General features: G+C 40.2%; 1 protein-coding gene and 1 long non-coding RNA gene across 8 annotated transcripts; one reads left to right on the top strand and one right to left on the bottom strand.

The window, feature by feature from the left end:
* Positions 1 to 41,947: 41,947 nt before the first annotated feature.
* On the bottom strand, positions 41,948 to 229,340 carry LOC121595891 (insulin-like growth factor-binding protein complex acid labile subunit). Of its 7 annotated transcripts, none has more exons than XM_041920261.1 (16): positions 229,103 to 229,340; positions 226,512 to 227,471; positions 151,355 to 151,375; positions 107,740 to 107,772; positions 61,299 to 61,717; positions 56,412 to 56,572; positions 55,521 to 55,846; positions 55,308 to 55,451; positions 55,125 to 55,229; positions 54,925 to 55,051; positions 54,594 to 54,790; positions 54,233 to 54,388; positions 51,619 to 51,765; positions 51,228 to 51,396; positions 50,970 to 51,098; positions 41,948 to 48,349 (listed from the first exon to the last, which is right to left on the bottom strand). In XM_041920261.1, the coding sequence occupies exons 6-16, from the start codon at positions 56,563 to 56,565 to the stop codon at positions 48,180 to 48,182; spliced, it is 1,824 nt and encodes a 607-aa protein (XP_041776195.1). In that variant the 5' UTR covers positions 56,566 to 56,572; positions 61,299 to 61,717; positions 107,740 to 107,772; positions 151,355 to 151,375; positions 226,512 to 227,471; positions 229,103 to 229,340; the 3' UTR covers positions 41,948 to 48,179. The 7 variants fall into 7 exon arrangements, with proteins under 7 accessions (XP_041776195.1, XP_041776197.1, XP_041776196.1 ...); XM_041920263.1 differs by having other exon boundaries at positions 226,512 to 227,425; XM_041920262.1 differs by having other exon boundaries at positions 226,512 to 227,401.
* Positions 52,933 to 54,712, top strand: LOC121595892. The gene is made up of 3 exons (XR_006005213.1): positions 52,933 to 53,991; positions 54,053 to 54,489; positions 54,621 to 54,712. It is a non-coding gene; the product is annotated as an uncharacterized LOC121595892 (long non-coding RNA).
* Positions 229,341 to 245,589: the final 16,249 nt, after the last annotated feature.

Here is a 245,589-nt window from a genome sequence, read left to right as displayed (position 1 = left end):
CACATACGCGCACCGACATGTACAGAGCTTCTGGGGCCTGTAATCAAATAGGGGGAGCGATCCGTCTGCTTATTCCAACGATTTTATAAGACCATTTCGATGTTGTTTTCCATGAAAATGTATCACTTTCCGTTGCGGCCATCAAATACAATTTGAGCTAGATGGCGGTTTTCCATTGATGGGTTAGGCTTCGGGAAAACTGGTAAGACAAAACTTTAGCTCATCAAGATTTGGCGGTAGATATTCGAGCGCTTGAAAGGTGCCGTTTGGTCGTGTGTTTGTGCACATTATTCCGGTTGGCATCTCACCTGGTTGAGATGAATTTTGGGTCGAAAGCTATCAGCTCAACAGCGTCACTGGGAAATGTATGCAAATGGGGAATCTATGTAGATGAACTCTCATCGTTTGTGCCCATTGCTTATGGATGATACTGTCGCTGATTTGAACCAGCAGATATGTGTCTGGTTTGGTTAGGAAAGCGAGACAAAAAGATGTGGAAAGTGTTTGGAATGCGGAGTTGAGACTGATCTGTTCTTCCATTGATGTGTTTAGGATCAGAAGGAGACTAATTTGGAACGGCATTTCGTTTCGCTGAGTGTCGGTAAGAGTTTGTATTAAATTTATTTTATAATTTTGGGCTTTGAAGCATAAGAAATAAGAATCACAAAAACGTATTAAAACATATACAATCCTTTTATTAGAAAAGCTTTCATTCACATGATTAATTGATTTCTTCCCAAGATGCGAATGAATTGCCACCGTGTGCTTTTTTGCCAAACGTGTTGATTCCTCTAATATTTATTTCCCCCCGATATGGGTAGCCTCAACTTGACATGTTTTTATCAATTTAAATAAACGACACACGGTAACAGCCGGCACACGACAGGAAGTGACACCTCTCGGATGTCGCATCGGATAAGCGATTGTTCGATAGGACGGAAAACCGGCTGAGTGTGGTGATAAATATTGCAAAAATAAATGTCTTTTCGTGGATAAGATATTGGCACCGTATCACGACACCGCGGGAATCCCTTAGCCCCCCCGGAAATCGTTCACCGTTGCCGAATAGGATCGCTCGAACGAGAGATGATTTAGAAGAAAGGCATCTTGCGTGTGTGTTTTTTTTTGGTTCGGTACTGCCTTTCCAGCCAGCAACCAGCAAGCCAAATAAAACACCCGTTTCCTGACCGGAAAATGATTTCATAAAAAATCATTTGAATTCTCATCTCGTTGCCGGTACCGTAGATCGAGAGCTCGACGGTTCTCTGCCAAAGTGAAGGAAATTGATTTCCTGTCGTTGCCCTGTCAAAGGAGAAACAGTGTGCTCTTGTTGCGTGATTTTCTCCCCTTTGCTGGAACGAAGAAAAGAGTGTGGGGAGACAAAAACTTTACTCCCGTTCCATACGATATTGTGAGATCGAAAACAATAGAGCACACTGGGCACACCGGGCTTCAGGCAGCCTATGTGCGGAAGTGTAGAGCTCGATTTGATTTTGATCAAATAAAGCAACACACAGACACAAGGAGCGAATAGCATATTGAGCATGATTCCGAGTCGAATTGCGAGGAAGGCTTAGGGCAACGACAAATAGGTTGTGTTTTTAGGGACGTTTGGCAAAAGGACGATATTTACTCGTGATGAAACTAGTGGGAGAGTGTTTTGATTTATTTTTGGCATAGCTGACGGGTAAAAACGATCAGATTGTTTACCGGAAATAGGAAGCGATTCGATCCGTGCTTGAAGAAAGGATAAAGTTAAAGTAGTCGTTGCCTAATGAAAACAACAATCAGAACCAAGATGTATCACAGTTAAAATTTCTTAAAAATTTGTTGAATTGAACAAATAGCATCTATTACTTATCGTTTATGATAATGCGTGCCCTTTACTTTTATTCCTTTACTATGTTACAAATCAAAGTTTTTGAATAAAATAGCGATAACGTAATGAGTTAAAGATAATCTTTAGAATTAAGGATGCAGTAAAGTAAAGAATAAAAAATAATACGCCGAGAATCTGGGTGTTGAAATTCTTCTTTACGCGTTTTTGCTGTGAAATTCTTTTTAGTATAGCTCCGTTATCATGATTATATATTGCTCAAAAATCAAAATTGTCATGCCATCAACAAAGATATCATTCTTGAGCTAATGTTTCACTCAAAAGATTGGTTTCCTTAATAAAACCAACGTGAAAAATTCAAGGCGTTAAATCATACTATATTCACGATGCATCTTTCTGAAATAATCCATAGTAAGTTAGTATAAAAAACGACACAAACTATTATGAAATAGAATAATAAATTAAAGCGTTAAAGAAATAATTATAGATTATACAGAATGACTTAATCTGATTTAAGATTAAACCAATTCAATTCGAGATAAGCTCAAGACAGTTCAAGCCTGTCTATTACAGATACTTTTCAACACGTTTCTGCTACAATTTTACCGAAACGTCACCGCTTTAATGTACATTGATCCCCGTCCCGATTTCTGTTCCGTCCTTCGTAGATCGCTCGCCATAATTTGTGCCCTAGTCCTAATGTGCTGTCGGACAACATTAACAGTTTTAAATTACAGCCGCATCTCCCATGTCCCAAACCATCCCCCTTCATCAAACCGCGAAAGCGATCGGCCAACATACGTCCGACCCTCATTGGTATTAGTGCGTGGAACGTGTCGCTTAATAATGATGCTCATAAATCCTAGCATTTGAAAACCGGCCTAGTGTTTGCTGGCACAGTGGTAGGGTTTGCTGTGTTGTGGTGGGTAGAATCACGCGCAGGGCTAACCTGTCGATTAGTTATCACTGTGAGCTGGGGGTTGAATGCTGCACTAATTTGGAGATTGTAATTTAAATTTAATTAAACCAAATTCCGGACCAGAGGAGCAAACGCAGTGGGAGCAAAAGCTTGCCGAAAGGTTTGATTGTTTTTGGGTTAGGCTTTTTTATTTGTTTTAGTATTAATTTATTGGTCTAGGTTTTTCACGGAAATAGTAATGGGAACAAAGAGTATGTTGTTGTTTTGGTTCGATGACGGGAGGATGATTAGCAGATCGATTAAAATTGTTCGGATAAGGATAAATATAATCATTGGGTTTCAATGAAAACGATACTTACAAATTGTTTCGGTACCACTAAAAAAATTGAATAATTTTAATCTAGAAAGTGCTACACGGTGGTTAATGGTAATCAAAATATTATAAAAAAACATTGTCAACATAACATCACTTTTATCTTCACTATGAATGTGATCGAACCAGCTCCGTGTTATATTAGTTTACTCGTACGACTTAACATCATGTCCGTCGAGGGATCCTATTACCTCGCAATGGGTTACTCAGTAAGTCACAGTTGGCCAGGCTCATTTATGGCTTTAAGGCTTTAATGCTACATTTTTAATGAACGATATAAATAGGCCTTAAATGAAGAGTAATGATCAAGATCATTACGTTCATTTAAAATACTGTATTTACTTACATCATTAAGGCGCTTTATTCTTTATTTTACTTATGATGTGTATGTGGTCTTGTTTGTGAGGCCTTTTTCTGGCTTTAATTGTTGTAAAAGACTTTGTGTATCAATTATTCACTGTCTATAGCAATAGGAAGCTCAGGCAGTCCCTGATTTAAGAAGCTTTCTGGGAAGCTTAATAGCAAGCAAAATACGCGACATAAATCGCACCCCAAACCAACCTACCGGACTGTGTACGGTTCATTACGAATGCAATTGACCATTTGTGAGCATCGTTTACTTTTTATTTTCCGTGCTGTAAATACATATTTTTAGACGACGCTGAGCTGTTAAACAGAGAGCTTGCTATAGAAAGCAGGGTATGATGAATGGACGCTATGAGGACGGACTGTTTACAGCAGGCGAGGTAAATTATTACGGTTCTTGGTGCCCTTGTCCGTTGGGGGTTCGAGATGTGAAGCGTTGATTCTTCTGTGGGTCAACGGATCCTCAACCGTGTAGGGTTGCACCACCAACAGTTTAATGTACAACCTCTTTCCGCAAACTTCACTCCAGCAAATGGTACGCAACTTGACATTTAATTATAAGAAAAATCTCTTAAAAATCTCCGTGTTGTCACACCCCTGGATGTCAGCCAAGACGGTAAACCCCGAGTGTGTGTGTGTGATGCCATTTCAAGGGAGAAACAATGTTAACGATGTAGTGCAAGAGTGCTGCATAACTTCGCTAAACATCATTAAACCTAGCCGTGTCAAACGCTCCCGCCAGGATTTGTATGGGTACGGCCAGACACAAATGAATAGCGTCGCGAAAACGACCCCAAAGTTTCTGGCTGCAAAAGTATCACACGTTTATTGCTTCAATCACAATTGCGCGTTCGTTTTGGCGCCATCTGCCGCCGTTGCACGCCCTTCCGCGTGTTGTCACAACACCTTGCCAAAGGACGAAGTTGAGCTGTCAAAAGTTTAACGCGCGTGTTGTTTACTCCCAGCGTCTTCAGCTCGTCCCGCAACGGCTGTGGAAGATTTCAGCAAAGTTCTTGCCTTTTCACGGGAGTTCGCGTTGCGAAGACAGTGGCGAAGAAAGTGTACGCACTGACCGTGACCATGGTTCTAGCCGCCAAGGTTATGCTCTGCTCGGGTGGTGGTGGCGGCATCGCATTTTGCATCATTTATTCAACGGCTGCTGTAGAAAGTGAGTCGTGCGTTAGTGTGTGTGTTTGTTGGTATCGAGAAGTAGGTGGCTTTCTTCGCATCTCATCTAGTCCCAGCCAAATGGAAAGGAAAATTACACTGGAGAGGAAGAAATAAACTGTGCTCACTGCTGGAGTCGGTGGCATTAGTCAGCACAGCAGCAACTTTCAACGCGCTGGATACTTTTTGGAGTGTTGAGTTCGGCCCCCGGTTCCACTCAACACGTGACTAACAATGTAACTTTTTCACCGGAAGGTAATAATGTTAGCAGTCATTTGATCATCACATCCCCGTGAAGGCACGCTGCCGCTTACGGCTTCAGCACTTCTGGCAACGCGAGAGTGAGCGAATTGGGTTGTGAAATGCTGAAACACTGACACTTCATTACGTTGGATGTGAGGTCTTGGGAGCTTTCGGGCGGTGGTGTAGATCATTACCCAGTAGCAGTAGTACTGGCGTAGTACGTAGTGTCACCGTTTGCAGTGGGTAGCTAGAGCAAAGGCAAACTTTGCCGACTGTAAAACCGAACCTGTTCTGTCTGGTTTCCATCCCTTGGTGTGGATGGATAATTTGAGGCGAAGTAAGTTTTGCTAGAATGTAGCTGATTTAGTTTTTAAGTGCCGTAAAAAGCGAAAAGCCCCGGCCAGGGTTCTAGAGGCCGCCAGCTTCCGAATCGGATTATACGGGAGTATCTGGACTGTGTCACAATATACGTAACGGGGGTAATTAACTTTTTAGCCTGCACAGGATCATTCATTTTAGAAGGGGATGACTCAGTGCCGTGGTACCTCCGCGTGGGTGGTTATTCCGCTTAGAAGGTTCCGGTAATCTGTGACTTATCTGCTCTCTACCAGTAGGGACGTGAAATTTGAATCTTTTATCACAATGTTTCGGTATAACATTTTTACTCGTCAATCGGGTGATCCCGACGTTATTTTTACAGGATGAGGAATTATTTTATGTGTACTGCAAGCTGAACTTACCATTCCTGCTGAAATTACCAATAAAAATTTACATAAATACAGCTTATACCGCTGTTGGTGTGCCCAAATGTAGTAGAACTTTCATATGAAATTTAACAAAAACACACAAAAAAATCTGGGGGAGTTTATAGTCGCTAAATGTTGATCTAAAGCGTATTATCGAGCATTCGAATGTTCCTTCTAAATAACCGTTGCATCAAATGTTAGTAATTCTCATTAACATGTGTTTGTTACTAGTTTTAGCCACAAAATTTAAAATTTCATGAGCGTTTTTTAAGTGTATTGTAAACATGCGTGGTTGATAGTAAAAAAAATCATTGAAAGTCATCATTTAACACCTGCTAAATTAACTATAATTTAAACAGCATTACCTTTAAACAATTAGGAAAACAAAATATTTTTTCCAGTAAAAAAATTTAATTCATCGTTCTGTTTCTGTACATTACGATCCTCCAATCGATAGTACAAATACTTTTCCAATCGAAAATCGCTGTCCCCGTAAACTCGAATAACGCTAATGAGCCTGGTCTCCTGTAATAGCGTTTATTGTATAATTTCTGTACGAAAAACTGGATCCTTTTTACAAAGCATTTTCTGGATAATGATATATTTCTATATTTGATTTGTTATACTTAATTTAAAATATTAAAAAAAAGATTTAAATTGAGATTATAGAGCGATGGAATTCAACAATCGCTAGCAGGTTAAACGAATTACCCACACTGTATTCGATAACAAAACTCAAACAAACGAATGCGTATCCACGTATCGCTCGTCTGCATTAGAATTTCGGAACGTATTGAACCGGTTTCTGGTTGAATTATTCAACACGATTGAACAGACAGTGGCAGTGAGCCACTCGTTCGAATTTTTAGTCACCGATTTGTCACCGATGCCACGCCAGAGTGCACTATCTAGGCTACGCGATACATGGCAACCGTGTCGATCCCGTGATATTAACATATGATTGTTTTATCTGCGTTTCATCCGGCCCATAGTAGAGCTGCTGTGCCAGGTTAGCCGAGCAGCAGCCTTTTTCCTCACTATCTCTTCCATGTGACTGCGATTGACCGTTGCTGTGATACATCCGCGCCATCGCAGGGTCCCTTTTGCGTTGCATGCCGTGCTCAAAAATACAGCAGCTACACGTGGATGGCGTCCGGAATCCGGAACCACTTGCTTATTCACCGGCTAATGCCACTAATCGGACGAGCGCGACGGCCGTGTGATTCCCTAGCCAAATTGTGAAAAAGTCACCCCGAACGAACCGCTCGCGTGGAATGAAAATTCAACACGAGAGCAAGGGAAAACAGAGCGTTTGCATGGTATTTTAATTTTGCGCTGACTTCTACTGCCAAACGATTCCGTGTGGAATTGAAGCGGTGCGAATGGTTTTAGCTAGTTTTTGTCGTATAGTTTATGTTTTAGAATTGGAATATAGTATTCATTTTTTGTGCGAGTGTGTGAGTGTTGTGCATTTGTTTGCATGGCGCTGTTCGCTCATAAATGCAGCCAGTAGCGTCTGCGGGCTGCAATCGTAACGATAGGCGCCTGGTCAGAAGATACGTTGCAATTTTTTGGTAGTTATTTGTGTTGTTTTAACCATTTCGGGATAAGGAAAAAGAGATCTGTATTTATATCGACGTCGAGTTCTTCTCCTCTTTCTCCCACCGCCCGCCACTTTGGTCAGTCAACAAAATTCACACTTCAAAAAGCCACCTGACGGTTGGTTGGTGGCCAACCGAGCTTTTGCTTGGCCGTCAATGTTTTAATAAAGGTAGTGGATTCCATTTGCATCGCTCGAAACACGCATCCACACTTGCAGCAGTGGCTGGGCTTGGAAAAAAATCCCTACACGTGAATGGGCACATGGTACGCCCGGTACTCCTGGGTTCGAGGTTTTTTGGTGTATGAAATATCAAACGAAAACAGTACCAAAAGAAAAGAAAGATCAAATATGTTTTATTCATGAGTCATTTTCACGATTATGAATATTCAATTTTCACCGTTTGCGAGCCGTGCCGTGGTAGCATGTTTCCGGTAACTAGCGGAGAGCCATTTCCGGTGAGTAGGACGAGCAGATGAAAGGCCGGGAAGGTAAAGGAAAGATGAGGGGAAAAGTTTCCCAATTGCTACGGCCACAGGCACATGCCTATGGGAGGACCACCGAACGCAAACCGTTATAAAGATCGTTCGCCGATGGCTTAATGTTCGTGTGGGATTAGAGAAATGGCGCTGCAGAAAAAAAGAAGCACAATCTCTCGTTTAAAATGGAACAATTTATGTTCGAACAAAGAGAAACGATAAAAAGGATAATAGTTAACGTCTAATCTAACACCAAACGTGTCGCGTGAACGTGTGACATCAGAGAGGTGTGGTGTTGCTTTTTTTGTCCTATACTCTTGACATAATGCTGCTGATCCGTTCTTCATGAGCACATGTTTAAACTGTTCGATTGCGGTTTACGTAGCCTTTTTGGGTTAAATGAAGCAATACATGGAAATATCATCTTGATAAAGTATTCCTCTTGTTGTTAATTCATGCAATTAAATTTGATCTCTTTGAAATCCAGCATGAGATAGCAAAACGTGCTCAACTTAAGATTGTGTTAAATGATACCCCTTACTATGTGAATGTTTAGTTCCGAAATAAGCTCCCTTTGATTGCAAATTGGATGCATACAGCCACCGTCCCACGTAAAATGGATCACATCCTGTGACAGCTGGTAAAATAGTACAAATTAAATTACTCCAAAGCATCGCACGTACGCAAATGAAACGATAAGCCCTTGGTGTATGGTCAAGAACGCCATTGTGGAAGTGAAAGTCATTCTTGACCAGCATGATCCCGTCGGGATACGCACGGATGCCGTAAATAGTGTGCCAACGAAATTGTATTTTGAAATTGAATAAATATAAATTCGGCTACTTTATGCATTTTTCACTGCCTTCCCGAGGAGACCATCCCCGTTTTCCAACCCGTGCCCCGTCGATGGACATCGGGCGGTGTGACACTTGCTTCAGTCAAAACCTTTGAACCTTTGAAATGTGTTACACAGTGGAAAAGCGTTGACCAGCGTTCACCCACTGCCAGTGGCAGTGTGTTAGCATCTGGTTGGAGTGTACGACCAACAGCCCGTTCCGTGTCCGTCGGTTCGTCGGTAAGTCAGCGGGAAGCTTTGGTAAGGCGATGTACATTCAGCTCCCGGTCCATCTGACTCCGGGCACACGAGATGGAGATAGCGCAGCATTCTCATTTCGTTGCTCTTCCCAGAAGGGCCAACCAACCTACGTTGCGGGATTACGACGTGCATTGCTTCCGGTGCCGGCGTGGGTTGGTTGTTTGGACGTAACCGTGGTGTCTCTTGGGCAGTGAACGTGAAATTTATCCACTCCAACCCGTCGACCAATTCGACAGTTTTCCCCGGAAGCGGGAGAGGACGCCTAGCGGGTGTACGAGAATAGAATTAATTGTATCCATTTTTGAGTGTGCCGCTTCCATGCAACGGAACAGAGCCCGCTAAATTTAGTGTCCCCAAAAGTTTGTGTCTATGGTCGGTTATTCGGTAGGGCAGCTGAGTGGCAGAGGAAGCAGAAACTCAACTGTTTCTGGGGCTGGAACTAAATCGAGGGCAGGAACACTAAGTGTAGGTTTTATAGGATGCAATATAAAAAAAACTGGCACAACCCTACATGATGACTCCAATGGGGGAATTGCGTTGAGCTTGGACATTTTTGGAAAGCTTTTCTTGGTGTGAATTCCAAAAGGGAGAGTGGTCTTTTGGTGTATTTGCCGCCAACAAAGAGTCACATATGGCCGGTGCACGATGTATGCAAACGGAATACAATATAAGCGTTCGGGTACGGGCGTTGTTGGTCGTTGTTTTGCTGTCCGCACCGGATATAGAATGGGCGTGCTATTTATTAAAGGAGTTTTCAGTTTCATTAACCTGCTGCTGCGTTCGTGTGCATGTGTGCGCAATTTCGCAACGTAGGACGAACTGCCGTGTCGCAGCGTTGTTGCAGGACTGTTGTTTTCGAACAATTTCGAATGCTCCGTATACGGTAAATCAAAGTCAGTTTAGTATATGGTAGTCGTCGCACTATTGCTGGTGGAATATAATGGTTTTAGTTGCTGGTCCTATACTTTATGACGAAAATATGAAAAGCATATTGTCGAGTCTGTGTACGTTGTGCGAAGCAGTTCTGATCCGAGTTCTGATGGTTCGAAATATGGTAGTATAATAATGTTTGTACAAAACAGCATAGCTTTCAATCATATTGTGGTGTTACATGAAAATGTTTACATAACGCCTGAAATGTTGTTCCAGTTCATGGCAACAAGTAGAGCTCTGCATAGTACAGTTGGGCATCATTTGAATCTTTTATGTTGAAATATCAAACTACCCGCCAGAAAAGGGACTAAATATATGTCTTTTCCCATGATTGACCATGAGCGGCATGCAAGAAGTATTTTATAATGTTCTGTTTGAGGTGAAGTTGGGGGTTTGATAATTTTTATGTTTCGGTTATAAAAACAGAAGAAGCTCTTTTTGTCCTGAAATAACAAACGGATTAATCTTTGCTAAGGCTGCTTCCATGTTTTGCTTATTACTTATTATTATGAATCTAATCGTGCAATTAGACAAGTCGTCGATTAGCGTTGCTCATTCCAAAGTGTTGGTAATCCCTTTATACATTCTTCTATACTGATTGAACTCTTTGATATGATTGATATTCTAATTTAAAACATTTTGCTCCGCAATTATCTTCTATAGCAATAACAACTTCTTGTTTGGCGCTGAGGTTGTTTGAAACCTCCTCAGTCACTGCTGGACTTAGTTGAATAAGAGGGTCAGCCAAAGTACCATTGGCCAGATGCGTTGAGCAGCGTTAAGCTGCACTTGAATTTCAGTACCACGAAGCCGGCAATTTCCCAAACATTTGAATCGAATAATGCTTATGTGTATCATCCTTTTAAACACACGTATGATGCTTCCCAGCATTTGAAAGCTAGCATCTGAAGCTCGTATTGATGAATACAATTAAGGCCGGAGGACATTGTCAGTACTCGCTAGGGTAATTTTGATTTTCACTAGCGCATCTGGCGGCGACCAGCCATGTATATAATATAATTTATGTGTAAAAATTATTCATACTTGGTGTCCCATCAATTTTCGACCAGGCTATCTGTATGCAGTTTAAAATGTTGGTCAACGTCCACACATTGCAACAAATTAGGCCATTGTGTGTTGTTATTGGACAAATCGTCATTCATACAAAGCGCTGGGCAACATTTCTCCGCATCTTTTAATATCTATACATCGTCTATTAGCTAAAATTATAGCCCTTGCATCGAGAGGGCTATAATTTTAGCTAATAGACACCCAACACAGATGAACAGATACATTATATTAGTTTATATTAGTAGTAAATTATTTAACTTCCACCCGTTGCTGCTAGATGGCGTACGCGTTCACAAAAACTACACTAGCGAGTAAGGACAATGTCCCTCGGCCTTAATTTCGATATTCACTAGCGTATCTGGCGGCGGCAGGAATGGTCGTGCCGGATCTCAAAATAAAGTATTATTTTCCTCTTTTTTCGATGCGAAAATGGATGCAATCCATACAGAATGTGTGTATCTTCCTTTTACAAATCTTTTCTCGTCCGATTTAAAACATAGAAAAATAACATATTTTCTGAAGCTTCCAAAAGCCGCCGCCAGATGCGCTAGTGAAAATCAAAATTACACTAGCGAGTACGGACAATGTACCCCGGCCTTAACATGACCTAGCCCAAACCGAAAACTTTCTTCCTTTATGAGACTCTACAAATTACTTAAAACATCAAATGAGATTATTACATATAAAAAAGGAACAGTCTAGTTTTTCCATTGCCGTTAACTTCGAAATCATAGAACTCTGTTGTATAGTTTTTAAATTCAATCATTTAACCTTCCTCGCACGATCCCTTGCATTGGTAAACCGATTAGTGGAAGCGATTACTGCGCGACTTAAAACTTACCAAACGCAATCCGGCGCCCTCCTACGACAGCCTGCAAACAATTTACCTCAGTACCGCCGCCATTTGGAAAGCACTCGAAGAGACATTAATTTTATTTCACATCACACGTGTGATACTTCGACGTAGCGCCAGACGACTGCCAAGCACGGGTCGGTCTGCAGCACTGGAATAACTTTTTCTATCAAAATTTTCCTTCGTGAGCGTGCGAGAGTAACAACACCAAGGGGGGAAAAAAGGAATCGTGCCCGGTGAATGGTATGATAATTTGCATCGTTAGCCACCGCCTTGTACGCAATCATCGTAAAAATGTTACTGTGCCAAATTTTTAATGACCCCTCGCGAAAAATGTTGCCTTAGTACGATTTCATATTTTCTGTGAGAGTGAGTAAAATGAGGGAGAGAGAGAGAGTGAGAGGGATGGAAGGAGTGCCCGTTATGGCATTTCTTTTTTTCCCCTTGCCCAAAGCCTCCAACTTCAGCCAGTTGGTACGCTGCTGTTTGATTTCCGTTTCACGTTTTTCTTCCTTGCCGTGTGTGGGGGGGGGGGGGGGTTCTCGGGGATGAATGAGGGGGCTACTTCTCGGGAAGTAGCAGCCCACGGAATTGGGTTTGTTGCACGGTTACCGGTTTCTCCCGGTGGTCGGGGTGGCATTGAGAAGGGCAAAACTTTTCAACCCGGAACTCATCGCCGGGTAAAAGACGGAAGAGATTCGCCAGGAAAAAGAATCCATTAAGCTTCCAGACAATCTCATTTCGTACAGTTTCTTTTGTATGTTTCTGTGTGTGTGTGTTTTTTTTTTCAAAAAGAGAAAGAGAGAGAAAGAATAAGGGGGAGCAAGCAAAAGTGCAACCAAATTACGAGTAATTTTGCGTTGGCAGCTAGTGCCGGGTGAACTTGGTCGTCCTCTACCTTAACCCCGTGGAAAAGAAACGGTATCCCAGAGCGCTCAATGGAAAGAAGGCCTCCCTCAGGTGGTTAGAAAATCCTTAAAAATTCTTGGAAAACTCCTCTGTTACACTCACTGCCCTCCACCCAACTGCCGCTCACCAAAAAATGCATTCCAAAGCAATACTTTCAGCAAATCACCACACGCCGTCGCTGTAAGTGTGGTTACTTAAGGGTAAAGAAATAATTAATTAAACCATCACAAGCAAAGGAACGGAATGGTGGGAGGATACCCCCGAAGGTGTGCGGGCTTGGGACCAAGGGGTGGTATTTTTCTCTTTCACTGCACCATTCCTTGCGGGAAACAAAAGTGCATTTGGCTACGGAAGACAAAACTTTTGCTCTCCACTGCTACCGTGCACTTCCGTGGTGCGAAAATGAGTGCATATCGTGTAAATGAGTTAAGCAAACATAAATTACCGCAATAAATCGCACTTCCGGTCCTCGCCAGCTGTGGGAAGCTTAAGGGAGTAGGTCACGGTGCAGTAGTAGGTCAAACAAATCGTGTGCAATTTACACCAGGCAGACTTGCTTACCTTAGCATACAAGCATTTTCAGTATGCAGTTTAGTTGAGCGGTATGTTAATGGTTTTATTAGACGAATGAATAGAAATTTAAAAATAATATGTGATGCTTAAAAGTGTACGGGTTGGTTCACCATTTCAAGTAATCCGATACAGTAACAGCTTGTACCCTCGAAAGAACGTGCATTGGCTGTATCTTGGTTATCGCGTTTGGCTATTTTGGCTACTTTTACAAACCACGTACTGACCCCTGGATTGTGGTGTGTAATTTGGGTTAAATTTGGAGGTTTTCATGCCCTTCTCGGTTTTATACAGACACGCTACGCGAACACATTGCTTCCATTTGAGCTTTCGCAGTACACACGAATCTCGAGTACTGTAATCTGTAGCCCTTTTTTGGAGCTCTCGCCTTTAATGCTTCTGTTTCATGTTGTTAAGGATACGTTACAAAGAGGTTTTCGCTTGCTTTCAAAAAGAGTTTCGACTTCATTGCCGGAAGGTTTTCGCAAACACGAATGAGGTGGCGTTGTAGGGATAATAATTTCGTTCATTTTATGCACCACTAGCTTATGGTTGGGTTGAGATAGTAAAGTTTTTAGCATCGTTGCTGGCTGAATATTTGGCGGGGCGTGCGGCCCCACAAAGAAGACGTGATTTTAGCAAACGGTTTTATTTTTACCATCTTTTTTGTAATTGTATCAATAGGAAAGAAGGTTAAGGAAAGCTACCATGAGGGAACAGGTTACAACCATTCGTCCTTCCGGTAGGGTGGATATGGGTAAAGCCTTTACCTTGTTGGTTCCGGAACGTTTTGTGAACCGTGCGGAGGAGCAGGTGTCTATTTCCAAACCTGTTGGAATGGAGTCAATCTCACGCCTAGCGAAAGCGGGAGCTGGTTGAGATTCTAGGCCGAGCCATCTCTAGTCGAAAGTCGATTTGGCCAACCCTCAAACAAGCTCGAAAGCTCGTAAAGACGGCTTATTTATGGAACTAATTCGCCCGCCCCGAAGGGATAAGACTTCAAAGCGATGTTTAGGCAAACAGAGCACTAGCTGAGTTTGTTACCCTTTCTTTCTCTCTCTTTATCCTTCCCTTTCTCATGCGGCGTTTGTACTACCAAACATACTGTTGTGACTAGCAAAATATCGTTTTTCTCGATTGCGCGAACCGAACATGGAAGATGGAAATGAAATTAGAAAACCAATTAACTACTGGTTCTAATTGATTCCGAGTTAAACCCGGTCGCTTGCGGTTGGTTGGTACTTTGATGGTACAACATAGTGGCCAGCATCGTAAGTTGTTTACGGGTAATATCCACTTGTTTGCGTGCTTGCTTGTAATGCTACCGCATAAATAAAGTTCATAAACATATCGTTTTATAGATTGTTTCTGATAAGCTTTGAGATGGAAGCGTGTTTTGAGACCGAGAAATGGGTGGAAGTTACATACAGTGTTTTAATATACAGAATACTTAAACTTTAGTTATTTTCGAAAGTGAGTAATATCTGATAGTATGAGCAAACACTTTGAGAATTTTTAAATCGGGTTGATTAAATCTATTTGCAGTACAATGGGAAATGTTTATGAAAAACATTACGCAAAAAATTTTAATTGTAAAATGACGAGTAAATAGAGTGTGTTACTATTACCCCAGATTTTTGTTGTGTCGTGAAACCTAATGATTGTAAACTATTGGCTGCATTCTCAATCAGGATAGCTCATATAAAAGTGATCTGTGAAATGTTTCAAGCCTGAACTAGCCAATCTAACGAAGAATAGTATGTCAGTATCTAATAAGGCAGAACGAGTCAGATATTTGTGTATGGAGAAAATAAACCAAATAATGAATATATTCCCATATTTCTGCTTTGTTATGTAAAACGTTGATCGTATCTACATACGTCACAGTGAGCGCCAAATTCCGTCGCAGTACGACAGTGTTTCACTGAGCTGAGTCGAAGTGGAAAAACATTTGTTCAAATCACACTTATCGACCATTGTTCATCCAGGCGATCATAGAAACCCTGAAGGGAGATCTTACCTTTGGTAGGAGCATATATGCATATCCTAGAAATGAGAAGTCGTGTAGGGTAGAAATAGCATGGTCCTATTCTAATAGTCCGAACGAATCTGATCTGCCAAGATCGGTGATGGTTTTATTTATGCTCATCGGTAGTTGTGGGTTTCTTACATTTGGTTCCGGGTTGTGTATTTGAATGTTTTTTTTTACCATGTTAGCTCCGTTTAAGTGTTTTGTTTACAAGAACGATGGTTCCTGCTTTGGATAATAATGCATAACCTGTTATTGCTTATGGTTACGACTTATACACTGTTCTAATTGTTATGTGACCTACGCTTTACCTACGCTGTGCTTATGGTGTTCTCAGCCTCTTAGGCTTATGCGTTTTCAGTTCACTAACTTTTCGAGAAGTGTGTCTAAATTGTTTTTGTGTGTACGGTGTGGTCTAAACTCTTCCGAATGTATTAGTATAGTGTGATCTGCTGAGTGTGTTACAATGGAGTGATATGATTTTCCTGCATGTGCTACAAAGTATTGTTATTTGATATTGTTTGTTATAATATGTTCTGTTAAGCAGATATACTAAATTAAACCGTTAAACTACAGTATTAAACAACAAACATATTAATACAAAAAACAAAAAAAAACAATAGTATCAACAAACTTTCGTTATAGACTTATCAGAATACAAACAAGCAAATCCTCAAATTACCAACTGACTAAGCAAATAATACTTAAAATATTCAATAATGATTATAAAATACTTGTAAGCTGGAGGACATTGCCCGTACTCGCTAGTGTAATTTTGTTTTTCACTAGCGCATCCAGCGGTGTCTGGTGGAAGTTTTTTTACCAAACATTTTGGAGCCACTTCAAAATATGTTATTTTCACATGTTTTTTACTTAAATCGGACCAGAAAAGTTTTGTAAAAGGTAGATATTCATGTTCTGCGCGCATGACATCTAATCTAATCTAATGAAGTCTAATGTTTGATGCATTTAAAAAAATTCAAACATTCTCAAGCCAAACATTTTGCAGTGAGCCTCATCTACAGTGAAGCAAAAAAAAAATCTTGAGGGCATAGAAACTTCTAAACGAATAAGCTTCAAACCCTTTTACCAGGAAGGAAAATAATTTTCTTTAACATACTTCTGCTCCATTTCAAACCACTACGAGATGAGATTGTAGATGTGCAGTCATCATCTTCGTTTGCTGCTGTCATCACTCATCACTGCTCAGGAAAGAATAAAAACAAAAGCATTTAAACTTCTGCTCCGTCTCGGGATGGAACTTCCCAACCCAACACTGTCCACCATTCAATCCTTTCGCTCGAACTGATCGTACACTGGTTGGAGTACGGAACAGAGTTGCCAGTGTAGCTCGTCTTCAAGAGCTATATGAAAGTTTGTGCAATTGCGTTCCTTTCCAGCCGCTGCTGCAATCAAATCATCTTCACCAGCCTCCACAGGAACGTAGGGCGACAGTGACGAACGTGGACAACAATTTGCCCACGGCAATGTCAGCAAAATTGTGTCATCTTACCGGATGCTACCGGATGATATTGATCTTTACCGCCAAGCTTGTTGGCAAGAAGTTGTATGTGTGTGTGCAGCACAGGCATGCTGTGTGTCGAGCTTTGTTTATTGTTGATACTCCTTGAAAAATGTTGACAAACTGGAAAGGGTTGGATTCAAGGGTAAAAAAGTAAATGTGGCATAAATCGAAGTAGAAAAGTTTCGCCGAACAAACGTTCAATGAAACTTCTGGTCTGATTTAAAGTAGAGTTTTGTTATCAACAAGTTTGGAACGCTTTTTGTAGCGCTCGTCGATTGTGTATTTATAATAAATATTGCCGTTTTTGAAATAGATTCAATAGCATTGTTCATTTTGTATTGCTACTGAGAAATTGTTCGTTTTAGAGTGAACTTATTTATATATTGATCAATTTCTAAATAAAAACATTTTCCTTTAGCTGTTTTATTTTTACAGGAAGTGTATTAAATTTACAATCTCAAAGATTGAAGCTTAGCGTGAGACGTGTTTAAAGGATTACTTGAACCAAATCGGCCAACAGCAATCTGTCCGCTACAAAGGCCAAACGCACCCGGACGACTTTCCGGCTTGATTCACGGTGCTACGTCCATCTTTGCGTGATTCAGCGCCGGTCGAGGATGAATAATTTCCCGGAAACAACCAGCTAATCTTCGGTTTCGGTATATTAAACCAAAGAGCTATCTTTATAGGTATAGCTGCAAAAAGGAGAAAAAGACAGAGTAAAGGGAAAGCTTTAACCACTCCAATCCTATGTCTCCTCCCTGTCTGTCGGCTATGGTTTGAAGCTTTGTATAGAGTTTTGGGAAATTTCAGCTCCATTTTCTAATTAAAATATTTTTCCTACGAGAATTGTGTGTTGGATTTTTGCCACCCTATCGGCCTGCGTCTTACGCGTTGCTGGCAAAATCCTGAAAGCCCAGCGAATTCAACCGTCCGAACGAAATACGCCGGAACGTTGCTGCTGTTGGCATGAGGGGCGGAAGTACGGCTTCACGCGCTTAGCGGACAAGACAATGCAAGACACTCTGACGCTGTTTCCGGTTCCATTGTGGTAAGTTTTGGGCAGGGCATGAAACCACAACCGCCACAGCCAAGACCGGGTTTGAACAACACAACGATTTACTTTGTAAGTGTGTGAAAAGACAAACAACACACAAAAAGCGGGCAAACGGTTCCATCGGGGTGGAAAATTTTAAACTAAAAACTTTCGTATGTTTTCGGGCATGCGATGGGAAAGTGGGCAAAAATGTGCTCCATGGGTAAAATTATGGACAGTTTTACGGCGGTTAAATGGTGCCGGTTTCTCTGCAACAAGGCGTTGTGCAATGGCTTTGGTTTGTGTGGGAGAGCGAAAGTGGGTGTGTTGCGTATAGTTTGTGCAAACCAAGTGGAAACTAACTGCAACAGAGTGGTAGTGGCGGTGGAACCACCGAAGGAATTATTTAGGCCATTAATTAGCAAATTTCAGCTATGGTTTAATGTAAAATTTATGCTGTTGCCTTTCTTCTTTTAAAAAGAATCGACTTTCTTTTTGGTTTTTGGGGGTGTAGAATGTTGCACGGTTTTTTTTTTCATTTTTGAAATAGTAGTAAAATGTCTTAACCAGTGAGCAAATACTGAACTCACAAAAGATTTATTTTTAATTTTGTATTTTGTGGTTGGTGGTTGCTGTAAACTGGTTTTTTGTTAAATAAAACATAAAATATTTTTTCCCAAAAAACTTACATTTGCCACATTAAATTATACACGTTTTTACATCACACAGTTTCTCCCTACAAGACATGGGCAATGGCCCAGTTTCCTTTTAAGGATGATTTTTTGTTTGCTTTGTTTTTTGGTACTGAATCAAAATTATCTGCCCCTGACATAATCCCGGACAGCAGCTGAACTAACACTACACATCTTCAGGGTGGAAGACTTCATCCGTCTCGGCCCATTCGACCAGAAGGTTTTAAAAACAGCGATTGTTTCGTCAGGTCTTTCGGCACCGCAGATAAGAACGATCGCCCAGGGGATGTTTTTTTTTATACTAAAGAAAATTTCGACTTTTGCTTGTCCTACTTTCTGTTTCGTTTGGCTCGGTAGGTGGTTTTAGGAAGAAAAAATTTCCGTGATCGCTCCTCATAATAAATCATTGCAACAAATTGAACGACGATGGGCAGCGTTGAGCTTAAAAACTCTGCGGGAAACGAAAGACAAAATGTGGAGCTGACACACACACACTGGCACACTATCAACACAGGGCTTCGCTTGGATAGGACGAATAGTTTGTCCAAAGAAAATGTGTTTATCTTTGTTTTTCCGCCATGGAAAAAGTTTGCACTTTCTCTGCGGGTGAGTCTGTGCGGCCGTAGTGGTCGCAGTGCAAGTTTGATCTGAGTTCGGGAGCAGGTTCAAGGAATGGCGCAAGATGTAATAGTGTGTGGCTGAGGGCGGGAAGATAAGGAGTATTTCCTTCTTCTCAAAGAGCAAGTTGCCTCACCTTCTCTACACGAGACAATCGCGACCGAAAACGGAAGCTGAATGCAAAGTGTTTGGTGTCTTGCAAGCTGGTAGCTGCAGAAATATATATTTATAAAATAGTTTCACAAAATTGATTGACTTTAGTTGGTAACTTTTTAACGACTTTTTAACATAGATCCGCTGACGGAGCGTTGGTTTTCGCATGTTGGTGGAAAGTTTTGCTGAATGTGTTTGGTTTCTGGGAGTTTTTCTGCCCTGCTGCTAGTGATTTTTTGTAGCAATAAGGGGTAATAGTTTTTGCTGCAGTTGCAATATTTCAATGAACATATTTTAAGTCAATTGTTAACAACTGACTCATTTCATTGCTGCAAGCATTCTGCAAAAGGTATGAGATGAATTAGTTTTGGTGTCAAGTTAGATTGACAATTATAGCATGTTTAAGATGTTAATGGTTGAGATGTTAAAGGTGTGGAGAGTTTCATAGAATGCACTTCCCGTCACATAACATTCACTTAGGTCCATGCGAAAGAGTCATGAAAGGGTGAGAAATTTTCAGGAACCCCTAAAAACCCATTAACACTGGTTTTCATTAAATATGATATAAAGTTTGATACAATATAAATGAAATAAGAACATCTCTACGTATCCTTCTAAAACTAGTTTAATACTGGATTTGATAAATCAATTGAGCGTTTAAATAATTTAATTGATATTTTAAAATTATAAAACGGCATAAAAATCATCATCAAAAATGTGTATTTTTTTGAAGTGATGAATCAACTTTGAAGCACTTTCAATTCAATTTCTGAACAGAAGGGAAAAAAACGTCCGAACATGAATCACATATTTTCCCACGCAAACTGGGATTTAAATGCTTTGTATGGTCTATTCTATTCTATTCTATGCTATTCTATTCTATTCTATTCTATTCTATTCTATTCTATTCTATTCTATTCTATTCTATTCTATTCTATTCTATTCTATTCTATTCTATTCTATTCTATTCTATTCTATTCTATTCTATTCTATTCTATTCTGTTCTGTTCTATTTTTTATATCATATTCTATTATTCTCTATTTCAATATGTTATAATGAATGTTTTAAATTCCGAACGAAGTTATGTATTTTGTTATGGAAAATTCATAACAAAGAATAAAATTGAGGATTAAACAATGTAGTTTTTCGTAGTTAATTAGCCCATCTAAGGATTTCGATGTACTCCGATGTATACCTATTTCTTACTATGCACAAAATGCACTTGAAATTAATGTACACCAATCAAATTACAAATCACAATGTATGAATAATGTCTGGAAATTGAAGCTGTTTGTGATATGAATTAGAAGGGCAGGTTGGAAAAATGAATTATCTATCGGGCCGATTTCATTCCTGTGTTGAAGTTCAGTTGCAGCATGTAATTATGGCTATGATATAGTTGTAGCTAAACCTAAACCAGTGTTATTCAATAAACCAGTGATAATGGAATGCTTTACATACACATCGGATATAAAAGTTATTTCTCATAAAAAGGGCTCTTTTGCCACCATAAAAAACCAAAATGCTACGACAAAGCAATCCAATTGTACTGACACATTTTTTTAAATCAATGAAACAGTTGGGCTGATAATTGTTTGACCTAACAAATTCCAAATTAATTCCATTTTTTGTACCAACCTTGAAAATATTTGTGTCATAAGTCAACAGTAATAAAACGGTTATTTCTTGAGTTATAGCATTCTGTGTAAAGCCACTTTTGCGTTTTAAAAAATGGAAACAAATTTCGTATGTTGATAAAATATTACTTTTTGAAGAGAAAAAATACAGTCCAGGAAAAACAATGGGTTGATAAAGAGTTTTCAGGCTCACCAAAATCAACCCTTAAGTATTAATATGCTAAGTAAAATCGTAGTCAAATGAGCACTGAATTCGGTGAACATAGAGGATGATTCAAAAACATAAAAAATCCGCAGAATAATGAAAAACAACTGTAAAGTGAAGTTGATCAAGAAAGCTCAAACTATTGAGTTTTCAAAGGAATAGTTTGCTCATATCATTCACATGCATATGGATATGCGAAAGTTCTATGGAAAAAGGCTGCAGCTAGAGCACACATTTGACCAAAACAACAAAAGTTGTTGAGTCACTAATCAGTCAAAACAATGATCCAAGTACACGCATTGTGAAATAATACACGCATAGATTAATAATACACTGGCCCCTATGGACTATTTCCTGTGATCAGATATTTACAAAATACTCGTTGTGAATACATTTTGAAATCGAATGAAGAGATGATTGCCAAAACTTAAGACTATTTTGAGACATGTAATAAATCGCACTACAAAAATAGTATCGAAAAGTTGACAATCGCTACAATTAGTGTATCATTCTTGAATATGTTGAATGACAAAAAATAATTTAGCCTAGAAAATAAGTCTTAATTACTAGCTCATCTATTACGTTTTATTACAATAATTATTCAATTTATTTTCCAATCACTATATGTTTCTCTTTTCTGTGATCATAAATTGATTTGTTTGAAATTTTAAAATTTTGTCACATAATATTCTTTGAATTTTACATTAGCATTAAACTGAAATGTTTAAATCAATCAAGGCACATTATGTTTTTTAGCCAACTATACAAATTATACAATGCTGTCAGCAAATCCGAATAATGTTATTCTTCTAAAAAGAGTGAGAGAAATCCTTAACATTCATTAAATCTTAAACCATCTGTTCTGTAGTCTTTGCACTAATAGTTTGGATGTCAATATTTCTGTTTTCTTTCATCTTGTTTTAGTGGCAAAACATTAAGTCAATTTATCACGCTGAGCTAACAGCAACGGATGAAGAAAAATATCCCTAACCCGACGTGTCACGTTCTGCGCTCTGTGCTGAAAATGGGAAGCAATGCAGATCAAGCAAGAACTTACTTCAGAGCAGATTGAAAGGAAAGCAACTAAAAAAAAAAACAAGTACCAGATTATCCTCCATGAAGCACATCCACATTCTACTTTCCACTCACTCACCACCATAATCCTTTTGCTTTCGCTTTGCTATCAATTTTACAACTGGCTATAAAACTTTCATCAACGACACTGGCTGGCATATTGATGGATTCAATACTGCGAAACAGGAAGCGGCAGCGCCGAAGAAAGCCGCGGCTAGCCGGAACCAAGCATGCCGGATGAGGCGCCACACCCAATTCGCTATTTTCCTTTTCCACGTTGGCAAAGTCAACTGTTTCGCTCTGACGGAGGCATCTATTAGTTTTTTCCGCACTCGGACAGAATGACTCTATCAATCGGAAGGGCAGCTAAATCTTGTTTTGGGTTACAGCGGGGTAGAAGTTAACCAGCGTCGTGCCGGTACTGCCCCACGGTGGGGTGCAGAATGTGGCCGTGTGCACGTACAGCAATACATCGTTGTCGGTTGCACATTCGAGAAAGGGGGAAAAGTTTTGCGTGATAATTTATCTTACCATCGTGGCGATGGTGGATGGGTGCAAGAAGCGCTATAGATAAAAGGGTAAACAGGCTGCAAGAGGAAGCTTTTGATCGGGAACGGCAGGGACGGTAGGGTGAATTGATGCCACTTCAGCATAAACTTACACATTCACAAGTGCACCCATGCGGCCGTGTACGGTGGTTATGCTGTGCGGTCGAGGAACGAATAAGGGAGCGTGTGAGAAAAACAAAACGAAGGATGCGACTTACCCTTTTGCCGCCGCCTCGGGGGGAGCAAAACTGTACGAGAAGGTTATTGTTTCCGTACACTGTTTAGCGGGTAAATTGTTCCGTGTTGGTACGCTTCCACCTCGTGTACGGGCACCGAAAAAGTGCACTAATTGATAGTTTAATCAAGCGGCTGTCGGGCGTGATTTACGGGGTGTTTTTATGTGTGCTCATTGTTTGCATCGAGGCAGTGCAGCGGGGGCGCATGGGCACGGGAACCGGGCTCCGCGGGATGGATATATCCGGAGTTAACACATCGACGTTGAGCTGAGTGAAACGCGAAACAGATTGTTTTAGGAATTTGGTGTGAGCAGGGATGTGAACTGAATGCGAGCAGAGGTGGGGAGAGATGTTGTTTTTGCTCCTCCCACCCGCAGAAGATAAATGGATGTTGGGTAGAATGTGCAGTGCTTTTGATAATCGACAAGGTTAGTAAAATAGGTTTCAATCTATCGATTTTAGCTTTAAAATAGCACTTTGTTTGAGCTTTGTGTTAGTTTGCATAGAATATGCTTGCATGGTTAAATTGATTTTGTTTTAAGTATTTCAGCATTGAAGGAAGAAAATTGTTTTTAATATAGGGGAGGTTAGGTAAAGACGGACACGTTGTTCAAAATCAGATATATGTTCAAAATTTAGGGATATCTAAATACAGCTACCAGGAAAACGTGCATACATTATCTTACACTCATGCTTTAACAGAAAATGTGTTGACACATTTAATTTTTTTGTCGATTTCTATGTGTTTTTATGATATAAACACATGTTTTTTTCGTGCTGTTTTGAAATGTTCGGATAAGACGGATACTAGATATGGGAAAGATAGACACTATGAAAGGTAAAATAGACACCTGTAGAAAACTTCGAAATCCTTTTGCTTTCCATGTACTGGTAAGTACATTAAAAAAAAACTTGATCAATTGCAGCGAAGATTCATTCTGACGTGAATTAAATAATTTTAAGCGCCACTTTGAAAAATCGTAGAATGCAGAATCTAAAGCATTATTGAAATATCGGGCACTAAAAGCTGGCGTTGCTTCAGCTTGCAGAACAACAGTCTAGACTTCCCTATAGGAAACTACTCGGCGCTCCATAGAATCTCTCATCTATTCCTGAACGATGTCATATCAATGCTTCTTCAGTTTGTTAATTAAAGTTGTCCAAGTCGTGTCAAGATAGTGGGTTTCGTGAAGATATTTCGACTGGTGCTCCGTTTCTCGTATATGTCCATGCTTTCTCCGTCCGTGTCCGAAAAGTGTCCGTCTTTTCCGATTTGGTGTCAGGATGCTTAAACCACTAGGAAACAAGATTTTCTATTCTCGTTCATTTGCCAGTTTTTTTTGCTTAATAATCACGTCAACTCATTCATGAAATAATAATTTCAAAAATATAAACAATAAAAGTTACAGAGGATAAGATCCACAGAAGTCAAATTATATCCACAAGGGTGCGCATGATTTCAAATTTGTTTTGTTCGCGAATTTAACCAATTTTAAGTATTATGGCAAAAATGTTCTCAAATGTGTTTGGGAGCTGCACTGTTTAATTATTCGATAGTTACTTGTATTATGCATTTTTGAGAAGTGTCAATCTTACCCACTGAGTCCGTTTTTAATTACCTTCATCTACGTTGGTATAGTTGTATTCTAATTGTGTAACGTTGCTAACAGTTTATAAAATTATTAATTTTAGCAAAATAAACAATCTTGCTCGTCAAACTATTCATGGCTTTTAGTGGCAATTCATGTTAAATTTGTGTTTTTAAAGGTTTATATAACACACATTTATGTGGTGTTAGAGCTTCCGAAATTAAATCAAAACGATATTACTTGTTTAATTTAATTAAAAACAAAAGAGGTTGGCATTGAACTTGTTTAGAGCAAACAGCCACATCGAATAATGCAGAGCGTAACCACAAAAATTGTTAAAGGGTCATAAATATTTCGTTTGATACTTCAGTAAACTCTCTTAGGTGCGATTATACGCATATCATAGTGCTACTTTTTATAGAAACAAACCCTTCCAAACCAAAGAGTCCATGGATACTCTTGATACTCTGCATTCTACAAAATATTCCAGTACATGATATTAGTTAAATAAAACAAATCTTTGGCTATCCCTTTTGGCATTTGGTATGTTAGAATCAAACTGGTTACTAAATGTTGGAGTACAATTTGGCAAATTTGAAATAAAACTCCTTTAAAATGCTGCTATCAACAATCAATATAAACATTCCAATCATACAACCTATTTGAAAGTAATTTTTATGTCAACTCATTTTTGTAAAATCCCTTCAATAACAAATGAAATTACTATTTTTACTTATACAACCTAGATTAAACCCTAAAATATTCTACAGAATCGTAACAACATCAGGTGTTCGCATAGCTGCATCATTATCGTTTAAATTTCACCGTCCATTGAGTTCGAACATTGGCCAACAACTTCAACGACAGTCTGAAGGTGTAAAGCGCCCCATTAAATCGCGTGCACGGGGTGTGTGTTTCACCGTAATGATCGTTTCTGTTTGCGTTCAGCACAGCAGTAGGGCACAAATCACGAAACCGCCATCACCTACCGTACCCTTCGCCACCCATTTCCACCATAAAGCTCGATGCTCGGTGTTATTGTGTATGCCACCGCCATCGTACGGTGCACATTTTTGTCGCGGGCAAAAGTCAGCTACATTTATTTATGCTTTCATGCGCTCACTGTCTTTGGCTGGCGTGACCGTGAGTGAGACGAAGCGGTAAGATAAAAAGGTGTTAATGATAATTGCCACGATTAAAAGATATTCTACTTTATAAACACTTGAAAGTGGAATGGGAAAGGGGTCGAGGGGGGATATAAAGCTTGCGGTTTTTTAGAGCAGGATTTTGGGTTAAGGGGAACAGAAGAGCAAACGGAGAAGACTGATTGTGAATGAAGGTGGCTGGTCATTTTGGTTTCGAGGGCAAGTTTGTTATTTAGTGTCCGGAGCGGTAAAAGGACCAACGGCAAACAGAACCGCAAAGAAAGATGGAAGAATGTACTCGGAATGGTCGCGTCCCGTTCCAGCACCAGGCCTGACCTTGTGGGGGAATGGAGAGTTATCTTTGTCGCTGGCTGACCTCACTCTTGACCGCCATCGTGTTTATCGTTTGGCGCGGGCACAAGTTGTGGTTTTGGGTTCCCTGTCGTCTCGGTCGGTCAGGGGAACCTTTTGAATCAACGCTAACCGGCGGCGCTTGAACTCATTCGCCACTGGCCATTAGCAGCGTTAGCGTCTTTATCGGATCGTCACAATCGTGTCTACCGACTGCTTTGAAGCCGTGCTTTTTTCTTCTTCCTTATCCTCCTGCTATTCGGTGCTGCGGCTACGGCGTTTGGTGAACATGGGATGAAGTAGGGAATGAGATATTAAAAAAAGAAGCGTTCCTAAACAACTTTGTTATCGGGCAGACATAAATCTTATCTTGCGGTTGCGGTGTAACAATGGTCACCGCGTGTAGGTTTGCCAAAGCGCAGGGACGGAGCTGGCGGGTTGGTAAAGTACGGCAAACATTGCGGCGCTAGCAAGTGACGATAGTGACGAAAATTGGCCATCGCCGGTTTAGCAGCTGGTTATGCAAGATTATCATTCGCTTTAGTGTTTGCTTTTGCTAGGATGAGGATGTTGAGATGGTTGGTATGGTACATAATTAGGTTCGTGATTTTTACAGTGCTATCCGTGTTGATTTTGTCAGTTTTTGTATCAGTTATTTTTTATTGTAGAATAGTTTCAGTTTAACCAATTATTTATAATTTATTTATTAAAATTACTCAAATAAATTATGAAAAAGGCTCTACATGGATCATATACATGCTAAGCCATATAGGAAATCAACCAATTTTATTTTATTTTAACACCAATCTTTCAATTTATTTATACTTATGGCAATGCTATCGTATATACTGGATTATTTCTAATTCGTCTGCTTGCTCAGTATATTATGGGTTTCAAAAGATTTTTTTCTATACCATTGATTAAGGCCTCATTAGAGGCTGGTATTATATAGTTTATGAACATTGACAACACCTTTATTATATTTTCTTTGTTTATTTTAATCATATCTGGTTTGATGAATTCATGAAACGTTGGTATTAAATTAAATTTATCTTCAACTTCTTCTTCTTCTTTGCCACAACAACCACTGCCGGTCAAGGCCTGCCTGTACCCACTAGTGAAGTGAACTTGGATTTCAGTGACTTATTGTTACCATAGCAGAATGGTCAGTCCTACGTATGGTGGCTCGGTCTATTCGGGACTTGAACCCATGACGGGCATGTTGTAACGTCGTACGAGTTGACGACTGTACCACCAGACCGGCCCATTATCTTCAACTATTTGTATAAATAATGTCCATGCCGTTTTAATTGTTTGGCATTCTTAAAATTTGTGCTCAGGATCGTCTATATTTCCACATTTTTCACAATTGGGGCTTGTTTTAATAACCAATAATCATGTATTATAACAAAACAGAATAAAAATCTGACCAGATATGAGGCCATATTTGGTATGTTGGTTAAACGTGCAGGTTTATTTAACTTCAGCCACTAAATGTCAAAATATGTGTACAAAAAAAAAAACATAAAAAACAGCCCAAGAGCAATATAACTCAAATGAAACAAGCTTGGTAGGGATTTTCTTAGATAAAAGAAATAATGTGTCATAGTATTTTTTATACGTTTTTTCTTAAATCGGGTCCCAGCGCCGTTACGACTAACTCATATCACTTCGAATCAGTACGGAGTTATGCGGGTTTTGATTGATCCGTTTCGAATTGATTTTGAATTGTTAAAAAGTGAAGGTCTAGCCTTTCAAAGGAAATCTAAAAAAATGGCCAGTATTTAAGTTGTTTATGAGAACTGTTGCAAAAATAATTAGTTCATGGTTATTGTTTTTAATATCAAAACTCTGACAAAAACTCATCATATACTGATTTCATTTTTTAAACGAAATTATAAATGTGAGTACAACACAAAATGAGCATATTTTATTTTATAATCATCATCTTATTTACAGAACGTAATTGTTGCCTTTATTCGTATCGTGTCACCATATGGACAGAAAAATGTAGTTGAATGATTTATAGTTTACGTGCTACTTAATCTTATCTATCATAATTGACTGACATAACGATCATCTCGTTCAACAGTTAACAAGTTAAGTAAAATAATTACCATAAATGTCTGCACGACTACCATTGTCCATATACTTCAATCGAACAATTGCTATTGAAACCGTTTTAAATCTACTGCCTTTGAGATTATTTATTGTGTGTAGTGTAATTTTTCAAAACTCTTTCTTTAAACGATAAACAGCCGCACATATATCTGCCTTGCTGGGACTGTTGTGTGAAGCTTTACGAACAGGATTCAAGTGTGCTCGTATGTAAGCCCAAGTGGAGAGAGGAAAACTCAATGTGGGTTGCTAAACCACCGGAAAATCAATAGCAGTCCACCGCAGCGTTACCACAAGCGGCGGAGCCTGTCCGCTACTGCCGAGGCACATCCACCCATCTGGCAGAATGCTTAGCGTTGAGCATTGTTTATGTTTTCATTCACACCTCCACCCGGCCAACAAACCCGTCAGCAGCAACGAGATCGACCGTAAAGGGTGTCGAGCTTTCGCCTTTATTCCCAGCAACAGTTATGCTCCATTTTATGGGCAGAAAACGGAGCATGTTTCGCCAAACTATATTTACGGTATTTATTCGCCATGGTGCAAACGAACAATGCGGCCCTACACAAATGGGGTAAAATCTGATGGGAATGCAAGCTGGGCCGAAGTGGCAAATGCAAAAATAAACAGTTCTCTATCGGCCGAAGCGTGGCGGTACCACAAATCTGCCCTTCCGGTCGTCAGTGTGTATGTGTGTGTGTGTGTGGGATTGGATTTAACTGCATAGAGAGCTGCTGCTGTTGTGCGGCATCTCGCACATGCAGTAGAAGGTGGCATCGAAATCCCACCGCACTGACACACATGTACATATCGAAAAGGGAAAGGAGGGCAGAAAAGCCACTTGGTAAGCACTCCCAGATTCAAGTTCACTCGGTCAAACGAGTGTGGCAACTGTTTTTCCCCTAGGACAAGCGGAAAATTGTTGACTGGTTTTGTTTCGAATGAATTGCAGATGAATGTTGCGGACGCATGCGCTCACTTTGGGCAGAACTTTCACCGCGCCGTATGGTTCACTAGATACGACAATCGGGAGAAACCACAGCGAATGGAAACATCATCGTTATCATCAGCCTGGTGTGTTAACACTTGCCGTACTGGCGGCATGCAGCATGAGATTGTATGATGGAATGTTAATATAATGTCATTACATCACTTTCACCACGAACGCGAAAGAAGCGTTTTGACCCGTGTTAAACTGTGCTACCCACCGGGGCGCACTAAAATGCGTGTGTAGCTGCATGGTTTCTCAACCGTCATACCGATGGAGACGCCTGGTCGCCCACCGGTATGTGGCTGGCTGCGTACGTGTGTGGTTTTCTTCCGACTTACGGTAGGGTTTGGTCGACTCACGCTGGTAAATGGGATAAGAGCTGAAGCAGAAATTGTGCACTACCTGTGCAAGGTTGCCAGCGCATCGAAGGTTTCCTGTCCATGAAATAGTCAGAATTTCTTCCGTGTAACTTGTGCATAATTAAATTCCCCCAAAAGTTAGAACCCGCGCACACATTCGGCTTTTCCCTTTTGTGTGCTGCTGAACGGTTAAAACAACAAGCGCAGGATATTTTCGAACCGGAACCAGCGAGTGCGATTGTTACCGCTGCGGTTTCGTTCTACGACGGACACGCTTGGTATGTGCATGATGCGGTAAGCTGGTGCGCGTCACGTACAGTTATTCACGAGTGGTCCCAAGCCCAGGGGTTCCCTGAGCGTCGGTTCAACGGTCCGTACTCCGCTGTTTGGTGTGTGTGTGTGTGTGTGTGTGTGTGTGTGTGTGTGTGTGTGTGTGTGTGTGTGTGTGTGTGTGTGTGTGTGTGAGCGTTTGCTGTAAATGCATGCTTTGCATGCTTCTTTGCATCCAGCGCACAAAATGCGCAGAGCGAGTAAAAAGCCGCATGGAAGGCGCGGATTACACGCGGTTGCTGATGCTCACCGGTCGGGACACGTTGGTCGTTGGTGGAATAAATTTATCAACCCTTACCTATCGCGGCGGTAAAGGGCGTAAAGGTGTCGTTTTGGGTTGGGAATGGAAGGTGTGTTTGAGGTTATGTTTGGACGACCCCATACACCGGCAACGGTCCGACGACGGTGTGTTTACGTTCATTCGTAACAGGTACGAACCGACGTGAACATACATACACACCGGTTGAATCCTTTAAGGAGCGCGGACTGTTTCCAGGTAGTCCGGTACCCTAAGGCGTGGAACCACAGTGTATCGAGGACAATTCCTGTTCGTTCACGTTGCACCTTTCCCGTGGACGCTTGGCAACCATTTCGTTTGCCAGAAGGGGCAACGTTTTCTGGGGTAGAGAAAGTTTACTGTCCGTGTGGCTGGAAGAGTGAGTTAGGAAGCCACAAGCTTGTAAAGACATGCATTCTGGTGAGTTTGGAAGCGAGTAAAGGTAAAATGTTTCTCACTGGATGTTTTGTATGAACGCGTTTTGCTCTCCTTGGGTGTGTGTGAGTGTGTGCATCCTACTGCATTTGTTTGTTGTTCCTTGTTTTCTATCACTAATAATACTAATATAAATAAAGTAATACTAACAAGGCAAAATGTTTAATGATTACATTGTTTTTGTTTTGCTAACAGACATAAATAGCTAGTAAGGATCGTAAGCATAATGTGTTAATTGGTATAACATCGATGAATGTATGATGATAAACACATTAAAAGTGTGGTATACTACGTACAATAAATTTAAATGGTTTGTATATGAAATAAGAATGAAAAGAAACAACATAATGTACAGCGGTGCATCAGAATAAAAATCACAAAAAAAGAATGTAAAATTTATTGTTTTTAGCGCAATAAGCACGGAAAAGCTTGTAGCTGTTTTTTTTGGAAAATGTTTTAACATGAAATTGAAAAAAATATAATAAACAATTTGCGAAAAATGGCTTAACATATTTGGTGTTTATTTTATCCATTGGAACTGGTTTGTCGATTTTGGAACAGGTTTGTCGATACAGTACAACTTGATCTGTAGATGGCGCTGAAATTCCAGCATATAATAATGTATAACAATGCATACATCACAGTGTTGGTTTACGAAATTTCCAACGATGGTTCCCACGAACAAGGAGCATCCTTGTACGTTGTTAGCAAGCGCCTAAAGGTATGCAAATTGTTGATTCGCTATGATACTTCACCTCAGATCCTTCTGGAGCGGAGCCGATATTCATGCTATCAATACAGTACTGATTTCCTTGAGTACCGTTATTTAATAAACGAAGGCATTGGAATTATTTTCTAGTATATTTTGTTCTGGTTCAGTAGCTATATTGGTGACTTCATGATGGCCAACATCATAGAATAAATTTGCTAAAAAGTTAATAAGTAATTTAAATGCCATAACAAAAAAAAGTTAAAGCTAGGATCAGTTTAATCATTATTGAATTATTTAAATGGATCAAACAAACGCAAAAATATGGGTAAAAATATAAGAAAATGATGCATTTAGCACCTATACGACACTGTAATAAAATGTGCGCGGTGTTTCTTAAAAAAAATTTATAAATAATAAGATTTCTTCAATATAAGGAACGGCTTACACTTCGTAAATGAATGATAACCCACCCGTTGCTCGATTTTAATCGTTGATTTACAGCACTCCCGTTCCATCCAATTAACCCAGATTTTCACCTCGGGGTAAAAAGCGCTACCGCTGCACTTTGTTGCATGATAAATGTGTTGAAGGGTGCGTCTTTGCTTGAAATTGTTGGCTGGATTAGTTCCCTAAATCATTGCAGAATTGAGTGATTTTAGCTGTGTGCCTGTGTGTGTGTCTGTTGCTTGTCCAGCAGCAGTGTAATGTAGAATCGTAAAATGTACTGCTTTGCTGCATAAAATTTGGCTTTACTTTCGGTATCACCACCAATGCTGGTGCGCCATGCTCAGCTTCATCTCGAGCTAATATCAACCGGAACGACGTCCCGGCTGGAAGGTATAAATAAAGTTTCATAAATCAAAACACCATCCGCATGAAGTTAATGAAATAGTAGTCAACAGTTTGGATGAGTGGTGGGGGTCTATTTCGGATCCAACAACAGGAGTGCCTTTTTGAATGTGTGCATGATTAAAGCTGCGCCATCACCCAGAGCTGTCTGCCAGGGTGGGGGGTTTTAAGGATGAAGCAAGTGATTTGTTTCGCCCTTGCCTCGGTAGCTCGCCAGCGTTTGACGCAAGGGAATATGGGGTTTGGTGAGTAGAGCTGTTGAAAAGTGATAGTAAATTTTATTAGCACCTTTCTTGGTTCGGTGGCAAGCCTGCCACCCCTCTGTGCTTGATCGGGTATGAAAAGCGTTGGATGCAGATGGGAAAAGTTTGGTCTTTGTTAGGTTGGCCCCCGTTCGTTCGAGTGTTTAGCCATGGCAAGGAGATTGTGTGTGTGTGTGTGTGTGTGTGTGTGTGTGTGTGTGTGTGTGTGTGTGTGTGTGTTGGTTTGTGTTTGTATGCCCTTATGTGGCTTGACCTACCCTAACCGGATCAAATAGTTATAGGTTTAGCAGCTTGCTCGTGTTCACCGACCGGGATTATGATACTTACGATCAAAAACAACTGACTTTTCCTTCCACGAGGAAGCGGCAAAGAATCTGAAGAATTTTCCTATGGTATTTATGAAGCATTAAGCAGGAGCTTACTTATTGAAGGCAAAGATTTAGATAGGATCAAGTTTTTTTACGAGGTAAGACATTTGGTTGGATTTTAGCTTTGATTGAAAACGCATATCGAGCCGGAGTAACTCATGGGGATGAGAAAAAAATGTTGACATGCACATCGTTCAAGGCGGACTTTCAACAAAGTTCAATCGACTTAGCTAACTTTGCAAGATTTAAGAGGGCGTTTGCTCCAAAAATCTTTTTTGGATTGGTGTAAAGCTAGTTTTTGCTTTGCCTTTACCGAAGAGTCCTATTGCGTGGTATGGATGCGGTTTGCATGGGAAGAGTAGCTTAGTTGGTAAGTGCTGTTAAAGCGTTATAAATCGCTTCCAATAAAAACATGCTTAGAGGTTGCAAAGGAAAGCTTTCGGGTTTGTGGCTGCAGCTTCTCCGTTTCGATAGCCACCGATACCGTTAGCTGAATGTGGTGCATAGCATATTGGCGATTTTCGCTCCATTCCCCATTCGAGCCTAGCCATTTGAACTTGTGGGCGTTGTACGATTTTGTAAATTGAAATTGATGCTGGAACTGACCAACCGTTTTGGGAGTGTAGCACTTGCTTTGCCCCATTTTGCCACTCGATTGTTAGTGACAGTTGTAGCAAAGTGGTTATTTCGATGTCGGAAAGTGGTCATTTCATGGCCAGATGCAGCTAGAATTGCATTCGATTGTTTGTAAAGTTTGAGTTGTAGAGAATATTATGCTGTAGGTGTTTTAGAATGGCAGCTGTTAAGAGTTTGTAGTATATCCTTTATTGTACTGATTATCATAATTCGTATTGAAATATCTCATAAAATGAGTAGTTTTCTTAAGACTGTTTTAATTGCATGCATAAACACCATCTACAATCAAGTCATTTTCTGATTTGTGCAGTAAATCGTGCAGGAAATAGATTTTGAGAGCTACGATCAAGTTTTACTGATCGAATATAAAATTTTACCCATTAAAGTTAATCACACGTCACGTACCACCGTACGAAGCGTGAACTGGGAAATGCAAGCAAAATGATGTAGAAAACTGTTTTTGAGAAAATATTCAAATACTAATCATTTAATAAATGAAACGAATCATAGTTAAAACGACTGATTGTAGTAAAGCTACAGTCATTCTCTTTCCGATTCTGCACAAGTATTTTGTAAAAATGGGTAGAATAATGTGAAAAACTTAGATCAACCTGCATCTAAATAGGGTTGTCTAAAATTAACTTCAATATAAAAATAAGAAAAAATGACAGGAATGTAATATTTTTAGAAAACAATTCAAATGAATTCTTGTTTTTGAACAAAGACATATTGGAACATAGTCTCCTTAACAAATTGAATATCCTATACATAAAATTTGTATATTAAAAATTTTTATCCTTTTTTAATTCGAGGCATGACATTTTTTAAAGTATTTTTTATACTGTTGTATATTATTAAACCCTTTTTTAACTTTACATAGTAAAAACAACAAAACCTACACACAAATACAAAAACAAACATTCAAATTAACCAAGCATTTAATAAACGTGTTAAATGTACAAAACATATGTAATTTACGAGATTAATGCATACATCCTAAAACAACAGAAATAATATTGAACTGTAAACTACTTACTATGAAATAAAGCTCATTTACTTCTTACATTACACTCTTGTTCCAAAAAAATATCTAAAATGCCTTTTATGTGCGGTAAATTACACCATTTGCTCTACTTTATCTCGATGGAGGTAGGCTAACGTGTTACCGAAAACCACGTGGTAAAAAATACTGAAAAATGAGAAAAATTTAAATTAAAATATCACAATACACGTATGTTTCCTTGGTCGACCGAAATGCCAGCACAAATGTGAACAAAGTTGTAACATTTATGAAAAGCATGCGATAATGTCACCACTTAACGGCCGCCGTACATGCGATCAAGTCTCCACAAGACCGTTGCAAGTCTTTAAAGTGAAAGATACAAAAGGAAGGAAAAAAAAAACATTTTCCTTAACTTTCGTGATTCCGTTAGTACATATTTCCTGGAACGTTTAATCCCCGAGGTTAAGTGAATAAATATGCAAACGCAAACATCTGCATGCGATGTAACAAAAAAGAGTGTTCCTTTTCATGCAAGTAAAGAATGTGATGACGAGGCTTACTGCTGCACGTGTTAGGTAAGGTTTAAATAAATGGATTACATACGTAGTCGTTCTCGTGCACGACTTGGCAAAGCAAAATGCCTTAAGACGCCGCTAATCCACCCAAAACGATTTTTTGCAATGAATTTAAATCGCTTCTAATTGCGTGCTGCTGGCAGCAACATAACAGGATGGGAGGTATAATTAAAAGCGTTCGAGTTGATTTGCATTGAAGCTTGAGAGCGGGCGTGTACATGACATGATAGATTAATCGTCGTTTTTATACCCTGTAAATGACACGAAAGCGTGACAAGCGGAAAGGTTGGAAAAAAAAAGAAAAAAAGTCTACAGCAGTAATGTATGGCGTGGGGATTATGTTGAAAGATGTTTTAATTGCCACGAAAAAATTCCGTTGGCATGACCTTGCTAGAAAAACCGTTAAAAACCGTTAAAAATCAGTTGCTTGCGAAATGTTCCATAACCAATGAATTTTTCAATCATAATATGGTCGCTTATGGAGGTAGAAGTGTACGAAGGTAGCTGTTACTGCTAGAAACATGCTAAAACATGTTACGATTATTTTTCGAAACTTCTACTTGCTTGTTGGCCAGACTGTTTGAAAAGAATTTTAATAGGGGCGTCTACGTGTAGAAATGTTCGACTGCCTAGCCACAAATGTCTAGCAACATCTCGTTACGGCTGTACCTAATGAGAGAAATGGTCGTTAAACTGATCGCTACCTGATCTGCATACTGCTTGGAGGACACCTTCTAGGTAGTTCTCAGGGTAACATCTGAAAGAGCAAGCATGATAGACAGAAAGCTCGGGAGAACTGCTCAGGTACGATCGAATGAAGATGGTATTTAACACCCTGTCAGCCAACGGTAGGACATCAGTTGTGCTTCAACCATCGTGCAGTGTAGTGCAGTTCGCTCTAGAGTGCTGTGCAGTAAGTGAAGATCGTGATCGTACCAAATACCAAAATCACACAGAACGGTCATAATTTGGGGCGATTGTCGGACTAGTCGCTGTCGCAGTCATTCGGTTTCACCCTAGTGACTAGACCGAACACTCGCGTCCTAAACGAACGACCCAATCGTCCTGTATTTGTGTGTATTGTTATGATAAAGTGAAATAATATTGGTTACATGTGTAAAGCTGCGAGTTTGTTTATTTGAGCGGCTTATTGTCCGCTGCAGCTAGCTACTTTGGTGTTCTACCTAACTGATTACTGTGCTGGAACATCATAAAGCTAGACCATCACTGCAGATAGGTGTGGCAACCACAGCCTCAATGTGATAATCTTTTTGTTTGAGTTGGTTCTCGGAAGTACTCAAAATCGCAGAAAGTGGCGATCGAAGGAACTCCCGGTGTGATATGTTGGAAAATCCGTACCATATCACAGCGGTAGTTACCTGATATTGCTGCTGTTCCACATTCAACGCGTGCTCAAGATGTTTGTACAGTGACTGTGTATGGTGATCAGCGTTGGGTTTAACTGTAAACAAACACGTACAATATTACATTTATAAATCCTGGGCGTCTACATTGAAGGAACTTCTGCTGTGATCTGAGTTAGGATCATATCACAGTAGTTGTACTTTAATGTCGGCACTTCCCATAATCATCGACGATGAGTAGCTGCTGTCCGTGGTGCACGATAATGAACTTGAATACTAATGGAACTTCTAATCCACTTGAAGATGCGACAAACTCCGTCCAGAGGGTGTCCGATTTCAATGAACTCATCACTGGGCAAAGTTTGTCGCATAAACAAGCCGAAGTACGACTGGGAAAATAATTGTGATCGTGTATTTATTACATCGTTTTCTAATGGATCCTATTTTGAAGTGAATTATGATCTTTTGTAAGGAAAACTATGTTTGATGTGTAAAAATAAAGTGTGATGTGTTTCAAAAATAATAATGTTTACAGCACTCTATTCAGGCAATAATTTGTGAGCCGATGTCGATGGCTGTTTCATGACAACTTACGGCTACAAAAGATACAACTTACGAGTACCAAAACACGAGGCAAAAAGCTCCTTAATGTTGTACCCGTAATTTATTCTGGTAAAACAATTCCTGCCAATACTTTGCATGTGGGAAAGGCAAGACAGGCAATAAAGCAATGACTAATCTCTTACTTCAAGGTTTGAGAGGCGAACTTTGAATCACAGGTAAATGACATCCCATTGTTATATTGTTTAACCTTCACCCAGAGAAAAATAGAATAAGCCCAGACTGTCTCGGCCTATTAACTGTTCAACTTTTATTGCAGGATTAGCTGACAAATCTGTATGCTCTCCAGCTGGAATTTCCAGCTTATTTATATTCTCAGGCAATAACGACCCAACCGTCAAATTATGACAACTGGTTGTTATGGGTACCAGTATATCATCGGAAAAAAAACTTGTAGGCAATACATGCCCCTTTGCCAAGGTAACGTTGAGCATGTTGGGATCTGATCAATTTTATTACCCTGCCAAACAGGGGTTTATTGTCTTAGATTTTCATTCCGTAAAGGTGATGGGAAATCCGTTGTTTTTGAAGGCTTTTCGCTGTTTGTTGGCGGTTTGAACGTCCCGCATCCAGCTTTTCCTCATAAACTACAACAACACAAACGCTTCCCTAGGTATGTCATCATATAGCACAGACATTAAGGATGATGCTTGTATTCGAGCATTCACCAGGAAAAAGAATCACCGTCTCACCGGCCGACGGTTATTGATTCTCGTGTGACAGATGTGGCGACGTGCCGGTGATGACTTTGAGAGTTATTATCCTTTCATTCTACCCTTTATCTTCCCCCACTGCCCCCGTAAATGTCATCGGCAGCAGGTCGGATTGTGGCCAGCCCGCTGACAGCCAACTAGCCAGGATAGAAAAGGGTTAAAGGAAGCTTGTTTTTTTCGGTTCTGTTTCATTTCAGGGGGCTTGCGAGGTCATGTTGGCACGAGTATCCGTTGTTCCGTCCGGTCAGAACATTTATGCTGACTTGCAGCAGGGTGCGTGTGCTTGGTTGGTACAGCAACTGTTTCTGCAACACCGTACGTGCCTGGTAGAGGGCGGAAGCTTTTTGCGCAAAATGTCATCTCTACCGGAAGCCTATTCATCATTCGCCTGTCACAGAGCGCATCCCACAATTCTTCGTTAGAAAAAAAGAACAAACCACATCACGACTGAGCGTAGTAGGCCGGTTCGTTGCCAATCACAAGTGACGATTGGATGTTGTGTGTGAGTGTTGTGATGCGCGGGATTCTGCATTTGAGGTGAGTCATCGAAGCGCAAACCTATAGTTTGTTGCCACAGCAAACAAGCATGCACGTCAGGTTGGGATAGGCCTTTTGGATTGATTTTACATTTTAAAATTTCATGAAACATCGCCAGTCTCAAGCTCAATACACGAAACAAAAGCATCCTCTAACTTTCCAACTTTCTGACGGAATGTACTTTATAGAAATGCACACAAGTCAGAGGGTGTTTTTATTAGACTTTATTCGTTTATTTATTTCTTGAAAGTTTAACCCACTCCTATCTACGCATAACCCGAAGCAAATGGCGAACGTCTCTGCTGTGTACTAATCGCCCATAACGAGCAGTTAATAATCTCGTTTGCTTCAGAAATTGCTTCTTAATGTTGCGAAAAGTTTTCTCTGAAGACCAGCTTGCTAGGGATCTGATAATTATAGCATAATAAAAGACCAACTGGAAAGGGTTATTGTTTTTCACCGCACCAGAACGATTATGGCGATCGGCTTGGTAATAATCTTCCTATTATTGCGAGATATTTTGAATAATTGGCTTCCTGCTTTATGGAATTAAAACTGGTTGAAGGTATCAGAGAGAAGTAGTAAAAGAGAAAGAGAGAAAAAGATAGAGCATCTCATTCAGTGAATCCTGGGCGCTGTTATAATAGACGATGGGCGAAGAATTCAAATCGCCTCTTCGAAGAATTGTCTACGCGGCAAAGAGTTTGCGATGGCTTTCCTTTGGCGTTGTAATCAACATGCTCCTTCGGTTTGCTTTTTTACACTCCTGTGAGAATGCCACCATTTGCTAGAAAAGTTGTTTTCAAGCTAGCCGGCGGTCATGTTTCGGCGATCACGATTTTAGCCATTTGGGACGTGCTTGTTCGAACTGCAGCTGGGACAATCGCGATGGTAACAGCGTCGCTTTCGATTCCGGCGAGCAGCTGGACAAAATTGATTTCCATCGGATTATCATCGTGATTGTCTGGTTAATTTCGTTGTCGGTTAGTTATCACAAACTGATAGCAGTGGTGTGTTTGTGTGTGGATGTTCGGTTCCATTTTTATTTTGGTCGTTGCAACGACTAAAAGGAGCTTGGTGAACATAATGTATCGAAGGAACGTGTTAATTATGAACGATGAAGATGAGCAGCTGCCCGAGCGATTCAACCATGGATCGAACAGTGTTGGCTGTAGGTGGTGGCATACATTTGTTTCAACGATGGAGCAGATGCACCATCGGTGCTTGAATCGTTGTCACCCGCATACAGATTCTTGTGCGTTTCGTGAAGGTGTCACAATTGACACACAGTTGGAAAAGGTACTGCTGTTCAAGTGGGCGACAGTAAGAGTGAGAGCGGAATAGTTCAATACACATACACAATAATACAAGAGGTTCAATTTCTGTACGTGCGAAACAGAATCAAATGATGATGTGCGGTTAGAAATATGCTCTAGTTGAGTATTCTACGAGAATAGAGTGACAAAAAATCATAGCATGTATGCATAAGACAAGCTTATTTCTTGTTTGGTACTCTTAGGGAATGTTTTAACGAGACAATAATGGTGTAACGTTGCTGCTGCTGTCGTTAAGCTGAAGAAGTCTTTTGTGTTGCTTGACGCGTCTCTCAAGTGCCGAACCCATCGATGTTGATGTGAACGACATGCACGTCAATTTAATGTTGATATTTGCGGTGATGCTTATAGGATGACAGGTGAAGGTGGGTTTGGTGTGGTGATTGGGAATTGCAATGCATGATGCAAGTTGTTTGGCGAGTGGAAGATGTTCTATTCGCAAAAAGTAAATAAAAAAATTTGGATGTTAAGGATGGATAGCTTTGTTCCTACAACGTTTGGAAGGAAAAACAAATACCAAAGTAACGGAAATACAAATTTAAAAACCTTTATATACTTTATATTTTTAGAGCTTCTTTTTTTATTTCTTTATTTATCTATTCATTTATTTACTCATATAATTGTCCTGCACATTTGTCTTACGACAGCTGTGTTCACTAACTTATGGTTAAAATTCAAACTAATATCTAAATCAACGACTATTATCACCAAAATTGAATAGTAATAGAAGGCTCTACTTATACGAATCAGTCCAGAGATTAAAATCAAAATGGTCAATCCGGTCAAGCATCGTTAGTTCCATAATGTATGCGTCTAGGTAAATTGGTAATGGTCTAGGTAATGTGTAAATTGCGCCATTGAAGTGTTCTTGCAGGTGCATAAATATTATTTTTTCCTAATAGAGAAGGTGCATCCGATTCATTATTTAATAATTAGCTGAAAAACACATTTTGATTTTCTTTGTGGCGATGTTCAAGCGTTTGAAGACTTAAAAACAAACAACGATCCCTATAGCTTGCCATAAATCTAACTCATCTCCAAAGACAATTCTAAATCACACACATGTTGCTAACAAAGTATCGCCCTACCTGGCAGAGAAGAATCTAACTTTATAGTTTTAGAACTTGATATTTGAGGCCAATTGTTTATAAAAAGCATATCTAAATTTTCTACCACAACAGAAATTAAATCCTCTTATAACAAATCATGGTCAAGGCGAAGAGAGAATCTTGTCTGTGGAGCAAATTGGAAGTTTATTGGATCCTGTCACGCAAAGTCTACGCATCCCAGTAACATGAAGAAATAGTAAATTTAATTACTCGTAAACACCTTGCGTTCTCACTGAAAGGTTGAGATGGATGTGGCTACGTTCCCATGCCAGTTTGGATGTACGCTATATATGATTTACCCGTTTGATCAAAGCAATATGTGGTGGTGAGTGAAACGTTTTAATAAAGTTACATTCGTTTGATGTTGAATGAGTTAAAAGCTTTTCATTTTTTTGTTGCTAGAATAATGTTGATGCACATTAACACTCTGGGCGCTGGTGGCTCGCTTTGGAATCACAGCTTTGTTCACTCTCCTTCTCTCTGATTGGTCTCTCAGCAACTCTCAGCAGAGCGCATTGCAGCGGGAAGAAAGAGAGAGCGCATATTGCAGAAGCCGCATCGTACGTGAGGATCGGAAAGGGAGTGAACGATCGTAAGCCAATGAAACGCTCTCATCGCTCTCTTATTTTTTACTGAGTTCTCCGCAGAAAGCTAATGGAAAATGCCAGCGCCCAGAGTGTTAATTGCTGACAAAATAACAAAATTAGTAGCATGCAGTTGGTGTTTAACAAACTGTAAAAAATGATTGTTTGCAAAAATATGATGATTTCAAAGAACTTAGGTGAACGTTAATGATACTGAGAAAAGAAATAATTGAAAGGGCTTTTGGCACTGAAGTCGCAAAGTATAACGTAGAGCAATTATGAAAGTAAGCATATGGGCTCAAAAGCTCCAAAAGCTTATTTGTTTTGTCACGTATGATTTTTTTAATATGATTGATGTAGCAGACAGCTATTTTACATATTGTTGTTTTTGTAATCAGCATTTGAACTATCTTTTGTTTCAATTATTTTTCCAATTTGTGTTCCATTGTGTAATTGAAGGTCCCATCGATACGAGTAATTTGTGATATATTCGTTTGAAAAACATAAAATAAGCCATTCTATTGATTGACACGAGTATTCGTATAGCAGATAAAAACTGCTTTTATAGCAAAAAATACACTGTAATTTTTATTAAAATACATATATTATTCTTAACAATACAAAGATTAAAATCCCACCTATTGTTAAGCATACACCATTCATACCGTCATTGCTACAGGCGACAATACTTACCATTTAACAACTGTCTTTAAAATGAGACCGCCAGTTAGTTTCGAATATCATTAATAGTATAACCAACACATTTCTTATACAAATACCATCATATAGTGGTAATGGTGGTACCGGGCGTGAGTGTTTTTATTATTGTAATAATATTTCCTGCATCATGCTCGATCCTGTCGCCTATGTCAAAAAATGCCTTCACATTCTTATTTTGATTTCAGCTAGAATACAAATCCTTCACAATTCTAGTGTTCGAAAATCGCTTGCAAACTAAATAATTGTAGTGAAAAAAAATACCCAGAAAAACAAAGATTAGATATAAAAGTTTGCATTGCATACGGTAGCATTTGCTAGATATTTCCTGTATTTAATGTATGTTGTTGGTCAACAATAGCACACCATTTTAATTTTCCGTGCTTACACATTTTGAGTTTTAAGGAAACCTTATGTTATTACTCACGGAGATATGATAACTTAATTTTAAAATATTAAATACTTTGATACACAAATTACACAATCGTTCAAATAGAAACACACTGAACCGTGTACTGTTGATTAAAATAAAACCATATCCGCGTTAATCGCCACATAAGTCATTCGTATTACGGTTGAAAGAAAAGCAAGAGCAAGGTCTTAATCACGTCGCTTGTTTGTTCTGCTTCTCGTCGCGCTTACGACTTTTAATTGTGTCTGTTTGATTCCTCCGCTTATTGCGCTCCATACAATAATTTCATTTTGCTACGTCATCTAGTACATGAGGAAGGTATGGAATAAGGGAAAGGATTTTAGGGAGCAAAGATGACTCGCTTTGCCGGAGTAGGGATTAAGGATCTTGTTCTAACACGCATTATACACATCTGAATGGGTTATTCACTCACAACACACACGCAACTCGTAATAAATCTCATCTCACCTTGGCTTATCTACTTAGCTTAACGCTACTTATGTTAAGTGTGTGGTTTTGTGTCGTTACATAATATATTGTTTGTTCCACGAAGGAAACATTTCCTATTCGCTTGCCGAGTGTTTTAAAATTATCTTAACAAACTGCAACTCTTTGTTTGTCCATTTCTTCTTAAATATGTAGTTCCCTAACGTTTTTTATCTGTTTTGTTTTATGGTTTGTAGCACTCGTTTTCCTCAGTTCTTGAGATATGGATTAATCTTTCACTTCCCATTTTATTTCCTCGACTCATGCGTTGAGTGTTCGGTGAGTGTTGCGCCTGTTTGTTTGTTTTTCATTGGAAAATGTTCATACTAAATGTGTTTTGTTGTTGTTGTTGTGATCCAAACACAACTGCATGTCTCAACTGCCAAAGTACCAGTCTAATCCCTTAAGCCGGAGGAGCTGCGAACCGGTTTGCTTGGGAAAGTCATTTTCCATTGGGTTGGATTTAATTTTGTGTTTCAGGATTGCAATTACGGAGTACTCATACTAACATCAGCACACAACAAAAAAAAGACAAGTTATGCTGGAATGTTTACCGGCTGTGCCGCGGGTGATAAAAGTTTGTTGGTTGGGAAAAAATAAGCTCTAAAAAACATAATTGCAAAGCGGGACAAAACATTTTCAATCGGACTTGAATTTAAATATTCCACTTTTATGCTCGCTTTATTCAACCAAGTTTAAGCACTGCAAATAAAAGAATGATGAAACTCAAAGCGAATAAATTGTATGACATGAAACCACCTTAGCATCATTTTTCTCTAATTTTTGCGTAGCTCAACGTCGAAGCCACACATTCCTGTTAAAAATGCCAAACAAAAGTTGTTTTCCAAAGGTCGTCAATAAAGCGTGCTAGTGCAGTCCCCACTGTTTTGACGCCTAAATTAGGCAAGCCGCACAACATCGAGCAACCGTATTAGCTGGCCGCGTTTCGTTTAGTCAACCACGCTCTGAAAGGAAATTTGTCTTAATAACCATGCCACGCCGTCTACCGTTGCGGGCGATAGTGGCTTCATAATGCTATGTTTTGGGCTCCAAAAAACCTCTCTCTCTTTGATATTGGAGTAATTTTGGATCTCACGCGGTAAGGAAGCGTGCGGCGCGTCGGCTATGTTTATCATTAATTTACTCTCACTTTCCGCTTTACGCTTGATGCGCAACGCACAATCCTTTTTTCTTTTCAACGCTACTGTTTTCACCCTCATGATGTGTGATGGGTTGATTTCACGTGAGAAGCAAAGTGAGGAGGAGTGAAGGAATGAGACAGAGAAACTGGCAGCGAAACGGGACCATAACGGTGGAGGTGAATATTTATCATGGTAATTAATTATACCTCAACTTTCGGCGCGTCAGTACTTCTTAGCAAAAGCGGAAAGGGAGCTTTTTTTGTTTTAAAAAAAGGAGCAGGGTGGCAATTTCGAAATTAAGCAACCCGCTCAATATTTGGGCAAGGAAAACCCAGGGGAACGCAGATCAACGTCGAAAGCGAGTGAATTAATATTTTGATAAATTTAATTCCCCATACCGGTAGTGAAGCAGGGCGACGAGAACGACGAAGTACGCTGGGTTCACATTTGGAATTCATTAGTAAATCCAAGAGCTTTCCCTTTGCATCCGGAAGTCAATGGGAAAACAACGGCAACGAGCTTCTGGGTGGGATGGGGGCTGGGGCCAGTTGAGTTTGATAAATTTGCGTATGGATCGCGGAACTTTGCTGGAAGGAATTCGTGCGAAGCAAATTCCACGCATTCATCCCGTCATGCCGGCCTGCATTACCTGTGATGGAAGTTTAGAGCAACAATTTTTGATATTCTAAGCTCCGAATGTAGCTCTTTGTTGCTGGTGCGTAGACGATTACGCTTTTATATTCAAAAGCCGTGGCCGTGGGAGATGGTTTACAGCGCAAGGATAATGATGGTGGAAGTTATGAGTGGTTTATTTTAAGCTGATCTTACCATGGATACAAATTGTTAATGAAGAAGTGCGGAATGCGTGGGGCTGTCAAAGAATGATTGGACCCGCGGGAGTGAAATTATTCGCCTTTGGTCGTTCGTTTTTACTAAATGTGTACTACTGTCCACCGTATTGTATACTTTTACGGGTGATTAATAAGTATGTAAAAAATAATTTTTTAATCAAGTTGAACCAAAAAGAGCCAAAAAGGAGTGTTGGTTTGAAAACGAAAAAAAATTGTTTTGAAATTACCTATGATTAATCAAAAGGAATGGTACTAAAACTGCAAGATTTTCATCTTCTTCATGCTGCCATAATATAAATTTCAAAATATTAACCTTGATTGTACGCCATCAAACCCATGCTATTACCAAGCTTCATCCGTAGTTGACACACTTTCTGGACCGAAACTGGCAGCCTTATCTGTTCCCGCCCAAACAAACCGTGCGAAATGCGGCCAGCTTTAAGCACGATTAATGATTTTGCGTGGAAACGATTTGTTCCTCTCAATTTCCTTCTAAATGTGTGTTTGCCCGTAGCATTGGTGAGGGTGTGTTGGTTAAAGGAGACTGGCAGAATGTGTGAACCACACCCTCCAGACGATTCTCATTTACAGCAACGATGACACTAATGTTGCTTTATGAGTGTGTTTTGGGTGAATGGATATTGCTGCGTAGGGGAAGGGCGAAGATCTTTCGGTTTAGGGACATTGTATTTTACTGTTGTTGTTGTTGTTACTGTCGGTTTGATGTCAACCGAGTGAGAAGTCAATTGAATCAAACGGCTAGACTGCAATGAAGAACATCCTGAAAAAGTGTTGTCAACATGGTTATAAATATGAACGATTGTAATGTAAGCGGTGACAAATGTACGATAACATAAAGCAAAGAGAGCTCGCGTTTGGATGGTTGTTGGCTGCCCTACGAGTACCTTTGGTTATGAGCAAGTGAGCATGAAATCCAGCGACGTGCAAATATTGTCCAATACTTCACAGCACCTGTATCGGACTGTGTACAGGACCATACGAATCCTTCCCTGTTAGATCAATGGATTCAAAAGGGTGAATCGATAGTTCGCCAACGTTTCGGCAGTCTAGATTCACGCCAGAGCTCACCGTTTTGTCTCTGATTTATGTAACACGTTTGTTCATGCCACTAGTAATAAATGTGCTCCACTCGAACCATTGGGCAAATAAATAGGAAAGCGCTTTTAATCCCAAAATAAAACGCAATGATAGAAGGATTGCAATACTCCCGTTCACACATTTTCTCGACGGTATGCACAATACCTGAACACGACCACGGCACACACCAACAAAAGTGACAAAAAATCAAGCATGTTTTCCCGTGTTTTGAAACCGTAGCTACGCAGTTCGGTTATGCGGTTAGAAAATAAAAACAAACAGCACCCATGCCCCACTGGCTAGCTTTGCGGGATTGTATGTGGAAAAATAAAAAAATGGCTAAGCGAAAAAGCAACCGTTCTTGTTGCCTTGTAGCTCTCATTCACTTTTTCTACTCCATCATCATCGTCATCGTCGTCCTCACCGATGTCGACGGGAAAGCTTAAACCGTAAGCTCGATTCGCCCTGGCAACTCACCGTTTGTGGTTACTGTGTCGGAGTTTTATGGTGACAAGCTGGCACAAAATTCCAATAGAATTGGCGGCATGCGATTTTTTTCGTGCTGTAAGTTACTAAGCTGCAGAGTTTTGGAGAACCAGGAAAACAAACCAAAAGGGCAATTTTTACTACGTGCCCTGTGTCATTTATATTTTACGACAGTATCGCCAACATCCCGAACGCGGTTGCCCTTTATTTCTCTCTCTCTCTCTCTCTCTCTCTCTCTCTCTCTTTCTCTGTTCATAGATCAACGCGTGAATTGGCTTCGAGCAGGATTTTATTTCCATACCGCGGCCTAAAAGGGTTCGCTGTGGTTTGATTGTATCTTTTCGGTGTTTTTAGTTATTGCAACGCCGTTGCGTTTTACTGCCCAATAGCGTATTGCGTAAATTGATTGCATTTTCAAAAGAATGTGCATGTCTTTGTGATTATTTTTGAGCTAGCTTTGCTGCTGACAGATTCTATTACACGCTTAGCAAACTGGCGATTACAAATTTGGTGGTTGAATAGAGAAATCAGGCACATTGAATGTACAGAAAAAAAGGCTCTCGACGGACTGGAATTGGCTTTTGTTACTGCTAAAATCTGATCACGATGGTATGGAAAGGTTATTACAGTTTCTGTTATCATCGTGCAACGGTAAAGCTTCCTGCCAGGTGAACAAGGCTGTAATCCCGGCACAAACCCACAAACCTCAGCACGTATGCGATGGTAGTAAAATTATAAACCCATCATGATGTGTCATCGTGACACGGTGTCATCGAGCCGTGGAGGAGCCGGCTGGAGAGTAGAACGGCTTAAACCAACGGCGCTTGCCGGAGCACGAAACCCTCCCCCGGGGCATCTGTTGAGCCACAACTGGCACTGGAAGTGTAGTGGGAAATCTAACCAAGGTTTCCCCAAAACCTAACATCATTAATCTCGAGTGCGGATCCTACGCTCAGCGGCACAGGCTTTCCAGTTAGCTGGAACTGACGATGTTGGTTTTGCCAGCTAACAAAAGAATTATTCGACACAAAACTCCCCTGATACCCGTACCCGCAAGACCGTCAAATCTCTTTCCTGAGGAAAAACGGAGTGTGTATGTAGGTGTGTGTCTGTGTTTGTTTGTATGTGTGTTTATGCTGTGGTGATTGTGAAGTATGTACAAATCGGATTTACCGTCAATAAAACGTGCACACGTCATGCCACACCTGTTTGCAGGGCGACACCACATCACCCTGTCGTCGGTTCGTTGAATCCGTCTAATCTGTCAACCTCATCGGTTAAAACCCGCACGAATATTAATTAATAACTAATCACGTGCCCTCATCCACTCGTGGACGCGTTTCCTCGGATCTTCGTATGGAGCGATAAAAGGGCGTGAGGGCTTGCTTCCTTAATGGATAAAATTCACCTGTCGCACGAAACCGCATCCGGGTGGACCGGCAGGAACCGTTCCGGATGGGTGGAGTTATTTACAGTGGGAGAGGAAAGAGGGAAATTACTTCATCCGTCCGTTCACCATCCTAGAGCCCCGGTTCAGTACGCTTTCTTAGGATGCTCTTCGGTGTGAAGGGTTTGGCGGTGGAGCCGCTGCTCGTCGGTACGCTCGCAGGCTGTACGTCGGCACACTGCGATATGCTGCTGATGGTGACGGTTCGCGTTACTGGCCCATCGGTGACGGATAGTGAGTCCCGCGAACCGCCAGCATTGCTGGCGGGGAGCTCGATCAGCGCAACGGTTTCGGCGATCGTATCGGGCGTGCTGGACGGCAGCAGTCCGTCCGCACCGATACGGATCGCTGGCTCCGTTCGTTAATCGAATCGTTCGATGCTGGCTGGGGCCAGCTTGCCGGGTGGTGGTGGTGGAGGTGGGATGCACATTTCGTCGATCGTGCATACACGCTCGTTGTACGGGAACTTGAAGTTGATCTCGCTGCCCGTCGTTATGACCGGCGTTTCGCCGTTCTTCTCGAGGATTGTGTCTAGAGAGGCGGGGGAGATGATTAAGATTGTTAATCAACTTTATCCTATTGTTTGTGATAGCAAATCTTATGACCGTAGTGCGTCGAATGAAAAGCTCATGGAAAGAAAATATCTCTGAATAAATAATATATATTTTGTTAAATAAATCGTAAATCACGATTCAAGATAATCGTAAAGAAATACATGCAAAATAGTAAGAGAAAAATAACTAAAAAATCTATCTCACTATAGCAGTGCACATTAGTGGTGTGCTCTCCGCAGCGCTCCCACGACTCTGGCTATGGTTGTTAGTGCAATTCCAACTCCGGGAATCTTGGAATCACTACCCAAGGAACATTTTAAATCGTATCATAGTTTTAACGATGTTGCTACGGACATTTCATTAAGCCTTATTTTTTCATTTGAAAGTCGTGTATGACCTCATAAGACTAAAATAAAACTAACTTAAGACTGAAAGGGCCCATCTACAGAACTCTGTTAAGACTACTAGTTAAAACCATTTCTAGAACTTTAAAACGTGAGGCGCTAATAAACTATCAAAATTACAACATATTGCTATGGATATGTTCTTGAGATGGCATTGAAGCATTCAATATGAAGTCATAATAATGATTGAGAGTTATTTGCATATTTTTATGTTGTATTGATATTTTTTCTGATGATCTCGCTCGCGTACGAGCAGAAATACATGCCAAGAAAATTTCACTGTTGAAATACATTATAATAATTTGAAAAATATCAAAGCGCCTCAATAATATGCAACTTTTAAGTTTGAAAATAGATTATTAAAATATACAGATTCGTTTTAAACGAGCACAATTTGCACTAAAAGGAGTGTCGTAATAAACATGAGGTGAAGGTCGTTTTGGAAATTGCCTTTTTTTCTATTTGTCATGTATACTACGAATTTGTTTTTAAATATATCAACATGGTTGACACATATTGCACACACAAATGAACAATCATATTAATAAAAATGGATTCCATTGGCTTAAGATCAGAAGGACTTTCCGGATCACAAGTTCAGTTGATTTGCAGTGCAATAAATGTGGCCAAGATCTTTTTAAACAGCACATAGCTTTAGAATGCGCTTGTGCAGACTAATAAGTTTTAAGAATCTCCTCGTACAGGCAGTGTCAGAGATACGCAGAATCTGGTATACGCATTTTTATATAATCGTGGATTTTTCAGTTTTATCCATTTTTATTTATTGATTAAATTAGAAACACATCGAATAATATTTGCAGGGGATAAAATCACCCATTACAAGCAAAAGGAAAATAAATTTGAATATTATTTGGCTGAAAATCCCAGAATACAATTTATGAAGAAGTTAGAAATACTCGGCTTATCAAATTTTTTCGTTAATAGCGTATTTCAAGTACAACCTGTATGGCCTGTTTAAGTTCCCTTCGTCCAACACTTAATATGTATTTAAAAAGAACAATTGATATTGATGCCTTAGTCTCAAATAACAAGTCTTGAAACTAGCTTAAGAATACATTTACAGGTTGATTAAAGCCAGCCATCAATACTCCAATTTTAGTTTGAACAGACAGTCTTATAAGCATCATAGTCTCATGTAACAAGTCTTTAAACGTGCTTAATAATGCGTTTACAGGTTGATTAAAGCCAGCCATAAAAACCCCAATTTTAGTTTTAACAGACAGTCTTATAAGCGACTTCAGAACGTTTTAAAGGTTTAACAACTTTAAAGGCTGTTAAGCATCTTCAAAAGAAATGTTAAAACTATGTGGCTCAGTGTACTCATAGTAAAGAATGCTTTAAGACATGTTTAAGTGTAAAAGGTGTGGGAAATGTTTCTTGGGTAATTCTTCTTGGAGTCGGATTCATCCGGAGTCGGAATCGGCAGAAGTCGGAGTCCTCCTGAAGTTGGTAGCAGTCTTCCGGAGATGGAGTCAGATCGGAGTCGTCTGGAGTCGGGCGGAGTCAGAGTCACCCGGTGTCGGAGTCGGCCGGAGTAGGAGTCAGTCAAAACCATTTCGTAGTGTTTTTTTCTTCCTTCGCTTTAACCGTGTACTTCTTAAACGGGTCTTTCTTTCTAAGAATAGCCACCAGAGAAACCAAGAGTTGAAGTAGAAGATGAAATGCTTGCCCACAAAAATATTGCACCGGCCGGTCTCCCGCCGACTCGGAGTCGATTTCGACTTCGAGCGACTCCGGGCGACTCCGAACAATTCTGTACGTGTCCAGACGACTCTGAGTGATTCCGGACGGCTCCAGACGATTCCATGCGGTTCTGGATAATGCTGGCCTCGGATAACCTGCCGAAGTCGGTTCCAAAATTTTCGGAGTCGGGTCGAAGTTGACTCGGGATTTTACCCATCACTAATACACATAACCCAACCTTTGATCAAATTGACATGTTTTGCTGTAAATCATTTTGATCCTACCATTTTAGCTGAACCTTTCTACAACAATGAACAATTTACCATAAAATTACTTCCTGGAAGTGGAACATTTAAGCGAACGAAACGGAAACCCTCCCCACGGAGCAAGTATAATTTTCTGCCCGACTACTTAACTATCGTATCACTCACTGCCTGCTGGTAAGTCCCCCTAAGTTCATACCCATTTCTTCTTCATTCCTTCACTTACCTCGTTTATCCTCGTGCGTGTAATAGCGCGCCCGGTGCCTCGAGAGACAGAGCGCCGTGGACACGACGATGATGGCGAGTATGATGAATATTATCAGCCCACAGGCAGCCAGTATGCTAACACTGCCCGCTAGAAGATGGAAAAAGAGGGTGGAGTAAGAGAAGGGGGAGAAAAAAGGAACATTAAAGCATATGTAAAAGCTATCGCAAGAGATTGGGAAACCATCCCTGCCACGGTGCACGGTGGATGCACCCTTACCTTGCTCGAGAAAGTTGTGCGACGTGCTGGCGGCATCATGATCCTCGTCCACAATTACCTCCATGCAATCCTCCACCCCGTCCTGGTGGAGGCCATCGATGCGCACCTCGCGTAATCGTTCAGGTAGGAAGCATCGGGGGAGTTCCAGCCAGCGAAGGCCTTCTTTGAGCTGAAAAAGTGGGACGGAAAGGGAAGCCAGGTATTATAGATGGTTAGGGCACTTCAGTGCACAGTAAGCAAGAGTGAGACCGGATTTGAGTGCTAGCTGTCAGTCAATGTAGGTGTATGCCCCAGTATGGCGAGAAGAGTATGATGCGCTAATCCGAGTCCCGTTTTGTTGGAGAAGATAATCCACCCGTCCTGAGATAGTTCATCCATAAATGTTACCTACCTTTTTCGTTTGCGTTATGAGCGGTCCCATGTGACACCAGTCGCATATCAGTGGGTTATTTTCCAGCTTGACGTCGCCGATGCGGGCTAGCTGGGTTGCATACCGTTCCGGGATGCCGTTTAGCTGATTCCGGGAGAGGTCCAAAAACTGAGCAAAAGATAGATGGATGGGAAGAAATAGAAAGAATAGGTTCAGAATGTGTGGCGCTACCTATTACACGCGCTCGAAGCAGTTGACAGTAAAGATGTACAGCATCGAGTGGCTTCTCGTGTCAGATTTTCATGGTAACTCGCTGTTGGTTGAAATGAGCTTGACAGGTTGCACTGGATGCGATGCAATCGTCGAATCGGTTTGCGCGATCATAGCTGAGCTGACAGGTTTAGAAATTGGCCCGTACGTTGAGTTGAATGGATTTCTTTGAACTGAACCTTGCTCACTGCAAAAGGGATTTCATTTTCCATTCCATTGATTGTAAACACATACACAAGGTTTGATCGTTTGAAATGCATTTTTACGGCTGGTTTAGTCTTCTTTTTCGGTGAAACAGATTTTACACCAAATTTCTCACCCGCTCTCACTTGATCCTTGACACGGGGAAGGTATTCAAATACAGTACCTTCGTTTCATGCTTTCGGTGAAGTTCGCTTTTTGAAACGTGTTTATTTCTCCAAGGTGCAGGCTTTGACCAAAAAAGAAACGCTTCTAGAGCAAAGTGCTTGACATCTCAAAAAGCTCAAAAAGCAATTTCTCTACGACCGTGTGTGACTACTGCTCTCCCTGCAATGCACAGCAAATGCCGTGAATCGCATTACCACCTGAAAGTGGCACTTTCGAGTGAAACACGACTTGCCGTCGTGCATGCCGAAATGCAGTACCGATGTTTATCTTGTGGTGTATGTGGTATGCGCCCGCTACACTGCAAGGTATAAATCAAACATTTCATTTTGCAGGCGAGATATTTATTTAGCCTTTTTCGCTTTCTCTCCAGCGCTCTTGTTTCGATAAAGCTCGTTTTTCACAGTGTATGTATGCCTATTTACCCTCCGAAATTGGTTTGCCCAGCGGTAGCAGACGCTGGTTGGCTTCCTAATTCCTGCCAACCACAAACCGCAGCATAAGAAGCTGAGCTGTTTTTCCTCCCTTTTTTCACAGTACATGGGACAATGGGAAGGGGGAAAAATAATACACAAAATAAATGCAATAACACAATTCCTTTCGGTAAATCATAACATCTACCGACACAATAGGTCGGCTGATTGAGAAGCTGGTAGCTGGTTTTGGGCAAACCACGTGTCTTGGAAGAGCATGCACCGGTGTAATCAAACGGTGGGAGGCGCAGGAAGAGAAAACGAATCAAATACTAGTTTAGATTTCGGTTTCTTTCATTCGCTAGCTTCCCTGACGCTTCATGTGCTTTTTTCCTGAGCATTTGGTACGATTCAGTACGATAGACCAGTGATGCACTTTGAAAGCAAACCAAAGGGTGGTGCGGCCAATAAAGGGTGAAGCCATGAGCATGCTATGAATTGTGTATTTTTTTTAAATAAACTGTTTCAATTTATATTTTTGGTTTTGGAATTGGTAAAAAACCTCCTCATCGATTTCAGATAGCTTTACGTGAAATAAATCAGGTAAAGCAATAAATGTATAAATGAAACTGTGAATGTAGTTACAGTCAACTTTCTTTTATTTTAGAGTCGCCGATGGAGCCTTGACTGTTGCTATAGGAAACTGCAAGCACGATGGCAAATTGGAGCATACATCATTCCATAAGCATGACAACACTATACACAAATAAGAGGGACACAAATTTCAAAGGTTTTCCAAGCAAGAGGAACAAAAATGTACTGAAAATGAATGGACTGGCAAAAATGTTTAAACAAGAGGGTAAAATATCAATGTTTTCATTCAAAAATAAATAAAAGCTATTATTTGGGACTTTCAAGCCATTGGATGTGTCAATTTTAAGGTGTACGATTTTGATTGAAGCACCCTGTGAAAGCTCAGAACCGCGAATATTGGTTGATAGTGCAGCTCATACTCAAGCACCACAAGCTGCTATACTTCCGTTTCGTTCAATCGGATGGTGCACACAAAAGCATGAGCCGTGTGGGAAGTTGTCTGTAAATGGGCGCTATGAAGGGTGGTGTAAATTTGCTGTTCGAGATACGATCCATTCATTTTTTGTATCATACATCTGTACATCGTGGAGTCGTGTTTTGCATGCAATGGCACTGTTCACAGCACAGATTGCACTGTTACCATTCGAAACAGTCGGAAAAGAAAATTGATCTGTGGGTAGAAAACATCGCCAGTAGATAGAGGAACTGAATCACTCATCATCCGTGGAAGCGCTCCTTTTGCGTAGTGCAGGTATTTTATCATTGTGAATGATATGTAGCAGTTGCGAAGGATATACAATTACGCTTGTTAGTGTTGAAGCACAATCTTGAAATGCACTTGCAAAAAGGGAATGGAAAAATGAGCCTTATATATGAATCTAAATCCAAGGGCTAGCCATCATTATTGAAAAATGAATATTCATGAACGGTATCGGAACATTCGCATGGAAGCAGAAGCATGTTTACTACTCTGTCCATAGGGTAACACTTACCTCCAGCTGGCTCAGCGGTTCGATGATTTGCAACGTGAAGTTATCGATATGATTTCCGGACAGATTGAGTGCGCTAAGGTGCCGAAATGGACTGAACAGGTTCAGTGGTAGTGTGCCCATATCGGCCACCATCAGACCGGTGATGTTTTTTATAACCTGCAAGTACAAAGGACAGAAAAAAATATTAGATTCATATGTGGAATGGCTACTGGTGCATATATTTGCAAATTTCGTAATCGTAAGCATCCTGCTCAAAGGTAAGGTCTGTTTATAGATCCTCGATCCTCGAGAGCATCTCCGAGCTTGAATGATTGATTGCGGATAATGTTTCTTATAATGTACCACACCATTCCCAACCTACATTTATCGTATCTTCCATTTCGCCCAGATCCAGCTGTATATTGCCGCTAATGTTGAGCGTCTGCAGGTTGCGAAGTGGCCGAAAGCAGACCGGCTCGATGTGGGACAGCTTGTTGTACGATGCATCCAGAAAGGTGAGGTTGGCCAGGTTCTCGAACGCTCGGTCAGCAATCTTGGCCAACCGGTTGCGGGAAATGTCTGTGGTTGAAAAGAAAAAGGGTAAAAATTGGTAAATTTATTAGACGCATCAAAAAGAGCCCGCTCCGCATAAGCCCACACTGCCATTAGGGTAATTTTTGAGCGTTTTTGATCGTTGAGCGCTTTTCACTTACCCAGCAGCGTCAGTCCCTTCTGGTGTATGAATAATTCATCGATGATCACCGACAGCTGGTTGCCATCGAGGCGCAGTGTTTGCAGATGCCGCAAGTCTTTAAATTCTTCTTTGTCAAGAAATTTGATCTGCAAATTGTTGCGTAATGGAATGAATGAGTTTGGAAAGTTAAGCCTAGTGGTAAATGTATTTTGCACATACCTGGTTCTGTCCCAGATCCAGCTCCGTCAGATGGGATAGAATATTGTATATTTGAGGATTGATGTTGGACAGTCGGCATCCTCGCACTCGTAGTATTTTTAAATCCTGAAAAATAAGGATTTCAAATTTGTGTTTATTTTTCCCAGAAAATGTTAAAATTTTAGCTGTACGGTTTAATCATACCTGTACATCTTTGAACACTTCCGGTGGCAGATCGTCGATGGAGTTGTAGCTAAGGTCTAGATGCTTTAGCTTGGCGAGATGCAGAAACAACCGTTGATTGAACTCGGTAATGGAATTGTCTATCAAGTGTAGTGTTTTAAGCTCCTATGACAACAAAAGAAAGGTTTTTAGCTTCCATAGTAAACGTAAACTAAACGCAGAAATCCAACTTACCTTCAAATGAGCAAACGTTCCACTAGCGATATTGTCCAGCCGGTTGCGCGATAGATCTAGCTCGATCAAATTATCCTGCCCGCGGAAATTCTCCATCGCCAGCTGGGTAATGTTGTTACGCGACAGATCAATCGTCTTCAGTCGCACCAAGCCCCAGAACGACCGATCGCCAACCGACGGTACGTTTGCATCGATGATGCGTAATATTTCCAGCTTTTTGAAGTACTGGAACTGTGGTCCCACGTTGATTGGATGGCGCGTGTTCGAGATGACAAGCACCTCGATGTCCGGCTCGAAGGAGGGCAATGGAGGATTTATCCACTCCACTGAGGAAAAATGGTAAGGATGAAAAGAAAAGCGAGGATTTCGGTGTTGATTGTTTGTGAGAGATAATGTTCACTAGCTAAGTAATTAAATTAAACTCGTTTGTTTTCATGTACGGATGCGATGTGATTAATTTGGAATATAACCATTCCTGATAGAGAAACATGTCCGACAAAGAGCCCCAAACATTGAATGCTTTCTATAAAGCTCCACCGTGTGTCGAGTGAGAGAAAACTTCAAAGCCACAGCGTTCCCTTAAAGGCATATCCGGGTGGTAAATGATAATGCAATCGGCAGTATTATTGCACACATACGAATAATGCCGAACAAAACCAACTATCTGTGCGCTGATTTCGAACGTTCTCAGAAATGTATCTAGAAGAAAACTTCCTGCCCGAGGGTAGATTCATTTATTGAGTGTGTCTGTGCCATTATTGTCAGCATCATTAGATCATTATCATCGCACAAAGGCAAGTGTGTCTGTTTTTCTCTGTTGCATTTTCTCGTTCCCTTTAGGCAATGTGTGCCTGACCGTGCGCTAGCGAAGTGTTTATTCGATTAACATACCTTTGTTGCAGACGGTCCGGAACCGTCCCTTCAGGTCAAGATCACAGTGGCAATCGTCGGGACACTTTCTGGCGTAGGCTGGTATCGTTCCGGAGAGCAGGACGGTCAGCACGAAGAGTAGTGCCGACCCATGGGTGGATATGTTGAAATTCATTATGGTTCTGTGGAAAATCAGAATTAGCAAGAAACCAATGAGTTTGTTAAAAGAAGAGCAAGGTAGAAAGCAACTGAAATATATATTGACAGTGGAGGCTTTGTGTGAATGGAAGGCAAATCTATTCACCAGCAGATATGATCATAGAAAAGGTTGTTTTGTTTGATTGAATTGTTTTGAATTTGATAATAATTTTCTTGGATTTGATGGTATCTTGGTATGAAATATACCATCAAATCCAAGAAAATTATTATCAAATTCCAAGCCATTCAATCAAACAATGCCACCTGGACTCCAACAAACATATCTAAATAAAGTTTAGTTTGTCTTTACTAAGCAGTTACTTAAATATGCACATGTAATTTTACTAATACACACAAAAAACACATCTTGCAAAAAGTTATGCACAACCAATTTTACGAATGACTTGCAGTTGTATGGATAACATGCCGCAGTGTATGTAAAACTTATCAACTGTTGGTTTTATTTCAATTTCCTCTTGATTGACTTGATCATTGTAGTATTGAATTTTAGAGTAACGTTTTGTTTCATAACAACTATCAATGTACAGTTTTTTATGCTTTAAATAAAATGAACAAAAAGGGAAAAATCAACTATTTCCATAAATTCATTTTATTATATTCGGACAAATACTACCAATTCACTATCGTCACAGGGTTTTCAAATCACATTCGAATCAGCACATAATTATTCATCGTATCAAAGATGTTTTTCAACAACTGTCAAAAGGTTTATTTAATTCAAAATGAAATTTCAGTTTCAATATATGATATTCAACACATAACGAAAAACTATCAAACTCAATCCAGCTTGAGTCGTGGTGAAAATCATGCTGAAGAAATTAAAAATTATTGTGATGGGAATGCAATGACAGATCGATGTGGATTAACATTTTGCATGCGGTGAATAGCAATGTTTACATTCGAATGTGACTTGAAAACCCCTGTATATTCTTTCCACCGAAAAATAAAAATCGCAAGCAGTCAAAAGGCAGCAAAAGCTTCTGGACACAATCCCTCAAGGAAAAACAAGGGAAGTCGTGAGTCATAAATTGAGTCAAAAAATTTATGAACCGCTCCATAGTAAATCACTCCAGCGTTAACTTCCCCGTGTGTGAAGATTCATAACCGACAACACGCAGTGCAGTCGGTTGAACCCCGTACATCCTAAACAACATGCAATCGAATGTAAATAGAAACGCACGCACAGTGCGAACCATAAATCGATGACTATTAATGTCACGTTTTATTACGGAGTGCACCAAACGGGGACAAAAAGCTGTACCCGTGTATTGTGCTGTTGTAAGAGTGGGAGAGAGAGAGAGAGAGAGAGATAGAAAGAAAGAGAGAGAGAGAGAGGGAGAGAGAGGGAGAGAGAGAGGGAAAGAGAGGGAGAGAGAGAGAGAGAGAAAATAAGTTTCCCTAAGCTCAAGCACAAAGCGATGGGTGCGCCTGGTCGCTCACCGATGCGCTTGGTAGGGTAGGAAACTATAACCTAAACTGCCAACCGACATTAACTTCCAGGCAAGGTTGAGCATTCAATCGGGATCGGCTGTTGTATCGCATTAAAGCAGTGTTGCAGAAAGGGGAAATACATAAAATCGAACGAATTGGATGTGTCACGTGGGGCCTTTTTTTCTTCGAGGAAGGATTGTAGGGCGGTCATTTTAGTAGTACAGGTATTATTTTTCAAACAAATTTTTTAGGTCTTCTTTAGATCCTTCTATATGAATGAAATGTGTCGAAATGGTACAAAAAAGACCTTCCTACATTCTAACCAAGCGTAACCGCTCTCATATTGCATTGTCCTTTTTGGTCAATCGGTACCTCTAATACTTTCAAAGGACATAAGTTATACCATGGTTTGTTGATTCTGCCCGCAACAAAACTCCTTTTCCCGCCTTTTTGCTAGTCCCCGTATTTAGACGTTCCGGTTTCCGGTGAACCTTGCCTTCTGGTTAGGATTTTACAAAGCAAAGAAACACTTGCCTGCGGTGAACAGAAGTTGTGCGGTGTTGTGTTGTTGCTTCTTCACTTTCAGCTTTGTGAAAATATTTACCATCGTCAAGGAAGCACCGCTCAACAAGTCAACCCAAAGGTTCAATCGAGCATATAAAAAACGGGAAAAGCAATAGTCACAATGTCAGAGGCTCTCTTTCTTTCGCTTTCTCTCTTTGCTCACGGCATCTTATGAGTCGCTTATCGGATTTAATGTCCGCAACTTTTCCAGCGTACGGTAGAAGTAACAAATCTGAGTTCGAATTGGAAAAGCGATCGAATTTGCTTTGACAATACTGGGTTTTCCCTTTTTTCGGGACGATTCAAAACATCCCATCTTTTTTGATTTTTTTTACCATAAACTCACGATGATGCGCTGTCGGAACATAAATTAGAGCTTGAGTTTGATTTATATCGGTTTATTTAGCAGAAAGCTTCACGCTCTCTGGTTATTTTTGGTGGGCGACACACCTGTTTTAGGGATGTTTTTGTTTATTCTATTTATTATTGGGAAGGAATAGTCTGGCCGAAGATCGCAGATAAGTCCTTCCTGCCAGCCGAAAAGGTGGAAGTTATTCGACCGTTTACAGTTTGCTAAAAATTTGCTGTCACCCACCCCAGTGTGGTATTTTTACACCGAGATTCACCTTTTTAGGAGCTTTTTGGGGCGTGGCGGCAGGGTTGGAATTGAAATGGATTTAGATTTAGATTGATTTATTTACAGCTCAATGATTGGTATTGAATGTGTCAATATTTGCAATCGTTGCGGATAAATTTGGCGCCAATTTCGCAATGGTGGGCTGATAAAATGATGCGCTCGGCTGGGAAGCATCAATAGAGGAAACGATCGATGGGCAACTACTACGCTTGATTTCATCATTCATATCTCTTATGTTAGTTCAGCACTGGGATCGAAAATCAACACAGAGATAAGTAAACGAAAGATAGAATGAAATTAAATCAATAGGTTGATACTCAAACTATAAAGTAACACATCAGTTGATTGTAGATTAATTATCTGAGAAAAAAAAAACAAATAAAACAACAGATACAAAACAAAACATATGTTTGATATAAAAATGAAACTAAAAAATTATCAATTTTTCGTTCTGAACGTTTGTTCAAACAACAAATCGATCAATGGAACTAAAATTATGAGATAATAATAAATAACATAAATGATCACTTTAATTGCAAAATATTCATCTTTGAAGGATTTTTTATCATCATTTTGTACAATATTTTATATAAATTATGTAATCAATCCGGTCAAAACAATAGTTGCAAATTGGAAAGGAACGAAACGAGCAATCTATATTTATTCTTAAAGCTATCTCTTAAATCCGCAGTACATCGTCCGACGGTACACTAAATATGCTTCATTTCATTTGGTTTCATTCGCCCATTTGAACCATCGGCACCATCCGAGCCACAAAGAAAACAAACCAACAAAGCAGCTGTGTGTCTTGAAGCCAAAATTTGCCAGCAAAAGCACAGCAGTATGAAGTTCATTCGGATGATGTTCCGTAACAGAATTAAACGTGCTGTTGCTGCTGCCGTTGCTGATGCTACTAGCCAGTCTTCGGCTGTGTCACGTTACCCAGACACCCGGCATGTTGTTATCGTGATGTTGAGTGATAAAAGTGAGCAAGAGGGAAAGAAAATGAAAAACGCTTAGCAAGAAAATCGTAGCCACACTGCATAGAGCAAGAAGTTTCTTTTTGCTAGCACATTGCAAAAGGAGGATCACGTCAGTCCCCCTGTAAGTAGCCAGAGCAGTATTATGGGAAGGATTATGAAATCGCGGGACTCCGGTATGAGGCTACCGGAGCGGTTCGGGGACTAGGAGTGCCATGTCGTGACAACCGAATGAGCTGCAAACTATGGGTGTTATCGAAGAAAAAAGATTTGATTATTTGCACAAGCTTAAGATTGTGTACAACTGCCAGCTGTTGCTGTTGTATCGAGAATCTGTGCGCACTGTGAGAGGAGAGCAGTGTTAAGGGTAGGAAAAAAGACCATTATTGGTACATGTTGTAGTGATACATATTTTTTGCAGGCTCTATGAACAGGAAAAGGAAAATTGGTGCTGTTTTCTTTGCCTAACTAGGATATATTGTGTGCATGATTAACTGAAGAAGATTGACTCATGGCACGAATCACAGTGCGGTTAACTAAAACTGGCGTTTCTTGCTATAAAGTTGAAAATAAAGACATTTTAAAGCTTCCCAAGTTAATTTTGCATGGAATGTATACACAAAAAAGCTCATAAAATAACAAGTTTATTTTAATATTGCATCTTGAAAAGTAGTTAGTGTTACAATAGTGTGCGTGTTCAATGAATGAAGCATAAACCTAACTCTCCCGCTATCGTGTGGAATTCATTCTTGAGATATTTATATTTAATCATTTTGATTTTGATTCTTATTAACATATGAATGCTATGGGGTTGAGGTTGATTAAATGTATGCCAATTATATTATGAATGGTTGTTAAATTTTATAGAATTATATGTTTGTTGTCTGCATAAAACCTAAACTTTATGTGACATTTGCATACCTTTAGGCGTTCAGTAGTGCCTGATGAAAGACAAAGAACAAAATATGTCGTGTTTTGTTGATGTGCGTTTAAAAACGGTTTATATTATATAAAACAGAAACAACGCAAGCATGAGCATTTTTTCATAAAAAAAAGTTCATATTATTAATATCATACCTGTTACGTTATGATGATCGAGCTGTAACACTATAGTAACTACGTAATTTTAGGTAGAATCGTAGCAACCACTGTTTTGCACACTAACTGCACTGGTCACGCTTTAGCTACAATTACTTCCACTCAGGCTGTGGTGTTGATTCACGGCATAAAAAACAAAACAAAGCACCGCACAGTAGCATACTGGTTCAGAAAACACTTGCAGCACAGGTGTCAGTCACCGTGTTTCACTTTCGATCGGTGCTGTAACCACATAAAGCAGGCACAAGCGCACATATGAATGGAACCGATAATTATACACCGGTTTGTGGTGTGCAGCACGTGCGAACGGTTTCATTTGCGGTTTGGCTGCTAAATGCTCGGCAAAACCGAGGCTTTGATGCGTGGTTGCAATCGAGATTGGTGGTCACCAGGAGAAGCTGTAAGTAAAACAAAATGATGTTGTTAATGAATTCTACTGTATATAATATGACAAGTTAGATTTTCAGGAATGTATACTATTTTTTAATTATCGCCTATATTAACGTTTTTCTTTCCCATTGCTGCTAGCAATAAGTAAAGCCTCAGTTTCGATGCATTTTACAACTTAGGCAAACATCAAAAACATAAAAAGGGCCTGCAAGAAGGCAAGTTTGAGTAACGGCCGTATTTAAAATTCCTCACCATAAAGCTAAGCTGTTCCAGTTTTAACAGCTTCATCATGCCACGAAAAGTTGTGGAGTATTATGATGCAAAGTTTTATTGTTGGTTGGGTCTACTGCCCAGCAGATGCAATTGTAGCCCTTGCAGATGATTTAGCTAATGATTGCCTTCGTTGGATTACTTCTCTTCTGCCGGAGTACTTGAAAAGGCAGGGTCTAATAAAGACCGTGCACTAAAAGCCCCTAGTCCCTCTGTTGTGTGTTTTACGAGGAGAATCGTAAAGCAAATCGGTACATGAATGGTAATTTGTTGTATCAGGTTACATAATACAGTTTAAAGCGCGTTGCTGTACTCTTGGCTCTACTCTTGGAATGCAAAAAATGCCGTTAGCAATAATCTTGTTACAGTTTGAGTCTTGTTACAAAATCTACAAGTGTTGTAGATTAATACTATCAATTCTAGTAACGAATAAACCTTTAAAAAGACGAACGCATGATGAAATAGATGGTTGAACTGAAATTTCTCCAGCACCAATCCAATACCAAATAGCTAACCGTGTTCAAAAATGCTTTCCATTGTGGCGCTTCCTTTGTGGTGTAGCATCAAAAATACAATTTATCTAATTGTTTGACCGCTCTTCGGCCTTTAGATTGCAGCGAGTACAAAAACATTGTGTTCCTGTTCCATTAACGACATTGGTGCCATAAACCCCAAAACGACCCCGCTTGTGAAAACAAATCCAAGTAAGTCTGCAAAAAATGGCCACTTATTCGGGCCACATAGCAAATACTTAGTGCCAGCAGCAGTAGCAGCCCCAGGTCAGCAATGGAACCGCAACAATTCTTCGAGTGGTGTTGAACCCCATCCCATACCGTCGTTCGAGTTGCAGTTTCCCAATCCACCACCAGCAGCAGCTCATTTCAACGCGATTGTCATTAAAGTAAGTAATGGGGAAATCGAGAGGGTCAAGCAAAGTGTTACAAAATGGTGGGAAAAATCTGGCCATTCTCTGCGGGTTTTGGAGAGCTCAGTAAAATCCAACCCGTAACTATTCAGTGATGGAAAATTGCTAGCTACAAGTATGAAGGGGGAAACGACGAAATTTGATCGGTGTACCATTTTGTGCAGATTGAATGTAGCTTTATTTATGGACAATTTATGGTAATGCAAAGTGGTAGTAAAATGATATTTATGTTTGCTAGCCGAGGTGGATGCGTATCGAGGGAAGTAAAATCTGGACTCTGTTTTAAATGCGCATTTTCATTGGTCCAGTAAGCACAACTTTCGTGTATTTTGGGGTTTGTTTTGGAAATATGGTACATTCGTATAATGCATGTCTTTTGTGTTCAAGAGAGTGAAGGTGAACAATTAAAGCATTCTCCATCAAATGTTGTGCATTCTAGATAACACAAAAAAAGATCTTATATCTTTAACTATAACACTGTCAAAAAATCTTATCGCAGACACGTAGACACAGACGATATTTTATTATATTAAATTCCGGTATAGTACATCTTTGTTTTAGTTATTACTCTATCGATATCCTAAGGTCCTGCTCAATTGCTTTTGCATGCCTTTAATGTAGGTCCAAACCGAGCTAATTCATGCGATTAATTTATCGAACACCTAATAAATCTTGACCTTCCTATCCCAGTCACGGATTTTCAAATAAATCATGCTTATAAACATTGGATTGATTTGGGCGGCACGCGGCAACGCTGTTTAGTACAGTTTTGCCTTCCGAACGAAGTACGCCACCCAAACGTGCCAATCGCTTGGCTAATCATTATTCCGCCATCGTTGCACAAATTAGTCCGTGTATGGTAGTGTTGTTTCTTTCCGCGTGCGAGGAATTTATGGAGTGTCGAAATCGAAGCTCACGATCACCACCACCATCAGCACCACCACCAAGGTGGTTGAGGTGTTTTGGGAAATGCATTAGCCGTCGCCATTCGTCGGACGTGTTGGGAATGACGATTGATGCTTCCTGGTCGAGTAAGTTGGAATAGGGTCAGACTAGACGATGGTCCCCCGTTAAGCTCATAAATCAGCATAACAATCAATTACCGCATAGCATGGTGGGCGGTCAATTTGGAGGAAATGCTCCGAAAAGCATAATTTTCAAATGGTGGGTTCTCCATTATTTTTTGGTCGGCTGGGTGCCTGAGGTATAGATTATTGATGATTACGCGTGCAAATATGCAACTGATTGGAAAATGCGCGTCATTTATTGGATAGTTTAGCATTTAGGAGAAGGTGAAGGTTAGAAGAGAGTTGTAGCAAATCATTGTCTTCTTGGTTTTTGGGGTGTGTGTGTGTGTATATGAGCCCAGTAATTATGATAGTATCATGAATAGCAAGGGTTGCAGTTGTTATAATCTGTACATTTGATCCGTTCGCGGTATATCAAATCAGGTTTCACCAATTCACATAGTTGAAATAAACATTGTAATCGAAAATAAAAATAAAATTGATTGTAAACCTTTAGATATAAGTGCCTGAATGTATGCAATTTACAAAGCAAAAACGGATCGGAATCATTATTATTCTCATAAATAGCTTTTTTTATCTCATTTATATCTCGTAATTAAATCCTAATGCTGTTGCTACTGAAATGGGGAAACATTTCAGGCTTAAAGAGCCTTTCTTCAACCTCTATCAGCTGCCAATTGCTATTAGGCTGCATACATTCAGGCTGAACCGTGCAGTAACGATACGCTCGCAAATGTCTTCATCAAATAGCTTTCACGTTGCTCTTTAAACCAACGCAAACATGGCGTAACTGCAATCCCACCCATGTCAAGCTTTAAGTAGGCTTTTAGCATATGAAATGATTTAAATCCATTTCGCTCGTTTGTTACCTACAGGATTTCCACAAGCTCACAGGATAACGAAATCGGTACATATTATCACACACCAGTTGCAGGCGATTCACATCAACAACCGCATTATCTGGGACAGCTGCCACAAAAACCTTAATCAACAAAGAGACGTACGCTGAGGGGAAGCGTTTAATTATCCTACCACCAATCTCACCAAACGAAAGGTATCATCATGGTTTGTTTCTAATGCTTTCTTTTTACTTAGTAACCCTAAAAAAAAGAACAGTCCGTGGCACTATAAGAGCCATAGGTAATTAGGACGAGTTTTCACTCGGAAAAGGGCTCCATCCGATGAGTCTAAAAATGTCGCGGGCGCGTGGGCTGCATTTGGGGTGAACCGCCCATGCTTTGGCGAGACAGACCGCGACGACGACGGGGATGACTTGTGCGTAGGGGTGGTGGACGGTAACAAGCACGAGTGACATGTTTTGACTAACAACAGTGCTATTATATTTTTGCCTCGGCTACTCTACCCAACCTTACCACACCTTGACATAACCCACACGACCACAACATAGCCAGGGTGTACGTGTATGAATTTATGCAAAATCAGGGCTAGAGATTTTGTTAGCATCTAAAGAGCGTACATAATTCGTCAATTAGTTGCGGCCACACCCAGATTGGCGCTAAGAACCGCGATAGAAGGGCGTTTAATAATTTATGGGTTTGAAATGAAACGAAAAAACCTCGGGGCAAATTGAAGCTCGCACAGCCAGCAACAGCGAGGGGAGCGTATTATCGTGAGCGAAAGCTCGACGCACTGCATATTGAATCAATTAGTGTCAATTATGCGCTATCCATTCAGGCCCGCTCGTGCCAACGGAACCGTAAAGGAATTATCGGGATGAGGGAAGGTTTTAAATTTTAATATCGCTAACAGGGCCTAGAACGCGGAAAACATGCGTTATTCGATACAGTTTTGTGGTGGTGGTGGTGTTGTTGCACTGGCGGATGATTAAACTGGCATTGAATGTTGCGTTTTTTGTCTGTCTGTTTGTCATACCGATAATGTGGTTTCAAACTAGCCACATGTGGCTAACACCGAGCAAAAACTGAGCAATGCTCTGATTGAGTTTATTATAATTAATTAAAAGCTTTGAATGGGTGCAATTTTATTGGTTTGTGTTTGCATAAAATTCATTACATTTTATACTTTTTGGGTCATTCCTCATTCCATGTGATTACTTTTGATATGTGCGCATAATGCACAATAAATGTACAAATGTACATGGTACATGGTTAATTAATCATAGTTGAATTATTTTTTTCGCTCCAAAATTCCGATGAACCCTACCGGCTGCTGTAAATCAGTTGTAATAAATTTTCATCACGCTGTTCAATCGCGCATTCCCGTACCCTTCTAGCTGTAGCATTTGATTGCAATCGATTGTAGCAAACACGTAAAGGTAAATTAGTTTCACGACAGTCCAACAGCACACAGCCGGAACGACGATCACGCACGGAATGGTTAGATCATCTGTCAGCATAATCACTAATTAAACGGTAACAGGATAACCGGCCGCATCCCGGGCTGCGATCGCTAGGAAGTAACCGGTCGTGTACGTGCTCGGAGTTGACTTAATGTTTTCCGTGCCACGGCACCGGAACGAACGCCACGTGTGCTGAAGGGCTTTGGGTTGGATGTGTAATTGTGTTATCGCTTTTTGGTTGCTCTTTTGGGCTTTCGTTCGATGTGTGTATGTCCGGCTTGTTGGCCCAGGAGAAAGACCTTCTGCATGGTACGGTTTTTCGTTTTATTTGTCGTTCATTTGCCACGTGTTCATGTCCTCGTGAGCCAGGATCTTACGTGAGCTAAAGCTGCCTTTTCACAACAGGAGGAGCTTTTGGTTGCGGGTGTATGTCTTTATGTGCATGTGTGTGTGTACGGCTATGGAAGGCGAGCCGAGTATTGGCAAGAGTATTGATGACCGTTTCAGATCCGACGAGGTGTGGTTCGTTTGTTGCTCTAGAATCAAATGCAGCAAATGGAGTCGACCGTTTTGTGGTTAAATGAATTTTCAAACATAAGTTGCAGAGCCAGCACGTGACTGAGAAATTATTGGACAAATGGGAGCGCTTGTGTGCCTTATGTAATTTGTTTCAATAATAGGCTTAGTATTCTTATGTATGGATAAATGCGTAAAACGAAAGATAAATTTACATGCTTGTATAATTCACAAAGTACGAATGGTATCGTTTTGATTGAAGTCTTTTTGCTGTTCAACAAAATTCCTGAAAAAGCTAGAAAAATCACCAATAGAACAAAAAAAGCATACTTTTAGGCGCAAAGCACGAACTTTCGAAGGTCAGTCTACATTTGTACTTTAATAAAACATCAGTAATCTCTACATGGACCAGACCAGATATTATTTAATATTATGACAATATTTTGGCCAAATGCTTCATTCTGATTACATACAAATTTAAATTAGAAAAAGCAATCAGAACAGCAATATTAAAAAGCCCGTTTTATGAAACATAAATAAAGAAAAGAAAGTAAATTGCACCGGGGCTAATACCATGAAATTGCTGTTGACAACGAACGAAACGACGGAATACTTGCCTGATAGCAAATTTACCGAATAATGCATTTAGAAAAGGATTGCTTCAAAGAAGACTAACGCCCTTAAAGTCTCAATCAATGCGAACATTCAACGAAAAATGAATGAATTTTACTGCAAAAACGTCTAACCCTTTCTGTTGGTAGCGATATTTCGCCTGTTTTTTTTTTTTTTACACCCAAAACCTGATTCTTGTCCCCCATTCAAATCTGCTTCAGCTCCAAAACAAAAAAAAAAGGATTGAGGGTGCTATAAAAGCCACACCACCACGCATAATACCATAAGCTTTCACCGACCCTTGCACCGTGCCTGGCGGGCGATGAGATTGTATGGAATTAAAATTTCATAATCATTGCTTCGGAGTGTATTTTTTTCCGTTTCAGCTTGCTGTGGAATTTGGCTTAACCAGCAAACATTCTCTTCTACAACTACTGTTGCTGCAAGGGTACGGCGGTATATTAGGCGAAATGGGTCGGTCCGCTCGTTAGGCAGAACCATTTTCATTAGGATTTCAATTAAAACCGATCAGTGGATGGATTCGGATGGTTTCAGGAGATTGGAAGACCGAGCTGCAAAACCATAACGGGTTGAAAATGGATTGACTTTTGCATTTACACAAACCCATCGGTCCATCTCGTTTGGTGGGTGGGCTTTACGCGAATGGCACCACCGTTATTGATAGATGCCAAAATGCCTGTAGGTGTTTGGTGATCGTTACCATTTTGAGTGCACGTGTGCACGTGGCAAAAATAACAGCAATGTTGTATTCAATGTTCTATATTTCACTAAAATGAGCTACAAATTCTTTGCGTAAAAAGTAGCCTTTCCTATCGATCACAATTATCCATTATTAATTCTGTAAGTGGGCTTATTTCACGTGGAGCTGTACTTGCTTCTTTATCGATAGCCGAAACGAAAATCCAAGAATTACTCCTACCATAACTAAAAGCTTCCTGGTAGCATCGTTTTGTTGACAGCGCTTGTCAATACCACTGATAGCGAGCGCTGGAAAGGATGGAGTGTCTAATTTGCATACTCACCGAAATATTAATGATTTTATAATGCACGCGGTTGCGCCCCCGTTTGTGATAAGATTTCCCCAGTTGCCACAATCGGTTACTTTCGGTCGTTCTATCTCACCATCGTCTTTCACCGAACCTTCATCCTTGGGTAGTTGATTATTATTTTGCCTCCCACGACCCAAGCGGTTTTTCCACCCATAATTTCTCGCTTTCCCCTTGTCACAGTCAGTAGGAAGCTCATTTTTGGTCATTTTATTTATAGCAATCACTTAAACCGATTAATGTTTTCGAGTCTTTTAGTTACCGAGAGAATCCCTTCCTTTTTTTAAGGCAACGGCTTCAAGAGTCGCTTTATTTTCTTCCCATCAAGCGATCCTTTGCCATAGTCAGAGTCGTAGCCTTAACAATAAATGTAAATCACTCTTGTGGAATAATATCAATTATACGCGAAAGCACTTTTACCAATTGTAATCCTTTTCTGTAGAGAGAACAATCGAGACGCTTGATGTAAGGGATACAAGCACCTTCGCTCGTGCAAAATCTTACCAAAGGAAAATGGCCCTCATCACACAAATGCACCATCAAACCAACCTCGTACATGCTGATGAAGTGCGGTTCCCTTGGCCAGTGTACCTTTGGGGTACCTTTTTGCGAGAAATTGAAGTCGAAATTAGTTTCCCCGAAGGAATACCGGCGGTTATGGGGTGTTCTTTTTTGTTTCATTTGTGCATTTTTAATTAATCTTCTGTGTCTTTTCTGTTGTCAGTACGGTGGGAATGAGCTGTTTCAAACGTTTCTACTTGAGCAAAAGATCATAGAGATGCAGCATCCAGGTTCGGTGCAATCGTTTGGTAGAGCATAATAATCTAATGAGTGTAGCGAGATGTGGTGATGTTCAAGGGTATCTTTGAGGGTTTGATACCTTTACCATTGTTATTAAATGAGCTGTGTAGCATTGCTTCTAATGAGGTGTTACACTGTCGAGGTGATATTTTTTTAGTGGAGTTTGAATGCTTTTAATTATCATTTAAAAGTTTATTACCGTTGCACTTACGGCACCCATTAGGAGGTGTACCAAGCTGTTATGTGAACTTCTTTAGTTTTCAATTGTTTTCTGAAGCGGTTTTCAAACTGTTTTTTGTTAATATTTTCAAATGTTTCGTTAATTTTTTTCCTTGTACTTATTTCTAATCTGTTCTATATTATTTTACGATTTACGAACGAATTTAACGACTGTTGATGGTTTTTTTTATAATTAAAGAATTTGTACACAGTCTACACTCACTGCTTTGATTACCTGCCAACTATCGAGTTTGTGCTTTTTAGTTCGCACGTATTTCCACAAAAAAAATAAAATTTGTTTTAAATGACCTTGCATTTTTTGTGATTAAAGAAAACTGGGGTTTCGATACAAACGCATGTTATTTAATTAACCTGTCAGCTAACTATCGAGCGTATAACTATTGAATAACCTATAGCAACTTTAACTTGTTTTTGGTTGATTTCAACTTAACATTGACGCATTGGATCTAACACAGAATTAACTACACACATCATTACAGAAAAGAATATTTAATCATTTTTTATCGGTTTATTAGAGAGAAAGAGAAATAGAGAGAGAGTATGTGAAAGAAAGAGAGAGAGAGAGAGAGAGAGAGAGAGAGAGAGAGAGAGAGAGAGAGAGAGAAAGAGATAGAAAGAGATAAAGAAAAGAACACTGAACATAAACGAAGGAAGAGTATGAACATAATTATGTCAGCGTACCTCGACCAGGTAATTTATCACCGATACTAAAGAGAATCACGGTCCGAAACATCAACCGGTACCGTGTTCTGCCATCGCGATGGTAGCCAGCGTTCACTAGCACACTAACTTTAATTTTGCTAAAAGACTCAAAATGGCTGAGCTAAAATAAAGAAGGCCCGGAACCGGTAGCAGTGGAGCGTTCGTACTTTTTCTACATCGTCCGTAGAAAAAGGACAAAATGAAAATGATGGCTGCTGCTGCTACTTCTACTGCTTGTACTATATTCTGCTACACCGTTTTTGACGAACCACACAACCGTGGTGAAAACTTGCAGGCACGTTTCAATAATTTATAGGAAAGTTTTTTAATTAAATAATATTTCCTCATTTTCTGGCTGAAAGTCGCACGAAAGAACTTTGGGTCGCACAATACAGATAGTTTCCCGGGTATCTTTGCCCATTGGTTGTACAGTGCGAGATTTAAAGGAATTGCATTTTGGTTTCGCTGCATGAAAAATCAGTTTCATTTCGTTCAAATGTATGTTCATCAGCTCCGTTCAACGAACCGCCAATCTTTGCTTGTTATCGGCAAAGCAATAAACCGATCATTACGAATAGTAAGAGTTTGAAAATTAGACGATTTGTCACGTAGCGGACATGAGACATGCACCGTGCAGGAACGTTTCCCAAACTAAATCGCTTTCCTTATTTATTTCCCCTTTTTCCCCCGGGGAAGGATTTCCCGTCGTACACTGATTGACTTTTATTGCGCAACGCCGACTCTACAGAGCGAACACTACTGGCGGGAATGATCTAAATGTTCCCGCGAAATCCATTATATGACAATTTTCCCCAACTTGCACATCATCTTTTGTACTGCACTGGTGCAGAGTGGAATCGAAGGAGTGGATATTCGTTAGGGTATGTTTTTGTGCCCTTTGTTTTCTACCCCACGCCACGTTTTGTTGTTCGACGTTGTACGATTTAGATGCATTGCTTTGCTCCATAATTTCATCATACCGCACCGTGCGGGGGGTACGGAATGGCGACAAGACAATCTGATTTAAATTTTCGATTCAACGCGCGAAAGACTGTGCCACAGTCTGGCTGCGAGTGTGTGATGCTTTTTGTACTGTTTTCTTTTCTTCTTCGAGCACGGATGAAAAATAAGTCGATAACCGTCCGCGCCCGACCTTTCTCCGAGTTGGGCGGATATGAAAATCGATAAAATATAATAAAATATAAATTTAGATTGCTTAGCAAACTGTCGCACCGGAAGAACCGGGTAAGACAGAACGGAAACAGAGGGTAAGAAGAAAGAAAACGAAGGGCGTACACAGTGGCACGAAAGCAGGCAGCGATTTATTGGTGCTTTGCATGGAATTGCGATTGAATTGCGAGCTCGGTAGGCGGATGCAACGGAATGTTTTATGCGCTATATCTACGGCGAACTTTTCAAGCATCCTGTGCTGTTGGGTGCGTCCTGATCGAAGTGAGTAAAAAGCAAAAAATAAAGAAGGAAAGTAGCAGAACGCGGTGTTGAACTGATCTGAGCGGTTCATTTCCGGCCGTCGCTTGGAATGGAAGCTCCACAATGGGGAGGGGCAAAAAACACAATCAAAGCGAATTTAATGTATTTGTTAGCTTTGTTTCTCACGCTGCACGCTTGGTGCAAGTGGCGGCGGCTTAATTGTGTCTCATAATCAGCTGAGTACTATCTTTGCAATGGGGAGGTGGGTAAAAATATTTATCCCCAAGTGCTGCCATTTCCGTTTGGTATGTGCGCAATTTGTACGTACGTACAGTTTGTGCAGTTGAGGTTTTTTTTGCTTCGTTGTGAGTTTGAGGTATTTGAGAGCAAATTGTGGGAAAGCATCTCAGAGCATGATAAATGAAAAATGGCTTTAAAAGAGCCGCAAATGTAGCTTATTAAAAAAAAACATTAAAGTTGATACTTTGTTCTTTTGTATTGTGACATTGGTGGTATCTTTTCACACAATTGATTCTTTATCATGATTTAAAGATTCAAAAAATCTGGAGCTTGTGCCATGTGTTATATTATCATTGATTTCAGTTTGCTTAAGTTTTTGTATGAATTGTATGTTGTTGTACACATAACACAAATATTTTTTTTCAGATGGGTTAGCATCAAACAGAAATTTCTTCAACCTAACAATCTTAAAGGTACCTATATTTAAAAGAGAATTAATTTCTACTGCGAACGTGCTTTATCATGTCATGTTACACGTTAAATTGATTCAAACGGTAACTATCTGAAAGCTTGTGACTCTCCTGAGATTGTTGTGTTAATCCGTTGGGTTAACTCTCTAAATACTCTCTTCGTTGTAGTTTCAAATCATTAAGATAAAGATCATAGTAACAAGACTATATGAAATACACCTCATAAACGCAACCGAAAACAAATAATTAGAATTTTTAATATTTATCTGCCCGCAGTATCTCTTTCAACTAGCGATAAAATGGTTCATCCTCGATCAAATCGTACCTTATCGTACGATTTAGTCTCCTGTCAAGGCAAAATTGCAAAAGTAACATTGTAAGCTCTTCTACTAAGGACTGGATTCTCCCAGATCGGACCGGTACGTCCTTCAGCGCTTGAGTGAAGTGGCACTTAATGGTGCTGTACGATTTCCTTTCCTGTAAAGTATTGCCACGAGTGCAGCACGAGTAGTTCTGGGAATGGACCATTAGAGGAAGATTGCCATAATTTTGCTACATCCATCGTGTCCATCCGGTGAGCAGCGATTTGCGCACCACTGTCAAGGACATACCATATTTACTGTCTACTTCTGACTAAAAAAAATGAGTAAAAGGATGAAAATCTTTGGAAGGAGCTGGTCGAATGTTAAACGCCCGATGGTTATAATAGTTTTACGCACATTACATATCTTTCGGAAATAAATGGAAATTAGCTCGCCTTTTTTGCCTAGAACTATAACACTTTAGAGCTTGTCGAAAAATGCTTTGCCAATTGTAATCAATAATTTAATCCGAAATAATTATCTCTCACTTTTCCCCATCGTATTGCCGAACAAGGGCGTGAAGCAGACAGAGAGTGAGATTGAAACGGGTTTCCGCTTAGCCATCATGGAATGCAAACAGACCGTTGAGTTTATGTTTCTTATCACCATTGCAATGGGCTGGGGCAGATGTTCCGAGCACAAAATAAATATTTACTATTCATTATCCAAAAATGTTTTTGCTCTCGTTTCACGGAGTAGGGGAGGGTGGGAATACTTTTTTCCCTTAAACAAAATCTGCTTTTCAATGTTGATATTTTGTTATGTTTTTTTTCGAACTTGCAAAGCGAGCTCACGTTAAACCCTCTCGAATGGAATTTGAGTATTTTTTTTATAATTTCGTTTGTATTTTGCCTATAAGAGGAAGTTGTAAAAAAGTACGTTGCGAAGCATGATCTTTTCGGACCCTGTTCACGATCCAGCACATGATAAGGCCACATCGGCTGGATATTTCCGCAAGTATGATAATAAAACCTACTCGCTGGTGAATTGGAAGCCAACAACATACGAGAAAAATATTAGCATCCGTCCCGTGGAACAAATTTTTTCCGCAAAAAGCACCTTGTGAACGACGTGGAACCTGGCAGGGTGGATAAATGCAAAACACATCCGCCGCTCGCAGGTGTTCCGTTGCACAACTTTGTGCAAAAGCATAGCATTAGAGCAAAACGTGAAACAAAGTTACATGTTAAGATAATAATGATTGTGCCCCGGTGCTGGCACCGTTTTGACCTTCCTGGGAAGAGCGCGATGGACCCCCCGGGGGCGGAGGATCTGTAGAATCGCGAAACTTTGCACACGCACGGAAAGGCCACGTTTTCTCACTAGGGGCCGGTTCGGAAAGGTTGGAACGTTTGATGTTTGCGGTTAATTTTGAATTTGAATTTTAATTGAAGTTTAACCATATTTTTGTTTTGTTTTTGGTTCTAACTTTGTTTAGGAAACGCAAATCCTGTGGTGGTGAGAGGATTTTCGACCACCAGGTCCATGTGGTTTATACACTGGAGGGTTTTACGTTTGAGGTTCCGTTGAATGGTGTTATTTTTCACGAGTAACAGTAATTTCCTTCCTGGGACTTGGTTAACATTGGTAAGCTTAGCGTAGTCACGCTTAAACCCATAGAAATGAGAGCTTTTTGCATAGAGCTACTCGGATCTTACTTAAGCTCATTTATAATAAACATTTATTCATATTATATCTTTAAAGTGCACAAAAGTTAAAGGCGCATGTAGTACATTTTTATTGTCTAAAGAAGTAAAAAATGAAGTAATATAGCTTCATATTTATGGAATAAAAAATGCTTCAATATCATGAACTCTGAAAAATGCTTCTTGCTTCTCATTTACTTCATCTTTTTTTCTCCTTCATTCAAATAAGTACCATGGGCACAGGAAATTCAATTAAAAATCCATTTAACTCACCAGCACCTCTAAAGAAACGACCAGTTCTTCAGCGCTGGTCAAAAAGGAAGTGTCAACAAAGCGGACCAAAGAAGGACAAAAAAAAGAAACCGTGCACCCAACAATTTCTGCTCTTGCAGTAATTATTGTTTGGCTCCGGTGGCTGAGAATCTCATATTTTTTACTTCATTTTGATGCTGTGGTGTTGCGTTGCGCAATTTAAATCCTACAACCGGGAACATCGGTACGGGTTTGGGTGGGAGGTGTGAAAAAGCAACAGTAATTCCCGCACACGGTGTAGTGGGAGAACAGTAGCAGAACAGAAAGATTACCCTGCACTAGGTGGAATAGCGCGGCCTGAGAAAGTGATTGCTTTGCCGTTTGGTATGTCGGCATGCCGTTGGCAAGAGAGTCAGTCCGTCAGTCCGAGTAAGCTATGCGCCTTAAAGTATGCAAGTCCCGCTTTCACTCCGAGCGCTCGACGATGGGGATGAATATTTTTGTTTACATGTGCAAACTTTGGCGCTACGCTTCTTCTGCCATGTTTCTTCATGCAAAGACTTGCTGGCTTTCATGGTTCATGGTGTCCCTTTTACACTAAGTACATCTGAAGGACCGTTTTTTGTCCCTTTGTGCAAGCTGTGTGCTTGGTACGAGACAGAAGTACACGAGAGATGAACAAAAAAGTCGATCCACCTCTTTCTCCTTTGTACATTCTTACGCTGTTGTAACGAGACGCAATGTATCTCTATCGCTTCTTGCCGACTCCTTTCAGCGCTCTCAAGTGGAAGTAATTTATGCACCCGCTCCTAATCTCGGGCTCTCGCCCAGCCTGTTAGCATGTAAACGGTGGGTGTAGGTGTACGTCTTTGACCTTAATCCTTGAGATTTTCCCCACAGATTTCCTCCGTCTTTCCTCCCACCGGAAGATCTACGCACAAACTACGCACAGCTTCCCTTCAACATCTCCATCGTTCTATTATTCTGAATTACACTAGCGAGTCCCGGGCACGATAGAACGAAATAGCAAGGTGGGAAATCAATAATCCCTTCATAAGCAGCAGATAAAAACATACTCCTTTCATGTAGATCAAATGACGACTTACGTCTTATGGAACGCACTTCTTCACGTGAGGAAAGGATATGAAATGTTTTACTCCGGTCCGTAGATACAGGTAGAGGGGTGTCCATAATCGCTGGGCATCACATGCTGGGCAACTATTCTTTATCTGTAGGCAGCTTACGGGATCTTTCACGCTCAAAGCGGCAGTCTGCGTGACTAATGCTAGCAATATCTTTCTGGATACCTCTCAACAGTTCTGTTCAATGTGTGTAAGTGTCCTCGGTGGCAGAAGTGTGCAAGGATTAAATATGAATTCTCTCACTATGAGAAAATTCCATAAGATAGCACGCACACACGAGGTGTAGGTATGCAGAAAATGGGTCAAGATAGTTAATTCAAGGTGCTCGATGATCCATCGGTAAATACGGGTTGCAAACACATGCTTGCTTTTTAAAATTTTCGCTATCCTGCACTCATCAGTATTTTTGACAACACTTGTTAAATTTTAAACATAAACATCACTAACCGAAAGGCAAATAGTGATTATTTTAAGCTGAAAGCTCAAAAACGAAACAAACACAATTTTTTCATACAATGTTATTATAAAAGCAGAAGTTATAAAAAAGCTAACGCATCTTCGTCTCGTTATCAGATTGTGATTATCGTACGCCATCATTAAACACTGCTTTCGCAAAGGGTGCGCCTTATGTGGCTGACACCAATGCTCCATGAATATCCTAGTAGGCGTGTACTGAGCAAGAAACAAAAAAAAACGCAGCACAACGCACATGTAGGAAGCGCAATCGATTGATATCGTCTTCCCCGGAACAGGTTGGCGTGCAGAAACACGCGCGCATATCGATAGCAAACACCGTACACCGTCGGCAACAATTCCACGACTCATAAAAAAGTCAATGAGCCGCAAGCTCGGCACCGGTTCTTTTTTTTTTTCTTTTGTGAAACAGGTTTCGTCTTTCATGCGCGGCTGAAATTAAGCAAAAACACCACGCACCACAATCACTGAGTTGGGGTGAATGGAGTGATGGCGAATAACGAGATGCCTTAAGATCGGATCCGGATCGGAAGGGGTGCGTTGAAGCGCACAGAAAATAACCGATGACGGGAGTCGCGCGTGTTATGTGGCGCTTTCAAAAAAACGGATACGATAAATCGCAACCGCCCGTTCGGGCAGGGCGCGATGAGAAGAAAGGCAGAGAAAGGCAGCGCTGTTGCTGTGCTTTATTTTGGTTTGTTGCTGGTTGGATGCGCTCGCTTTCTAAGAATGAATGAATTGTACAATTTTGCTCATTTTTTTGCTCCTCTAAAGATTGCTCTCATTCGTTACTCATTCTTCAATCTCGAACTTATTGATGCATGCAATATGTTCTGCGGATACAGTCTTTTCCTTTTATCTAAAAGGGTTTTCTTTTTCGGGTGAAAGAGGGGCGAGATTCGTTTCGTATAAAAAATCGTCACTGTAAAGAAAAGGGTAGAGCCTTCCTTCCTTTCGCTTGCGGTAGGATTATGTAATCGGGAGAAAATGATACGAGTGTGCTCAACTGGTATTGAGAGGGAATGAGCTTTTTCTAGGGGACAAGGCTGCACGACGTTTAGAGCCGATGTATTATGAGGGCTTTTTGAACTTTAATTTTGTTTTAAAAAACGACTACAAGCCTTTTTTGAAATGCTTTACGAGCAAATTGGCTATACTGTTTCTGGAATAGTGTTGATTGAAGCATAACGACTTAAAACTGCATTGTGTGAGTAAGTAAAAATTGCCAAGCTAGTAACATTAACTGCAATCCATTTCACATTGTATAAAGGAAATACATACCTTTTCTTGAAATTATTTAAAAATCATTCTATCATACGACGGCCAGGTATGAAGTATGGATGTTTTGAGATCAAATATGATGCATCATCAATGATAAATATAACACTAGAATATTTTTAAACCGCAAAACACTTGTTAATAAATAAATATTAAGGAGTGAATGTATTATTTAATAATGTCAAAAAAAATATAAGTTGATTAATAATTGTGCTAACAACTGGTACTACAACGTCATTTATTATATTAATTTTATCTTTTTTTGAAAATAGTAACTATCATTCGTTTAATGGTATTAATCATTTAATGAGTGAAAAATGTAGCATGTTATCTGTTCAAAAAAGGTTACGCAAATAAAATTACGTCGTAACACAGCAAAAACATTGAAACCTCTGGTAGAAGCAAAAGAACTTTCTATTGTTTTGTTTTCTTTGTTTCTCTTTTCGAACCACGCGGCTTGTCTCAGTTAACAACCATTATAAGAACCCCGGGACAACATCTTGATTTATTGCGCGTTCGAACAGGTTTCGCGGGGCTTGTTGTTAAAAAAGGCTCCCACTGCTCGTCGATCGATCTTGCGTTTGTTCTGCCGCCCGCTCAATACTTCAGTTCGGTATCGACAGAAGCAGCGAAGCAACAAGAAAGTTCCAAACTGCCTGCAGGCTTGGCGCGCAAAGCGTGAACAAAAAGGTGGAAGCACATTTTCGTATTCACCCATACATCATTCGTGCAAGAAGCGAAACTGCACCAGCCGCTCATCATCTGCAGCTTCATATGATGGTTGATGTTTCCTTGCGGGAGTGGTAGTAGAGTAGGGGAGGGTTTGAAAATTTATACCCAATCGCTTCTATCCCCATCACTCATGCGGAAACATAATAGTAATAAAAAAATAAACAGACGCGTGTGTTCATTTTTGAAAGCGCAACAAAAAAAAAAACAACCCAAAGGAAACAAAAAGGAACCAATCCGCCACAAATTGAAACGCACTCCGCTTCGCGTAGCCTCAACAGCAACAATAACAAAAAACACACGCTCACCTACACATACTCTAGCAACCATTTGCACCAGAGATCAAGATTGATGCGCAGCTGGGATTTGCCTCGGGCGTAGCGAATTGGTTGCAAAACTGTGCCGTCGGTGCCTGTTAGTTTCGAAAGCTTCTCAATCACTAAACTTTAGCGATCGATACAATATTGCTTGCAAAAATGAAATCAAAGGAACAAAACAAAAATTGAGATTTTTATCCTTTTTTAGTTGCAAATAGCTGGTTGCAATTTTTAGCGTGCAAAACAAAATCCGAAATAAAAGATAACTTTACAGTGTGATACGAATCAGAGACGAATCAAACCGTGCGCCAGCCCGACAGAACAAACGGCTGTTGACCGTCAATTCTAATCGTAATGGATGATCATGGGCTCGGGAGATGAGGCAGATGACGACCCACAAAAAATCATGCCCTATGAGATGAGAGCTTCAACGAGAGGGCCGTCGGTATGAAATTGCGCTTGAATGAAAATTAATGATTGCGGTGGTGCGCTGAGAGATAGTGTCTGGCAGCGCGCTCTACATCGATGTGAAGTTAGGGCATTGTGATGCTGTTAACTAAAATAGTTGCATACATGCATACGACCCTTTGGCATGTTCCATTAGCATCAGTTTCGATTCGAGTGGATGAAGCCTATCGGTGTGATGTACGACAGGTGCCGCGTGCTACATCGCGATAGTGCAGAGGCTCGGCCATCGAAAGCTCGTCTTAATCAGCTTTAGCTGTGATGGAAAAGATGATTGAGATAATAAACGGGATAGTGCTGCAGGTGATGTCCAGAGTAAAGCTTGCGGTGTTTTTTGTTGTTCCATTACGGGATAAAGTGTCACCTTGCATGGAAAAAGATTATTACAAATAATAATAAAAAACCACAATCCTGTCCCCGAGCAAGAAGATGGATTGTCGCATCGTACTGCAATCTCAGTACAGCTGAGCTGAGCGGTAAGCTTTTAACGGGATGTGATCCGATCCGTTCCGAAGTGTATCGCAATGCTGGAGTGCATAAATTAAATACCCGTACGCAACCCAACAGCACAAGAGTGATGACAAAGGTAAACAAAAGGCCCGGTCCTGCCGGAGATGAACGGACGGCAAAATGATCCCGCACCATGCTCCCATTATGGTACCCCGGGGTTGGTCAGGGCAAATGCTGTTGCAAAAAGCATCTACAACAGCCCTTGACGGTAATCAGGTGAGACCTCTGCCGGGAGTGCAGGAGAGTTATTGCATTCCGAAAATTAATTAACGTTCGGATCGGTACGAGCAAACCGGATGTTGCATCGTCCTCGTACCATGTACGGCAGTTTCGGTGCCTCCGGCGGTCCGGCGCAAAACTGGTTCGGAAACATGGACAGAATTAATCACAACCCAAGAGACCCAAGCTCCGCGCGGTAAGCTCCGAAAACCGGATAAAACAAACCCGAGATTTCAAGTTTGCTCGCCCGTTTTCGCCGCAGAGAACGAACGAACGACAACACAAACAGCACGGAGGGATTGGTAGAACGGCTTTCGGGAGGATGTAATTATTTCTCGAGCCCCACGATCGTCCCAGGTGTAGCTACTGGCCCGGGAGCAACCGATTCTCGGGTTGCACCATTCCCACGGTTCCTGTGCCACGCGACTCGCACACACGATCTTCGGTAAAACGTTTGACCGTTAAATCAAACTGATCATCTTGAGAGATCCGTTCACCGTCTCTGCGTGCAGGAACGAAACAGAAGGGTAGAAAATCGACACCGGTCAGAACGGGCCAGAACAGTTTGGAGGAAGTACTCACCACAGATTTGGCATACTAAAGGTTATTGTGCATTGGGCAGCTCTTTTCGAGCACACGCTTGTCTTAAATGTGAAACCTCTTCATTGCGTTGCACGCGCTAACGGGTTGGGTTGAAGCGATTCATCCATTCCGTCACTTGCATGGTACGCAGTCGAAGATAATTCGCTGATCCGTGGGTCAACGGGAGGAGCACTTCAGCGGAAAGGGCGAAGAGAGTATTAATCGCTGCATTCGTACTGTTGCGTCTACCATTTGCTCGGGAGCTTCTTTGGAAAGGAATTTCAATACGCAAAGACACACACACACATACGCTCATGCACACGAATGACGTTTCATTGCCGTTGTCTACCGTGCTAGAAAGCTTTACTGCGCCGATCTGCCAGTCTGCCGGGACATCCAAGTCAGCGATGCACTTCTCCATGGATATCCGTGTCGAGTGTGCTGATGTGTCAAAACCGATGCATTGGTGTTTATTATGCCCCCGTGTGAAGCGATAGCAATAGCAGTCACCGTTCTCCGCGGTGATGATGGTAATGATGATGGTGCCGTATCTAAACGAACCTTCATGCTGCCACAAGGCTCGCTTTTGGCATACGGCTGGAACAGTGTGGGTGTTCTGGGAGGGTCATGATGGTTGCCGGCATTGCGGCGTGGGTGGTCCATGTTGTTATGCATTTTGCAGGGGTCGGATCGGGTTAGACAACGGTAATTAATATTTAGCCGTCATTAAGCGTCACGTTCATGGGAAAAGCCTTTACGGTTGCGCTGAAATGACGCTGCTGATCGGTGGTGGTCTTTAGCGATGGATGAGATGGATATGTGGAGTGCTTGGCTGCTTCTAATGGAAGGGAAATGATCAGTGGGAACGTAAATAGTGAAAGGTTCTGAAGAGGGTCAACAAATTGCAATCAATCTCTATATTCACGTTCTACTCATATAACTGATTTAATTTAATTTAATTAATAAACTCATTGGATTGTCTGTTTAATACTGATGAAAGCTCCACTTTCACCGTAAATAAACTCGTTCACCTTACGTTTTATTTGCACGATATAATGCGTCATCCGAGACACGTGCTACACTTTGTCCACTCGACAAAACAATGCGTCACAGCCGAAGCCATTTCGCTTTGCAAACATTCAAACATTTGCCCAAGGTACGTTATTTCTTCACTTTTCCTTCCCATCTTGGTAAACAAAAGGCTCCACTGGCATACATATTTGGCATCCGGTGTGTATGTGTTTGTGGACGTCTGGTACCGTCTTGTCTTTTCCTGCCTTGCTCATGCCACGGATATCATGCCATCCTTCCACATTTTAGCAGCCTAACGAACCATCTATGTATGCAAGAGGTGAACAAAAAAAACCTCAGGACCCTTTTCTAACTATACGCACGCCCAGCACACACTCAGTGTAAGATGTAAAAATAAATACTATGACAAATAAAGTCAGTCCCTTTAAACAAATAGCGTGATGCCAGTTGGGCCATTTTCTCGGCGAAGCTGGGAAGGGTGGAAAATTCTTACTAACAGCTGAATGGAAGCACGATTAGTATTGTGGGAATACACAAGCTTACCGTACTGTATTTGTACAATTTTCGTTCAATTTTCTCTGGAATGTGCGAGTGTGTGCGACTGTATGCCGTGGAGATGGGTCTGAAAAAGCTTCACTACTAACATAGCACAGTCTTACGACGGTAGCGAAAGTTGCTTGCCATTGTTTGCGTTTGTTTTGCATACTCAAGCTGCAAGCAAGAATTAAAGGATCGTGTTTGAACGCGCTTGCAAAGACAATAGCGTTTCCCCCTGTGCGCCCTCTTTGCAGCGGAAAGGTGTTGTTAATGTGGTAATTTTGTGATGCAAATTGCATACTTTCTGGCAAAGTTTTACGACTAGAGCAACAAAGGCTACCGATCAGTACCCGAAAGCGCCTAAAGTCATGCAATCTGTACGGCAGAACTAGTATGCCATGATTTTCTTAACAGCCTGATTGTCTGAAGCTATGCCGTTACCCATCTTTCCGAGTTTATCACTAAATCACATCTATTTGGAAGGGTTTTGGCGTACCATTCTTCGACGAAATCGTATTTATCTCACCAACCAAATAGCCTCATCCATCTCTAACCGTACAAAGTCTCAAAATGCTCGAAAAGACCGATTGAAGATTGTGCAAAACCACAAATAAAACTGCTACCGGCTTAAGAATTGGCTTCAATGTGGGTGCTTGAAATGGTTCAACCGTAAAGGACTCTATCCCAAACGCTTTGGTAACCCATAGAACGTATCAAAACTTCCCCAGAATGTCCCTGCTCTCTATCTTTGGAAGTGAGTTTTAGGCTTAGCAGGAAACAGAAGCTAATAAGAATGAAGTTGTTCTTTGGTGAGAGTGTAGAAAAGGTTACCTCCAATGCTGACACTCCCGTGTACCCATTGTTATGTTTCACTGTACACGCCTGTCAAACAAACGTCGACAACCCTTAAAAGCCTTTCGATCAGGGGACAACCCGGTTCGAAAGCCTCCTAGCCTTTCGAGGATAATTCTATTTAGGTTCATTCTCCTTCTCTGTCTCTCTCTTACTATCGATCTGTTTTCCACCTATTGTGGAGGTGTATTTAGTGTCATATACTTTTTTTTCTCCCGGTTAGTGAATAAACAAGTTTTTTGCAAAAAAAAAAAGCAAAACAAAACCATTCGGACGACAGTTAGCATGTCCTTGCGTGTGCGGGTGCTTCGGTTTACCCAATGACCAGTGGGACATCCAACAGCAAAGAGGGTGTTAAAGTGAGATGTTTACCCAAGCTGTACCAAAATATCAATCATGTGCTGTCCTTAGGGGGAAAGTGGCCGGGTTTTTGTTACCACCATGTGTTGTTGTTGTTGTTGTTGTTTTTGTCTTAGGTTTGTCCACCCAAATGGAAACCTCTCCAGCGAACAGTATGCACACTCAAACACCGGTTGACTTATGAGCTACAGTTTAGCTTCCCCATTTGCTTAAGCAGCCTTGGGTTGGGCAAACCTTTTCCCTCCAGTGTTCTTTGGCGATCAATGCATGCGTCAGATTCAATTTTTGCTATGAGTGTTTTAGTCCTAGCGAGAAGCACATTTTGGCAAATTGTTTACTCTGCTCAGTTGTGTTTTCTTTGCAAAAACCGGGTGACCCCTTGCCGTTTCCGGTGTCAAAATGTAATTATCGGAATTGAATAGTGTTTGCGTTTTCGGAATGGCAAGCAAAAAAAGGAGGGCGAAAACATCTTGAAACTTCCATGTTGGGTGCAGTGGGGGGAAGGACTAGGAGAGAGATGTAGGAAAACTTTGTCAGTTCCATAAGTACGCCGTGTTAAGTAGTAGTACTGTTGGCTATTTGAGTTGGCAGAAATTGCTCACCATTCGTTCTTTGGCTGCTTGAACTAGCCTTTAACGCGCAGCTTATTCACCACATTTGGCAGATGGTCAACTTTTTAGATCAGTGGTAAAAGGGGACAGCATTGTACTGAGGAAAATGTTTCTTTAGTAGGAAGTATGGACACACACACACACATGTACGACACAAACCAAAACCACACAATGTGTATTCAAAGAAGGATCGGACTGGAATGACAACTAACTTGCTTACCTCGAGGGTGAAGTGTGCGGTTGGTTTTTGTGTGTACTGTTCCATTACAAAGTACTCTACTCGGTACAATAAATACTGTACTTACACGCCACTCACCCCACCGGCGGACTGTGATGGCCGCATCGGGACGCATCGAGAACAATTAGAATCATGACACTTGAGTCATGTTTTTCCTTGGCAACATTTACCAAACACGTATCCCTTTGATGGTTTTACAAGGCTTCGGGTACGATAAAACAAGCGGAAGGAAAGATGCATGAACAATTTACCACATCAATTCACCCATTATCTGTGTATGCTATAAATTATCAAACTTGTACTTATACGGCCAGCACGTACGGAGCACGGGGCGCCTAGCTGGTTGTGGAACTTGACAGGAAGGCAGCAGTGGTTCCGTGGTTTCCAGCTCTTCTTGTACGAAACCACAGCGCACTGACAAACTGGCGTCCTTCGGTAAGCTTTTTCATATGAAGCGTAGGTCTTTAGCTCGTTGTACATACTCTGCAACATCGGTACGCACTTATGCTTCGTGCTAGGATCGGTGGAGCTCAGTGGAGGTTGAACTTTTCTTATAAATAATAACCTTCTCGCTGCAAGCGACGGAAACGACCGATTGGGGAGTTCTAGCACGAGAATATGAGGTAAAGCGAGACCGATTTTACAGATTCAGAACAATGTGTAACATATTCTGTTCTACTTCATACACAGTTGCTGTACTGGAAGGATAGTGGACAGATTATGATGGTCTTACATGTTTTCAAGAAGGAAATGAGTGAACAATATCAAGAATTAGAATGCTATAGAAACTTTAAAGTTACTTTTTACCTCGTGTAATTGATATGAAAAAACATTAGAAAGCCAGTTAAAAAACTTACTATCTAATGTAAACTTTGCTAGATTTTGAAAAGATTTAAAAATATTTCTTCTTTGATATTTATGTACCGAAAAAAAGGTAAATTATATCAATTTTACAATTTGTAGAAGAAAGGTTGAGTCCCAATGAGCCTGGACAAACGGCGCTCTACTGTAGATCTTTAATGTGTAATGTAGCAATCTGTAATGTAGTATGTAATGTTGCCAGTTTTGATATAAAAGCCATTAATGTATCATTTAGTCGGTCTCGTGGTACAATCGTACGACTTAATAACATGCCCGTCATGGGTTAAAGCCCCAAATGAAACGTGCTTCCATACGTAGAACTGACTTTCCTGCTATGGTAATAAATAAGTGACTGAAAGAAGAATATACATCATTTTCAAGACAAATCAATTTTTGAATGTATTTTGTCTGGTACTGGCTGGGGTAAAATGAACTAAAGCAACGAGATAAAAAGGTAACGCTCTAAAATAAATGCTACAACTATCACAAAACTCATTCCAGTTTGCCCTGCACTAACTCATGCATTTTGTGCCTCGATCTGCTGGAAGCGTTATGCCGCAGTTCATAGTTGAAAACATGTTTGATTAAAACACGTATTATGTGCATACCCATCTACGAAGTTATTTGCAATTTCAAGCTTTGCTTCGAATTAACTATGTATGCCACCTATAAAAATATCGAGTTTTGGAGCTGTATCTCTTGATAGGAGTGGCACGCAAAAATACATCGAAACGTGTCCGATCCGCCTGAGGTTTTTGTTTTGTTAATATTTTGTATTTCTGTGTATAAAGAGCTGTATAACTCTCCAAATAACCATACTTTAGTTCGCTTTTGGCTGCTCGATTTTTTTTTTCGCTACTAAAACACGATTTTAATTGGAAATCAGGAAAGGTGCGTTTTGCTCCTGCGATGGATATTTCCCCAGCAACCCCTATTTGCAACGATGAGATATTAAACTATTTAAAAAAATATCCACACATATTTTGAAATACAATGAAGGGCATAATACAAAACTATACCTTAATGATTAGCTAGTAGCAGAATGTGTAACATTTTTCGGTTTTATTTTACGTTTTACGTTTTATAGCGCATTTAGCAAAAGTAATAGAAAAGCGCATTCTTTGAAATTTATTCTCCTTCTCAAGTGCAATCAAAAATTGATTGACACTTTGATCATGGAATATCTGCTTTATATGTAGCATTACTTAATAAATGAAAATATTCACCCATACAATGGAACGCAATATTGTGCACGAAGATCGTTTCCCAGCGGCTTAAGTCGCATGGATAGAAATAAGGTTAAAATCCTATACATGTAACATGAAAAAGAATTCCAATAATAATAAAACATTGTATAACATGCGAATTGTATAACGAATCCATCAAAAGTATATCCTAGACAGATCATCAATTAAAAAAAAGAAATACATCCCAAAGTTGAGTGATGATATGTTGTGTTACCACCGTGGATATACAGGAATTTCACCCCATTTAATTCATTGAAAATCTACTCCAAAGCGCTGACGTTGTTAAAAACATTGTAAATCAACGAATAGTGAAAAATAGTACCTGAAGCTATACAAGCTAAAGCAAGCAATTCAATTCATTTCCGGATCAGTTTCCTATGTTAACAGTTTTATTTAACGCTTGATGGGTGTTTTTCAGAAAAATCATCGAGCGAAAATGACCAAGCGAAAATCATTATTAAAATAATGATGTTAGCATTGGAAACTATTAACTGACCTGGAAAACAAATCAATCCGCATCTGTAAAGAATCGTTTTGTGTGGAAAACTATAAAATACTGTGATGCTCTCTTTCGCGTGACGTCAGCAAGGCAGGAGAACTTTCCCCATCGTTCGACGTTTTTGTACGTCGTCGATCATAATCCTCCGCACATCCGTACGATAAACATGGCTTTCTGCAACACTTCAGCTGCTTCCGGTCCCAAAAAAAAAAACACACACACACACACACATACACATTACAAAGGGCGTAACAAAATTGAGCTGCAAGCACAAACCTAAAAACACTAATGGACCACAAAGTTCACGGAAACCTCGCGCCCCACAAAAAAGCACAAGTATGTGTGGGCCAGAGAACGGAACTAGCCGGCCAAACCGAAACGGTCACCGTGACGCGATGTAGGCAAAAGGCTTTGGCTCAGAACAGGGCCGCCCGGAAACGGGCAAAGGAAGTGTTTTGTCTTTATCGCTGCACGCCCAAACACCGTCGGAGCGCTTGGCCGAACCTTCGGGCGAAGAAAAACAAACAAACAACCGGGCCCGGTAACGATTAGTTTAGTGTGATTGACACATTTATTGCGTGACATGTCACACAGCTTCAGGCAGGCTCGGGCACGGTAGAGCATTCTTCCATGTGCCATTTGCACTCCTTTGGATTCTTCTTGGAAGTATTTCGGTGTGCGATCAAATGCGGTGTGATAATCACAGGCTAGGCAGCCGAGCGCTCGGATTGTGTTGTCGCGTGAGTTCCGTAGATTTGGAGGCGCATCTTCATGTTAGTCGATTGTGTTCGGGGTGAAGTGTTTCAGCTTTTAAAAACAGGATGCTTTAATGACAAGAATGTTGAACAGGATGTTGAACCAATTTAGCCCGTGTGTTTGTGTGTGTGTGTGCGCCATTGTGTTTGTTACAAATTATGATGCCACGGTTCCGAGGGTGGAATGATGATTGACAGTGGGAAAGTTCTTCGTGTTCATATTCCACCAAAGTAAAGGGAACTATTCAACCGAAACAATAACAACCCATAAACTCGGTTTGCGTGCGAGGTAAGGCTTTTTGAATCTTCAGGCGACTCATATGTTTGCTAACGAGTGACTTCATACCAGGAAGAGCCTCTTGAGACGGGTAGTTTCACGAAGGCTCAACGAGGTTAACCTCCAGCAATGCTGACACACTCTTCGCACATAAAACACTTGTCCGCAGTACGAAGAAAGTATGGAAATCGTTTGACTGTTAGGATTGGCAATCGTTTTCTTACGATTACTTCCCTCGCAGAGAGGTGTCTGGTATTACGTGTCTTATGGGCTCTGGACATGCAAGTGACACACGATGCATGATGGATCATACTACTCGCCCATCCCCGTGGGCAATAATGGTTTTATTTTGCGGATAGACCAGACATATGGTTTTTTTTACATAGAAACCTATTTTATTGAACGTCTTTGAACGACGGTGTACTTACGCGCGTGTGTGTATGTATGCTGGTGCGGGGTGTGCACGTGCAGATATTACACGAGAGTAGCTGTCTTGTTAGGCAAGTCAAACAAATCGATCAACTCGAGCGTGGCTGATAGGCAGTCTAGCTGATGTTGAATTTCCTTGACGTGTTTCGGTACGATTTAAATTGAACATTACTTATTCTCCTGGAATTTTCTGTGTGTGCTCAATAAACTTACTCAGCAATGGTATTGACTGTTCTGTGAGAGAGCACCAATACCATATAGGACATCAAAGTGTCTTGAAGCATTAGTATAATCGTCAGCATGATTCCAACCTACCGCCCGGCTCGTCGTGGGTCGTTTTACGTAATTAATGAGGCTAGATTTTATTCCCGTCGTTTTCCACAATCCATCTTAGAAACCAGCTGAATGCTCAGATCGAAATGAGCAGACAGCAAACACCACGGCATCCAGTGTGGCCAGTGATGCATGATTGATTGACTCACGATCAACTGGCAGCTTCTTGAGATCTGTTTGTTTTACGTTTCAGCTTCTCAAGCAAACAGTTGCATCAGAACGAGCATCCCTTAAGATGGGGAGCGATGAAAGGGATAAGCTCTGGGCAGGTTGTAAAAGTAATTCCAGTGTTCTTATCGTTTGAAAGTTTGATGATGATATCGTTCGGTTTTATCGTTCCAAGCGGCAGCAAGAACTCGTAACACTGCCGTCCTGTTCCAGATCTTGTCTCTTTACAGGCAAAAAGCAATTTCAATCAATTCAATTATTCCCCTTACAGAATCCACACTCCCGATGGAAATGTCAATTTTATTATCGCCATAATTAAGTTCCTTCAACTCTTGAGCGTATGGTGCATCAAACTACCGGTAGCTTTATCGGCTTGGTATTTTCATCTACAGTCCTTGTGCCACTGCCACTGTTGGGACTGTTTGTGTTGTGCTCGCCGAGAAGTGAGCTATCGAGTTGATCCAGACAGAGCACAGCATGGAAAAAGGGGGATAAGATATGCGTTATCGTAAACAATGCAGCGCGAATGCAAAGCCCGGCTGCGGTAGAGCTGCAAAATAATATTCACAATCGCTTACATCAACAAACACTAACCGACGTCTGCTGCAGTGGTTCTGGAGCTGGGATCGACCATTCACCATATCTTACCGGATCAATATAAATAAATGTCACGCGGTCGCGATTCACCACAAGAACCGTTGATTAAGATATTTCCACACCATGAGTGTGAGCGGGGTGAGCAGGTTCGAGAATTGGTGTAAAAGAAAACGAATATCCCGGGTTAGCAGAAGACGGTAGCATAAAAAAAAAGAAATAGCGGGGCATCAAATTAGCTCCCGCCAGCGAGCGGTCCAATTGATGGGGGGTCGATCACGTGCTGGGCGGTAAAAAGTGTGTATGAATAAAAAATGGAATAGTTTGCTGCATCAGCTTTATGGATTCATTATTTTGGTATTTAGTCGGTTTAATTTCTCCCCGGGGTCGGTCATTGAAGGAAAGCGAAATGAAAACATATCCTCAACGAGCTTGCTGTGCTATTTACAAAAGGGACATTAAAATGACAAACAAAAGGAAAAGTGCCACACGCTACGCAGACACAGTTATAACAACCTTGATGTTGCAACGGGGTGTTTTCTTATTCCCGAGCAGACTTTGTTTATAGTGAAGTGGACAGCACAAAAGATGTTGAATCAGCGGGTGGGCCTACAGTGATTGAGTTATATTCGGAAGCGAAAGTAAACAGTCGGTTTCGAAACTAAGCTGGGCGATTTGGGGGATTTCTTTTTGTAGTTTTTTTTGCAACAAAGCGCCACTTCAACCGGGGAGCGCAAAAAAAAAAACGTTTAAAACCATCCTTCTATGTTTCCTTTCCGTTGCTATGGTAATTTGCTAAAGGAAAGCGTATCGTATGCGTGAGCGCCAAATTTGCGCAACGCTAGCACGTGTTTGACCAACGGATTGGATTTTTGCATTTGTTTTTCGTATAATAATCATTCTTTGTCTGAAACTCGTTTCACTTCTTCTCACCCCAGAACAAGTGGCTATGGAGTGACATCTAATTCGTGCAATGCTGTTTTTTCACACCGGATAAAAAAGCAGTAGACATTTTCCGTTATTTGCTACACAGACGGGCGCTCAAAATCGAAAAAACAACCAACGAAAACAATCATACATTTCATAACTCAATTAAGGGCGTGGGAAACGGCCAAAATGATACCGACTCCTTGCTCACGATTAGAGCGTTTTTTTCTCAATCTCTCCTTTTCCTCTTTCCACGTTGCATTACCCACTTCCGTTTCAAATCCGTGTTTGGGTGCATTCCCGCGAAGGTTGAACGGCGCTAGAAGGTAAGGTCAGCAGCAGCAGCAGCAGCAGCAGAGGCACAAATTATCTGCTTTTGCTTTTGTCACATGCTTTCCGAACTTGCTGCTGGAACCCTTTTATCATTCTCTCGGTAGGGGGACACATTTTTCAAACGTTCTCTCCTTCTTATGTGGTCCTTCGTTGTTTCTGCTTTCGTTTGTCCTTGTTTTTCCTCGTCATTTTGTGTGTTTCATTTCCCTTCGTCTTTATTGCTGAACATTCTTGATGATTGTTCCGTTCTTACTCGTTTCCGTTTGAATGGAAATTTAAGTCGATGTTTATTTTTTTGTACATTTTTGAGACTTTTTTATTGTTCTAAATGTTTTATGCAAGCTAGAATAAAACAGAATAAAAAATATATCACCATCGGCCTGCAGCGATAGCAGCAAAACAAAGCGTCAATTTTCACATCACATGCTTTTGTTCCCTTACAATCAGCAAGAGAACAAATGCTGATGATGCCATATTGAACGTTTATTGGAAAATTGTGTTTTTCTGTTTTTCCAACCCAAGAAAAAAGGGTTTGTTGTTCCACCTTCCTGCTGGCGATTGGAAATGTTTATTTATTATTGGAAAATGTCACACTTCACGTCGAGCCGGTTGGAACCATTCGAGGATGGTATGTTTTAGGCCGTAAAGGGAAATTCATCATTTTCATTTTTTCTGTGTGTGTGTTTCCGCAAACAAGCGCTGTGGGAAGGAAATTGGGAGAAAATTGGTAACATAAATAACGTTTACCCGGTGCCTGTTTTCCCCTCGCTGTGATGTATTTGTATAGTGCAGTGACACTTCCATGCAATGTAAACAGTTCTATTGAGCTAGTGCGGTTTGATTTGTTGTCTGGTTTGGTGTGTGTGTGTGTTCGGTTTTTGAGTTGTAAAGGCGAATGGTAGGTATCGCTTTTTTGTTTCCCATTTTAATAGCTTATGAATGGAATTGTTTGCTTAGGACTTTGATGATGGCACTCTGCTAGTGTGCAACGTAATGGGATTGAAATGAAAAATAAACGCACATGGTGCTTATGAATTTGAATTTTCATTAGTTTACTTTCGATAAACGCGCCCGCCAAACAAATAGTGAGCTTTTGTATAAAATGAAGCAATATTTATAAAATGTTAATTAGCATTGCCTTTAACAACAATAATTTGCTTTGGTATAGCCCTGAAAAACCAAACCCAAACCGCTAATGACACTTTTTGCGTCAATATATCGACATGCGGCGTGTATCGTTTATTTGCGTGTCACTTCTGTACGCAACGCCGTTGTCGCAGTACTTTACGCAGCCCCTGAAATGAGCCTGTCAATCAGTGGGCACAGCGTGCCGTGCGCTGCCGTGGGAGAAATGAACCTCGCTCGTCACTCTCCTCAACCCTGTCATCGGAGGGTCGGCTAGCGACGAAACTCCTGCGAAGATTTCACATTCCTTTTGTTTTGTTTCGTTCTGCTTTGCCTTGACATTTTGAGAAAAATGTAAAACCCACAGTCCCAGTGGGTCACCATCGGGTTTAGTGCCAGGAGGCTTTAAATAATTTGCATGGAAGAGTGTAAGGTTCAACATGAAATATGTACTTGATGTCAGGGTAATATGTCTCATGATTTTTTGTGGAGTGTATTTGGCTTAATACGGCTTCTGAAAACATGAAACAATGGAAAACATTTGCTAAGCTATGAATAATGTTCAAAGAAAACCACATTCTTCGCTTTGATTGACACTTTTTGGTATGAAGAAATCACGCAAGTAATTTCTTCAAATAATTTCCAAACAAATTACCTAACATTTTTACCTGCCATCCTATTTTATGCCGTTTTCGTGTGCTTACCTGTAAGAGAGAAGAGAAAGGATGAAATAAAAATTAAATTCAGCTCATAAAGAGGATGCTTTTGAAAGTAGCAAATAAACGGCGTGGTTCAATTACAGAAGTGAACTTTTCCCCCAACCAGACACACCACGGAGCCACAGCCATTAACGATAAGATGCAATAAAATATAATATGGCCAATAGGGTTTGGCGTACAAAACTGGCTTCTGCCGGTAACTACCGCTCGCTTAATTGCAATCGGCTCGAGAGCAACAGCAAACGTACTGCGCGCATCTGTGTTTTGCAAGCTTCCCAAAAGATGGCATACAATTTAAGATAACGCGCGAAACTACCTTGCAGAACGGAATTGAATTGCGAATAAGTCGTCGTTGGGGCTGGCAAAAGTTTAAAGCCCAAGAAATGCGAAAGGATATTATAAAAATTCACTCTCCCATCCCACTGCCGCTTCAACGCAAGAGATGCGAGGATAGACGGAAATTGAACGACGCAAATGGAACAGCGGCACTTGTTTGAAACAAAACACAGCACTTCGTTAGTCAAATTTCCTTGCCCTACGTTGCGATCAGCAGCTTCTCGCCACTTCACGCAAGGCGAGGTTGAATGGGAAGAAAGTAAAGCAACGACTGTGCACCATTAGTGTTAACGTAATTTTCACGCACGTGAACAAGTGCGGGTGTACGAGTGGTGATGATAAAATATTGAATTATATTTGAGAAGGCACAGAAAACAAAGTGTGTTGGAGGAGGGAGGTAAAAAAGTGCGCCTGAATTGTAAAAACCAAACACAGCGCTGCTTGTACTACGCCATCTGTAGCGCTACAGCTTTACGGGAGCTTTTTTCCGGTGGCTTGTGTAAAACTGTCCGTGAAGCTGGATACGGCATCAACATACGTCTGGGAACAAGAGTGTGTTTTGGTACTTTTGGTTGAAGGAGTTGATTTTCTTTTTCGATGAGTCTGAGAGTGGGCCTAGCATAGACGCCATCCATCATGCGGTGTCATCTGTCCACACGTAGCTGGAGCTACATTTGAAGCTCGAGTTTTGATAAGGATTTAGGTAAAGAATATGATTTCATAGAAACGATGGCAATGGTGAATTTGCGGCATTCGGTTTGAGCGATATTACTCAGATGATTAATATTTGCACAGGTGTAATGGAAATGTGACAGCTTTGTTTTGGGAGGGGTCAAGACAAGCGAGTTGGAGCATGAAGGTTTTTTAAATTGAGGAGAATGTGTTATCATATGTTGTGTTGTGTTTAATTTTTTTATTATTTATGCTGAAATTTACAATCGTTGGATGAAGATGATAGAAAAACAATTCCAGTGAACATCCTGATGAAATTGTGAAGTATTTTATGCTGAACTGTTAAGCCATACAACGATATTTAAAATATTTTAAATTCTAATAAAATCACAATGCTTTCAAACAATAAATGCTAAACTAAGAACATACAAATTGAATTATGTTCTGTTGAAAGCTAATTTTGTTTGAATACAATTCCATTATGAAACCTAATACAGTAGGGATGATTTAGTATTCATATATCACTACAGGGAAAATAAATAAAAAACAATAATTGTTATTAAAACAACAAATTTCAAACAATTCCACAAGCCTAAAACGTGGAACCAATCTACTCAATCATCACATTCCCAGTTATTCGTAGCTCGTAAACATCCTCCCGGAAGGGATAAGCCTTCAAACGAAGCGGAAATTGTGTTGCTAACGCGCTCGCCCGTTCTTGCAATCTGAAGGCACCTGAGAGTTCTGATAACGAAACTCCTAACATCGCTTCCGGCGGCAGCGTTGCTTGATTACTGTTAACCAGTTTGTCACCGATCAACCTGTTCGATGTTGGAGGAATTGAACGGTGCTATCTTTACGCTTCCGGGTGCCATCAACGTTTGACGGTCCAGTACACGATCAATTTCCACATTGCCAGTGCGACGGTACGGTGCCCAGTGGACATCAACGCTCTCTCACTTCTCGTGGGAAGTGATGAAGCGATGGTGACGAGACGCGTGTGAACATCATAGCGATGATAGAAACGTTTGCTGGGGGCTATGACAAAGTACGTTTGTTACGACCTAACAGAGACAGGTTGTATGATAAGATAGAAAGCAACTGATAGTATGGAAATGCTTTTTCATTTTCCTCATTTTGATCAAGCTCCCAAGATTCTTGAATGGTACGTAACAGCTCAGTTTCTAAGATTATCAATTCAAATAACTGGTCTTATTGGTTTAGAGTTCAGCATAACTGACATCAGGTAATTGGCTCATTTCTTAGAATAGATTGCAATCTCTCGATGGGCTGGAACTAATTACCATCGTTTGCCCATAACGGCGTACCAATTTAAATGTCATTCGACATGTTAACTCAACTAAAAGCATTCCTACAAAGAAACTACAAGGCAATCTTCATACTTCGAGCTTAACAAACACGGCTGGCAATCATTTCTGTGAGTAGATTTTAACAAGCCTCAACAAGGCTTTTAAAACCACCATTGCAACACAACCTGCTGCATGATTGATGGTGTGCTTTGAACGATGCTGCCCTAGTACGGATAAACAGCGATTGCAAGGGTCATCATACCGTCCAACCTCTCGGTAAGATCAATTCATCAGAGTAATTTGTTTGTAAAAATCTTTCATCATGCATCATTCTCCAGCGCGATGAACGATCCGAAGCACAGTGCAAATCATTCACCGCTTATTGCACCCGGGCAATCATAAAGCGCTCATAACTACGCCATCGGCTTGGGATCCATTTTGCAACGGTCGGTAATACACGCTTGTAATTACTCGAAATGAAACATCATTCCAATCACCGGAATTTGCAGAACTGCAAACCAGAAGCTGACATAGGCTTTGGCTTTGGGGAGACCTTCGCGATCGAACACGCTACAGCCGGCTGTTCTGTAGGATGACGTCCTCACACGCTGCTAACCATGGGAACGTGTGAATGCTTGCTTTAGTGCAGTTGTTGGAAAGAATGGAACGAAAAGAACGATAAAAAAAAAACATTCCCAAAAATCACCACTTTCGATGTTGGAAGGGAGGTTTTGTACCGAAAAAAGTAAAGAAAAGAAACCCATCACCATCCGAAGCTGTACTTAGAACGCTCAACAAAAGTGGCCATTACAATCATTGCCGGGAGCGATGTGGAAAATACATCGAAATATCCGTCATCACCACACCAACCAAAAACCGGCTGGCGGTCGCTGTTTATTGTTTTAAGACATAAACATGCATCATACATGCGTCCCGAGGGGAAGGCCTCTTTCTCCCACCTTCTATCCGGATCTGACAGTTATGCGTTGCACATGTGTGTATGTGCGTGCCATAATTGGAAAGACGAGACACCGAAATTAGCCCCCTGAAGGCACTTGCGCCTGTCGTACGAATTGTTTTCCAAAACCCATGGGATTACGAGTACCCGCCCCAGTGCCCTGGGATGACAGTGATGCTGCGGCACGGCCAAGTACACATCTGGTAAGAACATTCCCTTCGCGCTCTGTCGTCAATTAGCCTTTCACCTTTGAGTGTCGCTTACGTTGGCTGGATTCATACCGAGATGGAGATTTGTGCACCAATTGGAAGGTTCGTGTGATTAGTTCCTATTTCAATCAACCCGCAATCACCGTCGATTTATGAGTCCAACCGAAAAAAAGGAAACACAAAACGATTCGTTGATCGGGTTTTTTTGTTGAATCGTCCGAACGAAATTGATCCATTTCCGGGCGGTGTGTGTGTATGTGGTTTGGCTGCTAGGTTCAATCCGATCCACGGGATAACATTTGGTGGTTGATTTTAAGTGCCGTATGGAGCAGCTCATCAGGCCAACCGTTGGACATTAGCGCTTTTTCTTCCCATGTTGCTGCGAGGAAGGGAGAAAAGGCCATTCAATAGTAGAGAAAATATGGATCCACTTCGATGTACGTTACGTTCATTGATGGTTTGCGATGGGGAGGAAATCGTTTCCTGTGTGTTTGTTGTTTATTTAAAGCATATTTACAATGTATGTCTCGTTTTGAGAATGCTACATTCGGAACGAACAAATGATGAATTATGTTTGTTTCGATCTGTTAACATAGACCATTAGACCTATTGTTCAGACAAATGATTGCCTAGGAAGCGTGTCTGGAGTGTTTTAAACAATGTAATACTAATACGCCTATGAAATAGAAATGTGTACCATCTTAAAATGGGAATATGAACAACAGTCTAAGGATGGATTTATTCTAAGTGAATTGATCCCGAGAAGCAGTCGGGAATGTGGATGCTCACCGGTTGCAAAATCTATTTCCGGTCCCTTTTTCTGACTTCCAATACTAAGCGGGCATGAAATTGTTACACATTAAACAGTAAACACCGCAAAAGGATGCGATACGTTGAACCGTACGTAATACACGAGCGGAAATAGGCTTCTGGTCGGAAATGAAATACCTTTGCTTGTTTGCTCGGTGCCATGCTTGAGTGCCAATACTTGTAATGGCCTTAGGAACAAATATACTACTACTATTACAGGAGTACAGCATCATCTGTATCTCCCGTGGTCAATTTGCAAACCTCAGCGAAACATCGCCTCGCATCTCCAAGAATCAGCGAATGCCGCTCGTCAACGTGCTGTGGTTGATGGTAAAATGTGGTTAAGCAATCGATTAACCGCTACATTAACGCGTCTCCGTACAAAGCCAGAGGCTTTAGCTAGGCTTAGGCACTGCTAAACGACACTTGTCTGCGTATCTTCCTTGAGTGCATCCGTGTGTAGTAGGGGTTTTGGTTAGAAGATAAGTACACACCGAATAGTGCTCTCTATTATCGACCGCACAGCACTGTTCGCTACGCTGAATGATGTTGGAAATTGGAAGCTGAGTGTGCGGTTACTGAGCAGTATCGGTTACTTCACTCCGGATCCGTGTCGCTGTGTCACCAGAGCACCGAATTAGTGCCAATGAGCTGGAAAACGGTCGCATCCAGAGACGCTCCAAAAACCTCAAAACTCGCCCGCTTCTAACACACGGGCCTTTGAAAAGGAGTTGACGAGTGCACACTGATTCGTTTGGACAGGTACAATCTAAACATCAGTTACGAACGTTTGTCAAGCTGAGTCGGGCTGCCTGGATGAACAGATCCCATGGCTATGGTTGAAAGGCCCATCGAAGGTGTTTATACGAAGAGGGACATTATTTTGGTTGAATTATAATTCTGATATCCGCTTCACCGTCTACGAGCTTTACTTTCTCGTCTCGTCAGGCGCCTGTCAACCGCACGTTGACGGGCTGCAGATTACTATCATTCGAACTTGAAGAAGGATTAATGAATTTTAAACGCTCGAATAAAATCAGCACCATCGGTTCGTTTGCTTTGGCGCATTTTGGTTCAGTTCGGTTGTTGTAGTAAAACGGCTGCCCCCGAACGATAACAACAGTGGCGGTGTTTTGCCTCCCTTTGAAATCCGATCACCTCTAATCAGCCAATTATCTATCGAACCATGCCCGCGCCAAGCTGAGGTTGTCTGAGCAGTGGTATGGTGGCTTTGTTGTTTCTCGCAGGCAGCTTTTTCAGTCAGTGATTCGTTGTTTTGCTGGTAAAATGTTCGTGCTTTTTTTTCGTTCCCCTAAATACATCTTGTGCGTTTCAAATTGTGCCTTTTGGTAGCTGCCATTGTACCGCACCAGCAGCAGTAGCTGTTACTGATGCTTTCCACCCGTGCTGGGGCATGTTTTTCATTCGATAAGATTAATTATTATCAAGCTTTCAAGCTTTCGGGGTTGCAGGCTTCCTGGAAGTCTTGTTTCGGCGTACTTTCTCTCCGGCTCGTGTGTTCGCGACCGGAAGGCGCAAATGTTTGCCCACCGAGTGAAAGTACCCGCAAACAATGCTGAAACTGTTGGTGGGCAATGTTCTTAAAAGAAAATCAGTGCTTTGTTGGTGGCTGGGTCGTTTTTCCTGCTACGAGCTTTTGCTGCTACGAGGATGTAAGCATTTTGGGGAATGCTAAACAAAAAAGCAAGGAATAAACATGAGAATAGAAAACGGAAACTTCCCAACGTTGAATAAAAGTTCGGACTGGCAAAACTTTTCCTGCAGCGTTGTGGTGCGATACATGAGCTTATTTTTCTTCTCTTTCTCATCCGTCTTTCTCTTTTTCTTTTTTTTGACCAGCATGTTGCAAGAATGTGCTCAAACCGTACGTGTACATAGGCATATTTTCGGGCGAGCTGTGTTGATTGATGGCAAACAAAACGATGCGTTTGGGTGCGAAATGATGAAACTTTTGCGTTCCTTGATCGAGAAGTACATGCAGGCCAGGGTGCTAACAGAAGAAAGCATTTCAACACACTACTAGACGATCAGCTAATAGGCATTGCTTCACAGCTGTAATGGGAGGAGAGTGACAGTGAGTGAGCGAAAAAAATCCTTCCTATTTTTAGTTGTCTAGAAAAATCAAACTTTTCCACAGCCAAACGCTGTACACTTACGTTGCACACACTTCAATGTTCTAGTGGGAGGCAAATGGCGCCCTGTTTTTCAATCCTGTATGGTCAGAAAAGAAAACTCAGTAGCAAAACGAGCAATCGTGTTGGGACGTTTGCGGTGCGAAAAACAACAGACGGCCTGGGACGGCGTATCGCCATACTGACCATACTTTGGTCGATTCATCTTTGTTCTCGTCTACTGATGTGTAAAAAATCTGTTCAAGTAGATTGGGACCGACTAGGTTTTTTTTATGAGATTTGTTATTTTCTGCTGCTGTTGCGTAGCGTTCTACTTTTCGGACACAAATCACGAAGAGTTTTATGGTTGAAAATCGGGCAATGGGTTTCAAGCACGGATGATTGATGTTGGGCTAGATATTATTGGTTGCCGCTTTCAAGGGCTAGAAAGGATGATTTTTGAAGAACGAATATTTGTGCACCGTGTGTATGATGGAAAGGGATCTGGAAATCCAATTAATTTAAAGGGTATTAAAGTCTAATATGAAGTGGTTATAGTTTGTTTATGTATTTATACACTTCGTTCAATATATAATTCAAGGTTCATTGTATAAACAAGTTCAAAGAAAATGGGGTAAATGTGTGTAATTTTGTGAACATATTTTACGACTATAAACGTTAAGTTTGGGCCGGTCTTGTGGTACAGTCGTCCACTAATACCACTTAACAACATGCCTGTCATGTTGTTCTGCTAAAGAAAAAACCACAATTTCTCAATATTCTCAATGGATAACGAAAACAGCCAATGTCCTTATTTTTTAACGTATTTTTAAAGCTTTTCTTTTGCTGCCAAATCTATCGATTGCCAAAGAGAGAATACATTTTCATCTCGATAGTCCTTTTATAGTTGATTTTGAGTTGATGATTCTATGAGACAAATTTATTTAATGAAAATATTTTCCGGTAAAATGAGCAAAATCTAAAAAAAGCTAATTTTACTTATGTTTTATTTTTGTAATTGAAACATGAACGACTATAATATGAAGGTATTTCATTTGATAATAATACTGTTTTAAATCTATTGCACTTCTTCTTCTTCTTTGACACAACAACTGTTGTCGGTCAAGGCCTGGCATGCCTGTACACTACTAGTGGACTTTGGCTTTCAGTGATTTATTGTTTGCTATAGCAGGATAGTCAGTCCTACGTACGGGGGCACGGTCCAATCGGGGCTTGAACTCAAGACGGACATGGAGTTCACGACTGTACCACCAGGCGGGCCAAACACCTGTCGTTAGTCAGGCATAATAATTGGTTAATAATTATAACACATGATGAACCAATTGCTCGAATGAATTTTGCCTTACGATGAATCAAATTTGGTCAAAGGGTTCAAATAAAGATACAACAAATGATATAACAAAGTATGATATATTATCATCCTTCTAGTGCAACGTGTGAAATGTGGAACGTCTAAAAGAGTTCAATCAGGAAATCTCATGATACCACCTCTGAGAAGCGAAAGGAGCAAACTAGATCGTATCTAATTAGACAACGAAAGAATCATACGAAAAGGCAGCTAATTAATTTGTATACATGACAGCCACTCAAACCGAACGAGATCAGCCAGACTGGGTGGCACAACTACATTGGAGGTTGTTTTCTTTTTATCCTGCACAAAAGCAAAGAAATATATTCCTTACGCAACATTAAGGACCACACAAAGCTGCCTCGGCTTTCTATAATTGTGCCTCACCGACAAAGCGATTCCGTCCCGTTAAACATGCTAAACAACTGGCGGCAACCGATGCCTTTGAAGCGTTGAACGAATTTGTTGTCGCGGGGCGGACCCGACATGATTTGATTTGTAACTATCATATTGCCGAAAGATCCTTTTCCTAGCTTCCATCACCCCTGCCGTGGCGCCCGTGGGCATCGAACCCGAAATCAATAATCGATGCCATCAAATTTAATCGCCATTTAAACGGCGTCGTCGATTGTACCGCCATCGTTTCACTGTCGTGGACACAGCGTATATGCCGTCCGTTTCGGGAACTCTAACAGTGGATGTCTTGGCATCGTTGGGATTAATCATTCGGAAGGTTTTAATCGGAGGCCGGGAAAGGGGGCAGGAAAGCAAACGCCGAATACCGAAACGCGGCCAATGATTATTTAATGAAGTCCGCTCAATGTTGTGCCGCACGGTCCGAACTGACAGGGTGCGGCGTTAGGGAATGTAAGAGCGATCACGCGTAGACGATGTATTAATTATTAATGATGTAGCATTTGTTTTTAATCAACTCTTCCGGGGAGAAAGGGTGGCAGTGTACGTCCGATTTCCGCTGGTCGCGTGGTCGTTGATGGTAATCGCGGGTCGATAAATTTCTGGAAGTGCTCGGAAGTCGGTAGCGTACGGAGTAAAGGGAAAGTACAAAGTCGGAAATGGATTTTAAACTTTGCGTTAAAGCAAAAGAGTAAACCGATGGAAATGACTTTTTTTATCGCTGTATGAATAATTTTGTTACAGCAGTATTTTGTTTTCCAAGTGGTAGGTGCAATAGTCATACAAAGAGCAGGAGACATGATGCTCAAACAAAAATATGTTGCACACCGATTGTAAAATGTTGGAAACAAAATACGATGGATAAATGAGTAATATAATAATTCATGTCGAGGATCACGTTTCTGAATTGGTGTCATCGTTTTGTTGCTCATATTGTTCCCACCCATTTTGTTCCTCAAATACATCATTAGAATATGGTAGGTATCACCCCAATCAGAGCTTAACTCTACTGGTTGCCTTGTTTTTTTGGTTTCTTCCCTCCACAAAACTGGTCATCTTGCAATCAATAAATGCTTCCATCGGTCTTCTGCCTTCGGTAGGCAATTTCTCGCCTTCACGTGTCGCGCGTCAGCCTAACGAGATCAATCAATCGAAGACATTTGGATCGAGCGAATCTTGCGTTCTCCCTTGCCAAAAGCAAAACGTGACTCCGACACCAATTTAACGCAACTGCCGAAAGGGCTTACGCTCGACGGGACAAAGAAGATTTTGGGGAGCGCAACAACCAACGAAAAAAAAAAGAGCTCAACCACCCACACACACCCTGAAAGGCGAACAGCGAAAGAAGCAACCGAAATCTGCGTGTCAAAATATCGCTGATATAAAAAAACGGGCGATCGAGGTGATTTTTTTTTGCACTACACCCAACCCAGATAGATAAACACTCACACACACACACAAAGCTTTGGCGGATTGGAATTGGAAACGAATTGATTTGTAGGCTCTTCCGTTTCAGGGCAATCGGTTCGAAAACACACGCCGACACCGGCTACCGTTTCCAGGCTTCTTTCCTTGCGCCGTGCAGGATCCATTGGTTCGGTGGGTTATTGAATAAATTTTTCCGAAATACGCAAATCGAAACCGGATGTTTCGACGTTCTGGATGGAAAGGGATGAACATTGGGCTAGCCAGAAACGGGGAATCTTTTTCTGGGTGTATGTTTTTTTTCCCCCGTTCCCGATCTCTTGGACAGTACGTGGCCACGAGCTCAGATATGTTGATGCGTGACGAGATTTAGAGACGGCTTCACCGTTTGGTGTGTTTTTTTGTTTTTTTTTTCCAAGTACGAAGGAAAATAAAAGGAAATCTGGGCTAAACAAAATACAACGGATACATACAGCTTCGCTGAAAAAGCGTGCCGGAAATCGCGCTTTTTTCATTTTTCTCTAGAAACTTATTCAATGAACTTTGCAGAATTGCGTTAACTTACATAGGTAGCAGCGACGGTATCAGCGATCAGTATAGTATAGGTGTGTTTTTTATGTGGGTTTTTTTATTTACAGAAATAATTCATTACTTTAAAATACTCTTCATCATAAAGACTGCACACTGCCAGAATTTGAGTTAATCCAAATGAATAAGATTTACGATATGCGTGATGACTTGCCGACAACGAATGGAACCAGCGCGGCATGTAAGTGGCCGCCGGATGTCGCTCCGTACCCATAGCCCACAATGCAACTCGTAGACTAAGACGATTATTTTGAACGCTTCGTTAACTCTTCACACTCGAACGCCTGAATGCCTGGGGGAAGGTGAAGGAGCTCATGCGAGAGCTTCGAAAGTCTCAATGGCAAGGTGGAGGTCAATCTTCAAAGCGACGCTGCTGACGGTTGCTAGCAGAAGGAAGCAGGATGTAATTAGAAAATCATCTTCTTGGGTAACATTTCATATTAACTCGTCATTAGCAAATTAAAACCGAGCGTGCTGGCGAAGAGAGCTGACGTTTCAGTAGAGTGGGTTAAATAATGATGATGAGATGTCGTAAAATTAAGCAAACATTAGCAAGATTCTGTTGCAACTTTTTGGTTGCTGGAATATGCGGAAAGGGTTGTCCCGATCTGTAATTGAATTTATTAATTATTCTACCATAAAACTACGAGAGAAATTATTTTCCGTTGATTTAAGTTTGCATTATTTGAAATCCTCTCCACCGAAGCTAACGCCAGTAACTTCTCTATTGAACCATTCAACACGGTGTCACGCGGTCATAATGTTGACCAACAAGCGGATACAACCCGTTTCGGCAAACGATTTTGTTGACAAATGTATGGATCATTGACAAAAACACCAACGCATACCGAGCGCCGCTCATAAAAGGGACTCCAAAGCCCATCCTAATGCTACTGCGGTTGCTGTGTGTGCCCATTTTATCATCACCCCCACCGGTCAATGGTTTTACAAATGATCGCAACGATGCTGCCTCGCACTACTCTCACACAGCACATTACCATACCGAAGGGTGGGTGAGTTTCGGTTACAGTAAATCATCGATATGGGCTGACCATCTCCCCGGCGAGCACGAGAAACGCTGGACAACTTTCGACGCCATTACGTATTCCGTACCATAAATCATGCCCCAAGCCAGCACTAAACCGCACAGTGCAAGTGCTCAATATGACACTCGAAAGTGCTCCTCATCACACCCTAAAACGCAGAAACGCACACACGCAAACACTTACACCGACACATCCACCCAATCGTTCATTGCATCCGGGGGAGGTGATATTGTGCAACGGGTTCGAAATCGGTGCGATTTTTTCAACCCGGCTCCAAGATCTTAAATCATCCCAGCGGCATTGGAGGTGGATACAGGGAAACTACGAACGAGATCCAACGAGTATGCAAGCTTGCAAATATCTCGGGATGTAATTCGTCAGCAGGAAAAAAGTGCATCGCAACGGGTTGGTAGGTAATGCATAACGCATCCAGCACGCTATTGTGGTGTGTAGATGGGCGAGAAATTGGAGTTATAGCCTGGAGTGCAATTTAGGGGGTTTACAAAAAAAAAAGATGAAAATAAGCTCCAAATGGGAATGATTTAAATTTTTCATTGTTATTCGCTCGTTCGTCCGCACACTGTGGCTATGGCTTTCCATCAAATTGAACCGATGGAACCCGAAATACAACACGACACTAACTGGAACTTTGGGAGCCCCTGCCAAACTCCCGAGTTAACCCACCGATACAAGTGACTGATGAACGTGTTTTAAACCATAGACTCCCCCTGGAGCAGTTTCAAACGGCTCCGCCAATGTGCATGAGAGGGGCACACACCATTACGGTGCACACAATGTGCTACAAATCCCAATGCGAGCTGTCCATTGGACGGTGGCAGGTTTTGTGCGAAAAGATGATGAATTATAACCGAACGAGTTATGTTCGTCGATCGCTTGTGTAGCTTCATTTTCTCGGTACATACTGTTGCGAGTGTGCGTTTGGGAGGGTCGTACCCTGTGCCAACCGTTGCATGTGGAATGTGTCATTCCTTTGGCCTTGTCAAAGGGCTAAAGGGTACACCTCAAACTTCCTGAGCATGGGTAGTTCTCTTCGCACATGTACCGATCATTTGATGGTTTCATGTTCTTCCGGTGATCCGATATGGCACGGGCACGGTGCTCGACTTATCAATTAGGAAGTTTTTCGTAAATTTTGCCCATACTACGCTCTTTGTGTGGTTTTCTTTTTCTTTCCCATTTGCTACGTGTTCGTGTTGATGAACTATGGAGAAAGCGGAGCAACGCAGCTCAATCGATCATGAAATATTGCAACAGGATATTGGATACATCTCGTGGCAAACTTTTATCATTCTCCAGAGGATTCGAGAAAGTGCACGGGAAACATTTGTGCCAAATGGTAGCCATGTTGATAGACGACTGCAAATAGGTTTTATGCGTTTTCGTTTTTTTTACTATTCACACATACAATGAATAGAAGCGTCTGTACAAATGTGCACACAAACTAGCATGTAACGTTTTGCTGTGAGGGCAGCAGAAGTAAGCAGAAGGTACGGTGCCGATACAGGAGGAACGTTGTATTTAATTTCATGTTGCAGGTTGAGTGATCTTCCCCCCCCCCCCTGTACGGATCATATGTACCTTTTGCTACAAAGTATATTTTTCACAAATGGTACGCTTTTCACTTGGTGACTAGAATGGAACCGGGAATGGGTGGAAAGTATTTGTGGCAAGTGATTCGTTCGTTCGTTCGCTCTCGTCATTTTTGACTAAAAGGTATACGCTTGTACCATAATTGTATTAACGAGACATGGAATGTAGCTTTCTTGTTTAGGGGTTTCATCGTGTGGGTTGATATTATCAAATGCATCTTAATATGCAGACGTCAGAAAAATATAAAAAACGGACCAAGAGATTTTATGGGGATAGTACATAAGCTTTTACCAATTGTATATGTTACATGTTTTAGCCGGTCTCATGGTACAGTCGTCAACTCGTACGACTTAACAACATGCCCGTCATGGGTTCAAGCCCCGAATAGACCGTGCCGCCATACGTAGGACTGACTATCCTGCTATGGGGGGAAATCAATAAGTCACTGAAAGCCAACCCCACAAGTGGGTTGGCAGGCCTTGACCGTCATCGGTTGTTGAGCCAAAGAAGAAGAAGAAGATATGTTACATGTAAGAGTGAGAGTATTATCGTAAAGCATTGGAAGTATAGAGATCTTTTAGTAGGTTATTTTAAATGTAGATATCCCTAAAGTGTTTTTTTTGCATTTTTACATTTTATAATTTTATAAAACGCTTTAAAAAATATGTTTTCTCAACAAAGCGATCGTTTTCCCATAAATTTAATGATTATGATTCTTATTTCAATATATCAACATAGCTGTAGCACTAAACAATCCAACCAACCTGTCAGGTCACCACAACGAAATAAAGTTCTTTGCCCTCGCTCTATCTAAATCTGCCCTATTACTTTAATTTCATATCCATCACGTTAATGGAACCGTCCCGCCACACAAGCGGCGTTTTCTGACCCATTTAATAATTTAAATTTCTATCTCCTGAGTTTACATTCCCATTTCCATACCATATCAAGATCCGATGTTAGCAGAAACATAATTTAATCACGTTTGCATCGCATCCATTCCAGCTCCCTTTCTGGGTGCTTTCTTTTTGCCACAGTTGCAACCGTTGTCAGTGCGACAAAAAAAGAGAGCATAAAAAGAGAGTGCATATAATAATTCTATCCAGCGTGCTTACTAGACCATAAACTGTGTCATAAAGCATGTGTCCCGCGTACAAAGGGAACGCATGTTGTGCTGTGGGAGAATGGTGGGGACACTAGTGTGTTAGCTCAATTCACGGTCACCGAACGGAAGCGCGGTAGCACTGTGCCGCTATGCCTTATGTGGTACACACAGGTGCATTAGATCATATCGGTTGTATGACTGTGATCAACTGTTTTGTGTTACATGCGATGGCACAAGGGATGCACTTAAAGGTAATCTACGTGACCGGCAACGTCGTAAGCGGTTATAATTAAATCCTTCCTTTGTAACAAACCGCAACTTTTGTACGCTAAAGCAGCCCCGCGGTTAGGTACTGAATCGATCTATCTGGTGCGGTTGCTTGCCAGTCGCTTATCAAGACTTGCTGCACGTACCCAGCGATCCAGTGGTGAAGTAGCTAGGTTGACATGGTTGTGCTTCATGGCCTTACCTTTGTAGAGCATATGCTGGATTAGCTGAGTGAGTGAGTGAGGTTCCACTAAGGTTCATTAGTGAGCATCGTCAGTATGCGTGAGAGCTTTCTCGTTTAAAGTTTGGCTTTCGGTTGTTCATCGAACCGTACCGGTGCCGGTGCAGAACTTACGTAGTTGAAATTCTAGGGTTCGTAAAAAGAAGCACCGCGAACGCGAAGTACCCCATGCCGGCACGTACCGAACGGGTCAAGCACGGAAGTAAACCTTTTTCGACTTTCCATTAGCAACTAACCCCTCACTTGGGTCCGGTCGTTCGCTTCGTGGCGAAGAATAGATCAGCTGCAATGCTTCGTTAATTTTTGGTAGGAAGGGTGAAAGTACATTTGATGTCCGCGCTGTAATTCTTTCCAAACCCTCCAAAAGGTATCTAATTTAACGGTTCAATCTTCCGCAACTTGGCGCGGTAAGCGGGTCTGTTCTGCCATACCTAATTCCATACCTTTCTATGCTGACTGAGCGAGTAATGACTATTTATGATGCAATGTATCGCACGTAATATTTGAAGAGAGAGGAAGAACAGCGCTCGACCGACGCGGCAGGTCGTTTTAGTAAACTTGTCAGAATGACTAAACTTATTCTTGAGCGGCGGTGGACTCTTCTTCCCGATGCTAGACCGCAAGGCGGAGGTATGTGAAATGGTAATGAGACAGTAATAATGCGACCAAGTTGTGTGTCTGCTGGAATGTCTTTCGAAGGTGCGGTAAAATCAGAGACGTAAATTAAAGACACGGGTATGGTGTAGGTCGCGGTACTTGACTAGGTGCCGTTTTGGTGGATATAGAAATAGAAAAGCCGCTAATGAAACAATGTGTCGAAGAATGGCTGATGAACTGCTTAATAATTTATAGAAGCTAAATGACACACGGGTGTTGCTGGGGTAGTGAGCCGTGTATTAGTGAGGGTTGAGATGGTTTTGTCCAATTATGGCTCAATAGTTGTAATTCGTCTCGATTGTATCTTGTTTTATACCGCAGCGCAGGTGCCGTAAGTTTTACTAATTGGAAATAACAGATGATAAATAATGTAGTTTAACCCTACCTTTGCTCTTTGAAGGTGCTGGAACGGGAGTCACTGAAATGGAAAAAGAGAACAAGAAGTTAGTATGTTTGTTGTTGGTGGTTGTCAAATGGCGACGTTATAGCTCTGCATGCACCTCGTAAACTTTCAATCAATTCCGGATGTAATGAAAGCGTCAGTGAGATATTTGTTAAAGATACATGCGTACTTTATTCGGGGCCTTACAGTAGAAAAATAATTTAAACTTGAAAAGGTTCCCAATGACATAGGGAACTTTATTCACACCTTATTAAAGCAAGAAGAGCTACAAAAAAATTATGTCATTGGTCATTATTACAGCTATGGGCAACATGGTTAGAGGCTACAATTGTTATCAGAGCTCCAATTGTTATGTCTGCCCCGTAAATAATGATATAACGTGTTTTTCATAACATCATATTCAAACATGTAGGTTAATATTTCCATCCAAACCACAATGATTCTTTCCAGTTAGTCAGTTCACTACTTCTCAAGACCAATAAGGTAAACACAATAATTGCTTTCATATATGTCGAGGGGCCATCCAGGATCTTCGTTATTTCGATCCTCACATTTGTATCCGTTAAAAAAGAAAATAACGACTTAAACCTAAACCAACTGTACCACGCATTTGTATACCCATAGCTCTCCAACCAGACAGCTACGTGATGAGGGTCAAAAGCTACCTGGTAGTGGCCGTAACTCAACAGGAAAGAATTCTTGGAAGTTTCAATTGCAAAAAAAGCAATTCTCAAAACAACCGGAAAATGGTGTTTTATGGATGAACGGGCAATACAAACTTTTTGAACGCTCATTCAAACAGCTAATTACCAAGCCCCTGCTTTCGCTCCAAGGCTGTGTTATCTTCAATCGGATTTCTCCCGTAGTACACGTGCCTGGGACGGATTTTCCATGTTGCTCCGGTCCGGTACAAGCCTTTCCCTTCGTGCTGACCCTATTGCAATCGAAGCCGGCTTTCGTTTAATTTATTCACGCTTCACCTGTCTATCTTTAATCGCATCAAGCCGATACTTGTGTACCAGCAGGCATTACCGGAAGCCGGGTACCATTTGCTGGGCAAGCACTTTACCACAGCGTGCCCACACACTTCGATCGGAACGGCAATTAATTAGTCGCATTAAGTTTATTGTCGCGTGTCGTCAAGTGCAATCACGCATTCGGAAAGCATGGGCTCAAATCCACGAGATGCTGCTGCTGCTGCTGAGACGATAAACCGCACAGGACACATTGGTGCTGAACGAACGTGTCGCGAAACGTGTGCCGCTGTGCAATGCTTCCACCGGTGTGCCGTTCTAATGGTGCTTTCGGTTCACGTCATGTCGACGAATCAATCATCATGACAAACGACCCGATTCGTTTTCGGGTCACGCCGGTGTTCGGTAGGCATTGACGGGTTCTTTCGTGCTCCCGCAGCCGGTAGCCCGGAACATGGGCGACAGAAACCGTCCAAGAAAGCCCAAGATGCTCTCAATTTCCGTTCGGGTTTCGGTTTACCAGAGCATGATGACGCCTGGAGGCCGAAAATTGGTTCATTAATTTTGGTCTCTACGGTGTTCGTCTCGGCGCGCTGCCACCACACCGTAGTCGTCTATCTGGGCTTGTGTGTGTGTTTTTTTTTTTCGTTTGCAGCAAGAACGGAATACTATCAGCGCTATTCTTATTAAGGACATTCTCGAAGACATCCTCACGCTCCGGGGTGGATGTCAATGCTTCGGGCGTGGAAACTGCCGACAGTTCGGAGAGCGCTGAACCACCGTTAAAGGTCAACCTCGCGGGAATTGTGCTGGCACGGGAGGTAGAGTTATACGACCCAGCACGCCCCGGGAGCAACATGACAAAGTTAATAAAACATGTGCTCGAATAATAATCACACCGTGCCAACTGGGCGTGAGTACACCCTGGCTCATATCGAATATTTGTCCCCATGTAGCTTTTTTTTATTTGTCGCTTTGAGTAAAGAATTATTTTTGGAGATTTTTCCCCCCCTCCAGCTTCATAGCGCACACACTGAAAAGCATTCTAACAGCTCGAGAGCCATTTGTTCGAGCAATGTTTGTTGTAGTGTTTGCTTCGCGCTTGCTGGCTGACGGTTCCCCACCATTCGTTGGGTTGGTTGAAATTTGTTATATGCTTTGGTAAATCTGTTCAGCGGTTCGAACGGTGGCCAGTCGGGTGAACTGTCGCTGTTGGGAGGATTAGCTTTAATTTCTGCTGACAGTTTGTTGGTGCATGAACTGTCAAAAAACTTTCCCTGAGCGGTGAAGCCACGGTGGACGACGACCTAGCGACCGAGCATGCTACGGGTTGCCGAGTTAGTGGCCGCCACGTTTGCTGCTTCCAGCTTTCGGACATCCTGTTGGCCTTGTGCAGCGTCTAGTGAGAAGAAAAGCAATTTGAACTATGAAAACAAAACAAAAAATGGCGGGCGAAAAATGACTAAAGCACGAGCGAGGAAGTGGGTTTTGTATGATAAGCTCTCTTAGCGGTGGCCGACAGACAGGATGCGAACAGTCAGCGAACGTACTCGCGTATGCTTGAACACGTGTTTTCCTGTCACGCTAACTGGTTTGGTGACAAGTTGCTGGTCGGATCGAGGACGCAACAAGGGCAGCTTTGTTGGAAGCAGAAAATTATAGTATAGTATCAAACTGTGTTATTTATGTTACAGAGTTCGTCTGTGGTTCTGAACAAGAGTGTTGTGTATTAAAGTATAAGCAGTTGTAAAATATGGTGATTCTCGGTGATTTTCAGCAAGGCTTTTACTATCCACGTGAATATCACATATACAATTGCTAAATAATTGTGTGTGCATGGGTTTAAACTTTATCTTTGCAAAACGATGCCGTAGATCATTTTGTCGTGGTCTAAGGTGGTCTACTTGTTGGGACCTTCTAAGCTATCGAGGAAAAAAATTTCTGCAATCGTTTCAAGAACGAAATAAAAGCAGAAAAAACTAGTAAAATCTAAAATGAATCGAGTTATAAGTATTTGGTGACATTATAAAACTTTCCACAGCCCGCTCTCTCCCTTTCTGACGCTACCGAGATAAACCCGTAAAAACGCGCGGAAAAAAGGCATAAAGTTTTGTTGTGTTCTCGTTCGCTAAGCGCAACTTTATAATCGGACGTGTGCTATTCCGTGCCGTAGAGCTTTTGATCACGGCACTCAGTAGGTTTGTTTGTGCTATTATTTACTATACAGCCCAATGTGCGTGTGTATGTATGGCTTTAGTTTGTGAAGGCAGGCAACACTCAAGCACTCAAGGAGACGATAAACTTCTAGCCGCGCAACTTGAAGGAGAAAAAAAACGATCGGCAAGCAGCACAAACGATCAACTTTAAGCAAGGTGATTTATGAAGACTCCCACCGAACGAGTGATTTCCTACTTTCTTTTCCGCCTCTTCTGCATTCTTTCGCACATTTAGTGAACCATTTTTCCCTGGGCAGGTTTAATGTCCCGAGAAAACTGTTCTGCAAAAAAAGACGATAAAGAGTTTTCTTCCAATTCAATTAAAGTGCTACCGAGAAAAACGCGGGTAAAAGTTTGGTCTACTAGAAACAAAATGTTTAACAAGGAGAGCCTGTGCCTAGCATAGGATAAAGCTAACGGAAGGAAGTCGGGCAAACCCATGCTGAGATTTTGCGAAAAGGTTTGTCTTTCGTCACATTCGATTGAATATGGTACGCACACAAAAGGATGAACGGAAATGAGACGTTTAGTTGAAGTCGAAAAGTATTGTGTTGTTATATTTTGATCATTCCAGTTTGATCGGCTAGGTTTCTTGTGTTTAGCATTTCACATTTTTTCCCAATATAAAATAGAATGTGTTTAACTGTTTTCTTCCGATATTTTCCGAATCCTCTATTAAAAATGATCTAAACATTTGATTTAGATTCTCCTGCCTACGTGCCACCAGATGCGCGCGGCTTCTTACGAGGATTTCAAAGTGCTCAGGACGGGACGGAAGCAGGCCCGAAATACCTTGCATGGCTTCCATCCTGCTTACAGAGGTTTTCGGTGAGATTCCTCAAAAACGGATCTCAATGACACGAGCTGTGGCTATTGAGAACTGGTGGAGATGCCTTACCGGCGAGAGGAAGATCCCTTTCCGGATTCCCACATTTCCGGGCTTGTGCTTTTTGAAAGAGCAGGAAATAATGTCAGAGAAACACACACACTCTCTTTGAAGCGACCGGAATTTGTCGTACATGCGTTAGCATAATGAAGGAAGGGCTAGGTGGCCAGTTCACTGTAAGCACTGGTCGATAACTCTAGGCGCTAGGCTCATACTGTCGTCAAAAACATTTCGCCGCTCTCGGTACGGCTAAATTCGTAACTCGATTAGAGTTTAAGCGGTATCATGGGTTTGGCTCGTGCGGGAAGATACCGGAGATAGTTTGCTGTGGGTGTTGCGAGATTGTTTGGTTTGTTGCCATGGCACAATAGGGGTTGGTTGGGAAGAATTGGGAAGGATAAGATGCAGGAGAGCAGCTTCTCCATTTCACTTTCAACACGTGCCAAAATGTAGACCAATCTGGTGTCTAGACCGGGTATAGATATAATGGAGCAAGCAGATGAGTGAAATAGAAACCATCTAACTGAAGGCTACTGTACTTTTGATGGGAGGATTATGTTTTGTTATGTTCCCTTCGGGTCGTAAGTCTCGTGAAAAACACGGAAGCTATAAGTTATATTGTTTTGTTCTACGAAACGGATTAAAATTTTATGATGTTAAATTAACTTTAAAAGCTTTCACTGAGAGGCAGGTTTCAAGAGCTCCCTCATTAATTTCTATGTTTTTATTTATTTCACTACTCATAATATACCCACTCCCACTACTGGTATGCAAAGTTCTTTTGAACGTTATAATTTTTGCCTACAATTAGCCTGATAGCTAAAAGGCACACTACACCACTCCATACTTTGCTTCTGCAATACAGCGCACAGCTATTAATGTGTTCGTATGATTCTTTTTTTAACCTTCAAAGTTCACATGTTGGCCGACATCGAGCTAGCCGACAACAGGTAATTCAATGCTGGTCAGGAAGCGAGAGACCGACGGGAAAGAAAGGAGTCCCTCAACCGAAACCGCATATTAATTTCAGAGCCATTGTTTTGACCCAGCCGGTGTACCCCAGTCGGACACACAACCACGCATAAGCGTGCACTCGGAGCAGTTCAGTACGGTACAAGAGTCAAGCGTACCCGATATGTGTGGCCACTGAGAATGAAACAAAAATTAAATAAATAACATCCAAGGAAGTACAACTGTTCCACAGAAATAGCAGTGACTTTAAGGTATTTTTTATTTTACTTTTGCCACAAAAAATGCAAAGGAAATTACATGTTCTGCTGTACGCTGCTCCAAACGAGATGGTTACAAGATGAAAAGTTCCAGTGATTTTTGAAAAATTTAGTCTTTATTTACTGTTGCTGCAACCATTCAAAGGAAAATTCAGTGCAAAGACAATTTCTAAACATTATTTATGAGCTCATGTGCAGATTCAAGTACCTACCGGATTGATTAGAATCGATCGATCTGTTAAAATCTAATCCAAACCAGCACTTGAGCATGCAATGTCAATTACTCCCTACACCATCCATCCTCTTAGGTCCATGTTTCAATAAATGAATGGCAGTACCAAAAGTCATCCAACTTTATCTTTGCAAAACGATGCCGTAGATCATTTTGTCGTGGTCTAAGGTGGTCTACTTGTTGGGACCTTCTAAGCTATCGAGGAAAAAAATTTCTGCAATCGTTTCAAGAACGAAATAAAAGCAGAAAAAACTAGTAAAATCTAAAATGAATCGAGTTATAAGTATTTGGTGACATTATAAAACTTTCCACAGCCCGCTCTCTCCCTTTCTGACGCTACCGAGATAAACCCGTAAAAACGCGCGGAAAAAAGGCATAAAGTTTTGTTGTGTTCTCGTTCGCTAAGCGCAACTTTATAATCGGACGTGTGCTATTCCGTGCCGTAGAGCTTTTGATCACGGCACTCAGTAGGTTTGTTTGTGCTATTATTTACTATACAGCCCAATGTGCGTGTGTATGTATGGCTTTAGTTTGTGAAGGCAGGCAACACTCAAGCACTCAAGGAGACGATAAACTTCTAGCCGCGCAACTTGAAGGAGAAAAAAAACGATCGGCAAGCAGCACAAACGATCAACTTTAAGCAAGGTGATTTATGAAGACTCCCACCGAACGAGTGATTTCCTACTTTCTTTTCCGCCTCTTCTGCATTCTTTCGCACATTTAGTGAACCATTTTTCCCTGGGCAGGTTTAATGTCCCGAGAAAACTGTTCTGCAAAAAAGACGATAAAGAGTTTTCTTCCAATTCAATTAAAGTGCTACCGAGAAAAACGCGGGTAAAAGTTTGGTCTACTAGAAACAAAATGTTTAACAAGGAGAGCCTGTGCCTAGCATAGGATAAAGCTAACGGAAGGAAGTCGGGCAAACCCATGCTGAGATTTTGCGAAAAGGTTTGTCTTTCGTCACATTCGATTGAATATGGTACGCACACAAAAGGATGAACGGAAATGAGACGTTTAGTTGAAGTCGAAAAGTATTGTGTTGTTATATTTTGATCATTCCAGTTTGATCGGCTAGGTTTCTTGTGTTTAGCATTTCACATTTTTTCCCAATATAAAATAGAATGTGTTTAACTGTTTTCTTCCGATATTTTCCGAATCCTCTATTAAAAATGATCTAAACATTTGATTTAGATTCTCCTGCCTACGTGCCACCAGATGCGCGCGGCTTCTTACGAGGATTTCAAAGTGCTCAGGACGGGACGGAAGCAGGCCCGAAATACCTTGCATGGCTTCCATCCTGCTTACAGAGGTTTTCGGTGAGATTCCTCAAAACGGATCTCAATGACACGAGCTGTGGCTATTGAGAACTGGTGGAGATGCCTTACCGGCGAGAGGAAGATCCCTTTCCGGATTCCCACATTTCCGGGCTTGTGCTTTTTGAAAGAGCAGGAAATAATGTCAGAGAAACACACACACTCTCTTTGAAGCGACCGGAATTTGTCGTACATGCGTTAGCATAATGAAGGAAGGGCTAGGTGGCCAGTTCACTGTAAGCACTGGTCGATAACTCTAGGCGCTAGGCTCATACTGTCGTCAAAAACATTTCGCCGCTCTCGGTACGGCTAAATTCGTAACTCGATTAGAGTTTAAGCGGTATCATGGGTTTGGCTCGTGCGGGAAGATACCGGAGATAGTTTGCTGTGGGTGTTGCGAGATTGTTTGGTTTGTTGCCATGGCACAATAGGGGTTGGTTGGGAAGAATTGGGAAGGATAAGATGCAGGAGAGCAGCTTCTCCATTTCACTTTCAACACGTGCCAAAAATGTAGACCAATCTGGTGTCTAGACCGGGTATAGATATAATGGAGCAAGCAGATGAGTGAAATAGAAACCATCTAACTGAAGGCTACTGTACTTTTGATGGGAGGATTATGTTTTGTTATGTTCCCTTCGGGTCGTAAGTCTCGTGAAAAACACGGAAGCTATAAGTTATATTGTTTTGTTCTACGAAACGGATTAAAATTTTATGATGTTAAATTAACTTTAAAAGCTTTCACTGAGAGGCAGGTTTCAAGAGCTCCCTCATTAATTTCTATGTTTTTATTTATTTCACTACTCATAATATACCCACTCCCACTACTGGTATGCAAAGTTCTTTTGAACGTTATAATTTTTGCCTACAATTAGCCTGATAGCTAAAAGGCACACTACACCACTCCATACTTTGCTTCTGCAATACAGCGCACAGCTATTAATGTGTTCGTATGATTCTTTTTTTAACCTTCAAAGTTCACATGTTGGCCGACATCGAGCTAGCCGACAACAGGTAATTCAATGCTGGTCAGGAAGCGAGAGACCGACGGGAAAGAAAGGAGTCCCTCAACCGAAACCGCATATTAATTTCAGAGCCATTGTTTTGACCCAGCCGGTGTACCCCAGTCGGACACACAACCACGCATAAGCGTGCACTCGGAGCAGTTCAGTACGGTACAAGAGTCAAGCGTACCCGATATGTGTGGCCACTGAGAATGAAACAAAAATTAAATAAATAACATCCAAGGAAGTACAACTGTTCCACAGAAATAGCAGTGACTTTAAGGTATTTTTTATTTTACTTTTGCCACAAAAAATGCAAAGGAAATTACATGTTCTGCTGTACGCTGCTCCAAACGAGATGGTTACAAGATGAAAAGTTCCAGTGATTTTTGAAAAATTTAGTCTTTATTTACTGTTGCTGCAACCATTCAAAGGAAAATTCAGTGCAAAGACAATTTCTAAACATTATTTATGAGCTCATGTGCAGATTCAAGTACCTACCGGATTGATTAGAATCGATCGATCTGTTAAAATCTAATCCAAACCAGCACTTGAGCATGCAATGTCAATTACTCCCTACACCATCCATCCTCTTAGGTCCATGTTTCAATAAATGAATGGCAGTACCAAAAGTCATCCAGAATGGTCGGTTCACCAAATTTCTTTCATCTTCTTCAACTTTTGCTTATTCATCCCTAAAAGACTGCCACAGCACGATTTACAAACAGTGACGATAGACAACGTGCGTCGTGCATGCATGCACACTATGTACCTCTCTGGAAAACGGTAGGAATACAAAGTCAAATGATAGTTGAGCTTGACCATCCAGGACCACGGGCCAGAAGTGTTGGCCGGTGAGATTACCCGAACATACCCTTGCAGCAACAAACTGGCAGATGGAAACATTCTACAGACATTTTTACTTCCCTCACTAAACCTTCTTCCCCGCTTTCTTCGACCACGCAGTGAACCATTTTGTCCCAAAGTCTCAATTTCGCTATAAAATGCAAGAGTGTGTGTCGTCTGCGTCGTAGCTCGAAAAGGGTTCACGTTACAATTTTCCACCCTACTGTTACCGTTACTATGCAAATGAATTACCGTTGAGAGATTGTTGAAAGATCTTTCCTCGGAACTTGCATGAATATTTAGCAAATAGTTGCAATGTGAATGGGTATTTAATTTACCATTGCGGAACAAATTCAGTACACTTTTGCTTTTTTGGAAGCTGGATGCTATGGGATAGACGATGGATAAGTGTGACAAACACTGTCTAGATATATTCTAAGCATTTTGCTTGAAACAAAAAGGATTACGTCCTCTCAAATACATGGAAATGATTGCTGACAATGATTGCTGACATGATTGCACACAAGTTGCATAATCCCACAAATGTTCGCTTTTTAATTTGTTTCAAGAGTGATTAGGGGCGTTAATACCAAATAAAAAAAAATTGAGATATAAATAAGGTTAAATTGAAGAATTTACCATACACAAGTAAAAAAGTAAAATAAAGAATAAATAATAATAATTGATTGATCATCATGAAAGCAAGTGAAGATTTGAACAAGTATAACAAGTCTTATTTTTTCACTTTCTCGCCTATTGTGAGTTCATTGAGTTGTTGCTCGTGCTTCTTTTTGCTGTCGCAAATATGATAATTACTTATTTATTCAGTCTTTATTTTGATTAACATTTGAACGGCTTCGATCGTGTGTAATTTTTACTCAGTATTTAGAACATATGTGGTAAAACACAGATATCATAGGGAAAAACTTTTTTAGTTGTCATATTTTCTATCCTGGTTACTAGCTTGAAGTATGTTGTGTGCTCGTCAACAAGTTTCAGCATGTAAAAAATTAAAACAATGCAAAACATAACGTTATTATGTTTTATCACACAAGTTAATTATGATCTTCAAGATGTTAAAATTTGTATTATCAACAAACATTTAAATAAATTTGATTGAGAAAATACGTGTATTGTTAGAAATTCTAACATGAAATGAACAACCAAATTGTTTAGGCTGGTGAACGAGTGCCAAAACATTAGTTTTTTATTCTATACTGGTCGAAACCGTGTTCGAGAAAGACCGAAAGTTGACACCTTTCTCCTATTTATATGTTATTATCCCTCAGAGCGCTGACAGTTCTGTGGAACCTTATGAATGTTCCAACATGTATACTTAATAGATTACTTAAGAAACAACCAGTCTCCAAACAAAAGCTGCCAAACTAAAAACTTCACATACATGAAAGATAAAACATTTCATTTCCTCGGGATTATTCATTATCCTTGACGAGTAAAACCACCCAAAGCTCATCAGGAAGCTCACACTTAATGTTTGTGCCGGTAAAATATCCTAATTAGATGCTGATTTCAACAAAATCCTTATTTATACCGGCGGAGCAGCTGTGATTATACACTGCACCAATGTAATCCGAGCAGATAATTTATTTCATTACCAAACAAATACCACACAAAACGCGGACACGCCCGTGCCAGCCATTCCCGCCAACTGTTATCCGTGAGGGTCAGCGTATGGTGGTACCTCTACCGCTGCCGCTGCTACTGTTGCTGCCAGCACTGCCAACGCTCATTTCCATAACCGCCCATTTCAATTAGGCGCCTCTCGCTCATCGATTGTTATCGATGAGTGCACCCGGGGTTTGGGTGCCGTGTGCCGAAATAGTTTCACACTTCACTGGCGACAGATCAGCAGAGCAGTCGTAGAGCAGCGGTACGCAAAACAATCATCTGCAGTTGTACAGCATTTGCATCCGCAAAACAGCTGTTTCCGTTCCGTCGACGGAAAGGGCTGCCGCGTTATGCTTGGCCGATGTTGGCAATGACGTTGTTTGTTAATTTGTTCGCATGTTCACCGTACCACCATCGGTTGCACCCGAAAAGGTGCGTTTTTCGCACTCCGAGAAACATACCCCGCCAATCAAGGTCACAGGCGTGTTGTGTGGGAGAGTATCTTTGAACTTGCCCAGGGGTGGGTTTTTTTTTCCTGTGCAACCGTATTCCAATCCCAGCCGAGTAGTTTCGGTTTGGCACACCTCGCCACGGTAGAAAGTCAGCAGGTTTGATTCTACGAAGCGATAGGTACCGCGAACTAATGATGTTTACGGGTGAGAAAGGATGTTCTGGCACTGGGCATGAGACTTCCCGGCACACAAAATGTGGTTTAGCTTCACCACGTGTGACATTGTTTGGTGCTGGCCAGCCGTGCCTATGGAGAATTAAATTAAATATATTCACCTACGACGGTGCTCTGCGGTACTGGCACAGCATTTCGCCTCCAGTCGAAGCCATTCCCAATACTGAGAGATACGGGCGCACACCTGCACGATGGTAACGATAATCTACACCGGTGTGGCTGCCAATAGAGCGTAATTCGGAAGCTGGGAATTGCGTTTGCCTACCGCTATGATTAGGTATATTAAAAGCATTTTCCAATGAAGTTGGCGCCTCTTGCTCCCGGTTATATTCAGCTGCGGTTTAAGTGTGTTAATCAAACACAAATTAGATTCGTTGATAATGATGCAAGCGGCACGGTTCATGCTCCGCGACTGATCCTAGAAAGGTTATTCTGATAGCTGTCAATCATTCGGGGCGGGAGTTGAGCACGTTTTTACGAGAGCTGATAGCCGTGTGTCAAATTCGAACGTTTGCTGCTAAAATGCAATCACGTTTAACATATGATGATGTCGATCGTTCCGCGTTGACAAGGAGCGTTGCGAGTGAACTCTTTCACACGGACCCCTACGTCAGGTCGTATGTATGCATGTCCCTTATTTTATTTCGTATCAATTTTGCAAAAAAAAAAAAAAAAACAGCACTGTGTAAGTTTTCCACCATTGTGCACCGTGGTTATTCGAACGGTTTTAAGCCAGGTGTCAAACCGTGACAGTAACAAGGGTTGTCAACGATGGCAACGAGTGTCGTTCGAATGTAACACTCGGCGAGGCAATTGAGTGGAAAAGAAACGGGCAACGCATCGACCCGTCGGGGAAGTGTTACTTTTTTGTGGCAGAAATAAGGGTAAAAAAAGAAAGCAAAATTGGAATGGAATAATCAAAAGTGTGTCAGGCAGGGAGACAATTTAATGTAGTATAAGGCTCCCGAAAGGCTTCCGAACCCTTTCGGGCGGGTTTATCAATCACTGGTGCGAGACTTGCAACGGGAAAAGTTTTATGAGTTGTATTGCTTATTTTTTTCGAAAAGTAGGCCCTCGGACAAAGATAAAGAAAGATCTGTTACGTTGAGTTTAATATAAATTTAAAATAAAAAATTTAATCTTTAACCCACTCACGTTCATAAATTACCTCAATAATACATCTCCTACCGAACTCGCTCTATCTTTCTATCTTCCCTTAATTAAACAAAAGAACCGTACACTTCATCAACCGTCATCTACTTCTGCTAATTACAAGACACCGAAGATGTACCGGATTAGTCTTCCCGTATGTTTGCCAGTCTTTCGCATGGTTTGCTGAAATGCTTACCTGCCGCGCATACAACCGATTCCTGTGCTCATTTACATCAGTTGGAGAATTATCTAACTGTCTCGCACCACACGCCCATACACAAACTCACATACACACCCACCCACCCAGACATCGCGCAGTACCATCGTTTTCACCTGTTTCTGTTCGGTAAATATTTTGCGGTTCTCCTTACCACACCGCAAGGAGGAGGAGGAGGAATTTTATTATTTAATTAAAGTTACCCGAACAAACGGTACCGTGCACGGAGGATGCCAGGCGCGCCAGGATCCATTTGCAAAACCAACGGCTTTGGGATAAAATTAGATTCAACTTCACCTCACATACCTTCATGATCAACCCATCTTTAGCGGGAGCGGGGAGCAAACTTAACTTTGACTTCCCTCAGAGCCCCGCACGGCACGGGATTAACGAAGCCCGGGAGCTTTGACTTTGGAGACAATCGGCAAAGATACGCCTCGATGTTGATACGAAGAATCGCTTCGTCGGTATTCACCAGCATCAGCGGCAAGCGTCTTGCTAGCGATTTGGGACGCCCGTTAAAGTGTGAAGATCGTGTACGGGAAGCGGAAAGCTCACACGTAGTACACGTACCGGCAAACAATTAAGACGTCCTTGCCACCGTTCATTGTGTGCTCTGACACAAGCTTCTTCACCCTCGCGCACACGCATCTGTTTCGATTCGAGCACTGGAAGTACCAGGTTGCAGGATGCTAATGGGAATGATGAGGATGGTAATGGGCGTTGATGGCGTAATGGGAATCAGTTGTGTCAGCGCAAACACACGCGAACTTGCCTGGTTGTGCCGTAGAATGACACGTTGCTGAGATACATTCCGTTATCCTTTCGGTACTGGTCAGTGCACGCTCCAGTGCGAAATGCGGAACAACTTCTTCACAGCAGTACGATAGACGAGTTGTTGTTATTAGCGGGGTTGGCCATCCCTGCTTCAAGAGGATCCTTGGCTTCAAGAGAGTGTCGCTAAGCAGATTAGCTCCAGTGCAAAGCTTTCTGGCCAAAAGGGCGAGAACTGCCGGAAGCTCGACTTCCTATTCTTTCTGGTGAGCTGTCCGGCTTCTCAACCCGCTGTGTCCTCGTGCAATGCCAGAGTGTGGCTGTCCAAAGCCAGGAAGTGTAAACGAACACTAAGCCCACTTGGTTCTGGCCACTCTTCCGTGAAGTGGTTGATTGGTTCGGTCGGCGGTGTTGACTCCAGGCAAAACCCACAGTGCAGTCCACCAGTGGGTTCCCCAGGTTCCCCTTTGCGTGCCAGACCGCTGAAAACAAACATGTGCTGACCGTTCTGGGCACGGATAAAATGTCAATAAATTCGTCAAGTCAAATCCTCGGGAAGCCTTTCAACACGGGCATGTTTGTCGAATCCGCTTCACGGCTACGGGACAAGTGAAACGGAACAAGCCTACGGGCTCAGGTCACGCACTAGACACTTTAATTGATGCGAGATTTGGTCTTTGATTTTTTTTTAAACAATGAAACAAGATACGAGTGTTGGCAGTGGTGCCGTTTCGTGGTTCGAGTCCGAACGCATCAAGATTAGCTGCTACCCGGCCGCTAGAAAGGCACACCGTTTTCGGGCGCAGGTTCTTGGCTTGTAATTGGGCCAATTTCTGGGATACCGAACTGTCCGTCAAATGACAGGCACGATGGAACTGCAGCGATTCAGTTGTGTGTATCTTCTTTTATTCTCACCATTGATCTTGGGTACGTTTAGATCTTTTGTGTTGATCTGAAACCAATTAAATGAATTGTACGAAAATATTGCCCACTCATGCAAACTACGGATCGATGCCTCGCGGGCAGATTCCATTTCCTTTGGTGTCGTTCAAATGATCGCATGGTAGCAGCGGCTAGTCGCATGAAAGGTTAGAATTAAATTTGATGCGGATTAGCTTCGGCTTTATTTGGGGAGGCGTTTCGATCCCGTTAAAAGGTTTTATTGGGAATGATCGATCGCGCAAGGGATGGCGTGTCGTGTTTAGGTGGCGCTACATTGACTAAGCTTTTAAAAGTAATCGATTTATTTGCTTGGTTTAACGTTTGTAACGAGGTAAAATCGCTCTTTTAGCATGTTGTTTGTTTTTAATTTGATAAGTTAGTTTCAGTTTGTGTTAGTGATGAAATGAAATAAGGAAAATAGTGAAGATTTTTGTCTGATAAATTGAAATATTTTTGTCAAAATTTAGTTTATTTTGTCAGAAAAAAATAAGACAAAAAGTGATGCAATTTGTCTCTAACGCATTCATACAAACCATTTAATTTATCCATTCACGCATTTCCAGCCATGGCAAGTTGCATGTTGTTTCCATCGAGGCTTTTTTCAGCCCAAAGCAAACATTGACCATCAACGAACATAAACTCCCAGCCTTACACCAATTTACTTTTTGCTACACCGTAAAAAGTAAATACCATTTCCGTGTAAACGATGCGCCAGCTTTTTTTTAGTGAAGTACAATCCAGGGTGTTACAATGCAGAAAATGGAGTGCACCCGTTATTTGTTGAATAGACGCGCATAGTAAGTGTTGAGAGTATAGTATTTTCTAGCATGCTGGTAGGGAAAAAGGAGCATTTTTAGTTTGATTGCACAAGTGTAAAGAAAGGGGATTTTTTCCCATTACATGTTTTTAACCATCGATTGCTGTTCGTGACTGTTGTAATGTTTGGAGGTTTAAACGATGTTTCACATGCGTTTCAATTAAATACGAGCATTTTAACGTTTAATTAATATTGAAACAGTTAAACGCGTTATGATTTCAATGTTTAATTAAGTGAATCTCTTTTCCATTCGTGTTTAAAAAATATACTACAACTATTTAATTCACTCAAGTTTCCATCTGTTTGCTAACGCATACTTAATTTCATTTTTGATTGGCAACTTAATTTGCATAGTTTGTGTGTAAGTTTCTTTTGGAGTTTTTTTTTATTCTTTCTTGTATTGATGAAACGTTTTGTTGTCCATTTCCAACCGTATCCAACGAAATGCACATACAAAAGTAACGAAAAAAAATCATTTCCAATCAGTTGAATTGCTTTTATTGTTTTTCTGTTCTCACTCTAATCCCGCATTGATTGTGTTTTTTCGTCCCGTACAAGATTTTCGATCGTGCTCTGAATGTTATTTGATCCTTGCTTACCTTAGAAAATGTTCATGTTACACATCGATCCCTTAGTAAGGTGCATCAATGCTTCTGCAACGCTTCACAAGAACTTGTATTACTGCTGCCGGTGGTGCTGTAACGTTGCACCGTTCACCAAAAGGGAAGGTGAAAAAAGTATTGTTTGATACAAAGCGTTCACGAGCACTTTTTTCAACAAAAAAACTTTTCATTTATCATCTACTCCTTTATAGAGAAGAATATTTGCTTTATTATTTATCATTCAATTTGCATACACTTTTCTTCCAAAAAACAATTTAAAGAACACTTTTCACTACCACTCATCAATGACACTTTCACTAGTTTTTGTTTATTTTTTACAAAAAGAAACACTTCATTTCACTTCACTTCTAAACCATACCAATAATGCTTCACTGCCTTGCGTAAAAATGAAAAGAAAACATAACAATCAACTAAACACATTTTAAACGTAAAAAATGCCTCACCACTCAGCGCGGGGCCGCGCGACACACATTTTCCCCGATAATCCGATCTGCAATTATTGAATTACACTCAACACCGGCGGCATCCGGTTGGTTCCGAGTTGTTGAATTACACCACCAAGAAGGTGTCCCGCACACGGCGTTACACAAGGCAATCGAGCAGTAGCGGCGAAAGGGCCTAACAGGGCAACATACCCCTGGGAGAAGGAACGCGTGCAGGCCGGGGGTCGGAAAGCTCTAGTGAAAACAAATCAACGATAATCCGATAATTTTACACCGGTGTTGTTTTCCCGCTTTTGTGTCCGCGATGATTTCCTTTCCGCGAAAACACCTGGCCATGTTCCTTGCGGCCGGTCAGGAAAGGAGCAAGATATTCAACCGCGTACAAAAAGCCACACAAATACGCACACACACACACACATGCACGCGTACACAGAGAATACGGCACATTCATAAACAGCTGCACAAAGGTTTTTTAACTCACAATTGACCACCGCAGGGTGCCACCAGGGACACAGAAGGCCGCAGGCCGACCGGCGCTAGCACTGGGAGGGAAGGGACTAGAACCGCTTATCGAAATTTATGATCACCGCCTAGCGATTATAGCTTAATTGCCGATTCCCGAGACCTCACAGACATACGCAGGATAAAAGTCGGGATTTATGTATTCACTCTTTGCTTTGATGGGTTGTTTGATTTGAGCTAAAACTGTCGCTTTTATTGTGAGTTATTAAAATGTTTGATCGCGAGCGATAGGGAGGGTACGGCGAAATCACGATTTCCCGTGGGATTTTCGTTTCTTGAAGGGTTTTCTTAAAATGAGATTATGAAGAAGTTTTGTGCAACTGATTGTAAATAGATTTATCTAGATCATCTATCCACATTTGCCCTTAATGGGCCACACAAAGGATCAAACGAGACGCCGTCAGTCCAATCCCGACCGTGCGCGTGTGCGTAATCCGAGTGATGCGCAAAACCCTCATCTATCAAATCCGCATGGCTGTTTTACAATTAAACACCTAACACTTCGGATGCTTTGGTACGCGTTCGTGACAGACGCTAGTCGTGTGTGGCAAACCGAAGCGAGGGATTGCAATAAATTATAACCAAACGCACGTTGATCATCCCCTAACAAACAATACGTATCATCACAACACTGACAATCACTATGCCGCAAAGAGCAATACGCTACACTGTGGTCACACTCTCACTCACACACACACATAAACGAATAATATAATCCAAACTAAATCACAAATAAAAGTTTATTTCAAACGAGGGTGCTGAACGGCGACCAAACAACCAAAACGAAACTTACGCGAAACATTACGCTAACGGCTTTTTTGTTGTGCGCGTTCTAACTGGCGTACGGCGCCGTTGTGGCCACGCGCGGCTATGTTGAACAAAATACTGACGAGACGGTTCTGAAATCATCGCACCAGAACCGGTGCGTGCTGTGCATTGGCGGTGTAAACATGAACAGTGAGCTCTGCCGGCGCTCTCTCTCTCTCTCTTTCTTTTGGGCAGTGTCAACCGTGAGAGTCAAAGAGAGGGCAAAGATGTTTAAGGATTTTGTTGAGAACTTCAATCTCTGTTCTTTAAAAGTGAAGATTTTTTTAGTTTTTTTTTAAATTCAAATCAAGTTATTTTGTGCGTAATTGATACATGGTGAAAAATTTCTATTTACAAAAAAAAAGAAAACTAAAACGTTGTAATCATTAAAGCAGCAACCCTGTACGCTCTCTCGCTTCTTCGTCTACCCAATTGTATGCTGCGAGAGTAAAAGCAATGTTTTGCTGCAGACTGTTCATTCGTCCGATGAACTTTTACACCGTCGCATGAACGCATAATGAATTGTGCATAATTTTAAACAATCAACATAAAAATATTCTTCACCATTAGGGGTGCATTTGATGTTGGGTTTAGAAGCACACGCACACTCTCACTCTCTCTCCATTTTTTCTGTTCTCGTGGAACAGAGTGAGGGTTGCTGACATAAGCGTTAGGTGTACACACACAGCAACCTCTGCGACACTGCCAATGCACTCAGCCGTAGGGTAACGGTTTTGGTCCTTGTTCGCGTGCGAGCATTATTTTCATTGCGTTTGCTCAAGCTGCCAAAAATTGATAAAACAACTTCCCCGTCTCGATGATCAAATATTCTGAATCAGATATTCATGGTCGTGTACTGTCAGGAAATGCGTTCTTTTGTGCATGAGTACCTATTTAGATAAATATTTTCGATGATGTTGTTTCTGTCGTTCGATTATTATTACTATCAGCTGTTGGATGCTGCTGTGCTGAATGTCGGTTCATGAGCATGTTTGCATATCTTTTGCACCATTTACGCAACGCTGAATGCATGATTAATGGTTTCAAACGTAAGGGATGATGCAGGAAATGGTAGACCATTAACGCAAAGAAAATATTGCAATTGTTTTATCCGACTTTGGATGTTAGTGAATGCATACTTAAATCGTCAACATTAAACCGTTTTAAACACATCGATTGCCCAGCAGGGCAAGTTTAGAAATGTTGGTGCATTTGAAAAATCACAATTGTAAACATTAACAATAAAAATTATTTAAAAAATCATCTTTATGATGTTTAAGAATGAAAGCATTTAAGGAAAAGATAAATAAGATGAAATCTAGGAAATATTATTTTTTATTTTATTATCACTCTCTGCATTTGCGGGTTCTCGCGAAACAGAGTGAGGGTTGCTGACATGACATGTTTATCCAAGACATGACAATAAACGCAAGAAAAATACAAAAAAGTTCAAACCTTTCAAACTTCACAATCTTAGTAATATATGAAACATTATCGTAATCTATAAGAACTTGTGATACTTGCAGCTTGGAGACATCTACCATTTCCAGTCGAGAACGCTATTTACTTAGAAGCAATAACATGATGAAATGTCAATAGAAACCAACATTAAAGTAAAATTGTATATTGTCAAACGACAATTATTTGCATTATTATTTGCACAATGGGACACACATGGTTTGGAAGGAATCACAATATTTATTCTATTTTTGCTATTTGTAATGGGCACACAGTGAGCAATATGCATCAAAGGCAAATGTAGCACACGCTTTTTAAATCATACAGCGTTCAAGGAAGTTGAAAAGCAAATATGCTGTGCCATTCAAAGTCCTAGATATGATAATTTCGGAGAAAATGAAATATGTTTCTCGCAGATTGCATGGAAATCCTTCCTACCCGCTTGACACTTGTAAATAAATTGCAAATAATCTCTTATCATTATTATTCTGCGACATTTGTTATGCGTTTTTTTTTATTCTCCAAATAAAATGCGACACAGTAAGCAATAATACGCAGAGCAAACGTATTTAGATTACAATGCTTTTGATACGCTTTTGATCTTCTCGATCCACTGCAAGAAGGGCTAACGACCGAGCGGCCCTATCGTAACCAAAAAGTGATAACGAAATTTGATAAACGTACCCTACCTACCTTACTTTATTCTTGCACCGCAACGACCTTTCTCTGCGCGTTGCTCAAATGAATTTAACTGGAAAGTCGATGTTCCCAGAAGCTCCAAGAAATTCTATGTTGCATTTCATATCCGAGGCAAACGGCACCAAAAACCAACCGAACCGAGCGTCGTGTCTTGGGCAGTGGTTTGTAAAATAAAAGGGCAACAGTAAGCCCGTTGAAAATAAAAGGAATGCAACAACGAATCCTTCTCCAACGGGTAGTTTTGAGCCCCCGGGGCTGGGTAAGGTGCACACGCGCACGTCCCAAGATTCTCAGCCAACCATTCCAAGCGTGATAATTGAATGGAATTGCTTAGGCAATTTGGCAAACCATTTCATTGCCCACCCAACATCAAACGATCCACGATGATGGCGATGATGAAGGAAGGGTTTCGAGTGGAAAAAAGGGGTCAGGAAGAAAAAAGGGAAAAAGAGAGAAGTGTAGAGAACAAGAAACGTGAAAACTATTTCCGATTAGTCGCAGCGTTAAGGGATTCTGGGCGTTCTGCATGAGTTTCGGAGCGGAATGACGTATGTGTAAAAACAATGCCACGTGCATCGACTGCGCAAAAGGAGAGGCACAACGGTCCGGAGGAAATATTTTCACTTTCACAGAGCCCGTAGTAGGGGAAAGCCGGGATCTCGTCTACCCTTTTCCACTCGCTTTACTTCCTCCACTGTCAATCATTCTATTCGCTCAAGACGCATTTGCTTTTACGTGTTTGTGTAGGATTTATGTTTCAAAAGGATACAGAAGGGGGGGGGGGGTTTCCTGTTTGGGTGCCTTCTCCGTTGATCCGATTATGGTTGAGCGAAATAACTACGCAGTCAAAGTCATGCATTTCTGCTTGTCCCATTTGATTGCTTAATGCCCTTTCCATCTCGGCAAAAGGTAGAACGGGAGCATTGTTGATGAGATAATCGATCGTTTCCTCCACCTTCGATAGAAGCGTTCAACAGCAGAAAGAGGGGGAAAAGTTCTGTAAACAGCCGTTTTTGCACAAACACAAACACTGCTACCACACTTCTATCCTACCGGCGCTACTTGCTGTGCAGAAATGGAGTAAATCCACCGCAGAAATAAGGGAGAAACGTCGCAATAAACATTGCATCAATACAAATTGGTAATATTGATAGCCGTTGGTATGTATTTTTTCCTCGTTTCAATATGCAAGCTAGAGAAAGAAAAACAAAACAAACACACATGCACACCGTACCTAATCAAACGATTACAATGCTCGTCGCATAAATTATGCTACTGCGCGTCACCACTTTTCGGTACAGCTGTGTGCACATAGATGCGTGTGTGTGTGCGTACTAGAGATACCTTTCAGCGTGCGTCTATTGTATTGAAAGTGCAGCCGGGTTGCAGTTGGCGATAGAAAACCTCCGAACTGCTTGCACATCCCCCTTTTCGAGGGTGCTTGATTCGTAACGCTTCCTGCTTGGTGCGTTATGTTCTGTTTGCTTTTGCGCTATCTGTTCACCGAGCGGCACCCTATGCTGAAAGTGTAGCAAAACCAGTTTGTGATTCATCCCAGCCAGCCGGTCAGACCCTTCCCAGGAGAGATAGGTCGCATTGTTTTTCGCCACAAAAAAAAAACGAAGGGATTGCTTCTGATTTTTGAACGGTTAAGCGACACGCCGTCGCCCCTGTGCTGAAATGGGTGAATGAAGCGGATTTTCAGTTTTAGACGGTAGGTGGCTTTTCAAAATCTCCGGATTGATGCGTTTGAACAGGAGCAGGTGGAGTGAATCCAGAGGCCACCGGACGCGAATCATACGCGTGTAAGTCCTACGGTTCACGCTATTCACAACGGAGTAAGAACTCGATGGTATTATGTTGGGTGAGCTGAGGCATTGGGATTTTTTTGTTCTCTTTTGCGTGTGTGTGTGTTTTCTCTTTCCCCAGATTCATCACTTCTTCTCTCTCCCTCCTTGTGAGCCGTATGCCGCCATAATTGTAATCATGTTTGGACGTCTCCTATTACCATACGGTGCCGGGCTCGAGCAGAAGCGTGTGTGTCGAATGGTACCAGGATTACAGCACAGCACCACCGGATGCGAGATTGGCAAGAAGGTCCTGCCGCAAGGCCACACGTGTAGCAGCATCACTTTCAGCCCAGTGCCGGTCTCACTGGGAACGGGTAGCAACGGTCCTCCGCCCATGCTTCAAACAGTGCTGAACGTGTTGAATGATGTCAAACATGAGCAGAAAATGGTTGATTTTTGTTTTGCGTAAAAGTCACGTTACGACGCACCATTGACATGCTTTTCCTGGTAGAGACAGTATCCACAAATTCCTAAACTTTCACCAATCGATTCGACGAAGCACAAACCGTAGCCAATGTTCGTGTTTGCTAATGCGATTATTCCCTGTCACGCTTCCAATTCGTAACGCACTGTACCTGCACTGGACCTGCGTGTGTTGGGTTTTCGTTACAAATCATTCCACACGCCGTCCATCACGTTTGGAAAAAGGATATGCAGGGAGGGGAACGACTAACCCTAAGGGGACTCAGCAACGAAACATGAAATTTGAGCACGTGGTGTAAAATGGAAGCGAATAAATGTTTCATAAAAAAAAAAACGCAAACTGGGAAGATGAATCCAGCGGCTAACAATATTGGATTGAAGTTTGCCCACCGGAGCTCGAAGCGTCCTGGCTCGAAGTGGCCCAGGAGGAAGCCTCTCTTCGGGAGCAATTTCTTGAGTTTGAAAAGTAGAGCTGGAGAATAAAACTAGCAACCTTTCCTTGGCTAGCTGAATGCTGATGAATGGTGATAGTATGCATGCCTTAACCTCGGCCTAGACGATGCCGGGAATGTACGTGTTGAACGAGGATGATGGAAAGTATTTGTTATATTAAATATCCATCCCTAATCCCTGGCTGGTGTAGGCGAAGCGTACGCGATGGGACGCTGATAGGCACCGGTATACGTCTGAAATCAGTGCTTTCGAATTATATTGAGCATGATGGTGCGTCGATTGATCAAAAACCGTGCTTTGTAGCGCAAACGGGGCACGGTTGGTGTCAGGTTTTTAACCTTTTTTTGTTACTACTCCCGTCGGGTCTAAACGGCTCTGGTGACAATGATTGTGAGTTTCATCCGTCAACCCCTGGAACAAGAATTTGCAAACGGTGCGGGATAGGAAATTCTGAAGCATTGTACAGTTAACAATGCGGAGGATTTGAACTGCCCGGTTTCACAGTGCGTGAAATGTGACCCTCGAAAAAGGTCAGACACGTTACCTTTCGGCATGATACAATGTTGCGTACAGTGGCAAATCGTGTTGGGGAAAGATTACGCATCGTCTTGCGGATAAACGTAGTTAGGTTTTATTTGTTGTGAATACTTAAGGATGCCCGCCTCTTCTTCCAATCTCTCAAGCGAGCCTTTTTTCTTGAGAAAGTTTCCAGACCTCTGCTCTACCGTCATTCAAGAACTTGGACGATTCGTCATAGAAGCTCCATTGTGATGCATAGTTACTTGCGTTACATTTTCACAGAGAACTTTCTAAGAAAATTTTTAAGGTAGAAATTCCGTTGAATTCGAAGCTTTTTTTGAAAAGCTTTAAATAATTGAATTTAAGTTCCTTTGAGGCTGAACCGAAAATTCGAAGAACTCTTGCAAATTCATGCTAACGATTTTGTGCTCACCTATGATACTGCGTAATAATTGAAATGTCGTTTTGATGGAAATTAAAACAGCCGTATGATATATTTTGAATGGAGCACAAAGTATGTCACAAAATGAGCTTCATTCACATAATAACATCGAATGCTATTGCATTGATAACTTGTCACTCTAAGAGAAATGTGTTTGTAAGTGATACGATCTGGCCTTTAACGTGTGACTGATGATAAATAGAAATACATTTGAACTGCTCAAATCTTTTCACAATCCTCAATTTGATTGACAATAGCATCTCATGCTGACAGTAAGGCTCTTTGCTCCTTCCAAACGTGAGTGTATTCAGAACCAGCTAATATTTACATACCGAATTGTGTCTGCACTATAAAAACGGAACATCAATCCTTCCTCTTTCCCAGGGATTGCTTATCTGATGCTGACTCCATGCGTGGCCATCACTATTATTACCAAAAATTGTGAGAAACCATTGCAGGTTTGTTTGCCGATTCACCGTATTCACCACCCCCGGATGACATGTGCGTGCGCCTGTCTGTCTGCGGGTGGCAGCAAAGGTGACAACGAATGACCTGCCGAATATGCTCGGTCTGTAAAGATACGCCCAAGGTGTTTGATGGCCAACGCTCACTGCACAAGCCCTACGCAAACACGACCACGCAAGAGGTTCGTGTTTGCCGGGTAAAACGCTGAGTTTGGCACGTGTCAAACCTTGAAAGCAGATCCAAGAATGGGGCTCCAGATGCGTTAGAATTATACGTTGATCAGCTGAGATTTATGCAAAGGATCGGTGGATGGCGTGCGTTTAATGTTTGTCTAATGAACCCATGCGCGAAATTCAGTAACGTGTGAAAAGGCGGCACAAAAAGTGGAGGGAGGAAAACCCTTTCGTCGGCTCCGAGACCATGTAGGCACACATACACACTAATGTGCAATGTAAAAAATATCCTCTTGTTGTATGTCTTTCGGTTTACTTTCGGGAATCAACACAACAACAAGATGCACCGTGGGGGCCGAGCAAGCAGTGGGAAGAGTTAATCATGTTTAGTAACGCGTCGGCACCGGAAAAAAATGTGTGTGGCGCTGATGCCAATCACGATGGGCTGTCGCGATGCGGCACGTACTATATCCTTGCATGCGTTGCTCGTTGTTTAAATTTTTCGTTCTCTCTTTTCCCCCTTCTTTTCACACATCCCGATGTCGCTGATGAACTAATAAAGAACGGAAATTCGGCAACCGGGGTGGGCGAAATTCACATTAGAATTTTAATTTCCATGCTAATCCAACGATAGGAGATAGCGGCTGAGCTAACGGAGAGAAAGAGAGCAAGATATACAGCGAAAAAAGCAAAAGTCTGAAGATGATGCTGATGACGATGATAATGAGGATGGCGTGATGGGAAAAATTTTATGTTGCTTCGGTACGGTTCCCATCTACTCTAGGCAACTGTGCGCTACTGTACAGGGCTGCTTGCAAGCGAAAGATCAAACGTAGCATGGTGAGGCAGAAGTGTTTTAACTCGCTTCTGCCTTCCCTCCTGTGTTTTTCGACCATTTTCCCATGGTGTTGATTTTATTCCCCAAACATCCTGCCACCGTCATCCGCTGTCGGCGTCGTTATCACATCGGTTTCATGCCACATTGTAGCCGTTGTTTGGTGGGTGTGTTGTATGTGAATAGATTTATCGGTTAGAGCTGTCTTCTTTCATTTCCTTCCGTGGTAAGGGTACTTGCCTGTATCAGTTTTTGTTACGGTGCCATATTTGCTCAAAAGGATTAATCGAAAACAAGTGTAAAGGTTGCTTAAAAGTTGAAAATGTGAGGGAATAATATCGATAGATTTGATAAATAAACTGACGAATGTTTAATTATATGCGTATGACGCAAGTTACAAAAAACGGTTTCCTGCTCCATGTTTTTGGTTTCATCTTTGCACTGAGCGATTTCAAAATATTTGTCGCGGTGCTAATAGAGGATTTTCTAGCAAGTTTTGATATTTCCATGCTTATCACACATCTCAAGGGTAAAGACGTAGTATTAGATAGTATAAACACTTTACCAAACCTTAGGAGGGGAGTGTTTTTTAACCTTTGCTATAACATTAGGTATTAATGATTGGCACAAGTTTATCAAAGTGAGCCTCACAAAAAAAAACTTTTAAGCATTATGTTTTGTATTTATTTGTATGTTTTATTTCTATGTTCGAATTCACATATAAATTGAACCCTTCGGAAATACACAACTTTACAAATTATTGTACACCAATTTGTATTGGACACTTCGAAGAGTACCATCTTATACACCATTATTTATTTTTCAGGACCACTTTTTGGTATTCTTCGATCGCTTTGATAAGCCAAACTCGAAAACAATTCGCCACTGTCCCGGTGTGCATTTTGAATGTTTTTCTTTCACTCTCCATTGCTACCACTGATGTGCCTTTGTTGGAAAAAAAAATGCTAATTGAACGCTTAATCACTCGCCAAACGTGCAAACTATGTCCAGGCACATTGTTGTGCCACGCTTCAATTGCTCCCACTTCCGGAAGGCCGGGAGCATTTTTCGCGCACCCCAGGGAAGCAGATTGCATCGCCGGCAGAGCAATACACCATTAATTTGGACAATCATGCGAGTGTGAAATTAAAAAATCTGCTTCATCTCTTGCTGGTGGGATTTTTTCTTCCTTTTTTCCTCGCGACACACACACACACATTGCTTGCCTGGAAAAATGATGCCCTACAGTAAGCTCGGACAGCATTTTGCAGTGCAACGTGCACATAAAACTGGGCAAGCAGATAGAGGGCGAGGGTATGAACTGAAGTTCACTCCACCACTCGACCGTGAGCATCCTTTCAAGGTCCTTCAGAAGCGGCAGCAAAAACTGTAGCGAAAATCATTACAATGCCGCCCGGAAGTGGTACAGTCGAGAAGATGTTTCCGGTAGCCGGGAGTGGTTTTGCGTTTGTGTGTATGTGTGTATGTGTGAGAACGAACTTACTTCAAAACCACCCCGGCACTCGTAAAGAGTATGAAATTGATGCTCAATTTTAGCGAAATCAATTTTTTACGGTTCAGCTATTAGTTACAATATTTTCCGGTGTGGGGTTGAATGGTGTTTCGTCCTCGATAAGGGTGCGTAAGATTTCTCTGCCGTGGCGAAAAAAGGGCAGCGGGAGAAGTGATAAATGACACACAGTGGATATGCGTAGGAAGAGAAGAATATTAAAGTGGATGGTTTATACGCAAAAGTTCAGAGTGTCACATGTTCTTCCTTCGCAATAAATTCAACGACTTTGTTTAGAGGGAGTTTTTGTTTTGTCGTTAGCTCTTCGAATTGAAAGTAGATTTTCTGCTTCCTGGAGTACAGAGTTAAGCCTGCTTGCTGAAGGAGTTCAGCAAGTATTAGCATAAATCTCTTGCCAATCGAATCAACTGTGTATGCTGGGCTGATGTTGCTTGCCTGAGGCCTGATTGTACCTAAGATTTTCGAAGTCTGACTCACTCACTGAGCGTATTTATCGCTTGCTTAATCTATCAATCGATTAAAGAAGATGGCGGTTTGTGAAAATGTTTTTCTTTCCTTGCACCCGGATGCCCGGCTGGCTGTTGGTCGGGCGGGCTGAAGGTGGGTGCAATTATTCGATATAATCGACAATTAATTGGATTTCTGGACGCCAGCACTGGGGTTTGGCCGAGTGGAACCGATACGTTAATCCATCATTTGTCAGGGTCGGGTTGATTGGTGGGCGATCGAAAGTGACAACTTGGCGCAATGTGGCCTGTGGCCGTGCTGGTGAACTGATTGCAAACTTTGCCCAAGGTTCTGTTGGTAGGAGTTACGTTGAAAGATCAGGCAGTGGAAAAGATAATATTGATTACTTGTGAAGCCAACGGTAGGATGTGCGAAGGTTTTTTTTTATTGAGATACGAAATGCTGTTTTGAGTCAGTGTTTTTATAAATGATGATATGCCTTTGTGAGCAGTCCAACGAAGGAGGGCGAGAGAAACAAGTTTCATGTCACTGTAGTTTCGTCATAAAATGAGCGAAACTAGCGAATGGTATATGCAAAAACTAGGCATAAAAACATCAATTATATGTTCATTTTGATGTTTTGTTCGATACTTATTTATTATCAATCCAATTAAGAAAATAAATGTTATTTTTTAGTAAAACATCAATGATGCTCTCTGTAAAAGCTTAATGATCACATTTTCAATCGAATTTTGTAATGCCGAAAGATAAAGGTTTGTCAACTTTTCAAATTCAACCATTCAAATATTAAATCTTGTCGATGGTATTCCTAACATCACAAAAAAAGCATAAGGCGAACATGTGCGAACAAGTCAATCTGAAACTCTGAAAAAACTACGAAACATGTTAATTATTTGAACAATCAGTTTTAAATTCTGGACATCTTGTAACGCTCAAACGTATGTAACGTTTAAAAATTATTCCAAGTAGTAGGGGAAGGTAGGTAAATACGGACACGTTAAAGAAAAAGGGTAAAAATCTAGCGATGTATAAGTGCAACGACCATGAAAATATGCATACATTATCTGACACTCATGTTTTATCAGAAAATGTGTTCGATTTTTCTTGTTCACATCGATTTTTGTGTTTTTTCATGAATGAAAATCATGGTTGTTTTCGTGCAATTTTGAAATGTTCGGTTAAGACGGACACCTGATATGGGAAAGATGGACACCATGAAGGGTAAGGTAGACACCTATACAAAACGTTGGAAATTGAAGAGGTTTATAGTATTTAAACACATCCTATTGCTTTCCACATCCTGGTACGTACATAAACCAATTCTAGACCAATTGCAACGACGGTTCATTCAGTCATGAATTTAGGAATTGTAAGCGACGCTTACAGTATATCGTAGAATGCAGCATCTAGAGCATTATTGAAATATCGCGCACTAACAGCTGGCGTTGCTCCAGCTTATAGAACAACAGTCTAGAACTTCTATTTAGGAAATTACACCGCGAAATGTCCACGACACTTGTATTTTTTGAGGGACTTGTTAATAGTTTAAGCAATTTTCCATTCAACGATTAATATTTGTAATCCCATAGAATTTCTCATCTATTCCTGAACGATGTCGTATCAATGCCTCACCTTTTTTTTGCTTTAAGTTGTGCAAGTTGTGACAAGATATTGGATTTTGGGAAGCGCTTAATCAGCGTGAGCGAGCAATAACATATTGAATGGCTACTATTTTGACCGGTGTTTTATTTCTCGTTTATTTCAATACTTTCTCTAGTTGCTGATTGGTTTATAGCATCTAAATATCCTTATTTCAGGTATTTAAAGAAATCTATTCATCATCAATTGATAAAAGAAAAAATCAAAATAAAATAAATCGATAAATTCGCTGTTCATCTTTCCCTACAACAAAGTGTCCGTCTTTCCCGCTTTGGTGTCAGAATGTTCAAACCACCAGAAAACAAGATTTTTATTGCTTTCATTCTCGTTCTTTCACCAGTTTTTTCATTAATGATCACGACAACTCATTCATGAAATAAAACTTCCGGAAATATAAGAAATACAATTTGTAGAACTTAAGATTCACAGTATTCAAATTAGATCCTCAAGGGTGAACACGATTGAAAATTTTATTTGTTCGTGGATTTAACCAATTTTGCATATATTATGTTAAAAAATATTCTCAAATGTGTTATTTAACTTTAAGTTAGGTTGCTGCATTGTTGATGTTTTCGAAAATTACCTTTTTCATGCATTTATGAGAAGTGTCCTTCTTACCAGCAGTGCCCGTCTTTACCGACCTTCCCCTATTTAATTTTTCAAAAACTCAATTTTATTTACAATTTTAATCCTCTATTTTACAATCATTTGATCCTTTCAAAAGTGACTGCGAAACTGAGTGGATGAAATGAAACATTTTACGACAAAAACCAAATATTGCAAGGTTTACTTAATTTTTATTTAGTTAAATTTAATTATCATTTTAGAGTTCTTTTTATTATTTTGATTTGCATATTCAACAATCTTCAGGGTGTCTTTCTTTACTCCAAGGTCACTTGTTCATTTGATATTTTGAATAGTTGAATAGCTAATGCACAATTTTGCGTCAAGTGTTATAGCACTTTCAAACAGTTTGACATACACAAACTATGCATAGGAGAATCCATTATAACATTTACCGGGTCATAGCAAACCAACGACCTCACATGAAAGAAACCCTTGCTTACTCGCCGGACAGCACATGAGTATGCATTAATCAGAAGTTTCTAGAATACGAGCGATTCCTCGCAAAAAAGCAGTCTTCAAAAATCCCACACGTGAGAATTGCTACCGAATATCCTATGGTGATTGATTCACTGCAGCGGTCGAATTAAACGTGTCCTTAACAAACAGTGCTGCAGTTTGGCTACTCTGGAGAGAATTCATCAATGTTGAGCTACCGGACCGATTCCGAAAATTTGTCGTTTCACAAATTCCATTCCATTCAATGGTGAGAAGGTTCACAGCTCCATACTCACAGCCAAGGGTCACATCTTCCCGATAACGCACGGTTCGATTGTTCAGCAAAAATTGATTGAAATGAATCGAACAAGAGACACGGTATGACAAATTCAAACACTGGATAAGACCGGAGCTTTCGGAGCAAATTATTCCTCAATCGTGTATGTGTGTGTTTGTGTGTGCGCAAATCGTGTTAACGTGTGTTCCGTTTTCAAAACTCACTAACCATGATTGATCCCTGAGCAGGTTGAAGCCGTGTGAAATTTCTAAACAGTGCTGTTGAATAATTTCTCGCACACCCACCGGAGAGGATGTGGCAAAAGTGTTCGATAAAGATGTCCGTTCGTATGGTAGCTTATCGTTTCACACGTCCAAAGAGGGACTGTGATAAAATCCCAGGCAAAAACACCCTGCCAGATCTACTAGCCCAGGACCCACGGCACCAGGATTGGAGAGTGGCGATGAAGAAAATCTCGGCGCAATAGAATGTCCAACCCAGTCGTCCCCTTATTTCGCTCCGCTACATATGATTGCTCCGGTGCGAGACACTAGTGTCACGCCATTATCGAGACAACATCAACATCTGCCAGCTGGAGCTACTTTTTCTCAAGGTTTTGTCCCCTCACCAGCGCTCCTTCGCATTCGGGTTGTATGCTAGAAGCGAAAGCGGGGATAAACCTTCAAACCCGTAACGTGGGACGCTTGCTGGGACGGTACATCCTTTGCGAAATCCTTCAGCCCCGCCCCAGAAGCTCCCGTGGGTGTTGGCGCTGAGAAAGTTCGTTCTGATTAGCAAAGAGCAGAAGTTGGTGGTGAAGCAGGCAACCGAACAGCAGGTCGGACCCGAGAGACGGCTGTCTTGCTGGATACGCTTTGCGCATTTCAATCAGTTCTAGGGGATCGATGGCTTGAGTTGAGTGTTGCGTTCCCGGGGTTTTGGCACTGGTCGAAGGTTGAGCTTGCTTGGGGAAAATGCCTTCTTCAAAGCAAGAGCAACTTCTTGTAAAACCCAAAACCCGAACACTAGACTTACTAATAGAAAACTGGGTAGTGTTGAGAATTTTCTTGAGCGTACGGTTCCAACAAACCGGCAGCTCCGCAGCAGAGACCTTAGATGTGAAAGTTCGCCAAAACCATTTCGATGAAGGATTCACATTTACTGGAACGAGCAAACGAATATGTAAACTATTCTTTTGGTGTGAAGATATTACTATAAAGCACTTGGAATGCGCTCAGGAATTTGTACGAAAGGAGGAAGCAAACGAAAAGGGTTTTTTCTCTCAGCGGGATACTCTTGTGAATCCCCCATTTTCGTCCCACAGGGATTTCACACAGTCGTTCCCATACAGAAAAAAACCCGTATTGATGCAAAATTTTCATTTCAAATGACCCCTGGTGCCGATGTCCTTTACTTCGAACCACGGGTAGGATTGTTTGTTTCATCCGGGCGTTTGTTTTTTTTTAGGTTTTTTGCTTCACTTTTTTCGTGATCCTTTATTCCAACGCCGATTCAGCCGTTCAGACGATGCGAAAATTGGCCTTTGTTGTCCGACTGATCTTTGAACCTAGAAAACCCGAGGAAAGCATCGTTTGACCGGGGCGATTTTTTTCGACAAACTTTTCCACCCTCTCTTCTCTCTTTTCCGATCATGCAGGGAGCGAATCCATTTGCAGCATCAATGAGTTCCGGGATCTTTTTTCCCGTTCTTGCCGACGAGGGTAAAGTTTTCCCCGTGCTTGTTTTTTGTCCACAATTCGAATTTCGGTTCCTGCTTCCGCATTATCTTCATTTATCGCAAGTCAACCGGAAACGGTAGCTTTACGGTGCAGAGTGACCCGTGTCCGGGAAGGAAGTGGCCAGTTAGTGTATGGGTAGGGCTGTGTTTTTTTTTTTTGGTTAATTTGTTTTCCTTTTGCATGTGATGTGATCCGAAGGGAAACGGACGATAAACATGGTTCCGGAGCGCTTTCGGTACTCCAGTTTTAACACAATTATCTCGTTTTCCAATATGAATATTGGATGGATTTTTATTGTTTGCATTTTCATTACCTCTTCTGTTGGGTAGTTGGGTTCACTGTTTTTGTTTGTGCGCCTGAATTGAACCGTTCAGTATATGAGCTGGTTTTTTTTCGCTCTGTTTTTCAATGATGGTTCAATGAAATATCCTTTAGGGGTTTGGCTTTACTCCGACGTTCCCTTCCGTTAAGGATGGGCATATTTTTAATCCACATGAGAACAAGATGCTTCATTGGCTGTGTACAGGGTTTTATCAAAAAATCTAACAAATAAGTAGACCGGCTAAAGATACAAAAAACCTCCCAACCCAACCTCCCGCTGTAGATTTAGGCTTTGATACTTGACATGCTTCTTTATTTTTCTTCTCTTTATAATTCCCCTCAGCATATTTTGTTGAGTGAGCTAGAATACACGCCCCAGACAAAAGTGGGCAACAAATTCGTCTAAAAATTAAACGAGCCCAGCATCATGCTTGGAGTCAATTTCAATTTAAGCTCGAAACTTATACGCACACGCCAATACGCAAAGAAGCAAAAAAAGGGAATCAATTTCGTGGTACCAACCATTGCAAAAAAAAAGATGCATGGTGAAACAAAACAAAAACACAAATACATACCGTGTGAGTTTGCGGACAATTCAGGAAGAGTGACGTGAGTAATTTAATCAATGGATACAGGTTTGTTTAATTAACAGTGTTGTATCGGAATTTAATATATTTTCATCCATTCCGCTTTTCAATATCACAGAGAGAGAGAGAGAGTGTGTCTGTTTGGGTAAGGCAGAAAGGCATGGTCGTCCCGTTTTTTCGATCTGCAGAGCACATGTATATCGTTGGAGATTAATATAAGGGAAGTGCTGCATTTTGAATAGGATTTGTAAATAGGAACGAAAGGGAGACAGTATCGATTTTTTTACGAAATTCAAATTGAATGATTCTTATGAAAGCTAATGTCAACAAATGTTTTGCATTCATAATACCACGTTCCAATAGTTTTGGTGAGTTACCGTTGCGTCTAGACAAAAAAATACGTTTTTTCGGGTTTATAAAACTTTTACTGGTTTTATTTATCAAATCGAAAATTAAAATAATATGAACAAATGAAAATAAAATGAAAATATGTTTACTGCATCATTGCGAATTACCCAAAACCAACATAATCATGCTACCAACCAACGAACGAATACGACTGTACCACTCTCATTTGTTGTAAAAAAAATCACTTATGATCATTAACTATCTCTATTTATTTGCTGGACAAGGAGCGCGTCCTTCTTCGCGTAGCTACCCTACAAAAAAGTAATAGTTTGCTTTGGTGAGAACTGCAGTCGTTATGGGGAGTCGTTTTGAATTGTTAAAAAGTAAAATACCAATGCTGGGAGATGTTGGAGAAATTGCTTCTCTGCTTTAAATCTTCGTCCTTCACCGTCATAAAGAAAGCTTCTTAGCCAACGTAGTTTATTTGCCAGTCATTGTGATCCCTTTCTGTCATCGTTGTGATTTGAAATGCGCTTTTCTGTTGTTAGTTTTTCCACTGCACCGAACGGGCAGCTTGCTTGATGGTTTGGCCAGCAAAAACGACATTCATCCGAAATGGATTACATCTTTCGCGGTGGATTTCCTTTCCGGGAGATTACATGATCATAAGTCATCGCAAATGGATTTTGGTGAGTTTTTTTTGCATGCTTTTACTTATGACTTTATAGCCCACAGTGAATTGGAATTTCGGGCTTGCAACTTTCCGAAGCATTGAAAGTGAACAAATAATAAGATAATGATTTTTTGTTATATTCATGTCGTAATATCATTTTAATAAGATTGCCGTCTATGTTTATAGAATTTATCAACTCTTTGTGAAAAGTGAATATGACTGTATTTTCAGTTTACTCAAAAAGCTAGACTACAACACTGGATCTTAAGAATCGTTTCGGAGCTATCTTCGTGATTTACATTCTTATTTTATTTCACATGCAACCTCATTACTAAAGCTTGCTTTATCCAACGATCTATCCAGAGAAAAATGATCCAAACGACGAGGCTGGATGTGAATTTCTTCCGGCAAGCGTCGTCGATGGTATCATTATGCCTAAGCATGTCCACACCATCAATTGTCACTCGACCAAGCACCAGTCCCGCCAGTCCCCCAGCTCGCTTCATTTCAATGCCGATGGGTATCATAAACGGTCGACCCATCGGCCGGAAACGGTAATTTGTAGGCTGGCAATAGGCGAGTGTGCCGAATGATCTAAACCGGCCCTGCTGCCCTCCGCAAACGGTACGGACGATGCTTGCCGAGACATCTTACGTACGCACGACCGAAGAGGTCTTTGACTTGTGGGACCCATACATTATGGGTTCAGTTTTATTCGTGCGATGATGTGTATCTTGCTCCATTCTACCACTGATAATCAATCTCGAAAGGAAACGGAAATGATTTCATCACGTTTGTATTGGTTACCGTTTTGCTGCGACAGGTTTTTCGTTAAGCATCTTTTTTGGGAGAGTTTACAACATTCGGTTCGTGGTGACAGCTGATAGACACCTTGCTGTAGTGTCCATATCTTTATCATCTTTGGCAGCATGGGCTGGTGGGATGATTGGGATTGGTAGCAGGTAAAAGTGTAACATTAATTAGGAGATAAATGTGAAGAGTTATGAAATCATTTCAAAAGCTATTTAAAATAAAATACCTTAACAACTGTTACATGTTTTACACTAAGATTATTGAATGTACGTACTCTGTATTAATTTGAATGTAATTTATTTTAAAAAAAACAACAATAAAATAATTATTACTATTGTTAGCTCAATTTTAAAAAATATGCATACTATTTGCAATATTTTCTTATACTCATTAGAGCTTCTTATTTAAAACTTATGCAAACAAAAAAATCTTCACTTAATTATTTTAGGATAATAGTTTGAAGATTAGTTATGTAAGCTAAACTTTATGTGAAACAACTTGGTGAAAACGAATACGAATACGACACACATATTGAAAAATGGTATAAGATATTTATTGTAGTAAAGCTTTCATCATAAACTATTCTGCTTTCCTCGAAGCACACACAAAATACTTCATTCTGGAGTGTAACTACCGTAAATCTGCACCAAAAGCATCTATCTTAAAGATAGTGTTGAACTGAATGAAGGAAAGTGGTTCAGTGTTTCGAGCTGAATGAAAGAAAATCAGTGACAATAATGTGCCATCGCTCACCAATCACCCCTCCCTCGCCATCACCCTCACGCTCACTGGCTGGATTTGGCAGCATTGTTCAGCTGGACAAAGTTTTGCTGATTACGGACGGCGACAGCTTCCGGCAACGCACGGCAAGTGAAGCTCACGGGGGAACCCAAAACCGTACTAACAAGATAAGTAACGTAACGAAATCATTTATGTTTCGTTCTTCGAAAGCATTCGCAACGGGATCGATGCTACAGCAGCTCGTTCGGGAAAGCTCGATACACGGAAATGAAGTACCAAAAAGTCCAATAATTAGCCTTCTTATTGTTATGGGAAAGAGGGAACGAACACCATACGCCAAAAGGAGTACAAGGAGTTGAAAAAAGAGAACAGTGGTATTTTAGAGCTTTACTGTAACTTTGTTAATGCCTGCGGTGCTATGGCGGTACACGGTTAGGAAAGCGAGGTTGAGAGCAATTCGCACAATATTCTGCTCCATTATTCTGGTAGACAATGTCTAGTATTCTTGCAATATTGCACAATACACAGTGAGCGTAGTGTGGTAGACACTATATTCATTGTTATTTGGACAGTAACAACGTAACTCAATATTCCTAGAAAAGACCGTTTCATAGTGGACGATACATGAAAGGTGCAGAGCGAACAATCTATAATGAAATGAAACAGCTAGCAGTAGCACCTTCTTCACCCTTTCGCCGGAGACAGCTCGAACGCGGTCATGTTGAAGTTTTTAATTAATCCTTTTCTTGGACTTGATTGTGTCCTTTGCCTAGAGTTTTATCTTATTCTCTAAAGGTTTGTGTTCTTTTATGCAGCAAAACGTACCCGTTGCATTTGGGCAACAGCTAGAAGCTAGAACATTTCTTGATGAGGTCTAAGAAACACCCGAACAATGTACCATTTCCGGTCATATCGTAAGTTCGGAGCTCCATTCCGAACCGGGGGTGACGATTGCATTGGAGCAAAAGTTTCGTTGCTTTTGCCCACCGACTTTGCATAAAAGATGCAGCTCAAACCATCCCAAAAACTTTCCCCGCGTCAGCTGCACTCAGGCAGGCAGGCAACACGGATGCGGAGGATGAATTAAAAGACTTTCTACACGAGATTTTCCGGATCGGAGCGGGAGAAACTTCCGGCGCTTGCTGATGTAATCCGGAAGATACACAAGACAATGGTGCATCGGATGGCGTTGGGTGTGGGTTGGAGTATTAGCCTTCCGGTGCTGCCTTTCCTCCTTTGGGGGTGTCAATTGAAGTGTGGAGACAAAGTAGCATTACCTCCACCTCACCCATGGCTTCAATGGTTCTTATTTGGAAAGTGTTAATTGAAATGAACACCTGGTATAAGCAAACTTTCCCATTTTCGGTAAAATGTATCTTGCAATTATGCCTGCATGGGTGGAAGTTCGTTTTCAGCAACTTAAAAAAGCATTCTAGACGGCATAAAATGTAGCCCAAATCAAATCATCTCCATATGAAAAGGAAAATTGTTTGCTCAATTTACCCCCTGCCTCCCCTAGCAAAGGTTTTTGAATGTTTTACACACTAGCTTTTCAATTCTAATAGGCAAACGCACAGAAAAAACGCACCTAAACACAATCAAATGTCCACTCCGAATGGAATCCACTCAAGGATAACGGTCTGCCGACTTGCTAAATGCGATTCACTAGACCGTTTTATAACGCGTTCGATTTCGATTTCCAGATCCGATTGCAAACTCACCCTCTCACCCCACTCACTATGTTGGACAAAACGTCAATCAAGCGATTCAGACGATCGATTTAAAGACGAGAACGAGTCAACTGACTGAATGTCATAAAACGGGAAGGACCATTTTAGTCGTGCCGTTTTGCGGCTCGTTCCAAATCGCCCGCCGTGATGAAAAGTGACCATGGAGGGAGCGAGTGGGATAGGGAAGTGAGTGAGGTACATCAGACTACCGGGGACAAGTTGATTATGACCACTTTACACATGTCCTGCAATGGGAGCATGGAGTGGAAGCGAAAGCGCATGGAAGCTCACCAGTCGTAAACGGTTTTTCACTGCCACGTGGAAAAAGTTGTTTGGATGGACGCAAGCAATCGGTACGAGACCAGCAAAGGTCGAGGTCTGCAGTATAAATTGAAATTATATGATCAACCGGCGACAAGACGCCTGTACATGTTTTGTGGCCGGGGTGGGTTAGGGAGCATACAGAACGTTTTAAGACGCTGTTTGTCGCATTCCGGGGGTCGGCGTACTGGGTGGGTCGTCTGCCGGAGTGTACAGCCTTGGTGTCGATTGACGTGGTCAATTTGAGATCTTGGTGAGATATCGACCCCGAAGGTACGGTTGGTCATCGGTAAGATCGATATTGATTTCAATGGCGCGTAACGGGGCACTATTAAGCAGAACATTGAAATATCTGCACATCTGGGTTGTTACCAATTCATATGCGTGGGAAGTCGTTTGAAGGTGTATTCTTTGGTTCCACCACACGCGCGTTTGACCAGGCGTCGAACAAAGGCTGTTTCCAAACGAGCTTCGGTTAATGGAATCGTATTCAAACCTCCGGTGAGTTTATCGGTGTAACGAAGGTCCATTTCCACTGGATAACTCACCCAGCACACCCGGGCTATCGTAAAAGATAATGGCCCAGAGTGTGAGGATGAGGATGTGTGTGTGTGTGTGTGGGGGGGGGGCATCATTTCACGCCTTACGAGTACTTACGAGCACTTCCACGCTGCCTCACCATCGTTTCGGTTGTTCAAAAGTTGACTATAGCAGATCTTCCGTTGGCCACTTGGCAAAGAAAACTCCCCACTGAGCAACATCCAAGATGTCCATCAATGCTAGCAGCCTCTCAAGGAACAAAAGAGGCAAACAACCGCTTGCGGTGTAACCGGTTCGACAGGCGTGTGTACCATTTAGGGTGTGTGTGTACCTGTCAAAAAATACGGCACGAGCAGGGAATCAGAAATGAAGCAATAACACGTAATGCGTCATAATAAAATTCGCATAATATTTTCATGGTAGTAACTCTTTGCTGTTTGTTTGCTTCCCGGTCGTTTCCGGCCGTCGTCGTCGCCATCGTCGTCGTGCTGCTGGTGGGTGAAAAGTCCACACCAGCTCTTGTGAGGGGTCCGTGATCTCCGCATTCCAAAGAGCGGCCGGGGAACCGTTTCGACGAATAAGTCTATAGCTTATTTATGGAAGCTTGATTACCTTCGGAGCAAGGCGGCGCACACCTTGTGTAAACGAAACCGAGTGCCCCGTTCCTCGGTACAGCATACAGTGCGGCCCTTGATTGCTGCTGTTTTGTGATGATTCGGCTGGCGTTGGCTGTCAAACGCGGGTGGCTAAAAGTGGCCCCCACCCGATGTGGATATATGGAGCTGCGTAACGACTTTTTACCACCGGCGGTACATCATAAGCCATAAATTGTGCACGGTATTTCTCCAGACGCTCGTTTTGCAATGTGCGCCAACGAACTGGCACTTTCTTGTGGGAGAGCTTTTCTTGCGGGATCTCTCAAGGAAACCCGTCCTCAAGGGAGCCGCCCCTACATGCGGCTTATCTTCCCTAGTGCCATTGTGTGCCCCATTGTTAAGTGACAATTATGCATGTAACAGCTTTTATTCGTGATCAGTCATCATACAACATTCATAATCATATCCTCAACACATTGCCCAGCCGTAAGAGCCTGCTGTTTGGTGGGGTTACGAGGCGTTTCCTAGACTTTTTCACCCATCCTGCTGGTAGTAGCCGGTGCTTCCTGTTCGTTCGTGCAAGCAGCCACTTTGACTTACTTTGCTGTTCCACTTTTCTTCGATGCCACGATGCCCACGTGGGTTGCGCTCCGGAAGGATGTTTCTTGGGACAACAGTTTGGCAGTGCCTGTGCGGGACAGGAAAACTTGTGTATCCTCCTTTGTGCGGTACGGTTGCTATTGTGATGCTCGTGTACTCTGATCTGATGCAGCTGCGCTGGCGTTGTTTTGCTTCTAGCACTTCAGGTCGGTTGAAGGTTTCGCAACAAGCGCGCACACAGCAGGCAAATGTTTCTGTGTTTTGAAATAAACTCTTCATCGAATACTGACTGCTACCAGGAAGCAGCTTGTCAAACAAAAGTTTCTTCCAGTTTTGCTAGCTTCTGAATGCATATTGCACCAAGTTGAATGTTTATTGGTTGCATGAATTGCAGGCGGTATCATTGTTTCAGTTGCTATTTGTTGCGATCTGGTGGACCGTTTCTTCGAGTGAGCTGTTTCTAAGAGTACTGAGAAGTTGGGTAAGCTACCAGCTTATGAAAATAGTTTATAAGTGGTCGAGCTTTTACGCTAAAGTATGCGCGATGGGAAGGTTAAAATATCTCTTTTAATTAAAACAAATGGTTGATTGTTATAAAAATCGGTCAAATAACGGTAGGGTCAAGATGAAAGGAAAAGTTTTGACTCTGAGCAATGCTGTGAAAGTGCACGTCGTCAGCTCTGTTTGTTCTTCATTTCTTTCCTGCATGGATACATTCATAGCAACAGCTACATACCGCACGTCAGCAGAAGAATAAATTTATAAACTGTATGGCCAGCAGAACATTTGTGCTTGCCGATGCACTTTCCCTCTACGCACATCTACGTTAGGGTGGCTCTGGCTCTGGTGGTACTGTTCAAGTGCATACGACAAGCCAGTGATGATAGTGCCATGCACAGAGTCAACAACGGCCCCTACATGATCGTGTGTGCATCGATGCAAAACCTGACCGGTCAAGAGGACAAAAATGCAAATAACTCACCACAGTCTGTCGAATAATCGTATCGCACCTATCTCACTCCGTTTGCACTTCCTTCTTATATGCAAAAGAGAAAGGAGACGCATCAGAATGGAGAAAATATTACCGGAATGAACCTCCATCTCCAACCACACCGTAGTGTGTGCACGTGTTCGATGACTGTGCTGTGGATACAGTGTGCACCATGCAGTGCAATGCCGTGGCAGCATCATCCTTCCTGCCCCATTTCTTTTCCTTTTCTTTCTTGTGACTTTTTAGACTGGAAATTGCATGTTGTCTTTTGTCGGCCTCTTTCTCACCGACACTGGAAGTGTATAGTATTGCTTTTTCCAAAACATTCCGGCACTCTTGCGATGCATACGTGGGCAGCATTAATGCACGCAAATCGCATTTATTAGACGTCCCTATTCATTATCAGCACGTTTCGATGGTTACTGGATGCCCTTTCTGTATATAATTGTTTTCTTTTTTGAAGAAATTAATAGCATTACAACCATTGTACAGGAAACCTTTAAATTTTTATCTAAATATTAATATTTAGGTTTGTTTAAAGCTATGCTTGTTTGTTACATGGATTAAATTATAATTTAGGTTATTAAAATTTTTAGGTTATTACAATTTAATTTTGTTTTTGCTATCAGTTTCATTAATCTATTCTATTTCTTGTTTTTCGTTTTTCGTTAACAGATTTTAATTTTAAAGATGTTCATTCTTACCAAAAGACTATAGTTAAAAATTTGTTTTCCAATTGAAATACCGTTTATAGCATCTTTGGTATGAACTGGAAAAAATCGTTTTAATCAAATCTCTTCTTCATACCAACTACCTACCAACTTTCAAAAATGTCTTCTTGAGGATGAGGTTTTTCTATGACAATAAATAAAAAATAAATGAATCAATAGATAGATAGATAGATAGATAAATAAATAAATAAATAAGTAGGTAAGTAAGTAAGTAAGTAAGTAAGTAAGTAAGTAAGTAAGTAAGTAAGTAAGTAAGTAAGTAAGTAAGTAAGTAAGTAAGTAAATAAATAAATAAATAAATAAATAAATAAATAAAAAAATAAAAAAATAAATAAATAAATAAATAAATAAATAAATAAATAAATAAATAAATAAATAAATAAATAAATAAATAAATAAATAAATAAACAAATAAATAAACAAAATAAATTCATGATAAAAAAATAAGTAGATATATATATAAATAAATAAATAAATAAATTCAATTTGTTATGCAAATATGGAGATGAAACGAAAAGTCGTCTCCAAAGAACATAGCAACAGCAAAAAACAATAATTAAAAACAATTATGCACACTTGTATATTCATAAATTAATTTGCATTAGGTATGCAACATTTTTAATTATATCAATGAATGTTTTGCCTTTTCAAATAAAAATACCACGGAAGGGAAGTCAAAGATATTTTATGTTAATTAAAATATGACTTCAAAACCATATCTATAAACAATTCCAAAACACACACACGAGATGTTTGTTACACGAATGCTTCATTCTTTTCATTTTTCTAAAGCACTATGTATCTTAAAAGTCAATGGATTCTCTCTCTCTCTCCTCTGCTCTGAAATGCTCGAGTAGAAAGGAAGAATGTTCCAATTTGTAGCCCGGCTTAGCAGTTTTAGCTCCGGAAGTAATCATACAATCTCATCCCAATTGCAGCAGCCTAATCCCGGTACACAAAAAGGAGGTACACAAGTGCACAAACGTTAAACTGCCTGCACGAGTGTAAGCCTTGTAGCGTGTGCCTAGTGCGCTGCATCGAAAACTAAGCATGGGAAAACTATTGTGTGTGGGAAACGTTTCGGCAACGAAACTAGGGCCAAAAAGCTAGCAGCGGGTGTTAATCATGCCGTGATAAAACAAGCACACAGCATCCAGTTTGTCTATATTATGGGTAGCGGTGGAAGGGGGTGGGTTTTTCACGTAAAGTGGCAGCATGCTTAACAGCAAAGTGTTTCTTACCGGCAGCCTTTGTTAAGTGTGAACGTTTTTGTTGCTGTTGTTGTTGTTGTTGTTTTCACGTGCCGAGGAAAACCCTCAGCCTGCGATCCTTGGTGCACTTTTCTGATACACATTGCTCGTAGGCAGTAAGATCTGCTTAATGTTACGGACCGATGACTACGAGGGGCACAACGCTGCTGCCGATCGATGGAAATGAATGTACAGATGAAGTTTGTTCAAAAGATTTTTACAGGTCGAGCCAAACACAGCTGCCCGATGCATACTTGATGCATACTTGTTCAATGCAAATGTGTTTGGCAGCTATGTTGAAATAGAAAAGCTCGATAGAAAAGCTGAATCGAGACCAAAAAGTCTTTGAATGAATAAAAAGACTCTTCAATTCATTAGGCAAAGTGTTTAATTTTTCATATCAATAAATGCATTCTTCGCAAGCAGTTGGAAATATGTTGCCATTCGAAGTTTGAATTTCAAATGGTACAAATCAGAACATGTCAAACAAACACAAATACCCAGCAGGGAAACTAACCCACACTCGGTTTACTCGGAAACGGCTCATCTCAAGGTACATGTTTTGCTAAACTAGAACTGGATATAAGTTATGCGCAACTTCATTCTGCTCATCAAACTGTACTTGTTTCGAAAACAAACAATGGTAGAACTTTTTGGTTGGAAAATCAATTCGATGTTATGGAAACCGAAACAAAGGATTTCAGTGTGGATGATCTCACTGAGTATAGGCGCATCATTGTCCCATGCCTAGACGAATCAAAGCATTGTGTACAATCTAGCTTGTCATCAAAGACAAACGTTTTGTGTGGAGATAATAGGGATGTATTTGCAGTCTCCCGAGATGCTTGCGGTTGGAATGTCACAAATTTTCATCGACCACTGTTGTGATTGAGTTTAGGTTTGAGTTTCATTCCGAGTATTTCAGTGGAGTCACTAGTAGAAAGGTTTATGTTTTCATCTGCGACGAGATATTACACAACGTGATCATTGCAGTGTTCTTGCTTAAAGCAGTTGATGAACATTGGCTCCGTTCCTAAAATTTTAATGACATTAAAAATTGATGTTTTGGCCTTACACACCAAAAACTTATTTCATCTCATTACTGAGTTGTTTTGTAAAAACTGAGTTGTTTCAAAGTTTAATGAATCAATTTAACTTTGCTTATATGGTAGCGGCGTTTAAAATTCATTTTCAGCTGGTGATGCTGAAATCAGGCGTTTGCCAAGCAAATTTTGGTTTGTGGTTTTCGGAAAGGTGCGCATAGTTCATGGCGGATGCAAAATGTACGAAATTTGTTGTTCTTACTTTTCGCAATGTCTGTCCGCTTAGCATATATGCTCGCATGTTGAGTATTCGTATAAGATCCTTGATCAATCCCGGAATAAACCAGTTCAGCGGATAAGAAAAAATGTTCTGGTAAATTCGGGAGAATTCTCATCAAAATACAAAATAGATTAAGCTTCACTGATTGCATTGGGAAATACACATACTTCGCAGACAATCATAATATTTGCTATGTCTCCGTCTTTATGCCATTTACATTAATTCCTTTCACTAAAATTTTTGTTAATAGGTTGAAATCAGGTAATATTTAAATCATTTCTGATTGTAAAATATAGCCGCAATTATTACACTTCACTAAGACTAATACTACTTTACTATGAGCCAATAACCATGAGAGCAGTGACAATCCGTTAATTTAGGGAAAAAGTCAATGGTTCAGTTATTCACTAAGAGATTTTTGTCTCGAAATTATAATGTGAGTCACAAACTATACTTATGCGAGTCACTTTTCTAATTTCAGGGACATAAAAATCACATTACGATTGCAGTATGTTATGTCTTCTGTTGTTATAATGTATCACAGAAGATATAACATTGCAATAAGGCTTTTAAAATGCCGCTTAGAACTACCAAATGCGAAACAGTTTAAAATCTCCTCCTCATTGATATATATTCTGCTACGCTATGAATCATATTTTACACGTACTCACCGGAATGTTTTTGATTGAATGCTGGAAAGAAATAAAAATAAAAATATTTAAAAAGTGTTTACAATTGAGATGGCAACGAATAAAAAACATGTATATATACACACACACACACTTTGAAAAACTCCCAAGGGTATGGATAATCGATATCGTGCTGTGATTACGATGAACATGACGAAAAGATGAAACCCCCGACGACACTCGTCAGTCAACGTGCGCCATCGATAAAGATTACTGGTTTCTTCGCGCTCATGTTATCGCCTGTTAACGATAATGTTTTCTTGCTCTATACGGGGACAGAGAAAAGTGTCTTTACCATTCCCACCGGCATCCGTCGGTCGAGCCTCTTTCCTCAAGGTTTAAATTTATGTTCTCTCTTTGCACAGCTTCAGCCCTCTCCCTTCGTTAAACCATTTTCGACCGAACGCTGAAGTGCAACAGTGCCTCCTAAATTCATTGCTTTCATCTGCTAACACCTCGGAGCGCCGTGGCTGCGATGGGAGAGAGCTGGGTGTGACAAAAGTACGCCGGACGTAAGCGTAAACCCCGTGTTGTGAGTGTTGTCGTCGCTTGGACGGATCGGCGAATGGCCGTTGATTGCAGTTCACATCCAGCAGTGCACTGCCTCGGGCCTGGGGCACGTTGGTCGCAGCGCTACGCTACAAAACCACTTGAATAATTTCCGTATACATAATTCATATCGCTTCGCGGGGAAAACACGATCGACCGTTTCCATGCCGTGCCATTGATGGATGCAGTTGAGGGAGGACATAATATTTGAGAATGAAGAACGGAGTATTCACATCGAGTGTTTCGTTACTTTGCACTGTTGTCTGGAAAGATCTCTTATGGTGCACTAGAGAAAAAGAATTTTTCTTTGGTAAAAAAAAGAGGAATTGCTCTACCACAATTCTCAAATGCAGTAAATTGTATTGGGTTTCTGTTCTTTAAAAAAACTTAAATATAAATAATAAAGTGATTGATCAAGAAATTTGATTTATTCAACACCATACCAACCGAGTGATCTCTTACAGAATAAAATTGAATCGTTTATTTTTCTGTGTTCCCTCAGTGCATCGGTTTTGCGTTCACTTTGTAAACAGGCTGGCAGGGTGAGTTTAATGCCCTTTGCTATCGTCATAAGCATAACAGTTTATGAGCATAATTGTGACAGCTCGTTACCCTGCTCCACGCCTTTCAGTCTTGCACTTGTATCTTTTCGTTCGTTCGTTCAACTCTTAATGGAAACAGCTGACAGCAAACTGTATTAGCTATCCCAATTGGGCATGCATAATAGATACCAATAAATTGTACCATCATTATTACTTAAAAAAGAACAAACTGTGGTAAATGCTGCAATCATATAGTGCATTTCACAGATGGCATTCACTTTCTCTTGGCGTAGCTGGAAGAACGAAAAAGTGTGATATGCTATAGGCGAAGCATTTTTGACGTTAAACCTTCTTTGGCGTGAAGCCCACAATAATGGCATTAATTTTTGCTGCGAAGAGATACAATATGTAGCAAAATAGTTGACTATTCTGTAATAGAACACTTTTTAATTAATTTGAAATATTGCTCTGTGACAACAGTAAAGTACAAAATGTTTCGATAGTCGATGAAACATTCAATACGAAAGATACCACACTGTAAATACCATATTAGTAATTGTATAGCATATTGGAGATAGTGTCAGGTAGTTTTGCATTGATAATGTTAGGTTTTGTGGTAAGTATGCGCGAATTATATATGTAATGAATATTCGTAGAATAAAGTCAGTCTGTAAGCAACCTCGAAAAACATGCGACTCGCTTTGATTACATGACTTTATTTACTTTTTAATGAAATCTTCATGGTTTTTTTTTTAATGGTATTACTTTGCAAACGCCGTGACCCTTTCATCGAAACAAAAGTAAGAGCTCTGCTAAAAACTGGCTTTTCCTGCGCTGCAATCAATTGCAACCGATCAGTGCCAATCAAATTCACCTCAAAATCGCCAACGACTTTTGAGCAGGGAAAATGTTTCGCGACGATGGTATGGTAACGCAACGTTGCCATTACACTAATTGGCATGCCAAACCACCACTACCACCATCATCGTTGACGAAACATTGAAGTCAAACTTCGATCGAAGCTTCAATGAACTTTCAGAAATATGGCCCACTACAACACAAAATGAACCGCCTGCTGTTCGGGCCAGCTGCATGGACAGCACTAACCCTCAGAACCATCGGAATAACCAACATACTTCAGGCAGTTGATTGAATTGCCAGTGCCACAATTAATTCACCCCGTTTGCCGCCTAGTGCACGGTGCCACGTGGTAGTGTACCGCGATCGATGGATGCCGCTCGACTGCCATCGATTAGGCTTCCGTTCATAATTTGTGCAATTTATTAAATGGCTTCCTGGCCGTGTTCCGAGCGCCAAAGTGGTAAAGTAGGGCAAGTCAAGTTTACAGAATGTTCTACTGTGGGCCTTCCATGTGTTGGGGGACGGATTCCGGAATCGGGGCCAGGCAAATGTCTGGGAAAGATGGCGAGAACGTATGCAGAATGCTTCGACACATACCTTTCCGCCGCTGTAACACTGAAATCACCCACTCTTCTCTACCGGTGTCGTGGTGGCAGCACGAGCATAATTCCGTTGGCAGTTTGACAAGTTCGTGCCCGTTGGGACAATAGGCGATGGGAAGAACAATTTTATAATAAACTTCACTCCCGACGGTGCTACTATCTCTGGCGTACCATATGGTGTGGATTAAGCGGACGGCGATAGCAATGGACAAACGGTAGGAATGCATCATCATTGAATTATGCAACGAAAGGTATAATAAGTACGATTGTGTGGCCACTGGTTGGTATTTTATAGGTCTTAAGGTATATTATGGCGCATAATAATGATGCTTGGGAAAGGTGGGCAATTATTGTTTAATTTTTGCGTGACATTGGAGTACAGTTATTGTTGATGAAGGAGGGCGGCTAGGGAAAACATTAAAAAAAATTTATCAGCTTATAAATGGAAAGGGAAAATTGTAAATTGTGGGAAAAATCATTTGAATACAAAAAAACCATGTGAAAAACATAAATTCTTACTGTCTGTTATTGTTTTTATATTTAAAAAAAAGTTTATTTGTGTGAGTGTAAAACAAACACAGGCAAACCAAACAAGAGAGACACATTTGAAATTTATTTTCCTAAGCTGATTGTTAACTTCCAGACGTCAACATAGCTAAGCATCAAAAACATTTTTGTGTTCATGTTTGCAATTCTCTCCTCTAAAACCAGCAACTTCTCCTCTAGGGCTCTCACGTGTAGGGAAACGTTTTTCCTTGCCAAATACATATGTAAATAAATGTTTGCGTTTCAGGTTTACGGCATTTGGGGGTTTCCGTTTGGTTGCAAAAAGGCAACATAATAATCAAAGTCAAGTTTGGGATGTTATCGTCGATGGATTTTTCATGAAACAGGTTACTACTTACATAATTACTTAGAAATCAAGATAAATACGTCTTAATGTTGGTGTAAGTGGGTTTAAAATTGTTGTTATAAGTCCATTCCTTATTATTTATAAGACCGTAGCCGGTCTGTAACTACCATATCTTTTTGATATAGTTGGGTCGTTCATGTTTCATTTCGATCAACAAGGGGGAAATAATTTGGCTATTAAATGCATGTGACGTTAAATTTCTCATCTAGACGCCTGTTTGAATCATCATCTTCATGGAAGTCAATTTCAGAATCAACGGACTATGGAATTAGTTGTTTAATGTATTCAATTAATTAGTTTTAACTTACTACATTAAACACTGCCTGATCTTATGGTGAAATAATTTGATATCAGTTGTTAAAGGTCCAACGACAATTTGGGATGTTCATCGTTGTATTACTCTACGATCTGAATCAGCCAAATACCGTTGGTGGATGGCTTGAACAAAAGTAGCATAGTAATTTTGAAGCGAGTTATTGTTTTTCATAATTTTAGAATTACTTTAACTTTTAGAAATATACTTGTAACATTTTCGAATGCTAATTGCTTAGTGAATAAAATAAGTTGTGTATGAAACAACTCATCATTTTAAAGCTTAAGTCTTCTTGTTTTCGTTGTTTTGCATGAAATGTGTCAATATGAGTAAAATAATGTAGAAAACATGGGCAAACCTGCATCTCGATAAGGTTGTCAAAATAAATCCTGAACGGGCTAAAATTAAAATTGGACCAGTTCAAGTTCGTACTAGGAGTCAAAGTAAATTTTGTGTGCGACAAAATATGCAGCGCACATTGCAAAATGACTTCTATAACCATGTTAGACATGTCGGCTTATGAATTAGAGGAAGTTGAATATATTATCTGCGTCGTATCTGATCTAACAAAATATGTGGTGCACTAAAGTAAAACAAAAAATAAACATGTTGCTAGGAAATTATACTGGAGCATCACTAAGCAAATAAATGTAGAAATACTTATTTCGACGAAACCCTGTAATTGTGGGAAATTTAACGTGGATACAGTTATGAAATATGAATATGTGAGCTGAAAGTTGGTCCACTGGTTTCCAGTTCTATGATATGCATACGATCTACATTTGAAATCGTTACGGAGAAAAGTTGTATCTATTCATTGCACAGTGCACCATATAGTATTGCTGCTTACGGTGGTTACAGTTTTGAATTCAGGTATCAACTTTGTTGTTACGATATAATGACGTCTTTAGACGTTTTAATGGAAAAAAGCTCAGTAGAATCGACACGACATTTTGAAAGTTATCTTATTGTTTATCATGAAAGTTATCGAGTCGAGTCGCTTCTCTTCGGAGGTTGCTTACAGACTGAGTTTATTCTACCAAAAATATCCATTACATATGTGTTTCACGCATACTTCTAATTAGATCTAACACTATCAACGCAATACTACTTAACGCTATATCTAATAACCTATACAAATACTAATAAGATATTTACAACGTGGTAACTGCCCCATCCTTCTAGTGTTGATTCTCCTGAATCAACTTTAGAGCCAAAAAAAAATCGGTATATAGTTATTTGGAGATGATTAAGTTTTTGACATTTGTTTTGTGTATTTTAAAGTTATTTTCATTTTGAACAGTGACACGTTTGTCATCTTGCACGAAATTCCTCTTAAATATGGGCTTTTCTTTCCCCTTGAAGACTTTATCTTTTACAAAGATTTCTTGCCCTACTTCTAACTGCGGAGGTACTTGCCTTAGTTTATTATGAGTTTTTTGTTGCTTGCTTTGAGCTTGTTTCAATTGTACAATTACCTCATCATAAATCCTATTTCTAACTTCGTCAATTTCTTCAACGGATGCTGGATTTTGAGAAATACCTAAAAGGATTTCTTTTGGAGTTTTCTTAGTTACACTATGTATAGTGTCGTTGTATTTTCCTACTACTACCGCCATACGCCTTTTAGTTGAGTAGTTAGGTTGCAGACGTTTTTGTATGCGATACATTTCGGTAATCGTAGAATGGAAGCGTTCTACTTGACCATTAACCTCAGATTTATTGCTTGGTGTGATGTAAGCTGTTATATTAAGGTCTAGCATTATCCCTCGAATTTCTGCTGATAGAAAAGATTTCTCGTTATCCGTTACTACAATAGATGGAATTATATATGATGTAATTGTTTGTTCGAAAGCTTTTCTAATATGAATCGTTTGTTTTGATTTAATGGGGATCATTCTTCCAAATTTCGAAAATTTATCAACACTTGAAAGAAAGCTTTCCCCGTCTATCTGGTATATGTCCAAGTGCAAAATCTCAAAAGGATGGTTTGGTATAGGTGTTTCCTGCAATTGTACTTTCAATGGTCGCCTATCATATTTGCATGTATTGCACGCATCGCAAACTTTAATGAAATTTCTAATTTTTTGTGTCATTTTGGGAAAATAAAATTTCCTCAAAATTTTACGTTTGTTTTCCTCTATGCCTCGATGGGCCCTTTCGTGTTCAACTTGTATAATGTTTTCTTGTTCTTCTGTGTTCGTAATATCCTTCAAAATATTTTGCGTGAAACGTATCTTATACATTCTTGTGCTTGAATATTCTTTGAAGATATTTTGAAATTTTCCTAGGATTTCTTCTGAACAATTCAAACCGGTTAATTTATTAGGAATGAAGTATTTCTTAATAATATCCGTAAGAGACTGTTCTGTAAAATTGTGCATTCTAATTATTACTTTTTTGAACCGGGAAAAGGATAGGAAACTAGAATATCCTCATTAGCATCCTTCTCTAACACTATTTGAAGCTTGAAAGCGTTAAGAGGAGCTTCTGTACATTCAATCATGTCTGAGCTGTCTTCTTCAGCAGAATGCTGAGTTGACGTTAGGCTAAATATCTGAACGCGACTGAGCGCGTCGGCAACCACGTTATTTTTACCAGGTGTATACACCATTTCGTAGTCGTGTTCCTCTAAGTAAGATTTCCAGCGCTTTAGTTTGGTATTGACGTTTTTTGACGATAGTGAAAATGTTAGAGGCTGATGGTCTGTTATGATTTTAAACTTTTGACCGTAGATGTAGTTTCGAAAAACTTTCAGCGACCAATAAATTGCTAACATCTCTTTTTCAGTCGCTGAAAAATTTTCTTCTCTTTTGTTAAGCGTTCGCGAGGCAAAATGTATTGGTTTATCCTTCCCCACTTCACCTTGACTGAGCACGGCGCCTATGGCGTAGTTAGAGGCATCAGTTGTTATCAGAAAGGGTTTGTCGAAGTCTGGGTACGTAAGAATATCGTTTCCCGATATTACCTGTTTCATACTTTCGAAACATTTTAACTCTTCTGATGTAAGTTCGATTGGTGAAGAATCAGAATTATTTTTTCCTCGTAAATGGTTAGACAAGGGTTTAGTTAGATCAGCATACCCTTTGATAAACCGTCGATAGTAGCCGACCATGCCTAAAAAACTTCTTAATTCCTTTGTGTTAGTTGGTTTTGGCCAGTTTTTTTATGGTCAATATCTTAGCTTGGTTAGGTCTTATTCCATCCAACGTAATTATATAACCGAGATATTCCACACTTTGACAAAGAAATTTCGATTTTTGTAGCTGAACTTTAAGATTCGCTTCTTCCAAAGTGGACAAAATTACTTTTAAGTTGTGGATATGTTCGGTTAAATTGCGTCCAAAAACCACAAGATCGTCTATGTAGACATAGCAAATTTTTCCTATGTGTTCACGAAACACATCGTCTATTGCACGTTGGAAAATGGCTGGCGCATTTTTCAAGCCAAATGGCATTCGTAAAAACTCATACTTTCCGCTATTAACAGAGAATGCTGTTTTTTCTATGTCGAGATCATTGACCTTAATTTGATGGAAACTAGAAGCAAGGTCGAGTGTAGTGAAATATTTATTCCCACCTAACTGGTCAAGAATATTTTGTATGTCTGGGATAGGGTATTTTTCAGAGATGGTTTTCTGATTAAGACGCCTATAATCGATCACTAATCGTAACTTTTTCTCTCCGTCAGAACATTCACTGTTTCCCTTTTTTTGAACGACCCAAAGTGGCGAGTTCCAGGCGGATCGTGAAGGACGAATAATACCGTCCGCTAACATCTTTGAAATTTGCTGTTCCACTTCGTTTTTATAAGCGACGGGGTAGGGATAGCTTTTTTGGTACACCGGTGCATCATCTGTGGTTCTTATTCGACATTCGACGTTAGTGGTACACGTCAGCTTTGAGTCTGTATCGTGAAAAGCATGACTGTGTTGGTTAAGAACTGTAACGAGAGATTCTCGCTCTTCTCTTGTTAGGTGTGCGATGTGTGTGTTAGATTCTACGTCAAGTATCTGATCGATTGTCACACTACTATACTCACGACACATTTTTTTCGGATAATAGAAATGCAGTGGTATTTTATACTTGCTATTGTCCGGCTTTGTGAGTTCGATCTCTCGGGCACGTGTAATTAAATTGATATTGTGTGCAAATACTATTTCAGTCCCAATTATGCCATCAAAAAAGTCGTGAAAGTTGTACACCACAAATTTATATTTTGTTTCTAGCACTGGAGAGAAAATATCAAGAAAAACTACTTGCGAAGCACTTCCTATCCCGGCAACACTTTTAAACTGTTTTGTTTCACTTCTAACTGTTTCACTCCCTATCACATTTGCCCACTTCTCCGAAATAATGTTTATATTTGCACCACTATCGACTAGGAGTTTAATAAAACCATGTTCTGTAGGCACTTTAATAAACGGCAACACTAACCCAGTGTTTTTTACCTTGACAGGCTGTTGGTATTGGAGCCTGTCCCAAAAAAAGTTGGGCTACACCCAACCGACATTGTCACGTTGCAACCGGTTTTTTTTGTATTGAAAAAGTGTTCTCTATAGCGCGGTCAAATCGTTCTCTATAGCAGAACTATAGAGAAGGTTTTTCCAACCGTGTGACAGCGTGTATCATACATTTGGTTTCTGTATGCTACATCCCTTCTCAATTTCTTTCATTCTCTTCATTCTCCCTACAAAGCTCTTTCTCTCATTTGTCGATTCCGCACATGCTTACGCTCTTTATTTTACCTTCTTACTCGCACATACAAATTTACATACTCACACAATTCACACTGCCGAAAACCGGTGCGGAATACACACGTACCCGTCTTGCCTGCCTTCTCTCCTCCTCCTTCCTTTCATCCAGCGTTGTCTTCGTCGAATGGTGTGCACGCGTTAAAAATTATTCCTGCTTGCCTCCCCCTCGCTGCTCCCAGGTGCTGCGCTAGCGTGCTGGATGATCGTCCCTACCTTCCTGCCGCCTCTCCTCTACCAGGCGCTAGCACGTTGGAGGATCGTTCCTGCCTTCCTGCCGCTTTTCCTTCGTCCGGCGCTAACGCGTTGAATGATCGTTCCTGCCTCTCCTGTCCTTTTGTTTTCGGCACTGCTGGTGAAAGAGGGAAATATTATCTATTTTGAAAACCGCTGTTCCATTTAACTTGATGATACTTACCTACCAATTGATTATTTCTATCGTGGTCCGTGCTCACTTCCGTTTGTGCGTGTGTTACGATTTGCTATAGAAAACGAAATTGATTTGATATCACCAATTATTAATACCATTCAGTTTGATACAGATTGATATAATCCTTTATTAAAAGCTGTACTTACCAAATAGTTTTTTTTTCGTACTGGTTTCACGAGAGAAAAAAACGGGCACGCATCGACGTAGCCTACCGCTTGCAAACTTGATTTCACACTACCACATTTTCATGTTAACGCGAAGCAGCGCCTTCCTCGGGTGGCTATACAGGTATTCCCCGATATACGCCATACTCGATATACGCGATTTCGCTATAAGCTTTTTTTCTAAATTTGAAAGTTCTTTGAGCAAATTGTACTAATTTGACACATCGAATATCACATTCAAAATAAATTCCCTTTTGATCGAATATTAAAAACCATTTCAAAAGGTGTACAATTGTAATCTTCAGTTGAATCAGATCAAATAACTAATTAAGTGGTAAATCCTACCACTTCAAGCAAAATTATACGAAAATTAGCTATAATTTGACTGAAAACTCGACATTTGCTAATATTCGAGATACGCTATTGCCTCCGGTCCGCATTAATAGCGTATATCGGGGAGTACCTGCAAAATGATACAAAGAGCGGACGAGAGAATATCGCTTGCGTGAACGCTTGGTGTAGCAAGCGAAATTGGACAAGTCCCAGAAAAGCGAGACACAAGAGTTTCTCTCGAACGATGGAAAGAGAAGAACCATATGCAACATGAGGATGGTTGGTGAAACACAGCCAAGTTGCGAGCAAAAAGTGACCAACACCCAGAAGAGCAAGACAGAGTGAAAAATTTTCTGAATGTTAGAATGAGAAAAATGATAGATACACATAAAAATCGCGCGATAATGCCGGTTGGGCACTGAGCTGCCGTGCTATCATTCTCTTGGTGAGCGTAAGCTTGAGCCGGCCGGTTTTGATAATGCAAATGTGTACGCATGGTACGATCTACTTCCATCGGCTCTTGACGCGTGTGCGTTTCGCTCGGTATTGGTGCGTGCGGTTTTTGTTTCGGAGGGAACTTTTGTGTTGGTAGGAAACCTTGTGCCGATGTACCTTTTCGTAATTTTTCGAGCTCTACACAAAGTTCATATGCCTTATTCAAGCTGTCTGGCGCAGCTGTTTTAACTAATATTCCTAAGTCACTATTTAATCCCTTATAAAACTATCTACGGCTTTATCTTTAAAATAATCTAAAAACGCATGGTTAGGAGAATTATACTTAACATTATTTTGAATGTGGTTTGTAATAAATGTAAGAAGTTCGTTCACTCTACCGAAGTATAATTCGATATTTTCATAGTTCTTACGCTTAATTGTAGTAAGTTCGTAATCTAAACTCATCAAATCACGACGATCACTGAACTTCTTCACCAACACTTCTTTGATTGCTGACCAATCAAATCCTACATTACTGGCATGTAAAGCGTCCGATGCCGCACCAATTATTTTTCTACGCACTGTACGTTCTATTATTCCAAATTGCGTCGGGCAATTTGCAAATGCGGAATAGTAGTTGTATATTCCGTCGACATCCTCAACCCAGGTGTTGAGATGTTTCGGGTTACCGTCAAATTCCGGCAACATTTTAAGGATGTCAGGGACCTGTCCCATTTGTATGAAGAATTTCATTTCTTCTTGGCGTTGTTCCATTTTTTTTCTAACTAGATTCTAACTAGGTAGACGTAGATTACAAAAAAAAAAATGATCGAACGGTCTTTCACGATGAATAAATTAGTGCACCTATTCGCGCTACAACACCGCAAATCACCAGTTGGAAGGCAATAGCTCTAAGGCTGGGTGTCGTATTCTCTGGTTGAACAAAGACAGCTATAGGTAGCTTCACTCCAGTACTAGGAGCTTATACGTTTACTAATTTTTTTCTTTTAATTCGGGCGCCAGTTATCGAGTCGAGTCGCTTCTCTTCGGAGGTTGCTTACAGACTGAGTTTATTCTACCAAAAATATCCATTACATATGTGTTTCACGCATACTTCTAATTAGATCTAACACTATCAACGCAATACTACTTAACGCTATATCTAATAACCTATACAAATACTAATAAGATATTTACAACGTGGTAACTTGAATGTACATTTTTAATTCATATTATTGGTAACAATAAGGAATATTTCATAGATTTCAGTAAAACGGTACATTGCAGATGGCACTACAAACATTTAAGAATAAAACAGTGCACCTATGGATGCTCGAAATTGATCACTCAAAACGCAATTTCAGAAAATAGGAACCAGTATTCACCGGAGCCTCATACGTCGGGCTCTATTTTCAACATTTTTTTCTAGCAGTATACCATTACCGACAGTTTGAATATAATTAAAAGTTACATGTTTATCAAAATGATATGGTTGGTAATCGTAATCGCCAGGAAGATGGGTTTTTACTCATTTTTTTATGCCTTTAGTGTCCACGCCACAAACAACACTCGTGTCGAGTAAAATTGTTTGAAATATTAACATTTTACATTGGTAACGTGAACGATCGATACTCGAATACTATCACATTCATAGCAAGTCGTTGAGTGATTTAAGAGCAGCAAACTGATTTACTAGGTACCAATGAAGTATGTGACCGTAATGGTGTGGGATTGCCTATGAGTGTTTTTTTTTGGTTATTATCAATTATTTTAAATTGTCACTTCACACGTATTTTTTACACCATCAATTGGTTGAACACATTTGGTGGTTAATGGCAATTAGTTTAAATTGATTATAACGCAACCAAAGTGACACTTGGCGCATCTACCGTATTTTAGCGTGCATAACGACCCTCCGTGTATAAGGACCTTGCAGATGAATAGTACAATATATTTCCGAAAAAGAGGTTTTTTATAACTTTGTCCAGATTACCAATATCATTTAATCATATTTCAAATGAAAGACCATTCGTAATCTTTTGGTGTTTTTTGAGCTTTAGTTTTGACGTCATGCTTGAGTGTGATCAATTGTTTCCTCAGTTTCCAACCGAGTTCTTTCTTTTTCCTTAGCAACTCTGCTTTCTTATTCTAGTATTCAGCCACTTTCCCAAACTCGATCGAAATCGGGAACGATCGAAGCGATTGTTAAAATGACATAAAATGGTGGTTTCCTTGGATGTTTTTGAACATTTTGTCATATTGTACGCATAACTGATCAGGATACTTATGAAATAAATTAAAGCAAGCGTTGTATCTAGGCAACGGCAACTATCGTTCCTCTTCGATTGAGTTTGGGAAAGTGGCTAATGCTACTACGCTGCTGAAACGGGCCTACAAATCCAAAACGTTGTAGCTTACATTGTAACAGTGCAGCTTGTCAATATCTCCGAGTTTAGTTTTTGTATACAGTCAAATTATTTGACTGCAAACTGCAATATTAGAATGGATGAGCCAACCCGATCCAGCAGCGTTACAGTTAGTTCACGTTAGATGGCGTAAGTTTGTCTAAACACATACATAGGGACAGGCACAACGAGCGGCAATCAGTCACAAGATTACAAGAAAGGCAGCAATAAATTTTGAACCTTGTTTATAACGAACGTTAGAAATATTACTATCTTCACTCTCCTCTCGAAATTTTGCGACATATACATTAAATTCAATCGAAGGTGATTAAGTTTTCGGCGATGTCTTATTACGTGAAATACGTCCATCTATTGCCCAAAGCATTGCTTGATGGCACTGATTAAATTTCATGCTTCTGGATGAATAATTCCGCCACACGCTGCTTGAACAGAAACAAGAGCATGACTGTGTTCACAATACATCATAATTATGCAAGACTAAATTGATGCCCTGCGCTGTCATCAGTGATGGGGCCGGGCAATACAGTCCAGTACGACGGAGGGCGGCTAGATGATTTGATGATGAAGCATTCTACTAACGTTAAGCATGAGCGTTAAAGTGTCAGTAGATCGGGTTTGGTAGAGTGACCATATCGATATTACCACTGTATGCTGATATGATTTATGGTTATTATGAATATGTGAGGTAAGTCTAATTAAATACGAACGATTTACAGTTGCTAATATTAATTAAGATTATTGTAGAGCAAGTGAGAAAAGATAAATTATGCAAATAACTTAACAAAAACTAAGGATTTTATATAACTATAACACTTTAATATTAACCAAAGACTTCCTATTAAACAAACTTAGTCGAACGTTTTGATACATAACATTATACGTTTTTCTCTCCGTTTCACTTCCACGAATTGAATAATGTGCCATTCCCGTGTGCAAACAACACTAAATTATCTTGGTCTCTTGAGTAAACGTTCCAAATGTCACTGATTCAAAAACAATCGCTTGTGTTTGTCTACATTTTGCCACCCGTTTCCGTAAGCTGAACGTGGTAAAGAATGCCCAAAGGGGCACTTATGTGTGCGAAGGAACCGTTTACCAGACAGCATTTGGATTTGGATTTGGTGCAATTTCGTACTTACTCTTGCATTTGAATATTCACGCTCGGGCTAAATAAACTTTGAATATGCACGAGGGACATTTTTCTCTGCTGGTTTAAAGCGATCCTACAATTTGGGGTCGATTTTTTTTCTGTACGTGTTTGCAGACCGATTTGAAAGGTTTAAAATCATTTTATAAACGATTTTATTGCCGTCTATATTATTACAGTTAACATAGTTACATTACATCCATGTTCACATAAACATAATAAACGTTTAATTGTATTCTAGAAATTTCATGAACAATTCCATTTGGTTGACGCATAAATCGCAAACACAACACTATCTTAACGATCAGTTATTAGCAGTTACATTTGATGAAATCTCATCCATCGATCTGACGAGGTACACGTAGCTGCTTGATCCAAACGAACGGTGTAATTTTGTGTACCATTGCTCCATACAAAGTTACAAGCTTCGCCGTCTTTCTCTTTCAATCTTTCCATCTGATGGTCTGCATCCTTTGCAGTGAATGAACGAAGCATCAGGCACCGGATGACAGCAAAGCCATGATACCGAAAATCGAATTCGCTCAACTGTCGAGCATTGGGTCATGAATAGGAAAAACACATTCTTCTCCGTTGCGCTGGTTGGCATGGGAGTTTGATTTGGTTTCGGTCAACCCGTTCAACCCCGGCCAACGATCCAAATGATCAAAATCAGTGCAAATGGTGCTGTGGTGATGCATTGTGGTGGTTTGTTTCGTTGGTTAGTTGTTAGTTGATACAGTGGTTGATAAACGTGTAAAAGCTTTATTTATCTTTTTTAACAAAGTCAAACCATTTTGCTGACAGTGATGCTTCTAAGCTAATAATAGACTAATATGGATTTCTTCAACAAAATATGCCTTAAAATTGTACAACACTTTTCATCTAGAAAGTGAAAACATTTTCTCTTGAAAAGTAGCTGCTCTGTACGAATATTGGAACGATGTTGTGCTGGCCGTTACTAAAACCACCAATTCGATTTCGTGTTCGAAATTCCTGCAGGACGACTACCGGAAGTTCATTTCATTCAGCAATGTATCCATTTTATGCCCACTTCAGAGACCCTACACTACATGTCCGAGCAGCAGCAACAGAGCTGTCCAGTTTGTTGGTCCAGCTGTCGATCGGTTTTTACTTTTTGCGATTGCTCCTGGCCATCGAACCAAACGGACCGATACCGTGGGCATCGGTTCGGTTCGGTGCCCTTTTGCAAATTCAACACCTCCGGTGAAAAGTGACCAACGTTTGCCTCAGTGCTTGGACCCTCAGTGTGCGCAGTTCACAGCAATCCCTTCTCGGGCCGAGCACCGATGACTTTTGCACTCGAGTCGACCGATCCAACGAGTTGCTCATACATTATTCGACGATTCGATGGGAAACGGTGTACTTGTTTTCCCCGTTTACCCCAAGATCCCGGGCAAGGTGATGTTTTTTTGCGGAACTGCGATAGTGGATATTCCAGGTAGGGGTTTGGTCACACACCATTTGGTAGCGCCGAGGGAAAGACTGATCAGCCGGAACCAAACGGCGTAACTCAATCGAGAAACACTGAGCACATCGGTATCATGTGTCCGCAAACGACAGGTGAAGTGTTTAAACATTTACCATGCAAAGTGGAAAAAAGAGGATAGGAGTCAAAACTTCGGGCGGGGTAAAAGTACACAAACGACAAGTTTTCTCGGATTCTTGGTAAAAGCAAAACATCCGTTCTAGTAGGATTGAGATAAGCAAAAAAAATCTTCTTTGTGGTTGTGTTTACTCGTTGGTATTAAAGGCATTATTCATAGTTTCTTGCATACGCTTGATCCGTAATATTCGGATTCATATTTAGGTACAGCCGTAGTGCTCCTATTTTTATTGCAAAACCTGAATACTACCTAATGTATTACATATGTAAACTTTAGATTTTTTTTAGATCTTTAGAAACTGTAGATTGCATAATTGATTTCATATATAGATTATTGTTCAATCTTTGACATTATTTGTTCAGACTGTATTTGCTTCATAATCAAATTTGCACATGCATATAGGAACATATGTAGAATGAAATCATACATACATGAGAATAAACCAACAATTATAATTTGGTGTTTATGTCAGCCGCTAAGTTCCGACAATAATTATGCTATTCATTATTTAAAAGACAGTGTATGATGTTGTCAATTCAACATGTGTCGGAAAACTTTAAGGCATTAAGACCCAAAATCTTTTTAGAAACCTGATACGCATTCATGGGGCCTTCCCGTGGTAAAATCACCCACTCGAATGACTAACCAACATCCTCGTCGTGGGTTGAAGCATAGAATTATTCGTCCTTCCATAGCATCGACTGACTATCCGGCTGCATGGTATTGAATAAGTCTCAGAAGCTTGTACAGGCTAGCATGTCTGTTACGACATGATCAAGTTACGACAAATACAAGAAGAACAAGACTTAAAGATGTAATGAGTTAAATTGACGTACGGTTATTAAAATGTTTGTTGTTCTAATAAGGTAAAAGAGTTGTCATCAAAGCTAAAATCAGGGACATGCAGACCGCGAGCCATACTTTGTCAATCTCTGCATTGTACCAACCAAAGAGTTTGGCGTACAACTTTTTAATAGTAGGAGAGTAATAAAAGATCTAACAGGTTTCTATGAAATAATATGATTTATTATAAATATTAAAAATATTGTTTTACGTAGATATTTTGAAATGTTACCATAATTTTTTTTTTATTTTTAACGTGGGATGTATTTTACAACGCAATGTATATGGATATTTCTGTCCACAAAGTGGAAACTCTCTATTGCATTGCATTAGTTGCTCTATTTATTATTTATTTTTCATCAATCAGTGGGCACAGTTGAACCCAATGATGTGATATGTATCATGGAAGGATTATTAGAATTATTTAACTTTTGATTTTCTTTTGGTTTTTTTCGTCTTGTCATGAAGGGTCCAGTCAATTTTGCAGATCTTTGTCAATTTACTTATAAGGCTCAGGTTAAGCCCGGTCAGTGAAATTGACCGTGAAATTTTGGGTTTTTTGCTATTTTTGAATTTTTATATCAGAATATGGCTTATCGTACACCAAACGAAAGGATATTCAATTCCCCAACTATCTGGACTACAAACCATTTTGAATAAATAAATTAAATGTATTTCATTGTGATTCCCAGCTTTGTTCACGGTGAAACAATATTGCTCCGCGGAAAAACACAAGGAAACGCGTTAATCTTATTATTTAATTATTTTTATAGTCTAAATAAATACAGCAAAAACTCTAAAATTTCACGTTCCCTTTCACGCAAGGTCTAAAGCGACCTACAGTTCGAGTGAAACGTGAAATATATGTTTTTTTAATATAAAACATTATTTTTTATCAGAACATGGCTTATCGTAAACCAAAAGAAAGTAAATTCAATATCCCAACTATTTGGACTATAAAACATGTTAAATTCATGATTTAAATGGATTTCCTTGTGATTCCGCGATGAGCATTATTTTTTCACCGTCAACAAAGTGAGGATTAACAAAGAAATACATTTTAATTATTATGTTATCAAGTTTTATCGTGTCAATAGTTGGGAAATTGAAATTATTTTCTTTTATTTATTTATTTATTTCATATATATAAACCGACGGATCATCATGTCTAATCGGCAACCTTATAATTAAATTAAGGAGCATATAAATAAACATCTAGTTATAAGCAAACATTACATGTGACGTAGACGCAATTTCTCCTTGAACGTGGAAGTAGACATACTAAAATCGAACAAATCTAACACTTCATTGAACTCGAGGGACATACGTATAATAGGGTGTCCCTGGCTATGGTTGTTGCGGGTACGCGGAACACGGAGATGGAAATTGGATCTAAGAATCCGACAGGGAGCGAACAAATTGATGCTGGCTAGTAATGCCGGGGAATCGATCTCTCCGTTAAGGAGCCGAAATATGAAAAGGCATTGGGCGTTTTTACGTCGAGAGCAGAGTGGTTCAAGTCCGAGAAGCAGTACTTTTGATGTACGATAAGCCATATTCTGGTAAATATCTAGAAATATGTACTTCTTCTATTTGGCGTAACGTTCTATGCAGGCATGTCGGCCTATGCAGGCCTTCGGGACTTAATTCATCACTACGTAGCCGAATAGTCAGTCCTTGCCACAGGGGAACGGTCCATTCTAAGCTTGAATCCATGACGGGAATGTTATTGCGTCGTTCGAGTTGACGACTGTACCATTGGATCGCTCCAATGCGCTCCGATGTGTATAGCTGCGACAGTTTAATTTTGAAATGCTACTACAATAGTTTAGACTTTACTTTTATACGTCCGTTGGAACAATTCTCTTTCTTGTACGTCCAACTTGCAAGTGCTTATTCCAACCTTATACGAAAATCGTTATCCAAAAACCATTAGATTACCATACCTACTCTGCAGCAAGTAGTTTGGATGCTTATCGTGTTGATTGAATATCTCATGCACTACAAATGCGATAATCAATGGGCAGTTGCAAAAAACAGTTAGCTTAGCCCATGTTACAATTCCTCCAATCCCCGTTTTTCGCTTGCCAACAGCAGTACGATAAAGTTTCTGTTCCATTCCGACAAGTGTGTCGTCCTCCGGCCATCCTCATCGATTAAACCCTAACCGTGCACTTCACAGCATTCGTTTGTTGCGCTGAGATGAAAGCAAGTGTTGGGGAATGGAACGAATTTCTATTTTTTTTTTATGTTGCTACCATTCTTTCAACATGCATGCCTGATAGATTACTCTTTTAATTGCGCAAAGAGCGTTTAATGAAAAGTTTTGCGCCAACAAATTTCAACAACTGCTGGTCAGAATTAGCTCGAGACTGGTGGCAAAGGGACAGTGAAAGACGTGTTGATATGGGGAAAAAACATGATCGGACCGATTATTTTACAGCGAAGGGAAAGTTTCGGCTCGTTTTCGTGGGTCAGTTTGTGTTGGAAGGCGGATAAATGGAAAACCAATCAGCTTGTACTGTACAGTTGCCGCACCTCGACAAAACACGAACAGTAGACGCGAACTTCAAGACCACAAACCCATCTCTATTCGATGGGTTCGTCTCGTTGAAGGCAATATGCCGTTTTTTGCAAGGATGATGGGCGAAAACTTTCCCCATTTTCGTAGTTGCACACCCCAACAGAGAAGATAAGCTTAACCAAACCACCCACAAAAGCGTGAAACGTGAGCAATGTAAGGAAAATTGTGTGCACAGGGAAAAGCATTATCAGACAAATTTTTCCACAGTCCGATCAATTCGGTTGTGGCTGCAGTTTATTTTGTAGAAAAAATCTCATTCAAAAGAATGCTTGGATGTTTTTACTCTGTAATACTTTTGCACGGTAAACAAAAACCAAAACCAACCAAACGAGCCAACCGAAGTAAGGAAGAGTGTGTGAAAGTTTAATCAAACGGAGCAGAATGCTGCAAATTAGAGTTTTCATGTTGTTGGGCTTTGGGTGTGGTTATGTGCTGATTCTTCGTGTGAATGTTTTCGCTTCCCTCTCAATGCAGTGTGTGTTGTCACTCGTATTACATTAGTTTCGCACGACCCAGACTCGCCCAAACACAAGCCATCGTGTACCCATCTTGGCAAAAAGCTCGTTGGTCAGTGCTGCAGAAAAGGAAACGTATTTTTTCCCCAAAGTCAGCAGAAACGAATGGAATGAATTAGCCATGGGGTCAACCGCACGATCCTCCAGACTTACCGGCGTGAAGTTCGTTATCTGCTCAGCTTGCTGTAAAAGAGTTTGCGTGGTGACGGTGAAAAATGCAACCAAGCGGACCATACCGGCACGAGTAATTACAGCGCACCCAGGCCAATGTTCCTTGCGAAGAGGTATGCGGACGTCCTTTTCCTTGTGGTTGTGCGTGTTGTGGATGCAGACACATTTTTTTGTTTGTAGTTACTTTTCGTTTACACTACCTGCATATGACACGGTGTCGGCGTAGTTTTTACAGCTTGCGGTGAGATAATTAAAAAACAATAGACAACGTCAACGCCAAAAGCCTTTTGACATTTTACTTGATTTGTTGAAGTGCTAGATGAATCCAAGTTTAACGTAAAAAAAACTGTCATTCGTGTGGAATATGTTTTGAATGAAATATATGCACTAATAGTTTAAACATAGTACTAATATCAACGCACAATTTGCCTCAAAACTTACAGTCAATCTAGATGATTTCATTAGACAAACATGGTTCATACGAGGTTTGAATAGATTTTATATACAATGATGTGTTTTCATATAAGCTCACCATAACAAAAAATCAAACCGAAAATAAATTCCAATGCAACAGTGCCATTCATTAACGAAAACACTGTATTTTCGTTATGAAACAATCGTTTTTTTGTTTTCGAGAAGACAAATTTTCTCACGATACATTTTACCGACATGCAAGTCTTAATTTGATTACTGTTCAGAATTACGCGTTAAAATTGAGTTCATGTAATCATGGTTATCGTTAAAATCATTTGTAAGTCGGAGAACGTATAATTTATTTTCCATACTCTTCGAGCATTATTTGTAAGTACGACGATATCGGACTGTACTTCCGGCAATGTATAAAATGTTAGAATAGAATGTAAACAAGTTTTAAAGTTTTTTTTCTGCGAAAAGAAAACAATATTTTTCCGATGTAGTTTATAGCATCACTTTTATCTTGCAACATTCTATCAATGTTTTTTTCCTTTTTAATACGAACACGAGTATAAGGTACGAAGTTTGGCTTGAGTATAAGGCGACCAACAAATTGGCATTCGTTCAAACAATTAGAAATCAAAATGGAAATTGGATCTCTAATGCATGAACAAAAACTTGAAAGCCTTGCTTTTGGCTTGGACTCCTTTTTAGAATCTTCCACTGGGATTTGACGTCATTTTTTTCTTTTAATTTCATTGCAAAAAAATTGATTAAAAGTTGTGTCACTACATCCACGCACAACGATTGTGACACGTTAGCGTAGTAAAACTCCAAGTAAACACTCACGGCAGACATTCTTAGTTCACACAAATGAAGCTATAAAAAAGTCAAACTACCCTACTGCATCAAAAAAACAACGGATAGCAAAGCCAGTTCACATCGCGACACAAATTAGCTTGCGAGTGAGATGGAATGCTGATGACAAAAAGAAAAAAAATACGTTGGGACTGTTTCACCGAGCCAGCAATGTACGGATGCTGCAGTTGTTTTGCAGTACCCGTTGCAGTGCTGTTGTTTTCCGATAGTTGCTATGTTGCTTTTTTTTTCGCTGTGCCGTTGTGTTGCAGATATGCTACGTTTCAAAGAAAATTGTGTTGATGTTCAGGATGTGTGTGGAGCGAAAAGGATTTGGTTTGAGCGCTTCATCCACCCTTCATTTACAATTGAAGCTTTTCACCGACTGTTTCATCTCCGTTCCAATTACGACCGACCGGGACATTGACTTCGCGAACAGGGGGGATGGTGTTTTTTTACGGCTTACAGTCCCAAATTGGTGACGGTTGTTTCGTAACTTGAAAGTAGCTTTGGTGACCTAAATTCCGAGCTATCATATTTGAATAACAACACCAGTAGGACACCAAATTTTCAAAATTTCGTCCCAATTTTCGATTAAGCCTAAGCACCGTGTCGCAAAGCGGATCGATAGTAGGTTTATTTTTGCCGCTTTCGACTGAACCGAAAAGTGCACGAAAAATGTAGTAGACTCATTGTTGGTTTTTTGGCTTCCATCGATCATTTACTTAATTAATGTAATTTTCCTGCATATTTATGTTTAAATTTGAATTAATCCCTAGATCAATTGAAAACTAGTATCATCAAAATTGAATAGTAATATAAGGCTCCTAGTATTAAAAGTGTGTGTCTTGGTAAGGTATTAAGTAAGCTGCGCAATCGAAGGGTTCTAGCAGGTGCATAAATGTTAAGCTTTCCTAGTAGCGAAGGTGCATCCAATTAAATATTTAACAATATGTTGACACAAACTCTTTGATTAACTTTGTGGCGATGTTGAAACGAATGGAGACCTAATAACAAGCAACGTTCCTAATAATCAGCAACAAGGTTCCAATAATACTAACTCCTTGCAAAAAATAAAAATTCTCAGCTAGTTTAATAAACCTGCGTTGAACAGATTCTATCTTTTTTTTACCCAAATAGCACTTTGTGGAAACCAAACAACAGAACAATACTCAACACACGAACGAACCAAACACACAAAACAAACAAATATTTAAGGCAAAATAGATCATTACATTCGCAAAATTGACCGTAAATGATCGATAATAATTTTCAAGCCTTACTGACAAAGTTGTCAATGTGCAGGTGAAACGTTAAGCTTTGGTCCAAAGCCACACCTAAATCATAAACATATTGCCGACAAAACAACGCCCTGCCTGCTAGAGAGAATCCAATCCATAGAATCTGTGACACGTTATAATGAAGCATATATCAGTTGCAAGTTCTAGAATCATTATAAACGTACCAATAATCAGACATCATAAAAGTGTTTGCAATACATGTGGTCAAATCGTTGATAAACAGCAAGAGCAACAACGGTCCTATCTTACTATCTAAGGGTACACCAGATAAACTAGCAAACTCATCAGACACAACGTTATTAATTCTAACTCTGTACCGACGATTTGATAAATATGACTTAATCAATGCAACTATGCCATATGAGAAACCCATGTACAACAGTTTCTTTTCTAGGAGTTTTTGATTCACACAATCAAATACAGCATTCAAAACGATGTACAGTGCATCTACTGCATATCGTCGGTCAAAGGAATGCCAACACGTTGAAACAAATACAAGTAGATTGGTAGTAGCAGAGCGCCGGGGTACGAATCCATGATGGCAGGTTGCTATGGAGGAACTGCACTTATGCTAGATAGTTCTATGTACAGTAATAGTTCGAAGATTTTAATTCCAACAAACATACAGTGGCGGTCACCCAAAGTCAGACACCTCATATTTTCACCTATTATCTGATTTGGCGGCACTCTGGATGATCACAAAAGTGCCACAATCCTGCGCAGCCTTGAAACCTATCAGTAGCGGTGAAATGAGAATGTTTTGTTATTCCCCTTATCCACTTCCAGGCAGTGGCATCTTTTTTTTTCAAACTTCGCAGAATAGATTTGATTCCAAGAACCGTGCAGTTGGAAGGAATTTGGGGGGTTTATATTGTGCTTTTGTGAAGCACAGGTCAAACGATAAAAATAGATTGATGAAATGACTAGCTCATCGAAACACGATGAAAACCATCGAATCACTGAGAAGAGTAGAAAATCGCCTCACGTGCAACTGGTGAAAAATTAAAGGATTTTCCAGCATCGTCCACACACCATCTACAGTGTTTAAAACAATCAATCGCTAGCGAAACTTCAGTTTAATCAGAATCAGAGGCAATATGATTTCAATTGGACAGATAATAATTACGCATTTTTGGAAACAAATTGGTTTCCTTTCCAGCTAAGTAGTCCATGTGTAGCATATCTGCTATACAAAACTGATTATAATACACAATATCAGCTATAGACACATTGTAACACACTTTGGAAAGCCAAACCACACCATTATAACACATTCAGCAAATCAGATCACACCATAGCAACGCAACCGGAAGAGTTCAGGCCGTCCATTCAAACAAATAACAGATGTGACACACTTATCAAAAACAACCGAAACACACAACATAAGCAGGAACAGTATGTAAACCAAAGCAGGAACAGCATATGCATTAAACCCAAAACAGGAACTTAGTGACAAGAACCATCGTTCTTGTCAACAAAAGACAAACGTAACTAGCTGAGTGAAAACATTAACTTTCCAACATAAAACCCGGAACCAAATGTGCGAAACCCTTAACTTCATTTGAGTATAAATAAAACCAATTCCAACCGTGGCAAGTCAGATTCGTTCGGACTGTCAAGATAGGACATTACGCTGTCCAAAATCTTCGCCTTCAAACTTATTTCAAGAGTTTAGTTATGTCCCCCTTCCCAAGGTAAGGCTTCTAAACTCCAACGTTTCCAGTAAGGGAAACCTCCTAAAGGTTTCTATGATCGCCTGGACGATCAAGTGTTGAAAAGTCCGTTCGATCGATGTTTTAATCCACCTCGGCTCATGTCAGTAAAAACTGACCTACCGCGACGGTACTCGAAGTACAGTTGTACGATCATCGCATTACATGGCGACCGTGACCTTAATCTGCAATCGACAGGCAGAAGTGTAAGCAAATTATTTCAAGTAAAATGTGATACGTACAACGGTAAAGTAAAGCTTAAGTAACATTCATCAACGCAGCTGGCGCAAGTAACCCATATGTAAACAAAAGCAATAACGATGAAAGAACAGCTACAAGCAAGTTTCGTACAGTGCAGAATGAAAAATAAAAACATTTAGTGCAGTGTAAGTGCGAAATGAATGTTTAATTGATGAACAAACATTAACCGTACACAGTGTTGTGAGAACCTACCTAAATGCGTAAAAACGTATTAACGCTTATGCGATCGGTTTACCTAGTAGAGTAACCTTGAAATGGGAAACTATAGCAAAAAGCTAACTTTTAACAACAACCCAAGTTCAGCACAGTACAGTATAGCAATCTATACGATTATTGAAGCAAGTGATATGGAATGATAAAGTGCAGTGCAAAACAAGCTGTGGTCAGTGTGATTGAAAGGAACAACCGTTCCCACCGTGGAAGACGAAAAGAAAAACCGAGCCCACTGCCCAATCTGGATCGGCAGACGAGAATGAACAAGTGTCCCAACCCCGACAAGACATCGAGCGACAACTGATGACATGGTGGAAATTCACACCAAGCACCGATTAAACTGCAAGCACCGGTATAAATACAGCGTAGAACCAGCAGCAACAAAATGCACGTCGCATATTCCATTAAGGTACTGTAACTTTAAAATATGGTCAAATGGGTTTTTAAAGCTAGGAAATAGGAAATAGGAAGTAATTGAAAACAATATGAAAAAGGAATGATTACTATAAGCAATAAAATCGAAATTTTAAAATATATATTTAAAAAAATACAGGATCCTAATCAAAGAACTTGTACAAGAACACAACTAAGAATTAAAGCTGAAGAAACATTTAAAGAAATTCAAAATGACATCGAAAAAAATAGATACAAATATACTTTTAACAAACTATTAGAATTTAGCAAAATTTCTAATGCATTAATACAAAATATCATTGCTATGAGCACATCAAAAACCAACGACGATTCACGTAACAAGTCATCTGATATTTCTACAAATAGCTCAGAGGATAAAAATATCAATTTAACACTGTTAACAACTAGTAGATTATCATTTAAACTCTTATCTCAGATCATATTTGTCTTACTAAAGCTGCATAAAAAATCAAAAATGGCCCCGTTCAATCTTAAGGATGCTTCGGCAATAGTGCCATTATTTAATGGTTCAGCGGATCAAGTTAAATCCTTTCTTAGAGCAATACATTTTGCAAAAAAAAATGTTCCCGGCAGATCAGGAGGAAACATTAGTCGAATTCATATACACAAGATTATCAGGAAAGGCCGAAACAGGAATAAAACCAAATTTAACCACGGTAGAAGAAGTGGCGGAAGATATCAAATCGCGATGTGAGGAGAAAATAGAGCCAAGCAAGATCATTGATAACATGAAGGCATTAAAAACAAAGGATACCAAGTCATTATGTAACGAAATAGAAGAGCTCACAGAGAAATTGAAGGTACTTTATTTACAAAAGAAAATACCAACAGATGTGGCTAGTGAATTGGCAGTAAGAGAGGGTATAGACTCATTAATCGAAAAGGTATCAAGTAGAGAAGCAAAAACAGCTCTTATTATAGGAAAATTCGCTACAATAAACGAAGCGACTAAAATAGTGAACGAATGTGAATCTAGGCAGGATAAAGCACACATATTGGCTTATCAAGGTTCAATTAACAATAGAAATAATAATCGAGGATATCAGAATAGGAACAATCAAAACAACTATGGTTCAAATCCAAACCAACCTTACAGAAACTACTATAATAACAGAAATAATAATAGCTTCAATAATCGAAATAATAACAATAGCAACTACAACAACAATCAGCGAAATAATATTCGCTATAACAACAGATTTATTCAGGGATACAATAATGAAAGATACAACTCCAACTTCAATGGTAATCAGAACAGACCAAACAAAAACCTAAGGGCAATAACAAATGGAGAAACAGGGCAACAACAACGAAGCATATACCATACTACAGCTCAGGTACAGGAAGTGGAGGACAATATTTTTTTAGACCAACAGGAGTCAACTCAAACTCTAGATCAATTTACTCATTAGAACTAAATGGAGTTGATTATATAAAGATTAGATTGAGCATTGCAAATAATGAAACATCAATATTACTAGTTGATACAGGAGCATCAATTTCTTTATTTAAAGCAAGCAAGTTAAAGAAAAATCATGGCCCAATACGTTCAGACTCAATATCATTAACAGGGATATCTAACACACCAATTTATTCAAAAGGACGTACAACATGCACTATATATTTCAACAATCTAGAATTGGAACACGATTTTGTATTAGTTCCAGATGAATTCAACATAGGAGCAGATGGTATATTAGGCAGAGACTTTTACAAACTATACAGATGTTCAATCAATTATCATCTGGAAATGCTTACATTCACGTGTCAGGGAGAAGAAATTCAGCATAACATTGAAGAAGATGATGGAAAAGGATTTATTTTGCCAATCAGAAGTGAAGTGGTACGTAAAGTATATCTTCCAAACATTACAGAGGATACCATAGTCTTCGCACAAGAAATTCAACCAGGAGTATTCTGTGGTAGCACTATTATTTCAAAGGATAATCAGTTAATTAAATTCATCAATACAAGGCAGAGAAATATTTACATAACAAACGCAGAATTTAAACCCATTACAGAACCATTAGCAAATTATGAAGTGAAACAAGTGAATAACAAAGTAGGAGAAATTAATAATAACAGATTGCAAAATCTATTACAAAAAATTAAAGTAGATAAAATCCCCACTACGGAAATTTATAATTTGAAGATAATCGTAACTGAATATAACGATATATTTTGCGTAGAGGATGATCCAATTACTACAAATAACTTTTACCCTCAGAAAATTGAATTAAAGGATAATATTCCTACGTATATACCGAATTATAAACAAATATACTCACAGGCTGATGAAATACAAAATCAGGTAGACAAAATGCTTAAGAATGACATAATTGAACACTCAGTCTCCCCATATAACTCACCTATATTATTGGTTCCAAAGAAATCAACGGATGATAATAAAAAATGAAGACTTGTAGTAGATTTCAGACAGCTAAACAAAAAGGTTATACCAGATAAATTTCCATTACCAAGAATAGATACAATATTAGATCAGCTAGGGAGAGCAAAATATTTTAGCACCCTTGATCTCATGTCAGGATTCCATCAAATACCTTTAGAAAATGATTCAAGAAAATTTACAGCTTTTTCAACCGGATCAGGGCATTACCAATTTAAACGTATACCGTTCGGTTTAAACATTAGCCCCAACAGCTTTCAACGCATGATGGCTATCGCTATGGCAGGATTAACTCCTGAGCTAGCATTTGTATATATAGACGATATAATCGTTACTGGCTGCAGTGCACGGCAGCACATCAGTAACATAGTTAAAGTTTTTGATAGGTTAAGGTCTTACAATTTAAAATTAAATCCAGAAAAATGTTCATTTTTCAAAACAGAAGTTACTTATTTAGGTCATAAGATAACAGATAAGGGTATATACCCAGACGATTCTAAGTTTGAAACAATTAGAAACTTCCCTATACCTATAAATGCAGATGAAGTACGAAGATTTGTTGCATTTTGTAATTATTATCGTAAATTTGTACAGAATTTTGCAAAAATTGCTAAACCTTTAAATAACCTAATTAAGAAAAATGTCAAGTTTATTTGGACAGATGAATGCCAAAAAGCATTTAATAGTTTAAAAGAAAGCCTTTTGTCTCCAGCAGTCTTGAAGTATCCGGATTTTACTAAAGAATTCATACTAACAACTGATGCTTCAGATGTAGCATGTGGAGCAGTTCTTTCTCAAATCTCAGATGGAAAAGATCACCCAATTGCGTATGCAAGCAAAAGCTTCACGCAAGGAGAAAAGAATAAGCCTATCATAGAAAAGGAACTTACAGCAATTCACTGGGCAATCAATTATTTCAAACCATATCTATACGGCAGAAAATTCACCGTGAAAACAGATCATAGACCATTAGTATATCTTTTTGGTATGAAAAACCCAACATCTAAACTAACACGAATGAGACTAGATTTAGAAGAGTTTGATTTTAAAATAGAATTTTTAGCAGGTAAAACTAACGTAGTAGCAGATGCTTTATCCAGAATTATAACTGATTCTGATGAGCTTAAAGCATCAATTCCTAAAAATAAATCAGATATATCAAATCCTATTTTAATGGTAAATACTAGAGCTATGATAAAGAAAAACAACGTTGTAGAAAACAAAGAAAACAAAAAGAAAAAGGAAGAAATAATGGAAGAATATAATTCAACAAACATGTATGAAACAGACAGGCCATCTGATACTACTAAAATGATGAAAATGAAATCAATTATTAATGAAAAAGATGAATTTATTGAGCTCGTGATATGCAATCACAATTATTACAAAGCGCTGGGAAAATTTAAAATACCCATAACTTCTGCGAAGCAAAGTCAAACACTAGAGTTTGTACTGCATGAATCATGCCTAATCGCTAGAAAGTATCACAAGAATTTAGCAATTGCATCGAATGACAGATTATTCGAATTTTACTCAATGTCGACCATAAAAGAAATAATTAACAAAATGATAACAGACGTTCACATCGTGGTATTTACACCACCTAGACTGGTAGAAGATACAGAAGAACAGATCAAAATAATGTCCAATTTCCACACAACACCATCAGGAGGTCATATAGGACAATTCAAGCTGTATAGTAAGATAAAGGATAAATTCAAATGGAAAAATATGAAAGCGGATATCATCAAGTATGTAAAAAGTTGTAAAGCATGCGCAACTAATAAGATCCTAAAACATACTAAAGAGGAAACTGTTGTGACGACAACACCCTCTAAACCATTTAACATCATAACGATTGATACCGTAGGCCCTTTACCAAAAACAGCAAATAATAATCGATACGCAATTACGATCCAATGCGAATTATCGAAATATATCGTAATCATCCCGATTCAAAACAAAGAAGCAAATACTATAGCAAAAGCATTAGTAGAAATTTTATTCTTACATTTGGAAACTTTTTAGAAATGAGATCAGATCAAGGACTTGAATATAACAATGAAATTTTGGCACAAATATCAAAAATATTAGAAATCAAACAAACATTTGCAGCAGCATATCATCCACAAACAATAGGATCCTTAGAGCGAAACCATAGAAGTTTAAATGAATATTTACGAAGTTACACCAATGAGCATCATGATGACTGGGATCAATGGACTAAATTTTATGAATTCGTGTATAACACATCAGTACATAGCACAACTAATTTCACACCTTTCGAATTAATTTTTGGCAGACAAGCTAATTTACCACAAGAATTATATAAAACAAAAGTAGAGCCATTATACAATATAGAACAATACTACAATGAAATGAAGTTTAAATTACAAAAATCACATGAAATTGCAAAACAAAAACTTATTCAAGCAAAATTACAACGTCAAGCAAAATTGAATGAAAATGTAAACAAATTAAACATACGAATAGGAGATTATGTCTATTTAACAAACGAAAATAGAAGGAAATTAGATCCAGCTTATATAGAACCATTTACAGTCGTAGAAATTACAGATACAAACTGCGTTATAAAACACAATCAAACAGGAAAAACCACAACAGTACATAAAAACAGATTAAAACATTTTTAGTGAATAATGCACTCTTTCGTATAAACTCAATCGTACATTATTCAAAAAGGGTGGAGGTGTAGCATATCTGCTATACAAAACTGATTATAATACACACTATCAGCTATAGACACATTGTAACACACTTTGGAAAGCCAAACCACACCATTATAACACATTCAGCAAATCAGATCACACCATAGCAACGCAACCGGAAGAGTTCAGGCCGTCCATTCAAACAAATAACAGATGTGACACACTTATCAAAAACAACCGAAACACACAACATAAGCAGGAACAGTATGTAAACCAAAGCAGGAACAGCATATGCATTAAACCCAAAACAGGAACTTAGTGACAAGAACCATCGTTCTTGTCAACAAAAGACAAACGTAACTAGCTGAGTGAAAACATTAACTTTCCAACATAAAACCCGGAACCAAATGTGCGAAACCCTTAACTTCATTTGAGTATAAATAAAACCAATTCCAACCGTGGCAAGTCAGATTCGTTCGGACTGTCAAGATAGGACATTACGCTGTCCAAAATCTTCGCCTTCAAACTTATTTCAAGAGTTTAGTTATGTCCCCCTTCCCAAGGTAAGGCTTCTAAACTCCAACGTTTCCAGTAAGGGAAACCTCCTAAAGGTTTCTATGATCGCCTGGACGATCAAGTATTGAAAAGTCCGTTCGATCGATGTTTTAATCCACCTCGGCTCATGTCAGTAAAAACTGACCTACCGCGACGGTACTCGAAGTACAGTTGTACGATCATCGCATTACACATGTTTTAATAGCTCGATACTGTATTTTACGGAAAAAAAAGTTAAGCTTATTAATGTCCAATTTCCAGCTGTTTCATCGAGTTTTTGTACATGCAGGCAGCGAAACATTTCACAATCGTCCATTGAATATTTTCATGCAATTAAATTCCCATACCTCTACCATGAATTAAGCAGCAACGATAATGTCGGTGAAATTTTATATTTCATATTTATTGCTGGGAATGCGTTAAAAAAATAGAATTTCAAACATATATCGTGTCTCTAAAATTGCTACTATTTGTACTATCACGTCAATATCATAAATGTTCACTTTAGTTCAAAGAAGCTGGTTTATTGAAAACGTTATATCCAGTTTTATTGACAGGGATTTTGGATTGGATTCGCTTAGTAACATAAATGTTTTTGTTTGATTTTGTTATTTCAAACAATTTCCACTATACATTAACCTTAATAACTAAATAACATCCAAACCCCCCTCACCGGTGCTGTTAAAGATGTTTAGATCACAGCTTTTACAAAACTGTATGTTTACCCCATACACTGACAATAAAATCGATTATCAAACCAGCCAGCAACCATCTTCGGCCATTGGGAGGGTCTTCTTCAGTACGTTTATCACCAGACAAGACGCCATCACCATCATCGGCACCATTCTACCGCTGTGATGTGATAGTTGCGCTTTTATGAGTCCAGCGCCCGTTGCGGTAATAGGAAAAATATTTACACATTAGTGCTGCGTCCGTCCAGCCAAAAACAGGATGTTTTTATGTGTTTCGGCATAAAGGAAAGCGAACCGACTGTAGCGTTCAAGCGACTGGGTGCTTGCTCAATTCGATACTCGATTCCTATGACCTCCGCCTGTATGTATGTGCGGGAAGATAGCTTTCTGCCCCATTTGAGTTTCCTTCTCTCCCGCAATCGCTTAAACACGGAGTGAGTCAGCAGTAGTCAGAGTCAGCTGCACCGGGAACACAAACTGCCCTGCCCTGCGCTCTGCACAACGGAAAGGATGCCATTTAGAATGGGGTCATAAAATTGACCACCATATCTTCGGCAGGCGAAGTACTGCTTTCCCGAGACACTCCGTCCTTCTAGCCTAAACTACCGACTCCATCCTTCCGGTACGTGATTATTGGTTTCAGCACTATTGTGCCTGCGACGGGGCTGTCAATATATGGGATAGCGCAAATGTACCATGGCAAACGGCTTCCAAATCTGATTTGGTACAAGATCCAAAACCTCTCGCTCGTGCTACGGTGTGCTCAGCAAATAAAATAAGCATTTTCCTACCTATCAGTTGATGCAAAACGGAGAATGAACATCCCATATTATTATTATGTTTCTCTGAGTTCATTTCTTCTACGGTCTGGGTAGTAAAATATGTGTTGAAAGTTCGCATGCGTTGTAAAAACACTGATGCATCTCTCGGAAATTAATTTTAATTTAAAATTTTCTTATTTTTTCAAACATTCACCTATACCATTTTCTCGCCCAAACGTATCGCTTTCTCCAGTATGCGCGCTGCTCATCAGTATGCAACCAGAGGCACTCACACGTTCTTCAAACAATCAAACAAACAGCACAAACATTAAAAACCGTTCCATCCGACGGTTGCTGAAGGATCGTTCAATCTCACCATCCCCAGAGAACACCGACTACCGAACGCACGCGACGATGCCAATCGACATCGACGCAATCCAAAGTACAGGTTAAAAAAAAAAAATGCACCCCGCACTCAACCACGTAGTCTTACCACGGCACCAGCAGGGTGTTAAAGAATTGCTCGCATAATCAGAAAAAAGCCCAGCAGCTTAAGAAAACATTTTTTCCCACTAGGGTGGTCACCAAAGCGGCGTACGAATGTTTACACGTCCGCGAGCGCACAAAATCTCGCACGCATCGCGCCACGTCTGCTGCCGTGGGGCCATTGTATGCAACGGGTTGCATCGATAAGGTGAACGGGGCGAATCGGGTCGACACAGACCGAACGTGCCTGTGGCTGGTGGCGGTTAGCTTTGGAGTTTGCATGAATGTTAACGTTTGCACTTTCCACGCGGCTAACAAAGGCAATCGCACAGGAGACAGTGTTTATGGATGGGAAAGGCATTTGTGTTAAGCAAATAGAGGCAAGCGAAGAGTATTTTGGTACCGGGATTTTGTGTGTTGTTCTACAAATGTGTTGCTTGTGTGGCAGACAACGTATGGTATTGATTTTTCCTTATTCACGCAACAATTGGGCTATACAAGCTTACTAGCTTTATAAGTACCGAATACACAGTCCTTCAAGGATAGGTTTGTATGAGAATCAATCTCATTTGATCATTTTAAAGGCGGCAAGATGAAAATATCCTCCATAGGGCCAAAAAATGTGTTATGCTGTTTAACCATCTTCAATAGCGCACAAATATCAAGAAATGATTTTCTTGATCGAAAACGGACCATGATCGGGAATTTCCTACATACACCTATTTGGAACTCATTTACAAATCGAACTTTATCTGTTTCTAATCAAATTCCAGTCCTCCCTGCAAAACTCACAACTATTGGCTAATTGGGCAATATCATTCCACAAGCCTAGCCAACAGTGTCGATAGCCGGAACTGTACAAACAGAAATTCTTTTAATTACAATTCTGCTTGGCAACACGGAACATAAAGTCAGTTAATTTATTGTCCCGAAAGCAACCACCCGTCAACCATTACCTGCGTTGGTGTGGTAATTAATGTTCGCGTAATTAAATTGCTATTTTTTTCGAACTGCTCTTTCAGCTATTTGAATGCCGGGCTCCATTTTGTCTACTAGTATAGGGCAAATAACAATTTGCTCCGTATCGACACGTTCTGCTTCCATTTTCCAGCGAGAAATAAAAGCGTTGCTGTATTCGCCAAGAGTATGCTTAACTCTGCTGGCCACTGTTGAGTGATAATTTATTAACGAGTGAGGCTTTTCCTGGGAAAAGGGATGGAATGACTGCTATACGTGCCAGGTTTGACTTGGACTAGAAACTTTGAAGCGAACATTGGAGCACTCGGAGCAGTGTGGCTGATAGATCGGGTCACCGTGGGGACACTGTGCGCTTCAAGACTCGCTTCATGTTTACTTTTCTCCCAAGACCAAGCCAACGACATCCGGTGGAGGGAAAAGAGTTTTGTAGGATATCCGCTTAATTATTCCGTTCTACGGTGCTTCCCTTTTTGTTTCACTCTCTCTTTTTTCTCTCTCTCTCTCTCTCTCTCTCTCTCTCTCTCTCTCTCTCCCACACACACTCACTATGTATCACTTTTTCTCTCTCTTTCTCCCAAGGGGAATGTTTTGAGGGAAAACACGGCACACAGATGAGTTTAAGAGTAGAATGAAGGAAAGTTTTGTTGCGAAAATTTACGATCCTGTTTACACTCCCGTCTGACGCTGACTGGGTCGGTATTCGACTGTCCGAAACTATCACAAGAAGCTTGAGTGACCTTCGGCACGCGGCTGGTTCCGGTTCTGTTCAGCACTTTGGCGTCCAGGGGCACCCAAGTGAAGTAATAATTTGTAGCTGATCCAATTAATTTTCTACGCAAAGTTTTCGTTCCACTTTCCAACGGTTCGCTTTGAGTGGAGTACAGCGGAACACGGTATAGCATAGCAAATTAGCGTGTTAGCGAATGACCTGCGCGAATGAGTGGACAACGTTTTGGTCGCGATGCTCAAAGTGAACCGGCGCCCGTTTGTCACTAATGACCGGCCGGCACTGGTAGTAAGTTGCTAAGTGGAATTGAGCAGGAAAAATGTTCAGATGGTGAAATAAACCTACTGTGTAAAAGCGCCTAAAATTTTGCCCCAGAAACAAAAACTTTTCAATGACTGGTGACATTTACTTAGTTTCAAAATATTTTTAACAAACTAAAGGAGATATATTGTATGAAAAATACGTCAAGTTTATTTTTACTTTCATTCTTATTCTATTAATTTGAGTACATCCGCTTCAAGCCGTGGTAAGTTTGTTTAAAATCTGACAATTTTTTAATTTGTATTCATTAAAAACTGTCATGTCACTCTAAAACTGATAAAATTGGTTTATAAACAAAGAATAACCAACATTCTGAGATTTGTAGTAGAAACGGGACTGGAAACCCCCCTTCCAATCAATAACTGTGGAATCTGATTTAATGTTCATAGGAAGCTGCTTTGGTTGCTGATACAAATAATTTTAGCTTTTCGATCAACGTACAGTTGATCATAATTAAGTTGATCATAATTTAAAAAAAAAGTTGTTCATAATAATTATTAAACAATCCAGATCTATGAAGAATCAGGACACAAATACACATTGGCCTGAAATATAAATACAGTTGGTTATATACGTAAAAACAACACATGGCGTGGCCATGGTGGTTAGAGGAAGATGCACTAATACAGGATAATAAAAACATACATCTAACTAAGCCTGTCCTACACCATATCTAACGTGTTTGACATTAGACAAATATAAATAAGTTACCTTTTCAATTAATCACATATTGATCCTTACTAATATTATAAAGTTTATTAACTAAATATTACAAAAGACTCATTGGATAGGTTCGAAATATAACCGCTCTTGATAATCCTATCATCATCATGCTCGTAAGTTTTCAAACAATAAGCTCTTGACAATTGTTCGAGCTCGCGCCAGTAACGTATGAATAAAAGGCTTTAACGACTCCAATTTACTTCGCGCACAATGCATACCGTAATAAATTCCAATTGTTACTTCACAATTCGACGAAAAAATACATCACTTTAACTGGACAGGACGTGTCAACTTCAGCCACAGATCCTGCCCAAAATGCGATAATTCATTCAGCGCAGTATTTTAAGCATAAAAAGCAGTATCAAACCCAAAATAAATGCTTTCTGCACCGAGTTTGTTGGGTTTCCCCGTCGCACTGTGTATGTTGAGGTGGTGCGTCGGCAGTAAAATTTAATTTACGCTTGTCACTATCAGCCCTCGTCAAAAGTTGGTCCAGCCAAACTAAAGCCGTTCCGTGTACCGTTTCGGTGAAGCTGGTAAGAGTTTCGAACAGCTTTTGTGGTTTTTAAATCTGTACCCGGGAAAAGTTGCTAGTGCCAATGAAATTTGCATTTCCTTCCATCGATGCTGCAAACAAGCCAGCGGCCGACACGTGGGCCACACAGGACATGATTGTGCGCATTCCGCCTCGAATTGTAACAATCATTTGTGCTTGAATGGAAAGTTGAATGGAAACGGTATAGGAACGAACGTTGAATGCATCCGAATAATTGTTGTATTCTTGCTGGCGCCAAAATGAATCAATATTCCACTGGCCCCGTCATTGAGATGAGAGGACAATTTTATTATTATCACTTCTCCCGCTTCTTGATTACGATCCCGAGTGTGCAATTAATTAGGATGCTGCTGGACAACGACCCAACCAATGGCCCTGAAATTAATTCCCAATGTCAACATCCATCATTCCACTCCCGGAAATTCCGATTCGCACAGTTTAGTTGCAAATTGAATGCTTTTCCCAGTTCCCGACTCTCTCGGAAGTAAAATCACTCGATAGAGTAATTGTTTGTGGAGCTGTAAAGCATCCGGCCACCCACGTTGCCATGCTTTTGTCCCACGAAACCTTATTTCTTCCATCGTCAGTGATAGGATCGGCTGCTTGTGGCTCACGCAATATAAATCATAAATTCGATTTCTTCAGCTCCTCCATTCTTTCCCTCTGGTCTGTTCTAATTTTGTTCTCAACGTTGCGTTCCCAAATTCCCGAAAGCAGTTCCCACCGTGGGTTGGTACATTTCCTTGTCGTTCACTTCCTTTGTGATGCCGATGGAGAAAGTTTTTTTCCCAGGCCGTCAAGGAACGTTCTCCTTCGCTGTATAATCAACGATTGGTCTGCAATTGCGAGGATTGCTCCCATTTCCGTCGTACTGTCCCATGGGACGTGGGCTTGTTGTCAAACGGAGGAAAATAAAACAACCTCGAACAATCCAACGGACCGATTCCGGGCAAGCATGCCGACGCCCAACCAAAAACGGGCCAGCATTTTATTAACATAAACAAATTGAACCCAATAATCGAACGGACAGACGGTTGAAGCGTTACTGTTGGCAGCAAATTTGCACCAAAATGCTGATGGATGGACGATATTTTTACCATCCACCGGTGTGTCCTCCCTTCTACTGCTGCTGGTGCTGATTTTTCCCAACTCGAGAAAACCATTGCGTCACGACACGGGCAATGTGCTTGGCTCTGGCCATTGAACTGAAGCATGCAAATATGAAGCACGAAAGGACGAACGGACAACGGTAAGATGGGTATGTTGACTGTAATCAAATTTGCGTCTCCCCATACCGACAGAGCCTTCCTGCGGCACCGGGTGCTCCCGTGGGTCGATTTTTCTCAGGATGGACACACGCAGCAAGTAAAGCTGGTGTGTGTGTGTATTGGTTTTGATAGGAAAATTATAACCAAATACAATTTGCTCAGGAAGGACCGATTGAGATGTTAAGGGAGCGGTTAGGAAAACAAGGAGCGAATGAGAAGCGTTACGATAAGGCGTGTGTTTTCTAGCTTTATGCAGTGAGAATGATGGATGAAAAAGTGTGTCAGAAACGATTTGGTGTGTATATTTTTAATAAAACTTAACCTTTTTTCTGAGTTTATCTTTAAGCACACTGGTGGCTGAAGAAATACACAGATCTAGGAATGCGAGAGATTGGTAACTTTAAAAATACTTGGATTTACTTTTAAAACCAAATGTTAGCTTAGTGTATACTTATTGTATTTTAAATTTAGTCTAAAAACATACTTGCAATTCAAAACTTTACCGGGTTTTTCATTTGACTTTCATTAGTAACCAATGTTCTTTAAATAACATGATTCGAATATAAATTATAGCATGAGAATAATTTATATTGGAAAATGTGTATAGATATGCTACTTGAAATGTGTGTTGGTATCCAACACATTCCAACCATGTATACTCTTTTATGTTTTATGCAAACATGAGTTACTTGTATTCATTTTCCTTAACCTTAAATTCCAATTACATCATTGCAACATGCTCTAAATTGAAAAATACTTATTTGTATACATGTATAATATAATGCATGCATAATTTTTGCAAGCAATTTTATGAAACCATTCTTACTGAATGCTCCCCTGTAAGATATTCAAGCGTGATCCAAATTAACTAATATTGATCCATGTAAAAACTGCTCATAGTAACGATTAAATAGATTTCGCTTTTTCGCTAGAAGCGCCATTTCCAGGAAACTTAGATGACTACTTAAAAGCTTTGTGCCGAAAAAGCGAGAAATGTGTTCATATTTAAATGCTTCGTCAATATATTAGCCAAAGCAGGTTGAATAGATCTATTTTCTTATATATACGACAATTATCACGTTATGGTTAAATGAATTAGATACGCATAGCTACACACACAACTGGTGTTGGACTGTATTGACTGCACACGGTCAGTGCCTCTGAAGGAGAAAAAAGAAAAAGACAAATAATATAGACCCACTTTTTCCATTATTTTACAAATATCATAAAAAAAATTCAGTTTTCACGAAACAAATCCCATACAGCCATATGTGGCTCAGATTAATTTTTATTTCAAAAACTTGAGGTATGAGGTTCTTATCAATGTACATTCATATCAGAAATCAGAAATTGTGTACTTCACACTACTATTGACACAAATAAACACAAATAAACTCAATAGACACTACGATGCTTAACAAAACATATTAATTATGAAACTCAATGGTTGAATTTCAATTCAAAATTCAATTATTTTTATTTCTCACAGCAATTATAAACAATAGGTTGCTTTTCATCTGTATTATAATATGGGCTTTCACAATAATAGTTCAGATTCAAGTTAGAATTGACATTCCTGCCTGTCAGTGGACCAGTATGCATCACTTGGGTTGAATTTTTCATACCTAATTGACAGGTGTGTTTCGCCAAATTGAATTTCGGGAATTGTCTACAGACAAACGTAGATCACAAAATCGTTTTGTTTTTATTTGATTTTTTTAGATGATTTATAATACTTTTAATATGTTTCAAAATCATTTATAATGCAGTAATAAAAAATACTCGTACGTGAATTCGTCAACTCGTACGACTTAACAACATGCCCGTCATGGGATCAAGTCCCGAATAGACCGTGCCCCCATACGTAGGACTGACTATCCTGCTATGGTAACAATAAGTCACTGAAAGCCAGGCTCACTTCACTAGCGGAAACAGGCAGGCCTTGACCGACAACGGATGTTGTGCCAATGAAGAAGAAAAATAAAAAAATAATCATACATAAGCTAACCTAGCCCAGCTTTTGGCGAAGTAACGTTTGTTTAAATTTGTTTGAGGATAAAATAATATAGGTTGATGTGTTATTTTGTATGGAGTTTTGACATAATTTTAGCTGCCAAGAGTCAAACTCCATAAAAAAACTGCCTAGTATCGTGAAAGCCCCCACTAATGTAAATTATTAATAACAATTAAATTCATTAAAACATAATTACACGATCATATTGTTCGCATATCACATATTTCAAGCCAAAATCAACACGCTTGGAGGGTAAACATTTTTCAAAAAGGTGCATTTACACACATACACTGAGCAAAACATGTACCGGAAACTGAAACCAATGCAAACTTTCACTTGTGTGCTCGCCACTAAAACTAGTGACCAACCGAAGCCACCACTAACCCATTTGTGTTCGGACGGGTTTCCAAATGGATTGAGGTTGATGAAGCTGGGAGAGTATTGCAAACTATTCACCTGCTCATCTCAACACTGCCACCGATGGTACTGCGCCCTGCTCTTGCGGAGTATGCAAAATGTAGAACTAGAACCCTGAACGATGAAGGATGCATCCGTTTCCGTCCCTTCCTGCACCGTGTCTACCCAGAGCGGTCTCCATCCTGGACGAACGGAAGCAATAGAGGGTGGTTAGTTGGAGCTGTTTATGCATTATTAACGTTTGGGAAGTCGTAAACAAAAGCAGCAAGGATGGCCGGCCAACAATATACGCGCTGAGCTGCATCCCCGGTTCTCGGAGTCATTCCGTGCTGAACTGGTTTTGTGCGATCAATAGTGAGCATTAGAAGATGGTATTTTTGTTTGCATCTTGCCGGCTGCATTCGTACTCATTTTCTTAACAATCGCACCAAAGACGTCCTTTGTCGAGAGCCAACAGGCACAATAAATCCTTGCCCTAAATCATGCAAAACAACAACCGAACCGACTGTGCTGTGCGGAGTTAAATTACCCAGCTCGTCATACACGTTGTGCCTCGCGACCTCATTCTCACTCGTTCCCGTGCCAGTCGGTGTTCCGTGCCTTTGTACCGACGACACGCTGCATTTGCAACAAATTGTTCTCTCCGCAACCCATCTAAATGATAAGTAGGTATTTGTACTGGAAATATGCAACGAGCGTTCGCGCCCGTTCACAGTGAGCAGAGAGCCTCAACAATGAAGTGGTAGCTCCACATGAAAGCTAAAGCAAGTTTAAGGCAACATAGCTGGGATGGTGGAGTAAAGGTTAGTCCCCGATAGCCCTACGGGTTTGTGCGGAAGTCAGCAGACTGCGGCCAGCGAGGCTTGTGTTTACGTGGCAATTTGGTTGTGCTGTGTTCCAGCCAGTGTGGAATTTGCCGTGGCAAGGTTGTGTGAAAGCTTTAAGGCATGTTATTTGTTTTAGCGAAGCGGCAATGGTGGCAGTAGATCTGTTTAGTCCTGAACGGTACAACTAAAGCGAAAAGTTTACGCCGGGAAGAAGTAAAATATTAATTACGAAAGGAGGTCATAAAGCTCGACACAAAGCAGTTAATTTATAGTTCTCACTGTAGCTGTTTAATAGTTTTCCGTTGCAAGTTCAACAGCCATGGTTTAATGTTTGTTTTTTTGTGTTTCTAATAATCATTTATTTTTTGTAAACTATTGTACCAACATTTATTCACTTCAACATTATATCACTGCATATTACAATTGAAAGCATTACATGAATAATGCTAAATTAAAGGATCATGCTTATTTTTCCCATATTCCTCACGAATAAATGAAGATTTTTCCAATAGAAACTTCATTCACGACCCAACGTTTAGTGGCTGAGGCATACCGACTTGTCGAGAGTGGTATGTAAGGTGTAATGTGTCGGAAAATTTCTCATGATAATATGAATAAATTACATTAGGTGACTTTTTTATCTCATCCATTGCATTTTCTCTCTCCTTTTCCTTCTCTTTATCTACTCATCTCTCTTTCTCTCTCTCTCTCTCTCTCTTTCTCTCTCTCTTTCATACTCACTCTTTCTCTCTTTCTTCCTTGCTCTCTGTAACTATCTCTTCTACTACATGTATCAAACAATGAACACTCTTATGAAACGCATGAAACATCAGGTAAATGACATTCTTTTTTCATCAGCTTGCTGTCTTGAGCCACTCTGGATGGCGGATTTTCATGCTTGACTCAAGAGTCCTTTAAATGAGATGAAGCGAAGGAAGAAAAAAGCTCCCCGCAAAGCAGAGCATCGTCTACAATCTCCGAAAAAGTGAATTAAATGAAGGTCAGGTAAATGATAGCGAATGATAGAATAATTCAATTCAACTTTTGTCCTTGTACCACACAGACCGTAGCGAGCTAAGAGCGGTTGAGCTACGGTGGCTCTGTAGAGGGTAGGGTTTGGGGTTTGCAGAAAATAACTAATCATAAAAAAGTACGAAATGAAATGGAGAGAAAAAATGTCATTCGGAAAGGATAAAAAGGATATCCTTTTCGGGAGGGGTTTGCCATTTTTCTTTCCATCCATCGCAATCGCACCGGACAGTTTGTGTTGCGGAACGAGTTAACCTTTTGCTGTATCCGTTACCAGCCCCATCCCCCTTTGCAACGGGCTTTCACGTTACTACACGGTGTACTAACCGTGCAGGGACTAGCTTGAGGCCCGGCAACTCTCCGGCAACTGGAGATGGGATTGTTTTGTTGTAGCTGGGTAGAAATCACCAGTTCTTTTGTTAGGAATAAGTACCTAGTTTCAAAGCTACTCTTTTCATACTTTTTAGGTTTTCAGTTTACATGTAACTATCTACTTTTAGCTACTTACCTTTATTTAGCTATTTTCCACCGTGCCGTTTTTTTTTAATCTTTGGATAGCCAACTTTTACTAGCTTATCTTACCAGTAACTATTATCAAGTTATTTTTACTAACTACTCTCAAGCAAACACCAAATTTCTTTCAGAAGATCAGTTACTAGTTGCAGCTATTTATGGAAAAGTAAACATTTACCTTTTGTTCCATTTTTTAAATCAATTTTTTCCCATCTCTAGCTACCTATAGCCTTCCTTTTTTATCAGCTTCCACAAGTGGAAACATCTTGTAGCAAAAAACGATGTAAATGTATCTCCTGTGCGAAGAGATCGTCTCGCGCGGAAAAAAGAGAAAGAGTAAAACGGGGCACTTTGCTACCATTCCATTCTTGGGGTCCCGTAGGTCATGGATCAACCTTTACGCTGCTGGCAAGTAAGCGCTCGGTATGTTTCGATCTTTCTAAATCGAATGGAAACATAAGCTAGGTCACTTTAATCATGTTTCAATTTTTTGGAAACAATATTCTGCATTTTTTGGATTGGTTGGGTGCGGAATAAAAATGAAGGTTTCACAATTATGCTTTGTGTTGCTTGCAGTAGTTGAGTTGAATAAAAAAGTGATTTTAAAATCCATCAATAGGATCACAAGGATAGTGAACGCTGACAGGACAGTTCTATAGTGCTCACAAGTATTTACATTAAAGCTACATTATATTTTTGTATTTTTATTCGCGATGTTATTTGAATAACAAATTAGATTTTGTTTGATTTTGGAAGAGGATCTGTCTAAAGCAGAATGTAAATTAATTATAATTTTAATAATTTTCAAGCCTCAAACTAGATGGTGCTTAGCTCTAAACCCAAAATTAAACTCTCTTCGCTTATTGGGCTGCTTACAAAACATTCGCTCGAAACATTAACAAGCAAATGGCTCAAAATTGGACGAGATGTCGGCCGACACTTACGGATGTGGTGCCATTTGAATCGAAGCATCCACACCGACACCAAAGCGACCTTCCGGGTAAACTAATTTCAGCCGTCAACCTACGAACGTGGAGAGGACGGAAATTATCATCACCTTTTTCCGTCACCTAATGGTCCTTGCTGTGGGAAAGGACTTCCAAAGTGGTTGACGTTTTAAGCTACCGAATCCGAATACTACCTTTAAGGTTGTGCTGGGAAATATAAACAAAGTAAAGCAGGAAAACCAGAAACCGGCACAAAAAAGTCGTTTAAAAATCGGCCCCATCTTTGGGTGGGTAAGCTGTTGTGGCTGAACGATGGTAGTAAATTAATTTTCCACCTTTTCCTCTTTTGCTTTTGCTTTTATTGTGGATTCTTTAATTTGTATGCTGCAAGAATGGTGCACCGTAACGTGCGTCTTGACCACTTGTGTGTGGAATGATTTTAAAGCGATTAAACAGCTGAAAAGAAAGTGCGCACTCGTGGAAACACTCGAAAAACAAATTATACAAATCATCAGTAGCTTTGAAGGCTCTTGAACGGGGAAGGTACAAAAGGTAGAACATCTGATTCGTTTGTAGCAGTCGTTATAATTTAAAACGATGAAGTAGTGGGAGCATTTTGTAGTTCAAGTATCAGAATGGTTATTTTTTAGCTTAATTGTTCCCCTTAAATCATAATCATATGTTTCTCTAAACCTTATTATAGTTTAATCAATTGCTATGTTTCAAGCATATTACATTTTTGTTTCATTGTTACATGATATCCTAGACTTAATTTTACTTCAGTAACGTGAACTTAGTGTTAATTTTTATATCATAGTGTTATGTTTTCATTTAAGAAATTTATTATTCTCATTTAAAGGTTTTTCTCATCTTATTTACATTGCTGAGGAGATCTTTTTGACTTTGTTTTGCTTTATTTCTTAATGTTTGCTTGGATAATACTACTTATTTATTGAGTTATTTACTTATTTAATTGTGTTAAAAAATTAAAAACTGTTTGTAGATTACTGGACTTAAATAAGTTTATTTTCATCGAAATCATAACAACATGTTCTATCTCTAACCTAAAATCATATAACAAACACAGAATGAGCAAAACTGTTTTTTTTCTCATTTACTTGTAAGAAGCAGATTAATGGAGTCTAGCGTATGGATATATACGCATGGATTTTATATTAGATCTTCTGGATGGTCAGGATTCTGAATTTTGAATTATTTTATAGTAATTGACCAGGAAACTAAATCACAGATAAACTTCTTTTTCTTCAGTCCAATTCTTTTCATTTAAATTTTATAATTGTCGACATGAAAAATTTTCGACTTTATTTGATTCGCTTTTTGTGAGGAATTGGACACTCTTTCACCGCATTGAAGCTGTCAATCACTTTAATTGGATAGAAAATTGCTTTGGCTTTTCCACCCTGAACTAGCACAACTATTCTAAACTTCTTTATCACTCATTAACTGCTCTGTGCAGTGCAGTCAGCACAATTGCAATAGTGTCGCTGGGGAGCAACATGATTTTAATTAATGGAAATGCAAACAAAGTGTTATGTATAAGAACGCCGTAGCACGCCCAGAGCTTCATTACGGATGCTGGTTGAAAGTAATTCAAAGTCCACCCTACATTTGCATCGAGGAAAGGTCGCACAACGACAGTCGTGTCTAATGAAGAGCAACAACTTTCATGGCCACCTGAGGGAGTTCGTTAATAAAATCTACCGCGTTGATGAAGTGCCAGAAGTGCATTTTCTAGCTTGGGACTAGACGTGTGTAGTACTTTCTGCATCATGGAGTTGATGATTTTTTCAACATTAATCAAAACAAAAAAAAACAACACCCAACTGACCGAACTGAAAAAGACGTTGAAAAAGCATATGCGAAGTTCTAAGTCCAAAGACTGTCCGTAAAGCTAGTGTGCCTAGCTGGAGGCTTTGTTGTTGTATGCTCCACTCAACCGTCTGTCGTTCTTACGTACGAAACCGTTGCTATTTGCTTATGTAAATCAACCATAAATCATTCAACGAGCTGTCCACAGTAAAAGAACCGTTTTCACTTCGGGGTGTGTGTGCAACTTTTTACTTTACTCTTTCTTGTCCAGTTCGCTCGCCCGAGGCCGGTGGTTAAATAACTGTCACAGCAAGGAAGCAGTAGCAGCAACCGGAGCAGTACGTTGTTGTTCGCTGCAACTAAATTTCAAAATTCAAAGGACTCTTTCTACTGTCTTGTTTAGAGTGAGCGTTTTTTTGTTCTGTTTCAACACTTCTGACAGCAGCTCGCATTTCCTTGCAAAGCGCTTCAGAGACTTTTTGGTGCGCCTGTGAAAAGAGTCCATGATTTGAAGGTTATGTTTTTAATTTTAATTTTAATGCACAATCTCGTTCTGCTACTGCTGGTGTCACAAGTGCACTGCCGCGGGGTGGAACAGTGAGACGAAACAATGAATTTTAAAATGTGCCTCGCAAACCATTAATGCAAGTGCTTTCAGAAATGTTTGTGGAGCCAAATGGTTGTAAAACAACAGTTTTGGTTCAAACCGAATGCTAGTATGAAACTAAGAATTTAATTCTTTGCATTATTAGATAAGTTGTTAACTTTAAGCAACAGAAAATTACACAAAAGGGCTGTTGATCTACCCAAACTATTTTTCTGATCAGCCTATATTATATCTTATCACTTGCAGTGTTTACGTGAGCCATAATTTCATTTATCATAATGATTGTTCTAAAAATACTAAGCAAGACAACTTCTCAGGAAAAATGTATTTTTTACTACGCAAAGAACAAACAGTAGCCCAGAGACAAAAACAGGCAGAAGAAAATGTCGCAAGGAAATGTAATTATACCAACTCGCCCACAGTCCCGAGGCGATTGTTCGGGTTTCGGCTAAGTTAATGGGATTAATTCCGGGGAAATGTTCCGGTTGCTTCTTTTTAGGGTACTTTTACTTGTTTTTTTTCCTTTTATTTCGTGTAAGTAGACGGCGGGTAGACTCAAACATTACTAATAATAGAGTATCGGGAATTGAATAAAGGCAAAAGGTACTATTGTGCTAAAAATATGTGCCTTGCTGGAAGAACAACGTGTCAAACGTCGTATGTGAGTTGGTATGTGCGTTCTTACGTGGGCTACCGTTGCTAAATGAGTCTCACTAGCCATAAACCCATTGTGATCACGAGTTTGCTTCACTTCCTTTACGTGAGTTTGTTATCGTAGCACAATCATGGTGTTACAGTAATTGAATTTTATTTGTTAAATTAAATGAAATAAGATATGTTAAGGTGTTATTCATAGACTTGACAGTTATACAAATACATTTCATTTGATTAAATAACCACTAACAAATTAGTGACGAAGCTTCAAACAGTCCAATGATCTACGCTTCAACCAAAACACCCGAACACACAGATTGGTAGAAGAACATTACTTCATGGAAAAGGCTGCTGTGGTTAGTTGGCCACAGCTTCCACCATTGTGACTTTCTGGCATCTACGTGTGGCATGCGTCATCGGTTAGGATCAACCGAAATGCCAAGGCTTTCAATTCCAACTATTACGGTGCGACCATTTGTTCTAATCCGTGCACACCTTAACCCGAGCCAGACGCCCAAGAAGCCAGCTCGTGAAGAAATCGTACACCTCACGAACAACGCCCGCTGGCATCCTGTAGCATTGCCGGCTGGAACTGCCAAGTGTACGATTCACTCGGCTGCGCCTTCTATATCACACATCGTGTCGGACAGGTTGGTGGTTTTAGAATGCCGGCACGTACCGTTACCGACAGGACCCATCGCAAAAACGGCTCACCCACCCAACAACGGAAACCCCGTACAGAAACGGGTCAAACCACCGGTTGTTCTGTTTGCCAGCGTCTTACACTTGTGAGACTTTGCTGAGTGCAGGAGCTTCTATTAATTTGCCTGGCCAGGATGTCTTGTTGCTGTTGCTCACTAATTGAACATATTTGTGCTAGCCTGAAAGGTGTGTTCTTTGGCGTAGTGCTGCCGCATAGTGTAGTGCACACCACATTTCATTGTCGGACGGGTAAAAGAACGTAGGCAACACATTCAAATGAGTTTTTCCCACCTATACCGGTGCCGGTGCCTTTCGATGTTTGTTGAACAAATATGGACTTGGGCTGATGGGTGCGGTGAGGATGCTTTTTAGCATGAAATGATGTTTCCTTGCATTGTGGTCGCATCGTGCGATGGTTTGCATGATGTTTCCTAATATTATGCCCTTTTAAATTAAAACGCCTGTATGGTGAATGTGTATTATATGAGATAGCTACTTGCATACGTATTGTGTAAGAAAATAGAGGCAAACATCCAACACCGATTTAGGTAAGCTGAATTCAACCTACCTACATTCCCTTGGGCCCTAGTTTTTGGCAAATTTGGTATTTACGCTTCATGTATTTCAAATTTATGACGCTTTCAACAAGTACGAAATTGAGTTAAACTTTGTTCAAGAAAATCCAAAATAAACTTTTTTCAATGGAAGAAGAATATATAATTCTTCATTTTAATAACCTATTCTGATAAGCTGTAGATCATTTAAATAAAATAATGAAAATTAAAAGCCCCATTCTGATTTGTTTTAATTTAACTTTCAATGTAGTGCACAACCATAACTTTCCAGGTATATTATTATTTTATTTTGTAGTAAATTATGCAATAACCACTATTAATAAAATTAATTTCTTGCTAGCAATAGGCCGTTTTATCGAGAACTAATTAAAACCATAGCTTAGCAGTTCTATTTAAAGCTAAGTTTATCTTAATATTTTTAACCTTAAATCAAATTGACATTGGTTTCTAATCCTTCCATTACCGCCACCAAACAGAAGGATCAGGCAGCAGGATTAACAAAGCTAAAAAAAAACACCCCAGCCCCCGTTATGCTCGGTGAACCAACGAAAACCCCACATTTCACACGTTGATGACGTTTATTGTAAGCCTGGTCCTGTTGCAAACGGTCCCGCAATTACCGCTTCTTAAAACACGTCGCTCAAACCCTAGAATCCCATTTAATTGCAAACCTTGCATTATGGTACGTGTTACCTTGCACTAGTACCTTCGCCTGCCTGTACGTTTTCTTTCGATGGGAAATTGAATTTTACGACACCGTTAGTTCTTCGTCGAACTCGGTACCTCATTAGAGCACTGCCACTTGGTAAGGGCAAGCAGCTTCATTCCAGTTACGAGTTCATCTCGCTTGTTGCAGCGTCGCTGGGTGGGTGAGTTTTCTTAAGCCACTGCACCAACTGTCAGCTGTCATTCGTAGTGTGTTTTGCCCGTAGCGTCACTTGCTCATTCGAGCATATCACTAAAACAATGGCCAATGGATGAACGTTGCATGGCGGGAAAGTGCAGTAAATGCAACTCCCACCACCAGCCGGATGGATGGCTCTCGAACGTCGATCGTAAGTGCCGGACAGAGAGTGCATCTGCTTTTACTTCCGCTTCTGAAGTGTATATGTGTGGCTGTGTGTGTGTATGGTATTCCTAGTGGACTCGTGAAGCCTCCGGCGTGCGCTCGGGTGAGAAGGGACGCTTAAGCTGTAAAACGTTAAGCCAATCATTTCCACTCGACACTTGGAGTCTCGATTGGAGCTGACGCTCTACAGGAAACTCCCCCAAGCGTACTGTTGTGTCAGTGGCATTTTGTTGTGCCACCAGTTTGTGTGTGTGTGAGTTTGTGTGCTCAGTAGAGATTTTAGTAAAGTTTTCGCCGAAAAAATAGCATTTATCCAACACCGGCACCGTCCCAAAATATTGTTGGACTCTCGCTCGGACCTCACCGTTCGCAGAGCTGGACAGTGAAATGTTACCCCTGAGATAGGGTTAACGGCCGGAAGGGAAATCTGGAAACCTCTTGCTCGAGTGTCCACCGGAACGTCAAGTGGAAAATTCTCGACCACGAAACCCGAGGAAAAATTCAACGCCGGCTCAATTTTTATTTCCGGACAGTGTTTGGGTTGGTTCCGTTGTTCTTTTTTTTCGTGTGTCCGTCAACGGGCAGGGAAAGGAGACGAGAACAAAATAGGTCAACCAGGTCTGAAGTCTGAAGTGGTGTCGTTGCGGTTTTTGGTTGTGGAGTTCCAAATACGTGAGGAGCGCACGTGTGGAAGGACATCCAGCAGGCACTCTGGCGCGTTGAGATAAAACCTCAGAAACTATAGACACATTTTTAAAGCAGCTATATCCACTTGAATTTCAATGAGTGGCTACCGGAGAGGAAAGACTACGGTGGAGACTGATGAAAGAGCTCGAGAGCTCCAAGATGCTGGTGCAACATAAAACTAGTGATTCATTGAATAGGGGTTCAAGTGTACTACAAAGGTAGACATATTCCTTGATGTTTGCACACGAATTTAAAGAAGTTCTATTTTTAAACTTCTATCGGAATAAAAATATAGACCAAAATCATTCCAAAATGTAATACAAAAGTATTATTTTTAATTGCGCACACTGTAAACGTAGCACGTCATTTCGTATTTAATCCCTTGCTGATATTCCATGAATGTAACATGCTCCATAATAAAAAAGGTACATAGTAAAAAAAAATATAAAGAGCAACAACCATCAAGAAAACTAAAACGAATTAGCAACCCAAAATGTGGAAAGGCACGAGCAACAAAACATACGACGTGAAACAGATTATGAAAATATACCATCTCTTCACTAAGACTAACAGTATTGCCGATACGACTGTTGTGTCTCATATTTTCCACATGATGAAGGTTCGCTCTGTGGTGATCCTAAGGTGGAATATAAACCCACAGACCCAGTGGGCTGAAAAGAAATTCTTCCGGGCTCAGGAAAAAAACAGAACCACCAGAATAGCATGCGGTTGGTGCAAATGGTTGAAAAATGAAGCCAGATCCTAATTTTAACTGTTCTATGTGCCGTGGGGATGGTACGGTCTATGGGAAATAAAACGATTATGTCTACTGTTTTTCGCCATGATAAGTTGTTCCATGTGGGTTGGAAAAGAGAATAATAGTATTTGAGAAATTGCCTGTTGAAGATTATTCAAACATCCATATACCGTGAGATTGTGTGTGCTTTTGTATTATTTTTAGTCTCATTTCCAAACAAGATTACTTTGATGATCATTTCGTATGGTAGTAGATCTCTTGAAATAATGATGATATACAGATCGTTTGAGTTTTACCGGAAGCTGTTGGTTTACTTCATTTATATCTTAGGGGTGCGCTTTACAATTAATAATGATGGTCTGTTTCTAGAGAAGCACTGACGTGTACACTAGCAAGATACATTCGTTTCGAAGGGCGACTCGTTAGCTTACTAACATGATAAAATTAGAAAGATCACCATTTCCACCATCACGATTTGAATAAATGGCAGAGCCAAAGATATTGGTATGCTAACGTTATTGTTTTTGTGTTGTGGCTTTTTCAAAAACTTGTATACACTCATACTCACCAGTCAGATAAGGCATGGGCAAAACGATTCTTTTCACCGAACGCGAACGAACTAGTTCGCTCACCAAAAAGAACCGAACGCGAACGACGATTCTTTCGTTCTTTGTTTCATGAGGTTTTTATTCACAAAGAACGCTCGTTATCTTTTTCATTTACCCACCATAGACGCATACTGTAGCCAAAGAAGTACTCATTCTGCGGTTGAAACCAATCATTTAAAAACATTAAACACTCGGCTGTCTGGTCAACACAATCCATCGCAAAACCGACCAAAAACTAGCATGTAAAAAACTAATACGAGGTAAAATCTCTCCTGCATATATTGTACCCCATGTCTTATACACACTTAAGGATTCTATTAAAAAAAAACTACTTAAATATGGATCAACATGATGAGCGCAATCAATTCAGTTCAGTTCATTCGCGAACAATGACTAATCCGTTTGAACGGGCTCGAGCTATTGAATTGTATAGGTATAATTTTCATACCAACAGAACACAGATCGAACACAAATGAGCCAGTTCGAACGCGTTCGATGAATTCAGTTGTGTAGGTACGATTTATACCCAACAGAACACAGATCGAACACCAGTTCGAACGCGTTCGATGAATTCAGTTGTGTAGGTACGATTTACATACCAACAGAACACAGATCGAACACTAACGGATCAGATCGAACGCGTTCGATGAATTCAGTTGTGTAGGTACGATTTACACACCAACAGAACACAGATCGAACACAAGTTCGAACGCGTTCGATGAATTCAGTCGTATAGATACGATTTCCACACCAACAGCACACGTATCGAACACTGCTGGACAAATTCGACGGCGTTCGAGGAATTGAGTTGTATGGGTACGATTTCAACACCAACAGGGAACATTTTGATCTCTGACGACCCGTTCGCATGGTGCGATAAAGAGCGAGAAAGTAATATGATTTTGCACGTTTTATTACCACATTTATGTGTGCCGTCGAACACTGAACGGAACGTTCGAACGCGTTCGGTGTAGTCAGTTTCTTCCAAAAGTCCTGGTCGTTCTTTTTGTTAAGAACCTCGTTCGTTCGTGCACTTTACCGAACTGTTCGAACGGTGCGATTCTCGTTCATTTTATACATGCCTAAGTCAGATTACATGAAGCGAGTAAAAATGTCTTTCGATATGCGTTTAAAAATGTTTTATGTAAGTAAGTTTTTGTTTTAAGGTTTGAATGTACTTTCGATAACATGATCTGTCAACGCGTATCTGCAAGGAATATTTTTTGGCTCTAATAAGAAAAAATCATTAATAATTGACCCAGATCTATGCTTAAGAATTGGCGTTAATTATTTCTCATAAACACCATTAAAACCACAACAAAAAAGTTTTTTTTTAACAAGGCTGTATATTTAGATAAATAAAACAAATAGCTAAGAACTAATCATTGTCTACATACAAACGATGGATCTTTCATTATACTGTTTTAAAGATTATTTTAACACAAAGGTTAGTTTGTTATTTTTATGTACATACAATCAAAAAAATATGCTAACATTAAACAAAAAAGCTTTTAAACATACATTTTGCAATAACCATACTGGTTTTCCAATAAAATAACATGAAAGTCTTTGAAGACTAATTATGTTTATGCTGTTCATAAATTGATGAAATAAAACCAATCTGAAACACAAATTGCAACCTAATTGACCAAATTACTCAAATGACAAAGTATGACTTTAAATGAAGTAATTTAAAGAATTAAAAAAAATACACTTCAAAACGTACAAATCATATCTTAAAGGGCGTTAAATGCCCCATAAACTGGCATTACTCAGAAATTGTGGCAAAAACACTGAAAATAATATTTAATACCCTTAAACAGGTTTAATTTCAGTGATCATTTGAAGAGGTAGTGTGGAAACAATAAAACATACATTTAGTTTAACCATCTTATTGAGTTTTTTTCTAAATCGTATAACGATTTTCTTTTTCCTTCTTTTGCGACAGCAACTGTAAATGTTCCAGAGCTATATCAACAATCTACGAAATAGTATTTTTACCTAAATGTTTGACCTATAAGTGATAAATTAATTCAATTAATTACTAATTTCACAGAATAGTACGTTAACACTGTAATCAGTTCCATTTCTATGAAAAAGCTTATAAAATATTTACGACCAAACTTCTTACCATTCTCGCAACATGTGCTTCAATGATTGGCAATGGAAGGCAATTGTGCGAATTAAACAAGATTTCCCACATCTGCCGCTCGTTAACGCACCTAAATTCCATTCCATGCTTGCAGAAAAAAACAAAACTAAATGCCGAAAAACATTTAACGAATCTGATCTGCAAAGCAAACAAACTCGCTAAAAGCATACACACAACATTGCTCTGATCCTTCATACGGTTGGAGTTGCCGCGATAAAAGAAAAAAAAGTGCAATACGAAATAGCACAAACACAAAACCAAACTCTCATCACTCTTTCGCTGCTGGTACAAATTGAAATTACTTCCACTAAATTTGTGTGTGTCATCTGTATTCCGACCGAGTCCGTGCGCTATGCAGCCGGATGGAATTCAGAGCAAATGATAGGAAAGACACAAGAGCGGATGAAGTAAAATAAAAAAGGATAGCACACTGCCACACACACACCCAGCAGGCAAAGTATAAAGTGGCAAAGAAAACAATCAAACAAACAAAAGTCTTGTCGTCGTCTTCCTGCGAAATGGATGCTACGAAAAAATTGCATAACTTTGCCAAGGAAAAAGGGGTGAAAATCCGACAGGAATGAAAGACAAAACTCTCATACCATTATGACACACACAGACTCTACCAGCCATACACAAGCGCAGAGACGCACACACACTAAAGGACGGTTTTTACGTAGTTCCGGCGGAAAAGCGACAACGTAAATGTGAGCTTTTCCGTGAAAAGTGAACAGCAGGGGTAAAATTAAGAAGAAACGCTCCGGCAAAGAAATGTCCTGGATTCCCAGGAATGTGGCAGAAAAAGAAAAGTTTTCACGGCACTTTTCGTGATACACGGGTTGCTCTACAGGGGAGGGGAGTGAGCGGACCTAAATGGAGCAAGCCCCGCTTTCCCGGGAAAAATAACAACAACCGGAAGGGAATGTGTAAATAAGAAACAAATGTTCCACAAAACGGTGGCCTCGTTCAGCTGGCGATTAAACGACGCAAAGCCGGCCGGTGCGTGATTGTGTGTGTGTGTGTGTGTGTGTGTGTGTGTGTGTGTGTGTGTGTGTGTGTGTGTGTGTGTGCGTGTATGTGTGTGTGTGTATGTGCGTGTGTGTGTGTGTGTGTGTGTGTGTGTGTGTGTGTGTGTGTGTGTGTGTGTGTGTGTGTGTGTGTGTGTGTGTGTGTGTGTGTGTGTGTGTGTGTGTGTGTGTGTGTGTGAGTACGGGCTGTTTTGCTACCATTTTCTATTCACACCAGATTGACGTAATTTAGCGAGTTTTCCTTTTAAGCGCCAATGGCAAGCAATTTTCACATTAAAGCATAAAATTCAGTCGTTCGCACGAACTGTTTGGAAACGAAAATACAAAATCCCAGCTACATACCAAACCAAACCCCTTCTGGAGCCTTGAAAGGGAAAATCACAACTTCTAGTAATATGTCATGAAATCGTTATAATTCGTTACAATGAATTGGAATGGAACGAGGGTAAGGTGGACAGCATTCCGGTACAATTTCCGTCCGCCAAGTATTGATTTGCTTCCTGCTCTTATTGCCATTCCTTGCCTAATTTTCGAAAGTCACCGAACAAAACGTGAACTCAGCACATGTACGCGTTCGCTTCATTGATGAAGTTGTTGCGATAGCGTAAATCAGTCTAATTGATTCCAACTCATTAGTTGACCATGGAATACCTTGGAACCATGGATGGGTGGATAGAATTCCGCACGATCGATATGGTCCGCACGATGGTGGTCTGGACGTTTATCAATTAATCATCATCTGACCATTCATTTCCCGCTGCACAAGTCAAACGTCAACAACGAGCACCATTCATTGAACGATCGATCGATCGTTGGGTTGAGCGGTACCCAGCAGCCTACGGTTCGTGTAAAGGCGTGTGTAAAAGGGTTTTGTAGATAGTTCGATAAGGTTTAGTATTTGTGATGAAGCACCTACCTGCTATAGTTATCAGCATTTCAAATCCGATGCTAGGTTTTATTCGCTTCTGTAAACCTATTTGTCGTTAATTCGATAAACATTGATCGATATTTTGAGACGATGCTTTTAAAAAAGGAGAAGACCTCATCTGCGATACCGCTGAATATGTATTAAGCGACCCGGTTGCAACCCTTTACTGCTGCGTTCGGAGCACTTTACTGCGACTGGTCCTTTGCTTTGGCTTTCAAAATATCTTTCTCTCACATACGCATCAGTCAGTCAGCAGGTTAGAAACGTTTTGAAGCGGTGTAGCGATAGGATCAAACACACAGGCTCCTTAACGCCGTCCCAATGAGGCTGTTGGGCCATGGGGTCGTAAATCTTTCACACATTATCATCACCGTCCAATGCTTAAGGCAAAATGCAGATACGAAGTAAAGAGAAAACGGGAGAAAATAAACAAAGATCATCGTTAAGCCCAAGCTGCTTTTGGAGCGTCTGGGTTCGAACGAGCAATCGATATTCGGTCCGAACGGGGTTTACGATCGATAATTGGTGATAAAAAATGCTTCATCTTGTGCTCATACCCGAGACAGACGGATTGGCATGCTTTGGTAGGAACCGCTTTGCTTGTATTGCTCAAACGAACAAATCATTGGATGTAGCAAAAATTTTTTTTTGCATTTAGGATGTTCCACGAACTTGAATCGTTTACTGACACGGGATGATACTGTGTCTGACTGATTCGCTGCTGATCGTCTGGTACTATGAGGTGAACAAATATGTTTTAGTTATATTGTAGGATCGCTTTAAAACAATCACACTTCTAAGCATATGGGTTTAAGAATATATGACATATAATCACCATTTTCTAACAGCATAACTACTATAATGACCAACCCTTAAAATAAATGAGTTTTACTTGATGGAAAGTTTATCCAAACGAAAAATAGACGTACAAATATGCAAAACTATCAAATAGAAATAGTATTGAGCGTAGTTTATTTATCCGAAAAACAAAATCGCACTAAATGAATATTATTCATTACTTCAGGAATATAATATTAAAACCATTGTGAAATTCAATCACCTAATATTTTTTTGTTTTCAAACATCTAACACTTTGTGTGTCAGACCATTTTGGGTTATGTTTCCCTGGGCGACAAACACTTTTTGTTTATATTTTTTATGGCTATCATATATGATAGCCATGGCCCCAGGGAAGTGTAATTGAATATAAACAAGCAAAATGATGATAAAAATGATGATTTTTAATACAATTTAGGTTGATATCTTGTTGTGTTTTCATTATTTGGCTTTGTTTTGATGATTTGCGAAAACAACAGTGTAATGTTATGTACATATTTGTTTTCAATAAGATGCTTCATTGAAAAGCTAATGTAAACAACGTATGTTGACATTATTATAATGTTTTAACTAACATCTGCTGTATATTAGAAGATGGAAAACTCACAATATAACTAAAATATATGTGGCTGCACTATATTCATCGATGGAATTGTTATTTTCCTTAAATATTCTTGATATTTGACCATTTATGGGTACCAACGAATTATTCTTTGAAAAGAATAAAAGCATAGATTGGCAAAAACCGTACAAATTAAAAAGTATTTACCATTTTGTTGTTCTTTTTGCAAAATTTCATGATAATACACCATTTCACTTATTTTGTTACGAGTTATTAAGATTTAAGGTCAATTATCCCTGGCCAATAATCAATTATTTTCATATATGATAACCATGGCACTCAAAATGTTAAATGACGATAATTGTACCAAATATTTTTGTATCGAAAACCAATTGAATTGAGGAGAACGTCGATGCTACTAATATAGTGATTCCACAACTTATTATTTTATTGTTGTATTTAATGTTATTAGCTTGTATTCCAACATTCTGATGTTCAACAGTATTTAATAAACAATCTAACAACATTGATGCTCATACTTTTTATTATGATTTATCCTCTATAAGCCAGACGATAAGGTTATAATTTCGCGTAACCTTTTCATATTGAATACAATTTCAATCAACCATAATTCGATGCAGCGCCTTTGGTAGATTTCAAATATTTTTATTTTGTTTACATAAACATGAAAGCATGCACATAATCAAACTTACAAATGTACCAAATATGGTTTATGCTTTTTTAATGAGAATGTTTAATGTAACCTACAAGTTCACTCAATCCCTTTTTTTGCTTTCATTTGTAGGAAGTATGCTTTACATTTGCAATGGAAAGTTCCTGAGCATTTCTCAACGCTCTTCTTAATTATTTCGCTCGGTTTTCTTGATCGCTGCTAGGGTTAGAGCTTTGTTGTTTAACGAACACTTCAGCATTTGTCAAAATTCCCTACCAATACCAAATTCAGTTCTTTATAAAACTCTCTTCATTATAAGCATGATTTACAACATCTAGACAATTTTCAACGCATTACTCAAACGATGCAATGGGGAAATCAATCCGCGTACACTGTTCCCATCAAGTGCTCCAGATCTTTATTGCTCCCTTTCCGAACCAATGCACATTCATGATGAGACCCGTTTTCATGATATTCTTCTGCTTCCCTACTCTTTGCAGCAATCTATTTTACCAATTCGCTGGAACACGAACTACACTACACCGTGTATGCACATCCCAAAACTGGCGCATTCAAGTGGATAGCTTCTAGCTCAATGCATCATCCTTTTAAGTGGTGCGGTGTATCGTATGGCAAAATCATGCCCTCGAGCACCAAACACCAAACATATGAAACGCCCGGATGGTTCACATCTATTGCTTCTACCACGAACTGACAATATATGCACACACCGAAATTCCAATCTCCGAATCCCGTTCGCTGTAGCTTGCTCAATTTCACCGAAAATCACTACTACTTGACACACATCCGATCGACTCTCATCAACATATTGCTTAATTCCATCATCACTCCGGTGAAGAGATAAGCGATTTGGTCGCTTTGATGTGTTAGCATTTTTTTTTTGTCGAGCAGGTTGCAGCGGTTGCATTTTGGTTGTTTAGATATTCAACGCAGTGAGGGATTTTACATTGCAAAAGCTACCGTTTTCCAGGACATTGCAGGGTTCTGCCCGAGGGCTTGTTTATTTGAATATGGATGAATGTTCTACGAAGGGCCAGTGAATTTCAGCTTCAAATCCAAGAAAAGCAAATCGAATAGATTGCAGCTTCGTTTCGAATTACAGCTTCGATTCGAATTGCCATTACTTGATCCCAGCGTTCGCCAGGTGGACCAGTCGCATTTTCTTTTCACTCGATTACCATCAAAATCGGGCAGCGGTGGTTTCGATGATTGTTTTCGGGGTATGAGACGATAGTTACGAGTGAAAACCCGGATTCGAGTGCAAAACAACAAATCCAACCGGAACGGCTCACTTGCTGCGAGCATCGTCCTCACAGAGTTTGGAGGTAAAATAAGCGCTTTCTCTCTGGATCACGTTTCCATGAAAATGACAGTTTCCATCATTTGGCAGACTATTAACTGATGAGACGTGGTGTGTATGTGTGGCTGTGCGTCTGTGCCTGGGATGCTGGATGTGGCGATCCAATGCTGTGGATGATTGGCGGCGAAAATGGTTGTAAAATTTGCATAATTTTGTTGGGATACCCAATTTGGATTATTTCCAACACTGGAGCTCGCTTCCCACGGCATTTAACCTTCGGTTGTGAAGCGAATGAGATTGCGTTTTTTCTTCTTTCTAGAACTGTAGTAACATCACTAATGGTGGAAGAACCTGATAGGAAAGAGCAAGGAGAGAGGGGGAAATATAACATGCAAATGAATTGAAGTGTTGGATGAAAATGAAAATGTTGAATGAAAATAGAGAAGAGAAAATTCAATTTATTGTTTATTCCGCTTCAAGTATGAATTATTCCGATGTTTTTTCTTCTTTTAGAGCTTATCTTAATAGCCCTTGATAGGTTACTTTGCATTAAATTACTGAAGAAAAGTAAGGCGAGTCAAAGCTTTATCCAATCAATTTATGTTTAAACGATTTTGAAAGCATTCGAGTCCCCTAATTATGTACTTATCATATTTTGAAAATTTCATTATTTAGTTCTTACATAAATTATGATATCGTTTGTAAATAAAAATAAATATCTGAAAATTTAAAAAAATCAAATTGAGTTTTTTTCTGTAACTACTTAAGATAATAAATTATCATGGAAATATTTTTAATGTTTTTTTTTGTATCAATTTATTACAATTTACAGATGGCTCTTTCTTTGGCATACTATCTCATATGGCATTATAGTTTACTTTATATTGATTGAATTTTCTTTTAACCCATCCACTTATATAGTACTAGAGTAGCAGAGATATTTATTGTGGATAGAAAGAAGGAAAAGATATATACATATGGAATCGATCGTTCTTTAACTTTGAGTACGCAATGTGCTTTCCTCAATGACCTGGGTTTTTTTTTAGCTTAACTAAATTTGAAATATGTTGTTTGCTTATTATAAATCTACTTATTTGGGAAAAGTGCCAAAACCCATGCAATTTTGGGCTTTAACTAAAAACGAATACATCTAACCTAATTCTTTACATCCATTTATGTTGTTTGTTACTTGTTTTGGTATGGTTCTATTTGGGGATATCAAATTATTATTTTTAATTTTCCTATAACAATCATTATTATTTTTACCTATTGGTTAGCCCTCGCAGAGCTAACGACCTGATTAAGATAAATGACAGTACAAAGTTACACACAACGATCTTTGTCCCAATTCACTGTGGCCACGGCAGAAACCTGAGTCGTTCTTGATCCCAAAACCAATCATAACAAATTAAATTAAGATCAATCAATCTTCAATCAAAGACAACATTCAAACATAGCATTTGCTGTACCAGTTACAAAATGAAGCTAGCAATATCAGAGCTTTTGCTTAGTCGAGCTTTAAATTTCAATGTTTGACCTACATTTACCGTACCTTACACAGCCCCGTATTTTCCTAGCTCCTGTTTATACGTTGCACATCATTCACACACCACACCACAAATGTCATCATTACCTATCGTAATTTCTTCCTCACTCCTCAACGCTACCTCAATCAACTTCCAATGCAAGTGGGAGCGTTTCACCTTCCGAAACTGAAATTGATTGACAGTCATCCAAAATTGCAAAACGATTAAATAATCGTTTCAGCGTATACGTTCCATTAACCTCCTACGCGGTCGTTTTATCACCATCCCCGTTACCGTCGTACGACAACATTCAGCATCCCGTCTCGGGCAATTGCAAACGGAGAACATTTGGCCAAAAAAAGAAACCTCAAACCGACGACGACGGTGGAAAAGTGGAGGCGCACGGTGGGCGATGGATAAAATTGGCAAATTCCACTTTTCCGGCCACTTGAGCTTCGATTTTGGGGCGTAATGACGATACTGAACTTTCACTTACAACCAGGCAAGCAGGCAGCAGTTTCCACAACTGATCCGACGGAGCGCATGGGCCGTAAAGCTGAGAGCTTTACTCGCCACGTTCGTACGCTTGCTGCTTTCACTCATCCGGACTCCACTTCAACGTATCCTTTTGCCCCCTTCCAGCCATTTATTCGATCTGAAGTAGCGACTAAACTCTTATCTTTATCTTTCGTCTTTTCCCGATTTTTCGTAATGTTTGATTTTTGCCCAAAACCGATCGGATTGCTGCTCTGCTTGGCCAAACCGTTATGGTTATAGATGCGTACAACCAGTTGATAACTGGCGTGGAGGGAAGCCTTACACAACACGAGTAAAAGCTAAGCTCGAAATAACATCCCAATCGGTCCACCGGTGCTGGAAGCAGGGAAGGGAAAGCAAAAAAATAAACACACCAAAACGAAACCATCTCAAAGCGGGGCTCAAGCCGTCGAGTGTCTCTGACATAACGGTGGAGGGGCTAACACACTCACGATAAGGACGCTGGGGATGAAGTGTGCGCTGCATGATCGGGAATTCATTACGTAGATTCTTCGGTGTGCTTCGTCCATGTCGTGCACGGATAGCAAGCCCCGAGCCGTACAAGCTTCAGCCCCCATTAACCGATAATGGGCCATTGTCCGGTTTCGGTCAACGTGCTTTCAGTGCGTTGCCTCGGACGCCTTAAGCTAAGTCTACGTCCTCGTGGTCGGTTGTCGGTGAGGAAGGAATATCCTCACGCAATAACGAACCCATTAACTTATCTCACTTTATGTTGGAAAAGGATTTCCCGTATAGGTGAAAAAACCTACACCCAACCGTGCTCCTGGGTGCATCAATGTTTAGATAACGATTTCGTCCTGCTCGATGAGCGTAGAGAAAAAATGAAAGCCGTTACTTCTTAAATTCAATTTAAAGATTTTCTTATATTAAGATTTAAATGGCCTATCTACCTTTTGCATTCAATGATTGGATTAGTCTTATATGATAAAATGAGCAAAAGAATCTCATCATCTTTTGGGAATCATTTAACGGAACGGAAAAACCATTTCATTTGTCGATTAGCTTTCTTGTTTGCTTATCCCAACCGTGCTTCATGTGTGTTTGTGTGTGGTATGCTCGCTTCCTCACCAAATAATTGATTCCAATTTCAATTTCTCGCACAAAAAAGTAATTCTATTATGTGCAGCCAAATGAGCGAAACCTTTTTCGAAGTGAAGAAAAAAGAGAGAAACGGTGAGAGAATAAAAAATCATTATACACACGCTTCTTACGTAGCGAGGGGTGATAAATGGAGGTAAACTGCAAAACGACATTGAGCACGGGAAAGAGCGATCTTTAAGCGACAGTCGACCGAAAAATCTGTTGCTCGTCGTAAGGGATTTTAATCGGCTTTGAAACTCGCTCCCGCATTAGCGATTACCAGGGCATTAAGATTTTCCTCCTTTATCGCTATCATTTTATGTTGGAAGATTTGAATTTCCAGCAACGTTCAAAACCTGATGGATCCTTATTAGCAAAAGGAAGGGACCGTATATTCTGTTACCTTTCTTCCGTAGGGTATTTCACAAAATGCTTTTAGACCGACGGCACTGGCACAACGTGGAGCGCGATGATGGATCATTCATGATTAATGTCAGAAAGGGTGGTTTTTGGGGAAGTTCTTTTTTTGACAAGTGGACAATGCCCACTCTAACACCTCACACAACAACTAAATGGCCAATTTGCCAACCTGCCGGTGACAAAGTGGGACAAAATAGTCATTTGCCGTACAAATCGCGACTCCGGAATGGTGTAGAACGAGCTTTCACCGCCATAGACCGGCTGACTGGGCTTTTATTCCTGCTTTTCATTCTACATTTTTGAAACGGATCCTAGGAAAAAGGAGAGAAACCGAGTGGTTGAGGAAGGAAAATACTCCATGTAAAATTTAATTAGCTTTTCCTCGTTAGTCTGCATTTTTACGAGCATTTTCGTTGAAGCATGCGGAGAATGCGAAGTGTGGAATGGTGATGGAAGGATTTATGGCATGGTTTAAATTTTTGTATTTTCTTTCATTCCATCACCGCCCGGAAATGATTTTTAATACCATAGAGGAAAAAGCACACTCACAGACTGACAACGGAATAACATTATTCTCCTAGCGGTTGAATGTTAATGTCATGGGAGAAAGGATTAAAATACACACACATGCGCAATAATTTGTACGGTGTGGAGCTGTGATATGGAAAATGAATTATGCCTACGTCTGATCCGTCATGTTCATTATTGTGATTATTGTAACAGTGATGGACTAGTGAATATGTTATTTGCATTCCAGGGACGCATGCAGTCGCATTTTTACTGATATTGGTTTAATTTTGATTTATGGAATAACAAATGGCTCAAAATGGTGTCAAATGGTTGTAGATAACGAACATAGCAGAGGGTTTAACACATAGTCGTAAATGTTTTTTTAAGCTCGGCAACATGTGGTCAATTTAAAAATTAATTTTTCTGTGAATTAAAAACTGATACACTTTTTTCAAAAAAGTCATCCACCTATAGAATGGTATGAAACATAGCTTATACATTGAATTGATTTCCGGAATTTATCGATGTTTCGCTATTTGTTTCAGGTTGTAAGTTGAATGTGATGCAATTGTTAAAGAATGGCTGGCCGATTGGCCAAAATCATTTGTTTGTGATATCCATAGAGAGAAAAAAAAACGCTTGTATCAATAACGGAACATTTTGTTTAGCCAGTAAATGCAGTAATACAATAGTGCGTGTTAAATTCTATTTGAACACATTTTTCACTTAGATCCTGCGAATAGAAAGAAAATATACTACTACGACTAGATTATAAAGAAGTAAAATAATAAAACCCATAATGTATTTTGTCATTAACATACATAGTGTTCGCGTGTTTAGGATTGGCAATAAAAAATGGATAGTAGTATTCGATTTTTGATTGGTGTATCTTTACCCCCACTAACGAAGCGTTAATTGCATTTTCAATAATAGTATTCCATAAGTCAGCAGATAAAATTTGACATCTCTATCAGTCCAACTCTAACCGCGATGGCCCAAAAAGTGAAGCAACTTCGTTGAGAAGCGTGAGCGATCAAGGAAATACACCACTTCATGACGAAAACGGACAACGTGCCGCAGGTTGTAGACGTCGGATAAGTACATTCTGGCATCTACCACATCTTGGCACTATTAGACAACAATCCCGGTTTCTAATGGCCGACGACTCTGAACGACAAGAAGGTCGAAGGTCGGAAGAAGCTGAAGAACCTAGGAAAAACCTAGCTCGATGCAACAAAATAGTGGCCAAATAGTGAGAAGTACCGGGGAAACATGAACATATATGTCAGCAACAAGAAATCGCTTCCACTGGTATCCCAGCGGCAGGCAATGACGCCACAACTTAATGCGATCCTTTAAGGAGCAGTCAACAGTCAGTGAACCGGCCCAATATCCTCTAACTATGCCCTATGAAGTATTTCAGGACCTACATGGTGCAAAATAGTTAGAGTAGAAAAAAATTGTAGCATAAATAGAAGAGAAATTAATACAAATCATAATTTAAAAATATGCCTTAACGCATGTGTCCATCCGCCTCGGCGAAAATTTCGGATAACTGTTCCTGTTCCGTCAGACTCGCAAGATTGTAGATTTATTTTCACAAGTCAGCTTATAATGGAACTTTTCGTTTGGTTATATGATTTTTTAAGGGAAATTTATAGAAAACAATCAACTGTTTTTGTTTTTTTTTGTATAGCTATCCAAAAATAATCTAATTTTTATTACAAACGTTAAGATAATTGATACGCCTCGACTGCAAATGTTTAATGAATGACAAACCCTGCTCTAGGATTTAATAATTCGGAAAAGAAAGGGCAGTGGTAGACTAACAGGATTTTAAGATAATGTCAACATTTTAAACCGTTAGCAGAATATCAAACGACTCTATTAATAGGGGTCAAGATTATTATTGATAATCGAAAAGCAGCATAATTGAGCAGTCTCATTTGTTGTATGTTCAATTTACATTTGCTTTTTATTTTTCTAGTAAATTACACTTGTAAGGCGTTTGTCCGATAGTTTGGTGATACATAAAAAGAGTGATACATATCGATTAGGTGACCTTCTTTGAAATTGAATTTGTTGTTAATTATTTTTCATGTTCCCAATACTTTAAGTCTTTAAGCGGGATGTTTGCCGACACCGTAGCCAATTCGAATAGCTGATTCGATTAGCCGAATCAAGCTAGGTAAGTATTCCATTCCTCTTTATCCCACGAATCGGCGCCCATTTGGGTCAGTAATAATCGATATAATCAATCAATATTCTATAATCCCCCATGATAATCCCACTCACACAGAATCGCCCTGCAGGAGAGTTCTATCCCGTCTGTCCAGCGATCGGTGTTAGTGGCGATGGAATGCGATAAGCATACTAGGAAGGCGAATTACTGCGCGTTTATCATCGTACGCCACCCAAACTCATCGTTTTTTATCGATTAACTTGTTTCCTTGTTTTATCTTGCTTCTATTTTCGTTTCATGCCAAAGGCGTATTGAATTCCGGGAGGGAGAAAAAATGATTAGACCAACTTTGACACGTTGCTGGTGGCTATTGGCGGCCCTTCGAAATAGCTTACGCTGAAGAGCTAGAAACATTGTTGTGTTGCTGTAACACAACTTTACTGCGTAAATTATATGGATCTAGTTTAATTGCGGCCATTCACACCAACGACAGCCATGGAAACCCGGCTGTTCGCTGCAAACCTGTTGGTGTTTTGTTGGAGTGTTTATAGTTTTCCCGCCTGGGCGTATCGTATCGTTATCCCTGGAAGCTTGTTGCGGGAAGGCGCTAGTCCTTTTCCCAAAAAGTTGGGCTTCCAACAAGCGCGTCAGATATGTGCAAACTTTGCCCAGACGAAAATGATTTATACCGCCGTAATCACCTGCGCTTTAGGCCTACCCGAGCTTCTACCATTCCAAACAGCCAAATCCTTACACAGTCTGCAATGGGCATTGACTTGGGGCGAATAGGCCGCCGAAACATTGCAGCACTTACTGGCACTACTCCGGCGTTGCCGGTACAACAATACAACAACCCTGGAGGAATATATCATTTGGCAAATAAATAAATTAGAAAACTTTTCCACTTAGAGCTACCGTGCCTCGAACCGGGACGACGGGATTTACCTTTGTGTCGAGCGTGGTAGAGGACGGTTGATTGCACACCGTAACAACCGAACCCGACAATCCTTCTGGGAGGTATCGCGCGCTTTCTTTCCTGTTCCGGAGTGTGTGGGGCGGCTAGCAGCCGTGGTGCAAATTGTGTTCATGCTTCGCTAGTTTATTTCTTCAACAACTTTACTCGAATCGCAGCACAACTACTCCCACACTGACCTCCCGAGGGTGTTGTATGTATGTTGCGGTCTCCGTTGAAGTGATCTTTCGAAAGCGAGCTTTTCGTGTGCCAGGAGAAGTTTTGGGCCCCGTTTCACCTTCGGGGCAAGTTTCACCTACACGGAGCGCTGCCAGTCTTTACAACAGTCCGTGTCGAAGCTCGACGATGGATGGTGTTTGCTTATTTCTCAAAACTAAATGATAACAATATTCACTGAGAACACGTGGAGCTGTGCAAAAACGGAACAGCCTTGAAATATTTCGCTCCACTTCACTTCCTCCTGTACCGAGGGCAGAAATAGAATCTATGTAGGTGCATGGAATAACAGCGCAGAAAAGAAGTATTCTCCTCGTTGACGGCGAAGCTCAAACCATGATTTAAAAATAAACAATTTCGGCCTCTTCATCGCGTCTTGCAGCAAATGTGGCCTTGAATTTCTCCGCGCTGAAGTAAATAGAAGCCCCTTGCCATGTAAATTTTGTTGCAATAAGTAAAAAAAGAAAATTTTGTGAATTTATCCAATGCTCGCGACCATTTGATGTTTTTAAGCTGTGCTTTTAAGCCGCATAACTTCCTCCCGTTTACCGCCCCGTAACGATTGAGTAATAATTGAGCAGAAAAATATACGACACGGGAAAAGTTTCGCTGCGTAAAAAGGAGGGTTTTTTCACGAAACGAACAACTAAGTCAAAACATAACAAAAAAAAACACGCCTCGAGGCTTTCACTTTGCCAACCATGTCAACCAGTGATAATGAATGGTCTATTTTTATTGCAATTAGAAAACAAATAAGCTTGGTCTACTCGCTATCCTTGGTGAGCTTGGTGAGTGGGAAAAATGGACCCAGCCGGCACTTCACCCTCGTCAAAACAGGCAAACCAAAACACTACGCACGTTGTAGTGTTGGGAGTACAGTTTGTTTCAGGGCTCGTGGTGAAAAGGATCGTAAACTTGTGTAACAAGGGTGAGGACAGCTTTAAAGGCTGGATCCTGTTAAACGTTACAAATTGAGACATGGTTAACAAATAACCAATGAGAACCGATTAGTGTTTTTTTTAGCAATATAGGCAAGCCTTGTAAAATTTAAAAAAAATACGTGGAAGAGACAAAACTTTTAGATTTTTTAATCGAATTGTTAAAGAAAAGAACTGTGTTATCAATTTTAATGCATAATTTATCTTAGAAACCCCTAATTAGCAAAACATGGGAATATTTCAATTTGTGACAATTTGTACCAATTTCGTTTAATTTTGAGGAACATAACAAATCAAGAGGAGTTACACCATAAACCATCGGTGTATTTTGTTGTATATACAATTAAATAAAACAAATACATATATCTTCTTCTTCTTCTTTGGCACAACAACCGTTGTCGGTCAAGGCCTGCTAGTACCCACTAATGAAGTGAGCTTGGCTTTCAGTGACTTATTGTTACCATAGCAGGATAGTCAGTCCTACGTATGGGGGCACGGTCTATTCGTAATACATATATACAATATACAATAAATAAACAGATTAAAATAATGAATTCCATACATTTTCTTGTAATTCCTTCGTAACACCCTCCCCCCCCCCTCTCTTCATTATTCACGGTGAAACAATTATGGTCAGCGGGGGATCACAAGGAAATGCATTAATTTTTTTACAATCACAATATGTTATATTGTCTCCCAAAATTTCACGTCCACTTTCACTAGAGCTATAACCTGGACTTTACTGTCGATTTCATTGGGCTTGTTTCAGGCAAGGGGTTTTCAATTCCAACAAAATATTTTTTCCACTTAGTCTGATTGCTTCTACATTTTGCACTGCCTAGACATATATTTAGTTTCTCTTGTCTACATTGCTTTTAAGTATAGAATTCAGTGAGAAGAGAGCATAGTTTCGTAATCCGTAATTCTTCAACATAAAAATTGAATTAAAATATGGAAATAAAATAACTAACTAACTATCTAACATTGAGCTTGTGATTGTCATGCCATAATAGACATTTCAATCAGACAGTGTAATAATTTAAAATGAGTTTGATTCAAATTTACAACAAATAAGTTTAGTAGATTTAAGAAAAATAAAATATCTCCCGATTCAATTATCGATGCAGAAAGGGGTTAGTTTTTCAAGTATAAACCACGGTATATTGGTTCTAAAACATTGAATTTGTAATATGTACCAAAACATATACTGGTTTCTAAAATGTGAAACATTAATTGATTTTTATCGCAAATAAATGTTGGGTAGTTTGGGATCAAATATTGGCAAAATAAATTAAAATGGAAATTTTGGTGACATCAATTCGTACAACTCGTTGTAGCAACAATTTGAACATATTATCGAACTTGAAATAAATGAAGCTGTTGAAACATATGAGTTATTTTGAATAAACGTTATAGTGAGCTTCTCGTTGATCTGCAATGAGTGATTCCTCAGGTTGGATTATTAGAAACAACAAAAAGTTAAAGTTTTGTTTAAAGTTATTGTAATGACAAATACCACTTGAAGAGGTTTAAGATTTTAAAAAAATCTAAAAACTTCTTCACGAACTTGCATTGCTTTAAAACTCTTTGCAAACATTGGTGATAGTCCTTAGATTCTGTTTTTTATCCTAAAAATGTGTAATCTATAATCATTATTCATTGGTAAAATGATAGCAAGTCTTATTCTATATTATTAAATTAGTTTGAATAGTAAATAATTCCAGAAACTAAACAATAACACTATACCTTCAACCACTCCCCTGTAGCTTAAGCAAACAGAAAGATAATATCTTTTCCTTCTTTACGCTCCACACAACTTCACAGTTTTAGTTTTCAACCACAAAGCAGACGAAAAAAACTTTTGCCATTCATGTTAGCGACTACCATTTTTTATCTTTCGTTCTTTTCAGCCTTTCTGTAAAAAAAACCTATGCGTTTGCTCTTCGTCGTACAAACTCCACTTCCACCGAGGGTCCCATTCAAAAGGATACAGGATACAAACCCTTTACAACAGTTTAATGTACCTCAAACCCGTCCATCCATTTATTGAAAAGTCTTTCTTGCTTCAAAACACTCACACACACACACACACACACAAACACTCATATATACACTGATGCAAAAAGCCCACCCAAACCCATCTTGGCGGTACGGCATTGCGCACTGGTACGACGCCAGTGCGTTAATGAGTGCACCGGCAAGTGTCAAGCACTGGGCTGGGCTGGTTGAAAAAGTGACAACTTTTTCCTGCAGTTTGCCATGTTAAAAGGAGCAAACGGTCTCCTATCACTCCTATTCTATTCACCATACGCCAAGTGGTACTTGAGACTTTGCACGAATGGACGGCTTTTTCGGTGCTTGAGAGTGCAGAGACTGTCCCCGAGACAGCACCAGCCCCAAGGACGAGCGGTTGAGCATCGATTCGAGTGCGTCAGAGCGCCATAATGCAATCAAGAGGCTAAATCTATTATTCAATTATTTATTAGCAGTTAAAAGAGAAAGGAGTTGCGCTTCTTGAAGCACGGGAGCTCTTTCATTTTTTTTCTGCGTACCCAAACTCACCCTGTTTTACTTGCTGGCGCGTGATTTTCGTGCTAAATTGCACAGAAAAAGAGATACCAAAAAAAACCGACTCTCATAACTCATACTGTCGTTAAAGTGCGCTAACGTGCTGTGGTGTGATGTGAAATTTAACCTAACTTTTTGCCTCCACATCCTTACATCGGAGCGAAAACATATCTCCCCAGTACTGTTTCCTGAGTGCATTATTAACAGAACAAGAACAAAGGCAACCCATCCGTCCGTCGAGTTGATGATACAGGGTGCGAAAAAGCTCTTTCCTTCCTGCTATATATGGCACAAGGATGAGGTGCTAATGACAGTAGTTGCCCACGCATGGCGCCCGCTTGTTTCATCACCGATCGGCGAATGTGCGGCGACACGGTACACCATTTGGCTTGTTCCGCGTCAGACGCCGTTCCACACCGCGCAGTTTACGAGGCTAAGCTGCTTGTGATGATACAAAACTACACGACAACACTTTCTCGCTGGTTTTCTGTACCGCTTGTTGTCATGGTCGGGTTTTGCAGTTGGCGTGATAAAAGTGTGCCACAATCATCTTGCAGTCGGCCTACCGCACCGACGCGTGTAGTCCCTTCAGAGGCTGAGCATCATAATACAGCGAACATCCTTCGGTAGTCATTCCCGGCTCCTGTTTCCCTCTCCTTCCACGGCAATCAACCCCCGATGTAAGAAGACGCAGTGAACCGGGAGTGGTGTAAGGAATGGCGTTAGTTTTTGTTTCCTTCTTCTTCTTCAACAACTCGTTAAGGTGAAGTACTGTACTGCAACACAAGAAAGCGCGCGAAGACGCGGCACAGAGTGTATTCGAGTATGCATATTCTGTGCACGGTATGCTCTTCCCGGATGATGTGATGTTCAGCACTCAGTAGGGCGTGATAGTTATTAAAGAGTTACACGGCTCACTGGTGTTTCCTGCGGGGGGAAATAGGCAAGGCGCACACTGTAGTAGCTTTCCCTGGTTAAGTGCATCCTGAGTGTAATTACTGACAGTGTGCAGGAAGTGCACGATTCTTGCGAGGTGGTAGCAGAACAATGTTGAATCTCCAGGCAACTGTATAGCAAGATATGTTGTCAAAGCTTAATATCTATATAGAGCTATTGATCGGAAAGAAGCAAATCAGTGCTTGAAATTACCTTTATATTTGATGTAAAAATCATGTTAACATGCATGAACAAGTATAGAATTACAGGAGACATTTGATTGGTTTTATCGTTCGTCTTTTATTTACGAACATAAGCAATTTTTCAAATATTTATAATAAACAAATCACAAAATAAGAAAGGGCATACGGTCCTGAATATTTAACGAATCAATGCAGTATAAGACATACCTAATCCATAAATGCTATCATAAATTATCTGAATTACATGTATTATGAAACAGCAATAAATTTGAAAAATATTTTTTGACCTCGAGCAAGAAATTGTTAGAAAATAAACCGAAAAAAAAAACAATTTTTAATCGTAGACTAAATTCCTTTAAATGACGTTACACTCAAAGACCATGAGTTTACTAAAATTGCTTATAATTGATTTTATTTTAAAAAGAAATGCTGCCGTACAAACTCGAATAATTAAAGGTAAAACGCTCACATATTCAAAATACTCTTCTTTGTTATTAATTAAGAACGATGTCAGAACAAGGATAATCTCTCAGTCTGTTGAAATTGCTGGATGATTCCAAACGAACTCTTTTCCAGAGCTAGGAACGAATGCAACGAAAAACTGTATGAGTTATACGAAGACCTCTCGTCATAACAACTTTAGGAATGGAAAAATGAACCATCATCAAATGGATTCATTATTTATAAATATTTCATCCTACTATCGATTACATTTCTGTCTTTTCTGTAACATTTTTTTTTTTTCATTTTTCCAGGAGTAACAATCAACGACATCATGTCAGCCTGATTAAGCTTTTTCGACTTATTATCAGTACCATTACCTTCTCTAAGACATTACCTTGCAAACAATGGATGTTTTTAGTTTTGGCATGAAATTTGAACAATAATAATAACTATCAAACATAAATCTCATCAAGTATTTAACTGATGTTGCTAAACTTTTCGAAACGTCTTGCTATTCAAACAGTTGATCTTTCATCATAGTAATTAACTATTTTAATTATACAAATATAAACTGTAAAATATTAATTATTTACTTCATTCAGCCATATGTAATTCATTTAACCTCGCCCACCTTACCACAAACAGCGCGAAGTGTGTGTTTCCCACCCAGTTAGTGGTCATGATAATATATCCGTAATGGGAAAATGTGATTCTAAATGCTTCGTACATTCTGTAAAGTACAGTAACAATGCTTCCTTTCCACTTCTCTTCTCACAGCAAAGATACCAAATTTACCTTCTACCCATTTACGGGTATTTCACAGCGAGGCTCCATTCTTGTTGCTATTGTAGGTGAATCCTCACCCATAAAAATGAAACGTAAATCTTGTCGCGTACCATAAATTCACGACCGGCAAATGTATTCGCCTCAGACGGCGAAGTCGTATTTCTGCTGCTAATCTTTTCCCCGAATTGTGCTGCAAACGATGCCTTTCTTACCGGCGCATTCCCTACCGCGCATTCGTTGTGACTGTTTGTTTTTGCTGGCCTTCCTGCTCTGTTTATCGTTCGCTCCGTTTAACTATGTCAAAGGTCACTATAAAAGTGGGCCGTTGTGAACATGAGATGGTATATGTGTGTATGTGTTTGTGTGCGCTTTTCTCTAGCCCTGAAATTACCCACCAACAAGCCAAAGCCAACCGTAACAACTCCTGGACGGTAATAATTCTAGCAATCCCTCAGCCGTCAAATGAAGCCATCTGAAGGCACCAGCCATGCTTTTCCTCCCATGCCTTGCGAGATTGCAGAAAAATCCGAATTAAATCCACAAAACAAAGGACGCTTCTAGCCGGTTTGGCAAAGACGATCTTGAACAAAAAGCAACTCAACTAGCAGTCTCCGGTCTACCCTGGTGTACGACAAGCACCTCGCTTGACAATACCTGTTCATCCACCAAGGACACCCTCATCAAACTGCCCTACATTTCTCATCGAGCGCACTCTGAGACCCCGGTATCCAGCTCGTAAAACGCGATAAGATTTAAGACGTCAGCGAAACCGGTGCAGCTCAAAAACCCTTGGCAGGCTTTCTTATCTGGATAGACATACCTGGCTCCGTTGCACTGTGATGCCGGCGTCTTCCGCGGAGCCCTTGTTCCGTGTTGTTGCTTGCTTGTAGGAACGTTTGCAATCTCCCACCCATTCCGTGAGCTGGATTTTTCCAAGAGATAGCAAAACATAAATTTACTACCAACAGCCAAACAAACAGCTAATGAGACGGGACAGCTCCGGGACAGGTGAGAGGATTCTCAGCGCAAACTCGGCGCAAAGTTTGGATGCACTTTAGGTCGTGCTTTTTTTTTTTGCGCGACTTTTTCTGTGTTTCATGTGGAAGTATATCTCGGTGCAAAAAAAAAGGAAAACACAAGCAAAAAGGCGCGCAAAAAATATCAGTCCAACTCTCCGCGGTTTTTTACGTGGGAGCTTTCAACCGATCAGAAAACTTTGCAATATGACAGATGTGTCTCGTTTTTATTTCTGCAGTGGCTCCGAATACATGTACGAGTTTCCATGGAAACCCGCCTTTCCGAACGTCCTTTTTCCGCTCGACTCGTTCGACAGTGATCCAGATCCTATCTGACAAATTTCCTTGTCATCGGGTTGGGGCAGCTTGCGTACTACGAACAAAGCTCGATGTAAATCAGAAATCATTGCTGCCAAGGCTTCCGTCTTGATATTTTCCTGCAATCAGACCCGTTTTTTCCTGTATTTTTTGCCCCCTTAGTACCACGCTGACAAAGGTCCTTGGGTCATAAATATACGAGCTGCTAGCAAACCATCCATAACGTACATGAACGGCGTACGGCGAATATGTAGAGAAGTGAATTTGATGTGAAACACGACCCGGGTGCGTGCGTCGACGTGAAGCGATATGATGGAGTGCAAGCGTTGGAGCAATACCATTGGACGAACAAAAAAAAAAAAACTAAAACGGTATAGCCAAAACTTTCAGATACACCGAGCAGTCTTGCTCCGGTTGACTAGTTGACTTTCCATTGGGTATCCATTGGGTTTGAAGAAAGAATGAGAAAGGGACTGAAAATTCTTGCAAAGCAGATTTAAACGAGTCCCTCCCTGTACCCATCCGTACCGGGCGTGGAAGTTACGTTCCAGTCGGGTGAGCTTTTTGGTCTTTTCTGTAAGCCATACCCGATGTTTATTATAGCACACGCGCCTCCAACAAGCTTTATGACTTTTCTTTGCGCGGAGGTTTTCTTTCCCAAAGTCTGCTGCATAGAGGGATGTATCTCGTATCTTCACGTGTTATGATGCACGTGGAAGCAACGCCAAAGATAAGACCAAAGCCACAGCCTTGCTGCTCTTGTTTAAGACGCTTTTCTTCTTCACGATTTTCTTCCATACTTTCCACCTTTCATCAGCACGTTTAGTGGTTCGGTGCGGAACTGTATTTTTTCCACGATCTCCCAGCGGCCGTGTGTTGCTCAGTTTGTTACTCCTCTCGTTAAAGCTTACATCGATAAGCCGGGCTTTGCAGTGCAGTTTTGTTGAGGTGGAGCATTCCATTCCGGCGCGGCCCAAAAAAAAAGAAACAAACGCCGCCCCAGAATGCGCACAGGTGGGACAGGTTGAGTGACTTGTCCCTTTATGAGCATTTAGATGTGTACAAAAGTAAGCAAACAGGTACAGCAAAAATGGCGCTTCATAATTCCGCACCGCTCGACCGCTGAAGGTGGAAGTTTTCGCGAGAGTAAAAACTTTCCCCAAAAGCTTTTGGACATTTTTTGTGCGCACCACCCTGGTAGAGGAACTTTATCAAAAACGGATCACACAAAAAAACTGGCGCGACCGGTGAAAAATGAAAATAAAATGGCTCAAACATTTTTAGCCAGGTAATGAAATGAAACGTTCATTATGGAGCGTTTTCTTTCCCTAGTCCACACACCTGGAAGGTGTATTTTAAAGGCAAACGTTCGTGAAGAGAGCTTTTTTGGAGGTGATTTGGAGTTGTAGAAAAGTCTTCAAAATTTGTTCTACGGCTATAATGAGGATCATTAGGCGAGGTTACGCCTCACTTGTGAGGAGCGGTTCATTTACGAGGCTAGATTATGAAGCTTATAGTATCAAGATGCCGGTTTTAGTAGTTTTTTTTTTAAACTTTATTAAACCCTAAAATATATATCGACCGATTATTCAATTGTAGTTTCATAGTGGGAAGATTTACCAAATCTATAACTTTTGGCTCAATTGCTCGGTAAACATCGATATGGCGGCATGTTGGACTATGCACGGCTGCATTATTCTACGCCCTAATTGGTTGTAATTCAATAACCTCTCGTTTTCCATTTCACCAAATTCAATTTCCACGGTATAATCGCTTGCGGTAATTGAAAGCCGATCCACGCACTACTCGGCCCACCTAAGGGCTGTTCGCTTTAAAGTCTAAGATCTGGGCGAATGTTCCCCACGGGTTGAAAACAATCACACTACCCCGGTCTCCCCAGTCGGTTGTTTGGTGGATTGGTTAATTAATTAAGCACAAGCTGGTGATGGTTTCATTTCGTGGAAAATCGCAGGATAGCACTCCTCAAAAGGACGCACTCGAAGGCAGTGCAGCCACTTGCTGCAGAGCTGGTCATCTGTCACCGTGTTTTTGCCGTGAAAGCAGAAGGCTTTCGTCGCTTACCAAAGGTGCTCATCTTTCGTCGGGCAAGATTGGCAAACAATAAAAGGTTTTACCGGCATTCTCATCCGTCTCCCGCCGCCATTAGACGCATCGCAAAAGCTTCCCTAATGATTAATTATGTTTCATTAAATTCCCTCTTTCGTGGGGGAGCGAAGCAGGTTGGGGCTTTTATCGACCGGTGGCAGGAATGCTAACCGTTTCGGGCTAAATTACACACCGGCCGGTGATGAGGTAGGGCAGCGACCGAAAAGGGGATGAAATTTATTAGAAGATGCTCAATAGTTCCGGTTACCGGCAGGACGCTTTCTAACGCTTCCCGAAAAGAGGCCAATTCACGCTCGTGACAGTAAGCGAGTGAAGATTTGTGGGTTCACCTGGCGAAGGGTCTAGATGCTTACTTCAAAGCGGTTACTTTGAGGTTAGCAAAGAAGCTTTTCTTTCACGCACATCAACTTAGATAGCTTTCAAAATTTTGACTGATCCCTTTCGCCACCTCCAAACTTTCAGTGCCAATAATGGGGCAAACATAAATAATCAGCAAAAGCTTAACTTCCTGCCGCACACCGTGGCGCTAGTTAATTAAATTCGACTCCACGCCACACCCAGCGCTGTCGATCGGGGATGGTTCGGTTCTAGTAATGATTCTTAACAGGGGCTTTGTGTGTCTTCGTACAAAAATAAGCTTCAGCTGCTTGTCGGTAGACGGTTTGCTACTTAGAAACCGTTTGGTCATTAGCCGCTGGAGCCCTCCTTCAACAACCTTCATGCGCTAATAATTCTTCCAAACTTTGCCTGCAAAACTCCCAAAATGTCAAACACTCCCCGAACCATTTTTTTTTTTTGCAAACCAAAAACGGGAAAGCTTTTAAAAAGTTATCCCGCCCTGTTCACGGCAACTGACTTTACCGTTTTGATAATCTATTAGTGTAGTGCGGCCGTGCCAGTCAGCCAGCCAGCTAGTCAGCCAGTCATTTGGTACGGACCGGATGGGTTTCGCCGTTTAGAAGCTTTGAATTGCCAAGATAATGTTCACCAAACCAGACAAAAAAAAAAATGCACGCAGGAACAGGAAAAAAGCCAAAGGTATACGCGCTCTACTTACCGTCGATGGAAGAAAGTCCGAGAAAGGCTCGCTGCCAAGAACTCTGCCGACAGTAATGAAGTCCTTCCGGTTTGGCAATTAGAGCAGCTCTGCTCGCACTACACTCTCCTGACTAGACTGTCTGCGGATGATGTCCTTTTCACACCGGGCTGGTGGAAAATCTTTCCCTTCTGGAAACAGATTTTATTCGGTACGTGAAAATTTTCTACCCATTTTCTTTTTTTTTTAGCACTGGTTTTGTTGGTCGCTTCCGCTGTTGCCGCTCTCCCGTGACTGGCTTTATCAAATCACTTTCCGCTCGATTTAATCGAATAACATCTTCTTCGCTGCCGTTCACTGCTCGAGGTATATCACCGTCCTTCGGGTGTGGGGAGTCGTTCACCGTCCACCAACCCCCTCTCTAAACAGCTATTGGGTATCCCCTCGAGAAAACATTATTCTCGTTCTTCTGCTGCGCACCCAACAAAGCGCTTCCCTTTTTGACCTTATAATCTTAATGTGTTTTTTTATCTTCACTCACTTTCCCACTCACTTCATTGAATGATTTAAGCTGGGGCCCGGGCACACTTGCTCACACACCTTAACGCACTTCCTTGCTTTATTTGGGACAGATCGGGCCACAAAAAACCCATGCACACTACACACAAACATTCACAAAAAAGGATGAAAAAAATCGCACACACATTGCTCGTAAAAGCAGCAGATGGTGGACAGTGGTTAGCGTGGAAAAAAAAACCCGTAAACGGAAATCAAACAAATCACGACCGTAACGAAGCTGACCAGTTGGGTTTGCCCCAAACGATTGCCCCAATATGCACGACCTTTCTCACACAAGCACCACACACACACACACACCTTCACACGCACACTCACAGATCACAGACACTTTCCTACACAAATACATGAAATCCGAGCTAATCCCAATCTCAATAACTTCATCGGTTGATTTGTACGCTTCGTCTTCCACCGGCGCGACAGTGAGGAAAAGGAAACGGGAAAATCGAAAGAAAGATTGGCCAAGCTTGTGCGAGGCTGCCACAACTTTAACTAAGCCCACAGAAGAGCTGTTTTTTCCGTGAAAAGCGGTGTGCTCTCTAAATTGCGTACTCAGGTGGGCCACCACCAAGTTGTTCCAGTGATTGAGTCAAGAAGCGAATATAAAAATGGTGTCCATTCCAGATACAGCGTAGCAGCAAATGAGAGCTTTATTGTCATCCGTGAAAAATTGTCCATGGTTTTGGAAAATGTTTTCGCTGGAATGCTCCACCAATGGCTTCCACGAACGAAATGAAACGCCACACCTCAGCTTTAAAGCCTCTTTTTGCCAATTGCCAGTTCGGCTGATTGCCTGGGTGAAGGTTTTATTTTTATCCACTTTTAAGGGGTGCTTCCCACGCACTGCAGGTTGAATTATTTAATTCGTGAACCCTTTGGAAATACCCTTTCCACAAAATCACTCCGAGAGCTGGCGTATGGAGCCACTTGGGTGAAATTTAAAAACAAATAAAAACGCTTGCACACCCCCAAGCACAACAGCAGCTGGGCGAGCGACCACAACGTGCATGAAGCCCAACTATAGCTGAAATATATACGGCGTATATAAATCCTGCCATGCTGCGGCACACAATTGAATTCGCACAAAACGCACACATGGTGAGATACCCGTGTGCCCGTTCCGTTCCGGGCAAAAAGGGCGCGTATAAGCACCACGTTAGTACCTTGAGGCTTTCGATCCATAAGCAGAAAGCTGCTGCTTTTGCTGCCTGCCCATGCCCATAACGAAAGGTTTGTGGTGTGTGCGTTCTTAAATTTTTAAATTTACCATTGCCATCGCCCACCAACCGGTGCGCCACCCCCAAAACCGCCACGGACACGGTTCCTTTTTGCCTGCGCCGGAAATGAGTCTTTATCCGTGGGCGGAAAGCTCCAGCCGAAGGGTGGAGTAAGCGTGCAATGGGGATGCGGAGAGAAGGGGTTAAGTAGGGATGGTTGGGTTGGTTACGTTTCGTTTCGGTTTCAATTTTACCTCGTTTGTTTTTTTTTCTTTGCGACTCGTACCACATACATTAGCGATCGTTCACACGAGCTTTAAGCTTCGAGTCATTGCTTTAATCAGTTGGATATGGAATTCGGTAGAGTTATTCCTCTGCATTGCATTTTCGTTTTCATTGGGGAAAGTAACACATTCTTACGTGGAATGTAATATTAGTGAAGATTGGTGTGCTCTTGGAACTGTGATGTACTTTGTCGTTGTTATTGTGTAACATCTTTATCCGTCATTTTTTCAATCCTTTCAACTTTCAATCAAAATAATGTAGACTGTTTCTGTTTTCTTCTAATAGCGCTTTCTGCTTTGGTTGCTTTTCAGATTTTTTGTTCAATTACATTCCCCCATTATATTTACACCACTTACACAAGTATCACTCTCAGCAAGGAATGCTTTTAAGAAAATAGCCACTCAGTACAACTTATTCTACAAATTCATTTTGCAAGTATATCAATCTTCAATCTTCCCATAACATCCACCACATTTTACCAAATACTGGATTTTGTTGAAATTATTGAACTATTTATTTTCCTTCACACACTACCTTAATTGATACATTGGGGCACATATCGCGAACTAATGTCACCCAATGGTACACTCCTAAGTTTACGCCCGAGCTTAACGATTTCACCGATTTCGCCGGGTCGATGATTGCGTCCGATTCGACCGAACCTACGACAAGCACTGTCGGCTGGCAGGATGCTGGCCAATAATTCTGACCGCTGCATTTGCCGAAGATACCACCGACAACACGCCCGAGATGTCCCTGTCGGTGTGCTCACCATTCCTTCGCCTAGGTTTCACTGCCAAGGAGTAGGGATGGTGAGGGCACCAGAATTGAAGGTGCTGCTAGTATTCAAGACAAGCGTTAAAAGATGTACGTACGGGTTTAAGATGAACGCACCTTCGGATGAACCATCCCGGTTCGTGCTTTACGGTTCATGATGTTAGCGCACGCGCATATGGCCAAACCTCCCCACCTCAGCGGTCGGAGGATGCAGCGAATGATGGAATCAAAACAAACAGGACATCAAAATATGCCGGTCGAGACAACCGGAAGAAAAACATCGCCAGTGGGCCAGCGCCCACGGTGGGTTTTGCCCGCGAGAGACCGGATGGCGTGTGCGTATGTGCTTTTCGTTTTCCATTGCTGTTGTGAGTCATGTGTCCTACTAGAGAAAGTAGGTGAGCGAGGGAGTGAAAGAGAGAGCCACAGTTTCGCGGATGTGAGATGATCATGAACTTGGGAATAGTGATATGAGGTGTGCTGTATTATTCATTCGTTGCTAAATTCATTCCAAACTAATATGGAACGATGGAGCAGCTATATTTTACGTGAGATGGGTTAAGATATGTTAAGATGAACTATAGCTGGCATCGCGAATAAATGAACACATTTTAACAGTCGTTTAAAGTTCATTTTGGTTTAACCGAGTTCATTTGTTGTTCATTCCTGTTAAAATAAACGATTGTCAAAACAGTTAACGACTGCTCGATATCGCATATAGGCAAACACGGGGAAAAAAATCGAGCAGTATAATTAAACGACTGTTAATTTGTATCGCATACGCTCTTGACAGTCGTTTGTTTAACGGCGGCATAGGATCAGTCGTTAAAATTAACAAATGAACTCAATGCGTTCGCGATGCCAAATTCTAGCAATTTTTAACGACTTTGGTTAATTTTTAACGACTGTTAATTTTAAACCAATTCTTTCGCGATGCCAGCTTATGTTTAAGTATTTATTTTTTTAAATAATAGTATTATTACAGTTATTTTCATTGGTTTTCCCTTCATTCTATTTCATTTTGTGTTACAACTATGACTTTATTCATTAGTCTTAACAATTCGCTCGGATAAGATGGAAAGGGTTGATAACATAATTTTCAAATATAATTTGGTTATTCACAATTTTTGGAACATTCTTCTTCTTCTTTGGCACAACAACCGCTGTCGGTCAAGGCCTGCCAGTACCCACTAATGAAGAGAGCTTGGCTTTCAGTGACTTATTGTTACCATAGCAGGATAGTCAGTCCTACGTATGGGGGCACGGTCTATTCGGGACTTGAACCCATGACGGGCATGTTGTTACGTCGTACGAGTTGACGACTGTACCACCAGACCGGCCCAAGCCCAACCGGTTTTAGAACATACAGCGTACATTTATTTCATTGATACATCTTACATCTTTCGGCATAAATCTTAATAAATTTTCAAAATTAATAAAATAAAGCAAATTGGTATAAATCATAAAATTTAATAGTTTTAAACATATTAAGTATGTTTTTTTGCAATACTGCCGAGACGTCCCTACTGAACAATAATATAATATGTTTTTTTCCTGATTATTACCTCTAGTTTATTATTTGGTTCACTTATGTTTATGCGTCTATTTTTAAAAACGACTAAAATATCATAAAATTTGTGTTAAAAGCTAGTTACTTTTTATTTATTTTTATATTTATATACTTTTTTATGTATTTTTTTCCATACTTGTCTCAATTTGTCTGAGGCAACTTGAATTACATTATATCTACGCTATTTGTTTCCCTTTATTATAATGTCATCCCCAAAGTTTAAAATCAAAGAGAGGTTTCATTTAAATGCGTCAGAAGTGAAATGAACATTGAAGTGAACCGATCATAGCATATCCCAGCCATCCCATAACACGAGTGGACGCCTTAAGCGGTCACACGAATCTAAGCCTTCTAAGGAATTCTGAATCGTATGAGGAGTTCTAAACCAGAGAAGGATTGCGAAGCAAATATTCTAATTAGCGAGGGTGGGCATCTTTTTTCGGAGCCCCAAGTGGTGGCTACCAAAAGAGAAAGATTTGATTGGCCAATAAGAACTGAACTGGTTCTAATTAACTGAAATTGCAGAGAGTCTAGAAATATGTTTGTTAATCATGTTACTAAGCTTTATGTTGATATATTTTAAACAATGATAAATTTTTACAAGTATTGAAGGAGTATTTTCAAGATTTTAACATATTAGGTTCTAAAAAATCTACAGAGAAATATTACAATCCGATTTGATACGAACATTTGAGGAAAACTGATAAAATTGAAATGCAAAATATGAAAAAAATAAACTACCAAAACATTCGACTTCATTTGAAACAGCAGCTCATGTATATACAAGCATTTGGTTCAAAATCAATACATCTTATCCACTTTCGTTGGGCTTATAAGGCAAAAAATGTTTTTTTATTTAGGATTTTTTTTGCAAACGATCATGCAAAACGGACCACTGTCTGGTATGGGTCCACCCCGCCCAACCTCGATGCTATCGTGCTCTTTTGTTTCACACTTATTCTTTGCATCCCATCAAGAATGTTAATTAAAGCTACTTATGCACAATCTCGCACCCGGCACAACGCACGCCGACCACACGACACGCCAGCTCTGGAGTGCACACGTTCCGTCTTATCGAACGTGTAGAAATCTTTCCGAAGCTGGGCATTCACACACACACAGAGCTGTAACATCGCCGTCAAGTGACTTATGTTTATGCAACGTTTGACGAAGGGCTTAAAGAGCAAACCTTCTATTCAGCATAACGTATGCTAACCCCGCGGAGACGCCAGCCGCGTGAGAAGAATATTCAACTACCGAGAGGCGCTTGTGTTTTACATTATAAATGCACACACAAAAATATCGAAACACACACTTTTTCCATACAGATTTAAGCGTATTTTATTTTTTCAAATTCAGTTTTCTAATAACGATGAAGAAGCTAAAGGCGTAGGGAAAGAAGGATGACAAATATCGGTTTGCTTTATATTTGACGATGGTTAACAAACTTATAATGAGCTAACCGCAATGACCGAAAGCACAACCAACCTCAACGGGTCCATCCCAACACACTCAGTGGGGTGAAAGTTTTCGGCTGCCATGAGGAAGTTTCTTGTTTTTAATGGCAATTTATTCACACCCCAAGCAAACCACACATACACAGTCTTGTCCTACCTAGGGGGAAGTAGCAAAAAAGCAACCCTCCAACAGACGGGCGTTGGTTTGTCCAGAGCATGTCGGTAGAATTGGGGTGTAGAAAATCTCCCTAACCGAAACAAGAAACGCACGAAGCAGAACCCATCTGTGAGAAGCTTTATTCTTTTCTAGGTCCTCTCCGTATGGTCACGGTTTGGTGAGGACAGTGCAGTGAATATGCTCCAAAATTATCCCCCAGAAACCAAACGGGTAAGGTACGAGTGCTTCCCTGTCCGCTGCACACTCGGTCCGGTCACACATGCTTCCGCAAATATGGTCTCGAGTGGGGCAATCTCACCGAGAAGGTAGAACAGTCAAGCAAACAAAAAAAGAACCGTTTCCATCTCAAAGACCAATCCGGATCACCTGGATTGTCTATTTTGTATTTCTTCGCCCGGAACGAACGATACGAATTTTTGGACCACATCGTAGAGCCATTACGAGAAAGGTAGGAGGAATGCTACTAAAAGCTTTAGATGGGCTTCGTTTAGTGGATTGCACAGCTGCTTTTATTTTACTTTATTTTTATAGTGACCCTTGGCAAAAGTGGTTCAAAGTCACTGTACCTAAGCGATAAATCCTCTTTTTGAAACGTTTACATGACTACGCAGCACACATAAGTCCGGTGAGCGAATCTTTGATGAGGTTACGTCAACCATTATGCAGAAACATATTAAACAAATTCTTAAAAGCTTCAAGTGATGAAATAATCGAAGCATTAGTTTTACAAAATTCTTCTAACAGACGGACGAACGCAAAAGCTTTCTTCACAAGAACACCTACCCCAGTCAGCGTAACATCTGTCCTCTTTTCCTTCGTATGTTCGCATGGTAATCGTCTCGTGTGGTGTAATTAATTATTTAAATTCATTTCTTTACATCTGATTGCCGGCTGCTACTGTGACACATACCAAGGGGATATCAAACGGACAATCTTGTCGGCCCTGTTGCCCTGTCAGCCATTGACTAGACAGGTGAGCAGGAGATTAATTCGCAATGCTTATGTTTTACCTTTTGTTTTCGCCATGGGTCATTGCCGCTGAAGGGTTGCGTTAGTGTGATTGGAATGATTTTATCTGCTTCCCTGAACTACAGTAGCTTTAATGTGATGAAATGTGACTTGAATGTAGTCGCGATGGGAGTTTTTCTATCTGATTAGTGTTACACGATTTTTATTTATAGTTATTTTGATTTTAAGTTCTAAGCAGCTGTATTTTTTGTTTTTTTGCGATGCCCTTATAAGCGTTTTAAAATTTAGTAATTTAATGCATTTAAAAAATTCAATTGACTAAAAATGTTAATGCTCATTTACTATTGAAGTGTTTCAAAAGCCATCTTCTTTGGTTATTTGGCCTAACAACCGTTGTAGGTATAGTCCTGCCTTTACCACTAATGTGTTCAGTGACTTATTGATTACTAATAGCAAGATAGTCAGTCGTACATATGGCGGGCACGTTGCTATGTTGTACGAGCATACGACATAGATTTCAAAAATTCTAAAAGAAGAATTAATTGTAGTATAGCTATTTTGAATATTACAATGTTAAAAAGCTTGCTTTAAGGCTTAAGAAAAGTTCTACTATAAAATAAATTGACGTATGGTCTTATGCGGATTAACTTAATGTTACTTCTGTAACAATTTCTTTCCGGGTGTTTGAAATAAGAAAATGATCTTTAACGTTTGATGCAAATTCTATATTTTTAACTTGTCCGGTCACACTCGCTTTTGCTACTGGTAATAGTTTCGCGCCGTTTCCTGTCTATGCCTTTATGCTCGACCTTTATGGGGTGTATGACCGGAGGCTGGATCTTGTTTCTTCATCTCTTTCGCAATGTATATGTTGCCTCTTTCAGTTGATAACAACCTTTACGCCACCTAGCGGCACCTTTTCTAACTTGGTTTATCTACATATCTCGGTCGCTAGGTGATAGCAGTTGTGTTGTTTACATTTTTCACGCAGTCAACACAGTCAACACAAAAACGTGCTAACACTTAATATTGCTTGATTATAGATCTACCAACGATCTTAGATTACAAAGCACGCATACGGGTTATAACATTTACTGCTGCAACAATTGTTTATTCTATTAAATATTCGTAAGTGCTCAGTTATTTATTTTACTCGCCCGAGGACATTGTTATGTGTTAATCACATTATTTCTGACACTTCACTCAATCCAAACATCGAGCTCACTGCGTAGCTCTGCGCCCAGAGCCAAATATTTCATGAGATCTTACAGGGGTTTTCTATGAACAATTCAATCCCGTAAAATACATTTCAATAATAATAATATATAACCGAATGATCTGTCATTGTTTGCCAGATATACGCTCGACATTGATTTGACAATGTTGAATAGGGATTTTACGAATTGGAAATAAAGCTTAACTGTTGAGCTGGTTAGAGAAACAGTGTACTTTAAATTTAAATTAGAACAAAAAATACTGAATAATTAACAATTTTACAACATACATACATACAAGTTGACGACGCCAGGACCAATATAACTTGTACGTGTAATAAGAACTAGCTACATGTTTTACCCTCTCAGTCTGATATCACGTCACGATTGCCTTGTTCGTCTGTAATTGAGAAATATTCGATTGCCTTGTTTACGCAAAATATAACATTTTTTTTTATTCAGGAGTACGGTCCAAAAAGGCCGTATTGCTTATAAAACTTATAACAATATAGAGACTACACAAAAGAGAGAGAGAGAGAGAGAGAGAGAGAGAGAGAGAGAGAGAGAGAGAAAGAGAGAGAGAGAAAGAGAGAGAGAGGATACAAAAACATGCGTGTAGTTATGAAGCAGCTTCCCCGAGAAAGGGTTTAATGATAAGCTTACACGGTATATTTTTTCAGGATCTCACGTATCTCGTTGTTGTTAAATTGATGCACTTTAAACCCGAATGATTGAAAAAAGTATTTATATTTTTAAATCCTGAGTTGTACAAATAAAGGTTCCTTTTTGCAAATTTGTTTTAATTTTTACAACTCAGATAGTACTTTTTTAGTCCAATTTTTAATGACTGAATTGCGTAACGATCTTTCTTGTGCCAAGGATCCATTGTTATTGTTGTCCGCGAATTGCAAACATATGTTCAAATGAAATTGATTTATTCTTTAGAACACGATTAACTTGCATTCAATAGTAATAAATTTGTACTAAAGTGTTCCCGCCATTGTATTATGTTCTAAGAAAGTCTATTAACTTGAAGACCATGAGCCGATAAATTGTAAGTTTTTGGTTTAATAAAATGTTTTTGCAATTTATTAGTATGAGCTCTAACATGGTATGTACTTAATCCCCATGGCCGCCACGTTCGATTGCACATTTACCTGTTTTACACATGGACCCCCTTCATAACACCATCATCGGATCAGGTATCATTATTTCCGCCTTTATTGGTCAACGAACCTCACACGACATTACGTAGAAAGCATCCCCAGCATCTGTACCGACCGCACAGTGCGGATGCTAATGTTTTATTGGTGCTTTTAATGGTGCTGCTTTCAGATTTTTAATGGCCTCTGCTGTTTGCTCTATGGATTACTCGCCGTGTGCACCGCGAACACCGTGGAGTGTAAAGCTTTGCGCTCCATGTGCGCTTCCTACATGCACGGTGTAAACGCTAATCGCGATGAGCATCCAGGCAGCTGAAGGAAGATGGCTATTGGTGATGGCTTTCTGTTGGCTGTGTAATGATACATGGCCACTGTGCAGTATGTGCATTTACATTTGTGTATCATTTTTAATTTTTTTTTCAGCTCATCGCGTTTGCTAGCAGAAGATCTTAATTGTGAACGTCCTGCGCGGATCGCGGCTTGCCCGTGTGCCTAATTCCAATTACTGTTGCACTTTGCACTTTTACTAATGAGCGGATGGAGTGAGCATTATGGAGCTGTTGTTTTTTTTTCATTTTCTTTCTTGTCACGTGCACACATGCACCAATGCTTAAAGCAACCATTTCTCATCCGCAAAAATGGGTCACGCTAGGATGTTTCAATCCTTACCTAACGTTAATAATTTGTTCAAACCCTATCGAAGCTTTACATTTAATTGAAGCTAGTGTTCTCTTCCCGCTGTTCCAATTTCCTGATTAATCAGAATCCTTTACAACCTTCCAGAATCCGGAAACATATGTGAAGAATCGATTAAAATGTAAGTTTTTCTCACATTCGTTCCTATTAATGCATTTTTTAAGTCCATATTTCACCAGGTCACACATACGCTCAGTCACTAAAAAGTGTGTTTAATTATTTTGAACTGCTGGGCAATTGTTTCAGTCTCTTGTTGCATTAGTTGTCCCGTTCTCTCTGCAAAATCGGGTCCTGTATTTCAGTTTTGCATCGATATGTTTCCTCTACCCTGTTCGTTCCCTATACCGGTGTAAAATCTGTCGCTTCCGACGTTGAGTGATAAAACTTAAAAACTTAATTATAAACTGCTTTCCGACCGGGTGTCCACCTTTTTTTTTTTTGCTGTCCCTCATCATATAAAATTGATTGCACAGAATTTTAAATAAGCGACGAGGCAGTAGCTTAATTCCCACTGCTGTACGTATGGTCCGATTTTTAATCATCCTTGAAACGCTCCGAACACGGAACAATGACGTGTGGGTACGTGTGGCAGACATTTATGGGGTATAAATTTACGCGCACAACAAAAAAGCATAATAATGTGAATGGCACGTGAAGACAATGAGGAAGAAAAATAAAACAAAAAAATCAAAAACAGTATCCATCAATCAATGTGACTTTATTGTTTTTCCAGGTTGCAAATGAACGGGTTTCAATACGAGAATGGAATCAATTTTAATGAATTCAATATTTTTAATCGCGCACTTACCATTGCTCACACATTTTAAATTGTTTTTATGTCCTGTCTCAAATAGCCGTAGAAAGCTTCAACAATTTTACATTGGCGTAACCCAACATTTTTATCACGTATTGATGCGTACCTTATTTTATTGTCGTAAGTTTGTTGATACAAAATGATGTCGATTTTTCTGCCAAATTTGATCCATTAAATTCCAGTCGAATCGATCTTACACGATTTAACCCTTTCGCTCCATTTCAGCTCACATTCCATCCAAAAAACTCTTTATCGGGTGGGAAAAGCTCTCAATTACAGCTTAATCCCGGCTACTACCACCACTGATCGCGACTGAAAGCCTCTCCTTGGAAATGGTGCTCCACCGGACCCGCTTTGTGCTGTACAATAATGCCAATTAATGCTATCCAATCAACCGGTGCCTAATTGGTATGCTGTAGAATTGTCGAACCGAAACCCGTTCTTCCCGTGCAACTTGTTCACTTTACCTTGCACTTGATCGCGGAGGCTATTCGTTCCCCTTTCCCACTTGAATCTACCATCCGATGGGCGGTACATGGCAGTGGACAGCTGATGAGATGAAATACAAGCACATCTGTTCGTGCATATTGTGTATGCGCTCGCAATAACATGTTGCACTGGGTTGTTGTAATCTGGAGTTTCATTAAAAATAAAACGGAAAGTAAAAGTTATTCAGAAACTTTCCTATTTGTTTTATATTTTACGTTGTTTCTTTCTAGTAGATGGCAATCCATGATGTTCCTCGAGTAAATCACTCAATGTAACTGTGAATAGCGTTTTTGTATCGTTTTTGATTCAGCTAATCAATTCTAAAAATGACCCGGTAAGAAACTCAAAGTTTCATGTTGGGAAACTTTTCAAATGTGATTGTTTTAGGTAAGCGTACTTTCCCTAAAATGTATATTCAACAGCACCCTTTTATTTGGCGTAAACGTCCTACGCGGACATACCGGCCTATACAGGCTTTCGAGACTTTATTCAATACCACGTAGCCGGATAGTCAGTCCTTATTACGGGGGGACGGTCCATTTCGGGCTTGAGCCCATCACGGGCGTGTGATTGAGTCGTTCGGGTTGACGACTGTACCACGGGACCGCCCCGAGGGGTTTTAAAAGAACCCATCATCCAATTTTAAGTTTATTTTTGATGTAACATTAAACAAACCCCACAATTGTTGTATAAATAACAAATTGGTTGCTCGCATGCGTTCATGACCTTGCTGTTTCTATGAATGAGATGCACTCGACTCTTGAGCGCTTAGCTAATGGGACATCCAAGGCATATCAAAGGCCTAATGACAATGTTTCATAAGCCATATGCCATTGTGAAATCAAATTAAGCGTACAGCTGCACAGCTCAGGAGGTAATAAAGGATCGGTACCCTGCTAGATTTCCATAGCAGTTATAAACACCTAATGGATAGCCGTGTTCTATCTTATGCATGTAGGCTCCTTGGGAAATTAAAAAAAAATCTTGAGTTTTGAGGATTTTTTTAAGAAATGGGATTATTTTACCGCCAAATTTGTATCATTTCTCTGATTGAGTCTATGTTAGTTAGATTGTTCATTTGTTTATTGTTTAGATTGTAAGTTTTCCCCTCAATAGTTGGGTAATCTCCAACCAACGAGGTACCTTTGACCGATAGTAACACCGACATAGCAGTGTTAGCTTTTCCGTTTGGATCACTAAGATTTTACAATACAAATTTTCTGTGCCTTTTTTATTCATCACATTCATCATCTGTCAAATAACCCTTACTATCGACCGCGGACTTATTAGTTGGCACACAACGATATCCTAATCAGTCAGGTCATACTGCATTGAACTTTAATATATCACACAGAAACTTTAATATATCATTTTCTAAACAAATGAATCCTGTGCTGGGGTAAAATCCACTACAGTATAGTATGTACCCGTGATACGCGGTTTTCTAAATTTGGCAGTTTATGTGCCAAATCATATCAATTTGCTTTAAATACAAAATAAATTGCATTTTGATAAAGAAATTAAACCACTCAAAAGGAAGAAATATACATTTTTTTTTTCTACACGAATCTTATAAACTTGTATAAAAATACTAACTTTATGGGAATCGTATAAAAAGCGTATATAACAGACTATTTAATAATGGGATAAAAAGGTAACTTAACAACACACCACCACACCGGAGCTGAGTGCTGTTTAATAAATACCAACTAAAATAAATCTCATTCTAATTTGCACTGCACTAACTGTAGCATTTTGCCCCGATCTGCTGGGTACATTATGCCGCAGTTCGTAGCTGTAAACATTTTAGATTAAAACACGATAAAACTGCATACTAAACCACAAAGCGATGTGCAATTTAAAGCTCTGAGTCTAATTAACAGAACTATGTATGCCACATATATGAAAAACAACGAGTTTGTGAGGTTTATCCCGTAGCCGAGCGGAAAGCAAAATTACATCAAAACGTGCCCGATCCGTTGGCGTTTTTGTTTTGTGTAATATTTGGTGTTTCTATGCATGTAGAGCTGTATAACTCTTAGAATAACAATATTTTAGTTCGCTCTAGGTGTGCTTTTTCCAAAACGCGTTTTTAAGAGGAAATCTGGAACGGTGCGTTCTGCATATGCAACCCCAGAGATGCATATTTCCGTAACAACCGCTTAGTTGGAAACCCACCCAAATGCTTTTAATTGCATCAACTGCCCTATTTCCACTTCCACTGCCCTTTTTAATGTCATCGTGTCCAGGTATTTGGTACATTTGCATCCGAAATAAATCTATTACAGTACATTCACATCAGATCATTTACAAACTTTGGAATTTTGACATTGTTCTATGTGCAATTTGAGTTTTCAAATAAACAAAGAATGTATAGCGTTTTTTGCGGATAATCTGCTATTTTCCTGTTTTCTGAAATTTTCAATTTTAAAATGTAGCACAGCTGACAATCTAAAGTTGCATCAAATGCATGAAATCCTTCCAGCTCATCTAACGTGCGATAAGTACGCAAACAAAATCATTCACTCAACAAACACTCCACATCCACTACACTGTACAGTACTGCATTGCACTGTACTACTGTACTGCAACTTAATCATGCTCATCAGATTATCTGGCGGATAATGTGTTGCAGGCAAAGAGCATCATTTTTCCACACTTCCCGCCAATACCACGTGCTCTTTTCCGCCACACTTTTGGCCACGCCGTATAATTGACCTACTGTGCGGCACGGCGCGTCGTTATTATTGTCTATCGATAATAACACGAGACAACGCACCGGAAGCCACACCGGAGGCGATCGGTGAGCACGGGGGCCATGTGTGGTCGCCGTTGAACTGGCGACAATTATTAATGCATTTTCAATAGGCCCTAACCCAACCGGAACCACCAAACGGTGGGCCGCTGTACTGTGTATGTTCAGTGCAGGCAGGTGACCACCGTTGAATGCTCACCTCCCCAAAATTGGATAGAAAGGTGTTAGATAACAATTCATAACAATGTTGTTTCATCGCTTTGGTGGAAGTGAAGTTCTAGTGAAGTCGGGATACCAACTTTGTTCCGGAGATGCGTACGCCAGACACACCGGAAGAACCGATGGGGCCTGAAGAGGATGGTGATCAATGATTAGGAAAAATGCATAAGTTTGCATACGCAAAGAGACACACACACACCCACACAAATGACGGTATTCGGATCGATAGAATCGATAGTAATCAAACAACGACATAACGGACTGTGAAATGCAGGTCACTGCAACGATCACACGAATGGCGCTGATGCCAATTGTACCTAGCCGTTTCCGGGTGGGCTTGGGCTTTTCGATTCGTTCGGCTGATTGGTGATTTAGCAGAAGCGTACTTTGAGAGGAATGCTGTGACATTAAACTGTTACGATTGCATTGAGAGCTCTTCTGGTGGATTATTTACAATGCTTATTGCATTCTGAGCATAAAGTGCGTCTCACTGTGATTGTATGCCAACGGTATAGAAGTAAATGAATTAGAATGAATGAAATGTGGAACGAAGAAATAAAAAGTGCCGCATATGATTTAGATGTCAAGGTTATGCTAACTTGACCTCATTTGTAGTATAAATAACAAACTGATTATGGTTTTAAAAAGCAGCTCGAGCTAATGTTTTGTACTGTATTGAATGCTTCGAGGAGCCAAGTGATCCGTTGAATTTTTAATAAAGAAATAACAAATAATGGTTAACTTAATATGACAGAGCGTGTAAATATAGTTTTTTTTATGTTTAACAGTTATTTTATACAAGTCGGTCATTATAGTAATGCACTGAATAAATAAGGCGATCACTGTGGGAGTAAGAGGAAATGGACTGAATCCATCGCAATAGTTCAAATATAGATATAGATCATTCAATCGTTCTATAGGTATTACAAAGGAATTATTAGTTTCTTTTTCGAAAATGAAGGAAAATAGCTATAAGATAGGGATATACGAACGACCACAAGAAAAAAGAGAGTTTTAACATGTTTTCTTCGATTTTTATTGTGTTACGGATTTTTGTGTTGAAAAATTTCACTGCGTTTTCAAAAGCGCAATTCGTTTCACAGCTCACATTACACATCTCACAGATAGAGGGCGCTGGAAACACCCAAAAATCGATTTTCGTGAGCTCGCCAACGCTCCAAGTCGGACCGATTTTCCCTCGCTGGCGATTGTTTTTGTAAGTCGTTGTGTGGGTTTTGAGGTTTCAAGAAAGCCGCCCAAAAGCTCACTCTGGTGTGCAAAATTAAATGGCCAAAAAATAAATACAATCCACCACCTCTCTCCCCCTCCCCCCTCATTGACCTGACGGGGTCCTTCATTTCATGTGTGTGCTATATTTGCATTTGCGCTCCGCCGTCTCACTTGCGCATATGTTCCGCTATTGCATCAGCTGATTCGATGGTGGCTTTTATGTACAGTCTTCATTTGCGGGTGATCTTGACGATGTTGAGAGAATCGGGGAGGGCCGGTTTTGAACTTTTAATGGTGTTTTTATTAATGTACTTATTTCGTGCCAGTTCTGACGAGCAGTGGCGGATTTTCCTACAAGCGGATTGAGCGGCCGCGGGGGGCCCCGGCCTAAAGGGGGCCCCGAGCTAAACCTCCACATGTTAGTTCACTTTTATAAGCGATTGATTCTTTGTTATTAATGCACAAATGAACGGAAAACTAAATCATTCTCAAAGTAGTACATTCTTACAAGTAAGTGTGTGGAATGTGTTGATAACGTTTATAGCAATTAAAAGTTGTTACGAACTTTGGAGATAAATTTTGAAGGCCAAAACAAATTTTACATACATTCGCACTCTTCCATATTAAAAACAATAAATCCTCTCCTGATAATAAGTCATAAAGAAGCTCCTGGGACGTTTAATTTATATTTTTTTTAAGAACTTCCTAAACGGTATTGATTGCAAAGACGAATAGACTACAAATACGCTAGTGCTGGATAATCTTTGTGGTGTCGCTTGGATTTCAGGCACATTTTATGTATCTGTGAAACAGAAAATCACACAAGCTTTGTGTAGTGGCTTTCACTGCTCATGTACATGAATCAGCAAACAAATGTATTGCAAACTATTCTTTAAAAATACAAAAGTATAAATGAGTAAAATTCAGATTTTTTTGTCAGATTTTCCAGATATGCCTTTATCTATAAATAAATCCTCTCCTGATAATAAGTCATAAATGAGCTCCTAGGACGTTTAATTTATATTTTTTTAAGAACTTCCTAAACGGTATTGATTGCAAAGACGAAAAGACTACAAATACGCTAGTGCTGGATAATCTTTGTGGTGTCGCTTGGATTTCAGGCACATTTTATGTATCTGTGAAACAGAAAATCACACAAGCTTTGTGTAGTGGCTTTCATTGCTCATGTATATGAATCAGCAAACAAATGTATTGCAAACTCTGCTTTAAAAATACAAAAGTATAAATGAGTAACATTCAGATTTTTTGTCCGATTTTCCAGATATGCCTAGATCTGTACTGAAATTCGGAAAATATGGAGTTTTAATAACTACAGTTTATCATTTCATTGTTCATTGATTCATTTCAATGTAAAAGACTCTTAGCTTAGAAAAACGACATAATACGTACTTGTGTTGAAAAACTACTACAGAGAATGAAATGCTTCCTTACACCAAACACTAGTAAAACTAGTAAAGCTAGTATTTGAACATAGTTTTGGCTTTTGCACTACCGGAAACAACGATGATGCACATCCTAAAAATATGCAAAATATGTTAGTTTGATTACACGAAGACTATAGATGCTATTAAGTAATTAACTAACTGCCATAAAAAACGACAGAAGAAAATTTATCCCTAACGAAATCAGGATGATATATTTGGTATTCGTACCAAGATATTCATAAAAATGCGATATAATTATCTGAAATTTGAGGAAACCAGGGGCCCCAATTCTATCTCCCGCTTAGGGCCCGAGATGGATAAATCCACCTCTGCTGACGAGGCCACTCGCGTGCCATGCCAATTGATGGTTTCGAAGCTATATCAAATAAGCGTAGGTGTAGGTGGAATTCAAATAAGTAAAAACAAAATGGAACATGTTTCATGCATCATCATCATACTCCACTCCATGTATAAAAGTCTCTTCTCTTCTTTGGCACAACAACCGTTGTCGGTCAAGGCCTGCAATGTACCCACTAGCGAAGTGAGCTTTGCTTTCTTTGACGTATTGTTACCATAGCAGGATAGTCAGTCCTACGTGTGGGGGCACGGTTTATTCGGGGCTTGAACCCATGACGGGCATGTATAAAAGTAAATTGTGATATTTCAATGCATATAAGGTTCCGGAAGATTTTCCAATTTCGATCTGTTATTATTTTTGCTCTTTCAAGACAACATGCAACATTGCCATGATATCCACGCCCGATAGCAACACCGTTATCCGAGGTGTATAGACAAAAACTATCTAATTTCAACATAGACTTTAAGATTATTTTTATTTAATTTTCTTTTAAAATTACAATCACAATAACACAGTAAAGGATCAAGAGTAAAGAGCATAGACAATTTTTTTTAACTTTTTTCATTTGGTTTCTTTGGTGGCCCATTCACAGTTGAACACGCCGTGTTGGCACGGCCAAGAAGTGTGTAAACCGTACACCAGTTTGCTTGGTCCAATGATGCCTCCATCCACCCCTGACTGTACCACCTACTTGAGGCAACTACCGAGCTCAAGGCGTGTCTCCGTATATCAAACACTCTGGACATGGGTGCAGCAGGTGCGCTAGGTCAGAGTCGCAATCAACGAGTTCGTATTGATCTGAATGATTGCACCTTACCAGGTAATCCGAACTACTCCGGGTTGCTAACGAATGCCTCTTACCCGGTGGGTTCGGATCAACCTGTTCAGACGACCCCGAACCATCATCCCAGCCAATTTTGCGGCATGTTACTTTTTACCATGTGGCAGAATCGGAAGCTTATTAACTATGCAGCGAATCGGACGCACCTATCGCAGATCAGGCACAGATGAGGTTGAAGGAAGACATGTCTGGGCCGAATGATCTGGACAATTATTGGCATCCTGACCATGACAGCACGACGTAGAAAAAGAAAATGAGGTGAACGTGCAATTAAACTAATGCACACTTCTGCATAATTTAACACCTGGCTGCACACACAACAAAACTTACGAGACATATTGGCTATGACTCTTCCCTGATCGGTAGCTGGTTTCCGTTGATCTGTATATCGGCGTATGAGGACTTGTACCCATGCGTGCATTCTTGTATAGTGTCGCAGTTTCATTTTCTAATGGTCGTTTACAAAAAAATCTCACAACAATATTAACTCAATCTATACCATTACCAAACGATCACAACATACCTGCCTCTTTCAAATTATCCACTGAAAATTCACGCACTTGTGACACAGCATCTCATTTTGTTAATCTGAAAGTTGAAGAAGAGCAAGCCTTGTTCATCTTATTTTTAAAATCAAGCATTTTTTAGCAAACTTACCTGTCGCCGGATGTTTTGCCTCATCACATCTCGATCAGCTTCGGGCGTGTGTACCTTGGATGGCGATCCTATGCGTTGCATAGTAATTCAAAACCTTTCAGTTATAAATAAAATAACACGTGTACCTATTTGCTGTTGATTTGCATTCAAAATAATCAACAAAATTGAGCACTTCTATCACCGACAAAC

This window comes from Anopheles merus, chromosome 3R (genome assembly GCF_017562075.2).
Source record: "Anopheles merus strain MAF chromosome 3R, AmerM5.1, whole genome shotgun sequence".
Lineage (NCBI taxonomy): Eukaryota > Metazoa > Arthropoda > Insecta > Diptera > Culicidae > Anopheles > Anopheles merus.
The sequence above is the reverse complement of the archived record's forward strand: the minus strand, read 5'-3'. Positions and strand labels throughout refer to the sequence as shown.

What these genes read in the sequence shown, in the direction of transcription:
- LOC121595891 (XM_041920261.1), bottom strand. Translation starts at nt 56,565, where the DNA reads ATGAATTTCAACATATCCACCCATGGGTCGGCACTACTCTTCGTGCTG. An exon ending in AAGTGTTCAAAGATGTACAG is followed by an intron (nt 55,230 to 55,307) that starts GTATGATTAAAC and finishes CTTATTTTTCAG; the next exon opens with GATTTAAAAATACTACGAGT. An exon ending in TCATAACGCAAACGAAAAAG is followed by an intron (nt 51,397 to 51,618) that starts GTAGGTAACATT and finishes CCACTTTTTCAG; the next exon opens with CTCAAAGAAGGCCTTCGCTG.